This window comes from Misgurnus anguillicaudatus, chromosome 11 (assembly GCF_027580225.2).
Source record: "Misgurnus anguillicaudatus chromosome 11, ASM2758022v2, whole genome shotgun sequence".
Taxonomy (NCBI): domain Eukaryota; kingdom Metazoa; phylum Chordata; class Actinopteri; order Cypriniformes; family Cobitidae; genus Misgurnus; species Misgurnus anguillicaudatus.
The window spans coordinates 16,161,125-16,396,041 of record NC_073347.2 but is presented as its reverse complement, the minus strand read 5'-3'; the positions used below and the strand labels follow the sequence as shown (position 1 = coordinate 16,396,041).

The window sequence follows — 234,917 nt, the reverse complement described above, 5'->3', positions numbered from 1 at the left end:
ATGATAAGCTTATAATGATGATTTATAAGTTGGCTGTTGGGTACCATCTCACGGGAAATGTCAGTTTGACGTCATTTGACTTCCACGTAATCCACATAAATCCACATAAAGATAAGTAATCTGCAATCATTTTTATGTTTTAAAAAGAGATGTTGAAGGCAAAGGTAATAGATAGCCAAAGGTAAAGGAAAACACATTCCCTAAAATAAAAATGTGCATCCTCGCTAAGAATTTTAGGTCCTCAATTTTTGTTTTGTGAGCACCCGTTGGGGTCGCACAACCTTTGGGTAAAAATGTCAAGCTCCTTCAAATGATTAAAACTGTTATCGGTTGTCTCTAATGTCAAGTTCCTGTTTCTCCTGATGTACTTTTTTATAAGGGTCCGTGACCTAAGAGCTCTCCCCCCCGAGAGCACTCCTTCTTTCCGAGCATGCTCTGCTGAGATCGGGGCCAGGTGCAGTCTGCTCAACATGACTATCAAAGCAGAGTGATTTGTTTTGCCTGAGATGCAGCCAAGAGAAGAGCCCCTTTTAAATAATTCTTTATTTTTGAGTGATGCAATGTTGTTATGTGTGAAACCGCGGAAGGCAGTTCTGGCACCTGACCAAGCCTTTACATACGGAGAGAGAAAAAAATGTCAGCCCAGACAGCAGTTGAGGAATGCAATACATGGTGCAATTTACGACATGTATCTGTGAACAGGTTATACGCTGTGTGCCTGGGGTATGATTGCTTTGTCTCTGAGGTCTTTTTGTTTTTAACCGAACTAACCTTTATCTTATGGAAAAGGTGTATTCTGAAAGATGAACATGACACCAGGCTGTAATTTAGCAATTTGTGTCTATATTATTAACACACTCTGACTGGAGAGGGATTAAAAGCCTTTATATTGATGTTATAATAAACAAGACATTGAGAATAAGCAGGCTTTCTGAGCAGGTTTCTCTAAGAATGTTATTTAATCTGATGGCTGTAGGACTATTAGATATAGCAGGGGGTACAGTGGCTAAAGTGGGTTGCACCAACCTGATCTCACGAATTTCCGTTGGATAGTCACGGAAGTTTTTTCGTGGCATTCTCACGGATCTCCGCATTTTTCCGTGGCCCTGCCACGGACTGTCTTTTTCCGTGGCATTCTCACGGATTGGTTACTCAACTGTTTTGTCCTATTTTCTTACCTCACCCAAACCCAACTCTAACCCCAACGCCAGGCAACAAGTGTTTAAAGTTTAGAAAATATAAAAGAATAAATCAGAAAAAATTGTATAAACCAATACTTAAAGTTACATACTAACACAAACACTAAATCTAACCCTAAACTGAAGCGACAATGGTTTGAAAATAGGAAAAAGCAGTTGAGTGACCAATCCGTGAGAATGCCACGGAAAAAGACAGTCCGTGGCAGGGCCAAGGAAAAATGCGGAGATCAGTGAGAATACCACGGAAAAATGAGCAATAAATTCCGTGACTATCCCACAGAACTTTGTGAGATCAAATGTTGGTTGCACTTTTGCCTCAAAGCAAGAAGGTTCGCGTTTTGAATCTCGGCATTTCCGTGTGGAGTTTGCATGTTCTCCCTGTGTCTGCGTAGGTTTACTCCAAGTAGCCATAGATGCTGGAATGGCGAAAGAAAGAAGGAAAGATATAGCATGTCTGCAAAGCTCTTTAGCATTTTTTTATGTCTAAGGAAGTATGAAGAAGTAACACAGATGTGTAGTTCCCAAGGTAGTTTGTATTTGTAAAGTCAAAAATATACCACTTCCATTAACTCAAATCTCTATTAGTGTAACAGACCAAATCTGCTTGCTTTCAAAAATCAGATGCATTTTGTATGATACGAGTGAATTGATATTTATCCTGAACTTTTACTAGAACCCAGTAGCAATTTCCCTTAAAGGAATAGTCTACTCATTTTCAATATTAAAATATGTTATTACCTTAACTAAGAATTGTTGATACATCCCTCTATCATCTGTGTGCGTGCACGTAAGCACTGGAGGGCGCTGCGACGCTTCGATAGCATTTAGCTTAGCCCCATTCATTCAATGGTACCATTTAGAGATAAAGTTAGAAGTGACCAAACACATCAACGTTTTTCCTATTTAAGACGAGTAGTTATACGAGCAAGTTTGGTGGTACAAAATAAAACGTAGCGCTTTTCTAGGCGGATTTAAGGGAGGGGCTACATTTTGTGGCGTGGTGGCACTTTTGTGAGTACTTCGACTCGGTGCAGTAACACCCTCCCTCTCCCATTATGAGAGGGAGAAGGGGAGCGGACTTTTCAGGCGAGTCGAAGTACTCCCAAAAGTGCTATTACGCTATAAAATATAGTTCCTCTTTTAAATCCGCTTAAGCGCTTACGTGCACGCACACAGATGATAGAGGGATGTATCAACAATTCTTAGTTAAGGTAATAACATATTTTAATAATGAAAATGAGTAGACTATTCCTTTAAAGGGGTCATATTATGAATTAAAGATGTAATTTTTTAAAGATGTAAAATAAGTCTTTGGCATTCCCAGAGTGCGTATGTGAAGTTTTATCTCAAAACACCCCACAGATAATTAATTATAGCATGTTAAAATTGCCATTTTGTAGGCCTGAGCAAAAATGTGCCATTTTTGGGTGTGTCTTTTAAAATGCATATGAGCGGATGAAATGCAAACACTGATCGCAATGATGGTGGTTTGTTGAAATTGAAACTCAATTGTGCTGTCAATTATCTTTTCTCTCCCTTTCTTTCTGCATTAAATGGCAGTGCCGTGGTTGGATAGTGCAGATTAAGGGGCAGTATTATTGTAACTCGCCTTGCAACCTAGCTCACAAAACAGGCGAAATCTGAACAACCTAATTTTTTACATGCTTGCAGAGAATGGTTTACCAAAACTAAGTTACTGGGTTGATCTTTTTTACATTTTCCAAACTCGCTGCTGAACCAACATAGTACGATGCATAGTTGGAGAAATGAACTACCTTGTCACGACTGTTTCCCGAAAGCATAGTAACTTTGTCGCACATTCGTCATTTGAACCATGTTGGTTTAACAACATAGTTGATGATGTCACGTGGGAGGTGAAGTACTAATTAATCTGTGCAAATCGATTTAATGTCAGATTATTGCTGTAAATAACATATATTGCATCGGAAGACTGATTTTGTTATCGTGATTTAGTTATCTGTTGTTTATTTTCAAGATATTCAATTAATGCGCAAGTTCCCTCTTACGTCACTCCTCCCAGGGATTCCCCAGGGTCTTAAAGCTCGTAGGTCTGCGCACATGCGCAGTTTCAAATGCAGCGCTTTACAAAAATAAAATGTTTATATATTTAGAATAATGGATATACATTGTACTACATGTTTTTTGCTTATTTTGTTCAAAAGCATGATCAACGTAAGTCTACATATGATAATAAGAAGGAATGATGCTTCTAACGACAGGTAAAGAGCTGTCGTATAAACCATACAAGTTTGGATGCAACTCGCGAATGTTCGTTTGAACTATGGTTTCGGGAAAAAAACAAATCGTTGAACTTTGTCAGTAACGACGAAACTTACGAAAGTAGTTGGCTAACGATGCTTTCAGGAAACGCACCCCAGATCTGGGGCACCATTGACTTATAATAGGAAGAAATAATACTATGGAAGTTAATGGTACCCCAGATCTGTTATCCCCAGATCGGTTATTAACATTTTTCGAAACATCTTTGTGTTCAGCAGAATAAAGAAATGTAGTTTGGAACAACTTAAATGATGACAGAATTGTAATTTTTTGAGAACTATCCATTCAAACACAGTCCACTGGATTTCACTCTTAGGTTGATACTTTTCAGGGCAGGAAATAATTGCTGTGTTTTTCAAACTGATTCATAACAAAGTATTTTTGTTTTCTGGTTTCCCAGCATTTGAATAAACAACTCCGAACAATAGATCTTCATTCCAAATAATGTCTCAAAACGTATACTTGCATGTATGAATACATGTTGCACCTTGTGTTCATCAATGAGTGGACATTGGCAAAAAGGCTTTTAACTGTGAGTGTAAACAAACGCTTTAATTCTAGATAATAGTTCACTGCACATGATGCTCTGGGAGCAGCAATGACCAGTCTCAGTGGCATCATTATCACTCTAATTTGTATTAGTGAGGCCTATCCTCTGAGGAATAATTATGTATCTTGTGTGTGCTCTTTTAATGAGGTTAAACTTAAGTCTTTGTACGGAATGGGGTCCAGTCGTAGCAATTTGTGAATAAAGCATGCAGCCTCTTCTGTAATTACTGTTTGTTAGTTTAACACTATTATAGCCTGTAATAAGGTGGCAGATATAGTCATCTTGACCTTATTGATATATGTACATGTTTGTAACTACAATGTTTAAGGTGCAGTTATATTTATGTAATGTATGCCTCACTTTAAATAATGTGCATTTATCTCCATCATGCCATATCATATATTGTGTTGCATGTCTAGTTTTACCTGCACTAGGGAGTGGCCTTGTATCTGCTATCACAGTAGCTTATCAGTGTGTTAAGTGCATGTAAAGATCACTGCTTTAAACAGCCTGATCCTGCTCCACAACACAGTTAAACCCATTTAAACACTCTGACCTGAAGGTGATACAATCAAAGAGCAGTCTTATCAAATAGATGGGCTCCTGTCGTCAGCCTCTCTAACATTTTCTCAAGAAGTCACCACCAGCTTACAGCCAGATCAATCACTGCATCGATGTTTGTTGCTATCTGGATTATCAGAGGTCTTGAAGCTTTCTCAAGCTTAAATATTGACCCTGTCGACATTACAGAAATCTTATACAAAGATGTAGCACAGTTAAATACTTTTGTAGTTTTCGGATAAATGGGTGATTCTCACGAAACCATTGAAACACCACGGCACGAATGATTTTAGCTTTAAAATGTGTAATATAGTAACATTAAAAAGCATCAGAATTAACACAATACTGTGTTCTACCTTGCACAATGTGTGATTTCAACATAAGAATTTATAATTTTATCTCATTTTCTGCTGAAATTCTCATTACCGCAATGTGTTCGGCTGTGTTTGAACATGCGTTATGTTGTAATTTAATCAAATTAACACAAAAATATTAAGAAAAAAATAAATGGATGTTTCGCTAGACTACTTTAGATGACAGAAAAAATATTTACTGAATTTCATGTATAATAATAATGAAGAAAAATTAGGAAAATTATGTGTTCATGCCTGATGTTCTCACTCTTTGAGAACAGTTTAAGCACACATACAGAATTTTAATAAAGATTTTGAGTGACCAAGCACATGGACCAGTTACTTCAAGATGGCAACATTTGATTATCATTACCGCAACAGATGCTTATTAAATGTTAATTTAATTAATAGAAGCATAATACTTTGATTTTAAATGCATGTGCAGAATCTCCAAATTATGTTCTTTCAGGTTTGTCATGTCATTTTGAAAATATGTCAGTGTTGATGTTTTCTGACTGTTGCGGTAATGAGATTTTTTAGGACTAATTTTTTAAATTATGTTACAAAAAGTGTTAAATGATAAGTTAAAGTTTTTAAATTAATGTTCTTATTTACTCCAGACTTTGTTTTTCAATGTCTGGTGGGAAAAAGGTAAATTTAAGCAATTTTTAAATTTTCATGCTTGACATTTTTAAAACCAAGTTTTCGTGAGAGTCACCCAAATATGTGCTTTCCGAAAATAAGTCAAAAAATTTTCTTTCAAACATCTTAAATGGACAAAAATATGAACAATAACGTTATATCCTCATTGTATGTGTTTGTGTAAAATATATATTTTGAATCAAAATGAAAAATAGCTAATGTAATAAATTAAAAATAGCTACACAGATGGGTGATTCTCACGAAATCCATGTCTAGCATCAGAATTTAAAAAAAAACTTAAAGACAATTATTAATTTTTTGCACATTTAAGATTAAGGTCTGAACTTTCTATAACCATTATTTTTAGAGAATTTAAAACATATTTCCAATAAAATTATTTAAATTTTTTAGATTATCATTAGAAAAAATTATCACTACCGCAAATGATATTACATTAAATATATGCATTTACAAACTCATGTTTCGGTAATGAGAACTAAAAAGTTGTCTAGGTACTATGACAAACAAAATTTCAACTTTTATCTTGAAAGAAAAAAATAAGAACTGCTTACCTGGTAGCCATCTTGAGTGTCACAGTCAATTATGTCCCTTTCCAACAATTTTTTTTTTTTTTTTGTTGAAAATGTTAGTTCCTTGAGGGCTTAAACAATGATTGAAAATTGTTGCAGAGGATGAGAAAATTTTTCCTGGACACATTTATATTTCTTCTTATTGTCTCTACATTTACCAATGATGACCAAATACCACATGTTTCTTTACTGTTAATGTTTATAGTATAACATGCACTGAAGCTTTTTATTTTTTAGATTTTTTAATTATAAATATTTCCATGTCAAAGAACCCAAATCCAGTCATGGACACGTTGTGGTAATGAAAGTTTTCCCCTTAAATGTGGAAAAACAACAAAATTGGTTTGTATGATGTCATTTGAAATCATGTGCAAAATAGTACATGAAGAGATGTTTGTAACTGTATGTGTCTTATTTTGATACTCTTACTTTGCATTTACTTTTTTTATCAAAATGTTTCATGACACCTCATAAGTCTAATTTCGCGAGAATCACCCAGATGCTAAATTAGAGGAGCTCAAATGCAAAATGCACCTTAATCATACAAGATACCAAACTCTTCAACACCACCAGCTGACCCAACCATCTTCTGTGCCTTCACCACCTCCTTCCTAAAACACTTCTTTTTTCTTCCTTTGCGAGGTTAGGGAGGGAAACCACCTTATCAGTGATAGAGAGGGATTTATTAGTGAGGAAAAGATAATAGCTACCCATAGGGCCATAGAGGCCTGATTTACTGCCACTAATATTTAAGATTCCTATAGCTAGACAGGCCAGGACTCTTTATCTTCCCCCCTGCCTGTAGCGCTGAGAGGTGCGGGGTCGAGGCCGGACGTTGAGGGATGAACACACGCGAAACCGATGCCCTCACTCGCTCACTCAAAGCGGTTATGGATGCAAGAGGAGGAAGTTAAAGAGGCTGCTGGAGGCATCTGTTTTAGCACAGCCCAGGCAACTGTCAGGCACCTGCTGAGAAACGAGACAAAGTTCTTAAAACAGCCTCTATTTCAAATCTTACAGGCAAAGTCAAAACAGCTGACCCTGATCTTTATTTTAGCTGTGTTTATGATAGCAGCGGATCATTCGGTTATTATAAATGAGTTGCTATTCTTAATTATATGTTGCTTGTATATGTTTTTTTGTTTTTTTTTTTGCTTTGGAGCATATACTGTTCAAATATACAAACTCTATGCAGTTTAGTAGTTTTACGTTTATTTTATTGTTTTGCTTTTAATTAAGCACAGTTCATTTCCATCAAAATGCGATTTTTATAATCAGCGCTTAGCAGTGGCGGCCGGTGACTTATTTTTTTGAGGGCCCTCGATGCGGAGGTCGTCACTACATGTATGTAGCCAGTCATGTGTGTGGTTCGTAATTTCAAAATATGTGTTCGGTGCGTCGAGTGACCGTATGTGGGTCACATGTTTTGTCAAAATAAGTGCCTGCTGCAGATGCGTCTAAAGGGTTTATGATAAAAGAGACGCTCGCGTTTGCCAGATAGCTCGCATAATCTCATGCGTAATCAGAGTTTACTGTTAAGGGAGTGTCTTGCGTGTATTTTGTGAACGTGACCGTCTCTTTTGTCATAAACGGTTTTGACACGTATGCAGGCACTTATTTTGACAAAACATGTGACGCACATACGAACACATATTTTGAAATTACGAACCACACACATGACGGGCTACATACATGTTGTGACGAACTTCGCATCGAGCGTCCTCAAAAAAGAAGTCACCGGCCGCCGGATGTACATGGTTCACATGACGCAACAAACAAATATTTTGAAAACACAAGCAACACACATGACACTCCGAACACATTTTGTACTACAATTTCTTTATTAGATTGTTGTTTGTTGTTGTTGTTTTTTAATACGCCACTAAGCTGAGCTCATGTCAATATTCTTCATGTCAAGCATCTTAGTGGAAAGTTGACTTTGTCAACAAATTGGATGGCACTTAGCCACTGTGCAAACAGCATAAGAGGCAAATGTACGCTCACACAAGTGCTTGTGTACCCTTGTCTTTTAGTTCTTGAACATATGAGATAATTGCTATACAGTGTTTGTGTCAGGAAAGGCATTTATTTAGCAATAAAACATAGCACATATCTCATTACAGTTATTGTCCCTTATAGGCTTGCTTGTGAAAGAGTAAGTGTATGAATGCACACATAAATGTGCCTATACATTCACATTTCGACTATTGAGAGCACTGCCCTTACCTGAGTGCAGGTGACATATCTTCAGGGCTGGATAGACAGTCAAAGCTAACAGGATATGAGGAGTTATGCAGCTGTCTGTCCATGCTGATCCCGGCACTGACCGGGAGGCAGTCGCACTTAGATGGGAGGTCACAGGTTCAAACCACAGGTGTTGTGCCCTGCAGCAGGACACTTCCAGTCTAAACAGTGTAAATGGTTTTCAGGAATGCAATAGTGCATGACCGGATCAAAGGAGCCAGCCAATCAGGATCTCGTTTCCACTGTATCTAAGAGAGACTTTGGTTAAGCCATCTTGGTTTAAGTGCTGAGCTGTGACAAAGGAGATGTAAGCTGTGTTATTGGTTGGGTTGTCTCGAGTGTAATGAGATAATGATGAGTAAAGTTTGGGGTGAAAACAACAAATGATGCAACTACCATAACTGATCGGTTTCTTGAAGAAACACTCTTTAATTCTTTAAAACTGTGCATTGTACATGACTGTTTAAAACATGGAAGGGTAATATTAGTGTTTTTTATGTCTTTATTAACACTTTAACAATCTCAACTTCAATTAACATTTGTGCACTCCTAGAATGTGGCTAATGTACTAAAACTGTGACTCTTTCTTTGTTTCCCCCATTAAAATGAGATTCGTCTGAAGATATTAGCATTGCATTAAAACCCATGCCACACGCTACATGCGTTTTTCCTTGTTTCCTTGTGCATCAGCTGGAAATAGCATTGCTTCACACCCTTTAGTTGCACATAACAGCAATGGAGCAGGTGTAGCATAGGTAACTGTTGAAAAGTGGACGTCACAAAAAACATATTGCCACAAAAATACAGGATGTAGTTATATGGCCAGGGCCATATTTCAAAATCACACCAACATAATCTTATGGCAATTTGTACGTATCTTACAAGATGGCTAATTTGTATTAATTCATACGACCACATTTGTACATTTTTGTACAATTTGCTTTCACCCATTTGATGTTGGGATTGGTCCGGGAGGGGTTTCTTTACTGTTTATTAGTGTTGTAGTCAAGACCACCTAAACCGAGACCAAGTCATGACCAAGACCAAGGCAGGTCGAGACCGAGACAAGACCAAGACTTTAAAGGGTCGAGACCAAGACAGGCCGAGACCAAGTCAAGACCAAGACCAGTGCATTAAAACACTTTAATCCACATGATAAAAATGTGGAATATGCAAATGATTAGGCACTTCTTGCAGATATGTGGGAATTTATCTTTGTCTATAAGCAAATAAAAGTGAACAAACACTAAAGAGCTGAAATCCACTTAACCATTTATTCTGAACTGTCTTTCCATAGCTTGCCATCCACTTAACACAATGCAGGTGTTTTTAGTAATAAAATTAGAAAAATTGTCATTGGGAGAAACTTAAACAATGCTTAAACAATGCCAACATCATCTGCCAAACCTGAATAAACTGCATAAAATTAATGATAAAAAATACATTTGTGATGTGTCACCAGTTGTGGTCGTGACCGGTCTTGAAATAAAATTCAGAGTCCTCTTTGTCTGAGACAGAGACGAGACCGAGTAAAAATGCAGTCAATTCCGAGACGAGACCAAGACCTTTAAAAAGACCGGTCTCGAGAACTACAACACTACCAACATGATCTCACAAAGTTCCGTGGCATTGGGTTTGGGTAGGGATGTCATTTCATGTAAATCTAACCCTAAACCGAAGTGAAAATGGTAAGAAAATAGGACAAAACAGTTGAGTAACCAATCCGTGAGAATGCCACGGAAAAAGACAGTCCGTAGCAGGGCCACGGAAAAAGCGGAGATCCGTGAGAATACCACGGAAAATGAGCACAAAATTCCGTGACTATGCCACGGAAATTTACTGTTTATTTTTCTCATAATCGTATGCTTTTTTACAATTCACTTTGTACAAACTCATTAGCCAACTTGTAAAATTTGTACGAATTCCCATGAGATTACGCTGATTATACAGCATAGCTATACCAAAGTCATCCTCAATGGAGGTTTTACAGGGCAGTAAGTAAATCAGTAAAGTATATTTATAATTTTAAAAAAGTAAAAAAAAGCTGTTTATCCCTATTAATTTAAACTTTGTAACACTGAATCACTATAAGAAATATTTATATTTATATTTATATTTATATTTATATTTATATTTATATTTATATTTATATTTATATTTATATTTATATTTATATTTATATTTATATTATTGCTTGTACATTTTTGGAATTCTCTTGTTGGATTTTAATCAATTAGTAAATTATATTTAGGCCTTATTTGCATTTATATCTATTAACATGCATTAACTCTAAGGAAAAATTGGTAAGTGCACACATCAGAGTTTGAACACATTTTAGCTTCACTTTAAACTCTTCTTCAGTTGATTCAATTTCTAAATCTTTCATTTCTTTTTTTTTTACTCTGAAAGACATCACGTCTTCAGAACATTCATCTCGCCCGCATATCCCCACCTCTTTAAAATAATCTCTTTGCCCAGGCAGAAATCTTACCGACAGATAATCTGAGATAAATATGCTTAATTGAGGCCAAGTGAACTTTCTCTATCCGCTCCACAGTCAAGCAATCTAAAGTAAATGTGCTAATTAGAGCAAAGCTCTGTTCCTGCAGAATGCTGAGTGGGCCAGGATGCTCTAAAGATGCCTCACCGCTACTCAGTCATTTACATACTGTAGAGGAGCTTCACATATAGCCAACCTTGAAGGGTTTTTGTATTTAGCACACATAATATACAGCAGCACAGCGCTATAGGATAAATGTTTTATTTTATAATGACTTCACTGTCTGGGTGAGAAAACAGCCTATGAGTGCTGTATTGTGGCATTTCATGCATCTTTTATTTTACCAACAACCAACCATGTGAAAACGTCTCACACGTGCATAGAGACACAATGCACAGGTCGAACCAAACTACACCTGGTCTTTTCCTCGATTTGCTAACAAGTTTATATCGCAGCTAACTGAAATTCAGAATGTGTGAAAAAACGGCTGAATTGCAAGCAGGGGAGATATAACCGATTCAGGTCAGGCGGAGGTGAAAATTAGCGTTTCTCTCAGTTTTCCTGAAGGGTCTGAGAGCCCAGTGTCTCTGGTCAGACCGCAGGGCCTAGCACTGATGAGACTGGACCACTAACACCCAAGGGAAGCAAGTTCCTAATTACCCATTGTGCCTGACAGAAGCCTCTTAATTACCAACTTCATTAGCTTGCTGGTCTTTGTTTTTCTTCAGATGAGGCCAGAAGGATGGGGGTGGAGGTTTGTAGAAGGGAGAAACGAGATGCCGTTTTAGCACCTTTTCTCCCCTTTCTGTACAGTTCTTCTTGCGCTCTCTCTCTCTTTCTCTCTCTCTCTCTCTGTCTCTCTCTCTCTCTCTCCTCCCTTCAAGGAAATGTTAAGACCTCAGTCAAGGATCTAATTAGATTCATGGTGAGAATCAGACACCTTTTAACTAGCCTCTGGAGTCCCTAAAAGGACAGCAAGTGACTGGGCAGGAGAAAGGAAGAGCTTCTCACACGCACACACATGTACACACCACCCTTCATGTGTGAAGTGGCCTGCTTTGCTCTATTCTTCACCTAGATTAAAAAGCAACTGCCGGTAAACACAGACCTGCAAGACTATAATACAGGACCTGTACACTTAGTACACTTTCAAATGTATTAACGGGGGTTTTCTGAGCTAATATTGGTAATTTATTATTCATTCATACAATAAATTATAAAAGGTCATCATTTGCCTAAATGAATTGTTAATTCCCTTAAATAAAGCCTAGATGTTTGAAGGCCCTTGATGAAAGCCAGATTTTAATGATAAAATCACAGATGTTGAAATGAATGGAAATCATTGTGTGAGAATAATTTATGTCTCTCTGAGAGGGAATAATAATCTTCATGCTCCATTCTTAATTATTAGAAGCGCATTCCTCAGTTTAATCAAAACATTTCTTTGTGCATTGTTTGAGGTTTTCTTCTTCATCTGTCACCCTTTCATTTGCTTACAGCATCTAAATATTCATTGCAGAACTTACAATATTCATTGTAGTCACTACCTAAACAGTCTAAGGGACTTCTAAATATGAATATAAAAGAAAAAACTTCCACATCCACACTTTCCCTCGAAACTGCATTAATGAGTAATTCATTTAAGAATGTGTTTTCTTTTTGTTTTATGAGTGCAATAACTGCTGGACAGATACAGAGTGGTCCAGGCAATACACCAGCATATACCAGATCAGGTTGGCAAGGGGTCTTTACCTCTCAAGTTGACATTGTGATGTCACATGATGAGGTGGTTCTACTGTTTGCAGGCTGCACATGGGAAATGTTATTATTTAAAATATATAATTCCATAACGAAAATTAGTTTTTAAATTACATATTTAAAATATTTTTAATGTTGACCACTCAAGTCTAAAAAGTGTCAAACTTTGGTGATGTTTCACCACATGTCAATTAGTTTTTAAATGACTATTAACTTGATCATGTCGTTAAACAATGAAATAATCATCATGTCATACTTGAATCCGATCTAGCATGTCTCTACAATGTTCATGACACTTTGTCCATTGTCACTGTTCTTACTGAACAAGGTTTTCACTTTCAGAACTAAAGTAAAATGGTTTACTCATAGTAGTAAGTGTGTTTGTCTGCATGTATTTTTGTGTAACTCAATACATATTATCACCCACAGGCTTCCCTCAAGGGATTAATAAAATATCTGTCAATCTATTTTTATTACCTTCTGATCATCCATAAATTCTGCCTATCCATGCATTTATGTTTGTTTCACCTCTTTATAGAGACTCAGCAATTTCAGCAACAAGTTTGTATTTCCACCTGTAATTTATTACTTTATAATGCATTTTTACATGAATTACAAGAGACCACCAGACAACACCATCAGACATCGTTGGCACTGCAGATGTTTTCTCTTTGGGATAGACAAAATGATTTCTGTGCGCGCAAAAGTACGTTGTCTATATTTAAAAACTGACTGCGGTAATGATGTCTTTTCAAAGCACGTACTCTCAATGAACTAGTGTTTGAAACCATACCGTCAGTGTAAGTCACATATGAGAGGAAAGAAAACGAAGGCAGTTGACGAGGGGAATCAATATGGTAACACATGTGATATATTTAGTGAAGCCATTGTTTATTTGATTTAGGGAACGAATTGAGGATTTTCCAAACAGCGAGGCCCCAGAGGTATTTTATCAGGTGTACAGTCCTGCCATATGGAAGACATTAGTACTTTAAAGGGAAAGCCAGAAAGTATTTTGTTGTTGTTGTTATTATTATTATTATTATTATTATTATTATTATTAGAATACAAATGATGAATAAAAGTTCAACGACCATAAACTAGCACTAAGTAAAAGCGCTATGCATGTTAAGTTTAGAGGTATTTTTTCACGACTTCTTGTGAAGCCCTGAGTAATGTAAACAAGCGTTTGAAAGAGGCTTCTTTTGAGTTTTTCTTTTAGTACACGGTCCACATAATTTCGGTTCAAACTATAAAAATCATAACATTTTGTGGAACATGATAAACAACAGAACCGATCCGTATACTGATTTAATTCCTGGCAAGGTCGTGTAAAATATACTTGCTTGTGAGTGAATATAGCGTAATATAATTTGGTTTTAATCCAAATTGTGATCAGGTTCGAGGAAAAAGCTAAATGCCGAAATGAAAACATTGTCTAAACTAAAATAATCATCATTTATAAGAAATGCGATTACTATCAAATTTACAGTAGATTAGGCTATATACACTACTTACAATGTAATTGTAGCATTTTCGTGATATGGCTTATTGACAGTTATTTACTGTTTTGGTATTAAATTAAAAACACAACAAAAACGTCTGTTTTTATTGTATTAGTTTTGTATGTTGGTTTGAAACCCACAATTCAAAAAGCGTTTAAATGCAAATGTTTTTTTTTGTACATTTTATTATTCGAATTAAAGTTATGGTGTTATTTTATTTTTTGCTATAGCTTTCGGGTAAACAAATGTACATTTTCGGTCAATAATATTGGAGATGTTAAATAGCTTATGTGCTATCGAAATTGACTTTCAAAAAATAAAACTGCCTAAAAATAATCACTGCATGGGATTAAAAGTGTGACAGCTAACTGATGTCCCATATTTTTGACCTACCAACACTCGTTTCCGACCTTCCCATTGTTCTCACTATTATTTAAAAAGCTACTCAGTACAAATTTGTTATGCATTTTACATTATTGCACTTTTTTGCTTTGAATCAACCCCTACGCAAAAACCTTCAGTAAAAATCGTCTTTATTATATTTAAAACTGGCATGTTAACCACAGCAATGGATATTAACACATGGTAGCCTCTCTGTATATGATACTTTAGTCGGATAAATGTATAAGAGAACTGACTTTTTGTGACGATGTTAAGCCTCACTGAACTTCACAAATGCTTTGTCAATGAAGTGACTCTGAAAGACTTCATTGATATTTGTGTGTTAAGTGGAGATGGGCGAAGGTGGAGCTTTTATGCAAGCAAGCTAAGGTAGAAGATTTGACAGATGCCAAAAGATACAGTGGGCTTGACAAGGACCCATTTACCATCAAACTACACAAAAAAAGTCGTTATTTTAATAAAGTCCCATATCTTTTCTTTATGTATGCATGTGACTACTAAGAGTTCAACGTAAACACTCTTGTAAATAGCGATGTATCACAGCGCACCTGCTTTATTTAAGAAATGGAAATTCACAAGCTTTCCCTTCGTTAATAATAAAATGAGAACCTGAATCTAAGATGTGACATTTAATTTGTAATGTAAATTATTTGAAGGGTGATTATATTGTAATTGCTAATTTGTCTTGTATATTTATTGGTGTACCTTATGGCAAGGCCACGGGAATTGTTAGGGAGTTCATTCTCCTATTACAAGGATCAGTTTCAAAAGCAATTTGTGAAACTGGATAGATTGTGTTTGTCGTGACGTCATATTACAGTCCATCGTATAAATACAGTTTAATCTTAAACAAGAGCCAGTATAGCCAATTGCAATGACTTTGTGAACTATAAAGCAAAAGTCTGCGATTAATATTGGACTGTGCAGAACCATCGATAAATAGACAGGTGTTATTATTATTATTATTATTGTCCAAATGTCAGTATTTTAGTGGAACGGATACGAAAGACAATCTGCACGTCTATCTCCATCAAACTTTTAGGGAAATCTTACATTAAAATGATGTTATAAATTGTGTGCATTTGCAATGTAGCATATATTTTTCTGATCAAGGCAAAACTTTGTTTTGCACATAAGTCCAGACTACCGTTCTGTAAAACAGCCTTTTAGTAGGATCAGCGGACGTAATTAACGCTAGTAATTGCAGATTAGAGGTTTTGGGTCAGTGGGGTTATTTGATAGGAGGCTGTTTTAAATGAGGGGTAATTATTTAACATCACTCTTATGTCTCATGTTTTACACCTTAATTTAAAACCCTTAATTTCAGAAACCACTGCGAGCATTTTGAAGTTACACGAACTTTTCCGACTGTATGATGAATCATTGCAATGACCGTCTGTGATTGATCGTTTTCCTTCTGCATAAGCGTGGCGTTGTTTAAGTTAATGTTGCTCTGAAACAAGTTATCGCACTATGGGGTTACTTAAGCGGGTCAGAAGGTTTTCAATACAGCCCCGTCCCATGGCCCGTATATTTAGAAAAGCAATTCAATTAATAGGCCTATTCAATGCAAGGTCATAATCTACACTTCAATTTTTATGAATTATGACATTTTTGTCAAATAAGTTAGGATTTTTCCTTATTATTTTTTAAAAGTTAATGAACAGTTTTAATAATTGTATCTTACGAATTAACTTTAAATTCCTATTTTAAATTTAGCTTGTCCACTATTTAATCCAAAACACCATGTGCATGTAAATCTGCAATGCAAAATTAATAAAGGGGTGAAAGAGGTAATGGGGGGGTGTCCTGTCTTTTGAGCCACAACGAAGGGAGAAAGTGCGCCAAATTTGTTTTCAGCGGATCAAGGCTCGCCGCCTTCCCTGCACTTTCTTTATCTTAATTCCAACTTGAAAAGATATAATTATCTAGTTTGAACAGGGCTGCTATCAAATCCTTCTTTAGGCAGGGTAGGGAACAGCTCGAGTGGATTGTGGGCTCTGAGCCGCTCGGTGTTGCCCGAGATAGGAGTAATGAAGTTGTGGAGTCCGGAGATACAAAGGGCATTAACCTCATTAGCATGAAACCTTTTCTTCTAACTATTGTGGGACCCTTTCAGCCTTCTAATCCCTCTATTTCAAAGCTGGGTTTGTAATAAAGCTTTTAGGGGTTTTTCAAAGCTAATGGTATTCTCCGCAGATTTTTATTACCGTTATAGTCCACCGACTGTTCAAAAAATCTCTTTATGTAGCATGTGTATAGAAAGTCTTCTCAAAAATGAACATTTATCAAACTACACATAAAATGTTTGGGGGGGAAATGATGACGTTAAAAATAACCAGTGGTTTGTTTTTTTCCTGTTATTTTGATATATTTTGTCACATAATAATATAATACCTCACGCATTTGAAAACATCAACATATTTTGTTGTATAAATGCAGTGTAGTCCCATACTCATCGAAAATATATTTGCATACTATAATTTATCTCATCTAAAAATAAACTGAAATAGGAATGCAGGCAAGACACTTTGCAGCCGTAGCTACCGACAAGGTTTTAAACAAAGCTCCTATTTTGCGGCACATTGCAAACCTCCTCTTATCGCATGTGAGAGGTAGTCAGATTGTACTAAATTATGTCCAACCAGGCCCCCTTGGATCCACGGATTAACAGATTAAAGTGGACCACTGGGCAATGCATTCCCTTTCCCCCGCATATTACTCGTATGATAATTGCCTAAACTGATTTGCACTTTCACAAAAGCTCGCAGGACTCTTTGTAGCTTGAACAGACCAGACGCTGCTCTTCTACCAATAGAAATTAAACTGGTTAATGCCAGTCTATCAGAATGAGAGGCAAGAAAAAACAAGCACTTTGCTTTGGAAAATTGAGCTTAAGACCGTTGTCAGCATTCTGTTTGTTACATTTTAACCAGCCAGCTTTCCCGTTATATCATCAGATAAATAATACATCTGGTGAAAAATTCAACTAAATAAATAAAATAAAATAAAATAAAATAAGGATAATAATTATAACCCTCTTGTTTGTTCTAATCGACAATGACACAAAGGGACCCAATCAAAAGACAATTGTCAAAGCAGTTTAGAGTTGTCCAGTGATGTGACTATCCGAAACAGAAATACTGCGATGCAGCCTAAACCAGGCACAAGTTTCATTTTGGCCTCTAATTGTAAAATAAAAAGCCTGTGATTTTATTCTGAGCAACATATTGATAAAACTTTATTGACAAAATATTGACAATTACATACTTCTTGGAAGTATACTTTGTGTTAAAATTGTAGCAAACTTAACACAAACACAAAATTATTTACATTCTTGTAAAAGACGATTTAACATAAACATTAGCTTTATTATCTCTATACATGGAATACGCTCAGTGCTTGAAGTTTTGCTGCCTAGGCGGCCGTCAATTCTTGCATTAATCCTTCGAGGCAACTCTTTAAAGGAGGGGCGAGTCCCGGTAATATATTTGCACCAAGATTACGGAGTCATGGTAAAGCTTAAATTTTTAGGAATGTCATGAAAATGTTTTTATTATAATTACTATTGTCTGCGGTAAACTTTAATAAAGTTTTTTTATATATAATTTGTTTTAAATCGGTTTACTTCTTAAAAACACTAGAACGCAGAACTGCTACTTCATATTGTTGTCACAATCACTTTAACACGAGAATCATAAATTCAAAGACTGCACACTGTTGTAAAAAAGGAAGAAGCACACAACATTTTCTTTTTAGAAAAAAAAATCAAAACAAAGATACTTTGAAAAATAAGGTCAAATTAATTAGCCTACCAAAAAATTAATAGCTCTACCATGCAATTCAAGTTTTACAAAAACAGTCTCATATTTTGGTATCTTGATGTGGAAGGTTCACGTCTTGAAAAAATAAAATTAGAGAAAACCCCTCAGAAGTGCAAATGTCCTATGCGCATTTGAGCTATGTTTTGTTATAGTGGTGATGAGGTGGTGCGGGTAGTGTTGTGATGGGGTGGGGGCTGAATGTAATACCTGTCAATCACCTTGCCTTGGCAATGTGAAAAGTATTGACAGTTCCCCTGTAGTGACAGCAGTGCCACCAACAGGATCTCTCACCCTCAAGCTGCCGATCTCGAAGAATCAAAATGTGATATTGGCTTTACCCTCTCCCTCTTTCAGTACATAGCATCCTTATCCGTGACATCCTTCAAGCCACGCCGCTGTCCTGGGTTCAAACAGTTTAAGTCTTTTAATCGTCTGAGGTGACGTCGATTTCCTCAGGGCTTCCTTGTTTTGTGGCCAATCTCCATCGGTTTATATGATGAGTTCCTTTCTTTTTCTGTTGTGAATCCGAACCTTCCTCCTCCAATTTCTGTCGCTTAAACTTCGTCCTTCGATTCTGGAACCAAACTTTTACCTGCAGGGAGAAAACGTGTAAATAGTTAGCGTAAAAAAACAATGAAGCGAAAAAGGCTTTTGCCCTTTGTCTATAAATGAGAATTGAACAAAGAGAGTTGGCCTAACAGAAGGTATCACTAACGGGCCCTTAAAATAACTACGACTGGATGGACAAAGAACTCCCAGGTATCTCACAATCTGTTCGCCAGAGTATTGGCCGTCCTTCATTCAGTCTCTGCATAGACTGTATAAATTAAAACACTCCGAAGAATTTAGACGACGTAATAAATACATGCGCAAGATTAAATGTAAAGAATAGATTAAAGCATGAGGGACCCGGTGGTGTGGCTCCTCTTTTAGACTGCACCTGTTTACGAGCGGCAGGTTGAATCATCACCCATGCGCAGCTGTTACTTCACGTTCAAATGTAACTTTTTTTTGGAGTGAATAATGCACTCGGTCGGTATAATAACTGCAGCATGATGCTTTACATAATAGCATGATACCAGGGTAGCTTCACCTACACTGTCGCTTATTATCATAGATCATATGCTAACTGGCATACCCCTTATTATAATACATCGCAGAATAAAACCTTTTCTATTAGCACACATTGGAAGTTCAGTAATTAGCCTAATTCATCACCTTTATTATTCATATCATCCGTAAAGCTCACAGCAGACAACTTGGCAAGTCAGGCACATTTAATGTGCTTTAAGAGAGCTAATTGAAGCATTGAAGTGGCTCGTAGTCCATTTTTCTCATTTGCTTTTCTGAAAGGCGCAGTTCAGAAAAGGGCCGGTGCTGTCACCGGGACAATAGGCTCCGACCGGGCCACTGAACGATACGCGCAAATACGATCTTAAATATAGTTGGGGAAATTCATAGAGTCCGTCTCTTTCTTTCAAGTGTCCATTTAAACAGGTTAACTAGTTAATTGCCAAACATTTTGCACAAGAGCCTCTCTGTCTAAAACGGAATCGTTCAACCTCACCGAAATCGCGGTGAAATGGAATGGTGGATTTAACTCACTCCAGACCATTACGCTTTAAGAACAATGCTCAGCTCTTTACGCATGCAGTGCGAAATGCTGAACAAAGCACCAACATTTTCGCATATCAGTCAACGAATGTGCAAAGAACGAATTCTGTAAATACTGCAGTGCACTTACAAAAATAATAATCAATACATAAAAGTGCAAACATTGTCAAAGAGAAATAGCCAAACATTTTTATGTAGGCCAGCATATATGTAAATAATCACTCATTCAAAAAGCATTTAAATGTATAAAATTCAGAATTGATTTTTACAGCATTCATATATTTAAATTGAAGCATAATCATCACAACGTGTAGCCATTTAAAGACGCTTTCTCATTCACTGATATTATATAGCCTACTGGTTTTAGTAGTCTAGTTGTTTGTGCCGAATTATAATCATAATTTTAATTATAATCATGCAGAAATCTAAGTAAGCTCGTAGACTTTAATGGAGGCAGGTTGAATTCCTCTTACCTGAGTTTCTGTGAGGCTAAGGCTGTGAGCGAGCTGTTTTCGTTCTGCACCGACGACGTAATGATTTTTTTCGAAAGCATGTTCAAGTCGTAGTAGCTGTGATGGTGAAAAAGCTGTCCGAATCCTTTTGGGCTTTCTTGCGAGTGCATTGTGCAATAGAAAGCTTTCCGGGCTCGTTTCGTTGCCTGTAACGAAAGGAATGCTAAATGTTACTCACTGTATTACAAAATATTGGCATTCATTCTCAATTGTTTAGCGGCTACATCCGTTGGGCTTTTTCACGAATTAATTTCAGACTACAAGGCCTAAAGTTTTAGAACATTAAATAAAATGCACTAATAATCATATTCGGTGTGTCTGTCCAATTTAAATAATTTTGAATATTAGTAATGTCATTAAACTTTTAAAATTAAACTTTTGTTGCAGGTTTAAATATAATACATGGTCATGTTTGAACGTAGAATAATATGACAATTAAATTGACAATTACGTTAATATGAAAATTGCAGTCTTATTATTCCCCGCAAATATAAAAACAACGCACTGGAAAATAGTACGCAGATTGAAGGTATTTTTCTCAAATATGTTCATGCTCTCCGTCAGTCCTATGGCCTTGAATGTCTTTTGTAATGGCGAACAAGTGTTCCCAGGACGAATGTTTCGTTTGAATGATAAAATAGTTTCCGTCTCTGAACTTCACATTGAATCATATAAATAGTTTAATTCGAAATGCTGTAATAATATGTGCGTTATTAAGTAGTAAAAAAGTATAAATTAGTACGATAAAGTGTCTACTTTATTTGGATATTTTTAAGGGATATTGTTGTAAGGAAAATATAATTCTGAACAGCATACGGAACCAGTAAAATTAACTTCAAGATAAAAGCTACATTTTCTTACCTACACGGAAAAACAAGCGAACAAAAATTGAACGTCTGTTCTAATCATAAAAAAAAATATAGGCCTATATTATATTTTTTTCCATGAATGTTAAGCCATATTATTGAAATGTAAGTTTTCGTAAATATATAGCCTACTACAAAATTCCATATTCTATCTAATTATTTAAAATACAATGTTTAAAAAAATATAAGTAGATAATATGTAAATTAAACTTTTCTAAATGTTTTAAAATACTTTAGAACAATTAGTAGTAAAACTAGCGTCATGGAAATACGCTAGATTATTATATTTGTATTTTGAGTATTTGTTTGGAATCGTTGTATAAGGCCAAAAAAGATATTTTATACATTTACATGGTCGTAAACTTATTTCGAAAGCATTATTAAAATTTAGCTTATCTAATAAACATCAAAAGTGTACAATTTTAGCTCATTATGAAATGAAATACGTCTCTCCTTAGGACTTACTGTCCGCTTATCTATAAAGAACAATTTTCTCCAGAATAGACGAATGGTTAAAAACATTGCCAAATATATTTTTTATTAACCTACCTTGAAATCTGTGACCCAAGTATCTATATCTATGTATCAACCACGGGTAAAAAGTCGAAGGGTCCCTTTGCTGGCTTGCGAAAAGAGGGTGCGGACTGTGAGAGGACGACAGTGGGTGAGCAGCCAAAGCGTGAGGAGGAGGTACTGAATGGACCGGGACGGTAGAGTTTGCAGGATGTGAAACCGCCTCAGCGAACATCAAGTCCGGGTTTGAGTAGACACCCCTGCCGCTGGAATGAAAGCCGTTTAAAAATGGATTCATCTGGCTTGAGTTTGCATAGCTCAGAGCCGCTGGTCGTATGGGCTCCTCGGATCTCGACGCTGGCAAAGGACTATCCTTCGCTACCAAAGACTCTATGGTAAAACACCTCTTCGGTGTGGGTTGAAACATGGTTCACCGGTCAAGATTCCCCAGTTTAAGTGAAATTGGCACACGAGTTTGCACTAAAAAATACTCCACACCCAAGACGAAAGTTTTGTCGGCAAGTTAGTGGCAGCTAAAGAAGAGTAAAAATCTTTTAAAAGCACACAGAACCACACATCGTGATGGAGGTTGTCCACTTCTCCAGACAATCCATGAATGTGATCGGTTCCTCACCAGTTGTGCTAGCGATTTGTTAGTTCATGAGCCTAATTAGCTCTGGAGTCACATAAACAGTTTCCTCTGAAGCCTGTAATGGCTTGGTGATTGGTCGCTGCCGCTCGCCTTAAGGTTGAGGGAAGAGTTTTTAAGTGCGTCAATACGGACGAGCACGGAGAGGCGGATTCAAGCAAAACGGAACGGATTCGCTCAGAACCAGAGCTGTGGAGCAATTTACATACGCATCTGATCCCATTGAGAGACTCAAGGTACTTCAACATACATTTTTGTTCAAAGCAGGGGCTATTACACGTTTTTATTGCACCACAATGCGTAATCAGGGCACGTTTTGGATCAAGCTGTAAACCTATGCTGGTTTAATTGTCTACTACAAAAGTGTGCACTTATAGAAGCATTTGTTTCAAATAATTCAATGTAATCAATGAATTTCAGTTAAATAATCAGTTAAAATGGCTTTTTCAATGCATTTCAAACTTTTATTCTTTGAAGGCACTATAGCTTACATGTAATCCTGTAAGGCGCGTCTAACGCACAGCTCTTCTTTCTCTCCGCGTTTTCATTTTCTCCGATGGGTTTGTGATTAGTTTAGGGATGAGAGACTCTCCTTCTCTATTGGCCAGAAGATAAGGATGAGGCTTATTAGACACAGACAATATTTTCAGCTCTGTTTGTTTGTCGTATGACTACAAGAGTCTATTACCCGCTAACTACTCATTAAGTTAGTTGAGTTCAACCACATTATGGGTTACTAATATGCATACTACATTTCAAAATTGCAGCAATTCTCAATTATCAACACAGTCCCTGGGGTTTAGTACGTGTATTGCATAATGTAAGGTATTTCAGTTATGTTTAACAACTTTTTTATTTTAGATATTTTTAAATAAACCCCATACATCGAAATATTTACCAACTGGGCCTAAACAAAGAGTTTTTCACATTTCCCAATACAAGTTTAAAAGCATTATTCGCGTTTAGGGAAAACAGCATAATACTTGATATAACCTCTCAATTTTAGATTTTTACAAACGTGTTTTATTACACTGCAGCAAACGCATGTGTACATGACATAAATTTACAAAATACTTTTGCCGTATTTTCTTGCGTTTATTGTTTACGTGAACAAACATAATATTGAGAAAAATAGTTTACGTTCCATTTTATATTTTATTAATAATGTTTATTTTAACTATGGTTTATAATAATAATAAGAATTATTATTATTATTATTATTATTATTATTATTATTAGTCACCATAAAACAGAATTACAGATTAAAAACCTATTTTATTATGATTTTTGTGTGTTTCGGTTGCAGCTTTGGTCTGCTTGGACTGCAGGATTCAAATAAACTGACATTATTTTTACCCCATCTCAGATATTCAAGTGATTGATGTTTTTTTATATTTTTATCTTAATGCGTAAAACAAAAAATAACAATTATCTATGCCGTCAGGATCACTCTAAGATTAGTTTAATCTCGCCAATACGCTTAAAAAAACGTTTATTATAAAGACACTATTTATTCCGACCTCACACTTTTAAATATCACCTGCAAAATAAGCTACAAAAAACAACCAAGCCAAAATCAGATTAAATGGTAATAATGGCTTTGCTATTAATTTCCTGATGTGTATACAGTAATGTTAGAGAGAAACCGCTAAATAAATTGATACTCATTTTTACAGCTGTCTGATTTTGAATTAGCTTCAGAGGCATTTTATAGAGGATATCAAGATATTTTAGGTTATACATTATTGTTTCAATTGTGCTGCGTAAAGAAATCAGTGAGCTGTATGAGGTATAAACGATCTGCTGCTCGTTGAAGGGGTTCGAAATGTTTTTGGCGGCTCTGTGCATTAATGTGTAAGGATAGTGCGCCACCACCTGGTGTTTTAACATTGCGCTTTTTAATCTGTTCTTGGGCGCACATAGTCAGTGGCAGCAGTGGTCGTAGGCTATAAGCAACGTGTGCTCTTACACATTTCTATATTGATACTTTATTTATCGATTAAAAAATCACTGTGCACATTCATTATGACCTGTTATCAATATTTGCAACCCTTAGGATGCCGTAAGTCTTCCTTCATCTTTGGCTACATGTTACGGTTTAACTCGCAGTTATGAGATTTTCCTAGATACCGTCCTTCCGTTGACACACATGCATAAGCTCGAAGTACATTATTACATTATATTATTTGAAGTCTAAAACGCGTTTAGGCCCAACACAGCCTCAACAGCATTCTATTTAACTTTTTAGCCTTTCACCGTTTGCACTTTTTGTTTACGTACGTCTAATATTTTAATGATCTTAAACTCAACATTAAAAATTAGCAGCTATTTATCATTTGATTAAAAAACAACAACGATTATCTTATTGCAATATGAATACATTTGTATAGGTCATCCAAAGTAGGTTACATATCTACTTAACGTAAATCGTCTTTTAATCCCCCAAACCTAATTTTGTTATTTCCTATCTGTCAAGTAAAAATAATTTATAAACAAACAAAAAATTTTGTCAGTCTCACGTATACCTCTATAGAATCGAAATATCAAAAGCGTTAAGCTTTATTTATTTGGTATTTCGTTCGTGTAGGATAGACAGTATTGATATAGACTGCTTTTGAAAAGATGTTATGAAATGTAAGTGACACCCATGAACAGATCTTCGAAAGCATTGCAATAGACATGTCAGCTGAATTATGTTATACCAAACTGCAGGTTTCACATGTATTCAGTGTGCAAGGACTAGGCTATCAAATCCGGGAAATAGCCTATCATTCAGACTTATTTTCAGCCATGTAAGCAGGCCTTGATGGGCAATACATGCAGCGTCCAAAATATTTGACATTTATATAAGCGTTTTAATTTTTACGTTTATTAGACTTTCTCGTTATCATTTTCCGATGTCTTAATTTGAACTTAAATGTAACCATGGATTGTACTCACACAATTTAAAAAAAGTTAAACTTTGTAGAAGATCATGCAAACAGGAATTTAATTTGAGCGTCACAAACCAAATTAAAAATAGGCTAATATTTACTACAAACTGTAGAAATACCAGATCCTCTAGCGTTTTTGAACCTAGTAAATATTAAAGTATACTACAGTATTTCCTACTGTTTACTAGATTAATTAGCCTACTATAGTAAAAACTATAGCTTACTACAGTTCTTTTTATGTGGGAACGACTGGATTCTAGCTGCGGGTGGTTTTTTTTTCAATTTCAACAGTTTTATTTTTCATTATCAACACTGCCACAACAGTGTAATATTTCTATAGAAATACCAGTTTGTCTTGATGACGGAAAAAAAAATCGAATTATTGCTTAGAATCAATTTGATCAAAATCAATGATACATTTAAACATTTCAAGTTTTTATGTATTTTCAAAGCATAGCGGCAATGCTTTAATACATATTTTAAGATTATTTCCTGACAAACCACCCATCTTGTTATTAGTTTAAATGATGACTTTAAAATTAAACACACAGGTGAATTTTTTTCTTTGGTTCTTGACACGTTCCGTATAGTCTACAAATTGTAGGCTATTATAATATTGTGCTCCAACGGCCACTGCTTTCATCTGCAAAAAACAGTGAACAACTTTACACAAGCTAATAATGAAATTACACCTTTTAAAATATTAATCTCGCGTTTGCCATTAAAGAATGAGTTTTGCACGTTTTAACGAGAACTTTCGCTTGTTCAGATTTAGACTTTAATTTAGTCAGATATGCTATATGATGTGCCTGCGATTTAAATCTGCTATACTATAGTTAATATTATTACAATTGCGTTTTAGAAAATGGTCTTGAACATATGTGACAAAGTCTGTGTAAACCCATCTAAAGTCATTTTTTTTGTGATTTACCGTTTTCTAAAATCGTTTTACATCATGTAGCTACAGAACATGGTGTAAAAAACATAACCTTGACCGGCCTATAGGGCATGTCAAATATTGAAATTATTAAGTGAAATCAAACATTAATGGTCCTAATCTCACAATTAAATGAAGGGTTTCAAAGACAGGGTCACGTATTTCCTAATCTTGAGATACTTTGTGACATCAGACTAAAACGTTACGCGTTTTCAGTCTGACAACTTGACAATATTTTTTAAAATTAAATTGATAAATAGCACTGGGTAGAATATGAACAGATTAAATTACATTCGTCCCTTATGAAAGCACACATCCTAAATTCAGTGACCACACCGCTTGAGTAGGAGGTCGCAGAAGTTTACACATGTTGACCCGTGGTCAAACTACACAAATCAAGTCTTAGCAAATGTAAGGCTCTAATCTAGTTTGGGAGTTCATAACCTCTTGCGTGGGAATTTGAGCTCCAATTGTGGGATTATTGGCCTTAATTGTGGATTCTCCACCAGAATGCAACAAAGAGCTCAAAGATAATTGTTTCTTTTCTGCATAACGATATAATGCGAGCAAAAGTTCATCACGCTAGCAGCGAGGTGAATCAGGATCCAAAAAGCCCTAAGAAAGAGCTCGCATTGATGAGGTTTATAGAGGATTAACTCTTATCAACCTGTGTGTGCGCGTGTGTGTGTGTGGTCCTTCTGCCCCAGTTTAACCAAGAAACCTATAACTTCAGTATTTTAAAAAAGGGTAGATTCCTGGAACTTCTAAAAGTTTTTAAATAATCATAATCTTGCTGTACTGAAATACTGTGTTTTTGTTTTGTTAGCAGCACAAAATCACTTTCTACATACAAGAAAAATGACAGTAGATTTTTGACAAACTTATTTTAGTAAACCTTTTTAAAGGTCACATTCTTTCTAATCCCATTTTTTAAACCCTAGTTAGTGTGTAATGTTGCTATAATAGCATGCATAATACCTGCAAAGTGATCAAGCTCAAAGTTTACTACCAGGCGACATTTTCTTTAACAGAATTCGCCTTTCAAAGCCTACAGCGAACGGCGGTTTAGACTACAGCCCTCTACTTTCTGCTTTAATGACGTCACTAGAACAGTTTGACTAAACTCCGCCCACAGGAATACGTCAGTGGCCAGCTAAGCTAACGGCAAGCTAAGCTGCTATCGAAGCACAACACACTAAACAAACTACACAATCAGAACTCAATGCCTGTTTCTGAAGGAGGGACTTCATAGAACAAGGAAGACATCAGCTCATTTTTAAAGGAATAGTCTACCCTTTTGCCATATTAAACTATGTTATTACCTCAACTTAGACGAATTAAGACATATCCATCTTTTTTTAATGCGTGCACTGTACAGCGCGTCGTGAATGTGTTAGCATTTAGCCTAGACCCACTCATTCCTATGGTACCAAACAGGGAAGCCACCAAACACTTCCGTGTTTTTCCTATTTAAAGACTGTTACATGAGGAGTTATACAGGCAAGTATGGTGCCACAAAATAAAACTTTTTTTGTACCATAGGAATGAATAGGGCTAGGCCAAACGCCAACACATCCACAACACGCTGCACAGTGCACGCACCGAAAAAAGATAGGTATGTATTAATTCGTCTAGGTTGAGGTAAAAACATAGTTTAATATGGCAAAAGGGTAGACTATTCCTTTAAGACAGTGAAAACGGCGGTTTACATTTAAGTCAATTGTGTGAAAAATACCACTTTTTTGCACGTGAAACATGAACACATGTTAAATTGCGCACTGTAAACACAATCAAAGCTTCAAAAACACAGAAAGAACGGGACCTTTAAGCCTCAATGAGCATCATTTAGGACCAATATCAGACATCTATTCAATTTAAAAAACAAACAAAACATACAAAACAGATGCTCTTGGTTGTAGTATGAAGTAGCATTTGAAAATGTTGGTGAGATTTTAGTGATCTAGAGTCTAGACGAAAGAAATAAGTAAAGGAGAAGGTCTAACACTTTTTGTGGCACAAAGTTCAGAACACAATGAAGTAATTTTATCGAGCAAACGACTTTATTAATAAAGATTTTTCATATTTCTAGAGGGCATACAACCATAGTGTAAGCAGCAACTACAGCATGGAAACTTGCTGATTGGATCTCAAAACCTCACCGCAACATCTGAGATCATGTCTTTAATGAATTTAATATCTTCGGAACATGCCTATGATGTTTGCACCCCAAAGAAAAAAGCCTACAGAATTTTGTGTGACCAATTGTAATCTAAGCATGCATAACAAAAAAAAAAAGGAATGAGCTACTATTCAATGGAAGTTGAGGTTTTTAAAAAGGGACCATAAATATATAAATTGCAATGTTTGAAATCCCATTCATTATACATTTTGTAAATCTATGGCAAAGCTGTACGTATTGTATTCCATGTTAATGTAAGCAGTGACCTTACAACTCCATATTGATTAGAGAACACATCAAGGCTTAATACGACATCAAGCGACACATGATGCTTTAGCATTAGCGGCGGACAGTGGTCCATCCATCATCATCTGTCTCATTCTTGGTCCGACGTGGGATCTCTTTATCTTTGTCTGAGCGCCAGGTGCTCTTCTCGCCACTATCGCGGTCTCGTGGTCTGGGAGGAGCCTCTCTTTCATCCTTGCGCTCCTCTCCACCACGACGCCATGAACCACCTGGAAGTAAAGAAATAAAATATAAATGGGCATGTTTAGTGTGTTAAGTGGTCTTTCTGTCAGATAGTATTGGGGTTTATACTGGCATATCATATCAGTGTGGATTATCGTGAGATTAAAGTTGCGACACTTAAAAATATAGCTTACGTGTCTGATTGACAATAATTCATCCTCACTGTACTACACTGCCATGTAGTTACTGTCAAAAGTATTACTGCATGCAATTATTTTAAAAGGAAGAGACATTTAAAAGTGGGCCAGGTGACTCTGACCTTCATCATGGTCTCTTTGAGGAGGTCTGTGGTCACGTTCACCATCATCTCTGCGGTCTCTCATGTCGCGACGCTCACCACGGTCAAAGTCTTCACGTCGCGAGTCTCTCCAGGTGCTGGTCTCCTCACCGCCACCTCTTCTCCAACCACCCCCCTCTTCCCTGCAAATGCACAAACCAATATTTTCAAGTTTAACAAGCTACACCCAAAAACCTGAGCCTAGCTTCAAAGGAAATATATTATTTATTACAGAGAGCATTTATATCAAATCAAATTTGTCAAATTTTTTCTGCACCTTGGAGGGCGGCGATCTCTGAATCGATCCACGTCAGTACGGTCATCTCCATCACGGTCACCAACATCATCATTATCATCATGACCAGTTTCTCGAGGAGGTCCCCAGCTATCCTCTCGAGCCTTCTCTCTCTCCCTCCAACCACCTACAAAGATTACAGTAACATTCAGGTTTACAGGAGGAATGCAAATAAGATTTAAAACAATGTGAATGGTAGCAGTTAATGCATTGACAGCAAGCTGTTCAGTGTTTCCCATACATTGATTTATTTGTGGTGGCCCACCACAGAATCAACACTGGCCCCCACAAATAGAATTTTCATGATTCCCATTTACGTTTTTATTTCACTATTTAAAACAGCTTAATTCGGCTTAAAATATAATTTGATATACAATACAGATCAAATACAGATACAGATCAAAGAGTAGAAGTGAAACATATTTCAGGTGCCAACACTAGATCAAACGCAAATACGACATGATGACGTCACATATATGCTAATTAGCTGGTGACGTCATCACCACCACAGTCTCTCAAAATCCTGTGGGAAACACTGCTGTTTAAAGGGCTCATATCAAATGCTTTTTAAAACATTTGTTTATGTTAATCAGCTTGCTTTATGACAGCTGCAAAAGTACAGAATGAACCATTTTGGCAGCCAATCTTTGAAAGTTACAGCATGTTTTCATTTCTCTTGATCATACCCTTTTATCAAGCAATGTATGTACAACATAAGTTTAGTACCGGGTCTTCCCAGAGGTTTCCAGGGTTTAAGGTCATCTCCACGGCGTGGTCCAGACTCATCCATACCTCTGCGGCCACCCCTCTCATCATCCCCTCCTCTTCTGGGACCCCAGTCATCATCTGCCCCACGTCGAGGTCCTCTGGGTTCATCCATGCCTCGACGGGGCCCACGGTCGTCATCAAAGCCTCGTCTTGGGGCACGGTCGTCATCAAAGCCTCGTCTTGGGGCACGGTCGTCATCAAAGCCTCGTCTTGGGGCACGGTCGTCATCAAAGCCTCGCCTTGGGGCACGGTCGTCATCCATTCCACGCCTCGGCCCATCGTCTCCTCTCCTGAACCCTCCTCGATCATCATCAAAGACTCGTCTGGGCCCGCGATCGTCATCAAAGCCACGCCTGGGTCCACGGTCATCATCACCCGTCCTGCGTGGACCTCGGTCATCTTCAAATGCACGGCGAGGTCCCCTGTCATCTGTACCCCCACGACGGGAGCTGTCAGGTCCTTTCTTGAAGGGCACTTCCCGCTCACGATCTTCCCGTTCAGGTTCTTCACGTCCTTCCTGACGCCATTCCCTGGTAGCAAACAAATAAGGTTCAATTCAATGCTAACACAACAAAAATGCGAATGCAATCTTATTTAAACCGAAATTGCACTCTTAAAGGGCCACTAACCTAGGTGTTTTCAGCAATATAAAAATGGTCTCTGGTATCCCTAGAATGTGTCTGTAAAGTTTTAGCTCAAAATACACCACAGATCTTTCTTTATATATATAGTGGTTATGGTTGGGGCATAATCAATGTTACATCATATTGATAGGGGATCCCCAACTAGTGATAGACCGATATATCGGCCGGCCGATATATCGGACAGATATTTGCGAGTGTTATGTGTATCTGCATCGGCCAATACGTGGCAGCTGTGTTCGACGATTTTTTCCAACATGAGTTACAGTGCTGGAATCCGCAAGCGATTGCAGGTCACGTGACTAAAAACAACTAACCTTTCCATGACAACATGTATATATATATTTTACTATTTGTTAAATAAAGTTTAAGTTAAAAAAAGTTACTTTTTTAAAATTGAGACTTGTAACATTTGGCATCATGGTGTCATTTTTATGATGTAAATTGAGTGAGCAAAAGCAGTATCGGCTCCAAATATGGGCTCAAGAAAATCGGCAGCCTGTATCAGTCATCAGATAAGGCTGATGAAACAAAAATATCGGCACTGAAAAATGCATATCGGTTTTGTGTGACTGTTGCAGTTTAAAGAAGATTACACAATGAAGAAAAGGTACATTTGTATAAAAATATGATGTTCCTGCACACACACATGCGACTAATTTTTTGTTAGAAACACATTTAAAAGCGCATTTTCTAGGTTAACCGAAAATCTAAAGATTTACTTGTTTTCAGCAGCAGGACGTCGCCATTCTGATTCTCCTTCAACACGCTTCCTCCAGCCACCTTCCTCTCGTTCACTATATTCCTGAAGAAAAGTACATTTTCAGTCATTTTAACCAGAATTAGGCCTGTATATCCTGAATCTGAACAATGATTTTAATCAACATTTCATATTTAAGGTTACCTTGGCGGGCTTTTCTTCTGGCACCCTCCTTTCCTCCTCTTTACGGCGCTCACGCTCCTCAATTTCCTGTTGTCGGGCACGCTGCTTTCTTTCCTGCTCCTCAAGCTTGCGTAAACGCTCCTGGTATTCTCGCTCTTCCTCCTCTCTTTGCTCTTGTTCCAAACGTTCCCGCTCTTCTCGCTCTAAAACAAACAAAACAAAAACACTGATCAGCCCTTGTAAGAATGAACCTGTAATTTTGGCACATTTAGGGTTTCTTTCATTGTCATCTGAATTTTGAATGTTGTAAAATGGTAAATATAAGGACCTTTCTTGAGCTGTTCCTCATGGATTCTCTGAGCCTCCTCTTCCTTCTGGTTATAGTAGGCCTTTCGTCTGTCCTCTTTGCGCTGCTTCTTTCGTTCCTCGAGGCGCTTTTTCCTCTCTTCAACTAAACGTTCCTGGAATTGCTTGAGTTTTTCCTGTGCAGGTAAGAATTGTTAATTATTAATTAATTGTCTAACATCTAAAAGCATCTAATAAAAATTTCATTATTAAAACATCTAAGTGGATCTACTAAAATATTCCAATTAAGGGATCAACTACTACAAATGTATCAAACACACATACTAGCAATTACATTAAAGGGAGAGTTCATCCAAAAATGAAAATTCTGTCATCATTTACTCAGCCTCATATCGTTCTTCACCTATATGAGTTTCTTTATTTTGTTGAACACTAAAGAAGATATTTTGATAAATGATGGCAAGCATACAGTTGACGGTACTCCTTGACTTCAACAGTATTTGTTTGTCCTACTATGAAAGTCAGTGGGTCCAGTCAACGGTGTATTTAACATCATTTATCAAAATATCTTATTTTGTGTTAAACAGAATAAAGAAACCCATACAGGTCAAGAACGACATGAGGGTGAGTAAATTAATTGGATAAACTAACGCAAAATGAATGAATTGTGAAAAGAAATGCTGAAAGTTTTGCTTACCTCATAGATGAAGCTTCGGGCGGCTTTTATTTTGGACAGGAAGTTTTCCTTGTCCTCCATCATCCTAGACATTCTTTGTTTGTGTTCTAGTGCCTTCTCGCGCTCCATCTTCATATTGCAGATCTGAGCAATGGGAATGCACAACAACTTTCAGTTCAGACTACACTAAGCAATATTGTATCTACACGTTATTTCACTTGGTAAAATATATGTAATTCACATTTGAGCATAATAACGACATGGTAATTCCTTAAGAAATTAAAAAAAGAAAATGCTTGCCTTTTTACTGGTTATAACCAGTTAAAGGATTAGTCCATTTTCTTAAAAGAAAAATCCAGATAATTTACTCACCACCATGTCATCCAAAATGTTGATGTCTTTCTTTGTTCAGTCGAGAAGAAATTATGTTTTTTGAAGAAAACATTGCAGAATTTTTCTAATTTTAATGGACTTTAATAGAACCCAACAATTAACACTTAACTCAACACTTAACAGTTTTTTCAACGGAGTTTCAAAGGACCACAAACGATCCCAAACGAGGCACAAGGGTCCCATCCAGCGAAACGACCGTCACCCCCGACAAGAAAAACAAAAAATACACACTCCTAAACCACAACCCCTCGTCAAGGTCCAGTCCAGCGCAATCTAACGTAAATGCGTAATGACGTAGGGAGGTCACGTGTTACATATCTAAAACGCACATTTGCGGACCATTTTAAACAATAAACTGCCACAAAGACATTAATTAGTATCAGTTGACATACAACAACGTAGGAACGGTCCTCTTTCTCAACACATGTAAACACTGGGGCGGAGATTCGCGTTCGTCCACTGTGACCTCTTGACGTGATGACGTATTGCGGTGACGTAGTGGGGTCAGCTGGCGCATCACGACCGGATCGACACGACGAGAAGTTGTGCTTTAAAAGTGTATATTTGTTATTTTTCTTGTCAAAAATGACAATCGTTTCGCTAGATAAGACCCTTATGCCTCGTTTGGGATTGTTTATAGTCCTTTGAAACTCCGTTGAAAAAAACTGTTAAGTGTTGAATTAAGTATTAAATGTTGGGTTCTATTAAAGTCCATTAAAATGAGAAAAATTCTGCAATGTTTTTTTCAAAAAACATAATTTCTTCTCGACTGAACAAAGAAAGACATCAATATTTTGGATGACATGGTGGTGAGTAAATTATCTGGATTTTTCTTTTAAGAAAATGGAATATTCCTTTAAAGTACAATTCATTAAATGAAGGATTTAATTCATGTTTTAATTCATAATAAAAAACAAGTAAAACAAGAACCAGCTGGTGAAGCAGGCAGCCCATGCCATATAATAATTTAGACAAATGAGTAAAGGAGAATTTGGTAATGATTACCCTCTCCTCCTCCTGCAGCTCCCATAACTCCATGTCTTTGATGCGCTGCTCCTCGTAGGCTTTCTTGATCAGAGGAATCTCCTCAAGGCGCTTGGCCCTCTCGAAGTAGTCAATCTGAAAGATGCCATAAAACACAAAAATATAACTTCATTGCGTCCTGCTGCCTCTCACATCTACTTGACTGCACAGTGCATTTCATCTTGCATTTAACCCTCAAAAGCCCTAATTTTCCTGTATACGTTATAGTTCTGTGGGGTGAAATGACCCCAGAAATTAAAAGAGTGATTACAAAAATATATACATTTTTAATGATACAAATAATACTTTTTTGGTTTACTTCCCATCTATACATTAATGCAGTGTTTTGGGAGATATGAAGTACTTTTGTACCGGTTTATCACTCAATTCCTAAACTACACTATTAGCTTGCCTGTAAAATATCACATTTTTATGAAAAATTCACCTAAATTATGAAACAAATTGTTTATAGATATCGATCTAGATGTTATGTGTTGAATTCAGCCATTTGGTGTTTAGAAAAAAACAAAAGAATTACAGATTAGGAAAATAAATCATTTCGACCAACAGATGCCCATAGAGACCCATTAATTTTACTGGATGTGGCCAACTGCTCAAATTACTAGTTTAGTGATACATTTTGTGAATTTATGTTTATATAAACATTGGAAAGGCCATTAAAAATAAATATTATTTCAAATAGTAGAGTTTTTGTAGTTTCTGATTAATTTTGAAATGTCTGTTTTTACAAAATGCCACAGAAATTTGACTGCATGCAAGTGTGTGTCCGTGTGTGTGTTTGTGTGTGACTTTGCGTTTCTGTGTGTGTCTGTGTCTTTATGTGTGTACGTTTTACTGTGTCTTTGAGTGTGAGTGAGTCTGTGTTTGTGCGTGTGTGTGCAGGCGCACACACCTGTGTGAGCATTTTACATCTTTTTTTTGCATCTGTGGCTGTTTTTTTGCCAAATTCTGTAAAAAATGCTCTCTGTGGCAGTCATAAATTTGTGTGTTTGTGTAATTGAGCATGTTTTTTGTATGTTAAATTTGTGCTCTAGTACCAGGCCTAATTTATGTGTTAAAATTTTCAGACTTATTCTGTATGCATTGATTTTTTTATTTTTGATTAAAAATAAAAAAAATGCATTTCCCATTCATTTTCAATTGGGGTTATTTTTACCCCCAAGGGACTATATTTAAGTAACTTTTTTACAACTCTTTCAAACGACCGAATCAAGGCCAGTTTTTTATCTGAATCTTGACAGATATTTTGGAAAAATCACAAAATCTTATTCCACTGAGATGAAGGGAACCATGTTTTTAACCAAAGAAAAGTGGCTTGGGGGTAAAATTGACGATGTACCTTCTTTTCTTGGTTCTTCAGACGCTCCTGAAGTTCTTTCTTTTCCTTCTCCAGTTGTTCTACTTGTTTGGCCATGATGAAATCAGGATCCAGTTCCTCCAGATCCTACAACGTACATAATGTATAATACGATAAGCGAAAAGTAGACCTTTCAAATCTAAGGTCACAGAAGCAGGTGCAGATTCAGTCACTTTAATAGTATGTGTGGACACATTAGTATCTCACTAAATACAAAGCATTTTTAATCTACAGAACAGTAAGTTTAACTTCAGTATCAGGGTCACTCATTTTGTCAATGGCATGTTCTCGTTCTCTACAGTACCTCGATATCAATGTCTTTGAAGGCCTTGGCTCCCAGCTCAGTCTTCTTGATCTGCTCCAGTCGTTCACGCACAGTCTTCTTTTTAATCTGCTCGTGTTCTTGCATGATGCGCTCTTTCTCTCGCTCTTTGGCCTCCTGTTTGAGACGTTCCTCTTCGGCCTTGCGCACCTTCTGAAGCTCCGCCTCCCGCTGCTCAAGCTCTTCTTTCTCCCGCTGGATGTTGAGGCTCTCCAGACGCTCCTTTCGCTCTTCGATGGTCTGTCGGCGAGCAAGGATGCGCTGATGTTCCTTGCGGGCATTCTTCAGGTAGGCTGTGATGGCCAGTTGGCTCTGTTCCTCTTGTTCTTGCTGTGGGTGAAGCGGAAATTGAAAAATGAAACGGAAAAATAAAAACTATGTAGCAAAGAAATCTTCTGTGATAGAAAACATAGCTGCTTTCTTACCAGCATGGAAGCAGGTTTGATGACTTGGATGGCTTTGCTCAAGGAGGATGACATGGCGGTGAGCTGATTCCGGATCTGTTCGGAGGGCATGTTCTGTAGGAATGGACCTACTGGGGAGTCCTCTTTAGTGGAGTAGTTAAGATCTGAACCGAAACTCAGTGTGCGAGATGTGTGATCGATGCGTACCTGCAGGTTAAAAGAATATAACGTGATAATTAACAAAGCAAATTACAAGTCACATTTAATAACGTACAAATTTACTTTTGTCAAAACACTGCACAGTATATCTGATGGTATCAATGTATATGATGTACAAGTAATAGTTCTGAGCATGATTTGAGAAAGTAATTTAATATTATTTTTTTTTTTTTGCAAAATTTTATAGTAAAAATTACAATAGGATAAATTATTAACATCCTTGTTAAGGAACATACATGTGAAAATCGCTGATCCATAACCAAATCTGTTTAATTACTGTACCTGCAGGTCACAATGGCGGGCAGCATCAACAATGGAACGTTCCAGTTGAAAAGCATCAACAAATGGGACCAGAGATGCCAGCCTGCTGAAGTCAATGCTCTGGTAGATCTGAGCCACCTGATTAAAACCAAGAAAAATGCCACGAACACACTGAAAATTTGCAGAGCCATGCATACATTCTCCTAATTAATATCACTCTGTGAAATCTATGGGCAGATAATGAGACTGACCTGTTGTAGCAGTCTGAGGATGGTGTTGTTCTGCAAGTGTGGCACATACTGCTGCAGGTCAGATTCCTTCTCAGCTTGATCCCTCACCCAGTTCAGCACCTAAACAACAGCAGCACAATCACAAACAATAAACAAAACCTATCGAGGCACCACATTTTCACAACAATTAGTAAAAGTTTACTATAAAAATTGTTTTAGAAATACAACATGGGTGTTTCTTTAAATTAGAACAGATATGCCATTTCTATATTTGCATTATCAGATATTTGTAAAAACCTAGCTCAATGTGAAGTCACATTTTAATCTGTGAGAATGGTTGGCAATATGGATTAACTCTTTCCCCGCCATTGACAAGTTCTTGAAAATTAAGAGAATTAAAAAACTGTTCTGACAAGTTTTTATGGTAATCTGTAATACGGCGACTATCTACTAGATCAGTGGTTCTCAAAATTTTTCAGAGTGCGGCCCCCCTTGTGTACGGTACATTCCTTTGTGGCCCCCACAAAGAAAATTTATGACAATTTTGTTTTAAAACGTAACATTTTAATTAAACAAAACATATTAAAGTATACAAAGTAGTGCTATTGGTTAGTAGCCTTATTTATTAAGGTTTAATTAGACAGAATACATGATAAATTAATGTATTTTATAAAATGTCATAAAGCTGGGGCCCCCCTGGTACCATCTCGCGGCCCCCACATTGAGAACCACTGTACTAGATAACCCAATTTATTAAAAAATGGAAGCAAAAAAAGATTTTTTAATTTTACACTTCATGTATGTTTTAAAATTGTTCTGAACCTTATCTCTAAAGCCCTTTTCACACAGACATTTCGCAAAATACACAGAAAATGAATTCTGGATTTTTTCAGAATTGTTAGATTTTTTTGTTCATTCACACTGCCAATGATTTGCCGGTATCTGCCACAACACGTGACATGCTTAAAGTCCTGCACTATCTTCTACGCAGCGTCTGATGTTTGCATATTATTTATTATTTCTCTCTCCAGAAACCACTCACACACATGTGTATTTTTGTTTATGATAAGACTAGAAAGGAGCGCGTGACGCACCGTTCTATGCTGGTGAATGATCTCTGCTTCAGAGTCGATATTTGACGAGCTTACTGATCTCTGCTATAATACAGTTTTCAGACATTTCTCTGTGATTGTTAATATGCATTTAAAACCCCCCTTTTGAGGAGCTGAACGATATATCTTGTTGCGATGACGCGCTGGCATTTTTGTTTATTATAAGCTGAAATGAGCACGTGACACGATATTCTTTTATGCTGCTGAATGATCTCAGTTTCAATGCAATAAGTGACGAGCTAACATACCTGATATCTACGTCAGTCCAGTTTGCTGACATTTCTCGTCATGAATGTTGTAAATCCCTCACTTTAAAGAGTTGAACCAACTTCATGTTGCCATGACACGCGCGTCCTCACTACGGCATGCGCGTCATTATTTATGCGTCTCATTTATCATTTCCTGATAACTGCTTCAATCTAGTTTGCGACATTTCTCTTACATATCGACATTCGTGAATGTTAATATGCATGTAAATCTCTCATTTTAAACAGCTGAACCATAACTTTTGTTGTACGGCATGCCCATTTCGGCATTGTTTCGGCATCTTGTTCACACAGAGGGTATTCAGTGTATCTTACTATGTCCTCTTTCCGGCAACGATCCCAGAAGATTTACGGGATGTGTTTGCGTTCACACAGCAGCTTGTCTGGCAATTTTATAGAGACAGAGCGCCGTTATGCAAATTTGAAAACCACGCCCACCGGGGGGGAAATCAATCCAACCGTCTCCATTGACTTTGTATTGCGAGAAGCCGCCTCCTTGTCATTTCTGGCTTATAACAAAAAACTGAATAATGCCTAAAAGCTGCTGTGTGACAATATGTACAGCTAACAAGCCAAAGAACCCAGAAATAAGTTTTTATAAGCTGTCGAACCGTAAAACCCAGCTTTTAAGGAGAATAAAGTGGATCGCCGACTACGTTTCCCCCTATTGGACGCAGTTTTACTAATAGAACTATGAAAAGTTGCCTGTATCCATTTTTGTGTCTTTAAACGCTCGTTTTTTGGGGTCGACAGCTTATAAAAACTTATTTACAGATTAAACTTAAAAACAGAATAATACCTAAAAGCTGCTGTGTGACAAGGTGTACATCTAACACGCCAAAAAAATAATTAATTTTTTATAAGCTGTCGACTTCAAAAAACGAGCGTTTAGACACAGAAATGGAAACAGGCAACTTTTCATAGTACTCCTATTAGTAAAACTGCGTCCAATAGGGGGAAACGTAATCCACTTTATTCTCCTTAAAGGGATACTTCACCGATTTAGCATTCAGCTTTGTATCTGTAGAAACCCGGCAGTATTACTGAATGACCATGTTTCCCTCCATCATTTCCCCCTGAGAGGAGAGATATCTGCATTTTGGTTCTGCAAAAAAGTCCTCCAATGATGTAATATGACGATTTTTGCATCATCGGAGGACTTTTTTGCAGAACCAAAATGCAGATATCTCTCCTCTCAGGGGGAAAGGATGGAGGGAAACATGGTCATTCAGTAATACTGCTGGGTTTCTACAGATACAAAGCTGAATGCTAAATCGGTGAAGTATCCCTTTAAAGACTGGGTTTTACGGCTCGACAGCTTATAAAAACTTATTTCTGTGTTCTTTGGCTTGTTAGCTGTACATATTGTCCCAAAGCAGCTTTTAGGCATTATTCAGTTTTTTGTTATAAGCCAGAAATGACAAGGAGGCGGCCTTTTGCAATACAAAGTCAATGGAGGCTGTTGGATTGCTTTCCCCCCCGGTGGGCGTGGTTTTCAGGTTGTGACGCGCTGCGCTCTGTCTCTATGGGTATTTTATGGGACCGAAGGTCTGTGTGAATGGGGTTTAAGAAAATTCTTTCACAAAAATGCATTGCGAGCAATTATTTGTTCAATTTTATATTTTTGAAGAAAAATACCAAATTTAAGAGTTTATAAACAGAGAAAAAATAAAGTTATTAAACGTTTTTTCCCGTTTTGTTTGTTTGTCGTTTGTATGAAAGCAGATGGTCTGTTCTTTCATTTGATATATTTGAAGAGTTTCATTGCAAAATGAGTTAACCACCGTTTTTTTTTTATTTGTTCAGAAATCTCGTTTTTTGGTTGTGCATTCCAATTAATATCAATTCAACTGCAGTTGGTTTGTTTTGATTTAAACCTTCATAACTTAAAAAAATACAGCTAAGTAGCACCATTAAACAAAATAATAACATGATAACATAATAATAAACATGTTTTGACAAAAATAAAAAAAATGGATTTATCTCGTTTTGCAACGAAACTCTTAATTTGAATGTTTATATATTTTTAGAATAAAATTTTCCTGGAAGGCATTTTGTGAAACATTTGTGAAAATCACAAAAATGCTGGTGGGCAACTTTTCAAAAAAAAAAGGCTGGCAGGAAATGAGTTAATTAAGAGGTACATTTGCAGCCTGGTGTGTCGTATCATTCTCCACTTCTAATCTGATTTATAGGGTTGTGACAATTAATCGGGCAAATGCGCGTTTTCTCAATGAATGAATTTGAATGAATTACTGTGAAATGCAGCCACATCCAAAAGCCACGGGGCGCTCTCTCTTAGAATCACCATTTGTGCCACAGAAGAAGTAGCATACCAAACACTATTCCAGGAAATGTCTAAAGGAATATTTATATCGCTGTTCTTCAGATTGTTTCAGGTATTTTCATGATAATAAAGAATATTTTAAATGTTTGTGTTTGACGAGTGTTGCTTTTTTAAACGCACGTTATAAACGAGTCAAATTTGTAGTGATTTTAGATTGATAAGGACTTCCTACTGATCACGGAACTGTGCATGAAACACTGAATCGGGGCCTTACGATTCAGAATCGATTTTAGACAGGTCTTTTTAATGGGAGCGCGATGCATCGATGCACATCCCTACTGATTTATATTGACCAACACAGATATGCATAAGCAAACATATACTGATGTCTTGTGTATGTTTAATACTTTGTAAGGTTATCAATTTTCGGTGGCTGTTTTCAATGTTGACTTGTTTATATATGACTGTGATTTGTTGATTCTATGTGTTGAATGCTTATGATAGGTCAAACATGGCAAGTGTTTCTCACCTTAGTTACTCTTCCACACAGCTTAAGAGGGTGGAAGTCCACCTCCAACAAGTTGTACAGCTCCTTGACTTCAGGTAAAATATACTGAAGCAGATTGAACCTCACCTATAATAAAAACAAAGCCCAAACAATAAACAAATAGAAATGTGATGCATCTTTAAATTATCAAAAAAAGTGACAACTTTAAACATTTGAATAAAGACATTCATTATTTTTGCTATATCTTGCCAGTGCCATTGAAGGGATTACCATGTCATTGATGAGACTCTGGCGGGTTGGTGGTGACTGTACACCAAGCAGAGTAGCCAATCGGCGGTGTTTCTCCACAATAATACCATCCATGTCCAGCAGACGAGCGATATCAGTACGCTCAGGGGTGATGGGAATAGACAGCGTGGCCAAGAGCACTCGAGTGGACATTCTAAACAATAGAAAACATGGCAGTAAAATACCAATTCTAAATGTGATTAAAGGCAAAATTATTATATGATTTAAAAAAAACTTTAGCCTACCGCAAAATGTCAGCAAAAACATTCCACAAAAGATAAACCCCAGAAATCCTTCATCTATAAGCTCACCTCTGCATCTCCTCCTGGGTAAGATTCTTGCGCATTTCCCTGGAGAGATGATAGAGTCTGTGTAGTGTACAGGCGTGAAACAAGGCATTGCCAGACTTCCAGAAAACAGTGGACACCTTATTGTAATAGTTTGCCATAAGTTGAGGCTTAGGGGGCTTCTTAGACAGTGCAAACAATCCATGGATGTCTTCAACTGCTTTGAATGCTTCCTGTGTGTGGATAACAAAATATGTAAGCAACCGGAGTAATTTGTAGGCAATATGTTTATAGTACAGAAAGACAATGTCAAATAACTGTCCTACATAAAGTTTTATTGTGTTTAAATAAAATGTATCCTTTAAAAGAGTAAAGTACTCTCCTTTGCACTATAATAGCAGGTGAAAGATTCATAAATGCAAACTAATGTGAACTAAATACAAAAACGTTCAAATCTAACAGTCTACATAACATTCTAAGGCTGACTTCCAAGCATTGAGAACAGAGACCTGCCACAACTCCATGCTGATAGCGCTGTCCAACTGGACCAGGCGTGTCTCAAGGTGCATAGACTGGCTCTCAGGGTTGTTCAGGTTAATGGCGGTGCTCTGGTTGTGATGCCGTTGGATCTGCCCAAGGTGCATTCGCAGGTTATCGCACAGCTTACGGAACTCTGCTTTACGGGTGTACTGTAGGCAAAACTTGAACGCTGAAAAAAAAAACGTAAAAAAAAATGAGCCTGAGTACAATTTAATATAGCAGCAATATAACACACAATGCTTTCATAATTTTTTTAATGAGTGTTCAAGTTAAATGCAGTAGTTTTATATCTTATCTCTACTACCTGAATAGTAACTGTTTTTGTAACACAGCCTGATTTGTTGATTTTTTTATATGGACTCCACACTGACCTTGTTGAGCAATGTCATGGTAAAGGCGCTCTACTTTGGAGTTATTCCTTAGCAGATCCAGGCACTGGCGGTACGACTCCCACAGAAACTTGACCCAAGGTGTGAGCAGAAGTCTATCAGTACGGTCTTGGGTATCTTCACCACTGACAGCACTCAACAGAACACTGAGGAAAAAACGTTTATTTTTATTACATAATCATTTTCTTCCTAACATGCTTTTAAGGTCAGACAAAGGCAGATAAATACCGTATTTTTTGGTCTATAAGCCGTGTGTTTTTTTTCCCATAACTTGGCTGGTGCTGCGTCTTACAGTCAGGTGCGCCTTGTAAGTCAGTATGAATTATTTGTGACATTTATGAGGCAAAAAACAACATTACCATCTACAGCCGCGAGAGTCCGCCGTATGCTGATTCTGTAATTATGTAATTCAAAGGATTCTGTAATGTGGAATGACGAGTATGCGAACTTCACGCTAGTTGGCTGGTTCGGTTAATTTAGCCTATTCAACCTTACAGGTAAGTTCTGTATGCTATGGTTTATCGTTTAAATAACTGATAATATTACTTTTAATGTACATACATCTATTCAGCCTGCTGTTCTGTCTGCTATTGTTTAGTTGAATAACTTGCCTTTCCAGATATGTCTGTTCTTCGGCTTGGATTTTGTGAAATACTTTTCTAAATAAGCGTGACATACAGTCCACTGTGACTTATGTTATTTCGTCTTAATGACGCATTTTTGAATGATGCGGCTTAAACTCCGGTGCGGCTTACAGTGCGGAAAGTGCGGTAACATAAAAAACAAAGTACACAAGGTCACGTACACACTTCAAAGTTTCAAGAGTGACAACCACTTTTAAATGCAGGAGTGAATCCCCTAAATGTTTGTTCCATGTCTGTACGAAACAAGACTCACTTCTGAAAATGCGATAATAGACAGAGGTAACCATAGCAACCTACTGCAGTCTCATTTGGTCAATGCATTATGTTCTGCAATTTTATTAAACCGCCGTCTTGGCATTGTGTGTTGTATGCATTTGTGATGCTGCTTTACAGAGTGCGGTCTTGCAGTGTTGCCATGTCCACATCTAATTTGGGCTTACAAACTGATGTGGTGATTAGCCAATTTTGGCCTTGGATTATAAAGCTAACAAGTTTTTGGTGTTATTAAAGTGGGAAGGTGCCAGTACCAATATTTTGGTATTGTAAATTTGGATTTATGTCGGTTTATCTTTATTAAGATTGTTCTTGTTCTCTTTTTTATGTGCAAGATCTGGCAACACGCATAAGTATATGCTCATACCCCTGTGATTTTCTGAACCATACATACATTAAACTTTTTTCTCTACTAGGCATTTATTTTTTTAGAAGAGAGAACATGATTCACGTTTAAATACAGTTCGGTTCTGTACACACTTTGCAGAGTTTCTGTAAATGCGGTTTTGTCACTACATGCATTTTGCAAGAGTCAATTTAGCTACAGTGTGTACAAGGCGAAGGGGTTAGCAAGTCTGAAACCCGTTCACACTAAATTGCACAGATAGCGTTTGAGAAACCTGTGGTAGAGATAGGGCTGGACAATAATTCAATATCTATATATGTCGCGGTATATTTTTTTCCAATAACGATGATATGGCTTTTAAACATATTTCCGATATTTTGGTATACATTACAGTGTCCCGTGGCCGTTCGCATGTCAGTGTTAAACACCGGTCAATGCGCTTCTTCCTTCCTTCCTGATCAAAATAATGAAACTATGAAAGTTAATACTGTGACAGAAAAATTTGTTATTAAAATGATCCAATAGTTTGAGACCCCTGCATTACAGCATTTATCACTGACTGACATTCAGATGAACCTTATTAATATTAAAGGTGAGCCCTAAAGTCTGATTATTTGACAGTGAGTTTATTTAGTTTTGTAAATATTATATAGTTTTGTAGGAGGAGGCTTCATAGACTTGGTAAATTCATTTGTTTATAAGTTTGTATGTACAGACATTCGTTTTGCAGTTTATCCCATGTCTTTTTTAACATTCATACCGTTATCAGATTTATGCTGTATCGACCGAAATTTAGAAGTATACTGGTGATAATAATTTTGGCCATATCGTCCAGCCCTAAGTAGAGATATCATTAGAAAGCAACTGTTTAGACATGTAGGGTCCCGTACCTCTCAGGGGTCTGAATGTTGTCCAAATCTTCAATGTCCAACACCATCTGCTGAGACTCCTCTTTGGCCGTCTCAGTTTTCTCTTCGGCAAGTTTCAGGTAAGCACGGACCACATCTTCAAGTGATTTGATATTCACCTGAACAAAAAGTCATTTGATTAAAATAATATAGACGCACAACTTTTTTTCTGACATAATATGACATGTAAAATCAACATGGAGGGCATACCTGCTGACATATGTTCTTGTACTGATACAGTCCCTCCTTTGCCAAGTGACTCTTGCGAAGGTCCACGCAGAGCTCCAGATACTTGAGCATAATCGGCTCGTGTATCTTCTGCCATGTTCGGTGTTTTTTGCTCTTGATGACATCATAGAGCACATCCAAAGCTGGCTGCTTTTTACCAACTTCGAGAAACTCTGAGAAAGACAAAAAAACAAAATGGTCATGCACCATACATATGTGGGAAGTTACTTTATGTCTAACATGCCACATTCTACATCCATGGTAGTTTAAACATTAAGAAAGGTTCATGTTTTTTGATCTCTCTGCTTATTCAATCTTAACACATTAACGTTAACCCAACCAATATTTAAACTTTAAACACAAAGACAGTTTTACAGCTGACAGCTAGTTTACGCCTCATGTCAGGTCTACAATTCTGCTATTCGACTAAGTATTATCCTTTAATTAGTGAACAAATTACATAGGATTTTTAAAGTACAAGCTGTTCGCAAATCTGTCAGTTGACATTTATAGTCGAAAAGCCCATGTCACAAGTTGTCACTGCTAAGCTAACGGGATATACAGCGCAACAGTGTAGCTTGCTAACGCGCTTTGCTAGCATTAACAAAAGCGGCATCGCGCCTTTTCGAAAAACGTACTAGATATCACATTTATTCAACGTCTGATTTATTGCTTCACTCAACATTTTAACCAAAGAAATGCAGATGTTACAATATTACAGAAGGTTTGAAATGCTACATCGTACATGACACGCGCAGGCCCATTAACTGTGACATACGGCCTTGCACGACAGCCAGTGTGAAACATGGCTACTACTCCAGCACGCGCCATGACAAGCTAGCAGCTATACCTAGAACTTCAGTGGAAAAGGAGAGCCAACTGCGATATTTACTCACCGTTTGCTCGTTTAAGAGCATTCTCCGGTCGCTGAAAATAGGCTGGCATTGTTATGGCTCGCTAGCAGGCGATTTTCAGATAGTCGAGGCTGTTTTATTGGCTCTGTATGTCCATCCGAGCCGTGACTCCTCGCCGCCCAAGCAAGAAAGGACTAGCGCACGTGTACTGCGACCGAGAGCGAGACTAGAGTTCCCGTATGTGCGCGTACACGCTTCCTTCTCAAACTGATCCAGGAACTGCGTTTCGTGCAAAATAAATGAACAAATAATTAATAAACAATAATAATTACATCATGAATACTAAAATTGACAACTTTTCCTAAAAACTTTGTTATTTTGTTACGGCTTCAATTTATTTCAAATGCAAAAATAACGGTCAATTTATTGCTAAACAAATATATACTATATACACAGAGGAAATTAAAATAAATAAAGTGAAGGAGTTTTTATTTTTAAATAAAATTATATTTATTAGAGAGTAAATTAAATGTTTTGGTATTTAGAAGGTTTTGCTATATTTTCAGCACTGCACTGCAAAAAAATGACTTTCTTAGTATTTTTGTCTTGCTTTCAGTAGAAATATAAACATTTTTTTAATTAAGATGCTTTTTCTTGATGAGCAAAATACAATTTAAGTAAAACAAGCAAAAATATCTGCCAATGGGGTGAGAAAAAAATCCTGAAATAAGTTTTCTTTTTTTAAACACTTAATTCAAGCAAAATTTTCTCACCCCATTGGCATATATTTTTGCTTGTTTTAAGCACAAATTCACCTAGACTTATTTTCATTTTGCTCATCAAGAAAATACATCTTAATTTTAGGACTTTTAGACACTTCTACTGAAAACAAGACAAAAATACTACGCAAGAAAGTAATTTTTTGCAGTGTGGAAAAACCTTCACTTCAGTTTTGAAATATATCAAAAGGAAAAGCAGTATGAAAAACATCCACACGTATGAAAATAAGAAAGAACTACCCTTTAACCTTCCTAAAGACAAAGTTATATGAATTTAACATTAAATAGTACATAGTATTTCAAAAGACTAAAGACATTGTCTTGTCTGATAATTTTATTGAATAGTTTCATAGACCCAGTTCTTTTTTAGTTCTAGAACCAGGTTTTGTTTATATCATTAGTATCAACAAATGATTTTTTTCTTTTCTTAGAATTTATGTTTGTGGTTGTTGGAGGATTTGCAGAATACGAATTTCATTTTATGTTGTATAGGTTTTTAAAATGTAAAGCAATAGAAATGAATGTGCTATACAAATAAATAAGTTAAATTGAAGTTGTAAAACACCACCACAACATCTATATGACAATAAAGCTCTTGAATGTTTTAATTTATGGTGTTTTTTTGTTATTTGTTTACACATTGAGATTATAAGCTTTTTTGCCTCAAATTCTTCCAGCCATAAGATTTGTTAATTTTTGTAGACCTTCAAAAGAAATAATAACAATTTACAGCTTTTTCAAGATTTTACTTGGGTGTATTCTCCTGGTGGTTTCAGTAGACGAAAGCTGATCTCTCAGCTGCTTGTGATTGATATGCAACAACCTACATGTAAAGACCAGATGAAAAATGGTAGATAGTGTTAAGCCACACTAACACTAGTACCTCTGTCACACGAAACAAAAGCTTTGTGCTGTGATCTCCTGTGAGCCAAAAACCATGTGTCTGGCATGGGGGAGGTTGCAGGATCTCTTTCCGGGGGAAAGGGAGGTGCAAGGAATGTGACGCATGACAAAGAACGGGTTCACGTCACCACTCGCTGATCCAATCCCAGCTGCCAGAGCCAAATCTCCTTTGCATGCTGTGTAGTGAGAGACTAGGGTGAGAAACACACTAATATATGTATATATAACAAAAAATGGTACTGTTAATTTTTGGGTTTTGGCTGTCCCAACAAATGGTTGTTTCCACAGTCAGCACTAGGGGGTGCAATAAGAGATATAATAGTGTATCATATGGGCTCTATCCACTAACCAGCATTCAAAAATGTATGTGGGGCCCCGTACTATAAATATACGTCTTTCGGGCCCCCAGTTCGTGCTTGCTTCGGCATCACACACACCAAAATTGGAACGACACAGAGAAGACCAGCATGGCCCCTGCGCAAGGACGACACGCAAATTCGTGAAGCGTTCCGTCTTTTTGTTTATTATTCAAAATTTGTTTGTTTTATTAATGTTTGCTGACTTCAATGTATGCCATTCTACTGTATATCAAAAAAATGTGCAACGCGCTAGTCAACCACTAGATGGCAGCCTTTACACGCCCAACACAGCGTGCCTGGCCACTGCAGGAAAATGTCTCGATTTTTTTTAAAACATTATATTAAATCTATTCATTAATATAATCGTGCATATACTTGCAAACGCAAAACTGCGAAGCATTTCTCCATCTTACAAATTATGAAATTTAAACATGAATTTTAAATAACAGTACTTTTATCATTAAAAGATCGCGCACTACTGCTAATATTATCCGGTAGTGTGCCCTCTTCTGTTATTACCTTCAGGTTTCGAGCAAACTAAACATGACTTCTGCTATTAGGTTTATAGTTAATTTTTGTAAACTCAAGACATTTTATATACAAATACAAGTTACACTATAAAACCAGTGTTTCCCAAACTTTGTTATACAACTACAGGCCTATGAGTAAGACCTGTCGTCAACTAAAGACTCGCGTTCCTTTTTTGCTCTGAATTTAGTTTATAATATACATACAGTACATATTTAATAAAAAAAAATGAATAAAGTATGACTAACGTGAAACATTTAGGGCGAAATGTCAGTATTAAAGCGTGTTACCACTGCAATTCAAGTGATTTGTCTTACTGTTAATGTGATGGCTAATCCTGTACAACTTGTCAATGTTGACTTCCGGTGTGATGACTGACAGGCTAACTTCATGTTCACTTCGGGCCTGACTTCATACATGACACGGTCCCTTAAAAACTTTTAAGACAGTTAAAAAATAAAAAGATTAGTAATTTGCTAACAACCTTAACAAAACTGAATGCATAAATATGTTTACCCGTGCAGTTTAAACAGCCATAAAGTACTTTTGCTGCAACACTCAAGTGACGAGAAAACACAAATTTTTAAAACATTCAACTACAACTTACCAAACTAATGTAATGCCAAAATAGTAAGTTGGCTATCTGCCTTTTGATATTAGCGAAACATTTGACACAAAAACTACATTAATAATCACCAATGACACATAAAAGAAAATGTGCAAAATAGCCCAGTAAAGCTAAAAATATCCATCAGGTTCATAATTTGAAGTGATGATCTATTCTAGGCCAGCAGGTTTTAGCACCAGAACACTAGGTGGCGCTGTAAATGTAAATGTTTTCTTGCAGTTGCAAATAATCATGCGGAAGAATCTTGATCACTTGATCAGTAGAGAGTACGATAACTTTCTCGTTTTATGTCTTTATTACTTTTCTCTGATAAAGATACCCGCGGTACTGATTGCAACGGTATTATATAACTATATATTATCCGAAACTATATAATAGAAAACATTATTTAGTAGCACAAATATTACAAGGGTTTTTAACTGTAGCAGCTCAATGTGTCATTTTTCATCGTTAAACTTTTACTCTGCAAGAGCAAAAGTGTCACGCGCTTTTTGAAAATTTCCCTGTTTCCTGGATCGACTGTCCAGTCTTTCTTTTCTGTGTTAACTATATTTACAAGTTCATGTCCGTTGGCAAAAAAAACTGTTTACAAATTAATAAACTGAACTGGGTTTGGTTCTTTAAAAACGAACTATATGTGAAAACACCCTTGGAGACAGCTTAACGTGGACCAGGAATGGGAATATGGCTACATCTGAGCTGATGCTGAGTATTGGACTTATTGGTAAGTTTAAAATACATTATCAAAATAATCCCTATTAATAAAACATTTTAATGATACATATATTTGATTATTATTGTGATTTGCAAGTAATTGTAATTGTCCCCAATACACAGAGAAAGATTTAAATGCAGACACACTTTGGGTTTGGTGCTACCCGTCCATCAGTGCTGATCTAAGAGAGGTTCTGTTGAGGAAATGTTGCCTGGCTCTGGATAATCAGCTTCTGCACACATTTCTGTTCGGCCAGTACTGTCGAACCTGGTACTACATCAGCAGTGTAGAGGTTCAAGAGCCCACTGCCCTCAAAAAGGTCCTTTATGATTTATATATAGTACCAATATCATAAAATTATAACTTACCCTTCAGACACTTTTTTGTGTTCTGTGATCTATATATTTTATGGAAACCTTGCCATCTTCGGCTTACTTACTGATCTTTATCACTCAAAGGTGACTCATCTTTCAGTAGCTATTACAGCTAAGGACTTCAATCCTGAAAAGTATGCTGCGTTTGGTAGAGTTCTGTGCAGGTGGGTTTTATTTGCCAAAAAACATTCAGTTTGTCATTTGGAGGTATATAGGACATATTTTATATCAGTTTTATTGTTTTTTAGGATATATTTCAGAGTGTTGTACTGTATGTTTGTGATGTCGCCTTGTAAAACAATGTTCTGTGCAGGATGTATATGAAACATGGAAGTCCTGTGAAGATGATGGAGGGCTACATTGCTGTTTTGACCAAAGGCATATGTCAGAGTGATGAGAATGGCTCCTTTCTCATTAAAGATTATGATGTCAGGAAAGCCTACCTGGCTGGATCTTTGAAAGGTTAACAATGCACCCACAAGAAACCCATTAATGGCACCCAAGAACTGTATAGTTAAAATCCTGTGGTGTTATTCAATACATAATACTGGTAGCATAGCCATTTCTTCATTTGCATGTAGTCAGTTAGCAGAAACTTTAATCCATATATATATTTCACTGAATAAGCTCCAAGTTTGCTATATATTATTTCAGATGTTGTGTCTCAGTTTGGTATGGAGACCATTATCCTTTACACAGCACTGATGCTGAAGAAGAGAGTGGTGGTCTATCACCCACGGATTGAAGCGCTTCTGGAGTTCACAAGGTAATAATAGCAATGCCTAAAATGCATCTTGCTTATTTGCAGACCTGTTGTGTTGACCCACTTGCTGTGTACTTTTTTACACATCACCTTGAGGTTTATTGCTCAGCAAACCCCATGTGTGTGCAAAGAAACCCTTTTTGGCTATGGCTCTATCATTTAAAAATATTTAAAGGGGACATTTCACAAGACTTTTCCCTAGACGAGTACGTATGTGAGGTTCTAGGTCAAAATATCATATAAATAATTTATTATCCCCTTCTGACATCACAAGGGGACCCACTTTTTCACATGCTTGTGGAGAATGGTTTACCAAAACTAAGTTACTGGGTTGTTCTTATCTACATTTTCTAGGTTGATAAAAGCAGTGGGGACCCAATTATAGCACTTAAACATGGAAAAAGTCTGATTTTCATGATATGTCCCCTTTAAGTTAGATCAATAATTTTTTTACACAACACACACATCTCTGCCCTAATTAAACACTTAAAGTTTGGTTGTGGGACCTACCATTTTAATACAATTACACTGAAAGTGACAGTAGTGCAAATTTTACAACCCAGAAAGAATTTTAACATTTGTGTCCTGTGGTGCTATAACAAAGATGAACTGTTTTTTGTGTCTTTTTCTATTCAAAACAAGAGCTCTTCCCGCCTTGGTATGGCATAGGAAAGACTGGTCCATCATTCACCCTTTTGTTCATCTAGACAATAATGAACTGGACAATCTCAAGCTATGTACAGGTATGGAGAGACCTGTTTACTGGGGTTCATATGCCAGAAAAATATGTTGTATTTGGAGTATAAACCAAAGTAATTTAAATGAAGTGCTTAGTACAGGTTAACACTATTACAAATAGAATTGTGTAAATTTGTTGTGATAGTTTTGGGACCTGCAGTTTTAAATAAATCTCTGTTCTCTTTAGGGTATGTTGCAGGATTTGTGGATCCTGAAATTAGAGACAGATCAGACCTGTTTGATGTATATGTCAATCTTCCAGAAAGTGAGATTACTGTATCACAAAATGCCAAAGGTGAGGGACTCAACTTTAATGGTTGATGGAGAGTGAGGTGTTTTTTTAATGTATCTAAGTAACCCCAGTGCCTTTTTTAGAGTCAATGTTGATGGGAAAACTCCATAAAGAGATCGGACACTTTATTGTCCAGACTGCAGAGGATGCCGAGCGCACAGATGTGCAGGTTATTAAGGTGAGTTATGAATAAGAGCAAGTATAAATGTATAGCTGTAGTATTGAAACCTTAAATGGACACTCCACTTTTTTGAAAATGGGCTCATTTTTCTGCTCCCCTAGAGTTAAACATTTGATTTTTAACATTTTGGAATCCATTCAAAAAATCTCTGGGTTTGGCGTTAACACTTTTAGCATATCTTAGCATAATCAGATTAGACCATTAGCATCGCGCAAAAAAATAACCAACGTTTTTTGATATTTTTCCTATTTAAAGGAACACCAAAGAGTTTTTTTTACCTTAAAATAACGCTTCCAAAACAGTTTCAGTCGTTGTTGCTTTTACCAGTAACTCGTTGAAGTTTTGATGAAGTTCAAATGTCTTTCAGGATATTTCGGTAAAAACGAAAGAGATCCTGAGTAACCTGATGTCTCTTGCTGGTGAAGCAGAGAACTCAAAGTTGACTTTGGAGACTTTGAAGCAACGGCACTACCCTCCAGCAACAGAAAACTTCCTCTTCCACTTAGCTGCGGCTGAGCAACTCCTGAAGATCTGACCAATTACAGCATCCCATTATGCAGTGAAGCACTCACATGACACACAGCTGTCATTCTGTGAGGAACTTAACATTAGCTGTGGAATTACAAAATGAATTTATAAAAGACTTAGGGTTGTAATGGGCCAAGAGTTATGTGATAAATATTTCTTATAAGGATATGTAACATTTATTTTTAAAAACTTGTGAATGAAACATTGAATGTGGTATTCAGTATCATGTTTCAGATAAATTATTCATGCTCAAACGTTAAGAAGTATCTTGACAAAACAAATCTAAGGTTTTCAGCGAGCATTCCTAAGGTTTCCTATTCCTAAATTAATCTGTTTTTTATTAGTTTAAAGAAACAGTATGTAGGATTGTGGCCAAAAGTGGTACTGCAATCACAAAACTTGTGGCTAAAACTGGTACTGCAATCACACAACTGGTGGCCAATACACCTGATGACAACATAAACATCAGTTGAGGGCTGCAACTCCACTTTTTAAATGACAATATCCTGGCCGGACCACTGTTGTCAGTAATATAAGTATTTGAAATGAAAATGATTTCTTAATGTCTAGTGACATATCAGGGCCATTTTATGATTCATTGATATACATTTCTTACATACTGTTCCTTTAACTACTAGGATTTGACAGTGAAAAAGGACTGATAGCTGCCTAACTGAAACATATTTGTTTAGCTGTGAAGACTAACATTGTTATGAAGACTTTTTCTATACAAACAGTTAAACAGTGTTGAGATAAGACCAAAAAACCCTGAACAGTGTTAGCATTATTATGGAGTGCCAAAAGGTTATCTTAAAGTTATGCTGTTGATTAACAAATATGTACTTTATTTATCTAATAATACTTTATATGATTATCTTCTCAAATATGTATTTTAAAGGTCTGCACATGATATTGTTGTAGGTCTTATTTCATCTCAAAAACCCCTTTTATCAAGGGCTATTCTCTGTGCCTAACCTGCTCATTAAGATACTGATGTGTGCAATATGATGTCTGGAAAAACTTTACATTACATTGTTCTAATCCTTTCCAAAATGCTATTTTATCAGTTTACTTCATAAATTCTATTTGCAATGCCATATTCCAGTCATTTTAGCATGATGAAGTGAATTTCTTAAATGAATATAAACTCATCATAACCTTATGTTTTCCTGTGGTGTTACTTATAAAAGCAAAAAATATCAACACAACGTCATCAAATGTAAAACTGTTCTAATGGCCATAATCATTACAAAATTAGTTTGCTTAGTATTGATTTTTATTCTCATGTGTGTGAGCACAATCTGTGTCAATATACATCACACTGTAGATCTGAAGTGACAACATCATAGTCCTCTGTGGTAAAACAGTTCATCAGTACTGGCATGCGACTGAAACTCCTCTTCTAAATGCTCCTTCTTAATCTGCAATCAGAGGAATAAAACACTTATTTGATTCATGTTCTTAGCTTTGGTGAGTGTTACTGATATTGCAGACTATCAGAGACTTAATGTGTATTTACATAATTATATTTACACAGTATGCCAACTTTACAATTATAGACGGTCGTCTCCTTCACACCCTTACAAATGATACCACAACTAAATAGATCCATAATAATAGCAGATCCACTGCGTATTACCTTGCCAAGCTGTGGATAAAGACTGAAGGACACAGGAATCATCAGACCAAAAACAATGGCAGTAGTGATGTGTCGAACGGGGGCGATTATCATTGGGTTTCTTTGGATGAACTTTGCCCTGAGACAACAGCAGAGTTAATGTTTTCACACTATTAAAACTTTGAATAAAATGTTGGATTACAAAACTTTTAAATGGTACCTTTTGAGAAGAACTAGCAATAAATTAGGAACAGCTGCAGTGGTGCCAAAGAGAGTCGCTCTTGAGAGGGTTGTCTCCTTTACAGCCTACAATTAACATAAAAATATCGGTACTAGGTCACATGTAAAATTTAGCAAAGATACTGAATATGACAAGATAGTCTTGCATGACTACAAAAAAAAATGCACTGAGGCATTGCAAACATGTACGCTATGTGGCAGGACTTCCATCCATAAAGGGACTTTTTTTGTCAAATTCCTTTTTTCATCAACTCAACAAGATGTTTTGCTAACATGTTGTACACTTACCTTTGAACCCGCGTTCTTGGAGACTCCGACAGGATTGCCCTTAGAATCAAACACTCGTATTCCATTCTCTGCTTCTTCACTTCTCACCACCATTACACTAAATGCAGCTAGACAAGCTAGAGACCAATGTGCAAATGATGTACAAACCAATTGACATTAAACATACCATGTACTAACACATTACAAAGCTTGTAAGACCAGGGGCCTCATGTATAAAACTTTACGTAGATTCCATCCTTAAAGTGTGCGTACGCACATAAGGCAGAATTTGCGTACGCACAAAAGTTTTCAGATTTATAAAACCATGCGTACTCCAGAAACTGCGCAAAATTCCATTCATAAATCCCAGTGAGCGGAAGATTATACGTACGTGCGTCTCGCCCCCATCTCTTCCCCGAAACAACCATATATGGAGCGTACAACCCTTAGTTTTACTGGGCATAATGTGGTCTGCATATCATTTTAATATGGATTGACGTTAAAAAACGCAAGGAAAATATCGTAAAAAATATATTTTTAAATTCAAAATAATTAAAAAATGCCAAAATATATATTTGTTGAAATATATTTTGAAATATGTTTACAAAAATATACTTTTCACAAGTAAATACATTTTAAAGCATTAAAACATATATTTAGCCCTTCATATATTTGAATTCAAGGAAATATATTCACATCGCATTGGAAGAAAAACTTCATGTTACGAACCTGTAAACAAAATAGTTTTAAAAAGAAGTTTCAACTAGGGATGCACCGATATGGACATTTTCGATACCGAGAACCGATAAATCTTTAAATTTGGGGGCCGATAACCGATATCTATAGGCTGATAAATATTCAGATTATTTTCACAATGAAAAACTCGCAGACCGCGGGCATCTTGTCTTTGCGCTAGACTAGCATACTCTTCTTAAGCCCGCAAAACGTGTCATCTTCGTGCTAGTCACAGAAAGCACCAATCAAAGCTCCACATGGCCAGCAATGAGCAAGTGAAGTGGTTCAACAAACCAAAATAATCCATCATTTATCGGCCTAATTTTGCTATCAGACCGATAACCGATAATATTAAATAAGCAGTTATCGGCTGATAACGATATGTCACCAGATATATCGTGCATCCCTAGTTTGAACTTAAAAAATATACTTTATAAAATTAACTTATTTAGCATATGTTTAAAATATACTTTTGGCCAGAGAAATGATTTTTTTTGCCTTATGGGTTTTTATGAAATTATAAAAACACTGTTTAAACACTGTCATTGTCAGAGTTGATACTGGTTTCACATATGGCCAGACAGGTGTCATTATATTCATAACATTTTTAATGGAAAACAAACTCAGAGCGGATGGTGGAGATCGTTTCGGGTCATGTTCGTCTATATCTCAGGCGGCAAGCGCATCAATTATACCATTGAACGCGACTTAATGCATTAAGACCGCAATATTACATAGCCTACCTTATAGAGAATAGGCTGCTATATGCAAGTAGACAAGCCCAGCATATAAGTTTCGCATTAAGTGTTTCCCATAATAAAACATAAAGACAATGGTGTATTACGCGGCGCAGCCACAAGGCATTAAGATATAAAAAAACTAGGGCTGTCAAAATTAACGCGTTAATAACGCGTTAACGCAAAATCATTTTAACGCCACTAATTTTATTAACGGAGATTAACGCAACGCGCAATTTCTGTTTGACCCTTGGTCCAGCCCATAGTTGAATGAACAGAGACGCAGACAAATGTGACTCTCTCTAAATGAGTAAAAGGTTTTCATAGAAATAAGAACATTAAGCAAATTGTCTACCAAATCCAATGCTCTAAATGCTCGTTGGACATCTGATATGATCTTTATTTATACGTCTGAGAGGTGTAACGTTACCGTCCTCCTAATGCTTAATCTAATACAAAGATGCGTCTCAATTCATTTTGGTTTCGCTTTTATGCATGATTTAGAAAATAGACTGCAGGACTTACTTGATGTTAAAAGAGTCATTAAGAGAGATAAAGTTCGGTACCTGATTAATGTTAAAGAGTTATTAAGAGCGACAAGACTCAAAAGCGATCCCCTCAGGCTGACTGAGTGATATCTGAAGCGCGTGCACACAGACGCGCGAGTGCGCGACCCGGATATATAGATCTACACAAAATTACAGTTTTACAAATATCTGTTTTGATAAGAATTCACGCATGTAGGCTCTATAATCTGTTATGTTTTAAGTAAATGTTTGGTTAACTGTTGGGTAAAACTATCTGATGTGTAACATTATATTAGATCACTTAGATTTTAAGCAGTCTGTCTCAATGTCAATCAAACAAAAGGAAATAAAAGTTGAACATACATTGATGATGTTTTTGCTTTGTGTGTGCTAAATCTATTAGTTTTACCAGTGATTTTAAGGTATTGATGTGGTAATATAATGTATGGATGTGGAAATGTTTGTGGTAATTTGACTCTTTCAACTTCAAACACGTGTAGTTCTGTCATATTTTGTTAACAAATCATGCATTGTTCTATGTTTTAATAGAGAATGTCAAAATATGAACAACTATTTTTTAAAAATTTGCTAATTCCGACTCAACTTGCCAGCACAGGTCACAAATGATGCAGCAGCAAACAAAAATGGAGAAAGAAAAATCTTCTGAAAGGAAAATTCATATACAAAACAATGGCTGGTGATTCTGTTAAAATGTAAACAGGCTGTTGTTAACATACATTTGCATAAAGCATTTATATATGTATATATGATTAGAATATTAAAAACCTGAAAAGTGTTAAATTAGGGTAAATTTAGAATGGATAAAAATGTGCGATTAATTTGCGATTAATCGCAGTTAACTCATGAAATCATGCGATTAATCTAGATTAATTTTTTTTATCTATTGACTGCCCTAAAAAAAACTAAAGTTCAGTAGCTACAAACGAAAAGTTCAGTACAAACCTAAAAAAGCATATTTACAGATGAAACCAGAATATAAAAACCAATGAGTTTAAATACGTGTTAGTGTTTTTCTTATATAAACCCGCATTGTAAGAACGTCTGTTTATATTAGGCTAAACTTTAAATGGGCTATGTTATTAAATGTCCTAGTACATCACATTATTTTTTTACAGTTTTGTCTATGATTAGATGATAAAGACTAACAAACTTCTTATCATTCCTCGAATACATGAAACATTAGCCTTTAGTGTTTGATTAGTGAAGAAAAGACTTATTCATATAATTCTTTTGCGTTTCAAACACGCAGACGCGATCATGACAGATTCGTCTTTTCAATACTTTTCATCTGTTAAATATTTGCTAAATTGCTACTCATAGGCAGGTGCGACAGATGCAATTTGAGTGCTAATCTTCATGAATGAAACATGAATATTAAAACTAAATATGTATAAAAACAAGAACAGAGTTTGTGTTCTTTCACTCCGCTCAAAAATAGTGCGTACACACAGTGGAGAGCATCCGTACGGTGCGCAGATATTTACGCCAAGTTTATTTTTTATAAATCCCGATATGTGCGTGGAAAATTGCGTACGCATATTTCTATGCCCATTTTGTGCGTACGCAACGTTTATACATCAGGCCCCAGGGCTCCAGACTTTTGCCACCAAAATTTGAGAGTGTGCCACTGAATTTTACATCTAGTCGCACATGTGCGACCAGTAAATTTGACTTTTTTTGTGATGTGACACTGAATTTTAAAACAGCACATTGTACTTTCTGCATCTAGCATTAAAGTATTTATTAGTAATACAGTGAAAATTAGTAGAAATATGAATATTTGGTTAGCATGTTGATTTACGGCGTGTGCCCCTAAATTTTCTGGTTGCGGCCCTAAATTTTCTGGTGGCGCCCCTAAAATTTTCAGTTGCGGGCCACTGTGCTCCTAGTGAAAAAAGTTAGCCTAGAGCCCTGAAGACTACTTAATACTTTGGTCAAAAGTAGTAAAACAATTGTCACTGAACTACCAATATGAATAAATTCTAAGGGGCGGTTTCCCAGACTAAAATGCATGTTTGAGCTGCCTTCACTTAAAAACATCTTGCACTCAAGTATCTTAACACATAACCAGTATTTTTTGTAAGGTATGTTTGTAAATGTACTAATATAAGTCTAAGGTCTAGTCCTGCATTAATCTTAAACCCTGTCTGGGAAACTGCCCCGATTGTGCAAACTGCTGTTCATACCTGAGAGTGGAATTGGCAACACAGATCTAGAGAAGGACTCAGTCACAGCACTGATCAGTCTAAAACGCTTAAGTAAAATCTGAGGAAGAGCCTGAAAAAGAGAGTCCACACAAAAAACTGTGTTTTATTCATTTAAATCAGCTTAAATTAATTGCTGTGATTCCTACCATCATATCACTCTCTCACCCCTGCACACGTCGTGTAAGCAACTGTTCCAGTAATAAGAAGAGATTGTTTCAATGATGTTTTGTTATCCTAATAAAAAACAGAAATTTAGTCAAATTTGTGGTTAAAACAGACAACTAGGACACGCACACTTTGAAAAGCAAATTATTTAAAGTATGTAAAATGTTTACCAAATTCGCTGTTGCATTTCTGTTAGCATGATTGAATCCTGCACAATAAGTATGTAGTAAAAACTACAACAACAAAGTCAAAGATTCTGTCACCAAAATTGTTAGTGTAGTTGATGAAAAGGAAAAACATAAATAAAAAATATCCTTACCTGCCAAAACAAGGCGGGTTTAACACCTTTGTGGGGTAATAAACTTGCCACCACCTGTTGAATTAAAAATATTTAATTGTTTCATGTATTTAATGTGTTGCTTAGCATAATTGGTATATTAAATATGAAGACTCACCAAAGGAGCGGATATAGGTAGAAAAACTTAAAAAGAAATGGATAATGTAATCAAAGAACGACAAATTCAATTTATATTTAAAGTAAACGCAAATTGCTGTACACAATAAACAATTTCTTAACAATTACTATACAGTACATCAAGTGTGTTACCTTGTGGACGAAACAGTGGAGAAATTAAAGATCCAGTATCAGCATGGACAGATGACTATAGATGCAAAAACAACTTTTTAGTTTCATGCAAAAATTTTGCCTACACCTCATCTGAAACTTGTTAATAAATAATCTTATCATTTGTAGGACATACATATTGGTAGTTTCCAAGTAAATATTTATGTAGTAACTGAAAATTCAAAGTAACTTACAAGAGATAGTAACCAGGCATCAGAAACCTAGAAAGAAGATATTAAAGACTATTAATGTATTCATTCTTAAAGCCTTTAAATGAAAGTGTAAAACTCAGCCTACTTTGTCATTTTTGTGTTTATTTCCTTCATTTTGAAGAAGAATACGGGCTTGTTGAATTTCAGCCTCTGAAAGAAAGCAAAGGCATTTTATCCAGGTCTTTTGCTATGCATTAGGTAAAGGAGCAATGATCATAACATATGCTACACCTGTGTGAAGTGCATGTGCAACTGTCAGGTTTGCAGAGGACAAAGCTGACATTAACAAGCATTTTACTGCAAGGGGATTGTTTGTGTGCACTACAGTAAACAACGGCATATGCGCGCTACTCACCTCTGATGATAAAACTAAACTGGGGTCGAGGATTTTGAACCAGAGACGCAGGCGACTCAGAAAAGACTGAAAATTTGAAATGTCATTGTCATTAATATTATCATTTGAAATGAATAAAATTATGTTTACTGAGATTTAACCTAATGTACCTTGTCATTGCTCTGCCAGTACTGCAAGTTGGGATCCATTTCAGATTCGTAAATAAGGCTTTATAATTAAGAACATCACCGATTCATTTTAATTTTACTCAAAGATTAAGATTTTTAAGGTCAGGCAGAAAACGCATACACATGTGTGCGACACTTCCGCATGTCACGTGTTCCTCAGATTGCATCCAATGACAGTCTAGGCAGGTTTTGAGCACACTACACATTAGGCTTGTTCGACTTCATGCGGCGCCGCAAGAATCGACAGCCGTATGACGTCAAAGTATCGCGAGAGCGAGACGAAATATGATTTCTTGAATCATTCTCGCGGTACTTTGAAGTCATCCTGCTGTCGATTCTTGCGGCGCCGCATGAAGTAGAACAAGCCTATTTTAATAAAAACATGATTAGTACATTTGCAATCCATTTTTAAATGGAAGCATACATTTAAAATGTTTGTCATATTATATTACTACACCCATAATTTGTGCTTTTGAAAAAAATGTGTTATTGTGCTCTAGCTGGTAAAAATCTAAATTAATACAAAATTTAAATGTTTTAATGCTCACAATGTTGCTTTATTTTTTAACTTAAAATAAAGTTTTGTTTATCGATCTAATCTTAAAATAATATGGTTTTATTTGTAAAAACAGACTGTGTTAATTATTTCTACTTTTTTATTTATTTTTTTAACATTTGCTGTAAATTATGTATTTTCGGTGGCATATTTTCAGCTTTGTTTTTGGGCGCGTTTTGGGATGGTTTTTATTGGCCATTGGGATGGTTTCGTTACGCAGATCTGGCAACTCTGATGCTCACGAAGGTGCATACACATTCAGGCAAGATGGCAGCCACCATTGGGAGACTTCTCGCGACTTCTGTAAGTTAAACTTATCAGTATAACACCTAAACCTCTTTCTCGAATAGTTACCACAAGTAATAAACTCATTTACACTGAAGCGCATGTTTGTGTAAAATAAGTTTAGGTTTAACGTCACTGCGCGCCATGCCGCCACTGGTTCGTTATTTAACCTTAACCTTACCTGCCTCTTATACAACGATGATGACTGTCAAATGAACTTTCATACGCGTGTAGAAGAGTTCCCAGTGCATTTATTGTTACGCACAATTTGTTTGTCATTAATAAATGGGCACATCTATGCATTGCAGTGTGTTATTTGACAGTTTGTACGAAGTTAGGGCGTTATCTTTTTAAAACTGATAACAGCTTCTGTACAACAGGGACGAAGAGCTGCAGTGAATGGACTGAAGGCCTTCATCCCTCACACTGGCGCTTCAGTGATAAGAGCTCCGCAAACCCTGTCCTGCACTGCCACACAAAAGGCTTGTTTCTCAATCAGTGAGTGTTTGAAAGAGTAATGTGATGTTTACATTTATTAAACTTAAGAGTTAAACGAAAAGCTTTACCTTTTATTTGCAATAATCAATGGTTTGTACATCAGCACGGCTAAATGGGCTCCAGCAGTAACTCAACCAGCTCCTCACTTCAAAGGCACTGCGGTTATTAATGGAGAGTTCAAGGAAATCAGCCTTGAAGATTTTAAGGGCAAATACTTGGTCCTTTTCTTTTACCCACTTGATTTGTAAGTTATTTGTTGGTTATTTCTTACTGTATAGATTGTACATGTATTTTTGTTACAACTTGGTGGATATTTAACATATTGGTATGGTCAGTTTTTTCAGTAATGAACTTGCATTTAAGATAAGATCATTTTAGGTAGTGTTGTACAAAAGCCACATGCTTGTGCAGTAATTTGTATAACTTTTCATTAAAAGTAATATGTGCTGGTAATGCATTTTACATTATTATTGCTAATAAGTAAATATATTGCTCTGCAGTTATTTTTAAAGCTTTATTTCTGCCCACTCGGCAGCACGTTTGTATGTCCCACAGAGATCATTGCCTTCAGTGACAAAGCTAATGAGTTTCGGGATGTAAACTGTGACGTAGTTGGAGTGTCTGTGGACTCTCATTTTACCCACTTGGCATGGACTAACACCCCAAGAAAGGTACATGCTGCCGTTTATGTTTAAACTCAAGCCTGTTCAGTTTACATGTGCATAGGCAATATATTTGCTGTTTAAACATTCAGAGCAACATTCCTGATAAGTTACATCATCATTTATTCCCACTTCTCTAAAGAAGATCAGGGATCAAAACTGCATTAACCATGCTAATATGCAAACTGAACTTTGTCCACTGTGTTTTTTCTGTAGAGTGGAGGATTAGGGAAAATTCACATTCCCCTGTTGGCTGACCTAACAAAGCAAGTGTCCAGAGACTATGGGGTCCTACTGGAGGGCCCTGGTATTGCTTTAAGGTAAACTGAATGCTGCTAAATGTGGCCACTATGCTAAAAGCATTTTTTATGTATCTTTATTTCAATTATCTTGGTTAGGAATCCTCACCAAATGTTTTACTTTTTAGGGGGCTTTTCCTTATTGACCCTAATGGAATTATCCGACACATGAGTGTGAATGACCTGCCAGTTGGGCGCTCTGTTGAAGAGACCATTCGTCTGGTTAAGGCCTTCCAATTTGTGGAAACCCACGGAGAAGTCTGTCCTGCCAGCTGGACCCCAAAGTCACCCACGGTAAGGTTGACCCAACTTTAGGTTTAAAGGACAAGTTCGGTATTTTACACTTAAAGCCCTGTTTTCAGATTTTTTATGATGAAAAGAACGATTTGACTGAAATTTGGACATATGATGCTGGCCCGAGAATTTTCAGGTGTTTCTTGTATCACCCCCACCTCTACAATGGCTGCATAGGTGCACTGGAACAATCCTTCCTAAAATGCATTAAACTTTCGTTTACAAAGACGTGAAACTCACCGAGTGGTCAGGGGCGTTCACTGACATGCTCACACAAAAATCGCCGCAAAAGATGCTCTCCAACAGGTGTTTTAGCATTCGTTGTAAACTTGTGGACCTATTTTTCCAAACGCCTCACACCCGTACATTCTTCCGTTGAGAGCTTGAATAATAGACACTCCGGCCCAGTTGGTGGCGATAATCCGCCTTTGCCAATTGCAAGAATACAAACAAAGTTCCCGGCGGGGAGTAATACCGTATCTCACAGCACATTTAATACAAGTCAATGGAGTTGACCACGATAACACCTGTTGGAAAGCATCTTTTGCAGCGATTTTTGTGTGACCACTCAGTAAGTTTCATGTCTTTGTAAACGAAAGTTTAATGCATTTTGGGAAGGATTGTTCCAGTGCACCTGTGCAGCCATTGTGGAGGTGGGAGGTGATAGAACAAACACCAGAAAATTCTCGGGCCAGCATCATATGTCCAAATTTCAGTCAAAACCGTTCTTTTTCATCATAAACAATCTGAAAACAGGGCTTTAAGTGTAAAATACCGAACTTGTCCTTTAACCCTGCCTGTGAAAACCCAGCTAAGTCTTTAATTTTGTGATTTACAGTGTTTCTACATGAAATCTTCCTACATAAAGAATATTCTGTTAAATATAGCCTTTAATATTGACTAAGGTCATGTCAGAGATTGAAATCAAACTTTGATGCTCCAAATCTCAAAATAAGATTGAGACTTTAGCATGGATTTCACAAACCGGGTCACCAGTGGTCATTTGAATAGTAAATAATTTCTAGGGCTTTTATATAACTGCTGTTTTTTGTTTTTGTCTGCTATTTTAGATCAAGCCAACACCAGATGGCTCGAAGGAATACTTTGCGAAAGTCAACTAAATCCCCTGAAACTACTAATACAGACAGATCATATAAACTTCAAAACAAATTTACAGAATTCATGTATGAGTATAATGACAGTATCCGTTATAATTTTTGAGTTCGCCGAGTGGTGTAAATAAAAATGACATCTGTGTTTAAACACTCTTGATTTCTTGCCTTTGAAGATACTCTTCATAAACCGTGCTTTACTGTCAACACTGTTTGTTAGCCATTATCAGTGTCTGCCAAATGCATAAATGTAAATGAATTACCTAGTGGTTAAGAAATCTGGCAATATAATGTTTAAGGGCAAGTAGTACAAGAGGCCTTCCCTGTATCTATAGCAGCAAGTTATGGTGATAAAGCAAGACTTTGATGTATTATTAATTAACCAGAAGACCTCCATGATATTATATATTTGGATGTTTCAAGTTGTTTCAAACATTTCCTAAGAAGCCACTTAACATGTTTGAGACCGACGAAGCTGCCGTCAAACCATTTGTTTATTCTATTGACCGAAAAGTGCAATCATTTACATACCGATTGTGTGATTCTCAAAAACAGCTGTCCCTGGGCAGAAATGTTTAATAATGGCAACTTACTTGCCTTCATGTATAAACCATGCCTACATAACCTCAAAAACAATGTTTATTTATTTTTCTCCTTTTTACAGCAAGTTAATATCGCATTTAAAATGTCTTTTTAGACTTCACGCGAAACATGACATGAAGAACCAGAAATCAACTTCAAACTGGGAGGAATGAGGTTTAGAAAAAGGCTTTGCCCACTTTCCAACCTTTTTTAGTTACATACTGTATTTACACAATGAAACAAAGGAAAAAAACGACAGCTTGGTCCAAGTGTTTTTGCACTCGACCATGAAAACATCTAGTAAAGTGTACAATAACCTCACTTTATACAGTATGTCTGCAGATATTTAGCATGTTTGTCTCAATTGTGTTTGACATTCACAATTTTGGTTCAGATCATGGATACAAAAATAAGCATGAGAGAGCCAAGACAACGAATAGCCTTTAAACTCTTTAAATAAAAAAATAACAATAATAAAAAAGCTGATGACTATCTCCTCTATGAGCAGCACAAAGTCAATGAAGCACTTATTTTTGAGACTGTTTTACAAGATGCAAATGAAAGGTACTGAATGAAAGGGTAGTGACCGGGGGTTAACTAAAAGTAATGATTAAAAAAAAATAGCATCTGATTTTGTTGATGTGGTAAGAAAATCATGCATTACCCAGGCGAGATGCAACTGTGCCACCAAGCCCAACCAATCCAAACCAAAAAAGATAAAAACGTTTAACTAACTCTCCATAAATGAAAGAAAAAACACCCTTTAATAAATCTGTATAACCAAAATACATTTGGGACCTAGTACTACAGTTACAATATTAGAGTTATATACATGGTCACCACCTCTCCATATATTATTTTGTTTTTTGTATTTTTTTCGAGCAGACTTCATTCAAACCCAAACAATAACATAAGATTGAACTGGAAAAAGAAAAATCACATCACACAACCCATTAAAACATTCTGCCACCGAACCATTGTTTCAAATTATCCGTCTCCCCATGATCTGTTGTGGACAGTGAACTGTACAGTATCTAATGTGCCAAGTTTTCCCCCTCTGGTCTATGGATCTGAACTACAAAAAAAGCAGATGCCCCTAAAAGGTAGAATTAAAACCTGGCTGCTTCACATTGCATTGGTTTATCTTTTTTATAAACAAAACAAAAACATATCTGTGCATTTTGGAACTGCAAGCCACATTATGTTTTTGGCGTGATTCATAAGTGTTTAAAACAATACAATGATGGCATTGTACAATTCTGTAATACAAAACAGACAAGCAAGAGGATGGACGTCGACCCCGCTCTCCAATATTCTTATAGAATAGAACAAAGGCTCTCAATACACTTTGGCCTCTTCACTGAAGAGAGCTAGACTATTGCATTAATAAAGATCTGCTCAATGGTTCTCGGGTGGGATAGCGTTATAAGAAACAGGAGCAATGCTGTGTTGTACTTTCTTTCCCCGTTTATCTGCATTTTCGGCCTGCATTTCCACCAGAAAGAAAAACAAAAGGCAGATAAAATAAAATAAAAACAAAAAAAAGACCAGTTTATTTTACCTTTCATTTCACCCTTGTGTACGCATCATGTTTTGAACTTTAAATTCATTGAGAAAATGAAAAACTAGATTTTGTACAAGATACCACAATCTCTTCTTGCAAAATAAATGGAGACTTTGTGCCCGCTTCGATCGGGAGGAAGTGTCGGCTGATCCGCAACATCAATGAAGTGCGTCTTGTCAGTCGATTTTCACATTTGTGTAGATCTTCCTTACAAAGGCACTTGTTCCCATGTAACCAACCGCTCCTAAGAACAACAAAAAAAGATGATATAATTGACACTGCATTTATAGATTTTGCAGACACTTTTTGACTTACAGTGCATTCTATCTATACATTTTTTATTAGTGTGCTGCATTGATAAGGCGAACACAATCCAATATCAACATAGCTAAAGGAACACATAAAAGATTATAAAAATGCAGTAATCATGGGGTGAATGATGAAATAAGTTAATTATCATAAAAATGGAGTGAAATACTTATTCTAACACCGTATCCTAACTAGACGCAGCACGATATTATTCCCGCGATGGGCAATTTGACTGAAGAACGCAATAAATGGGCATGGCGCAACAGTCAATCACAAATCAAAGCCAAAGCCAATTTAGCTCTGTTTGAGTTTGGTCTTTTTTGCTCTCTCGCACTCCAGTGGAGGAGTGCAAAAACAAACAGTGATGCATCCCTCTGCTTTTTATGGCTTTCCTTGTGCAACTTATATATTTCTGCTTTTAAACGTCTATAATCAGTCTCTCCTCATCCATGTTTGATGATTTACATTCATAATGCGCAGAACTTTAATTGAATGAGATCTCTATATAGGTGTCAGCCATGACGTCGCAGAAATAGAACCCATTTCTAAAATAGAAATATTGCACCATCGCATCATGGGTGCTTAGGACAAAAACTCTTGATTAACATGGAAAAGATGTGTTTTATTGCGTGTTGCTGCATCACGTCTAGTTAGGACACGGTGTAGACAAACACTAATCTTGACAAACTATATATTGTTGAAAAGCTCTCAGATTGAGGCTTTCATATTTCATTACCATTTTGCAAAAAGAATGACGTAGTACGAGTAATTTTTCGAAAAAGTCACGAGCCAACTGGTGGGCCAAGGTGTTTTTATATATTTATTATTAGATATCCTATAAACCTCAAATAATATCGACAAACTCAATAGTAGGGCTGTGCAAAAATACCGATACAGATAACTGTCGTGATGATTTTTTCCCACGACAGTGTGTCAATATTTCAATCTTTAGTATCGATATTAAACAAAAACACATCAAATTCCTCTGTGTGCGTCAAATGAGCTCATCCGCCGCTGCTGTAGTTGTCTGTCATATACGGCCATTCGGCCAATGTCTCAGAAGTTAGCGGTGAGTGAGAAAATGGCAGAACATTTTAAAACGCCTGCAGCTTTCAAAGCCGAGTCGTGGAAGCACTTTGGCTTAAATAAAAAAAGGAAAAAAATTAAGCTCTATTTTTTTACATAAAGAAAAATGATTGCAATGTATCGCAACATGCAATGCATTGCACCGTATCGTGACGCACGGTATCATGGCCATGTATTGTGATATGTATCGTAGCGTGAGGCCCTTGCCAATACCCAGCCCTACAAAATATTGTTGGAAAGCTGTAAGAATGTAATTTTTTATATTTCAAAGCCATTTGATGATGGAAATTGTATAGTGACAGTCATTTTGTTAAATGTCAGTCACCCCGTAGGAATACATATAAATTACATATTCATAATTGTAATATCCTATTATAAATTTCAAAAATCTTGACAACCTATATGTCATTGGAAAGCTCTAATGTAGTTTTCATATTTCAAATATTTTTGCACTAATAATAATGAAGTGACAGTAATTTATTAATTTGTGACAAAAGTATGCAGCAAACCGTTGACACCTAGTGGCCTTCATTGGTAAAACCACTAAAAGTGTGAACTAAAACTTATTGTTTGTGAGTAGTTGAGACTTATGGCTTTATTTTTTAGCATTATGGGCATAAAACATTTTAATTTTTATGGTTTTTAAATATAAAATACATACTTTATTGAATTAATTTTAATAAACTGCTAACTATTTTTTATTTTCATATTTTCTGGACTATGAGTCACACTTTTTTAATAGTTTGGCGGGTCCTGGAACTTAAGTTCAGGTGCGACTTATACATCAAAATTATTTCACATGAACCAAGAGAAACCATTTTCATCTACAGCCCTGAGAGTCCAATCTATGCTGCTTCTGTATTTATGTAATAATTCAATGGATTCAGTGATGCAAAATGACTGTTCTTGAATGTTCTGTATGCTATTGTTTATCGTGTAAATAACTGTTTATGTTACTTTAACATGTACGGTCATCTATTCAGGCTGCTGTTCTGTACTATTGTTTAGTTGAATAACTTGCCTTTCCAGATTAAATGTCTGTTCTTCGGCTTGGATTTTTTGAAATAATTTTTTAAATAAACGCAAAGTATAGTCCAGTGCGACTTATCTATGTTTCTTCCTCTTCAAAATGCATTTTTGACTGATACGACTAATACTCCGGAGTGACTTAATAGTTGCAGAAAATACGGTAATATTCACAACCCCAGAGAAAAACGTTTAAGTGCCTTCCTTAAAAAGAGACCAAGATTTTGCTTCTAGACCAAAGAATGTTAAATTAATTCTTTGGTCCCCCCCCCAAAAAAAAGCAGGTGACAGTTAAATAAATTGGTGAATTATGATTATGATGTGAATTAAAAGGTACTCACCACACATGATACCCAGAGCAGTACTGAAAACAGCCATGTAGCCAAAATAGAATGACGTCTGAAATAAGCCATACATCCTGAGGAAACAAGAGTCAATGGAATTACTGGAATCAGATCAATAACTACAAAAAAGACAATAATTCAGGTAACTGAATAGAAATTTAAAGCAAATACGTGTTATTAAATAAAATAAAGAAAGCAAACAGCTTTAAAACATTGTGTACCTCAGACAAAGATATATATAGCTTCTTATATTTCACTTTTCGAAGCATGTAGGATACAAACTCACTTTGTTTTGAAGAAATAGTAGTAGAAGGAGTACATGTAAACATAAACCGCAGTTGATGCTGCAGAGAGAAAGCTTGTCCACTGCCTGAAAGAAAAAACAGATTAATTTTAATGACAGATTTACATTCCTTTAATACATCTAAACTCATCTGTGGTCTGATCTCAAATGAGTGAATGTAGGATGTAGATTCTCACTTACTCTCTTAAAACGGATGTGTTAAAACAACACATTAGTGTTGATTCTGGGACAACACACTAAAAATGCGTTCTCCCAGAATCCACCCATCTCTGTGTTATTATTGTGTTACTTTTAACACAACTTGTGTTTTATTTTAACACAAAATCAACACAAAATTACACAATGTGTTAAAAGCGTAAGACAAAAAGATGTTTAAAAATGTACACATCCCTTCTAAGAGTGTAAAGCTGAATTGAACCCTAGACATTCTAGCCTGTTATTATGGGCAATTTATTTCTATTTTGCATTTTACTTGAGAAAAAAAATTGCACGATTTCGATAAATTTAATTGATAGTGTGTTGAAGCGGAATTTCATAACGGTCTTTGATGGACTCATTTAACCAGAATGCACTGCGCGAAACTGAGTCATTAGCTCCACCCACTAACCACAAATCGATGCAGCCTTCAGGCTTGTTCGACTTCATGCGCCGCAAGAACCGACAGCCGGATGACGTCAAAGTTCCGCAAGAGCAATTTAAAAGCAAACTCCTCCGTATGATTTTGCGAATCGCTCTTGCAGTACTTTGCTGTCATCCGGCTGTCAATTCTTGCAGCGCCACAAAGCCGAACAAGCATAATAGCTTCTTTTACCGCTCAAACTGCTCTCAAATCAGCTCAAGTCAACTTGAAGTTAGCCAGCAGATGAACCCAACCAAAGAGTTACTCTGCTTTTATCGTCGCTGAAGGGGAAATCACCAAAACCCTTGATAAAAGATGACTAGAACCTTTGCAGTATGTGGATGTAAGAACAACAAATTCAGGCCACTGGGAGTTTTTATTGTTTGCTTCAACGCAACCCTCAGTTGACACAGCACTAACAGATTACTCGAAAATTAGAATATGCAGCCAGCACTTTCTCGTCAGGAGGACTTCGAGTACTGTTTTTCAGACCAGTTTTTCCGCAGACTCAGGTAATGTTAAATGGTCAAAATAAAATATAATTTGGCTTTATTGTTGCTTGTTTTGTGTAACTAAGGTAAACATACTATGTAGAAAGTTATTATTAGTGCTGCACAATTAATCGCATCGGAATCGCAATCGCGATGTCAGCCTGTGCGATTATATGACCGCAAAATGTTGCAATTATATTAAATAAATAAATGTGTGGACTTGTTAACACAAACTTTCTGATAACAGTTTGATGATTTTCCTTGCTGTTTAAAAAAAGAAAGAAAAACAAACAAAAAAGGCAGTGCACGTGCGTCGTCACTTATACCATAGCGAAGTTGGATGCAGAGGAGATTGACAGTGATCTGGTAGCTAAAAAAACCTCTATGTCTGTTGGATGGCGGTATTTTGGATTTAGGATTACTGACACTGAGCAGTTGCTACATCACGAGGCAATATGAAAACATTTCTAGTTTTACAAATACACATTTTAGCTAAACTATGTGTGGATTTTCCTTAAAACCCATCAAGTTGACTCATGATACCATTTAGTATAATCGCAATCGCACATCGCAATATTAGCATCAATAACCGCAATGGGAAAAATTACCCAAATCGTGCAGCCCTAGTTATTATTATGAACACGGGCAATGCAAGCTAATGTTAGCTCATCCGGTGCAGCTGTCAATCAAAGAACGATATCATCTACTGTCAATCATCTTGGCTCAAGACCCGCCTGCATTCAGAACGTTCAGAAAATGTACGGTAGTCATGCATTTTTCTTCTGGTGATTTGATGACGCGTCAAATCACCGTTACTGTAGCAGTTAAAAGCTTTAATTTGTTATATGGAGTTAGTACATTTTATGGCAGCACAATCAACCACATGTACGTGATGAAATATAGTGTTGGAGCATAATGTTGATTTAGGGTGGAGTTCTGCTTTTAAAAAGGTAATGTAAACAACATTAACTGAATGCTCCCTACCATCTGTAGTCTTCAGCGTTGAGAAGAAAGTATGTACAGACGATGGTAACGCAGACCGTCACGATGCACAAGATCACCAGTACCAGCATCATGAATCCATAAACATAGTAAATCTTATAGGCCCAGAAAGATGTGAAAATGAAGTACCTAAAGTCCAAAGTGAGAGGGTTATTTTTATCTGATAGATATTAGATTAAATTTCTTTATTTGTGAACGCATGTCACAACATACAATGAAATTAGTGTGCATTTCCTGAAACGGTACTGTATTTAAGAAGCCTATGCATGTAACATTTAAATACATATTGATTGTGGATCTAAATACATACACAGTGTGCACACTTACATCTCAATAAATATTGATCCGAATGGAAGGATGCCACCCAGACACACAATAACAGCTGGTTCCATAAACCTGCCAGACACACACACAAAAAAACTGTTAATGATTTGTCATTTTATTTGTTTTCGATTAATGTCAAGAAGAAAAAGTGATGCTGCATGGAAAGTGAAATTGTGACATTTTTGTCAAGTATGGTAATAACCAATACTCGAAATGTGACATAATTAACGTTTTTAATTGTTAAATTAAATGCGGAGAGAGGCGGGACTTAATGTTGTGGTGACGGTAGTTTACATTAGCTTGGAATAACCAGATTCTGCACTCACACAATGTATCCTGCGTGTTTGTGCACCTCTCACCCTCGATCAAGGTCAGAGCAAGTGCCATCTTTTTAAAGTTTCTGCTAATATGACAGGTAATGGCAAACCAAAGTTTCGGTGGTTTCGATGGTTGCCTAGTAACTTAAAAACCGGTCTGCCTAATGTTTAGATTAACATAAGATAAGCAGAAACCGTGTGTGTTATGTGAGCTTTCAAACATTACATAATCACAGAAAACACAATGAAACAATCAAAGGCAACTACGAGAAACCAAAGCAGGTATGTGACGATGAAGCATGGTTGAGGAAATTACCATTTCTTTTCAGGTATGGGCCTGGGTACAGCGTTGACCCTGCAGGGAAAGTTGGGCTGGCCAGACAGGTTCCTGCCCAGGATTGTCCCCACCAGGTTTAGTGGCAGAATTACAAAGAAACAGATGCAGCAGACTGCAACCTAACCAATAAGAAACATCCATGATATTTAAATGTGTGCAATTTTTGTTGCAACAGGTGCATTTACTGAGTGTTTTAGGACTGCCTAGTGTGAAATTCATTTGTAATTTTAAAATGATTTATGACTAAATGACATTAATGTGCCTAGAACAAAGTTCAATAGTCATATAATAACATATAGTTTGAGTGCTTTCCCTACACTCAGTAGCTGATACGAGTAATAGTTTAAAACAGCCATATCTACAAACTTCATAAAAGAAGAGATGAAAATCTTACCATGGTGCCGAAAGGGATGGCTCTGGATGCGTGGTAATAAATGGCAATGAAATTGATGAAGAACGCTGTGCCACACACCATGGCAGGAATCAGAAAAGCTCCAATAAACATCTGTTTTATCCATCTCCTGCCTGCAGAATTATATAATGAAAATTATTATCACTTTGCTGAAAGACAGGTCATACATCATGCTGCTACTAAAATACCTAAAATAAGTTATCCATTTCCATTATCCATTCTAATTTTGAGGAATACAATTTTAGTTTTTAATGCAAGTAATTACAATGATGGCACAATTATATGTTGGTCTACAAAAGTAACTTTAAACATTTAAACCCTCTACATTATATTAAAAGATAACAAGTAACATTTCAGTTAACTGTTTTAAAGGTTTTGAATGGCAGTGTATATTACTGACGCTATATAGTGTATATTGCACACCTCCTTGTTTTGCATACAGACTTCCGCCAAAGTAGCCGTTGACTGGGGATGTAGCAGCATAAACAAATATGGCTGTACTAAGCATGGAGCCTCTTTCTGCAAAGGCAAACATAACATTTTATGAACAAGGTTATTAACATAAATAGGAAGCATTTGTCTGAATCATTGTTCCTGTAGCTCAATTGATAGAGCATATCACTATAATGCTCATGGGTACATTTACTGGTGTATCCTAGATATGATTGCAATAAATGTCTTTCAATAAATAAATGTTTAGGTAAATGTATCGCAACTACAAGCTGCTGCTCAAGGGTATATTCAAACTACCTTCTAGAGTTAACCACAATGTAGATCCAGTTTTTTTCTTTCAGATCAGGGGCCGGCTGCACCAACCAGATGTTAAAAAGATGGGTGTAAGCCCTATGTCGGGCTCAGCTACGTTGTGAAAAATATTTATGCCTGTTGCACCATCTGTACCATCTTCTTAACGAAATTTACTGAAGGCTTTTAATAAGATCTTTACTGTGTCTTTGTAAATATATATGTATTTTATAATATAATTTATTGGCGCGGTCTCTTATTCTGCATTGCATGAAAGCACACTGCTCGCGTATCCTGTGCACTGTCATAGAAAAAAATCAAAACTTTATACTTACGCCTACCCTTGACTAGATGTAAGATTTAGTTTCATACGTGCGCTACACCTAGATATTGCAACAGGTGTAAATTCTACGTCGGACATAAAGCGCATTTTACGTCCAGACTAGTCTTACGACAATGGCAACCGGCCCCAGGGTTGCATAAATATCCAAACAAATAGCTTATCGTCATTAAATAATTTTTTGTGCCCCATAGCAGCTAATTATATCTCTGGTTAGTGCAAATAGATGGGCATTGTGCTGTTAGTAAGAGGACTAACTCACTCTGTATACAAGTCCTCAATCATCGCCAAAACAATAACTATAAAAGAAACGGAGAAGATCTGACATCCAGAGCCAATGAGGGAGGAGAAGATCAGTGGGTGGCTGGACGGCCTGAACACATCACCATGAACCTGCTTCCATCCATATTCATCTCCAAGATCACGATCCTGAATGGAAGAAATAAAAAAGGTAAGAAATATAAAAGATAGGAAAAGTATGATTTGTTATTGATCTGTCTGTCTTAGTACACGATGTAACTACAGAAGAGTCAAGTTTTAAATAGGAAAAATATCAAAACTCTTTGGTTATTTTTTTAATGTGGTGCTAATGGTCTAATCAGATTTAATGGATTATGTTAAGCTATGTTAAAAGTGGTACCGCCAGAGACGGAGATCGGCTGAACAGATTCCAAAATGGCAAAAATCAAATATTAAACTTCAGGGGAACTGGAAAATTAGCCTATTTTCAAAAAAAGGGGAGTGTCCCTTTAAAGCGTTTAATAAAATATTCCTAATATGTCTCATCACCATGTCATCCATTTCCTCTTCTTTGCTGTATCTGGCGTAGTCTTTCCTTAATGTCCTCATCAGAATCATTGAAACAAGACCCACCAGGAAAATCACCATCATAAAGGAGTTGAATATTGAGAACCAGTGAATTCTGTAAGGTACAAAACACATTATAAATATGTGTGCTGGTTGTAACTGTCTTCCATCTCATCCTGAGTCATTATGAGGCTGTTTACACCTGGTATTAAGATGTGTTTTCGTTGATCTGATCACAAGTGGATGAGAGAAAAACACATTCCATTTACACCTGCTATTTAAATCTACATACTACATATACATGCTGCACAATGTTTTGTACATGTAAGAGCTTTCTCTGATATTTCAGCACAATTAATGAAATAGGCTTGAACAGCTTTCACATGCTCGCAAAATGAAACTAATGAAAGATGCGGATATCAGCCGCTTTGGTTTTATCAATGAAAGCCTTAAGATAGCTCTGTACAATGTGGCTGTGTCCCAATTCAAAGGCTGCGACCTTCTAAGGACGTATTTTAAGACTGATTGCGTCACAGCAGCGCGACTTGAGGCTAGTAAGGTTGCAGCCCTTGAATTGGGACACAGCTTATGTGTTTGTGCTAGAAGTCAGAAAAGATGTAAAACATTGTGCTTGGCACATAACATTAGATAAATAGCTGGAGAGTAGGCCGTCTTTGTGGTTGCTCGAACACATTTGACCACCTGTGCATTTACACCGCAAAAGCAATCTGGCCGAAAGTGTTTTCGACTATCTTTGAATGTGGTTGAAAGTTGATGTGAAAGTGGGTTAAGTTAGCACCTGTCTTTAGCGCGTCCACTTGTGATCTTATCGACGAAAACGCATCTTAATACCAGGTGTAAACAGCCCCTATATTACACCAGGATATAGACTAGGAGTTAATGTGCATTACTTACTCTGTGTTGAAAGAATGATGGATCAAGGTATTTGTCAAATCTATCCTCAAATTTCACATCAGATTTTTTCCATTTAACCTGTGAGAAAAAACAAAAAGATATAGTCAAAGAAGGACAACAAATGAAATCTAGACGAACAGAAATATAATACATGTAAAGTAGACCCGAGGCCATTATTTAATGACAACAATGACTTAATATACAATACTTTTTTTTTTTTTTTTTTTAAAGGGCAATGTAGCTATGCTAAGCGAATTGGAAAACTAAACAAATAAAATCACATTTAATAGTCAAATGACTATTTAGTAGATTTCTAAAGTTTTTAAGATTCACTCACAGAGTAAGACATGCTAATTCTTGTGTTTGGAACAAGCTTGACTTTCCCCTCGCTGGTCAGGTTAACATCCACGATCCTATTCTCATTGTATCCGATTTCTAGCTTTTTGTAAGTCCAGAGATAATAGTCATCCCCATTCTCATCAGCTTCACCAACAATTCCTTAAATAATGTCATAAAAAGATGTATCAGTTTACAGTAATCCACCAAAAAAGAAATAAAAAAATAAAAAAAAAACACTTGACAACATGACTTTTATGGACAATCAAAATGGAAATCAAGTAGTGCCCTACTTTACTGTACCTATTATAAACCTTGCTGGCACCACATTTCAATGATCTCAAGAGCTGTCAACCATTAAACTATCATGCATATCAGGGTGAAAGGTAATATAGTTTCAGAAAATATTCGCAATAATACATAAATTTAAGATACTTTAAGGAGAGCAATCACTTTAGCTTCCTGGTTTATTTCTACTCACCCCAGATGGGAAGGTCATCTATATACATTTGGTACCAGTAGTGGTTCTTGATGGCATAGACAAACGCATCTTTTTTAGCTTTGTCCAGGTCAATATCGCAATATGTTCCCTGCAACACCTCGTCTGCAAAAGAGAAATCCGTTTTACAATTACTACTTTATAGAATAAAATGAATAACAATACATCATGGTTACTAGCAATTCAACATGTGAGTTTCCTCCGACCATTAAAGTAATTTTCATAGTTTGCCTGTTTCGTGAAATTATGTCCATTCAGTAAACCTTGATAAGCTTAAATTGAAAAGATGAATACATAGTCATACCTTTAAATGTAATGTCCAGACCGCTGAACTCCAATTCTACCCCCTGCAGTGCTTCTCCTAATGTCTCATGATAATGGCTGATAGTTTTCTTCTTACCCACACAGAATGGTAGAGAGAAGTACTTATAAGTCTCTTGTCTGTTGTGATAAGGGCCCACAGTATTCATCCATAGAACCACCTCCTCTTTATCTGAGTACTGCGAAAGAAAGAGACCAGTCAACAATGGTTTAAAATATCACATCTTTTGTCAATTGTGTAGTGGACAGTGCTCCGATATGTGGTAGCACTTTTGGCGACCAGAGTTCGATCCCATACCCCTCTCTTGACCCTGCAGTATAATGTCCTCTTCTAATGTGTCTATCAATTAAAGGGAAAAATGGCCCAAAACATAACTTATAATGTATCACAATATCTCCCTTTCTGTACTGCTCTTAATCCTTTAAGATGACACTTAAAACACAAAGTTTTAAAAACAATAATATAACAACTACTGCTGCTGAACCCTTTTAAAATGTACACGTTTGCACCAAAAGGGTTCATATTTAAAATATCTCAGAGGTGCATTTTGATAGTTTTCATGTCATGATACATACTAAGGGGAACACCCTGCTGGAGGGAAAGACAGCACTATCTGCCATTGTCCGCCGGTTAAGAAGCGAAAAAATTTTTTTGTTTAGCCCAAATACTGAATAGTGAGTTGTTGTGCGAGACACGCATGGGCTATGCTCCTACAGAATGCCGTCAGAAAGGAAAACCCATAGAGGAGGATTTTGTGAATTTTGTGCCATAAATGTATATGCCTATGTCCCCAGTGAGGAGAAAACAATGGCAGCCATCATTATACACTCATATTTACAGTGACCACTTCATCAAGGGTAACATCATGTAAACACTGGATATAATCATTACATTTTTAACCATAAATCATATATTTGCATCATTTTCTTACCTGGATTGTTGTTACACGAGGCAACCAACTACAGTGATTAGTTACACTAATAGCTGAAGACTTGTTATGTGAAAATGCAAAAGGGATGTGAAAATGCTATGTTTGCAAATACTTACACATTTTGTTGTACTAAGAGTATTAAACTTGTGCTCAAACTGATCTTTATTGTTTTTCGTTAATAGGATTTAAAATATTAGAATAGAATAGCCTTTATTTGTCATTGCACTAAAAGTGCAACGAAATTTAGGGTGCTCCCTCAACCATTTAGATATTCTTGGTTGCAAGGCATTATAATCAGCATAATCGTGGTTTTATTGATTATAAAATATGGAATCGGGTGCTGTGTAGAGATCACAAGTGCCCAAAATATATAGTTTGTGTTCATATCTTAAAGGTGCCATAGAACAAAAAACTGTATTTATCTAGGCAAGCCTCACATATAAGGTTTGTTTACTGATGTGAGCCACTGGCACGAGCCTCAGACCAGAGCTCAACATTTTTATTCATGACCCTCCCAAATTGGGCAGAAATAGGATTCAAAGGACAAATCTTAAGGTTGTAAATGGACATGTAAAAACATATCTGGATTTTTTTGCACTTAATAAAGTTACATACCTTCTATGCAAATATAATCAACAATTTAACATTATTTCAATGCATTTTGTGGTACCTTTATTTTTTTTGTTAAGAGGTGATTTAATTATTCGTGACTTGAAACAAATTTCTGGTGGGTCAAGTGACAGAAAACTATCTAAACTGGTATCAAAGACTGAGTGCATATTAGTACCTCATAGACAAATATTGGTACCAAATGTATACATATCTGTACCTAATGGTACATATTATTAGGACCTTTTATATTAGTAAAGTAGTACATATTAGTACGTAAAGGGTACTCCCCCAGTGACAGTTGGGGTACATATTTTGTCCCTTTTTTAACGTTATTTACATTATTTTTATAATCTGATCCGATTTAAATACACTAGGCTTTACATACTTGCAAAAAAAAAAAAACTAGCCATCATAAATTAAACTAAGGATCACACACAAGCAAACTTTCACATCATTCCGAATCCGAACACAACAACTCACATAGAATTGTGTGTCTCATGACAGATGAAATTAACATGGATGTGCAGAGAGCAGATTCTGTGTCCTGAGTCACAAAAGATTAAATGAATCTAGCATTTACGAATGTGGTCAGTATGGACAAATTACTACAGAAGTCATAAAATAAAAAAATACTGGTTCTAAAATCGGCTCAAAATTTGTACGGGATAATGTATAGACGGTTTCATTGGACGCACGTGATACAATTCTGGATCCGAACCTTACTTCCGGTTTTGTTTTTTAATGATCTGACTAGTTGCTAAACTGATCTCTTGAACAAATGCCTCGTCAAAAATAACAAATGTTTTGGTTTCCTAGGTAATCTATGTGTTGTTTTTTTGCTTGTTATATAAATAAACTACGTTTAAAGAACTTTGTTGTGATATATTCTTAGCGGAGTTTACCGAAGTTGCTTGCGGACCGCGACAGCCGCTTGTTTATGTTGTTACTGCTGAAACCATCTATAGGCAGGAGGTTGTCATCGCAGAAATAAACTGTGATCAGGTCTTGTGTGGCTTATTTCGCCACAACCTTAAATGGTTATTTAAACATTAGGAAGTTAAGAAGCATTAGAAATTTATTTGAAAATATTTTTTGCTTATTTTTAACTAATACAGACCTTCTGTGAGGAAAACACATTTACTTTCGGATTTAAGATAAGACATTCAAATGTCACAAACACACTATTTGTTTTAATCATTTGTAAATATAATGTCAGATATGCTAATAAAAAACATATTTATATTTACATTTTGTGTAATATTAAACTGTACCTGTCAAAATGATTTGCAGCATGCGTGTTACCATGTGTTATTAGTTTTGAGGTGTAGTTATCTGAAAAGAAACAAACCGTAGAACGTAGAACTGGCCAATCAGAATTTACCATTTTAGAGAGGCGTGCAAGTTTTTATAACATCTGACTGGATGTAATCATAGACTGAAGCTAAAAAATCTTTCTCATCATAAGCAATTTTGTAAGAGATTGTCTATGACATTTGTTAAACATTAAATGCTGGTGCAGATTTTTGGCAAAAACTGTCAAGATGTCCAGACTGCAAAAGCTAAATTCATGTATTCCAGCCTTAAAATGTGCATTAATCGGTCACCTCTGCTCTGACTATTGAGAAACCATGAACATAATAAGCATAAGCTTAAAAATGGTAACACCATTGGCAGGCAAAATGGTAAGATGCTAAGTTACAACCAAACCAACTTTGAATTTCGTTTTAAAAAAGAAATACTGTTTGCAGATCATCAAAACCAGTGCACAGCCAGGGAACTCTGTAAGGCCATTAATCTTACATTTCTACGACAAGACAAGCATTCTTTGTTTGGGTGGGAGTTTTTTAAGAGCCCACAATTCAAATTGACTCATGGTCGCGAACAGATACAAATAATTGATTCTCTTTTTTAAATGAAATTTTGATGTAATATATTAATAGATTTGATTCTAGTTTGCTGTTACCTTTCCTATTTGACTGTGGTAGAAAGTTTATAGGTATTAAAAATCTATCTGAATCAAATGTAAACCTTGACATGTAAATAAAACAAAAATCTTTTCTCAGATGTTATAAATAGGCACTTATATACATAAGGCTGCAAGATTTAAACAGAAATCATTATTGTTAAATATTGCCCTTCACTGTTATCATAATAAAATTGATCACTAAACTACATTAAAATGTTTTGCCTGTCATATACTCACACAGACAAACCAAGCTGAGAAGCGTTTATGGAGGGTTTTATTGCTGTTAAATGCACTGATAAATCAAAACCCAACTGAAAAAAATAAAAAGAGATAAAAGAGGTCAGAGGCCCAAACCAAAGTGACTAGATCCCTTTACCACCTTTTCACCAACCAATTGTACTGAACTTATTTGTTGACAAGAATAAAGTTGCCCAAAAACAAACAGCAAATCATATGCAATAGGGGATCAGACCTCAGCATGAGACAGATCAGACCGATAGTCACCCTAGTCATTGATCAGGTTATTACATATATTAGATACATCTTTAATACCACAAAACGTTATGTTACGATTTTATGAATACACCCAATGTAGGCTATCAGAGACACAAAGACATGCTGCCTTATGTTGGGAAACAATACTTTTCTAAATTCAAAGGAATAGAGAGGGCGTGATCCTGTAAATCAGGTAAAGTTACACTACTACATGTATATCTAAAAGCAAATAAAGGGAGCGTGCAGTAATGATGTCAAAAGAAGGCTTTGACGAAGTTGATGTGTAGGGTATTACGCAACACTTGACATTCATCATTCCAAACATTGGAACTCAACACAGTCAAGAGATTTTTGGTTGAAAGGAAATGAGTGATTAATGCCCTGATCCACACACACTGGATGTACTGGACTATATTATTCAAAAAATAAATATGACAAAAGGATCAGTAGACATCAATCTATTTTTAACCATGCTACAAACTCCCTCTTTGTCCAATGCATTTTACCATGGTACCGCACAATAAAGAGAACATTCACAATCACTAGATCTCTGACATTTGACCCCTGGAAGTACGGCAGATCTCTTGAAACTCTGTACGATTGATTATTTTAATACGGACGAAGGTGAACAAATGTGCGGTTAAAGATTTCAACCTTGTTTCATACAGTAGTCTAATCGGTTATATCAGAGGTTTTCAAACTTTTGATGACAGGGACCCCAACATATGATGAGCCTTTAGTTAGTGACCCCTTTCCCAAAATATATATCCTTTTTTTTGTAAACCAACATTCAACTTTGTTCTGTAAATAGTAATTGTGATATTATAAACAGAAAATTGTTAACCAACTTAAATAATAAGCTGTCTTTTTTCTCTTAAAAATCTTTGGGCAACCATGGGGATCCCAGCACGAAAACCCCTTGTTTAGATGACACTGCAGAAAGCTATTATACCAAACTGTAAGAATGAAATGAACCAAATGAATACATGAAATGTATCTGGCAAGTTAATTAATTATGCTGGCATCTTCATGTCATAAAACACGTTATGCAGCCTATGAGGAGTTAACAAAAGTGTTTATTAAATGTTTGTTGGAATTCTCACGTGAGATGTGGACACACTGAGCACCCTTCATAAAAAGCAAACGTTGTTATCAGCAGAATTATCGCATAGATACATAAAACCCTGGACGAACCGGATATGTGTGTGTGTGTACTGTGTAGAGACGACATATTAGCTAACTACGGTTAGCCGAACCTCCTGAGAAATTTCGCACATAAACAAAAGTAACACACAGAACAAATCGACAGTTTACAACAAGAATAGTACTATACATGTAATGCATCATTACTAGTCTAAATGTAAGATTGTGAGCACAGTCGTGCTGTTTGCACATCATAATGTAACAGGATAGCCAATGGTAAGCTAGTCAGGTAATGCTAAAGCTAGTTCGTTTTTGAGCTCGTAAATATTGATTTCTACTACAAACTGAAGACAATAAATCTCTACATTCGTGAGTGTTTTCCCCCTTGCGTCTGACGTTTACTGTTATGCACACACAACCAGTCAGATATTAATCGTCTTTAAAGGCGATACACAAACTGAACACTGAGGCCCGCAATTTCTCGTACTTGTGGTCGTGTTCATCCGCTCGAACTGGCAATAATAAACTCAAAACAGTCGTCAAGACAACCGATGCGATCTTCCACCTCAAGAGCCCCATTATTTCCTAAAAGTTCTCCGACTGATTTGAGACGGTATCTTTTGGGGGGCTATCCCACCTTCCTTCTTCCTGGTTCCGTGACAGTGGTTGCCTCGAGATGCTCACATAGGAGTTTGTCGTAAAACTGGTTAGCGAGTGATCAGCGCGTTTGGTTCTGATAGGTGGTCAGTGATCACGTGGGTGATTCGGGCCTATCGTTGAAGAGAGCGTTGAGTTACCGTTGAGTTATCGCTTCTCTCACAGCGCTTCACCATCCGTGGCCACGTCATCTGAGCGCAAACACAAGACGAGCTGCTTTAACAGGATCTGAATTACGTAGCTTGACTGGTCTTTGAAAATAATGATGCATTATGTCGACCATAGAGAAGTTACGACGAATAATTAGTACACGGATTGTTTATTTACGCTTGTTTATTTTATTAATTAAACACCAATGTTATTTTAATCAAGAACTGTTATTTTAATTCAATCATTTATTGGTTTACATATTTCAAATAAACAAATGAAAATAAAACAAAACAAACAACGTGGCATAATTCCAAAAAAGATGTGGGATTAAATTCAGATTAGGAAAATGATTATGGTGCTGCAAACGTTATGGTGCTGATCTAAAACATGAAACTTCTGAATTACTGTAGACCTGAGACACACCAAGGTTACGTGTGTATTTCACATAGTGTGGTTCTTCTTGTGAAATTGAGAGGTTAGTTTTGCATATTGGCCAATCTCTGAATACTGAAAAAAATTGCCATTGCAAACTATTTGCGATACATTGAGAACACATGTGATGTATGTCAAGAGCAAGTTCATTTTTTCTTAACAATATTTTTAAATATTGTGTACTGTATGGCACAGTCAGTGTGTGCTTAACTTTGTGGATTGCAAATTCCACTTGTTTGCCCAGTATTAAAGTTACACACTTATTTGATTGGAGTCTGTGAATGTTTATTGCAGGGTGAATGTGATGATTCAGAATAAATGCATGTGTGGGAACAACCCAGCTATTAGTGCATTTTCAGAAAAAAAACAAAGGTTTTGTATTGTCATTAAAAAATTTTCTTTCTTTCTTTCCTTCTTTCTTTCTTTCTTTCTGCAGCAAAACAGTGCAATTCTATTATTGCATTCTATTATACTGAATAACGCTAACAATTTTATACTCATTATACAACATGCAGTAAAATATAAACAAATATTTCTCTTAGGCATCTACATTATTCAATGTTAACACTTTAATTAAATGATCGTTTGTTGACCCCGCAATGCAAAAATCTATAAACTGATTTTGTTCAAAGTTTTAAAGATTTAAAACTTCACAAATGAATTATTGATAAAAATATTAGTAAAACAAAAAATGCCCCTATGACAGGGTGATCAGATGACAAGATTTTACAGAGTAAGCTGTATAAGTACGTAAAACAACTGTAAATTTATAGTTACAGCTGCAGTTCATGGCAGCTCTGATAAAACTGCTCATCATGTATCATATGTTTGTATCATGCCTTCAGTGACTGTACAAACTCCCTGTAACAAAAAATGTACGGAGTTGTCATTTGTCAATATATTTAACACATAAAAATAGTCTAATAACAGAATTAATTGCTTATTTTTTTAATTTAAATGAAGCAGCTTTATTGTACATTTGCATTATGTAATTCTATACTTGCTACAGATGTTATGTATTATGTTTTACTTGTAACACATTTTTTCCAGCTGTGTGTATTCAAACATTTTTCAGGAGGTGATATTACCTTATTATATCTGGCAAACGAGGATCCTTATAGAGCTGATTGTGTACATATCCAAGTGATGCCTCAAATGGTATCAACTTCACTCGTTTCTCAGACTTCTGGGCATTTTTTGCTATACTGTACAACTAAACAAGACAAATTATTATTTCAAACAAAAATGTAGGAAAAGTCTTAAACTTAGTTACAAGTTACACACAACTCTTGAGCCACTGCAAAGGGTGCTATTGGGTCATCTTCAGCATGAAGAATCATAACGGGGGTTTTGATTTTTTTCAAACTATCAAAAACCAGAAACACAGCATATAAGAATTAAAAATGAAAGTGTACACTTTCTTCACAAAAGCAGATTTTTTTATATTTAACATATCTCTGGACATACTATTACAATCATGTTTTTTTTATTATCTTATTAGTTGAATTAACCTAATATAAAAATAATGATCTGTTGTCACATACTTCTCATGAGTTGGAAAGATCAAAATGTTGTTTTTTAATGGATTGAAAAGATAGTACTGTATGTATGGGAACTTCCAATAAAACTGGATAAAGAGAAAAAAAGAGGGCCATAAATGAGATTTACAAGACGATTGTATACAACACATAATAATGATCGTGTGTAGTTTGTTCTTGTAAATATACATTCACTTGAATATTTTTAGAGGTAAAAGGCTCAGATTTCAAGTGAATTTTACTTTGGGGATCGACTCCTTTGTAAAAGTCTTTATAAAAGTACAAACAAATTAACACATTGTCTTATCTTTAGTATAACATTATAATATTTCTACATGTGTTCTTGTAAAACAGCTTATAAATAAAAAACTGTAAGGATTTAAAGTATTCCCTTAAGAAAATTTACCATGGTTTTTAGGAACCTTTTTTTTGGCACATTGGTCAAACCATTGTTTCACTACCATGATATATAAATGTTTTTTGTAACAAACCCATGATTATTTTGTAGTAACCACGGTTAAGCTTTAGTAACCATTTAGTAACCAAAATTACTTACCCAAGAAAAGGGGTGTGGAAATTTTCCCATATCAGCTCCCATTACATTAGAAAATGCTCCCTCAAGTATTATTCCATCAAAATGTTTTCCTGTGAAGACATTTACAGTTATACATACAATAATAACAAATTAAGCAAAAAAAACCTAGGGCATATATTTAAGGAAATTTATGTTGAACAGTTTTACAGTATTTCTTTCTTTATGCCATTCCAGCATTTCCGGCTATATTTATGGCGAGAATTCCATACACAAGTTTATTCACACAAGTTAATCCAGACACAGGATTGGGAGGGACAATTTGGCATCTCCCACGCTGACACAGGGAGAACATGCAAACTCAACACAGAAAGGCCACCTGACCTAGCCGGGGCTCAAACCGGGGACCTTCATGCTGTGAGGAACAGTGCTACCCACTAAGCCACATCACAGTTTTTCACTACAGGATGTATCCTGTGTATTACTGTATGTGACCAATACACAACTTGAGTTAATATAATATTATTATTAATTGAATGCCACACAATAACAACCTACTGACACATATAAGGTCTGGAAGAGACATTGTGCCATTCCCATGCTTCAAAGTCAGTAAATTATTACCTTGCTCAAGTAATTTCACTGCAGTGTTCGTTGAAACACTATTAAAAAGAGAAACATATTAAGTAACAGGTTTTATGGATATTTCTATTGCATTTGTTGTAAACACAGGCAATGAATAAAAATATTATACACACCCAGTACCAAGTGAGTGACCCCAAACACAGACCAGACTGTTTCCACTGCGTGCCTTAACCCAGTTGTACAAGTGTAAGGTATCTGTAGTCAGACCAGCCTCTGTGGGTTCACTGGTAGAATCCCCAAAACCTAAGTTTTATTATTTTAGTTGAAAAAATATTGAAAATAAAGACATTAAGGTCAAGTCTGAAATGTGGTCCAGTCATTGTATACATTGAAGGGACAAAGTTTCAACCCACCTCTGTAATCTAATACTAGGACGTGATATCCAGCATTACTCAAGATCTGTATGGTCAAGATTTTCCAGTCATTAGCATTAGCATATTTATGCTAAAAGGGATAGTTCACCTAAAAAACCGATAAAGTGATAAAATAACCAAAGTTGCTTACATGGGCAACTCCAACTCGATGAGGAGGTGAAGCTCTGAAGGTAAACAAATAAAAACAAACAGTCATCAAATAGTCATTTTAAATGGGAACAAATCATAAAACACTCTGCAACATATTTAAACAGTACAATTCAAAAAGCAGTAATGTCAAAATCAATGTAGTAAACTTCATTGAGAACCGATTGAACTATGACATTTGGATTCAACAGTGAAGGAAAGAGACTGAATGCCCCTCCCAGTATTTACTAAGGCAAAGTGTAATGCAGTGTTAAGTTAAATAAATAGTCAGTGACCACTTATCACAGTGAACACAGAAAAGAGCAAAGTTAAATTAGCCTCTCTTAATACAAAGCTTTACAAAATAAAGAATAAAAATCTAAATATTAAATGTGCTCTCTTATGTTTTATAATATTAAGATATTTAAAACTTGGTTTCCTGCCTGTTGCCTGCATTGCCATGGAGGTAGATAAAAACGGGTGATCCATCTCCCAGAGCTTTCTCATACCAGCTTAGATCTTGCCCCTGTGACTCTTTCCATTTATGTTTAGGTACTGTAAACCTGGAAGATGTTGTAATGCAAGGACATTGTAAAAGAAGGAAAAGATGATATGTTAATAAAAAACCTGAACAGTTTTGCTATTACTTTTAAAGTTTTGTGTGTGGGTGTGTGTGTATGTGGGTGTTTCAAAACTAACCACACGCCCACTCTCACCCCTGCCTCAGGTTCTAGGTAGAAATTTATAGTATAATTGAGACCTACATCTGAAGGTCGGCTGAGGTCAACAGAAGCTGGAAAAACACACACATAATTTATGAAACATTACAAAACTATGAGAAATTTGCTTTATAACACACCAAAATTCATTCGGAATACAAAGGTTGTGTAATACCAGAGAAGAATTGCAGAAGAAATGGTATTGTCAGGATGCAGAGTGCAAGAAATCCAACTTTAGTCCACGCTGACCCCTGTGATCTACGGTGAAGAAGAGCAAGTACAGAAACTGGGCATAAACAGAGGAAAGCAAACTAAAGGCTACACATTTCCGTAGACGTCCAGTGCCAATAAAAGTAAATTCGCAAACAACTGGACTTATTGTGTCAAGGTCTAAAAAGGAAGGCTATCTTAAATAGACCTACTTTGCGTTCCCAATGAGAATTATGTTACATTGCAACCACCAAGCAATTATTTCTGTAATAATATCTACTTGATATGTTAATAAAGTATTATTTTTATTTACTCAAATTTATAACACTAATTTTTCAGTTCTTCATTTCAGTTCTGCCACCTTTATTACAACCAACGACATTTTAGGCTTATGCTTATCGCATCAATGTTTTATAGACTGCTTGTTATTGTTGTCGTAAGCTTTATAGGAGAGTAAAGTGCAAGCAAGCCAGTCGCGGTGTGTTAATAAACGCGGGTGAAACCGCGTATCAGATTCCGATGCGCTCCTACTGTGTTGTTTACGGTAATTTAGGCACCCCGCTTTTAAAGCTTATCTCGCTATTTATTGACTTGAAATAAGTGTCTTGCTCCCAGAATGTACATTTTTTTGCCTTTTATTTGTAAAAATTAATTGAAGCTGATGTATGTACTTTCAGTTCGCATTTTGAATAATGTTAAGTGTTTGAAATAAGTCATTACTCCACCTGTCTACAATATTGTTTCTAGTAATTAAATCATGTTTTTAAGGGCTTTAAACACAAGTCTCACTGGTGAAATAAAAAACAAATAAACTTCAAAAGCGGCGTGCCTAGAAATCACCGTAAACAACACAGCAGGTGCGCCATGAAAAGTATATATCGCGATTGGCTTGACAGACCGTGTTTTAAAAAGAAGACCGTTTTTTTTAAACTGCGGCTGACCGCAGTAAAATAACCTATTCTTAATTTGTGCAACAAATGTTACCTTGACTGCACATTTGAGTCCTTATGACGACCAGCGCGTTGCGATTCTCCTGCAGATGCAACTTTGCTTTCAGTTTGATCAACTCTTCTCTTCATTTTGAGGATAGTTAACAGTCCCTACTACACACTGCGGTCAAACCAGTGAACACTCTCTACCTCTACACAACCTGGCAACAATTTAACAAAATGTGTAACTCACGTTAGCGGATGGGTGTAAAGTTTAAAGGGCATGGACTTATGCATGCAGGCAAAAAACAGGGATTCATTTTTTTTAACAGGGTTTCCTCCAAGTTTTGGGTTGTCACTTTGGCGTGTTTTGAATGTGCACTGCTTTCACTGTGCTTTATTTAATATATCAGCTATCTAAAAAGTAATTAAAAAGAAAACTATGATAAATATAATATAAGAAATAAACTAAATATAAGAAATATGTATGTGAGCTGTTATTATATATTTCGAGCTCCAAAATCACGCCACTTCCTGCTGTTGCCGTCGACGAGGAAATAAACCATCATGTAGTTTTTTTCTGTCGGTCGTGAAACTGAGGATAATTTGATGCCTGTCAGAAGAACATTGTAAGTTTAAACAGTTTGACCTTTATAGGTGAACATCTTCCTGGCTTATTGCTCTTCGTGTGTTAGGTTGTATAGATTGTAAGACCAAACAAATTATAGGTACGTGCTTGCGCGCTAAATTCAAAATGACTTGAAGCACTGGAGAATTAGCTCCTGATGCTTTCTAGCCTAACATTAAACCATTCAACTAATGGAATGATTTTTATATTTAAATTTTGTCTTGAACTTATGCTCACCAGCTAAATATACATAACGTTACAGAAGGTATACCGAAATTAGGTCTCTAGACAATATGAATGATGCGTCTTCTGTACGCATCTTATAACCGATATGTACCGTTACATTGAATTTACCTTCTCTGCTTCTCTTGCACTCTTCATAAATATGCACTCAATAAAATAGTCTTTAGTTTCACATGCACATATATACTATTGCTTTATGCACTTCTGGTTAGATACCTACTGTATTTCATTGCATTTTACCAGAATGTGTTGTCCTCCACGCAAAGATGCTTCGAAGAGTAAGAACAGCAAAAGTGTATAAAGAGGAGTCGACAGATGATGACTCTGATGACATGTGAGTTTTAACTTTACTTGCTTGCTTTGGTCAACATCATTTTTATAGTAGGTCCCAAGAGTAACCACATATAATGTAAACATGTTTTTTCCTCAGTGATGTAATTCACACTGATGCAAAATGGTATAATATTTACTTCAACAAACAAAGAATAAGATGTCCTCATATAAATAAAGTAAAAAATAGTGTAATATTACTGCCTCCTGAGTCCTGTTTTATATTATGTCTGTGTGCTGGATGAATTAAAAATGTCACCTTGTTACAGAACACCCAGTCATATCAAAGATGAAAGTGAAGAGTTAGACGAATGGTTACCAGAGTTAAATGATGGCAAAATTAAAGGTGGACACCAGAAATTGAAAGATGGAACGGCTGATACGAAAAAAGTCACAAAGAGGGTCGCCAAACCCAAAGAGCCAAAACCTAAAGCGGAGAGGAAGCCGAGAGCAGTACGGACTACTAAAGCTAAAAAGGAGAAGCTTAGTACAGAGCAACAACCTGAGGAGACCGATGTACAAAAGCCTACATCACAGCAACTCATGAAAGTTAAAGACGAGGTATGTTATTCATTTTTGTGCCAGTTTTTTCCATGCCAACAACATTTTGTCTGACTTTCATGCCACTTTCTCATTATGAGATGTTTAATACATAATTAAAGCAGCACATGCCCATGTCATTAAAATGTGTCTAGTAGTACTGTCTGTTTCTCCTCAAACTTGAGAAGTGAGTGCATGCTGGCATTAAAGCAAAATAGAGAGATATCAGGCCCAGGCTGCTTTAAAGAATTTGTCTTTGTAGCGCACATAATTGATTCCAACGCTTTTGCTTTGCTTTAGAGGCTATCCATCAACGTGAACAGTGAGTTCAGTAATAATGCAGCAGTCCCAGGAGATATGCCTGATGAGGGAACGTCATCCAGCCGACGTATTTCCAAGGTAAAAAAAGAGGAACCAGAAGACTTCACCTTTGATGAACCTGCTCAGAAGAAGCAGAGGACAAATGCGCCCCAAGGAAGACCAGTTAAACTCAAATCAGGAAATTCCTGTTCGGAAGACCTGCAGATGAGTTGGGATCCCATTCAGGTGGGTTATTATAGGTGCCATGTTAGACTGCAGTGCTAGTGTTAGACGAAATATCTATACAGTGTTAATCTTTGTATTTGTCATTGTGTTTCAAACATTGTGATATCTGTATCTGTGTTGTAAAGATGCATGCCCATTTTTCAGCATTTTTTAAGTATCAGTGTAATTAGCTGGATAATGTACAGTCAGCAAAAAATAAACATTTTTAAGATAATAAATATACTAATAACCTTACTTGAGTTTTTTATGCATGTTTATGCCTCTTTAATGTAACAGTTATGTGTTCCTACGTAGGTTCTCGCTCAAAAGACGGGTGTTGAGCAGTGGGTGTGTGCAAACATTGCACAATTGTTGCAGGAGGACAACACTGTTCCTTTCATGGTGCGCTATAGAAAAGAGTTGATCAACCATATGGATGCAGATGCTGTTCGAGATGTGCAACTAGTTCTTGAAGAGTTACGGTAAGACAAAAGGGGGGCACTGATTTACTATCCACTGACGATTTCATATTTTAGGAAATGTGCTTGGTTAAGTTTAGTGTTATATATTTGTATGAAATTGTATGTGTACCCTAGGTCAGTGGCAAAGAAGAGCAAGACCATTGCTCAAACACTGAAGAAAGAAGGAATTCTTACTTCAGAGCTGGAAAAAGCTCTGAAGAACTGTACAGCAGCTGATGAAATAGAGCATGTGGTGAGTACAGAACAAGAAATAAAAAATAAAAACACTTTTATAGTTTCACCAGGCCCACATAGAATCTGTGGCGTGTGCTCTGCCGATTTTCATAGATGTCAAAGTCATTTACAAATAGTGCTGCCTCACGATTAGTCGCGACTAATCGTTTGCAGAATAAAAGTTTCTGTTTACAAAATATATGTGTGTGTACTGTGTATAATAATTATGTATAAATACACACACATACATGTATAATTTTATGAAAAAAATATATTTATATAATAAATATTTATATGTAATATAAATTATATATATAAACATGTATATACACATGCAAATATGTATTTAGTGTATGTATTTATTAATAATTATTATACACAGTACACCCACATATATTATGTAAACAAAAACTTTAATTCTGCAAATGATTAGTCGCGACTAATTGTGAGGCAGCACTATTTACAATGTAACATTGCTCTTATTTAAAATGTTTAAATCCCTTCTGCAAGGTTCTCTGAAAATGAAAGGAGAAAATCCTACTAAACTTTTTTTTGTCGAACCTGATTATTACTTTAAAGCAACACCAAAGAGTTTTTTTTTACCTTAAAATAACGCTTCCAAAACAGTTTCAGTCGTTCATCCACTCAAAACAGGGTGAACAGCACTTTCACATTCGCTCTGCAGCCCTCTATTGGCCAAAACCGCACTAAAGAAGTTTCCAACCATCGGGTAGCGGTCCTGTAGTCCGAGTGAATACTACAAAAACTTGCTTTACGGCAGACCTACAATCCAATCAGAGCCAGCTATGCCTCAGTATTTGACAGTGGGTAATGGACAATTACGCTTCTAACCTGTAGGGGGAGCAAAGAGCCAAAACTCTTTGGTGTTGCTTTAAAACTGATAAGTTTTGGTGAGTTCCTGACTGTGCATAATCTAAAAAGAGCTTGCACTCCTGTGTTTTCTTTAGTATGCTCCCTATAAAAAGGGCAGTAAGTTGTCCAAGGCCCGGCGAGCTAAGGAGCTGGGATTGGAACCTGTTGCACTAGCTTTGCTTCAGTCACCCCAGACACTGAACCTGCACTCCTGGATCCAGCCCAACAAAAAGGGTACTGCTCCTCTGAAAAATCCCCACACACACTGATCATAGGCAGCAGCAAGCCTGTTATATCTAAATGATATGGGAAGAATTATAAATGGCGGCGATAATCTTTAGCAGGCAGCTTAAGTTTAGTATTTTTACTAAGAGTTTTTTTTATTTATTCTAAGTTTTTATTAAACTGGGTCTGTGTATTCGTACATCAACTTTCCAACTGGAATATTCTTCAAATACTTAAAATTAATTTAACATTTTATGTAAGACATTTCATCACAACTTAAAACAGGGTAATTGTATCCTTGTAATTAAAACAAATAAAAAATAAATAATAATAAAAACAACAACTGTGTTTTAGTCTAGGACTAACCTTAAGCCTTGAAACCAGGGGTAAATGTATTAAACAATAGAATAGTAGAGTTAAGGTTGTAAAAATAAAAGGGTCACAGGACCATTGTTATTACTATTAACATTTTTATTCAATTTGATGTATTGTTTTTATCCTTTCCCAGATTTTTCCATCTTAATTTTTGTGAAAACAGCAACACCCAGAGATTTGGTCAGTAGAGGGCAGCAAAGTACTTTTGTTTTTGCTGATGCATGTAGTAGGCGGTTGACATGAGGTGCCACAGCAGTGTGCCATCTAATGGAATTAGCCACAGAAGCTGGCATAGTGTTGAAAACAAACAAGGATCTGTTTTAAATGCCATATTTCAAATGATTTTATAATTATGAGTCTGTACTCAGTGTTTATAGAGACACTTGATGGGATATTGTCAAACATCCATTTTTTCACACCACTTAACTGTTTAATTGTCAAAGGCCACTTAAATGGCAAAAATGCAGGCACCTAAAATTTAATTATTATAGCTGGTTATTTACAGAATGCAAGGACTAAAAATAGCAAATATCCTTAAAATATGATAAAAAGTCCACCGGTTCTGTAAGTTCAGTAAGTTGTCCAAGCCCATACAAAATGTAAATTTACTTAACAAAATTATTTTTTTAATTAATTAAACAAATTCTATTATTAATTTTATGTTTTATGTGTAAGTATATTAATGCAAAATGAAGTCCGCACACTGAAAAATACTGCTCCATACAAATATTTATTTAATTAAAAGGCAACGTTTCGACCCTCAGGTCTTCATCAGGCACGTGCCTTTTAATTAAATAAATATTTGTATGGAGCAGTATTTTTTAGTGTGCGGACTCCATTTTGTATTAATTGATTGCATATCCAGTTGTCCTGCACCTGGCCCAAATTTGGACTTATGTGATGTGCACACCACTTCTGTGTGTTCTAATTCTTATGTGTAAGTATAATAATGACTGAAATTTTTGAAGAAATCTGACCCTTAGTGATCTACAAATAGCACAAAATCTTGAATATTATGATTTTTTATTTATGTCATTCCTTTGTTTACTTTTTATCTGTATTTTCAGATTTTTTTACAAGTTTTAATCCCATCATTTCAATGTGGTCTCAGGCTTTTGGACCTCATATAAAGTCTTGATACAATATCTCTGTAATTTGTCAGCTAATAATATCTGTGTTAAAATGAATATCTATATAAACCCATAATACCAGTTTCACATTTTGCACCGGAGAAAGTTGTTCTAATATTTTCTTTCAGTGTTGTCATGTTACATTTTAGTACTTTCACTTGCTGTATGTTTAAAGGGTTATCTACTCTGGAGGAGGTGGCCACAGGTGTGCAGGAGATCCTGGCAGATATGATTTCTAAAGACAAAGAGACACTCACATATGTCCAATCACTGTGAGGCGCTGATAATTTTAACAACTTTACTATTTTTTCATAGTCTCTATATATCCTCTTTCGGTCTAATAATTGAATAATCTGTTTCTTTTATTATTATAAACACACATCTTTCCATGCATTTGACTTGTTTGACTCTCTATGTATGTTCTTGTCTCAGGTGCGACAGGGCGATGGTGACCATTCACTCGTCAGTGTCTAAAACAGCCCTTAAAGAACAGCAGGAGCAGCAGGGAAATCAGAAGAGTAAACCAAAGGACATTGCCAAGTTCAGCCTGTATACTGACTTTACCTGCAACGTCCAGCAAATCCAGCATCATCAGGTATGGTCACTCTTATTGTGAGCCTAAGGCCAGAATTTTGTGGACGGCATGCTTAAAATCACTGACCTTTGTGGGTGATTCTCATGAAATCCAGACTTAGAAGGTGTCCTACATCAGATTTTTTTTAAAAGCCCTTAAAGCCAATTTTTTTGCACATATTAGTTTAAGATCTGAACTTACTAAAACCAATATTTTTAGAGGATTTAAAAAAATATTTCCTATAGCATTATGTAAATTTTTTATATTATCATTATCAAAAATTATCATTACCGCAACATGATATTACATATATATATATATATATATATATATATATATATATATATATATATATATATATATATATATATATATATACATATATATATATATATATATATATATATATATATATATATATATATATATATATATATATATATATATATATATATATATATATATATACATATATATATATACATATACATATATATATACATATACATATATATATATATATATATATATATATATATATACATATACATATATACATATACATACATATATATATATATATATATACATATACATATATACATATACATATACATATACATATACATATATACATATACATATATATATATATATACATATATATATATACATATACATATATATATACATATACATATATATATATATATATATATATATATACATATACATATATACATATACATACATATATATATATATATATATACATATACATATATACATATACATATACATATACATATATACATATACATATACATATACATATACATATATATATATATATACATACATATATATATATATATACATATATATATATATATATACATATATATATATACATATATATATATACATATATATATATATATATACATATATATACATATATACATATATATATATATATATATATATATATATATATATATATATATATATATATATATATATATATATATATATACATATATATACATATATATAACATATATGCATTTATTAACTCATGTTTCGGTAATGAGAATTAAAAAGTTGTCTAGGTACTATGACAAACAAAATTTCAACTTTTATCTGGAGAGAAAAAATAAGAACTGCTTACTTGGTAGCCATCTTGAGTGTCACAGTCAATTATGTCCCTTCCAACAATTTTTTTTTTAAATGTTAGTTTATCAAGGGCTTAAACAATTATTGAAAATTGTTGCGGAGGATGAGAACATTTTTCTTTGACACATTTATATTTCTTATTATTGTCTCTACATTTACCAATGATCACCAAATATCACATGTTTCTTTACTGTAAATGTTTATAGTGTAACATGCACTGAAGCTTTTTATTTTTTAATTATAAATATTTCCATGTCAACTCTCAAATCCAGTCATGGACACATTGCGGTAATGAAAATTTCCTCTTAAATGTGAAAAAAAAATCATGTGCAAAATAGTACATGAAGAAATGTTTGTAACTGTCTGTATGCTTTTTATTTTGATACACTTACTTTGCATTTACTTTTTTATCAAAATGTTTCATGACACCTCATAAGTCTAATTTCGCGAGAATCACCCTTGTGTTTTATATGAGGTTTTTTAAAAAAGAGATTTAAATATAATGGAGTATAAGTTATGTTGTCATTATGCATGTTCCTCTTTCCTTAACTGTGTTATCATTTTTGATATAAATTTATAAATGTCAGATATAATAACACAGTTTATAGTGTATCTATACACTCAAAAAATTTGAGTTATTTTATTTATTTAGTGTTATTTTCAACATAGTGTTAGGTCAAAGAGGAATGAACCCAACCCGTTGGGTTGTAATTTAACCTATGATGGGGTTGTTTAACCAAAAATGTTGGGTTGGTTTAACCCATTGTTGGGTCAAATGTAAACCTTTTGTTTCTTTTTGATGCAGTGTGTTTTTTAAGCGTATGCTTAAGTTATTGCAAATAGGTACAAATATAATTTTATATGATTATATGCTTAAATTTTTATTTTACATTTTTAATTATTATGTTGCATTGGATCTAATATAAAGGCAAAGCTGGCAACACGTTCCCAGAATGCACTGGATCTCCTTCACTACTGCTTTAAAGCATCCCAACAGGATATTGTAGTTCATAAAGTCAGTTGAGAAAAAGCCCAGGTTGTGCATCTACGTACATCTATAAAGAATATACAACAGCATCAATTTGCACATTTCTGTAAAATGATTACACTGTTTAATAATTACTCTATACTAAACTTTTGAGGGAATGTAATGATACATTTATGAGAAGACGTACTGTATATGTACATACATACACAATGACAGTGTTGTGCCACATTGTGTCACACTTTATAGGTCTTCTGTCAGTGATGTTTAACCGTACGTCTTTGTGTCATTATTATCCCTCCCCCTCTCACTCACGGGTACCCGCTTACTCAGAGCCGGTTGCGGCCACATGTCACAGCAACTCTGTCATAATTTTCTCCCTCTATCCATCTCTCTCAACCCCTTCCCTGTCCTCCAGTCATTCCCTATCTCCCCCTCTTAACATATGTGACACGTCCGTCTCCGCATGGCTGTGGATTAAAGGCTGGGATTGACAATCACTGCTTCATGATGACAGCCGCTCATGGGCTCCGTGAAAAGGGTGGGGGGTACGGCACGAGGGGCGAGAGACAAAGCCGGAATGAGTGAGCGAGCGAACGGTCGAGAGATCTCCTGTGAAGCATACAGTTTAGCCGTTGTTAATCTGCTGACGTGAATTGTCAGTGAGTGTTAATTTGAGTTTGCCGTGACCTGCGAGCTGTCACACTCCGGCTAAAATGAACCTTTTCGTGGTTTTGCCGAGGAAGAGTGTGAAATGTATTTTGACAGGAGGCATGTGTATACACACGTTCTTGCTTGTTTAATTTAACACATCAGTTGCGAGAGTGCATTAAGGACAGATGTGTATGTGTGTGAATGTGTGGGTGCTCGAGCGGGTTTCACTCATTGGTATCGTAAGGGTAAAGGGGTTGGTGTGAAAGGTTTCGCTGATCTTAGAGATCCGTTCATTAACAGAGGTTACATTGATGCTTTGTGTACAAATTAGACAGAACTTGTATATTTGACTAAGATGCGTATGAGATCAAACTCTGTAGTAGTGATGTGGCTGAATGTTGAAAAATATTTTTCTTGCAACTTGAAAAGATTAAAAGATTCACTAGACTACTTGAAATTTCATTTCTTACATGCGTTTTAAAGTTTGCTATATCAATTTTGTCTCGGACATCTTGCAACCAAACTATTAAAGGGGAGATTTAAAGGATTTAATAGGTTAATATTTGAGGTATTGACCAGATCATGCATCCATGTAATATTTTGCATCCTTGTTTAATCAGTATTTCAATAAACCATTTAGATTCAAAATTTGCTATGCAACATTAAAAACAATCGATTATGCATGCTGTACAGTGATACTAGAGGTCATATTGTTCAATAAACCACTCTTATTTAAAATTTTTTATTGTTCTGGTAGTTTATAAATAGTAAAGCATTTTTTATACCCCAGGCATGCTGTTAACATATTGAGTAACTTTTTGTTATTGTTAATAAGGCGCCAAACGGTGTGTTTTATTTGTTTGATATAAGACAAATATAAATTGCATAAATTGTTTCTTCCACCAGCACACATGGTAGAAAAAAAGAAATTTCATTTTTACACAAAATGATATGCAGCTTATTGTTTGTTTGAGCTGTATTACACTATTATCATTGCCAAACTATTAGAGTTTTTTACAAAACAGAGCAGCTTTCACAAAAGCATGAGACCTTGTTTATTTTGTATAGAAATACACGTTGGTGTATTTTAAGCCCCATGTTGTGTATGTTTGTTTTTCTGTACATGCAGAGATAGGAAGTGAAAAGTTCATCCTTTCTTTTTATTTTTGTAGTGGCCATCCTCTATTGCTCTGTTCTGTGGCGATGGCCTTGCCTTTATTTGGAGACAAAATATTGATTCGGAATAGCCCAGTCTTTGGAATAATATTCATTTCTGTCGCTTACATTCCTCATATTTTTCCAATTATGATTTCATTGTTATTGAGGAACTTGATATGTTGAATATTTAGACTAAACTTTTTCCCCATTTCTTTCCATCTCTGTTTTAAAATCTCGTGTCCTGGATTGGCATGAAAGTGTTGAGGCTGATTGTGTTTGAAATATGACACTTAACCTGAATAATGGCGTCAACCATTTTTTGGATCCATTTAAAGTTTTTGGTGACAATTTATTGAATTAAAACTCTCTTTTCGTCTGTTTATATGTATGTGATACACATACACATGTTGTATGTTGTCTGATGATATGTTTGTTGAGGTGTGGTTTTTTTTTTGGGCAGTTGTAAGGTTATGTGTCCTATATATTTTTAACCTACTGGTCACCTGTTTTCTTTTTTTTTAAGACGGCTACACCTTTTCTTATGTTTCCTCTCAATGTATAACACGATTAAAGAATAGGATTAGCTTAACTACCGTAATCGAATCAGTGTAAAAAGAAAAGTTGGATATTTGTTTGACATTTCCCTCATCTAGAGTAAAACTTTAAATGTGATGAGCGTTGCATGAGAAAGCCCCAGTAAACAGTCGCCTTAGGGGGGAGAAATGCCAAAATAGGAAAATATAATTTTCATCATATTTCTGGCTGCATTAATTCACATCTTGATAAGGCCATTAGCTGTTGAGCTGTATACAGGGGGTTGCTTGCTGCTGTGTAGGGCAGGGGTGAGTGTGTGCTTGCGTAGGGGGTTGCTGGTGATTTTTAAGCTCAGTTCTTTCGCTTCGAGTCCAGATTGGCGGGTCATCCCTCTTGCTTCCTTTCAAAAGCTTTTCCTCAAAAAAGGTCAGATACTTAAAACTATTTGCTTCACAGCATGTCACTTTCCCTAAAAGGGCCAGTAGGAGAAAGTGAGAGAGGCTTTTTAGTGAGACAAAAGTGTGTTGAAGCGCCCTGCCCTGTTTTAGGAGAGAACGGGAGGGGGTGGCACTGACGGCACGGTGCCGTGCCTCGCCTTGTGTCGGCTGTCTCTACAGGTTACTCTCTCGTTTCAGACGTTAGCCATTAACCGTGGGGAGAATCTGAAGATTCTGACAGTGAAGGTCAACATCCCCGACTGGGTGAAGAATGAGTTCTGTAGGTGGTGCATCAACGTCAGGTCAGCACGCCGCCGCCCCCAACACAACATTCAAATGCACGCACCTCATCATCTTCCTCTCATTCTTGCGTTAGGCTCATTTCTGTTGTCTGTTTGATGGGTGGTGGCCAGGTGTGAATGATGTCAGCTCCAGGTTTTTATAGTGTTATTGCTGCTTCCCATCATGTCCCAAAGTTCAGTTTTATTATGTGACCCTGCCAGTAAAAACCAAGCTAAAGTCTTTTTTTAAATATAATGTTTTCTATAGAAATCATCCTACATAATGTAAAGAACATTCTGAGTAAATATAACCTTGATATTGACTGAGTAAGGCCATGTCAAAGATTGAAATCAAACTTTAATGCTTTAATGATAGGGTCACATATATGATATTAACATTATTATTATAACAGTCTTATTAAGTGAGAAACAGCATCTAATGTAATATGAAGGGTTTTAATAATTTAATAACATTTTGATGGTATGTTTGAAACAATTGATGTTTTATTTTATTAATGTATCTACGTGCCATAAATGTTTTGTAATTTAATCTGCATAAAAATATATCATATTGTAGGATTTTTATTACATGCCCAAATATTACTAAAGGAATGTTTTTTATAAAAAATTGTATATAATAAATTCTTTGAAACGTTATAGCTATAGCTAATTATTTGTGTATATTACACCATCCCAGTGTCAAATATATATATATATATTTTAGGGGGATTATGAGTGTGTAAAGTCTCTGTGGTGTGGTTTGCAGGTGGAAGCCACAAGGATTTGCCCAGCCAGAACTGATGACGGTTTTGAGAAATGCTGCTGAGGATTCCTACAAGAGACTCATATTGCCTTTTCTTAGCAGAGGCTACAGGTTTGTTCTCACCTGACAGGAAACACATTTTTTTTGTTGTGAATTTATTTATTTACCAGATCCGTATATTTACAAACTACAGAGCATTTAACTGTCTTTTTAAGCATCAAAGCATGCAATAAGCAAAGTCTACAAAGATGAAACATTTTCTTACACGTTCTCTCTAACCTTTGCTTCTGTTTGACTCCTATTTTGCTCTCTGTCCTAGAACGAAGTTGACCGCGAGTGCGGAAAAAGAATCTATTGCAATGTTTGTTCGTAATTTGCGTCAGCGTCTTCTGATGTGTCCTGTGCGAGGGAAGGTCATCATGGGAGTGGACCCAGGATTTCATCACGGCTGTAAACTGTCCATCCTTTCCCCCACCAGTCAGAACACCTGCCTTATTTATTTTTTAAGGAACAAATAATAATCATTGGATAATAATATTAATAACAATAATTTAAATCATGAAAAATTTATATAACAGTATTTGAAACTAAAAGCGGTCTTAAAGTGGTTTTATACGTTGGGAATTCACCAGCACTGGCATCATGGACATTTTAATTGCTACAAAATTTGGCAAAGAAGAGTCTGATTGGCAGGTGTGATGAGAATGCTCACTGTATGCTCTCAGTGGGTGGAGCTGCATGCTGCAGACTGTGTGTGCCCCGTGTCCAGGCGACTGATCGGCCTGGCGGGTGTGTGTCAGGTGGCATTGCCGTGTTTTGTCTTCGGCCCTGCGGCAGCACCACACGTACACGCATACCCAGCTTGACTGTGACAGGTCTGTGGATGTGGATTCACATGACCTGGCGAGCTCTTGAGGTGTCCAGTGCGATTAGACTTCGTCTCTTAGGCTGACAAAAATGCCTTCTGTGTTGTCTGAGAGTGAATAAGATGTTGATGAGTGCAGTGGTTGACAATATCAGTATCTAGACAGCAGATATTTGCATGAAATAAAGATAAGATTGCTAAATTTAAATAAAAACTTTTGTACAATATTTACCCAAAATGCACAGATAATAGGCCCCTTTCTATTTAAAAGTGTAAGGATAAGTTAATCAGCCTAGCATAGATTTTAGTCTATTGCTTGTTAAAGGGATAGTTCCCGCAAAAATGAAAATAATGTCATTAATGAATCACCCTCGTGTCGTTCCAAACTCATAAGACCTCCGTTTATCTTCGGAACACAGTTTGAGATGTTTTATATTTAATCCGAGAGCTTGTTGACCCTTCATTGAAAATCTGCGTACAATATACTGTCCTATCCATGTCCAGAAAGGTAATAAAACATCATCAAAATAGTCCATTTGACATCAGTGGGTCAGTTAAAATGTGTTGAAGCATCAAAAATTACGACTTTTTTCAGCATTGTCTTCTCTTCCGCGTCTGATGTGAAGCTAATGCGCGAGTCTAAAGTCACGTGACTGCACTGACGCAGATGATGTGTTATCCTCAGACATGTTTGCGTTTTTTTTTTTCAAACTTACAGCGTGCGTCTCTCTCAGACTGTAAACGAAGCCCGGGCGCACAAAAAACAAACAAAAAACAGCTGGGGCGCACCAGATTACACGTCAGTACGTTATCCACGTCACTGCAGTCACGTGACTTTAGTCTTGCGTATGCACTTCACAACAGACGCAGAAGAGGAGACAATGGTGAATAAAGTCATAATTTTTGTTATTTTTGAACCAAAATGTATTTTCGATGCTTCAACAAATTCTAACTGACCCACTGATGTCACATGGACTACTTTGATGATGTTTTATTACCTTTCTGGGCATGGACAGTATACCACTACGTAGATTTTCAATGAAGGGTCAACAAGCTCCTGGACTAAATATAAAACATCTTAAACTGTGTTCTGAAGGTAAACGGAGGTCTTACGAGTTTGGAAGGACAAAGAGTCATTAATGACATTATTTTCATTTTTGGGTGAACTATCCCTTTAAGGACATTTATTTACATTTTAATTAATTTATTTAGCAGAGGCTTTATCCAAAAAAGATCAAAGGAAATCAACTTATTGACATAATATTCAGCTTTATGTATCTCAAAAAAGAAATCAGAGGAATATGGGTTATTTTAATTGAATTTTGTGTTGTCGATAAGTTCTATTTCTATTTCTAATATATCCAATATTAAGATGTTTTTGCTCTGTGCTGTAAGTTTTTATGTTTTTCTCAGGTCAGATACTTCAAACAGATGTGGTTTACCTGCATGGCTCTGCTAGACAAAGAGAGGCGGGAAAACTGCGCCATCTTATGCTTAAACATAGGTATTACGCTCAGAATGATGATACAGGGTTGCATGAGTATGTTTGTGGCACCCAAGAAGATCTTTGAGTAACTTGATGTTTTTTTCCTTGCAGCTGCCAGACTGTTGTCATAGGAAATGGCAAAGCATGCAGAGAGACTGAGGCCTTCTTTACTGACCTTATTAAACAGCGCTTCTTCCACCCTCTCGATGTTTCCTACTGGTATGACTTACTTTTTCTTTTTTAAAACAGACTAGTGTGAACAGGTTATATTGTTGCTGTTCCTATTGGTTATCTAAAAGCGGCTCTGCTGTGATGATTTCAGGTAAAGCCTTATTTTAATTGAAGCATGGGTTTACCTCTGTTTCTTTGAGGTCACATCAGCCTCCTTTACAGTGTTAGTGTAATTACAGCTTGAAATTTAAAAGTGTTTCATCAATAAACTCTCCTATGAGAGAAAATAGCAACTGTCAGGAGGAGGAGGACAGGAAATGGTGCCGGTCTGGAATGTGTTACTTTTGCGGGTTTTAAATGGTATCTGGACCTTGTTTGACTGTCTCTAATTAAAAACAAATATTTCTCACCGTCCTTCAAACCAAACCAGGCCGACATGTTCACATCCAAGCCAAATAAAGGCTCGATCTGGGATTGTCTCTCCCTCCATCTAGCTAGACTCGTGTTTGTTGACTTTTGGTTCTGACTGGAGAGCAGCCCAGAACCGCTCTGAAGTGGCCGTTTATGGCGTACATTGATGGCGGTTTTCATTACAGCTCTCCGCATCCCTCACTGCAGCTCAGATAGGTTGCCAGGTCTGCCTCAGTAATTCTCAGCAAAGCATGATGCGTCAAAATTGACATTCATGGTGCTCCGCAAGTGGATCCATTTCAACCTCCATTCTAAAACGAATGTGGAAGATATCTGCATAGCCAGTGCAACATCTACTCTGTCTGGTTTAGGGTGCTGACACATTTGAACTTTGTCCTGGTAGTCACAGACAGGTATTTATAGAAGCCAAGTGCTAGTTGAAATAAATGACATGGATCAAATTGCAAGCTTAAATGGTCCTCAAAGTGGAGAATTGCATTTTGTAGCTTTACTTGGGCGAAATTTTGAAAGAAATGCAGTTTTAAATAAACTTTGGTATGAAAGCATTTGAAGCTTTTCACATATTAAAGATTCAGAGTGTGATCTTGGTATCGTTCCAGTCCCTATCATATAACTTTCATGGGCTTTTGAATTTTAGTTAAGATAACATATTTGTAGTTCACTAAATGCTTATTATTAAAAGGACCATTCATCTACAAAGGAAAATGCTGTCATATTCAACTTGAACTTTTTCCTTCTAACTGAATGTTATTGAATGACAGCCACAGTCACTGTTCACTTTTATTGCATGGAAAAAGAGCAAAAGTTGGCTTTCTTTAGAATTTCTCTTTTACTGTCTTCCACATAAGAAATTAATACAGGTTTCGAACAGCATTTACATTCATGCATTACATTTGGCAGATGCTTTTATCCAATGCGACTAACAGTGCATTCAACTATACATTTAATCGGTTTAATTGTTTCCTGGGAATCGAAGTCCTGACCTAATTCAATGCTCTACCAATTAAGCTACAGGAACCCAACATAAGCAGATCATGACCAAATTTAATACCTTTATTGCTGGATAAAGGGTCGATCACACCAAAAGCGTTTATGGCAGTTGCAGGCGCCTTTTTTGAATGATATTCTATGGGCAGGGAGCATTTGCGCGCTGTTTATGCGCGCCGAGCGCCTTGCGGTTTTTGCCGCCAGCCGCAGCAAGCGCTTTTGAAGGAGCGCTAAGAGCGGAGAGGCGCCCGACGTCATTCGCGTCTTTCCATTGTCCAATCGAATGAGGGGAGAGGTGGGCCTTACGTTGTGGTGAGGGAAGTTTACAGTTGCTTTGAAGAACCGGACTCCACTCGCTCACTCTCTCCTGCGTGTTTGTGCACCTCTCGCCCTCAAACAAGGTCAGAGCGAGCGCCCTCTATGACAGTTAACAGCAAAAGAGCGCTCATGTTTCAATATTTGATTGACAAGACAGCTGATTCGGTGGTTGCAATATAAAAAGCCACGTCGCACTGCTCTTTTTTTAAAAAGGCAGTGTGTCATGCCTTGCGTTTCCAAGCGTTTAAAGCATGTTTGTTGTGATTAGCCCCTAAGTCTCATATTCTGAAGGACGTCTTCCAACAGTTTAATTGCAAAAACTTGGTCAGACCGAGGGGCATCCGTGTGATCTCTGATGAAGCCAACACCAAAGTGACTTAAACTGCAATTCATCGATGGGCCGTTATAGGCTGGCTCCAACAGGGAGTAAATCCCCAATGGTCCCCATGTTAAAATGCCCAACTTAACAGCAGAAAGTAATATGTTCACAGCCTGGTACAAAAAGTTTTTTGGTCTGTATAGCTAATTTTGCCCTTTGTGACAACTGTGAGGGGTAAATTTGTTTTAACTCATTCGTTTAAATTATATTAAGCCTTATGCTAGTACACACACACACCAAACACGGGGTATCGCGTTACTCGCTCTATTTTTCGCTCGAGTTTAATATTTTCAACTTGGGTGAAGACGCGTTTGAGGCGAATAGCGGGTGTTTTTGCGGCAAACTTGTCTCCCATATCTCGTCATTCGCATGGCCCACGCGACGACGCGTCTGATTGCGTCTTTGCATTGACTTTGTATGTAATCTACTTTCGCAAATCGTTAAACTCGCGTCTGGTGTGAACCCACAGTTAAAGTTCTGCATAATTAAGGGGTGGGCCGCTTGAGTGATAAGTGGATTGCTGCTGCTGTCTGCTCAGCTCCGCCCACATTCCGCCTATTTTCGATTATGCAGGAGTGACACGCGGTGATGCGTTTGCCAAGATGGCGATGACCGGATCCGCCCACGTTTGGCTTTAAAAATGCTCTTCAGAAACCTACGGTTGATGTCACGGACACTACGTCCATGTTTTATACAGTCTATGGGTCAAACACATACTCTACTCTTAGAAAATAATTGTTAAAGTATTTGAAGTGTCTTTCTTTCTTGACTGTCCCAAGTCACAAGAACCATTTGGTCTAGCTGTTTGATCTAAAGCTGACCTATACGACAGTCATTCCTGTGTGTGCTAGGACATATGCGCTTGGACCAGAGTGTTACTTAAGCACATTATTCCCCTTTGAAACTTCATCTCTACACTGAACTCTGTATGCAGCCAGTCAATTAAACCAGCGGCTTCATTTACACCATCTGCTATCTGTCTCCGCAGCCTTCAGCATGTTCAGAAATAAAACATCATCTCTTGCCCCGACCCATCATCCCCATTCTCCCATGCTTCTGTCCCAACGTCCCCGCTAGCCACCTTTTTTCTTTCTTTCGCCTGACTGCTGCTGTGGAATGACAAGCTGGCGGTGTGTGGTAATGAGCCTGCGGGATGAGCCGCGACGCTCTCAGTGACCTGGTGCTCCTCTTTTAAAACAAGGGCCTGTTGAGTTGATAAGGTTTTTATTTGCAAAAGACTGGGATAAACACATTTTCTTCCTGTTTGTTTTTGTACAATATATCATCACCAGGCTATTAATTATGTTATTATACTTTTTTGTTATGGTATTCTATTGAGGAAATCCATGAAAAAGTTACCATTTTGATTCTCAAAGGAGTGAAGAGTGAAGTATTTTGAAATGTAATATTTTCATAACTGATACAAAAATTATTGAATAGTACCATAATGCAGTACTGTTATTAATATTATTGGCAGGCATACATTCCTGTAAAATCAGCTTGCAAACGTTTTAAAAAGTATGGCAAATTTGAAGCTATTTTTCTCCATTCGGATTGTGGACATATCAGCTTTGTTTGTTACTTTTGCTTTATTTAGAAGAAACAGAATCGCATCCATGCAGATGTGGTGTAGTTCTCATCACCTTCCCTGTATGACCCGCTTACATGAGTGATGAAGGATTGTCCTTTTTCTTTTATCAGTGATACACTGCAAACAATGATTTTCGAGAAAAAAAATCTTAGTTTTTTTGTCTTGTTTTCAGTAAAAATATCTAAAAATTCTTAAATTAAGATGCTTTTTCTTGATGAGCAAAACGAACCAAGAAAATAAGTCTAGTTTTTAGACCATGAATATCAAATTTAAGTGATTTTGTGCATAAAACAAGCCATAAATCTGTCAATGGGGTAAGCAAAAAATCTTGAACATTTTTCTAAATTCAAGAAAATTTCAAGAAAAACTTGCTTACCCCATTGGCAGATTTTTTGGCTTGTTTTATGCACAAAATCACTCATCAAGAAAAAGCATCTTAATTTAAAGGTGCAGTGTGTAATTTTTAGAAGGATCTCTTGACAGAAATGCAAAATAATATACAAAACTATATTATCTGGGGTGTATAAAGACCTATTTATAATGAACCGTTATGTTTTTATTACCTTAGAATAAGATGTTTTTATCTACATACAACGAGGGTCCCCCTACGTGGAAGTCACCATTTTGTGCCGCCATGTTTCTACAGAAGCCCTTAAAGCTCACGTAACACACGCTGTTTCTGCATTTCTGATATCAATCTGGAGTACCTATAGAGTAGTATGACATCCTTTATATCTCTGAAGAGTCTTTAGTTTAATCAGATTTATAAAAGAAATATTAGCTTTAACGAATCTTTCCGATAACGTACGAAAAAATGAAGAAGGAGGAGTTATAACACGGGAGGAGCGAGTACGAGTCATGCAACACTATACAACACTTATAACGTATGATTCACTGCATGTTCGTGTCATTTATCTAATATACACGCGCCTATTTCCAACATAAGACAGAAGTCTTACTTACCACGTGTAACTCGTCATGACCCGGTTCTGAAAATCCACCGCATCAAACACACACGCAAAACTCCGCTGCTAATCCGGATAATAAACTATATCCATTGTTTCCATGAGGCTGGATGTCTTCTCCTTACATCCAAAAACACACTTCTTGTTGTGCCATTGTTGACTTTTGAAATTAAACAAAGCTGAGTGGCGTGATAAGCTGTTAGCAAGCTCTAGCATCTCCCGCTGACTGACGGCTGGGCGGGGTTTTCCGGGGGAAGTTTTCCGGCGGAAGCCCATATAAAGAAGTGATACGTATCGAAAACCCCTGAAACGTCAGTTAGAACCGTAATCGAAAAAAATTAGCCGAAACTTGTACGAACCCTGGCGAAGTGCATTCGGCACAGAAATACTCTGAAACACTCCCAACTGCATTTTTGACACTTTGCCTACGTTTAGCATGAGGAAACAACTCTATAACTGTGTTAATAAGTCAGAATGCTTGAAATACCATTAAACCCCCCCTTTAATGAACAAAAAACTTTTTACTAAGTTGTCTCCATCGATGACATGTTTTTCCGGTGGCGGCTATCATAGCTTCTCTGTGCTTTTCAAAAGCGAGGGGTGAGCAGTGGCTGAGTCGTTGGTTGCAATTTTCAACCTCACCACTAAAAGCCGCTAAAATTTACACACTGCACCTTTAAAAAAATATTTTATTTTTTTTGACTGAAAACAAGACAAAAATACTAAGAATTTTTTTTTTTGAAAATAATTTTTTGCTGTGTAATCAAATATATTAACTGTAAGATTTCTGCCATGGCTACTGCTTTCTAGGGCTGCAACATACTGAAATATCACAAATACCGCAAATGTGCATGCAACATCACAACGGAATGTCGATGCAGATAGCAAAGAGACTGATGATTTATTTTACCAGAAATGATGTAAAAATATGTGCTTGTTGTAATTTGTCATTTTAAAATATATTTTGGTAACACTTTCTATGAAGCCCATATTTATAATGAATTATAGCCCCCTTTATAATTATGTATAGGTAATTATTGCTATTATATTTATAAAGACACCACAACACCTATACCCAACAGTTATAGTTAGATTTATATTTTTATTATAACGCATAATCCAAAAAACACTGATTTATTACTCAGTCGTATACTTCCATTAGTGTGTTCATGTCATTATATACAACTTATTAGTAATGCAGGTTTAGTTCTTTGTCAAATAACTGAACTGTTTTATATTGTTGTCAATAGCCATGTTGTGAGTTCCTTATTGTGAGTCATAATACAGTTATTAACCTCTATAAATGCATTATTGATGGCTTTAAGTAAAATGAAAGCCTAGAATACAAATGTTGGCTACAAAAGGATGTTATTCATTATCCATTTTAAAATGTTTATTTCAAATTTAACTACCGGACAATAATGCAGTAATAATGAAAAAAGAAATACATAAATTAAATTAATACAAACAGTTGCAGTTTAAATACTAATAAAACACAGCAACATATTTATATGTTATAACTGTATAATATAACTTTCATTAACTGTATAGTATGCTTTTACTTTACACTTTACAAGCCATCAATAATGCATTTATAAAGGTTAACACTATGACTCACAACTATTAACAACAATATAAAACAATTCGGTTATTTGGCAAATAACTAAATCTGCATTACTAATTAATCGTAAATATAATATAATGACATTTTAACAATGCGGGCTGCATCTTTAAAAATACACTTGTGGATGTACATGACAATAAAATATATAAATAATATATTATAAATCAGTGTATAATGGATTATGAGCATGTACATTGAAAAAGCAAATGCATCACTTATAAGTAATAATAAAAATGTAACTATAACTGTTCTTATAATGTGGTATAGGCGTTGTGGGGTCTTTATAAATATAATAGTAAAAATTACCTATAAATAATTTAAAAGGGGCTATAATGCATTATTAAAATGGGCTTCATAGAAAGTGTTACCTATATTTTTATATAAATTGATTTTACCACCTTAAAGTATTACCGTATCAAATATTGTATATTGCACTAATTGCCAAGTTATTGCATGACCCTACTATCAGTACCGCTTTTATTCTTGTATGCTTGAATTATAAGTACTGTCACACATATTTAGCCTGAATGACTTTACAGTGGGCATGCAATGGGCAGACTCATTGAGAAGTAGCATCTCTGCCTGTTCTGCATGTGTTTTATCAGTATTGTGTGTGTGTGTGTGTTGTATTCTTTATCTTCGGTCCTGTCGTCATGACTAATACATGCTCCAAGCCTCTAACATGAACCAAATCCAGAATGACCCAATGTAAGATGACCTTGGCTGTCCTGGTATGGTATCATAACACTGCTGAAAGAAAGCATCACTGCCTCAGATATAGATTTACCATAGTTATGTTGGCCTAAAAGTGTTAAAAACTTGCTTAAGGGTTCTATTTTTTAAAACCCAAAAGTAAGGTGCTGCTTTTACTCAGGTCATTGCGACAATTTGGCCCTGACTTTGGTTCTTTCCCCTGAAGGATGAGATGACATGTATCTTGCTTAACGAAGGAGCCTGTAGTGTTCCTGACTGTCAGGGCAGTGATGTTGATATTGAGCTTTGGCTACAGACTGATTGGACAGCTCTGTCTGTTTTTAAGGTTGAAGACAGCAGCAGTGGCCACCCTCCTCCCCTCAGGCTGGCTCTGTGCCACCAGCCGGCCAGTCTCTGGTCATTAGAATCAGTTTACAGGCGGAGAAGGGATTACAGAAGCTTTCTTCTTCACTCTCCCATCCGTTTTGTTTTTATTCAGTGTCTGTTGCTTGAATCAGAGTTGATGTCTGTTGTAACAGGAAAGAAAGTACCGCATATATGAGAAATATATGAGATTGGACACTTTACATTTAAAAGAAAATGATTTAGTTTTATTGTAGGGGATAAAACAAGAGCTTAGATGCAAAAGCTCCTAAACGCCACCTACGTCAAAAATTTGATAATGATATTATCCAAATGCTCTCAGGATGTATTATGCATTTATCAGATACACTCACTTCAAATCCGGTTAATGACGACCTCAGCGCATTTAGAGATTTGTTTGTTGACAAAATCTATTAACTAATTTACAAGAAAACATTTCAGATGCACTTAAAGGAATAATAAATTTTCTTAAAAGAAAAATCCAGATAATTTACTCACCACCATGTCATCCAAAATGTTGATGTCTTTCTTTGTTCAGTCGAGAAGAAATTATGTTTTTTGAGGAAAACATTGCAGGATTTTTCTCATTTTAATGGACTTTAATAGACACCAACAATTAATACTTAACTCAACACTTAACAGTTTTTTTCAACGGAGTTTCAAAGGACTATAAACAATCCCAAACGAGGCATAAGGGTCTTATCTAGCAAAACGATTGTCATTTTTGACAATAAAAATAACAAATATACACTTTTAAAGCACAACTTCTCGTCTAGATCCGGTCGTAATGCGCCAGCGTGACCCCACGCAATACGTCATGACGTCAAGAGGTCATAGAGGACAAACGCGAAACTACGCCCCAGTGTTTACAAGTGTGGAGAAAGAGGACCGTTCCGACATTGTTGTACGTTGAATGATACTAATTAATGTCTTTGTGTCAGTTTATTGTTTACAATGGTCCGCAAATGTGCGTTTTATATATGTAACACGTGACCTCCCTACGTCACTACGCATTTACGTTAGGTCGCGCTGGAACGGACCTAGACGAGAAGTTGTGGTTTAAAAGTGGATATTTTTTTATTTTTCTTGTCAAAAATGACAATCGTTTCGGTAAAAACTGTTATGTGTTGAGTTAAGTGTTAAGTCTTGGTGTCCATTAAAGTCTATTAAAATGAAAATGACTGAACAAAGAAAGACATCAACATTTTGGATGACATGGTGGTGAGTAAATTATCTGGATTTTTCTTTTAAGAAAATGGAATATTCCTTTAAGATGGTTTTGCATCTGAGCTCTTCAATTACAAATCTTATATGTTAACCTAAGATGAACATGGACAAAAAAAATCATAGTATGTTTACTAAATTCTAACCAATTTTCAACCAAACTATTTGCTAAAACTAAGTTTAAAGAAAAAACGCTGTATTTTTGTACCCTGTTGGTAAATAGTATTTTTCTGGTTTGAAACAAAAACTTCACAAAATGCTCTGGCTTAATATTGTGTAAATTAATTTTGTTTTTTTGTGTTTTTAGATAATAGAGATGGAGACACATATGTATGTTTAAGTGCGGGAGGTTGGGTTTGATTATGCGGTTTGTGAGCACACAAATTTGTTTAAAAATATGGGTACTGGTATACCAAGATAACTATGGTGCATCTTCATAAACTGAACACACAAGAAGTATCCTCATAAACAAAAAGGCTGAAACAAACACATTTTTTACACATTAGCTAAGTATAAATAACATGGTGCCTATGGAATGTCCTTTTTAACCACATATGCCAATGTGTGTGCTCTTTCCAGTTTGCTTCTGGTGAGGTGAGATCACTTGTGGCTGTTAGGTGTTGGATGACTAGAGTTTTGGATTCGGGGTGTTTGGCCTTTGAGGAGGGTTCTGGGTAGGGTGATCAGGACAATAAGGAATGAGGATATTTGCCAGTCACACTTGCAGGCCCTCGGCTAGTGGCTTACTGAGAGATAGATGTCTGCAGATGTCACAGAGGACATCCAGAACCAGTGGCTTTATGAACCGCTGTCATGAGCTCCTAATTTGAATTGACTGACTTTTTTACAGTATAATATATTGATATATATACTATGATTGATATATATTGAATTATAATACTATAATTCAAGATATTAGCATCTGTGTTGCTGGGCTGTGCAATTAATCTTTTGATTTTCAATTAAAAATTTTAATTCAAACAATTACAAGAACAAGATAATCGAGGTAAAACAATTGTTGTGCGATTAAAAAATAAATTGCATGCTGTTGGACCGATGTGTTTGTAAGGCACTTCAAAGGCACCACTGCTTTGACATGTTTAACCTATTGCAACACCTACTTAAAGGGACACTCCGATTTTTAAAAAAAATATGCTAATTCTCCAGCTCTCCTAGAGTTAAACATTTGATTTTTACCGTTTTGGAATCCATTCAGCCAATCTCCGGGTCTGGCGCTACCACTTTTTGCATAGCTTAGCACAATCCATTGAATCTGATAAGACCATTACGCCAGAACGAGAGTATAGTTCCTAGCCATATCTGCCTAAAAAAATCAAAACTTTTAATTTTCTGTTGGTCTTAGTACATGATGTAACTACAGAAGTGTCAAGTTTTAAATATCGAAACTCTTTGGTTATTTTTAAGCGCGATGCTAATGGTCTAATCAGATTCAATGGATGATGCTAAGCTATGCTAAAAGTGGTAGCGCCAGACCCGGAGATCAGCTGAATGGTTCCAAAACGGTAAAAATGAAATGTTTAACTCTAGGGGAGCAAAAAGTGGAGTGTCCCTTTAATAAAAAGGTTAAATAAATGCATGTTTTCAAAGTAATCGTGTTAAATTATCATGATTATAATTTGGCACATAACCGAGCAGCCCTACTATGTTGTACATTTGTCAGAGCAGTCACAGCTTTTTTGCATATGATTAAGTTTCCAGAAGATTGTATATGGGAATTGCAGTGTCACTCTCAATCCGCCTCGTGCCGATTGATCCTTGTCAGCCAACCTTGAGATCAAGCAAGCAGCCCCATGAAAGTTTTCATTGCCTTAAACCCAGATGCCAAATCCTCATCTGTCAATTTCAATCTAATGGCCTCATGTGATGTCAGAACGACTGGAAGCAATTGCCACCAGTGAAGTTTTTACCACGCTGCACATTTCATGCCTCATTTACTTGAGTTTGGCCATTATAGCTCATAGTTTATAGCCCTTGGAGAACAGCAGAAGGAAAAGCTAGCAACATCAAAATACTAAAACCTCAATTCAATTTCTACATATATCAACTGAACCTCATATGAAACCAAGATACAGTTATATATGGAAAGCTCTGGCGTATCTTTTTTTTATTGGCTTTAAATGGTTAGCTACAGTCCACAGTGAAAATCAGATGTACTTTTTTTAAGATTTCCTTTCGTTTGTATAGTTTTGGTGTCGATTAGATTCTTGAGATCTGGACGCTGACACTGTCCCAACTGAAATCATGCACATGCCTGGACAGCTAACCAGCAGTGGTTCTTTAAGAAAAGATGGGTGTTTAAGGGAGGAAGGGAAGCTGAGGGAGTGATGAACATCTGCCACCAGTTTGATGTGAGTGACTGTGAAGTTTTGCTCTTTTCAGACTTGTGTGGTGGTGGCAGCTTGAATGTGGTGTTAACTGCGCCTCTATACGAACTAGGCGTTTGTTAGCCTCTAGCACAGAGCCTGAGACTGACAGCCTTTGACACCTGCCATTCTGGCCCTTTCGTAGATAAAAAATATATATATAACCTTAACCTTATGCCAAGTAATATTATATATATATATATATTTAAATAAAGTATTTTTTAGTTGGTTACAGGAGCATTCACAACACAGAACATTTTCAAAAAATATTAAAGTGTTAATTTTAAATAAAACACCTTATGCCAAGTAATATATATATATATATATATTACTTGGCATAAGGTTAAGGTTTTATATATATATATATATATATATATGTGTGTGTGTGTGTATATGTATATATGTGTGTGTATATGTATATATATGTGTGTATATGTATATATATATATATATATATATATATATATGTATATATGTGTATATATATATATATATATATTTAAATAAAGTATTTTTTAGTACATTAGTACAGTTTCTGTTCAGGATTAGTATACTGTCAAAAAAAAACAAAGTCAGAAAACGGTCCCTAGCTGCAACTGGTGTGGTACCCTTTGAAAAAGTACACTTTTTCACCTAAAGAGTTCATATTAGTACCTCAGAAGTACATACTGGTACCAGATGTATTCACATGTGTACCTAAATGGTACATATTAGGACATTTAATAAATTATATGAATGTCTTAATAAATGTTTCTTGTTTTTTTGACAGCGTAGGTGGTCTTTAGAAGCCATAAGCCTACATTTTTTGGATTAAAAAAGAAACTTCAAATTTAAAATCTTGTTTTTTTTAATCAATTATTTCTTTAATAATTCAGAACTACACTGTTAGACTCAATGGTCAAATAATGGTCCCAAGCTGTCACTGGGGCAGTACCCTTTACCATTTAGGTACAGATGTATATATTTGGTAAAAAATATTTACCTTTGAGGTACTAATATGCACTCTTTGGTACCAGTATGTACTTGTAAGGTACTAATAAAAATCTTTATGTGCAAAAGTGCAAAAGACCATTTTTTCACGATTTGTTTCTGACAGTGTTCATAACTATCTGTTGTTTCCTTTACTTGGGCCCGGTTTCACAGACTAGGTGTAAGCCTACTAGCCTAGTTCCAGACTAAAATAAATATTTGAGCTCTGTTAACTGAAAACAACTTACCTTGATATATTTTAAAATATTTTAGTGCCATTGTTTTGTCTCAAGATTCACACCAGTAATGTTTTTTTACTAAGACACATTTATAAAAGCTACTTAAATGTCATAATTTAACTATGGCCTAATCCTGGTTTTGTGTGTTTGGTGTGAAATCTTTGTTTGCTGGTTGTAGGGCCGCCTTCTCAGTTCATGATTACAGTTTTACAGAGAAACGCACATTGTTTACCTCCAAATTTACTGGATGTTTCTGGAATTTACAAGAACAGTAGATATACTCCCCTTAGCTCCACATCTTCAGTCCATCTCAGGCTTTGTGTATCAAGTTACTGTTGTGATGATATCTCTTCACCCTGCCAATGGGTCTGATGAATGATTTTAATTAGCACATGTGTTTAGGGGGCTGTTAAACAGGCAAGTATCAAAGTATGTATCCATCTCCTGTGGTCCGAGTCTTTGAGAGGAGGAGATGGACCAGCCTGAAGGGTTATGACAAATATGGAGAATACCACAGTTACAGTTACGAGGGATACTGGGCTGTGACTTTGCCCAGGGGCTCTAATAAACACATGATAGTTCCCAAAGTGGGGGTGTAGAAGTAGATGACTCTCAGACCTTAAGGGTCATCAAGTCATCTGCAGAGAGGGTTTTTCTTTGTGTCATTACATTGTTTGGTTTGTTCTTACATCTTTGTATCCACTAGGCCAGGGCTTGGCCAGTGTGCCGGTGGCGGCTGTTTGTAATGTCCTTTATCAAGTTTAGCCATGCCCTCAATGAAGTGCAGTGATTTATCTTTTTTCATTTGCATTCCCTGTTTTTTTTTATAGTTTATTTTCAAGAACATCATTCTAGTTCCAGAAAGCTATAGTAATGTAACCATTTACTTCCATTTAAACTACAGTTTTTCTGTTTTGTTTTTCTTGTGGTGGTAAAAAGTATGCAGAAACATTTTGCATAAACTATTGACTTGGTTTTGTGATAACCAAAACAAAATTACATTTTATGTCAGTTTTAAACATTGGTTTAAAGGGGCCGTGGCACAAGACTTTTTTAAGATATGAAGTAAATCTTTAGTGTCCCCAGAGCACATATGTGAAGTTTTAGCTCAAAATACCATATAAATAAACACTGATCACAATGATGGTGGTTTGTTGCAATTAAAACTCAATTGTGCTTTTCTCTGCACTAAATGGCAGTGCTGTGGTTGGATAGTGCAGATTAAGGGGCGGTATTATTATAATAAGAGCTCCTTATGACATCATAAGGAGAGCCAAATTTCAACGACCTATTTTTTCATGTGATTGTAGAGAATGGTTTACCAAAACTAAGTTACTGGGTTGATCTTTTTTTACATTTTCTAGGTTGATAGAAGCACTGGGGACCCAATCATAGCACTTAAACATGGAAAAAGTCAGATTTTCATGCCATGGCCCCTTTAAAATCTATTCAAATACTTCAGCTTCATGTTTTTCAAAATGATGATAATACTAAATAAAAATAATACTTAAAAGTTTTATTATAAAGCATTATATTCATGTGTGCACAGTTTTGTGTCAGTGAGCACTAGTAAGTGGTCTGTGCCCTGTTGGTTGTGTCAGGTCATATAGTAAGATATCTGCTCACAGCTGCCCTCAGGATGTCACAGCACAGCCCCTGTCACTCTCATCAGCACCAGATCAGCTGTTAAAAAGAAATTTAAATGACTTTGGTCATCTTTTAAATTGATTTCTAACAGTCAATCAAATTTAATTGATATAATTTTACTTAGATACAATGTAACACATTGCACTAATGCACATTATGATAATCATATTCATCTCTCCATAAGGATGAACCACTGTTTTTATTAATTCATTTTGTCTGTATGGGTTTCTGTCTTAATCTGTTACAAAACTTTTAAATAACCTGCTTCACCTTGACCCCTTGGTCAGATGCCAGGGCTTGTTAGTGCTGTCACAAGGGACATGAGAGGAGTGAGGTTGAGGGAGGGGGTCTGTAGAAACGAGGACACCAGTCAAACTGAAGGTCCATGTCACAAAGTCTCTGTATCCTGTCATGGGTATGATGACACTAATTGGCAAAGTTAAACAAGGAAGCCTTGGGCAGCAAGAGAAAGGCAATGAATGTAATAGAGGCTGCGGTAATGAACTGCCCTATTTTTTCATTGGATACTTTAATGTGGAGAGGACATTATTATCAAAGGTCAACTCAAGTGTACATCTGCAATCAGTAGCGAAGAGAAGTAAATTACTGAGAATTGTTTTTAAACTTTTTTTAAGATACCTTAACCCATTTTCGCCTGATGCTGCATGCAGAAACATTACATCTACCGCCGGTTACTTTTATTTCATGTTTCTAAAGTGCTACAGAGGCTTAGATATTACGTTTTTTGTAAAAGTTGACAATTCTTAGTATTTTTTCTGAAAACCTGCAGGAGATAAGGGTATTTATCCTAGAACAGTGTTTTTCAAACTGGGGCCGGGGCCCCCAGGGGGGCCACGAGATGGGGCCCCAGTTTTATGACATTTTAATACATTCATTTATCATGAATGGTATGTAATTAAACCTAAAAAATAATAAGCCAACTAACCAACAGCACAACTAGGTATAATCTTATATGTTTTGTTTAATTAAAATATTACATTTTAAAACAGTTTTTGTCATACATTTTCTTTCGGAGGGCCGCAAAAAAATGCACTGTACACAAGGGGGGCCGGGCCGCACGCTGAAAAAGTTTGGGAACCACTGTCCTAGAATAACATAGGTTTTAGGCGTTTTAGGAGTAAATGGGTTAAAGAACTAGTTTGGAAAGTAATGAAAATTTAGGTTTTTCTATGCCAACCACATGAGCATTGCTTAAAGACAAGTAAAAAACGGAGTATCATTATTCACCTCCTACTGGCTTATTTTACTGTTTCCAGGTAATTTTATTCAGAGGAAATGTGTTTTATTTTTACTGAACTTTCTTACATAGAGGGAAATGGAGAAACAAGTGTTCAAATGATTTGGCTTTGTGACAGACAGGCAGCTGCATTATTTATGTTTCTAGAAGCACTAAAGTAGATGAAAACTTTAGCAGATGTTCACACATAACATTTATTTTATGTACTGAGTGCACAACCAAGGAGTTGATGATTTACTCAAGAGACTGATAAGCCAGGGAGGAAATTATTAAAGATGTTTTAAGAATAATTTACATTTTTTACATTCTATACATAAACAGTTATATGATTATCCATAATTTTAAATATTATTTTTGTATATATTATAAATGGTTATAATTATGTAGAATTGTTAAGCATATAATTATGGTGAAATGTTTATTGTTTAGTATTTACTGTGAAAGATGAATCTATTTTCAGCCTACATGGTTATATATGAAATATATGCTTGTTTACCATTAGATGGCAGTATTGCCCCATGTTTTTATTTGCTTGTTAGATTACCAAAACGTAAACAAAACCTCTGAATATCTTGTCATATGTCATTCATTGTATTTGCCTGAGATGATGTACTTTTTAAATTATGAGAATAGTATTGATCAATAAGTATAGGTTGAACAAACCAGTCAGTAATGTTTTGACTTGAAAATGATTTTATAACTGTTGTGAGATTACAGCCTACTGTATGTGATTTCTTTTTCTATAGCTTTTTGATATTTAAAAAAGTTATTTAATTACATTAAATAAAATATAAAAAATGCGATAATACATTGATAAAATGCATTAATCATTGACATAAAAATGCTTGAATAAATATTATACAGTAAACATGTCAACTGCAGGCCCAAAAGAAACCAAGACAAGAACTGGATGCTACTGTTTTTCTCCCCAAACATGTCTCAGCTCAAAAATATAATATGCATTATTTATGCAATTAGTAAATGTAATTATTCTCATATATGTAATGAATCAGTCACATTAGTCTTCTGGAGGTCTTTTTGCTTACATTTATTAAAGTGAAGAATTTAACTTAAAACTGTTAATACGAGATACAATTAATACATTTCTCATCTGATGTTAATAATGTTGATGCTCAAGCCTGACAGATGTGACTGTGGAGGTACATAAAACAAATTCAGAAAACACTGATATATACAATTACAAATGCTTTATATAAAACTGCATATAGATATCAAATATTTATCACGTTGTTAATAAATTTCTATGTTTGGGTTTCATTTAGTACTTGTTTTGTAAGACCATAACATAATCACAAGAGACCATGAATCTTCACCAGAATAACAGGCATGAGGGATTTTTTAGTCAATGATACATGACTTCAACACTTTGAATCAAATCTTGTTTTTCATTTTACACCACTCATGTCTCTTAACTTCTTTCGTCTTGGAACATGCTGTATGATTCAATTTCTGTGACTTGCATTTAATAAACAACCAGAGCCAGAGACCCAGACTTTATCATCCATGTGTCTGAGCTTAGATGATGTCCAAAATAAACGGTTATATTGAGTGTCTGTGTGTTGTAGCGCATGTCATCTGTGCAAGCTTTGGGTCCTATGTGCTTTCTATGGAAATGTATTTAAATGGGCTCTTTGGTCTGTCCTCCTAGACTTACCGGGGAGTGAACTTATGAAGGTCCCACATCATCTGGGGTCTTCTTGAGTTTATCTTGCTGATTCCCTTGGAAACATGCTTCAGTCTGTCTGTCTTTATTATTATTTTCAGCATAACAGATGAAGCAGGAGCGTCCATCTACAGTGTAAGTCCTGAGGCTGTTAAGGAGATGCCTGACTTGGATCCCAACTTAAGGAGTGCAGGTGATAGCATGTTCCTTATTTTCATGTAAAAAGTAGTGGCTGAACAATACGTTTTTAATAATATATAAATATGAATTTATGATCAATGGGATAAATCAAACATTGTTTTACACCAGATTTAAATATAGCAATATAGTACATAATTTTTTTTACTATTCCAACAGTTTTTTTTTTGTGGTCTTGTTACTTTTAATGGGAAAGATGCTGTCATATAGATGCATTTATTATGAATGTAGGATTTTTTTAACATATGCAAACATCAATGTCTTCACTGGAAAGGACACTAACAGTGACTAAAAGCTGTTCTTCTAAATGATAGGTTTGTATGTTCTCTAGTGCCAAGACCCAAGCCTCCAGTCAAATGTACTGGCCCTGAAGAGCTAAATTATCCTCACCTGTCAGTCTAACTTGGCTCCAGCTAAATCAGACCAGACATGCCATTTCAGTCAACTTTGTCTCCCTAGTCTAAAGCAGACTCTATTGTTATCCTGTATGCTACATCCATATCTCTATTTTTCAAGGTCAATACATTGACTTCAAGCGCAGTGATGGACAGTTGCCCTTAGACCTTAAGGTATACAAGGCATTTTGTTAATGCAGCATGGCTCTTACTAAACATCAAACAAATAAAAAAAATTTTTATGTGTAACACATTATTATTCTATTATTTCTTTAAGAGGGCTTCTCTGTGTTTAGACCACACAACTCTCTCTGCTATACATAAAGCATAGTGAAAAGTTTGGAAATCTCTCCAGTGTTCTTAAAAACAGGATGTGAATATTATACCAGACTTCCTCTATAAAAGCAGTAAATCAGTGTGGGATTTATCATAAATTCTCCTCTGGTCAAGTGCAGGAGAAAGCTATATTAGTTCACGTTTATGAAATGCATAAGAAATTGGATTTTCCTATGTGTAAATGTGTGTAATGCTCTGCGTTTCACATATTAAATGCACAGCAAAGTATAGAAATATGAGAAGTGGCTTTTTTATAATAAAGACATCTATTTATTATGTATTTAGTAAAATTTGAAGAAACAGTACTATTATGCAATGTTATGTATGAGAAAACTGGACCCCCTGATTTCATTACAGCGTTTTTACTCAGGAGACCTTATGGCATTGGCAGGTGCCATTTTTGTATGGTTTTATGGGCCGTGAGCGATATTCTCACAGTTTTTTCGTGCCAAACACCTCGCGTTTTGGCCAACTCCGCCATGCGTTTTTGAAAGAGTGCTCTGAGCGGAAAAGCGCCATTCGCATTTTTTTCATTGTCCAATCGAATGAGGTAAGAATGCTTTCTGTTGTGATAAAAGAAGTTTACAGTTGCTTGAAACACCTCTCAATCAAGGTCAGAGCGCTTCAATATTTTATTGATAAGACAGCTGCCTCCGTGGTTGGCTAGCAATATAAAAAAATGCACCAGACTGTTCTTTTCTGAAGGCAACTAAATAAAGGTTCTGTGTGATCGGCCCCTTAACTCTTTCTTTGCCATTGATGAGTTAATGAAGAGAAAACGCTTTCCTGCAAATGACGAGTTTTCCGGCAATCCATATTTCCGCTATTATCCACCAGGTGACGCTCTTACCCAACTTATAAAACCTGGAAGCAACCCTTAAGGTCAAACAGTAAGAACTCCATGTATGTTTTGAGGATCGCTCTGAATCTGATCTATATCAAAAGTCCTTTACAAAAACGTAATAATCTCAGCTTTTTGCTCAAAATTAGGTATTTTTGTAGAAACCTACCCATATTTGAGACGTGATTAAAAAAAGAACAAATAAAGGTAGAATGAAACGTTTTTTTTGTTTGAAAGCAGAGGGTCTGTTCTTTCATTTGATATATTTGATAATTAATTTTTTGTGAAAATCATAAAAATGCTGGCGCTGGCTGGCAAATTAAAAAAAAAAACTGGCGGTGAAAGAGTTAATGTGTCTGATAACAAATGTTTAAGACCTTTAGTGTTAATACATCATGCAGCATTACTAAAGACAATGAAGACCAGTGTTGGGAAAGATCACTTTCTACATGAACTAGTTCAGTTCATAGATCACAAATTTTAAAATGAACTAATTCCGTTCATAGTTCATATTTCAAAATTTTGGACTAGTTCCAAAAATGAACTAATTTATAGTTCTTTTTTCCCATATTATCTTTTAAAAATTATTCCCATTATAGCCCATATAGAACCACAGACAGCAATTATTTAATCAGTTTTAACACTGAAGCTAAATGCGTCAGATTTCCTCTTCATATCCAACTTTAAATCCTTATCCAACTAGGGTTTACATTAGCATTGACTGTCTTATAATTTTTGTATTTGCTTGCACATACCTTGAAAGGCTAGCCGGGTGCTTCAAGGGGGTCACACCCCGGGCGAGAAGCGCTGCGGGGCATCGCGTGTAGGACAACTCGCAGGTATCGCACGTGCACGTTAAATAGCGTGAGCTTAGTCAGAGTCTATTTCAAGATCCAGAATATACGTTAGCAGCCCATGTTAATGGTTAACGATTTAGGACAAATATTATGTTATTTAATGTTAAACTATGTGAGTGGCGCGGCAGGGAGTTGTTTTGAGACGCACGCATGCAGCTGTAAAACTGGCGGTGTTGCCAGATTGGGTGTTTTTTCCGCTACACATTAAGGACTGTTTACAGTGTGTTTTAGTCGGGTTTTCGCCTGGAAGACTCTTTAGAAATCTGGCACCCTATTGAACGACGTTAAACTGAGCGCGTGCCGTTCACAAACACCAGAATGAACAAGTTCACGATAACGTTCTTTGACTGGATTGTTGGAAGTTGGGCCATGTTGCTAATAGATAATCCACGCAATCTTTTCTTGGGCAGAAACAAGTCTCCGATAACCCAATCTTCATGTCATTCCTCATGACAGGAAGTGAAGAGAGGAAGTTTTCGAGGAGGTTTACGTTTTATTTTAAAGGAACATGCCCAGATTTTGGGAATTTAGCTTATTCACCGTATCCCCCAGAGTTAGATAAGTCCATACATACCTTTCTCATCTCCGTGCGTGCTGTAACTCTGTCTGATGCAGCCCCCGCTAGCTTAGCACAAAGACTGGAAGTGAATAGCTTCAGCTAGCATACTGCTACCAATAAGTGACAAAATAATGCAAACATTTTCCTATTTATGTGTTGTGATTTGTATAGTCAAACCGTGTACAAATAACAAGGTGATATGAGACACAGCAATCTTTAACAGTATACACACTGGGAACCACACTCTCAGAAGGCGAAGCACCGCCACTTGGGCGGAGCGATCTGCACAACTCTGATCGAACTCTCTGCTCCTCACCAAGGGCTTCTCGGGTGCTGTGAGCAAATCACTCCGCCCAAGTAGCAGTGCTTCGCCTTCTGAGAATATAGTTCCAAGTACGTATACTGTTAAAGATCGCTGTCTCATATCACCTTGTTATTTGTACACAGTGTGACTGTACAAATCACAACAATAAATAGGAAAATGTTTGCGTTACTTTGATACTTATTAGGAGCAGTATGTTAGCTGAAGCTATTCACTTCCAGTCTTTCTGCTAAGCTAAGCTAGCGGGGGCTGCGTCAGACAGAGTTACAGCACGCACGGAGATGAGGAAGGTATGTATGGACTTATCTAACTCTGGGGGATACGGTGAATAGGCTAAATTCCTGAAATCTAGGCGTGTTCCTTTTAGATTTTATGGGCACATAGATTAAAAAATTAAAAATAAAGAGCACAGATAAGTAATTTATAAAAAAAAATACAATATCCATTTAAAATTTAAGTTTTCAAATTCATAGTGACTTTTATTTTTACACAACCTATAGAAATGTTATAATTTTCATGACTGTTTCACAAGTCATTTTTTGCTGTTGCGCATTTAAAAATGTAAAAAGTGTTCCTTACCCGTGTGCAATGAGTCAGAGCATCAGTTTGCTGGTTTTCTTCAGGCTGTGTGTTTGCTGACCACAGAGAAACGTGCCACTCGAGCTGTTAAGGTCAGACTGAGATGATCTGAGACGTTTTCTTCCTCTGTGGCTTGTTGATGTGTAAATTGTCTTTTTGAACTGGAAAGAAGTATTGAGTTCTTGTTTTTATAGTACAACGAACAACATTTCAAGTGATCAAGAACATTTTTGTTTTTATTATCTGGGCCCTAAGACCTACTCTAAAGGAGTGCATTTGTTGAATGAGAGTAGTCTGTGGAGGTGGTCGTCTCTCTGTAATACCTGAAAGATCAAGGTGTCTGCTCTCGCTAAAGTGAGTGACCGTTGAAGGAGGTTTTGAGGTGGGCTGTCGAAGCGTGATCGCCAAGCCTCACTCGCAGCGTCTCCACGTTGAACTCTGTGGGAAATTGCTGCCTGTAATAATATTTGGACAGGGATGGAGTTACAGCTCAGGCCTTGTACAGCGCACACAAAAGCACTTCTCTCCACTCTCTGTAATGTGGAGCTTGAAACCACGTACTGTCTCACAATCTGTCTCAAGTTTTCAGTGCTGTTTTCTGTCTGAGCGTCTCTCTCTCTTTCTCCCCTCACCCTCTGACACTCACACACCCGACCACATGAAGTTGAAAATCTGATTTTCATTTGCTGACCTTCAACGAGACTAGATAAAGCTAATGGAACAAGTGCTCCACACTGCTTATGTTCATTTCATTTTATAATATTGTCTTTGGCCTGCTCACAGATGATATTTCCAGGGACATGTTAGATTCAACAATTTCTAAATTGAGTTTTTATTTACTTTAATTGAGTTCTTATTTGACCAGACCTCTCTTTGTTGGCTCATTCCTTTGCCTGTCTTACAAAATTTTCTGGGGATACGGGACTCGTATTGCAAAAGTAAATGTGTCTGTCAGTATCTCTCTCTCTCTCTCTCTCTCTCTCTCTCTCTCTCTCTCTCTCTCTCTCTCTCAGACAGAATGATGTCACATTTATTTGTAGCTAAGGCTTTAACATGACCCTGTCATCCCTTTTAAGTTTTAATTTTTGTCTGGTTTCTTGAACTAATAAAATTTTCAAGTTTCAGACTGACAGAAGTGTTTTTGTTTTGAGCTTAGGTAAAACAGTAGTGAAAAACAGGAACTTTTTAGGTGAGCTCTATAGGTCTGTGTGTTTTGAACATGAGCTTGCTTGATCTAAGGTTTGTTTTATTAAAGCCACTGTAACTTAAGCTACTTTTGCTACATTACGCTATACTTACTTAGCCACTGAAATAGTCTGCATCATACCTTCAACCTCAAACGTCTCCCTTAATCCTTGCCCTCCAAAGACATTTTGGCGAGCCTGATTGTTACTCAAAGAGGGACATTTAATGTGTGGTTCATCCCCCAAAACCACACGGTGTGAAATCTCACAGTATTTAAAGCAGTGGTCTCCAACAGATTGCCCGCACGGAGTCTGTGAGTTGCCCGCTAAATCACATTTTATTAACTTCTTCCCCACCATTTATAAAATGCTTTCCTGCCAATGACGAGTTTTTTCGGCAATCCGTATTTCCGCTATTATCCACCGTTATTACCATAGACTGTAAAAAAAGATGGACGTAGTGTCCGTGACGTCACCCATTGGTTTTTTGAAGATCATTTTTGATGCTTAAAGTAGGCGTTGCCTGCCGTCACCATCTTGGCCGCGCATCACTCGCGGATATCCGAAAATGGGTAAAGAGGCGGGACGTGGGTAAAGCTGAGGTGTCTGGTTGCTGAAACCACGCCCGCCTAGCTCAATTCTAGTGACCGCAATGGCTGTTCACCCCTCACTCAAGTGGACACGACCTTAATTATGCAAAACTTTAAAACTTAATATAATTTTAACGGAGGAGTTACAAAAAAAATGTACCCCACTCACAGTTGTCATGAAGGGCAAACTTAGCTATACAGACCAAAAACCTTTTTGTACCAGGCTGTAAATATATTATTTTCTACTGTAAAGTTGGCCATTTTTAACATGGTGTTTTATGGGAATTGACTTCCTTTTGGAGCCAGCCTCGAGCGGCCAGTCGATGAATTGCAGTTTAAGTCACTTCCGTATTGACTTCATCAGAGATATCGGAAGGTTGCCCCTCGGTTATTACCCCAACTTATACAACCCGGAAGCAATCCCTCAGGTCAAACAGTTCAAACTCAATATATGTTTTAATCATCGGTCTGAATCTGATCTCTAACAAAAGTCTTTTACAAAAATGCAATTATCTCAGCTTTTTGCTCAAAATTTGGTATTTTTGAAGAAACCTACCCTTATTTGAGAGGTGATAAAAAGAGAACAAATGAAGGTAGAATTTTTTTTTTTAAACCAGAGGGTCTGTTCTTTTATTTGATATATTGTATGTTTATATATATTTAAACAAAAAACATTTTCTGAAAGGCGTAAAATTTTGTGAAAATCATAAAAAATGCTGCTGCTGGCTGGCAACTTTTTTTAAAAACACTGGCTGGGAAAGTGTAAATAGCCTTAATTTTATTTTATTATTATTTATTTATTTTATTTTATTACATAAAACATATCAGCAAGTAAAATAAAATAAATCAACAAGTAAAACCCAAAAGCTTTTGCGTAGACTATATCAAAAAAGTAGTAACCCTTTAAGTGACATGTTTTCTTGTAAATTAGCATTTTTTATCAGGCTCTTAAAGGTGGGGTGCACGATCTCTGAAAGCCAATGTTGACATTTGAAATCGCCTAAACAAACACGCCCCTACCCCAATAGAATCTGGACCTTCTTTTGGTAGACCCGCCCCACACATACACAACCCAGGCAAAGATGTCGGTTTGTTGACACGCCCCTTACTGCTAATTGGCTACAAGTGTGTTTTGGTACTTGGCCTGACTCCTTTTTCCAAAACGTCTTTCAAAAATTGTGCACCCCGCATTAAATGGGTTCTGCTAACAAACCAGTATTTCTGAATGATCTTAGGCTTTGGATTAAGCAGATTTGAAGTGAAAGTATTTGATTGACATTCAGTTAATATTATTCTCATTTTTGACGGAAGTGGCGTTTATCAGATTTTGCATTTAAGCTCCTCAATTATTTCAATAATTCAATAATTCATTATTTATAAATATTTATTTTATTTTTATTGAATGTGTGTGTGGGTGTCTTGCAGATATTTCACCATATGATGTGTCACATACAAACTTGTATTGTTTCCTGTTACACAAGCCCTAAGCTTAAACTTAATTCTTTGCCTTGCAATCCCAGGAATTCCCTTTAGTAAATGCAAATCTATTTTATTTATATAATCATGATGAAAGCCATTTGTGTGGGCTTAATTTATTCTTAATTAAGTCTGTTGGTTTATTAAAGTGTAAATATTGCTTTTCTCTTGAGACAGGCATTATTATATTTGAGAGTAAACTGTGCATGGTGAGATAATTTCCTCCCTGGTGGTTGATATACTCGTCTTTCGCTTTCTCAGTGTCCATTGGGAGGCGAGTTCAGGACCCTTTAGCAGAGCTCATTAAGATCGACCCCAAACACATTGGCATTGGCACCTATCAGGTGAGTCACATGATCTCTTCTTATTTCTCAGTGTTATGTCACAATTATGATAAATATGATTTGCTAGTTTATTGCTTTGGGTGTTTATAGTGCAACTTTTTTTGTCTTTATTAAACAAACTGTTGATAGTAAAGAGTCCTGCCACGCATTACTGTATTTGATATGTTTGGCTAAGCTCTTGATGTACTCGGATGTTGAAATTGTAGGCTTCTTCCCAACTTTCTAGCCAGGCTTTCGTTTTTACATTTGAGTAATAGCTGTTTTAAACAGAAGTCAGCTGGACCTGTGAACTAATCCTGTCTCTGACTGTTTGCTTTTATAGTCTTGTGTTATGAGTAATTCATTTCTCTCATGAAATTAATTCAGCTGCAATTCCCAGCAGCATCATATGTTGACTTGAGGCTGCGCTTGATTTGTATTTTTTCTTCTTCCTCTCACTATTCAACTTTGCTTTTTTCTCTAGCTTATGCTACATGCTATTTTTTCTCCTACTCGACTGACCTTGTCGACATACTGATGACAACATTATCTGGACACTTAAAGGGATAGTTCACACAAAAATGAAAATTCTGTCATCATTTACTCACTCTCATTTTGTTACAACCCTGTATAAATGTCTTTGTTCTGATAAACGCAAAGGAAGATATTTTGAGGAATGTTTGTAACCAAACCGTTCGTGAGCCCCATTCACTTCCATATATTTTATTCCTACTTTGTAAATGAATGGGGCCCCTGATTTGGTTTAGTTACAAACATTCCTCAAAATATCTTCCTTTGTGTTCACCAGAAGAAAGACATTTCTACAGGTTTGTAACAACGTGAAAGTGAGAAACTGACCAAATTTTCCTTTTTTGGGTGAACTATTCATTTAAGCTGCACTTGTATGTCATGGAATAAGATAAAAAATATGAAACTAATTAGCATCGGCAAGCAAATGATTCCAGACTATGGTCACTTTACATTTAGTGTCCTTTGTGTGATTTTTGTGTGCTCTGAGCTTGATACGCCGCTCATATTACCTCTTCAGCTGGTTGATTAGCTATACAAGGGAATTGTAAACCAAGTCCGTTGCACCCTTGGAGCCATTTCCCAAATAAGGAGAGGAAAGAACATCTTGCATCTTTGCAAAAGTCAAGGATCAATATCATATATCACATATTTCTCTCTGAAAACTTTTGACCCAAAGAACATATGCATATGTGCACAGGTTTAGGTTAGCAGAGGATCAGGGTCACCTCTCGTTGCCCTTGCACAGTGTGAGAGTTGTCCTGTGTGCATCACGGCGTCCCCATGCATGTCTGTCAGCACTTTGTGTTTATTTACCCTGCTACATAATCTCAGCAACAAAGCGTGTGTGTGTGTGTGCGCGTGAGAGAGGTTCACATGTTTGTGTATTTGTTTGTGCTACAAATAGACGGGACCGTTTAGTGATATTGCAAATGCAAGCATGTCCTCCCATATATTCAGATCTCTTACGGGCTTCTTTAATAAGCCAATTTAACATTTAATGTTAGTTCAATATTCTTACCCCCACTTTGAAAATCAAACATGTACTGTTTAAGTTGAATTGCTGTCTATACAGTACAAGATTTCAGATTACACATTGCCCTCTGTTGTCGGTTGTACTGTCATGACATGCCCCTTGTGGGTGGGTGGGACCTCCAGAGTTTACATTTATATAGTTAACTGTCAATCACTGAGGCAGAGGAGGACTGTTGTTCAGGTTTCCCAACTGCTTAAAGGTCCCAGAGGGCACATTTTACCATTTTACCCAGCTGCGAGAGAAAGCAGCACACGCACACCCGGATATTAAGAAAACTGTCACTCTCCTTGACACACTTTCCCATGTGTGTATTAAGTCCGCTAATAAGTCTGCATCTATTTTATTAAATTAATCAGTTTTTATTAAACACATTTTTCAGTTTTCCTGAAGGAATATTTCTGTTAGTTACTTAATATGTATTTTATTTTAGTTCTTTGAAGTTTAGTGCTTACTTTTTAAGTTGTTTACTGCTTCTGTTTATTATTTGAGTAAAAAGTCAATATTATTTAAAGGGGCAGTTCACCCCCAAAAACATTTTTTTTTCTTTTGGCAGTCCAAACCTGGACTTACTTTCTCCCTTGACCACATGATGAGAAATTTCTTTCCCAAACAAAGTGAAATGAGACTGACAATCCTAATTTCTAACTTTTTGCCATATCAGTGCATCTAATGGAAGGCAGGTGGGTTTGTTATGTAAAGGTAAATATATAATGACTATTTGTGGATGGACTGTGCCTTTAAGGTTTAAAGTTGTGGTGATGTCAGTGTAGTTTCCTGACAGCTTTCTCTTTTTAATGGGCCTGCTGAGACTGTTCCCTCAGGGTAAAGCGGAAGAGACTCGGTGAAGGTGTGAGCAATGACTGACAGGAAGCTGATTGACGATGATTGATAGTGCAGCCCTTTTTCGCGTGGGAAAATCGTATGTGCTCCTGAACACTATCACTTATATTCTGATTCATACTAATACTCTAGTTGTGAATGATGTTGTGTGACTCATTTTTCTATGTATTACTAATAAAAAGAATCACTTGTAGGTGGATAAAGTCTATAATAAGCATTATCTCTCTTGCCTAATGGATGCTTATATTTAACAAACCAATGAATAGTGCAATATCCAAGTTTTTGCTGGGTGGGTCCTATAAGCGCAGTGTGGGATAAACTTCAATGTCCTGTCTGACAGGTGTTTACTGACACCAACCTGAACTTCACCTGAGGTAAAGGAAAGATGGAGGAATGTCTAGGTGAGACAAGCGTCAGAAGAACCATTAAAATGTCATCTCATTGCCAGGAAACTGCATCACCTGATTTGATGCCAGAAGCTCTCGAAGTCTCAGTTTTAAGGTTGTTTTAATTTATGCAAAGGTGTTTTCCAGACCTGGAAAGTAATTGAAGTTATTTAGTTTCTCTTGTGTAAAGTTTGTGAGGAGATTTTCATTTAAAGGTCCCATTCTTTCTGTGTTTTTGAAGCTTTGATTGTGTTTACAGTGTGCAATATAACGTGTTCATGTTTCACGTGTAAAATAAATGCTTATTTGTATAGCGCTGTTTTCACTGTCCTCAAAACGGGCTGATGTCTTCCTTGTTCAATGAAGTCCCTCCTTCAGAAATATATAATGAGTTCTGATTGTGTATCTTGTTTAGTGTGTTGTGATTTGATAGCAGCTTAGCTTGCCGTTAGCTTAGCAGGCGGCTGACGTATTCCTGTGGGTGGAGTTTAGTCAAAAAACTCTTCTACTGACATCATTAAAGCAGGAAGTAGAGGGCTGTAGTCCAAACTGGCCGTTCGCTGTAGGCTATGAAACGGAAATTCTGTTAAAGAAAATATATCGCCTGGCAGTAAACTTTGAGCTTTATCATTTTACTGTTATTATTAATACTATTATAGCAACATTACACACTAACTAGGGTTTAAAAAATGGGATCAGAAAGAACGTGACCTTCAATGGTCATTCAGAAATTTGTTGGAAGTGCATCAAAATGTAAAAAAGAATCTCTAGTGGCACAAAGGAAAGGTATCACCACAGAGATGCACTGGTCAGAATGTGTGCCCATGCTATGTATATTATTTTGGTAACACGTTACAATAAGTTAGGTTGTATTTATTAAAGGAAAACACCACAGTTTTTCAATATTTTACTATGTTTTTACCTCAACTAGATGAATTAATACTGATGATTAACCTTTTTTTTCAATGCGTGCTCTTTTAATCTTTGTACAGCGCTTCTTGAATGTGTTGGCATTTAGCCTAGCCCCCTTAATTTCTATGGCTCCAAACAAAAGTTTTATTTTGTGCACCATACTTACGGGTGTAACTACTCGTGTAACAGTCTTTAAATAGGGAAAACGTGGGAATCTTTGGGGGCTTCTAAATTCATCCCTGTTTGGAGCCATAGAAATGAATGGGGCTAGGTTAAATGCTAACACATTCATGACGCGCTGTACAAAGATTAAAAGTGCATGTATTAAAAATATAGGCATGTATTAAATTGTCTAAGTTAAGGTAAAAACATAGTAAAATATAAAAAAAGGTGGTGTTTTCCTTTAACAATTAGTTAATGCATTAGCTAACATGAACGATCAATGAACAGTACAGCATTTGTTTACCTTAGTTCATTTTAATTTTAGCATTTACTAATATATTATTAAAATCAAACCTTTAAACTGTTAATATTAGTTAATACACCATGAACTAACATGAATACCTGTATTGACATTAACTAACATTAACAAGAAATAATAAATGCTGAAAAACGATTTTTTTTTTGTTTCTGTTCGTTAATGCATTTACTAATGTTTACTAATACAACATTACAGTAAAGTGTTACCATTATATTTATATTTAGTCAATTTATTGTTGTTTCTGGTTATTGTGGATCATGAAGCATAATGTATTTATACTAAAAAATACTATCAAAACATTCATGCATGACAGCTACACTTATAGAGTAACGGGCCGCTGTATTTTCTTATAGGTAAAATAGGTCCAGCAGTGTCAGTCATTGCCGTTTCTTAGACCTCTGTCAGGATGTCTTCGGCAGTTTTCAAATGCCTCGTTTGGAGCTTTCTTGTTTTTCTGAAAAACGCCAGGCTCTGGTTTCTCATGAGGCAGAGGTTTGGGAGGTATGTAAAGGGATCTCCCCATCAAACATCTTTGTGTTTTCAACTCTCTCTGGGAAGTGTGTTTTCAGAGCCTGCAGCTGGTTAGATGTACGCTGGGTCACGAGGGTGGGGAGAGACGAGAAGAACTGATTGACATCTCAGAGTGGCAGCTTTTCATAAAAAATAGCTGTTAACTGGGCTGAGTGTGGACAGACACACTTTGTTCTAGCGCTGGGGCCTGTCCAAGCCAAACAGGACCTTGCACCTGAATTTAATCTCGGCGGTTTGTGCGAGTGTGTATTTGGGACTGAGTGTATGTTTTTGTGTGCTTGACTTGGGTCGGAGACCTCGCTTTGGCTCTGCTTGGCGAAGGTGAGGCAACGTTGCCACTTTGGCCTATCCTCTGGCCTTTCCTCTGAATTTGGAGCAGAAGGAGGTTGTGGGTGTGTGTCTGTTCACACTTAAACAGGTTTAAAAAGCTGTGTGAACTCACATCAAATTTCGTCGCCTATTCCTCAATGCTTTAATTGAGTTTTGGTTGTTTTGTCTTCGAGGTTACCGCCATGTCAGAGCTCAGCTGCCAGTCGCTCTTCCTACTGTGAGCAAGAACCAGAGGGTGGCACAGCGTGTGTTTGAAGACAGATGGAGAGCTTTATATGAGCTTTGGGCAAGCATGGTCTTTGTTATTCAAGAGTGGAGGGCTTCTCCAAGACATAAGTTTGATTTTAAGCTTATGCTCTACCAGATGTAGCTTGGTTTAACACTTACTAATTGAAATGGTTATGCAGTTTTAGATATATCCACTAGGATTGACAAGAGCTTGAAAAGATGTTATGGGTGAAAGCCGAAGCCTTTTTCAAAAGCGCCTACTGGAAGGCTTGATGTTGGTTGATTTTTCATGTCGACCACAACGATTTTTGCCTGTTATTACTTTCTTGTTCAGCTTTGTTCAATTTGTTCACAGTGACTGATCTGTCTTTTTGAAGCCCTAATTTCCTCTCTCTTGACCCAGCCGTGGCTTGCAGCCCGACAGTTGATATGGATCATCGAATGTTCTCCTGTCCCATCATATGCCATTCATTTCTGTTTTCCTCCCAGTATGCGAGTGCTAATATCACAGTAGGGGCGTCTTACCTCATAAATTAATGTATCCTAGCATATATCTGTCTGGAAACGCCTTAAAACTAGATCTGGGGGTGGCTGTAAAAATTGATGGCGTTCTAATGAGTGTGCATTCCATCAGCAGAGCCCCAGAGTGCCCGGAGGCCATACTTTTTTGGTGTCTTTCTCTATCAGTACACTCATGGACTGTGAGAATTTTCGCTTCATCCGAGCTCCAGGCGTTCTGTGCAGCCGACTGCCTGCCAAATACTCAAAAGCTAACCTTAGGGTTTGGGAGCAGCTACATGGGAACCTGTCCTCCGTACTTCTCAGGTTGCATCCGGCTGTTTTGCAGCAGCAGGTTTTTGAAGGCTAAAAATAAGGAGTTATTTGTTGTTCTCTGTGAAAATGTATTGGTTTATCGATTCAACCTATTCTCACCAAATGCGTTCAAATGACACGCAGTGTGATTATTGTGCAATAGACACGCAAAATTCCGCTTTTGCGTGCATATACGCCAGTCCTTCCCGTTCACTTATATGGCGCGTCGTGTCGTTTTATGTATTGGTTTCTCATTTGTTTTCTGTTTTTTTTTACCATTTTCGCTTGGGTTTAGGGTTAGATTTGGGTTTTGCTTTAGGATGTAATTTAATATATAGGTTTCTTCATGTTTTGTCTACTTTTAAATCATGGTCGCTTGGAGTTGCGGTTAGGACTAATTTTTTTAATTATGTTACAAAAAGTGTTAAATGATAAGTAAAAGTTTTTAAATTAATGTTCCCATTTACTCCAGACTTTGTTTTTCAATGTCTGGTGGGAAAAAAAGTAAATTTAAGCAATTTTTACATTTTCATGCTTGACATTTTTAAAACCAAATTTTCGTGAGAATCACCCAAATGTTTTAAGTTTTCTGAAGACATTCACTTGCTTTTGTTTCAGTTACACATTATTCAAAATGAAACATCCAAATCCGGCCCAAACAAAAGTTCAGTTGTTGTGCAATGAAAGAGATGAAAAAATAATTAAGCATTTTTGTGTCTGAAGAACAAACACATTAAGGATTTAAACGACATGAGAGTGGGTAAATAATGACAATTTTTTTATTTTTTCGGGGAACTATCCCACTAACAATGTGTTGTCAGAGATTGTGGAAGCACAAATTGTTTATTTGCAATGGTCCTACATCTAAAAAGTGACCATTTTGTAATCATTTCAAATACTTTAAGCATCATATTAACTTTTGTACATCTGGGAATTTTTTGATAATAAATTAGAAAAGAGGATGATTTGAAATGATTGATGTGTAGTTGATAGATTTCTAATGAAAGCGTTTCACCTTAGGCACTCCTGTTTATTGTTTAGATGTCTTGCGTCTTTTTTACACATGCATTCCTGAAGCATACATATTTCTCACCTCTCTACGGTTACAAGGACAAGTGTGAGACAGTCTGAATCATTGTTTCCACAGGTAGGGTTTTCCCCACTTGATGTCTGTGTCTATGCAGTAAACTTTTAGTTGTATAACATTACAGTTTCTTTTTAACGCTCATGTATTTCTAGCTAGTATTAGGAAGTGATACTAAAATAACGTTCCTTTTAATTTCTCATGAACTACGGCAGCCGTCTGGTGTAATTGATGCTTTACTTTTACAACTTTAGACGAGTTTCAATTACGTGCATTTACCACTAGAGGCAATATTGTAAAAGTGTGCCAGACACCTGAGAGGGGACGTTTCCCAGATTCCCAAGGGACGTCTAGTGCTGAGATCTCAATGCAGCTACTGTAGTTTAGAAACAGTAAGTAATGATGCTGGCTTAAGTGAACGAGAACATGACATGAGGATATCACAACGTGTGATATATCTGTGGTAAACAATACTTTTCTGGGGTAAGATTACTCCCTTGTAAATGTTCAGACGGTATTTGGTATCACACAGACGGACTTATTTCAGTAGCAGTCATCCACATCCTGTCAGGTCAACACAAACATACAGCTCATTGCTGTAAGACAGACGGCTCACCCAGCCCGCATCGGCTAGCAGTCATTTAATCTTACGGCCGGCCTTAAGCTTTTGTGATGTTTCTTTTCTATCCCTTTGATCAATCTCTGTTCGTGATGGTTCTTTTATTTACCAAAAATTGAGGTCTGTGTATTCTTTTCTAATTTGATACTTTTCACCTCGTGTTATACATTTGATTTTATGTCTCTCTCCGTTGCTGGCAACTGTTCTCCTTTACCATGTCCATTAACACCTTTTATTTCCAAACACAGGAGCCCATGGGACAGTTTTGTGGTACTGTTCAGTAATTAGTAGCTACTCCATCACAATTCCATCTGCCAGCCTTTTTAAGACCGAACATTAAAACATAATCACTTTTGCACTGAAAGAAAGCACCTTTATATAAAATGCCTCTGCTTACAGAAGTCTATGTAGTTCCTGTTTAGGCTAGTTTTGTGTTAGTTTGATGTTCGGCTTTTTGGGTACTTGTGTATATGTAAAGATTTATTGTACACCAGAGCCGTAACCACATAGACATTGAGGGGGACATGGATGGCACCCCCCAATAATCAGAAAAGGCCAAGTTGTCCCCCCAATATTTGATATTTATAGTATACATGCATATAACCCGAATGTTTTGGTCCTCCACAATGTTTAAGGTGTGGTTATGGCCATACCTGTCAATATTGGGATTTGAAAAGAGGGGAAATTCCTAGAACCCTAACACCACAAACCCCCCCCCCCTCCCCAACAAATATCTAACAATCCTTAATTTAAGTGAACTTGTGCTTAAAACAAGCAAAAAATCTGCATTTTCATACCCCATTGGCAGAATTATTATTTTTTTGCTTGTTTTAATCACAAATTCACTTAACTTTGATATTTTTGTCTAAACACTGGACTTACTTTCTTATGTCATTTTGATCATCAAGATAATAAATCTTGATTTAAGAATTTTTTTATATTTGTACTGAAAACAAGACAAAAATATTAAGTAAGAAAGTCATTTATTGCAGTGTATACCTTGTATCATTTTTTTGTAAAGCACAAACAGCAGTTTTCCCCTACATGCAAAGTCAGAAAAAAATAGCCCACCCCTCACATCCAAATGTGCGAGTTTGTGTATGCTGGTGGGCAGAAGTGCGCGCTAAAGCTATAATGCGTGTGGCAGTTGTAGCTTTGATCGCGGCTTGTCATCCCCCACCCATCCTCAGGAAGGTTTTCTTGTTGTTGTTTTAATGGCGGGTGTCGTTTGAGTGATATGTTACATATATGTCGCCTGCTTTACCAGAGGTGAATGTAGCAAACATCAAATACGGCCAGTGGGATTTTTTACAGAAAGACTAAAAATATGGGAGAAATACGGGAAATTGTTTAAACAGGATGAAATACGGGAGAATCCCGGTAAAAACAAGAGGATTGACAGATAATGGTTATGGCCTTGTGTTACACATTTCCTTAAATGTCTGTAAAATCCAGGCTTATTTTTTGGTATTTGAAGCATCAAAGTTTAAATTCATGGCCTTCAAGTTTATATTTTTACAGAATTTTCTTTACACTGTGTTGGATGATTTTATGTAGAAAACAGTAAATCACTAAAAATAACTTTAACTTTTTTTCATAATTTTCCTTTTTATAGTGTATTCATTTTAGTAAACTTATGCAGACAATTCCTTTAACAATGACAGAGTAGTCTCCTTAATAAATTTCATTGTATTTGTCGAACCTCACCTTTTCTTGCTCTCAATGTGCATGTGTTTTCTGGACAAACAGTTGTGCTAATGAGTTTACAAGATCAGCTTTCACTGAAAAACAATATTTGTTTTCAGAGTGTTTTTGTGTTGACAGAACATCTGCTTCTAAGACCTATCTGACATCGGTTGTGCCCTGTTGAGTGCATTTTTACATTCCAAATGTCCTGTGTTTTATTAAAGTGGATAACAGTGATTTAACTTACACTTTGATTCTCTCTGTTGTTAATCTGAAACATAATTGGGGTGGGATGCTAACATTTAGCCTTTGTGTGACTGAATGTAATTGAACATATGTGAATGGTATAGAAACCAAATAGAAGGATATCTGTAATTAGCTGTAGTTTATATAAAGAAAACATGTTCCACATTTTATATTCACAAAATGTGTCTCTTGGTAAAGTAGGTTAATACAAATTAATGTAACTTATCCCAGACTGAGTAACACAAAAGACGTTAGGGTAGAGTTTCTCAGTCGACACCATCTCCGGCCTACCTACTTCTTTTCCCAATTGGTCATTTAGTTTCAAACATTAACACTCTCTTAAAGTAAACCACTGTGCCCAAAATGAGGGAAATATATTGTCTATGTCTTTGTTTATTATTTCTGCCTGTTCCTGTGTTAGTGTTTGAGTTGGACTGTGTGTTTTTGTGTGCGTGAAGGAAGTCGAATGTGTATATTGAATTAACCGTGGGCTTTTCATTCTGTTTAAACAGTGAATTTGTATTCACACAAACACAAAAACACAGTGGCACACGTAAAGAAAGATTTAGAGCAATGGACCTCAAATTGTAAATTTACATGTGGAAAAGTACACAGAACAAGCAATGCATGTGCTACAGCTACCCTTTTAATAACTGAAGGTAAACTGTTGGGTTTTCCCTTAATGAAAAAGAAAATCTAATCTTTTGACCTTCTGATGTTTCCTCTTTTGGATGTTACCCTTTTATGTAACTATAAAACTGGCATGTGATGCACAAGTTAACCTGCATGCTTAACACTTTGAAGAGCTTTGAATCTTTTTTTCTTTTGTAGATGTAATTTAAGTCGGTAAGCTTGTTTAATAACAGTGCAGTTTAAGTAAACATGTTTTTCCTCCATCATTCATTTCTGCTTAAATGGTTTAATGCTTGTTTTTACCTATAAAATCCTGTTTTGATGGACATATTTGCTTATTTTGATTGAGTTATGCTGCCCAGTTTTCCCCCCAAGCCCCTACAGGGGTTCTTAGTCATTACCTAAATAGTGTAGAGCGCTCATCATAATGAGTCCTCCCAAATTAAGCATTGCACATTTTTCTAACCAAGTCCCAAGCACCGGTAACATCTTCCATATGATTCCCGGTCCCAATGCCAGACAGACAAAGGCTTGTCAGAATTCCCTGCTTGCTTTCGGTCAGTTTTGGATTTTGCCTGTGGTTTTCTTTGCTTTGAATTCCATCTCCATTTTAGAAAAACGCCTCCAAAGTGTGAAAAGTTCGGCTGGATTAACTTTATCAATTCCCTGCTCTTAATGGAAAACCCCTGTGAGAGGACTTTGAAGTGCCACAGATTCTTTCCAACGAAAACAGCCTCAGACCTTTTCGCCGCGTCTCTCGAGGCGAAGCGATCCACCGATTGCTTTTTTTATTATTCTGTTATTTGTCTTTTCTCAGACCAGAATGAACACCGCAAAGTATTTAAGGTTACCGTTTGATTGCCAGTAACACAACATTGGCCTTGTTTTGGGAAAATGACTGAGACATCTCAGTTGCTGATATATCAGAGGTTTTGGTTTTCTTGACATTTAAACACACACTCAGTAATACAATTTTTACTGTTTAAATTTATTTTAAATTGAAGTAACCATAGATTTAGTGAACGAAATGCCAGAACAATATCGTCAAGGTGCTTGATTTTTTGTGCACACACTTTTTATGACCTTGGTCACTCTTTCCAGCACGACGTGTCACAGAGTTTGCTGAGGGCAGCGCTGGACGGAGTGGTGCAGGAGTGTGTGAGCTTCGTGGGAGTGGACATCAACATCTGTTCAGAGACGCTGATGAGGTAGGGGCCAAATACTTTCCAGCAGGAGTCACAACATGGCAACTTCTCACTCGCCTCCCCACTACTGCTTAACGCTCTGTTTAGTCTGACACCATACACATCATGCACACACACTCAAAATCATGCACCCTAACTTTTCTTCACGTCCCCACTACACACAAACATTGTGATCTACATACACAAACATTGCCGTTCCCCAACATATTCTCAAATTGAGATATATAGCTTTAAATATTAGTCGCGTAAACTTACAGAAACTGCCAAATGCGCACATTGCTTATACACTGAACGTAAATTAAGCCGTTCTGCCTAATTCCTTGTAGGATTTCGTGAGTGATTCCTTGGGGAAAACAGTGGCATGGAACTCGTATACTGTGCTGTACACAATGAAATCTGGATAATTTTTACACGTCACTTGAAAATGTCCATTTTTGCTTACACAGATTATTCCTGAGTCTATAGAGGTTACTGTGTTTACATGAGTACGTTTTAAAAAGAAATTGATGACGGCAGGCAGACTTCCTTCTTTCATCGATACACTAAATTCAGATACATGTAAGCAGTAGTTTGAAACACGATCGCTTTATTTAACTCCATAGGCTTATGAATTATTGTACACACACTCACACATCACTAGTCTGAGCCGTAAAGCAGTACGATGCCATTAGGAGGCTTGGTTAATGCTAGTGAGGTAGGCTGGGATCAGGTCATCTGTTTACCTGACTTTAAATGAGCTCTCAGTACCATAACTCCAGACGAAGTGTTCATGGCTCCGGCATTATTCAGCCCTTATTTATGTGTGATGACATATAGTGTTTGCATAGCTGCTTTCGGGGAGCTGCCACTCCGAATTGGCCATACTGTGTCGCGAAAAACTTCTCAATGCCTGTCTGTTTCGTATGAAAAGGTCAAAAAGATTATGAGATTTTAGGGAGCCATTCGGTAATTCTTCTGGAAAATGTTCACAATATTTTTACTAATATCTGACCTCTCGCTTGTAAATATGTAGGGATTACATCAGTATGAAAAGGAATTTCCATGGCCTTGGGTGGACTCCTAAAGTTAAACTTTTCATCCAGGATTTGTGGTTAATGCAGGATATTGACATATAAAGCAGCGAGTAATTCCAAAGCAAACGGCTATTGAATCTGTGTGGTTAAATGCAAAGATACGACAGGTTAGGATGAGGATCTTTGAACAAAATATCTGCCACTTAGGTCTTGTTGTAACTTCAAATTTGAAGCTTCATCACTTACAGCGTAGAATGTAATATTTTAAAAACGGCATTATTAGTAAAAAGGTCAATGAAAAATAGCAAAACAAACGTACCAGCTGATAAAACTTAACTTTAAATAAATCCAGACAGAAAAGAGCTACAGCATTTCTAGAAATTCATTAAAGAGTATATTGGGGATAAGACGCAGACCTCTGAGACGCAAAGGGAAAAAGGTCTTAAACATCTTACATTTTTTAAATGAGTTTCTTGTGCTTTTAGGCATGTAGCCGGTCTGAATGCAGGGCGTGCTCGCAGCATCATGGAGTGGAGAGAAAAGAACGGACCATTTCTGAACAGAGAGCAGCTAAAACTGGTGAAAGGCCTGGGCCCTAAGAGTTTTCAGCAGTGTGCTGGGTTCATCAGAGTCAACCCAGAGACAGTGCACAGGTATACTTCTAACCTGTTTTTGTTGCAGGCTATATTTATATCATGTGCTGTAATGTTTGACTTTCCTCTGATGTAATGGTTAAAGATTTTGGGGGTTTGTGTCCAAAAAACACAAACTTCTGAAAACGGCTTTTAAACGGCAGGTTTTGCATGCATATTACATGTTAAATCTAAAGGCATGCACCAAGACTTGACAGGACTGGACCATTGACTTCCATAGAAATAAAGAATACTATGGAAGTCAATGGGGCCTCTAATCTGTTTGGTTAAAAGCATTCCTCGATATATGAAGGGTTTGGTTCCAAAACGCAATAAATCCATTTTGACTAATTTGAAAGTGACAAGATGAAAAACATCTATATTCTGTTGCAAACTTTTACATTTAGGTTGAAAAAACATAAAAAAAATTCAAATAATTTGATTTTCAAAGATTTCTTATAATCCATGATACGTTTTTTTTCAAAATGCTATAAATCTATTGAATCAATATGTAAATGTGCATTCATCTTTGCCATGTTATATTCATTTAGTTGACTAATGGTATACACTGATTAAAAAATAAACATTAATGGCTTAAATCAAAACACTTACTTTGTCATATTAAGAACACTGTCATTGCTTCGGTTATACTTGGGACGTCGTCGCTGAACTTTTTTTACAGCGATCAGCTGTAAAATGTTTTGGTCCTGCTTGATTTTCGTTGACTTGGAGTAAATAATGTAAAGTTTTTTATAAGATCCGCTGGGGTCAATGTGTTAGCATGACAGAAGCTTGATGCTGTAGGGAGAACAAGCAACATTTGTCTCCCGAGTGCCTCTTGCGTAAATTATTAGATTTTGATGGCTTACGTTTCTTCCGCGTCATAGAAAACCATCACAGTTTTATCAATGCCATCAAAAGTATTATTTTGTTTTTGTTTGTTTGTTGATCACGAAGTACAAATTAGATGAGGAAAACTAGGATTCTGTGTGTATTCAACGTGCCGCCATTGTTGTTTACAGTGTGTGGAATGGTGCGCTGTGATTTGTTGAGCAGATTTATTGCATTCTGTAGAGAAGGAGACTTGGCGTTTATTGCATTTTGGGAAAAAGGGAGAAAAGATGACAGAATAACACGGCGGATATTGGATTTTGCATAAAATTAAGAATTTACTTTTTAATACTGACCTGATACAATACTGATTTTGACGGTAACTCATTTTTTTTTATGTCCTTTATCGCGTTTTGAAACCAAACTCTTCATCGTGTTCATCAGAACAAAGACAATTATACAGAATTCTAACAACATGAGAGTGAGTAAATGATGACAGAATTTTCATTTTTGGGTGAACTATCCCTTTAATGCTTGCAATAAATTTTGCCACATTATAGTCCATGGTCACTTGTAATAATAAGCCTACCTCATCGTCTGTTCAAATAAAATTGGTCATTGGTTTCACCGTCTTGATTATTTGTATTTATCGCTCTCTGTAAGAATGCATATGTATGTAGGCAGACATGTACACTCTTAGAAAGGATGTGTTAATTTTTTACACATCATTGTGCGGTAAGGTTTTAACACATTATGTGTAATTTTAACACATTATGTGTCATTTTGTGTTGATTTTGTGTTAAATTATAACACATGTTGTGTTAAAAGTAACACACAATGTGTTGTTTCAATAATAATAACAGTGATGGGTGAATTCTGGGACAACACATCAACACTAATGTGTTGTTTTTAACACATTCGTTCTAAGAGTGTAGTTTCTTTACAAAGTAACATTGCCAACTACTACCCTGGTATGCATAATACAGCCAGGCTACGGATTAGTATAAACGTAAATTGTTTTGACAGTGTGAATTGTATAAGAACATTTTTCAAAAATGCACTTTTCAGTTTTTCGTAAAATCGTTCATGTGTAAACGTGTCTTTAAAATAATTTGATTTACGCATTCTGCCATGTTATTCGCCTGTTTTATTTCATACCATGCATCCAACAAAAACCTGTTTGCAGTATGCCTAGCTTATCTTAAATTTCAGATGTTTTACTCTGTATTTGTACTTATGGTTTATGCAGTTACACCCCTGGAGGAAAGCAAGAACTCGATGTTCCCCAGAAACAGACAGTTGAGAAGAGAAAAGTCAAGGCCTCTGGTAGCATCTCTAACCAGTTTAACCCACTGGACCAAACCTGCATCCACCCAGAGTCCTACAGTATCGCCTTGAGGTGAGAACAGAGCGTGGCATTGAGCTATCGCATTACTTTACCACTGCGGATGATCATTGAATCTGCTTAAGGCTTGCGGTAGCGTGCGCGTGTGTTTACATCAAATGGGAGCATCTGTTCTTGTGTTGCTCGGTGTGCGAAAGGGCCGAGCTGCAAGCTGCTGCCACTTATATGAAAAGCACATTCAGCGTGTGCTCTCGACTCTCTGGCAGTCAATGAAGTTCTCCCTGCAGCTGTGCTGCTCAAGTCTGTTTAGACTACTCCAATCTGACACTTGCGCCTGTTGCTTCCAGAAGATGTGCGCACGGATGCCCTGTGGTTTGGATGTGCCTGCGTGCATGACAGCTGCGAGTTAAATTGAAATCGGTGTGTGCATGTGAAAGAGGCTTTTTTCTTTAAATGTAAGAGTATGAACTGTGGGCACAGCAATCTGATGCTGTGGAATTCGGAGGATTCATTGCTGAATGGCAACTGTAATTTAGGAAAAGACATTCATTCACTGCTTATTCCTTACTTTTTTCATTTCCACTAAACAAGAGGTGCTGTTGTTATATTGGATGTAGCACAGTGTATCTGCTCATGCAGATAAGCTTTACTTGTGTCATTTTGTTAATGTTTGTGCATTTAGATGCGCATAGATGCAGTTGGGTCTTCGAAATGCATTGCTATTTTGTTGGAAAATACAGAACGTTTTAGGATTTAAAAAAAACTCAAAAAAGATTTTTTAATTAAAAGAAAATATATTTTCTAAGACAAAGCTCTTTATTGGTTTTCTCAACCATTTCTTTGATTTTTACAGTTTTGGAATCCACTCAGCCGATCTCCGGGTCTGGCTAGTGGCACTATTAGCATAGCTTAGCACAATCCATTGAATCTGATTAGACCATTAGCATCGTGCTAAAAGAGTTTTGATATTTTCCTATTTAAAACTTGCCTCTTCTGTAGTTATATCGTGTACTAAGACCAACAGAAAATTAAAAGTTGCGATTTTCTAGGCAGATATGGTTAGGAACTATACTCTCATTCTGGCATAATAATCTTTGCTGCCGTAACATGGCTGCAGGAGGCGTAATGATATTACGCTATGCCTGAAAATAGTCCCCTTAGTATTTTTCAATAGCAGGGGACTATTTTCTTATCCAAACTCTTTGGTTGTTTTTTGCGCGATTGCTAATGGTCTAATCAGATTCAATGGATTATGCTAAGCTATGCTAAAAGTGGTAGCGCCAGACCCGGAAATCAGCCCAATGGACTCCAAAATGGCAAAAATCAAAAGTTCAACTCCAGGGGAGCTGGAAAATGAGCATATTTTCAAAAAAGTGTCTCTTTAAACAAAAGGGAGAATGCCAAATACTTAAAGTAGAAGCTGTTTCTCAAATTTTTCACTTAAGCTTTGCTCAAATTGCTAATGCAAAATAAAAGCACTTTCACTATTGGTCTTAGACTTTTGGAGCCCACTGTATATGCACGTGTGACCCATGTGTAAGTGCGTGTGCGTCCGTCCACCCATTCACTGTCCAATCTGTCGTCAGAGGCGCCTGCATGGGTCATAGGTCTAATAAAGCCACTTAGGGGCATGGAGTGGGGGAATAATCACCCTGTCATATCCTCCCTCCTCTACACTCCTTCTGTTTGTTTTTATTTCTCTCCGTTAGGCTTCATTTCCGACTAAACCAGGCAGAAAAGCCTCCCTTGCAGTCTCCTGTATTATCACCATTCTCTATCGTTACCAAATGCTGTGCTAATGGATGTTGCTCCACTCAATTGTCATCATGAGCCCAGGCATATTTTTCTTGGAGTAACAGGATTTGATTAAACATGGCCACCAGCAGTGCTGAGATGGTAATGTAGCGGCCAGCTAATGTAGCGGCCTTAAAACAAGGGTTTCTTGGGGGCTTGGGAGGAATTCTGGGTATTGCTAATAAATTGGATCAAATATGTTGCAGGGCTGAAATCATGAAGCTAATGATGCGAGCGAAACATCTGAGCGATGACCTTATAATGATGATGACAAGCCTGACAGATTCCCAACAATCTGTAACCCATTTCTGAACTGGGTTCATCACTTGTGTCCTCTATTTCACCAGCTCGTTCGCTTTTTCTCGCATATTATTGAGTACAGGAATCTCTTTTTTTACTGTCCCCTCCCCAAAAAGGGAGGGGACAGTCTATTCACTATTGCAGTTTTTTAAAACTATATTTTTTAAGAGTTTGGTTATGAAAGTGTGCACCGAACAAACCGCCGTCTCTCCAAAAACGGCACAGTGTATCACATGATCTGAAGTGGAGCATACTTGTGCATAGCTAAAGAAAACAGGGCGATTGCTGATTGACACTGACAAAGTTTAAATACGGTCCGATGGGACAAACACACCTCTGGTACTACTACAGTAGGTTTTTGTACCTATTGTATTCAGTGAAGTGATCCGAGCAGATTTACTACAGATGTAGTCGAGTTTTATTTGAAATATTTACATCAAATTTGTAAAACGGCCCTCCTTAACATTTTCGCATCAGTAACTGTTTTGTCCGTGCGTACGTTCGTATTACTGTAGTCGGTACAGAAGGTGGCTTAAATCAGTCACACATTTTGCCTGTGAAAACACGCAGCTTGTCTTCCTCCATTTTGTGATTGATTTTGTTGCACGATGGGCGCTTTGCGAAGCGTGGGCCAGCAGACGGTAATGGTGGATCATGTTGCTCTAATGTGATGAACTTGATATCCTAAGCCCCACCACTTGGAATCACTTCCCACACATACACACACAAATACGCATTCACGAAATGCAGCGCAGACCCCCTGATGGATTATCTATAGAATTTAAGTATTAGCCGTGGAACGAAGGCACTCCCTGGATATGTAAATAATCTCCAAAATATCCAAGTTGAAATATTTTCTACTTCAGGATTATAAATCACTCCTTGAGAAATTTTGAGAAAGAGATCGTGTCAGGTTGCGCAGCGATAAATATGATTTTATTTACAAATATAATTGATATAAATTGATTTCATTTTCTAGCCATTGCATCAAAAGTCTCTTTATGTGATATGTGATTGCATAAAGACGTTGAATCTAATAACTGTATATGTTTAAATATCTCCTCAAAACTTACACAAACAAAGACCGCAGTGTGTTATGTGTGGGCAGGTTATGCAGTCTTGTCATCGCTAGGCTCTTAAGTCAAAAGTGGTTTACAGATCTCTCGGCCAAGCACCACATCGTGCACAAAAACAGCAGCATTTCTGTGGAAAAGATGTATCAGAGTTGTCATCTTGTAATTGCGGTTATACTGTCACGATGTGAACGCACCATCATAGTCAGATTTTTCCATCTGAACGAAATTTCTAAATCAGCTGAGAATTCATATCAAATGTCACCAATTTTATGTTTTACATTTACCAATGATAAAAATTGTACTTGAGGAGACCACACAGCAAAGCAGCCCTTATTATGTCTGGATAGCTTTTATCTGTGGGCCCACCCAGCAGCTTATGTTGTGTGGAACCAAGGTCTCCTCTGCGCTGCTCCTCGGCAGAGCTGCTTTTCATTATGCCCAGAGGATAAGGCAGACTTCACTTTCTACGATCCAATGGAGCGGCAGCCTTGGTACCCCCTAAACACTAACACACCAGAGGGAAACATAAGCCCAGCTGAGACCCCCTCCAGAAACCTGAGCCCTTAGGCCAATCACCCGCCACCACCACACTTACTGTGTAGCTGTTCATAAATCACTCATAGTTCAGCTCTGCTCCCTCCTCTCTTTTCCTCTTTCTTCCTCTCTTTTCTCTCCTCCGGCCCACCCTGGCACAGCTAAGGGACAGCTGGAGAGCGAGCGGCACAGTGTCCCTTATGAATATCACGGAAATCTTGGGAGGACCATATGTAGTTGCTTTTGGATAGCATGAGCGCTTGAGTAATTTGTTGAAATTGGGCACAGGTATAAGTGTGAAAACCTATAAATGCAGGTGTACGCGGGACATTGAGAAGGCGTGCGCCTGTTTAAGAGAATGTGGGCTGTGAAATTTGATTTCAATACAGCTGGATTGTCTGTGTTAGTTTGGCCTTCAGAACATGCAGCATTAATCGAATGACTCAGTTTTGCAGTTCTTGTCGAATTACTGATGCTTCCACATTGACCCGCGAGACAAGCTGGAATTCATCAGTCGAACGTGCGTGTCTGTTTCCCTTTGCGTTTTCATCACCTCATAACTCTAAGACCCAACAGAGAGAGTCTGTGATTATTTTTTTGTTTCACTAGACCTAGTTCTACTCCAAAACTGTTGCTTGTTTGAGCATGAAAGCCATTAAACTTCTGTATCATCTCGGGTTACTACTGAAATATGTACTGCTAACCAAATCAGTGGTGCTTGCTAAGGCCAGCAAACACTAGTGTTTGGTGGGTCTAACCCCCTGAGTGTTAAACATCGACACGTAACTCATCTTTCATTGTTTGTGCTCAAGACACCGATCGTACCTCAAATCGTGCAGCTTGTCAGGAGATGGTGTGATATTACTGTGCTTTTTAAGAGATCAGATGTATGGTTTTCACTTGGTGCATGATCAAACAGGTGAAAAATCCCATAGACATAATGTATACTGTCTGCGACCTTGGCCATATCTAAAAAAAAGAAAAGAGAGTTTACGGCTTTTGGCTTCTTTTTTGGCCGAGAAATGTAATCTAGCAACACCCTAGCACCTACCCACTACTCTTAGGACCCTTGTAGCAATCAAGTTTTAACCACTCAGAATAGACCCCTTCAAGGTTTGTAAACATTGAATGACTATCGGGTGCGCGCGCAGCATGGGGTCAAACTGTTCATACCATCCAGGCTTTATAATTTAATCTAACAGGGCTGTAAAATGATGACTTACCTCAAATGAAGTGAGCACTACAAACACAAGCCTCTTTGATATTTGCATTGTCCCAGTCTGCACGTTAATTGCTTGCAGCCGCAGATGTTATATTTTTTGTTTTTGAGATTCTGCATGAATCGCGAAAACTTAACGGAAGACCTGGTGCGATTTTCACAGCCCACGACGTAAGTAGGCATTTTTGACGATACTGAATAATGCGCAACTCAATCTGCTGTAATGACTTTTCTGACCCCAACATGCGCAGTGGAAACTGCCTGTGATGTGAACTGTGAAGGGGTCTATAGACCAAAAAATCGGAAATACGTGATCGCTAGGCAGGACCGTAACCACAATAGAATAGACATTGAGGGGGGCGTGTCCCCCCAATAATCTGAAACAGCCAAATCTCCCACCCTAATATTTTATGTTATACATACATATAGCTCTGAATGTTTTGGTTCCCCCAATATTATAAGTGTGGTTACAGCCTTAGGTAAACTACTCGAGTCCCAAATTTGATGACTTGCAACTAAACATAATTAAAGAAGACTTGAGACTCGACTTTGACAGCAGTGAATCAAAAGTTGTAACTCTGAAAGACTTCATAATCAGATCAGAGTCCTTATCACACTAGACGGGGTCCTGCAGCGTGCACTTGACCCGTTGTGCTTGACATCTCTGCTCCTGATAGCGCTGCTCTGTCTGTTCCATCGCCGCCCAGCAGACATACAGGACGCAGGTATAAATAATGAGAGTAGTGGTCACGATCATCACCATTTCGCTGCTTGTAAATGTTAAACATATTCCTCACTTCTTTTGTTTGTCCGACATCCGGATCGTGGGAGTCCTGCTGCAACCTTCGCGCTTTTACAGCGCGATGTGCTTTAAAGGTACAGTATGTAGGATTGTGGCCAAAACTGGTATTGCAATCACAAAACGTGTGGCTAAAACGGGTACTGCAATCACACAACTGGTGGCCAATACACAAAATGACAACATAAACATCAGTTGAGGGCTGCATCTCCACGTTTTAATTGACAATAACTATTCAGTCAAGACAGGCAAGTCCAAGTTAAGTTGCAAGTCATTAACTTAAAGTTTCAAGTCTTAAGTCATTAGTGCTCTTTGCCCAAATTACACTGTAAAAAAAAATCTCGTAAAAAAACGGTTATTTTCTGGCAGCAGGGGCGCCAGAAAATTACTTTCAAATAACAGGGAAAAACTGTGACGTAAAAATACAGATTTTGACTGTATAATAACGAATGTACAAAAACAGTTTTTTTGTGTATTTGTACAGCCTTTAAATGTGTAATGAATGATATTTACTTGTATAAAAACAGTCAAAACACCTATAAATACGGGTAAACGCGGCGACAATGCAGCCTTTTCATGTTTAATTAATGATATTTACTTGTATAAAACAATAAAAAAACTATAAATACGGATAAACGCTGCTGTAATGCAGCCATTTCATGTTTCATTAATGAAATTTACTTGTAATAATACTTGCTTTTAAACTACATGCAAAACACTAAAATCAACCTCATCCAATCAGGAAGCACAGGCGATTGGCTAGCTTTCAGAACAAGCCAAGACCTTCCGAACATATGTCTATGTCTGCTATGGTCTAAGCGCGTACACACGCTGCATGCTCAGGGAGCTTACTGATTAACATAAGCATCACAAAGACGGTGAGTGAAAAAAATACAGGGATTTAATAGCAGGATAAACTCTCCACACCAAAATCGACAGTAAAGTGACAATAAATACAAAACATCAGTATAAATAAAGACAGAAAACATTACAAAATAGGAGCAGAGTGGGCTCATTTGCATAATGTTAATGACGCGCTTGCAGAGGTGCGTCAAATACGTCTCATTGCGCATGCTTTGAAATGAAACGTTTGGGATTATGGGTAATGTAGTATCGTATAGCAACGTAATGTTCATGTTACTTTCAATAAAGATAAAAACAAGACTTATTTTAGTGATGTTGCGGTGGTAGGCTTAAGTAAACTATGGCATCAAAATGGTTCCTTACCCTAGCTGAAGAGAAAAAGAGAAAAGCAGAGGAAGAAAAACAACCTTATAGCAAAGTTATGTATAATATACCCAATAACAATAAACCGTCTTGCCTAAATGACTATCATCAAGTTGCCCTCAAATCAATAGTCATGAAGGTCTTGTGCCTTATTTCCAAAAGTAAAATTAACAAATGAGTAAACTTCACTTTACAGTTAATTTTTCATAATTGAAACTGTATTTTTATGATTACTTTGTTAAAATCATTTGGAATCTGTTTAAAAACTGATATTTTGTGTAGTACATTTATACAGAATTTCTTTGTAAAATCATGTTACACATTTTATTAAACAGTATATTCTTGTGATTTGAACACACGTTTTCTGTCATGTAAAAAAACAGAGAAAACATTGTAAAATTAATTTCCCCAAACTGTAAATAAAATATGTTTTGGGCCCCTGTATTTTAACAGTGTTTTCATATGAAATAAAGGACATTTTCTATGAAATAAAGGACATTTTCTTTGAAAAAACGGAAAATCATGATTATTTACATTAACAGTTTTTTCCTGTAATTTTATATTACAAATCTAATTCCACAGTACATTTCTGTACTATTATCAAAACAATACTGTTTTCCACAAAAACAGAAAGAAACTGTAAAATATACACACTATTTCCCATAAAAATACAGACTTTTTTTACAGTGTAGTGTATCTAGATTTTTTTCAAAAAAGACACAAGAAACTAGAATTATATGTGTGTTGTCAGCTTGTGCACATTGTGTTTGTCTATTGTTGTGAACTAGATGAGGATCAAATTACATTTTTATAGCAAATTACTGTACAAAAAAAAAACTAATTCCTAGGGGTTCACATAATTTTGAAGTCTTGTAAATCCAGTCTGCAGCGGATAGCCCCTAAATTTAGTGATCAGCTGCACATTATAAACTTAACATTTAACATACAACATTCAACAACACTAACATTTATTTACATATATTTAAGAATATATTTTTACGGCAATCATATACAGTCAAGCTCATGTCACTTGTTATGTTGTTATATCATTTAATATGATTATTAATACTAATACACTAATATGGGCAAAGCGCACTAATGACTTGTTTAAGCCTTGAAGCTTTAAGTTGATGACTTTCAACTTGACTTGAGACTTGAATGCAAAGACTCGAGATTTACTTGTGACTTGCAAAACAATGACTTTATCCCATCTCTGCCTGCTAGGTGGTCTAACTTATGCCAAGGTCAAACTAGACTTTTAGCATGCAAAATGTTTATGCACAGATCCTTGCAGCAATCGGATGTAATATGATAAACTGTTGTTTTTTATTCACACATGGATTCGGACATGCTTGCACAGTTATGGTTGCTTTTATTATTAAACAAAATACACACAATAATATATAATATATAAGTATTGTTGCACTTGAATTTACCTCAAACGAAATGCGAAACCTTTCGCACAAGCTTGCATTTCTGGTCTGACGCATTCGTATGAATGAAAGTCAATGGAAGGAAAAGTGCAGAGTGACCGCACCTTAACACTGGCCTGCATTATTAATAATCGTATAAATATTAATCTGTTCGGTTTGCACAGGTGACAATCATGTTAAAGGAATATTCCATTTTCTTAAAAGAAAAATCCAGATAATTTACTCACCACCATGTCATCCAAAATGTTGATGTCTTTCTTTGTTCAGTCGAGAAGAAATTTGTTTTTTGAGAAAAACATTGCAGGAATTTTCTCATTTTAATGGACTTTAATAGACACCAACAATTAACACTTAACTCAACACGTAACAGTTTTTTTCAACAGAATTTCAAAGGACTATAAACAATCCCAAACGAGGCATAAGGGTCTTATCTAGCGAAACGATTGTCATTTTTGACAAGAAAAATAAAGACTCTTTTAAACCACAACTTTTCGTCTAGATCCGGTCCAGCGCGACCTAACGGAAATGCGTAGTGACGTAGGGAGGTCACGTGTTACATATATAAAACTCACATTTGCGGACCATTGTAAACAATGATCTGACACAAAGACATTAATTAGTATCAGTTGACATACAACAATGTAGGAACGTTCCTCTTTCAACACACTTGTAAAGACTGGGGCGGAGTTTCGCGTTCGTCTTCTGTGACCTCTTGACGTCATGACGTATTGCTTGGGGTCACCTGGCGCATCACGACCAGATCTAGACGAGAAGTTGTGCTTTAAAAGTGTATATTTGTTATTTTTCTTGTCAAAAATGACAATCGTTTTGCTAGATAAGAAACTTATGCCTCGTTTGGGATTGTTTATAGTCCTTTGAAACTCTGTTGAAAAAACGTTTACGTGTTGAGTTAAGTGTTAATTGTTGGGGTCCTTTAAAGTCCATTATAATGAGAAAATCCTGCAATGTTTTCCTCAAAAAACATAATTTCTTCTCGACTGAACAAAGAAAGACATCAACATTTTGGATGACATGGTGGTGAGTAAATTATCTGGATTTTTCTTTTAAGAAAATGGAATATTCCTTTAACATTAATAATATGAAGATAAATACCAATCTTCTTAGATTCTGGTATTGCTGTGACCGAAAAAACATTTACCCTCCGATGGGCAAATCCGGAAGTCAAAAACCCAGAAGTGTGAAATTGATCTTGGAACACCTCCAGAAGTAAAATCTTGGAATTAAATCCTGAAGTCAAAATCCTGCAAGTGTAATATTTTATGCAAAGCCTTGGATATGTTAAGTTTAGTTTGCATTTGCGTGACTATTAATAATTTCTACTAGAGATGCATCGATATATCAGCCAAACATCGGTAACAGCCAATAAAAGCAATTTTTTAAGCAATAGTTTATAAACAGCTGATAGTCATGACCAATATATCCTGTCAATCAAAAGAGGACAGGAAAACGCAATGAATTTGAGCTCTGTGTATAGAAAATGTAATGAAACATTACTAGTTTTATATTATAGTTTAATATTCAATATTAATGGTCAATATATGGATGAATAACAATCAGAAAATGTATCTTTACAATTTAGTTAATGCAAGTTAATATAACCACCAAACTATCATTATCTGCAGATATCAGTCCGAATAGTTTGCTATCGGTATCACCCTGATTTTTTTTAAATTGGTGCATCTCTAATTTTTACTATACCTATGGATGAGTACATATTAAAGAATCAATGTAAGAGCAATCTTGCATGTCACTGCTGAGCTGTTGACGTGGATCTGTGTAAATAGATAAGGCTACAGGCATGTACAGCCACAGCTGCAGCAGTGTTTGTACACACAGATAGTTTAGAGTTACACATTACCCATCAGCATCCCTCCTGTCAAGTGTACACTTTTTCAGGAGGGTGAGTCAGGGAGAAACAATGATCCAAATGTCTGTGCATCATTCTGCAATCTTGGGACAGTGCCGAATTATCTGTGTACATACAAAAGAGTGAGTGTGAGTTGATTTGCATTGCGATGTTTCTGTCAAGCCCCCTGTCTGCAGCAGGAAATGGGTGGAGCTTGAGCCCACCTGCCCTGTCAGTCACACAGAGGACAGCTGCTCTCGCTTGCTGGCGTCAGGCTGTCACGGCGACGACCATCTATCAGCAAGTTGGCTCAGCAGGTCCGCCTCCACCCCTTGCCAAAACTTACATTCCAGTAATACCCTGGACCCCAGCATTCCTCAGCCACCTCTGGACAGTTTTTGACCTATCGCTCTGTCCCTTCTACAGGCTTGTTGCACACTCCAGGACATAATATATGTCCTTGTATAGGTTAAATCGCCTTTTTGAAGTATTTGAAAACTTGCCTCAAGATTTTATTGAGGCACTTTGAGGTATAATCACTTATATTTGAGTCTGAATGACTTTGACATTCTGACATTTACTGTATTAAGGCTTTATGTCATCTGTATTTTTGGGGAGTTTAAAGGTGAAATCTGTTGAGGTTAAAATATAAGTGTATGAAGTGCATTGAAAACTCTCCTTACCTTACCCTTATTCACAAAGGTAAGCTTATAATAATGATTTATAAGTTAAGCTGTCAGGTATGATTTGGGTATGAAGTCATTTGTCAGTTTGCATCATTTGACTGTAAACCAACCTGCAATTTTATTTTAAACAGAGATGCCAACTAAAGTTACAGATTGAGGCTTTAAAATTATATGGGCATTATTTTGTGCAATAGCGATATATAATATTTTAAACTGTAATGGTTTAAATCTGCAATCCGTAGGTTTGGCCTTTCTATCGCCATCTCCGTTTGAACTATACAATTTCTGTTATTCATGGAGTGATTTTCTGTATGTGCGTTGTGCTTTGCCCCTTTATTCTGCGTGGATAAATCTGATGTCTGTGATCACCGGAGCAAAGCGGATTTGTCATTATACATCCAAAACTGTCATCTGAACAAGTAATATATCTGCAGCATTTGTTCTGACTAACGGTACATTCACACGGGGCGAAAGTGTTAACGCTTGACGGAAGGCTTGTCTGAAGCGTAGCCAACAGCCAATCACAGTGGCTGCAACCTATGCTCTGGTCTTCCATAAACGTAATTGGCTGGCTCTGCCTAGGTTTTGCATAAGGTGATCTGACGAAAAGTTGCAAAATGTTCAACTTCTGCCACAAGCAACGCCACTGACGCGGCACCAACGGATCCACAATTCAGTTTGGCAATGCATGACGTCACCCATTAAAAGTGAAACGAAGCATTAAGGGGTTGTGTACACCAAAACTTTTAAACGTGGCTGAAAACACCTGGAGGGTGGCGAATGCCAGCTGTTTTTCAGCGCTTTGGTAGCTCTGATACGTCAGCTGTGAGACGGATGGTTGCTGTGATACTTGCCCCTCCTCCACTGTGATTGGATGGCCGCGTGAGAACTGACATTGACGAGCGAAGCTTTTCTTCCAAAGTTGAAAATTTTTCAACTCTCGACGCTCTGTGCTGAGTGCGGAAAAACCGCTGAGCGCCGATTTTCAGCGCGGAAGAAAACCGCTAGCTGCTGGCTTCTTTGAAAAACGCAGAGCTTCCATTGGAAACTATTGAAAACATGCGCCGGCCGCGAGCGTAAAAGCTTTGGTGTGTCCAGCCCCTAATGCTTATGCCCCGTGTGAATGCACCGTTAATGACAACGTAAATGCTTCAGCATTAATGTTTCAACATATATGCCTTACCTGTTCAGAGGAAAATCTCAGTATTTAATCCCTTCAGACTTTAATATAAACTCGAGCTCTGTCACGTTTCCTTTTTAACTGGGGACTCTATGCAGTCTGAGCTTTTATTGTTTTAAAAACAATAGATGATTCCCTAGATCAGTGGTTTTCAAACTGGGGGACGCAAGATGGTGCCAGGGGGGCCCCAGTTTTATGACATTTTATGAAATACATTAATTTATCATGAGTTCTGTGTAATTAAACCTAAAAAAATAAGGCTACTATCCAAAAGCACTACTTTTTTGTATAATTTAATGTTTTTTATTAAAATGTTGAGTTTTAGAACAGTTTTTTGTCACAAATTTTCTTTGGGGGGCCGCAAAGGAATGCACCGTACACAAGGGGGGCTGCACGCTGAAAAAGTTTGGGAACCACTGCCCTAGATGTAAGAACGTAATAAATTTACATTTACATAATGTTACCCAGATGATTGTCTCATAAAACATTATAGATGAAATGTCACCATCTATAAACAAGCTAATAGTGCATAAACAAGTATCGTCCCCATACATCCCATGGATGTGATGAAGTAGCCGGTTCCTCTTTTTTCTGTTTACGGACGTGACGTAATCACACAAAGATGAATGACTTTTTTAGCTTTTTTCTGTTAAAAAAAAACCCGCAGCCACTCAAATTATGAATCATTATTATAAGCTTACCACTGTGACCCGTTGCCAGCATACATGTTTTACATTATTTCGGGAAAGCTTCGCCAGTCTCTTGCTTTAGAGTGCTGCAGGAATGACGTATTTTGGTTGGCCAACCCGGAAAGTTAGCGGGACACTGGTTCCCTGGCCAAAAAGCCCATTCATTTTTCCCATAGACTTTTGGATTATTGCAAAAAAAAGCTCTGTGTTTAACAAAAGTTTATGACACTTACACGTTTTGCGTTTACTAGAATTAAAAAGCTAATGTTAGGCTACAAGCAGTATAGCAACTTGTTAGCAACCACACATTTTAAGACATGTAAAAGCTTTAAAAAGTCACAAGTGAGTGTGTGTTCTAGAATAAAACGTGAAATATCTTAGGCTTGTGTTAACCAAAGATCTTATTTAAAGCGTAACTAAACCCCTGGTCAGAGAGCCTGACTCCACCCACTGGCAATATTTGAAAAATGCAAGAAAGTGGGCAGATCCCAACGGAGATAGAGGGGACGAACTAAGCTCGTACCAAGTGTGTGGTGAGATCGTAACGAGGGTGTGGTAAGCTTGAACCTGCTTAGTCAAGAGTTATTTTTTGGACCCAACATCCAATAGGAAAATTCAACTGCAGTAGCCACCGTTCAACCTGAAGAGGGCAGCACTCAGACGTTTTTACACCATATATTGTAGTATTGAAACACTTTATATCCAAATGTCAAAAACGTACTAAAATCAATGAACAGCACTAATAAAGCATCATTCTAACAAATCATTAACTAAAAAAAAAAGTTGGTTTAGGGTTTAGTTACTCTTTAAGGTGTTTAGCAATTAAAAAAAACATTGACTTTGGGAAGATTGAATCGGAAGTGCTAAAATGCTAACTACCTTTTGGTTTTGCCTACAAAAATCAGCACTCTATTTAAAATCACCTAAAACTTTAACTTTTGATAAGTTATGTAAGGAATAATTGACGACGGGCCATTGAATTATAAGAAAATAATGCACACCCAAGGTGCAATGCCACGGTTACAAACATTGCTCTGGGGGCCTAATTTCAAAACATTGCAGTATGCGTATTTGCGTTTCTATAATATTAATATATTTTGCAGCCCAAATATGCGTGTGTGTGTGTGTGTGTGTGTGTGTGTGTGTGTGTGTGTGTGTGTGTGTGTGTTATTCAACAAACTAAATTATATTTATTTTAAATTTGAATTTTTTTTCTGCTAGTTAAGAATAGGGGTTTGGTTAAGGGAAGGGCATAGATTATCTATATTAATTCCATATCAATGGATATTAAAGTCGCAATGAAAGTAAAATAAAAAACTGTAATTTGTTTTGTAATATTGTGGTATTTTTTACAAATGATTTATCTGTGAGCTTCATTATTTTTTATAAATTCATGTGCCCTCATAATCTTTAATCAAAAATGCAAATCTCCTCCTTTCCTAAAAACAATCTCTCTTTACTTCCGGTCATAATGTATGGCAGATGGGCGGGGTCCGGGAGAATATCGCTGCGATTAGCAATTAGCAACACGACCCAACTGTAAATGATCCAATCAGATCTCGATGGACAAATTGAAATCCAGCCCTGCCTTATTTCATTTCAGAGGCCGGTTTTACTCAGATACACGTCACCACGGGGAAAATTAGGCAATTGATACTTCCGTTTCGTGGCGACTTTAACTTAAAATCACCATTTGAATTTAATTTACATTGTCTAGTCATTATTATTTTTAAATGTGACAGCCTCCCTGTAAAAAACACAAGGATAAAGGCTGAAGTCTTCACTGCTTCATCACTGTTCATGAATATATAGACTCATCCTGAGCCAGAGCTTATGGCTTTTGCCAAATAATTGACCCTGTCTGAATGTGTTTGATCTGTAAGAGAGTTCTTGGTTCATTGCTTAAACCTCAGCAGCACTAACTCTCTCCTCTAACGTATGATATTTGCAAAGCAGTTAGATTTATGAAGGGAGACAGTCTCTTCATCTCTGGGACTCTAGAAATGAAGATTTAGGACATAATTAGTCTCACCTCCCTTCCCTCCTCACCTCTCATCTGCTCTGTGTGTCGGCCTTAAGACTCCTCACCGGCATTGGGGGAGTTCCTCCACGTGTACCGGGCTCTGGGAATGGCTATTAAAAAGCCATTCATTAAGACACCACCTCCCATGGACCTCAGCAGACCTCCCTACCTTACCACGGCATCTGAATCGTGTGTGTGCGTGTGTGTGTGTGTGTGTGTGTGTGTGTGTGTGTGTGTTGCTGGATAGGATAAGCTTTCAAAAGCCACAATGAGGTTTCATATGAACAAGCCGCCCATGCTAATCAAATGCACCTTTTTCATTTATTTTTTCACTTGTCAGGATTGCACTTTATAGTTCTTTCTCTCTTAATTCAGGTTCTTATCTCAAATTGGAGGCAGTTTGGATCAGATGGGCAGTGCTGAACTCAGGGACAGTGTTAAGAGCAGTGTTGAGAGCAATGGTCTAGATGTCCTGGCCAAATCTCTGAACACCACACCTGAGACTCTACAACTTATAGTGGATGGACTCACCCAGCCACCTGGATTTGATATTCGGCAGGGTAAGAATCGATTAGTGATGTATCCACATTGCCACACAGCTTATTCTTAGTATTTGGTTACAGAAATTTAAGGAGGGACTTTGATTATTTAAATGCTTTTCACTTAAAATAGAAAAGAACTAAACAAACAAAGAACATTTAAGAAACTTGTCATATATTATCAATAGTGCTGTCAGAAAATTAATCTCGATTAATCGCATACAAAATAATTTTTTTTTTTGCATAATATATGTGTATTCATGCACTGTGTGTAATTATTTTGCAAATATAAATACAAACACATGCATGTATGTACTTAAGAAACATTTACATGTGTGTAAATATATTTTTTTATTTAAAAATTATACATAAACATTTTTTCTTAAATGTATATGTGTGTGTGTGTAATTATATATACATAATAATTTCACACAATAAACACAGAAATATATTATGCAAACAAAAACTTTTATTTTGTATGCAATTAATCGCGATTAATCTTTTGACATCTCTTATTATCAACTCATATTCGAGTAATAGAATATTCAACTTAAAAAAGTAAGTTACCTGGTTGCCTCAAAATCTTAAGTTAATTCAACTTAAAGGCACACCGCAGAACTTTTTGGCCACTAGGGGGTGCTAGACATGTATTTTTTCACGTCTAGTGCCCCTAGAGGCCACAAGCACCGCAGCACTGTCGCAAAGGAAAAGAAGACCTCTTTAGGTCACAAAGTGTGCCTTTCAGCATGTCATATGAATATAATTTCATGGGTTTTATTTTTTTTCAAATGCCAAAAGATCGCGTAGCTCATGTTTACAAGCCAGTTGTAACGGTGGTCGCTTGGTTAAAGTTTATATTAAAAATTATTGCCATAAAGGGGAATCAAACCCGGATCGCCCGTGTCGTAGCTCCATGACGCTACCACTGCACCATAGTGTCAGTGAAATAAGTCTCTCTCTACACTCTCCAAGTAGCCTCCAGTAAAATTCACGTAAAAAAATAGTGTTCAGGCACCAGACAGGACTTATATATGCAAGCAATATAACATTACTTACTAGTCCAAAAGCATGATGGCCAAGTCAGCATCGGTCAGGAACCCCTCCTCCTCCTTTAGTTCACACCAGTGAGCGAACGCTGGCCCAATATTGATCCTCATCCTTCCTTTTATTCTGTCATTCTCCCGTTTTCTCGTTCTGGTCTCCTCCCAAAAACCTTGTGTTTCTTTTTCTTAGTTGCTGCTTCGGCCATGACAAAAACATCAGGAAAATAAATAATTGCGCTCAAACGTCCGAATTTGAGGAAGTGGAGGAAGTGACATATGCCGTAAAGCAGATTTTTGTAGTTTTTTTTGTGCTCCGGTTACTACCCGAAACCCCAAGTTTAAAAGTACAAGTAAAAGCCATACAGACCCCGTCAGTCTATGGTAGGCATGTCATTCAACCTATTTTAAGTGTCTTAAAAATAAATTATGAAGGTTGGAAAAAACTACAAAGTCTCACTATAAAAAATATTGGTTAGCTCAAAACATATTGTTGTGTCTTACACAACTTAAGTTGACTTAAGTTGGATTAACTCAAAATTTTAAGGCAACCAGGTAACTTACTTTTTTAAGTTTAACCAACTTTTTGTAACGTGTAAGAATGTAAATGTAATACTCTACTACACTTTGAGGTTAATACCAACTAATAGGGCGTACACACCAAACACGCATTTAAAGATTTGGAGGGTAGATTACATACAAAATCAATGCAAAGATGCGAATATGAACTTGCACGGGGCGATGCGAATGATGCAAATTGGGCAGCACAATTGCTGTGAAAACACGTGCTATTCGCCTCAAACTCATCTTCGCGCAAGTTGAAAATATTCAACACAAGCGAAAAATTCACACGACACTTGAATATACAGTGAGGAACGCGATGCTTTGCGTTTGGTGTGTACGCAGCATAAGTGTCTAATACCAACTAAACATAGCAAAAACCAATACATGTGCACACACACAGATCTGAGACAATGCTGGCATCTTTTCCTCTTTCTTGTTTTTTCTTTCTCTCCCTCCCTTCTAATGATTCCCCTCCTGTCTCCCTTGAGTCCGTCTCTTGTCTGTGAGATGACTGGGCGGCGCTCCAGGTTTTTGAAGTCTTGCCGCGTAAACCGGGGGAAGACCCGCGTTATTGAAGCAGACCTGCCGACAGATATATCATTAATGAGAGAGAAATCTGCTTTAAAAATCAAAGCAGAACAGTCTTGATCCCAGCCCTAAAATCCCCCAGCGACTCTCTCGGAGTGAATAAAAACTACCGAACAACAAACGCCTCTTCTGGTTTTAATGTTACGTTCAGACATCTGAGAAGATATTGTTTTTCTTCTGCGGGTGTTGATAGTAAATGTTATGTTTCATTAAAGATGACAGGATCGTAATTAAGACGAATGCCTTAACGTGTTTTAAGGATTGGGGAACAGAGTTCATTATATGCGGAGGGAAGGTTTTCTTTGGGAACGGGATGGTGTCTTATTTTCCAAACTTGGAAAGATGATGATTGCACTGTTCGTTAAAGTCGAATTAACAATGAAACTCTTTTAGAGAAGAAAAGGCTTTTTGTAGATATTGTAGGCATAATTCAATCTGAAAATGTTATGTGGTTAGTTAGTCGAGTGTAAAAGAAAAAGTTGACTGAAGTGCATGTCTTATGTCGCAAAACACTTTGATCATCAGTTTTCTAGGTTTTCTAGTTTTCTAGATCAAGACTGTTGGCAGGGCATTTTAAGGGATGAAATGTCACTTGGAGTGGGTCAGGGTGTTGTGCACTAGATAGGACACTAGCTTTCTCATCAGTGGGCAGTAGGCTCACTTCCCTTGGAGTCATGTTCTGTAGCCAGCTGTATAAATAAATGCCATGTGAGCTGTGCTCTTAAGGTAAGGTGTCCCGGATAAGAATAATCAGAGATGAATGTTTCCTGGACTGCAGAGCCTGCTGAGAGATCGTGTTTATGTAAAAAGCACCTCCCAAAAAAATCTCTCAAAAAACAGACATGGAGAAGGAAGAGGTTTGAGAGGCCTGGTAATTCAGTTTGGTTTATACCTTTAACCAAGGCTTGTCTCTGATTTCTAACTTTAGAGGTCTTGGATCGGTTGGATGAGAAGTTTCTAATATCCAGTACTGTGTCGTAGTAGAAGGAAGTCAGGATGTGAGTCTCGCTCATTGGAAAAAGGCGAAATCTGTTGAAACATTCATTCTTTTTTCCATTTCCATTCGTCTATGTAGATTTCGAGCAGGCGGACTTTAAGCGAGAAGTCGTGTCTATGAGTGACCTGTATGAGGGGATGGTGCTAACAGGTCGTGTAACAAACACGGCGTTATTCGGAGCCTTCGTGGACATTGGAGTTGGACGATCTGGTCTCATCCCGAAGCGTTACATCACTCCTGATAAACTTCCTGCTGACCAGAGGAGACGCAGTCTAGCCCTTGGTCCAGGTGAACGGGTGGAGGTACTGGTCAAAAATGTGGATCTTCAGAGGAATCGGATCACTCTGGATCTCATTAAGGTTCTTAGATAATTTGAATAAGGATTTAAATAACAAAAAGTTACTGTAATGAAGATGAACCATTTGTAAAGTATGCTTTAATGACACAAATTTTGTATTTGTTCATGGGAATGAAACGTTTTCCATTAAGCTGCTATGTTCTAATGTTAGAAATAGTGTTGTAATGTTGTGTAATGTTGGGAAATAATAGTTTTTGTAATGAATATGTATTGTTATTTTTTTCATGTCTGACTCCATTTATTTGAATCTTTCATTTTATTCTGTTCTAATATAAATATGCATTCTTTTGTTTTGCATGTACAGTAACATTCAGTGTAGAAACATCATGTTTCATTAAAGATGATGTTAGAACAGATGCTGAAGGTGCTCGCAGTTAAATTAACCTTGGAGATTTTGGAGGAGTCCAGAGGAAATATTTAAACAATAATGTGTATCTGATTATTAATATTAATTAATTCATATGTGGTAATGAGTATTTATTCTTAGTTCTTGTAAGCCAGTTTTTCAGCTTGGACTCTGTTAGTGCTCAAATCTTGGTTAACTGGTTACTGTTGCCATGGAGCGCACAGGCACAGATGTTACCCAAACTCAAACCCGTTTGATTGACAGCCACTTATCAGGCAGAGAGGAGGGGGTTGTAAAAACAGCTGCCACACTCCAATATGACTAGAGGCCATGGGGATAAACTAAACCTAATTATCATGGCTAGCCACGTGCTAATGAGCTACTTCAAAATTAATCCCATACTCCCTCCTCTCTATTATCTAATCTGTTCGTGTTTATATGACACAAATCAAAAAATGGGTAAATAAGAAACCTGATGTGCCCTGAGCACTTAATTTAAACCACAGGGAGAGAATTCCAAGTGAGTGTTTGTATTTGCATTTGGGACGTTGCTTTGTATTACAAGGAAGTCTCATCACATCTAAGATGAAGCATATGAGGTCTGGTGTAGGATCAAAACATAAAATGGCACATTTTATAGTTTTTTCACTGAAATTGGTTAACTCGAACTGGTCGGCTAATAGTGTCTTCGATCTTTTTTCACTTTTTTGGACTGGAATTTTCCAGTGATTCATAGCAGGAACAGCCTTTATGTTTTACATATTAGCTTATACAGTACACTGTCCAAATGATATAAAATCAACATATACTTTTTAATAATAACAAATTAAGTTAAACAATGAAAACTTTTTTATAAGTTATGCCAACTTATCATAAGTCAAAACTTGCAAAACTAATTGTTTTAACTTCATGCTGCATTTTTAAAGTGTAGATGTTCAAGTTTGTTGTTTTCATTTTTATACATGCCTTAGGATAAATCCTTAATTAAACATCTCTGGAAAAGAAATGCGAAACAAAATAGTTTGCCTGATCAGTCGCATGATTTGTGGAGGGTGATTATATTTCATGCACAGTACAGTAACTCCAGATCACTATGCAAGTGGGTGATTCTCACGAAACCATTGAAACACCACGGCACTAATGATTTTAGCTTTAAAATGTGTAATATAGTAACATTAAAAAGCATCAGAATTAACACAATACTGTGTTCTACCTTGCACAATGTGTGATTTCAACATAAGAATTTATAATTGTAAATTTTATCTCATTTTCGGCTGAAATTCTCATTACCGCAATGTGTCCGGCTGTGTTTGAACATGTGTTTTTTTGTATCTTAATCAAATTAACACAAAAATATTAAGAAAAAAAATAAATGGATGTTTTGCTAGACTACTTTAGATGACAGAAAAAATATTTACTGAATATTCATGTATAATAATAATGAAGAAAAATTAGGAAAATGATGTGTCCATGCCTGATGTTCTTATCCTCCGCAACACTTTTTGAGAACAGTTTAAGCACACATACAGAATTTTAATAAAGTTTGATTTTGAGTGACCAAGCACATGGACCAGTTACTTCAAGATGGCTACCAGGCAAGATCATTTTTTTACAGTTAATTTTAAATATTGTCTTGTCAGAATGCTTACACGACATTTTGATTATCATTACCGCAACAGATGCTTATTAAATGTTAATTTCATTAATAGAAGCATAATACTTTGATTTTAAATGCATGTGTAGAATCTCAATCAAATTATGTTCTTTCAGGTTTATCATGTCATTTTGAAAATATGTCAGTGTTGATGTTTTCTGACTGTTGCGGTAATGAGATTTTTAAGGGCTAATTTTTTAAATTATGTTACAAAAAGTGTTAAATGATAAGTAAAAGTTTTTAAATTAATGTTCCCATTTACTCCAGACTTTGTTTTTCAATGTCTGGTGGGAAAAAAAGTAAATTTAAGCAATTTTTAAAACCAAGTTTTCGTGAGAATCACCCAAGTATGTAAATGCCTTCCTGAATCTTAACTTGTAGCGTATGGTGCTAGCGACACTTGTTAATGGGTCATGAGTTTGATTTCCAGTGAACATGCTTAGTGAAAATCTGTATACCTGCAGTTCATTCAATGCATCTGCCAAATGCATGGATATAAATCTTACCAAAATGGACAACACACCCCTATGCTGTTTTTAGATGACATTTTAATTTTAAATATTATGCCAATTTTCACAAGATGTAATATATGTGTCTGTGAAGTTTTAGCTCAAGATACCCTACAGATCATTTATTATATAGCATGTCCAAAATGCTCCTATTTGGGCGGGAGCAAAAAGCGCTGTTTTCATGTGTACCTTTAAATGCAAATGAGCTACTGCTTTTGGTTAAAAACAGATCTGATTCTTATGAATACAGTCTGGGGCAATAGTATCTTTAGCCACATTATTGCTACAACGTGCGAATAAACTAATTTCCAAACATCTTGTAAAATTGGATTTTGAATATTAAGGGCCCATTTGAAGCAGCAAACCTGTGTTGTCCTATTTCATTGTATTGTTATCTGTCATTTTACAAATATTCACTAGAAAATATTTTTGGGTAAATAACCAATCTTTAATTTTATCTGAAAATTTAAATGGTTATGGTTCACTGTGTGTGCGTACGTGTGTGTGTGCATGCGTGCAAAATTTCTACAATGGTTCTAACTTTTTAATGAGACCAAATGACAAAACAGGCAAATGGAAACAAGAAACTTGGATCAAGCATTTTCCTTTGAATGGATCCTTTCGGTTTGTCTCATATTCCTTATGATGACAGTCAGTGATCTTGCATGCATAATCTAGTTTTAGTTTAACTTGAAACTTTCATCTCTTCAATTGTCTGGATTTCTCTATTATATTACCACTTTTAAAATATAGGTTTGGCTACTTCAGTAATTTTAGTCATCGTATTTTCCATACTATAAGTCGCATCGGAGTGTAAGTCGCATCGGTCAAAAATGCGTTTTGAAGTGGAAAAAACATCTAAGTCGCAGTGGACTATACGCCGCAATTATTTAGAAAATGATTTCACAAAATCCAAGCCGAAGAACAGACATTTAATCTGGAAAGGCAAGTTATTCAACTAAACAATAACACAGAACAGCAAGCTGAATAGTTCAAATTAACATGACAAGCCAAATTAAGTTCAAAATGCTCCCGAAGTCATTCCACGTGACGTCACTTACTGTGGGTTTACACCAGACGCAAGTTCAACGATTTGCGCGAGTAGATTACATACAAAGTCAATGCAAAGACGCGATTAGACGGGTCCTCGCGTGGGGCGATGCGAATGACGCTATATGGGCGGCTCTTTTGCCGCGAAAACACGCGCTATTCGCCTCAAACGTGTCTGCGCCCAAGTTAAAAATTTTCAACTCGAGCGAAAAATTCGCATGACACGACAATCCCACGAGTTATCTAGAGCCAACAGCGCGATGCCCCGCGTTTGGTGTGTACATAGCATAAATCCATTAAATTACATAAATACAGGAGCAGCATAGAGAGGACTCTCGCGGCTGTAGACAGTAACGGTTTCTCTTGGTTCATATGAAATTTTGACATATAAGTTGCACCTGTATCCGCTAAACTTTAAAAAAAAGTGTGACACATAGTCCGGAAAATACGGTAACAAATCTTAATCCCACAGCATTCTATTTAACTTTAAGTAGTTCAAACAAATCTTAATTCTATGGCATAGATTCGAGATAATTCTATGCTTTCTGTATATGGCATTGTTTTGAAACTGAATTTTAAGTCCTACCCAAACATTTGTCCTTACAGAAAATACTGAAATAGCCAAACTTGTTGTTCTGAAGGTGTGTTTACATATTTGTATCTATTTGGGTACCTGAGGTCATTAGCAGATTAAAAGAATACACCATGGTCTCAAAACGGTGTGTCAAATAAAAAGCAGTTTCAAAAGCCCCTAATTCAGATGGACCAACTTTTCGGACACCACAAGCTTCTCCAAAAATAAGGGTGTCCAATGTCAACCACAAACGTGAGTCAACCGGAGCTACAGGCAATTATGGGGAAAGAACAGCGCCACCTCCACGCAGAACCCATTGAGTTCATTGGTAGGGCCAATACTGTTGCCCTGAGGACTCCATAAAGACCGTGTAGGGGGCCTCGCTCTGCAATGGGCTATCAAAACGCTCTGCTGATTTTGGACACAGGTTCGAAGCCATGCATTCACTTCTCTCGTTTGTTTCTGAACAAAACCATGCGTTGCTCTGTTATTGTGATTGGCAATGCGGAGGTCTCACTGAGAAAGGCTGAGGGGGAACCAGCTGGTCTACGCTGATGTCTTTGGGGGGCATGTGTTTGCCTGCTCTCATTTACAGCTGCGATCTCAATTGTGACAGAGGGATCTCTCGGCTCTCATCTGACTTCATGAACCTCACCGATCTATATCTTTGGATTTTATCAGGAAGCTGCTTGTTTTAAAGATAGATAAAGGACATGAGTGTGATTATGAGATGACTTTTATTTGTCAGAAATAGCATTTAGTCTTTCTGCATTACGTGGTTGTTCATTAGCTAAACTAAGGGCTCAGACATTATTTTAACATCTGGCCTTGCTATGCAATGTCTTTGGCAATGACTTGATGTGGAGCAGGAGTTAAGCTTCAGGCTCTTGATGATGTGATGAATGCAAAAACCCAGGGCAATGTACAGTACCACTGTACCCAAGGTCCAAAATTAACACTCACCAAGTGCCAAATGCAAGTGAAATTTAGCTTTGGCAAGTAAAGAAAAAAAATGTACTTGCCAGTTGGCCAGTAAGCTTATTAGGAACTGCAACATAATACATCAAATTACTGCATAAAAGTGAAATTCTGAATCTAAGCTAATGTAGGTGACGAAATTAAGGAAATATGGGGGCGGTTTCCTGTCCTAGTTCCAGACTAAAATGCATGTTTGACCTACCCTAATTTAAAAACATCTTGCATTGACATATCTTAACATATATCAGAGCCACTGTTTTGTCTCAAGATGCACACCAGTATTGTTATTTTAAGGTATGTTTGTAAAAATTGCTTAAAGGATTAGTCCATTTTCTTAAAAAATAAATCCAGATCATTTACTCACCACCATGTCATCCAAAATGTTGATGTCTTTCTTTGTTAAGTCGAGAACAAATTATGTTTTTTGAGGAAAACATTTCAGGATTATTCTCATTTTAATGGACCCCAACACATAACAGTTTTAATGCAGTTTAAAATTGCAGTCTCAAAGGACTCTAAACGATCCCAAATGAGGCATAAGGGTCTTATCTAGTGAAACGATTGTCATTTCTGAAAAGAAAAAGAAAAAATATGCACTTTTAAACCACAACTTCTAGTCTTCCTCCGTGGAAAGGTCACGTGTTACATATATTAAACGCACATTTGCGGACCATTTGAAACAATAAACTGACACAAAGACATTATTTAGTATAATTCGACAAACAACAACGTCGGAACAGTCCTCTTTCTCCACATTTGTAAACACTGGTGTGTAGTTTCGCATACGTCATCAGTGACCTCTTGTTGTATTGACCTAAAAAATGACAATCGTTTCACTAAATAAGACCCTTATGCCTTGTTTGAGATCGTTTAGAGTCCTTTGAAACTGCAATTTTAAACTTCATTAAACCTTAAGTATTGGGGTCCATTAAAATGAGAAAAATCCTTAAATGTTTTCCTCAAAATAATTTCTTCTACTGAACAAAGACAGACATCAACATTTTGGATGACATGGTGCTGAGTACATTATCTGGATTTTTTTAAGAAAATTGACTAATCCTTTAAATGTCCAAATATAAATGAACCTAATCCTTGTCTCATGGTCTACTTAAAAATTTTTGTTCTGAGCCCTGCATCTTCTGCAACATTTACTTAAGTTATAGTGGTTAATAGGAGTGTCCAAATAAGATCACCATAATAAATTTAATTCAGATGTCCTGAATTTTAAACAGTACATTTGGTTGTAGAATGCAGTTGCCGCTCCTGTACATACAGTAAAGCAATATGCTTTTGTCAGATGCTTTTGTGGTACACTGTACAGTATGTGTGTTCTTTGGGCATTAACCAATGACGTTTGCACTAGAAATGCAGTGTTCTCCCAAATGAACATGAACATTGATTTTGCAGTACATGTGTACATGGTCAAAGGTGACACAAAGTTGAAGAAGTGAAGTATGAGAAGCTGTTAAAGGGAATGTAAGTTCTATTGATTCAGTGTTTAAGAGTTTTGTAGATGAATGAAAGCCATTAAAAGGTTTATCATATGGCAACTTCTCCAGCCAAGAGTGTACTACTTCTCTCCTTTTTAGTAAGCAAGAGTCACTTCCTACAACTTCCAGAACCAAATTATACCTCTAATGTACATTGACATTGAACTTCATTTAATTATTTAGACAACCCTTGTAAAAGCTTCATACTGGTTGGGTGTACCGTATTTCTCATAAAAAGTAATATTGCGGTACAGCAGTGAAATCTAATTAGGCTACCATTCTGTTAAAGAAAAACATCAAGATCTGGAATCTTGCTGCAAAAGTACTTGGTGTTGCCTGTGAGGAGTAAGTTTATATGTCTCTTTAGAGATCTCACTATGTTCCCACTGTTAGTTTTTTAATGAGTTTTCATTACTCCACTGGGAGAAAGATGGTTTGTACTTGTCTTGTTATGGAAATGAGAGTGAGTGGCCAGAAGTTTGTGGTGATGTTCAAGGGCAATGGGTTTTAGCTTGTTCATAGTGTTGACAGTGAGCAGTAAATGATGACTCCCCAGATGGTCAGATGACAGGATGAAGTGGAAGATTAAAGAAAACATTGCTGTACAATATGGATTTTACTCTTTTATTTCAAATAAGTTACTCAGGTTTTGCCTCACCTGCTACTGTTGAGTCAAATAAGAAAATCACTGTCCATAAATACTTCATGCCAATAAACTATATGTTGCATTATTTGTCTTAAAGAAATATAATTCACACTTTTTTATCGCCATAACCAAGATTTACTCTTTGGATGTAGTTTACTTGTCCAATACACTCAAATGAATGCAATTATTTGAAAAACGTTCAGTGCTACACAGCACATTAAAACACATCCCTAGTCTTCCATACGCAGTTTTTACTCATCAGCTCGTCACTGAATGCCTAAGGGCAGATGAATGGCTGTTTGCATTAGGCTGCACCTTGTCAACAGAGCTTATAAAAGCTGTTGTCACCAAATGAGTGCGATATCAAAACCTCAACACAAGCATTAGATTAGCAGGCCCATGGGGAGCCCCCTTTCTCCCCAGAGCCACCCTCATCCTCCAACCCTACTGAAACTCATCTCGGTCCCTCTTTGGAGGCCATTAGACTAACTCTGTTACCCAGTCTGCGTATCCCCTGCAGCCCCTCAGCTCATCTCCACTAAGTGGATAATGCCTTTAGACTGATTATGAGAGTGAAGGATGCTATTGAAATGGGGCCCTGCAGCAGTGAACCCTTTGCAGGCCAAATATTTTCACAGCGGTCCAGGTGTTTCACTCTGAGGAGGGAGAAATATATATAAAAGTGGGTGGTGGCTCACCACGAAATGATCAGTACAAATGCAAGGAAAGACATTTAAAGATTAATTTGATGGCAGAATGTTCACTTAGGGTACAGTAATAAACCCCCAAAAAATATAAATTGACTCGATTGCGTTCCTTGAAACATATTTTCTTTATCTAGCATCATGTCAGGACTCAGGTCTGATTTTTTCCATACAACAAAAATGAATAGTAGGCTGCTGTGGCTATCAAACTACAAAACAACAAAAATCTATTTTAAAAGCCCTCAAAATTGTGTCTTCCACTTTAGCTTTACATCTTATTTATTTTACTGCACAATCAAAACCCATGTGCATATAGACCCAGAGGAAAATTGTCTAGCTCAGGAAATTTCGATAGCAAAAAGCTCCCAATTTTGAGATTTGATTTAAAAGTCTCAGATGTCTTTTAGTTTCTCCTAAAAATAAATTAGACGCTTTCACACAAAAATGTTAATTCTGTCATCATCTTCTCACTCTCATGTTGTTACAAATCTGTATTAATTTCTTTGTTTCCTGTAAAGCATTCAGCTTTGAAATTAGATGTACTGTATTGTGCGCTATGGAATTAAAGGACAAGTTCGGTATTTTACACTTAAAGCCCTGTTTTCAGATTGTTTATGATGAAATAGAACAGTTTTGACTGAAATTTGGACATATGATACTGTCCCGAGAATTTTCGGGTGTTTGTTCTATCACATCCCACCTCTAAAATGGGTGTATAGGTGCCCTGGAACAATCCTTCCTAAAATGCATTAAACTTTCGTTTACAAAGACGTGAAACTCACCGAGTGGTCAGGGGTGTTCACTGATATGCTCACACAAAAATCGCTGCAAAAGATGCTTTCCAACAGGTGTACCGTTTGTTGTAAACTTGTTGTGGACCTATTTTTCCAAACGCCTCACACCCGTATATTCTTCCGTTGAGAGCTTGAATAATAAACACTCCAGCCCAGTTGGTGGCGATAATCCGCCTTTGCCAATTGCAAGAATACAAACAACGTTCCCGGCGCGGAGTAATACCGTACCTCACAGCACATCTAATACAAGTCAATGGAGTTGGACAAAAACTACGATAAAACCTGTTGGAAAGCATCTTTTTTTTCAGCGATTTCTATGTGACCATATCAGTGAACACCCCTGACCACTCGGTGAGTTTCACGTCTTTGTAAATGAAAGTTTAATGCATTTTAGGATGGATTGTTTCTGTGCACCTATACAGCCATTGTAGAGGTGGGAGGTGATACGGGACACACCCGAAAGTTCTCGGGCCAGCATCATGTGTCCGGGTTTCGGTCAAAGCTGTTCTGTTTCATCATAAACAATCAGGGCTTTAAGTGTAAAATACCGAACTTGTCCTTTAAAAGTTTGTTTTTCAAGAGTCCAACAGTTCGGTGAATTCCCTGTGAGAAAAAATGCATGGACTCAGTAGACCTCTTCCTTTGCTTGGGTCATAACCACTGTAGACCCTTAATTCAGTGTGATTGACAGGCCCGGGTAGGAAGTTGTGTTTCCACTTGCCCTCACCTCACCGGTCCCCTGTAATGGGAAGCCTTTATCAGGGAGACTTTCTGTAGACCTTCTGACTTTCTCACGTCTCTTATTTTGTATGCTTATTTCATATCCACAGATCACATTCAGCCACCGGAAGGAAAGGGGGTGCGCACGCAGGGAAAATACCCATAATGCCCATGTAAACTTGCAGCCCTATGACCCATAATTTACGCCATTGCAACCACTAATCACAAAATCAAGAGTAGCCTACTAAAAGTCAAATCTATCCATGGTCTGCTTTCATTTTTATTATACATTTTGGTTCCTAACCATAAGCTGGTGAGCTGGTTTTAGCTGGTCTTCCAGCTTGGTTATAGCTGGTATTGCTGGTGTAGCAAGCTGGTCCAGCTGTGTTTTGATCACTCTTTAAGCTGGTCTAGATGTGTTTTGGTCACCTTTTAAGTTGGTCTAGCTGGACTTAGCTGGTCAGGCTGGAAGACCAGCTGACCCACCAGTTTGACCGGCTTTGCCAGGCTTGGAGGACCAGCTTAAACCAGGTACTGCCACCATAAACCAGCTAAAACCAGCTACCAATAGGGAAATTAGATTCTTATACAAATTAACCATGGTTGGTTAAAATGGTAAAATGGCATTTTTACAGTCAATGTGTAGTAAGCATTCGTTTTTTCGTTTGGTTCACTTTTGTAAGCAGATAAAAAATACATCATTTAAGTAAACAGCTCTAGCTATAAATTTTCTTTCAAACATGACAAGACAGCTTTAATCTCCTCTTATTGCACGATCGTTTCCCGTCATTCAGCATTAGGACACAGGCCTTAGGTAATTTTTACTTAATAAGAATCAGATACATTAAGATTGAAAAGATATTATGTTAAATCCTGTCCAAGGGCTAACTTATAGGAGCCATGTTTGCTTTGAATCTGCAACCAGTTGACAATAACATAAACGTTTTATTAACCACGAATCTTCAGACATTTCAAATAGTTGTCATTCAATTACTCGCAGTGTTCATATAAAGAGAGGTTTTTCAGTGTCTGCAAGATCAATTTTGAGCGTCGCATTACTTTCCCGGTTAATATTTCAGCAATCGTGAAATCTTACGTATTTTAGTCGCCCGTTTAGCGTGAGAACTAATGAGTCGGTTCTTTCAAACGACTTTTCCAAAACGGACCGTTATGATTCATGATTCAGTCAGAGTTTGACCACTCACGCACCACTGAATCATTTGAGCGGTTTCTTACTCAAGATATCAGTAATGAATTGATTTATGACATTTAGGAAACTGGATGAGCTAAATATTTATTTACAAACAGTTAAAAGTATCCAAGTACCACGGTATTTACATCAATGGATCTTACGTAACCATCGTAGGCTAGCGTTGGTAAGTGTTGATTTTTGTTTTTTTGACAGGAGCCTTGCTTTTTTGTTTATTTTGTTAACACAACTGGACAGTATAATTTTTATGTTGTACTTCTTTCGGTGTTTTTTGTTTTTATAATTTAAACATTCAGTTACAGCTGACATCTTCATATTAATAAAATGCTCAATAACTGCACGCTATGTAGCTTTAGTGCAAGTAACGTAACGTAGCTTAGCTTAGCGTAATTGTAAGGTCCTGTTTTTTTGTCTAGCTTGTTTATACCAAAACAGTTGTCATCCCACACCAGCCAGTGAGAAATTATTTGATTTACTTTCATAATGACATTGTTTAACTAGATTTCTATATTATGAGGGGTGCCTGTCTGTGTAAAACCACCTGCCACAATGCTAAAGCTGCCAAACTGGCGTTTTGCCAAGACGTTGCTATGCTGTAGCTAAGGTGTTTTGGGTAGTTGTTAAGTGCATGGCTATGCGGTTTTGCAATGGTGTTCTGGGTTGTTGACATATTGGCCTAAATGAAACGAGCTCATTTCAAAGTTTCTAATATCTTGATTCTTGAATATTTTGGTGTCCAAAATGGCTATGGTCTGTCATTAAACAGGCAAAATGAAAGTAGAAGGGCGGAGAAAAGAATAAGATTCAATCTGGAGATCGAACTCAGGTGGCCGGAGGCGCACTTCTTGCACTACCAGCTGCAGTGGCTTTTGGCTCCAGGTATGCATTAAATTTAATGGCAGCTACTGTAAGTGACACTCTATTGCAGAGGATTATGGGATTGACAGCATAGCAAATTGGGAGAGTGTGAATAAGTTTAGCAATTGAAATGATGGGTGACATTTAGAATGAGATAAAGGCAAGCCACTGTCACAGCTTTAAAACGGACGATTTGATGAGAAAAGCCTAACAACCCCACGTAGGAGCAAAAGTGGTGATGCTTGCCTTAGTAAACAACATACTGTAAATAAGTCCCCTGTTGCCTGTAGGCTTTTGTGAGTTGTAATGACAAAGGAGAGCGTGCCCCGACCCGCCTCTTGAGATGCTGATGGTTGTTGCCAGGACGTGAGACATGCTGTGTAATTACCTTTCATTTAGGATATTCAACTTCTAAACAATGAGGAATAATAATACCTTATTAATGTCAGACTGGCTTGTCAAATTATGACAGATTTACCGTTTAAACAGTACCACTGACGCTCGAAAGCAGACTTGCCCTTAGACAAGCCGTCGGCATACGGCCTGTGTTTCAAGTCATACTGCATACTCCATTCACATGTCACATGTCCACAAACCCCAGTGCTTATATCACCTTGGTCTTAAAGCATTTTTGATTGTTTGATTTTAAATTGTTGTTAGCACAGTTTGCTTTGAGATCAGAATAAAAGCTCTTTGTTCTTTTTGATAATATGTTTGACTCAGTCACAATTTGTCTGGTTTAATGTAATGCTGTCATTTTGAAAGCTTTTTGGTCGATTTATATCTTTTTTGAGCAATTTGCTGAGCAATGAAAAAATTATGCATAGTGTGGGTATGCATGGCCTATTGTTTTTAGGTGTGGGAGCCTGCGTTGAGTCTGGGAAGTAGGAAGGAAGGAGATAGTCTATTTAACAGTAGTGCTACTTGGCCCCTAACACCTTTAAGACAGCTAATGATAATCTGTTTTCCCGGTGGCCAGCAATTCAGGAACAGGAAGAGACAAGTCTGTCATCAAGAGCTTTCAATCATTTTCACACTGAGCTGTGCCACTGGCTCAGCAAAGCCCTTATTCAGTGCAAGCATCTGCGCTTCACTGTGTCATCCAGATGAAAGGGAGATCTGTTGAGTAATGGATTCTTACCTTTGAAAGTGGCATTCAGGCTAAAATAACATCCACTATCATCACTTCCACCTTTTTAAATATATTTTTACTCTTAATTTTTTGTTAACTGCTATCCCAAAAGACCTTTCAGGTAATAGCTAGATTTGTAAGAATCAGAGTTCAAGATGTTAAACTCTAAATAATGTTCTGTTGTTTTAACCCATAGTTGGGTCAAATATGGACAAACCCAACATTTAGGTTAATTTCAACCCAAGTCCTGGGTTGTTTCAAGTTTCAACTCATAGTTGGGTAACAGCTAGCCTGGTCCAACCAGACTCTCGTACATTCATTTCATTTGTACAGAGAGTCTGGCCACACTGTATTGCATTACTTCCGTTAAGGAGGGTCCTCTCTTGAAGTTTAAAACTATTGGATCTGCCCAGAGTCACTCAGGTTCTGCCATAGGCAATCGCTAACGTGTGGTCGTGACGTATATATCATGCGCCGAAACCGGACGGAAACAACAAGTCCGAATGATCAGACCAACAAAACTTAGCAAACATTGTTCTTGCTCTGGCTTTAACTTCTGTATATTCGGCAGTTTTGCAACAACGGAACAAATAGCTTTTCTCACGTCTTTCTCCGCTGCCATTACTGAACTACAACTCAAACTGACGCACGACCTCAACGTCATCGTTCTCAGCCACCCCCCTCTGTTCGCTGATTGGACCTACAGATTTTTGCAGGAGAAAACGAAACTCTACACAGCAGTCCCAGAAGTAGCACTGAAGCGAAATGAAAATTAAGTGGAAGCACGTAGGAGGGCGGAGCCAGGCTAGGTAACAGCAACCCTGAATATTTGACCCAACTTTCTTTTAGAGTGTATGTTAAAGGAAAACACCACTGTATTTTACTATGTTCTTATCTCAACTTAGACAAATTAATACATACCTATCTTTTTTCAATGCGTGCACTTAATCTTTGTACAGCACGTTGTGAATGTGTTAGCATTTAGCCTAGCCCCATTCATTCCTTAGGATCCAAAGATGGATGAATTTAGAAGCCACCAAACACTTCCATGTTTTCCCTATTTAAAGACTGTTACATGAGTAGCTACACGAGTAAGTGTGGTGATTCTTTTAAGCGGATAAAAAATAAGAACTATATTGTATGGCGGAAGAGCACTTAGTTTGCAGCTTTTCAACCTCAGGCGCAGTAACATCATCACTCCTGACTTCGGAAGTTTGAGCGAGAGGGGGAGTAGCCGGGTGTAGTGATGATGTTATTGCGCGCTGAGGTCGAAGTCCTGCAAACTAAGTGCTCTTCCGCCATACCATATAGTTTTTATTTTTTATCCACTTAAAAAAATTGCCACGTTTTATTTTATGCCACAATACTTAGGGCTGATTCACACCGCCTGCATGACACGCACGTCTCAGGCGCGACTCGAGCCGCGCCGAAAACGCGTGCATGCTAGGAATAGGACCGATGCCTATTTTTCACGCCACACGCAAGGGTCTTGGAAGCGTCTCCAGGCAAAATATATGTCATCTATAGCAACAGCAGCGCGTCAGCGCTGCATCAGGCATGCTTCTGGTATGTACAGACACAAAAAACGCGACGCAGCCGCCGCGCAACTGATATGTAACAGATACGCCACGCAGCCGGTGTGAATCGGCCCTTACTCATGTAACTACTCATGTAACAGTCTACAAACAGGAAAAACGGAAGTGTTTGTTTGCTTCTAAATTCATCCTTGTTTGGATCCTAAGGAATGAATGGGGCTTGGCTAAATGCTAACACATTTACGACACGCTGTACAAAGATTAATTGCATGCATTAAATAAAGATAGGTATGTATTAATTCTTGTATTCTGGTGCCTTTTAATGAAACAATTGCTTTTATAGCCTAAAGGCTTTGCTTACGTTGTTGTGTTTTGGTAGTGTATTGGGCGAAGGTAGTGAAACACAAAATGAAGTTTAATTTATAAGGACTCTAAATGAGCCAAGTGGAATGGATTTGAGGAAGCAGCATCATGGAAGTCAAGGCTGTAGGTAAAAAGTGGAACAGAGTTAATAAGGGAATTCCTCAAGTGAAATGGATTTGACTAACGGCGTTCTGACAAGTGAACAGACATATGCGCTAAATTCAAGAAAAAGTGAGTGGGCCCAATGTCATTGGTCTTAAAAAGTGGATGGGTCTTGTCATAATTGTTCCGACGCCCATGAGTAGCACTGAAGAAAAAAATTATACACTGTATTTTTACTGCATCATTTAACTTACTTTTGCATTTAAAACATACCTGATGATATTTGATGTGATTTCATTTAAGTGAAAGTCCTTTTCATTCATATTACTAAAAAAACTCACTTGTAATGGTACTGGTTTCTTTGTTGATGATTTTCAAGCTTAGTCTAAATAACACAAAAAACATGAATGGAAAATGAAACTGCAACATACATTTACACTGGCATAAATAAGCCAAACCGAGATGGAGAAAAGGGGGTTGGACTCCTGCTTCTTAATTTCACTCTTCTCATAACAGATTAGTGGAGGTGTTTGAGCGGTTGTTTGTGTTTGACTTTGTAACAGAGATTCCTCTGAAGTATTTGCCTGTGTTCTGTGTCTATGTCCTTCTGTGTTCTGGCTTGTTCCGTTTACATGGCCAAGTAATGACAACTTGAGAAACTCCACCTAACATTAACAGTGTGTGATGCCTTTGCTGTCCAGCACTGAAGAGAGCAAAGTTTCTAAGCCAGCAAACCGTCAACATAGCTTTAAGTGAGCCAGGGTTTTACACCAAATGCATATAGCTGATCTTGACCTGCGCCAAGCACAACACTGTAATGTACCTTAACTGTAATGTGACTTAAAAGCATGACAACTTTAAAAGCTGTGAACCAGTTGACCGACTTATTGGTGCCTTTTCAGTGGGGCTCAACATCAGGTATAATCATGTTAAGTACAACAGGAGTATTTAAATAGCACATAGCCAAGGCCTGTGTTATGTTAACTGGGATTAATATTTGAACCCAAATATTGTGTAATTCTTATATATTTTTTGACCAGTGTAACTGTGGTGTACTTGTGGTGTTAGCTTAGTGGTAAGCCATTTATGAACAAACCATGAACAAGCTTACATGGCAAAGTTTAAAAATACAGATTACTGAATGCTTGTTTTGGTAATGCTGTTTATAAAATCGCCGAATTTCTATTTTCTTGGCACCAAAGAATCAAAATGCAATTTTACACAAGTTGTTTTTAGTTTGCAACTGAACCTTGTTGCTTTACAGGCTTGCCATTTTAATACTTTTCTACAGATGTTCAGAATAATTTTTAAGAGATAGATGGGAGAGATAAATGCCTTATAAAGTTTTATATAGATTATATAGATAAATGTATAATAATATCCACCACTTATATAAATGACTGGGTTATTTTTGACCCATGTTGGGTAAATATTGGACAGAACACACCGCTGGGTTAAAATTGACCGATTGATGGGTTGTTTTAATCCAACTGCTATGTTATTATAACACATGGGTGCATAACAACCCAACATTGGGTCATTTTTAACCCAGCATGCGGTCATTTTTATCCCAGCATGTGTTTTGTCCAATATTTACCCAACATGGGTTAACTATAACCCAGCCATTTTTAGAGTGTATTATAATTTTTTCATAATCTTTTAATAGTAAATTTTGATTTTAAAAATGCTACATGCTTCGGTACTACTTTACAAAATGGTTGTATTAGTAAACATTCAGTGGCGGCTCGTGACTGCTCTTCCGAGGGGCGCAAATTCAAAATATGTGTTCGGACCCTACTGAAAAATCCAGCTAAAACCAGCATAAGCTGGTCGCTGGTTTTAGCTGGTTTTAGCTGGTTTAAGGTGGTTTATGCTGGTCCTCCCAGCCTGACAAAGCTGGTCATGCTGGTGGGACAGCTGGTATTCCAGCATGACCAGCTAAATCCAGCTAGACCAGCTTAAAATTTGACCAAAACACACCTAGACCAGCTTGCTACACCAGCAAAACCAGCCTCCTACACCAGCAAAACCAGCCAAAACCAAGCTGGGGACCAGCCAAAACCAGCTCACCAGCTTATGCTGGTTTTAGCTGGATTTTTCAGTAGGGGAGTGTTGTGTGTTGCTCGTGTTTTCAAAATATGGGTTTGTTGCGCCATGTGTGTCACGTGTTTTGTCAAAATAAGTGCCTGCTGCAGACGCGTCTAAAGGGTTTATGATAAAAGAGACGCTCATGTTCACAAAATACACGCAAGACACTTCCTTAACAGTAAACTCTTATAGCACATGAGATTATGCGAGTATCTGGCAAACGGAAGCGTCTCTTTTATCATAAACCCTTTAGACGCGTCTGCAGCAGGCACTTATTTTGATGCACATAGGTTCACTCGACACACTGAACACATTTTGAAATGACGAACAACACACATGACGGGCTACATACATGTTGTGACGAACTTCACAATATGTGCCCTTGAAAAAAGGAGTAACCGGCCGCCGGTGCATTAACTAATATGAACAAACAAAAACAATATAGAATTTAATTACCTCAAGGATTTAAATAATACAGTTATTTACCATGTAAATATTACAGAAAAAAATGAAAAAAATTAGTTTGGGGTGACTATTAGACTGAGTAACACTGTCTCTTTCAGCAATCCTGAATTTAATATTTATTTTGAACCCTTATAGAAAATCTCATAAATTCCTTATACATGTATGTAATTTTATATAAGTGATCAGTAACATTGACTCTGATCATTCCATTTTTCTTTTTTCATAATTTTTCATTAGTTTTCCCATGGAGGCATGTTTGCGGTTTTTAGGCATAAACTGATTTCTCATGCTTTCAACATGTCCAGGACATCTGAGATGACAAATAATGTTATGTTGCTTAGAATATACAGTATAATGTTGGATGATTTGTTTACCTTTTTCTTTACTTTTCCAGATGTTTTTGTTTGTCTTTTCGATTCCTATGAATTGCAGAGAATACCGGACAGTGCATTTTTCTTTAAGTATTATATGGCTGTTGTGTGGCAGAAGAGGTTTGTTTGTATAAACACTAAGAACAACCATATAGCCATTTCATATATCGTTTCAGTACTTCTTATAAACTGTAAAGTCGGAGGATGCCCAAACACACAATGTACTATAATGTGAGATGCAGATACTGGTCTGTGATCGTTTTTACATGTGCGCAGAATGCCATTTTCTTGGACAGAAGAATTATTTGGTGTACGAATGAATATGTTTGATGCCTATTGCTGCAAGTGCAGTACACAGTGGTACCTTGTGTCTGAGCTCTGGTCAAGAGCCCATCATTTCCTGCATTTCCCATGGTACTGAGCTCGAGACGCAGCTGGCATGATCTGACGTGCATCTCAGCCATTGTTTCTGCAAGGGATCAGTTCCCAGCTGAACTCACATCCTGTCTGCGGAGGAAGCAACACGAGGGACAGCGCAAGAATGTGCGCATGAGGCTTTTTTCAGAGTTGGGAAGTTTAAAGAAGCCTAATGAAGATGTATTTGAGCGCAAAGTGGGTTTGACCGTTCTGTTAAATGAGCGTGGTTGTTAGCATTCCTCGAGAAGCAACAGATTCCCAAAGTTAGCCAGACTTGGCGCACGAATGTGTTCAGGTCAGGCTCAGAATGTGTTTGCCTTGCTTGTTTGCGGAAGCAATATGAGTGCTTGGAAAACTGACAGGGATTTTGTTGAACACACCGGGTACTGTATATGAGATCAAAAATGTTGCTTTGACCTAAAGGTCCTTCACCTGCTCGCTGATCTCTCCAAATCTCTATCGCAAACATTTACAGAACACAATGCGCTGGTATGAAAAGAGAACCGTTGAATATAATTTCGAGCGTGCAAAACGCAAGTAACCATCAGATATTTTGTGATCCACACAGTTTAGTACAAGGGTATGAACATATTTCATCCATGGCTTCCAACGCAAACATCAGTCAAATTTTGGCAGTAGGCATGCAATGTGCTTTGCTGATATACAGCTGTTAATTGTCATATAAGAGACGTGGTGAAATCTACGTACTGTGCGGTGAGGAGGTGTGCGGTCTTGCTTCTTGCGATAGTACAGACCTCCTTGCATAAGTCTGGGTAGCACTTTTTGGCACACGTGGGATCAGGTATAATGATGTCTTTGGCTGGCGGGACACTGTAAACGAACTCAAAGCGCTTGTGTTTATGAGCGATCAGGCCGCTTGGGGACAGATCAGAAGCAGGCCCATGGCTTAAGCTAGGGTTACATTATATGTTTAGTCAACTGATCTCATATTTTTAACTAAAATTATATGGAAAAGCCAACCAATGCAGTGAATGATCTTTCCTGAAGATTTGAGTCTAGTGGTGATAAGGAGGAAAGGTATGAGATATTTTGCAGACCTGCACAAAATTTTAAATCTTGAGCATGTCAAGATTTTTGTAATGAACCTCGTGGAAGGAAATACCTGCTTAAAACATTTTCCAGTAATACTGTACATATGCAGCCAGGGATTTCTAGTTGCTATATTGAGGACATGCTGGTGTGTAGATGTTCTATACACCTAGAATATTGTGTTTCACATCTTTTCTATTTTTTGTCTATTGCTGTTTTTCTTAGCTTTGCGAGAAGTATATTTTCCCTAAAATAACAGCAGATTTCGAGTCTTACTTCTAATACACCAGATTAATGTTTTGCGAACCCTTGTGAAGAAACCAAGGAAATTATGGCATTTATGAAAAGCGTGTGAGGTGAAGTAGTTGGTGAAAAGAGAGAGGGAGGAAAAGGACAAAAAAGAGAGCGGGGCGGTTTTTGTCATCATATCTCCAAAGCTTCAGTTCTGCATTACGCTCATGGAAAACTACTTAGAACTCCAGACGTGCTAGGCTTGCCAGAATCAGCTCCCATTCCAAAAGGAATTAATATTAATATTAGAAAGAGTCGACTCTGACATGTGCAATTTAGGCCAGAACCTGTATAAATCTATCCCAGAAGCCCTTGCTTCCGGTCGGCTTGGACCTGGAAAGCTGGAACTTAAAGAGCTGAGAGTCTGAAATATCCATTGGCCAATTATCTCCCTTGCCCTGTTTGGGCTCTATAAAAACTAGTCTGAGATGGACTCCAAGACATTTTTGTTCTTTTTGTGGATAGGGCTCTGTGCCTGTATATCCCTTCTGACAAGCACTTAATGTGAAGGACAACATGAATTCAGCAAATCATCTATCACCTGTTATAAATTTGGGTTGTGACTGAGAACTTCAATAGTGTAATGTTACCCCAGCTAGAAAAAGATTCAGCAAGTCTGTTACTGAAACCTTTTTAATGATGGCCTACAAGCTGTACTGTGTTTTCATACATGGTTAGACATACACTATGTTTGAAAAGTATTGAAATTCTTACTCGTACAATTTTTTTTACATTTTAGAATAATAGCAATCTCATCAAAAATTAAATAACACAAATGTTACTTTGGAAAATATGTTATGACTAAAAGCATCCAGAACAAATGAAGAACGATGTGACCCTGGACTATAAAACCCATCATAAGTAGCACGCGTATATTTTTAACAATAGCCAAAAAATTATATTCTATGGGATACATTCTATGGGTCAAAATTATCAATTTGTTATGCCAAAACTTATTAGGATATTAAGTGTTAAAAGTCATGTTCCATGGTAGCCTGGCTAACATAGAGAATAAGACGTGGTCTGTGAACTGTCTGGGAATCGTATTTGAGGTGTGGTTTACGAATGCCCAGAGCCGTTTATTGGGCGCTACGAATGTCTATCAAATGCATCCGTACGTAGCTCATCGCCAATCGTTTCATATATACCAGATGACGTATGTAGAGCGATATCAATTCAAACGTAAAGAACTTTTATTGGTACGTGTGCACACAGCTGAAAGCTATGCAGCTAAACCAGTAGCTGTATATTGATATTGAAAAGCAACACAACTTATTGGCACTGTGAAAACCACAGTAGGTAGACTACAGGCAGAATGACAATATGATATTAATAAATATCACTTTCCATTTATAAGTTAAATGGACTGCGTTGACGACGATGCCTAGCAGGTTGGTCCTATAAAACTCCGTGGCTATCATGTCTTGCCATATCCAAACATCCTTCTTGGATATGAAATTGTTTAACGCCAAAAGTGGCTCTTTCTTGTTTAAATAAACTTGCGTTCAAAACTGCTTAGAACACGATCTACAGTTGCATCGAAAGGTAACTTTGCGTATGCTGCCGTGTTGGATAAACAAAACTGCTTTGGTGTGTCGCATAGATGTCATCATCGTCTTGCTGCCTTCCTCCTCGTTCTGTGATTGGTTCCCTATTTCAGGGGAAAAATAGGTTCATGGTTTCCATGCTAGACTTGCAGCATGAATAAATTTGCGCGCAAGGCAGCATGGGGAGTCCAGGCTAGTTTCATGGAGATATTTTGTAAATTTCCTATTGTAAATAAATAAAAAATGTATTTATTAATATGTGTTTCAATTAATATGTGTTGTTAAGGACTTAATTTGCACGACTTTAAAGGTGATTTTCTCAATATTTTGATTGATTTTGTGGTCCAGGGTCACATATTTAGCATCTTCAGAGTAGCGACCCTTTGACTAGAATTTGTAAAATCGTAATCTTGGCATTTTATCAACCAGCTTGTTGAGTCTCACCTTTCACTGTAAAAGTGTTGGGTTATTTTCAAAAAGGGATGAGCCCCGTTAAATACTTTTTTATATACATTAAAAATTATTTAAATTAAATTGTTAAATAATTTTTCATATAAAGTTTATATTTGACCCAACAATGGGTTAAAACAGCAGCATAGGATAAATTACAACCCACGGGGTTGCGCTCGTCCCTTTTTGACCCAACGCTGGTTTGAAAATAACCCAGCTTTTTTAGAGTGTTATATGATTGTTTATATAAACATTTAAATATTTCCATATTCTGGACTAATTTTGGCTACGTTTTCTTCATTATTTGGACCAATTTATCAATAAAAAAAAGGAAATACAATTTTTGTTTTCTAATTAAAGAAATATTTTGGAACAATTATATTCTTGACACCTTTACTGTAAACACCTTCACTTTGAAAGGTTTTAAAGGTCGAGAACATTATATGTTTCAAAACAGTTGAATAGTAGTGTAAATGTGTATACAGTATAGTGTTTATGTATACGTATGTGTATTGCAATTAGATTTTTATTTGTGTTTAAATTCATAATTAACAGTGCTATACTAGTACTGAAACAAAACGTTACTTTTATACAGCCCAAAAAGTTAATTGTGTGAAAAGGTGGTCTGTTATGAGTCTTTTGGTCACACTATGGTAGGAAAGATAAAACGTGTATTATTTTTGCGCAATGGCTGGTTAGTAAGTAATGCACTATGCAGTCATTAAATTCATTCTTGTAGACTCCCATAAGAGACTTTAGAAACGGAACATCTAGCTGTTGGAATTACACTTAAAAGATCCGTTTCCACTGGAGTGTTATGAGAATGGGATTTTCATTTCCAGATTTATCGAACCTAATAGATAATATTTGGAACCTAATACTACATATATAAAATCACTTGACTGAGCCACCAATGTTAGGCATTCGTAGCCCAGTCAAGTTCCCGGGCTTTGTTCCATAGGCTCACAGCAGGTACAGTGTCAAGCCAATGCTAATAATCTCTGCACCTGTGTAATGTGTGCTAGAGATTGGACTGCATAAGTTAGCCGTGTCTGTCATGCTAGCTGTTTTCATCTCGCCGTTCATTTATTTCTCTTTGCCTCTGGCATGAAACCGCCTGTGGTGGGAGAACTTGAGGGTGTTAATGTTTTTTCTCTGGTGCAGCAGAACTGGTTGCTAGGGAGGAAAGCTGTCCGCCTTAAAAGTCAAAATGACTAAGTATGACAAAGTGAATCAAGTGAGCTAATATTTGAACTTTGTGAGGCGTGATGGATTGGCTGTGCAACACTGAGAAATATCTTAATAATATTTACTCAAATACCCCAGGAAATGAATGCCTCCAAATGGCAGTTTCAATTTACACCCTTTAAAAAGTTCCCTTTGCTCTCTTCACATGCTCTTCTCTTTGCATCATTTTTTTTTACATCTTGTTACTTTTTATAAAATGTATCAATTTTGGGTCTGGTGCCATACAGTTGACACAAAGTTGAGTATACATGACAGATGTCCAACTTGAGGTGTGAGACATCAAACTGACGCTGTGATTTTTTTTTTAATGCCTACACCAGTGGTTCTTAGTCCATGTATCCTTTGGATGCACAGCACTGCAAATTTTGTATGCATGTTTCACTTCTCTTACACATTTTATATGGCTCGATTTTAAAAGCTGAACTAAGCTGACCTAATAACATAAGTGAGAATAGTCTTGTAAAGTTAAGGAATTTGTTTCCCATAAATACATTTACCACACTTAGGGCCAACTTGTGCCAACGCAAACCATAACTTTGGTGTTAAATAACAACTGTCGGAATTTACTAAAGACGCACAGTGAATTAGCGCTAAAAAGGTGTGGTCTAGTTATTTTTGCAACTGACCTTATTGCATACAGAATGCATTTCTATGAGTTTCCCTTTCAGGCGCAAAATTATTGGAAGAAGAGAATATTTAAGTGATTCACGCAACGCGATTTACTAATGCGTGTGATATGCCTGATATTTGCGCCATAAAAACACCGAAAAAGCTTGTCTTTAATCATTTTGCCCTTGAAATGGCTGCAATTGTTGCTAAAAAGAGGCATCACAGAGAGAAGAAAGCGCATGACACAATGCAGAGAATTGTTTTATTTATTTATGCATTTGGCAGACGCTTTTATCCAAAGCGACTTACAGTGCATTACAAGCTATACACTTTTATCAGTACTTGTGTTCCCTGGGTTCAAACCATGACCTTTTGCGCTGCAAATGCAATACTCTACCACTGAGCTATGCAGGAACAGGAAATGTAAAATTTTATTTGGAATGCCAGAGGAACATATTTTTAAAAATGAAGAGTTTGGTTCCAAAACACAATAAATCCGTTTTGACAAATTTCTGTAAAAACGTGTTTTCTATACCAAGAAAGTGACAAGATGAAAACCACTATTTTCTGTTACAAAATTTCACATAGCATCTTCAGGTCATAATAACATTAAAAATTCAAATCCATAACTTGATTTTCAAAGATTTATTGTAAAAACTGATTATTTTTCCACAAAATGCAGTAAATCCATGACAAGTTTTTTTAAAAATTCTATAAATCTATTGGATCAGTATAAATGTGCATTAATCTTTGCCTTTTAATATTCATTTAGTTGAACAGTTGTACACACTGATAAAAAAAACATTAATGGCATTAATCAAAACACTTACTTTGTCATATTAAGAACACTGTCATTGCTGCGGTTATACTTGAGGTTGTCGCTTAACATTTTTCACAGCGATCAGCTGTAAAACGTTCGGTCCTGCTCGATTCTCGTTGACTTTGAGTAAAATAATGAAAAGTTTTTCATAAGATCCCTTGGGGTCAATGTGTTAGCACGAGAGAAGCTTGATGCTGTCGGGAGAACAAGCAACTGGCTCCGAGTGCCTCTCACATAAATTATTAGATGTTGATGGCCTACGTTTCTTTCCTGTCACAGAAAACCACAGGTTGTTTTTGTTTGTTTGATGATCACAAAGTACAAAGTAGATGAGAAAAACTAGGACTCTATGTACTCAGCGCGCCGCCATTGTTTGTTTACATTGCGTGGAATGGTGCGCTGTAATTTGTGGAGCGGATTCATTGCATTCTGTAAAAAAGGAGGAGTGGCATTTATTGCGTTTTGGGAAAAAAGGGAGAAAAGATGACAGAATAACATGGCGGATATTGGATTTCGCGTAAAATTAAGAATTTACTTTTAAATACTGACCTGATATAATACTGATTTTGGCAGTAACTCATTTTTTTCAAAAATGGCATTTATTGCGTTTTGGAACCAAACTCTTCAAATATTGTTTGCCAAGCCACGTTATTTTTTATTTGCTGAGGGATCAATAGGAGTCAATAGGAGAAGTCACACAATACCAGATGTTTCAAAACATCTTGTAAACCTTATTTTTTTGTCCTCCAGTTCTTTTCAGTGTACTATGGCTTTGTTAGCTGGAATTACACCACACGAATTTTCCGCTGCAATGTCCGTGGTGCTGAATTCAAGCACTTCATCATCTCTGCTTATTTGCGACCCTGAAATAATTTGTGCTTCTTTTAGTAGATTGCGTTGGTCATTATAGAAATCAGTTGTTACGCCTGTGTTATTTAATTTACGCTTTTTTAGTAAATAACCCGAGATATTACCACTCACTCGCTTTTTAGAATTGCGCTCTCATGCTAATTTGCCCCGTTTAGTAAATCAGGCCCTTTATGTTTTATAATGACCTTCATAAAGAGAGTTGTTAAAATGTATATAAATATATTTACAGATATACATATACATACATATGTCTACACATACATTTCTTGTTTGTTTTTAGTAGTATATTTTATTTTAGCAAATTTACAATACAGTATACCCCACAACACAGAATAACAACAGATTTTACAATACTGTAACCCAGGTCAAATATACGCATCATAATATTATACGTTACCTGAATGACCAATTACTGTTTTGTGACAGTTTTTGTTCATCATACAATGCATCACTGATGCTCAAAATGGCAACACGATGTGGATGTTATGTAAACATCTTCAAAATAGGTTATTCAGGGCCATACTAAACAAAAACATGCAATTTAGATGCAAAATGCTCTAAGTGCATCTTGCATGTTTTCTTGTAAATTAGCATTTCTTATCAGACTCTTATGTTTAGTTTCAATAATTTCACTTTAATTAATTTAGTTATTAGTCAGTAATTGAAATGCCTTATTTTTCACAAATGTCACTTTATGACAAATTTGACTGTCTTTTGCTGCAAAACCCTTCTTTTTTGGCAAAAACCTCCACTTAAAAATATTTTTGGACAAGACATAGTAAACAGTTTTAAAATCACTAAAGATGCAACTAAACATTGCAAATAATGAATGTAAAAATAAAGAAACTAAATCACACATTAGGGGGCACTCTGATGCACGGCTTCAACATTCGGGTTGTATTCAGGTGCAAGTACTCACAAGGGACACAAGTTTGAATGGGATCCACTGTTGTTGTGCACGTCATTTATATGGTACAGTATTACTGAATGCTGAGGCAGGGGTTTAAGTGGATTTAAAGCAAAGTTATTATGAACATATAATGCGTGCTGAGATTATTCAGTCAATATCATTATCTCATTTTTGACAGTGGTGGTGTTTAGCGGCTTTTGCATCTGAGCTCCTCAATTCTTTTTTACTTATTAACATTTTATGTACTGTTTATTATTCTTATATCTGCATGTGTCTGTTTATAAAATTTAAATTCATATAAATAAATATTTAATATACTGTAAACTTGTATATTTGCAATCCTACAAATATACGCGTTACACTGCTACATAAACATGCTATTAAGTTTGTTCTGTTGAGGATCATTACTGGCTCTCCTCTAAATGGCTATAGACTTTCAGTAAAAAAAAATTAAACGCTGTTGTGTTACGTTGCGGTGTGTACTGCTTGTACTATGAGCTTGGGTACACATTTCAGTGATCCTAGCCTAGGTTTAAGGCTGAGGAGCAGATCCCGAGCAGAAACGAAGCGGTTTAACTAAATGTGTAACCTTGAGTGTTCGGCTAGAATTACAGGTGTACTTCCTTTCCCAGGCTCACAGGAGAGCGAGTGTAAATCTGTGTGGCTGAGAAGAGATGCAGTCGGGCCTGCTATTGTCATACATGCTTTCGAGCATGTTCGAGTCGGGCAAGTGAATGAGTCTTGAGATTTTGCCGCGGGTAAAGGAGAAAGTATGAGAATTGAAACCAGAGGTGTCTGGGTGAGAAGATCACCTGAGGGATGGTGCATCGTTCAGGTGAGAGGAGGGGTTTGTTTCTTCACCTTCACACACACAGATATATGATACTTCCTCTGGTCCTATATCCCAGCATGCCTTATTTCATACAGTATAAACATTCAGACGCATCAATATGCTTTTTAGGTCTACTCAGACCTAGATTTTGTATATATTTATAAAGAAAGATTGTTTGGTAAACACCTGACCATTTACTGGCTTTGTGTAATTTTTGTAAAATGTAACTAAACCAAATAGTTTGATGTTGTTTTGTACTATATTTACTTGATTTACTTGATCAGTATATATTCATTTGAATCTGTGGCAGTGATGGTGTGAATGTGCAGACTATTCAGCCCTATGCAAAGCAAAACATGCTAAACGTTAGGAGTGCTAAAGTCAGTTAGTAAAGTTAGACAGTTTGTCAGTGTTATTGAAAGTTAGGTCACTGTGGAGATGAACAAGCATGATTTCAATAGTTTTGATTACAAAAGATTATATTTTTGCTCTTGCTCATATCCAAGCATTTTTAATTGATGTTATTGGCTTCCAAAAAGGAAATCATTTTCTCCTTGCTTTATACACGTGCTTCACCGAGCTGTGGCTAAATCCTTTGTGTTATCTCCTGGCTGCTGTTTGCAGTCTTCATGTGGATTGATTTCAGCAGCAACGTGATTATCCTCATCACTTTACCATCCACAGCCTCTGTGAGCGACCTCCCTTTTCTCAATGCTGCAACCTTACACCAATATAGCTTGAGTTTATTTCTCCTGTTTATTTTTACTAGCAGATCTCTTCCTTCTCCATTCCTCCCACTAGTTAGCCTTGTTGGAGAGGAAGAAAGCAGAGGATTAGAGTTTGCTAAATATGTGCAAGGTTAGAGAAGTATTCTCACTTGCCTTTCCCTTAAATTAAAAATTAAAAATCTGTCACTGAAACTTAGCAAGATATTTTAGTTGACTTAAATTAATATTTTTAGTTTTATTTTTGTGCATTTATATGCCACCAAACATTTTTAAAAAGGTTTCTGGAACAGTGTCTATCATTAGTTGAGGAAAAACTAGGCCTGCTCTAAACTTACACCATTGGTTAAAGAAATAGTTAACCACAAAAATGAAAATTGTCTCATAATCTGCTCGCCTTTAAGAGTAAATTATGTATATTACTAATTATTAATTTACGAACTTATTAATTACTAATTAACTCATTATGTAAAAAGATGTAGGCTATATGACTTCCTTTTTTCAGTTGAACACAAATTAATCATTTTATATGAATGAATTATTAAAATGCCATCATGTTATTTTATTATATGGGGCTCGAAACGGTGAGGCTCTATAGAGTGCCGCAGGGATGACATATTTTTGTAGGCAATTACCGGAATACACTGTTTCATTTTCCCACAGACTTTTGAACTGATTTTTGAAGTCTAAATGTGTTTACTACAATTAAAAAAAGAAACAATAATTTTGCAATAATCCAAAAGTCTATGGGAAAAGTCAATGTTTTTTTTTAGCAAGGGAACCAATGTCTTACTAACCTCCGGGGTTGGCCTACAAAAATACGTCATCTCTGCGGCACTCTATAGAGCACATACATCCATCATTAATCAAAATAACTTAAGTGGGTTAATGTATGTTTTCTGAAGTTAAACGATAGATTTGTGAGAAAAAACTATTTTGCATCTTATTTAGCAATTGTGATAAGAGATTTTTTATAGTTCAAATTATTCCTTTAAAGCAGTGGTCACCAACTCTGTTCTTGTAGATCTACCCTCCTGCATACTTTAGATCCAACCCTGCTTCAGCACACCTGCCTCTAATTTTTTCGGTAGCCGTGAAAAACTTTGATTAGCAGGTTCAGGTGTGTTTGATTCAACATGATCTCACGGAAAGTCGTGTTATAGTCACAAAAAATTTGATAAATTTATTTATGTCCATGGCACAGAATTCAGCTTTTTCGTGCCTTGAGCGTGAATGCCTTTTCTGTTTCACTCAGCACGAATTTCTATAAATAGTTTTTTGTGTCCGTGGCACGAATTTCTGTTGCGTGTCATTTTATGTATTGTTTTTTCTATTTTTTTCCCTTTTTTTAAATCATTGTTGCTTGGGGTTGGGGTTAGATTTGGGGTTTGGGTTAGGATGTACTTTTATGTATTGGTTTCTACATGTTTTTCCTGCTTTTAAAACTATTCTCACCTGGAGTTGGGGTTAGAGTTGGGATTTGGGTTAGGATGTCTAAAATGTAACAGAAAGTGATTCTAACCCCTACCCTAAGCGACAATGGTAAGAAAATAGGAAAAAACAATGAGAAAACAATACATTAAATGAAACGAAAAAGAAAGGCGTGCCACTGACACGGAAAACTATTTAAAGAGTTTGTGCCGAAAAAGACATTCCTGCTCAAGGCACGGAAAAAGCTGAATTTCGTGCCATATGAATAAATTAATGAAAAAATTTGTGTCTATTAAACGACTTTCCGTGAGATCAGTTTAGTTTAATTGGGCTGGGAGATGAAATCTGCAGAAAAGTAAATCTCCAGGAATGACTTTAAAATGTCTGACTGTTCATGATGCTCAAAAATTAAAGAGCAATGTTATAATAGTTATACAGTCATTGTTGATACAGTACATTACTGGGAAATCAACTCTCAATGTCTCTAAAATTTAAGCCATTTTAGGAAAACGTATTTAACACCAGAAAAATTACATCCGTTCATTTCGTTTTTAATTGTTTAGTTGTGTTCTCATTATGTAACAATCTTATTTACATACTGTAACCATTAGATTTACGCAGTCCACATCACATTTTTACTCACCATTAGTGAAACCCTGAACTTTTGGTAGATTATTAACCTAAAACCTGCTTACCCTGATCATGTCGGTTCTGGGGGCAGCTGATAAGAGTTAGTTTAATCAACCTTCTACTAGTAACTTAGAGTTAATGCACGCACACAGGGAATACATAAATACATTTTCATCATAGCCGGGTATGTCAAATAACCAGCTTTCTGGAATACCACCCAGATATAATCTGGCTTTTATTAAAGGTGCCAAAGAATGCATTGAAATAATATGTTAAATTGTTCTTTGATATTTACATAGAAGGTATATTACTTTATTAAGTGCAAAAATATCTAGAAATGTTTTTACGTGTCCATTTACAACCCAAGGATTTGTCCTTTGAATGAAATGTTCTAAATTATGAATAATAATGTTGAGCTCTGCTCTGATTGGCTCTGCTCTCTCTGAGGATCATGCCAGTAGCTCACATTAGTAAACATGTTGGGGCGTACCTCTCCACTGTTACATCACAGTCTGTGTTATATTGAGATTGGTCTGGTCTGTTTTCCGGCAGTCTTTGAATGCACAAGGTTTACATAAGAATGAGGAAACAAATGCGTGTATGGCTCATGATGTATGTCATTACCATGCACAGAGCTCTTATTATTTATCTATGGTTAATAAATACAGTTTTTTATTCTATGGCACCTTTAACCCACTTCTAGCCAAACTTACATTGAATTTGGTGAGATTTATGTTTTCAGATGTATGATACAGTGAATTTTATTTATGTTTGGGCTATGTTTAGACGTGTATTACATTTTTCACCGACATGCAAACTTTTGCCTTGTTTTAGCCTAGCCGTCTGTGTTTGGACAACTTTTAAATGCAAAATTGCTTGCTAGGTATAGCTTTTCACAGTAAAGGGCCAGGGAGCCTGCTTCTTGGATGATTTTTTCTTCCATATTAACAAGACATGACTTGGTATGTTTTGAATTTTCTGTGATACATCTTCCCTGCGTTCTATCAAGATGTTTAGGTTAGCTATAGAGTTGCTGTGTTGAATTTTGTGTTAAATTAAACATTTATATTAGTGGATTCTGCCCTTCAGGAAAAAACACTACACTTGTGCTATCAGTTAATCAAGCTTTTCAAGATAAAGTTCAATGTCTCTGTGTTTTACTTTGTGACCAGTAGAGGGAGATAAAGTAGACAGTCTCTGGGGAGTTCAACAGTAGCTGAATCTTCAATTCAGTCAATACTTCAATTCCATTTTATTTTTGGAAAAAAATGACTTCAAGAGAGAGTTGTTGAGTGATAATTCAAAGCTCACTTGTTCCATACCAAGCTATAGAGACCACTGAAATAATAAATAAAAACAGGACAACATGGGTTTGGCAACCTGGTGTTCATTTGGGCAACTGAAAAAGCATCTGAACCGCATGAAAGAGGCGCAAGGGTTCCCGCTTTAGTGTGTGTTTAGACTTGACTGTTCTGGAAGATTTTCTCACTGGCTTGGATGAACTCTTGCTGACATTGTAAAGTCTACTTATGACAGCATCCGCATTTCAAACAGAGCTCTCTGACACACAACCTGAGATGGATGCAGGTCAGAGAAGAGCCTGGAGGTGTGAAAGTTGACAGTAGCAAAATGAATTGCAGACTCTGATTTTGGTCTGTTCACACAAAGATTCACCCCTGTAGGTGGGATACCTGTAGACCACATACATTTTTTATGTTTAGTGATTCAGGTATTCATCTGTTAGAAAAATAGCTTCCATCAGTCACTCAAAACACAACAGAACAAAAACTCCTTTTTATCAAAAGTTGTGCGCTCGTGCCCAAAAGCTGTTTCTAAATCTTGGTTGCAATGAATACAACAGACCTAACGAAGTAACCAATTTTAATTACTGTAAGTCAAATCCTGCAAAGCCTGCTAGACCTGTTAGATCAAACAGTCACTAAAACAAGGACGTGAGACTGTGTTTTCCCCTTGTGTCAACCAGAGTCATGTCGAGGTAGTAGTATGTATGTATGTATGCCTGGAAGCAGATGTACAATGAAGGTACTGTATATGTGTGTGTAAATGCTCTTCTCGTGTTTCTCAAATTACTCAAATTACCCATTCAGTGTCTGTTTCCCAGCAAGTGACAATGTCTGCAATAATAATGTCTTTGTCTAGGATGTGTAATGTATGCATCTGAGTGGTCAAATTTGGTTTCTCGTAAACGATTGACGTTAAATGTTTTCAATACCTGGGTCAGCGTGTAGCCACAATGTTCCACGACAAATGCACAAAATAAAAAAAAAATACTTTATCAAATTACCCTGCCATATGTCCACAAAAGTTCAGCTTGGGATTAGCAGCACTTGAGGATATCAGGGTGAAAAGTTTAAAAAGCCCGAAAGAGCTTTTAGGCTCCCGGATTAGAGGTGCTGACAAGGCAGAGTTCGGTCGTGTGTTGGAGGATTTAATGACTACCTGTACAGGTGAGAACAGCACCTACTGTGAAACCAGTCTAAAGGTTCTGTCACTGACAGCTCCGCTCTGATTCTCAAAGGAGGGCGGGCCGAGGCCGACAGACCCAAAACTTCCTCTGAAAGGCGAGGTAAACAGCAGGGTTAGTATGACAGGGCAGGAATGTGAAAAATGCACTTTAATGGAATCTACGGTGTTCCTCGGGGCAGGTCATCGAGTGAGAACAGAGAGGTAAAAGTGGTGGGTTGAACCTGGAAAGAGCAAGAGAGCAAGAGAGGCCAGAAGGGTGTGATGAGAGAGTTGAAGGTTGTCAAACGGACGTAGGTGAGAAAGGAGAGGAGCCGCTAGGTATGGACGGGACTCCGTACACAGTTACTTATTGTTCAAAGGAAAATGGCTTTCAGTAGACCTTCCTCACACAGTCATGCTTGCTTTGTAATGCTGACAGATTTATGTTGGAGGACGTTAGCAAAAGGCTTAAGCTTTTGAACCCTGATGCTGTGCCAAAAATATTCATCAACTGGGGCATTACATCATCATTAAAACTTTGTATTTTAGATAGTTGCGATGACATTATGCTGGCAGCCCATCAGAAACATGACCTTGTGATTTAAGTGTTTTATCATGTTAACACTTTATATGATTTTTAGTATGCAATATTTTGTATATTTAGTATACTATATACATACTACTGTTTATACCACGGGACTGTTGAATGCTTTATTCTGATTGGTTGAGAAATGTTCCACGGGTATGCATTATTTTTCGATAAACGCACACCTGACCTGTCAAATGTCTTAAAATGCCCACCAGAGCAATGTCTTCGCAATGTCTGTGGTAACTGTGGTATAATCAGAATAATTGACTCCGGTTAGGGATGGGACCGTATGAAAATTTCATATCATGATTATAGTGACCAAAGTTATCACGGTTATCAATATTATCATGGTTTTGTTAAAATGAGATGTAAATGTTCAAAAAGAACTGATACACACAGTGAAAACATTTAAAAAAAAGTTTTATTTTTGAAAATCACAATGTAATATTTCATGTCCCTGAAATTATTTCTGTGGTAAAAAAATAAATCTGTCTAATAGACCCCTTCACGGTTCACGTCACAGGAAGTTTCCACTGCGCATGTCAGGGTCAGAAAACCCATTACAGCAGATTGAGCTGCGTATTATTCGGTATCGTCAAAAATGCCTACTTACGTCGTGGGCTGTGAAAATCGCAACAGGTCTTCCGTTAAGTTTTCGCGATTCATGCAGAATCTCAAAAACAAAAAAATAAAACATCTGCGGCTGCAAGCAATTAACGTGCAGATGGGAACAATGCAAAGATCAAAAAGGCTTGTGTTTGTAGTGCTCACTTCATTTGAGGTAAGTCATCATTTTTCAGCCCTGTTAGATTACATTATAAAGCCTGGATGGTATGAACAGTTTGACCCCATGCTGCGCGCGCACCCGATAGTCATTCAATGTTTACAAACTTTGAAGGGGTCTATAAGTTTACAGTGAATGAATACAATACATTATTCCTTAAATGCCTTCTTGTGCAAAAAACTATGTTGCATGTGCGCGCCTGTGTCAAACTGATTCTGGCTGGACAGGATTTACCGCGAGTTTTCAAAATCACGTTAATCAAACCGTGTAATGATAATTAAATTTTAAACGATAATACTAATCGTCAGGACATTTGATCGTGGTTAATCGTGAAACCGGTAATCGTCCCATCCCTAACTCCGGTCCTTTGAATTATTTGAAAATAATGAAAATAATAATGCACTCCGCTTCGCATTGTGCCGCATTAACACCTTGGGTGCGCATTATTATCAAATAATTCAGTGGCACATCATGAATTATTCCTTAGATATTCCAGATAAATCTGCCTTAACATTGGTGTCATCATTAATGTAGTTGGCATTGTTGCAAAGTGGGTAAGACAATTGTGTCTGGCCTTGCTGACAGTCTCAGCTAACCCATGACAATGGGTTGCGTTATTCAACAGTGGTGTTTGGTGCTGCTTACAATCTGGCAAAGTAAACAGATATAACTCTTACTTAATGGGGCGGTTTCCCGGACAGGGATTAGACTATTACTAGACTAAAATAAATGTAAGTGCTGTCCAAACTGAAAACAACTTCCACTGACATATCTTAAAATACATCAGTGCCCTTTGTTTTGTCTCAAAATGCACACAGGTATTGTTTTTATTACGGCATGTTTGTTAAAACAAGTTATATTTCCTAATTAAACTAAAGCCTAGTCCTTACTTAAGCTAATCCCTGTCCAGAAAACCACACCAATAATGTATAAACTTTATGAATTTATACAGTATATGGAATAAAGAAATAGTTCATTTATAGGTTTACACAGTATTTCGGTGTAACTGGTTTTGGTTTCTCTGACCTTTAACTTTTGCCCACAGAGGTTAAGAGGCACCTGCAACTGTGTGTCATGACCCGTGTAACCTCAGACAGATAGTCTTCCCTTCAACATCCAAATACTGTTTAAAAGACCAGGCAGACCATAAAACAAAAATAGTTATAATGTCTGTCTGTAAGGCTATAAAATGACAATCAGGTTTAAGTGTGTGTTAACCCCTAAGGTTTTGTGTGATTAACCTTATGTACGGGCAGTTTGTTTGGGGTCACTGAGCCTATTTAAAATCATTAATAGTGATTCAGAAGTTTTTCTTTGCTTTTTATATTTTTTTCGACTTATGGGAAAATAATATGGAAGCTTTACAGAATCCTTCTGTTGTATCGCACATGCACTTTTGTTAAGGGTCAATACAAAAAATAGTATTTATGTTTTATATACTTTTCTCAAATGACTCCAGACAGAACATAAGGTTTAATTCATAAAACAGACCCCAGGGTTGTATTATCATGTGAAAACAGCAGCAGACATGATAGTACAGATTATGAGCAGGCAAGGAAGTTATTTTCAGAGAGATTATGTTTATGGTGTGATTGTTTGATAGATGAAGAGAGCGAGTGAGTGTTTGAGAGGTATCGGTTGATACTTCCATGTGTGCTAGTGTGTTTATGTGAGATTGGGGTGAGCGAGAGCAGGCGAGATGTGGAAGTTGATGTTCCTTTCCCTCAGGGATGTGACATCCCTGCAGAGAAACAAAACCAGCCCAGTATTAGTAACAGGATACGCTGCTAGCGCAAACTAGAAACTTGTACCTCCTTATCTAGAGGGCAAGTAAGTTGCTTTGTATCTTTTTCCCATACATACCTGATCAACCCGATAAGGTCTTGTTTGTGTCTGTGAGCTCTTGATTTACCAAAAAATTCCCCAATGATCAGCTAGCACACGATATGACGTTCAGAATTGAAATGTTCGTTAAAAACGAGTTCAGGCACTAATTATGATCATCAACATTCATTATTAAATGCAGAATCACAATGTTAATTATTAACAAAGAACAATAGAAAATATGATAATAATGTTTATGATTAATGCAGAACAACAGAAAGGATGATGATTCTTTAGATAAGTATATAATAAGTCGTCTTGCTAATTGATTATTTGTTGTTGCTATGTTGGATAAAATGTTTTTCAGGGCTCTATTCGTACACTTTAACTGGTTTTAATTCCAGACTTTTTATTTTTGCTGTGTGTGTGTTTGTGTGTGGTTGCTAGGCATGGGCCAGTTACCGGTTTCAAAGTATATCGAGGTTTTAAACAGTTAAGGTTTCAAAACCACTAAAATGTTCTGTGATACCGTCTCCAAGGTATGAGCTGTGTTTCTACAAAATTCATTAAATCATTAAGTCATGTGATTGATTTGATGTTTACATTTAATATACATCACGGAAAATTATATATTTTTTGAAAGCATATTATAATTTAAAGAATTTATTTTTACCTGGCATTTGAAAATAACACATTTTAGTGTTGCAATGGCAATACCGCAACATCGTGAAATGGTGGTATTTTCGTTAAAGGTTATCATACCACCAAAAACGTATACCGGCCCATGCCTAGTGGTTGCTTACATTGTTCAATTTAAATATCTGTGTTATTCTTTGCAGTATTATATGCTGTCTATATCTGTGCACAGACCTTCACAATTAGTTTGTAAATTTAAATACACATCACATAAAAAAGGTTGGAGGTATTGGCGGTGGTCATCATGGCACACACCTAAGAACAAAAAGAATATATTTTTTGTAATTTTTAAAATGTATTATAAAATATAATAAATAATTAATTTTGAAATAGTCATGTTTTAAATTACTCGAAAATGTGTTAGACTGCAAACTAACAATGTTTTTTATTGCATTTAAAAAAGATGTAAGATACAGCAAAAAATAAACATTTTTCCAAGTGATAAACATAGGAAACCATCAAAAAACATAGTGTAGATTAAATTCACATTAAGATCATAAAGGGAAGCAAACTAACAATTTGTGTTTGAGCATATATGCTTTTACCTTTCCATCACTTAATTGTCAAAGACACAAAATAGTAAATTTATTATTAATAAAAAAATATTATTTTTTATAGGTAAAAATGTCCTTTAGGCACATTGCATGTACACGCAATGTGCTGACACGGCACAGGCACAATGATATTAGATTATGTCCTCAGTGTTCATTTTAAGGTGGATGTTGCTATTGATATTAATAAAAGCAACCAAATATTAGTAGTGTAAGACTGTGATGGGACACAAACTAAGGCAAATTTGAGAGTCGTTGTTCTGCCCAACATGACGGCTCATTTTTTTCATTCACTGCCTTTGTTCGTTTTTCACGCACACAGAGTTCCGAAGAGTTTTAGGTTGCGTGTTGTTTCACCTTTTTCCTGAAAAAGTAAGACGATCCCGCTTTCACTTTTTAGCCCATACAATAGCCGAAGGTCTGTGCAAGTGCAGACGACGGGCTGAGACAGTGATAGAGTTCAGGGCTCACAGCCTCATCTGTGAAATCTGCCTCCGCTGGAGGACGTCCATCTGCCTGGTATCCGGTTGCAGAGCAGAGAAAAAAATTGGCAGTTTTGATGGGGAATTTCACTTTAAGTTAGTAATAAATGTGCTCTTGGTCAGCTAGAGCTTCATGGTCAGACATGTCTGAATTTATTTGAGGTGTTCATGACATGCTTCTTCAGAACCCGAGCCCCGGGGTGCTTTTCAGTGCAGATTTTGTTGTGGTTCAAATTAATTTCAGAGGTCGGCCATATATCATTCACGACTCTGAGGATATCATGCCAGTTTAGTTGCTTAGTTGTAATGGAAAGTGAGTGGTTGCTGTTTACGTAGTAATTTTCATTGATAATAAGGACCACACTGAAGTGATTTTGTGTTAAGAGGATTGTTTATTACACTGAATATTTTTGATTTAGTATTTGAAGAGTTTGGTTCTAAAACCAGATAACTTAAGATAAAATATTAAGATTTTTTATTTATTTATTCGAATTAATATCAATCAAACTGCAGTTGGTTTGTTTTGATTTAAGCCTTCATAACTAAAAAGTACAGCTAAGTAACACAATAAAGCACAATAATTATGATAACATAATAATAAACATGTTTTGAAATTTTTTTTATAAAACAAATTGGTTAATTTGGTTGTGGAACCAAACTCTTCATTTGTTTGTCTATGGTTATCCTAATGTTGTGGGAGACTGTTGACAAGTTAAAGTGGCCTTGAGTCTCTCAACTTGACCTTTTTCTTTTAGTCATTTTTAGTTTTGTCTGTGAAATCCAGGCTAAAGTCTCATAATCTATTGAGATTTGGATAATCAAAGTTTGATTTTAGTTATTGATTTCTCTTTCATTTTAATCATGACCTTACTCAGTCAGAATTAAATATATCAAGGTTACGTACGTAGGATGATTTTTATGTAGAAAACAGTAAACCACAAAAATTGACTTAAGATTATTTTTTTAAACTTATATTTTTATTTTTATTTTGAATCACAAAAAAACATACGATACAGTATGCTATTAGTTTTTAATATGTCGGACCATCCTATTCCAACAGCCTTGACAATAGATTACATTTTAATTACATCAGACACATTGTCTAAATAATAAAAACAAATACACCTAGTATAGGGGTGGGAAGAGATTAGAAATGAATAGATAGATAAGTAAATACATAAGGGGAGAAAAAAAGGAAAAATAGGGATGTGATCATATAATATAAGATCACTGAAGTATCAAAGGCATTACAGGAGCCCATCTCATTAAGAAATCAATTTTCTGAAGTCGTACAGAATTTAAAATGACTTTTTACATGCAGGGTCACAATTTGTAAATATCAAACAGATTACTTAATTGCGCCATCGTTTTTTTTAATGTAATGTATTGTTTTAAGCGACTACAAATGTCTTTGTGACCATACTAAACTTGTTTCTCCCAAGTATAAAAACGCAGCTATCATCTGTAATTTCTTAAAAATTACATTTAAATGAAGAAGTTTTTATCATCTTAATTTAAACGTGTGCCATACCACACTTTAACACTGACATAGCTTGTCTGTTGTTCTCATCTGTGAGAGTATGTCAAAATTAGATTTCGGCAGTGTTTATATCCAATATAACCCATTGTCTATACATAGTGGCTGTGTCCCAGAGTCCCAGAGATTTGGATAGCTCAGCTTCTAAATGGCGAGGTTTATTCTGTAAGTGAATGAAGCAGTGGTTAGCATCATGATAAAATATAAGACCCTCTTGGCCAGCGTGCAGGCTACTCAGACAGACAGCCATGACTCATTGCTACTGGAGCCAACCTGTCTGCTAAAGTACTCAGAACCTGGACCTTGGGTCAGACGCCCCCCTTTGCCTTCTCCTCTGTCCCCCAGCTGCTGGCCCTTGACAGGGCCACAGGCGGCCCCGTGCATGGGGGTGTTATGTGGGCTGTTTGATTACCACTATTTTTTGTATATTTTTTGTGAAACGGAAAGTGGGTGTGAGAAAGAGACGTAATATGCCTCATAATCTCTGCTGTGCTGTTTTTTTCTCCTTTACACTTTTATTATATAAAATTCCTGGCAACTTACTGTATATATATATCCATTGCATATACACACATTACTCTGCTTTTCTGTAGTGCACTAAAATTGGGTGTTGGGTCACAATCCTCCATGTCCCATAGAGTCGTGAGTAATGCTTCTATTTTAAACCATGGCTATAAACAACATGCATATTTTCTTACAGTGCAAACAAATAGACCAGTCTTGTGCAATCAATAGTTTCTGTGTAAAATTTCAATGTTTTTTTTAAAGCCATTGGGAGCAGCACGCTATCAGCTTGAGCCAGCATTATAAACCAATATGAAACCTGTTCCTCATCTAACTTAGTTTGATTTGCATAACCAACGTAATTTTGATGAACATCGATATCACATTTAGGGCTTACGTTTTTCTTACTCCGTTTCTGACACTGAAGTCACGCCTAAAATAATAACACATTGTGCAATGTTTGGTTACTTGGGATTGTATCATAAACCATTCTTTTTTAGAAGAAATGTACTGTAAATACTTTCTGATACATTGTTTTGTACCTTCACAAAATTAGAAGAAATTGAAAAGTCAGTTACTTTAGTAACAAATCCATATGATTTATACATATAATGTTGTAGACAAATACAATGTGTGTGGTGAATATTTATTCATTCAGCAATCATCCGACTAGAATACATTTTCTCCTTTCTAGACCCAGTCTGAGTCCAAACAGGTAGGACAATAGAAAAATATACATTAAAATATACAAAAGCATTAAAAGAATAAGTTGGTGTTTATGTTAGACCGACTCAAAAGTTACGTTTTTTTGTATTTTGCATGACTGTGTGTTTCATCAAACATTTGTTACGCCTAGATTTGATGCTGTTTATGATAAAAAAAATAAACAATGCTTGGACGGTAGCATGAAAACATGCAGGTCCATACCGTGTTTGCGAGTAGGAGGCATAGCCAATGACGCGGTAGTCAAAATGCGGTTTCCGTCATTGAGTGCTAAAATCACAATTTTTTTCTTTCTTTTTTCTTCACTCTTTACCCTGCATTAGAAATTCCAGGCTGGAAAATCTGAACATAATCCGAAAACATGAAAAGGAAATGAGTGTAAATGTGAGACGGTGAATCAACAGGCTTGGTGTATTTCCATAGGGCTCCACATCGTAGTGCGGAGCTGCTGGAGTCAAGCCACATATGTTGGGAATAATTAAAGCTCAGTCTCAGTCCACTGTGTCTTTGTGCTTGATAAAGCTATGCAGAGTGTCCCTGATCATGACCCTTGACCCCTGCCTGACCTCTTACCTCCAAATGTCACCGTCACGCAGCTATTCAATAAACTTTAAAACTTCTGTCAGTTTTTTACTTCAGTTGGACCTTATTAGTTTTGTGATTATGACAGTTTGGTATTATAGATGCAGCAGTTATGTACAAACTTTAAAGAGCTTTTTTTAAACTGAACTGAATCTGTTTTGCTATCTCAATCATATGGTCTCGGGTTCAAAACATCAGTACATAATGTGGACCAGATTTTTTGTACTGCACCCCACCCCACTTCACTTGCTGTTTTGACATCTCTTCCTTCTTAAAAAAAGTATGATTTTAGATGTAATGATGACTTTGGCATTAGATGCTGTAACAGCCTCATGACTGGCAAACGTTTTGTTTATGAGTAACACACTGAACCTCCATTTAGATGATGGGAACTTGTCAACAGCACACTGCCATCCAGTGCAGTGGGCGCTCCTTTCATGTGACCCTGTGGGCGAGGTTATTGCATCACTAGGTCCTGTAACACCCATCAGCACCCTGGCTCTGGAATTACTGGGGGCTTCCCTCTCGCTGGCAACAAGAAACCCGATCACCAGGCATTATCACCTTATAATTACAGTCCTTTTGGACATATTAGCGTAGGCGCTGCGATCTGGTTTCAATGCGGAACCCAATTCCCCAACGCATTTTTTTCCCTCTTTTTTACAGATGCCTTCTGAACAAACAATCTTTGTGTTAAAATATCCCCAGGCAGTAGTGGATCTCCAATTGAGTTGTGAATAGAGACAACGTGGGGTTAAATTGTGTTAGGTTACCCGAGCCGGGCATGATGATTTAGCACGTTGATGTTATTTTTATCATCAGTGAAAGTGTCATGGCGAGAAGGTCAAAGGCTTGGGCAAATACACGAATGCGTCCTATCAGAGAGAACGCTTGGCTTGTTAAACATGCAAGGCCCACCCCTTACACACATCACATGTTCCTAACACTTGTGGTTTTCTCATATCAAGAGGTCTGTCTGACTCGATGAGATCACTCAAAGAGAATCGAGAGTTACATTCCCCCACTTCTTTATGGCGCAGTTTATGTCGATTGAAATTGAGTGGAACTAAAATCAAATGTACTGAGTCGGACTGAGGTGATAAAGTGCATTTTTCCCCAGTGTAGTAATACAGTAAAGTTTCTTTTACACTTTCACACACACACACATGCATGGACGCTTAATGTTAAAAAGGAGTTGTGAGTCTAACAAGTCACACACACAGTGGCACCAAAAAATATTTGGACAATGTTACACTGTATAAAATACTTTGCTGCCTTAAAATTTTTTGTTGAATAAACCAGGATTTACAAGTCATTTAAACTTACTATTATTTATCTTGACTAGAGATGAGTTGTTATAACTACAGGTGAGTTGTCACAACTTACACAATCAAGCCGACTTTTCTCAACTATATTCTATAAGTTGTGACAACTCATCTCTGTTGACATGACTTGTAAATCTGATTTGATTTAAAAAAAAAACTTAAGGCAGCAAAGTATTTTTTACAGTGTAGACACCACTAAATTAAGTCAGTTTTAAATTTTCAAAACATCTGCAAAGAAATGATGTTAGATCTTTATTAAAAGGTGCAGTGTGTAATTTTTAGAAGGATCTCTTTACAGAAATGCTAAATAATATACAAAACTATATTATCAGGGGTGTATAAAGACCTTTTTATAATGACCTGTTATGTTTTTATTACCTTAGAATGAGACGTTTTTATCTACATACACAGAGGGTCCCTTGGAAGTCGCCATTTTGTGCCGCCATGTTTCTACAGAAGCCCTTAACGGACAAACTTCTTTTTACTAAATTGTCTTCGTCAATTACATGTTTTTCCAGTGGCGGGTACCATAGCTTCTTTATGCGTTTCAAAACGAGGGGTGAGCAGTGGACTGAGCCGTTGGTTGCAATTCGCAACCTGACCACTGGATGCCGCTAAAATTACACACTGCACCTTTAATTAGGCTACTTTTGACCAACTTTAATTTTATGCACATTGATGCTTTAGCAGTGTAACCATGTCCATGATGTGATAATTTACCGATTTTGGACATGTTTCACAATGTTTGGGAACCAGAAAATATGGTTATACAATAACTTTTATCCTTATTTAAAACATTGTGTTGCTTTAATCAGGGTTCCCACGGGTCCTTGAAATCCTTGAAAGTTTGTGAATCTGAGGGGAAAAATTCAAGGCCATGGGAAGTTTTTGAAAATAGACATACATAGATACAGGTCATTGAAAGTGCTTGAATCTATTTTATGCAAGAAGTTTTCTGGAAAAAATCCATATTATTCCCTGTGTAGTGTAGGATAATATCATAAAAATCTAGACTTTTTAAGCGCGCGTGCTAAACTGTTCGCTTTAAATGCTTAAACGCTTAAAAACTTTTTAAATGCTTAATAATTTTCTGTCTGCGAATGTTGATTCATACCAAAAGGCTTTCTTGCATAGTTGTGTTTGACACATTTAGACGTTTCGAGTTACATATGTAACTTTTGTTCCATGAGAAGGGAACGAGATGCTGCGTCTCTCTTGCCATACTTCCTGCCTCCCTGTAACGCCTTTGGCAATATTTCAGATAGCGATATACCTGTACTTCCTGGCTCCTGCGTCACCCTGTCTTTGTCGTTAAACCTCACCATTGGTTGAATTTGATGTACACATTCGGACGCACTTACCCCTGAAGGCGTCCCTAAAGGGTTACCACAGTGACGCAGCGTGAGTTCCCTCGAAAGGGAACTGTAACAATGTATCCTAAAAGGTAACACAATGTAACCTTGCTCTCATTTGAAATGTGTCTCCACATTTAGTCCTTGAATTTGGGGATATTGGACCTGGAAAGTCCTTGAAAGGTCCTTGAATTTGAAATTAACTAAGGTGTGGGAACCCTGTTTAATCATTTGAAACCTGACAAATTTAGTTTTATGACACATGCTATATTTTGTTTTAAACTTGGTTTAATAATTTTGTTTTATGATGCAAAACATTAGGCAGTCAGTGACTAAAGCCCTGGGTATGATCTGTTTTTTTACACAGTTGAACGCACAAGCATAGTTTATTTGACTCATACACGTATACAGACGTTCTACGCATGCGCATTGCAACAAAATGCAATGTATCTCCTGGCTACATACTACATTCTCCTGTACACACGACCTACGTACTCGTGGGTTACAAAATGCGGCAGTGCATGTGCAATGCGCTCGTACTATTCTGATAACGGAATTTGCATCACACACACTGTATGTGACCCTCGCATATGCATAAAAACTAGACTATACTTCTAGCTTTATAGTGTCCAAAGTAAACCCCTATTGTATATAACTATCCTGCATTTTGGGAATAAAATAAATGCATGAGAAAGTGGCAGGTGATCCTCCAGCTCTCTGGTTAGCATTTCTTTCTGTGTGCCTCCCTTGCATATCGCTTTCAAATGACAACAGCAGCGTAATTGCACTATTCCAACGTGTGATAGATGAAACCCTGCTGTATTCCCTCAGTTATATGATGGGAAGAAAAACTCTTTATTTTTTCCAGACGGCCTTCATGTCTCAAATGAAAACCATCACCTGAAGATGTGTTGGGCCAAACAAATATCTATTAGAGTGGAATAATAAACTAACGTAGACTGTGAACAAAATACTTGCGCCCTAAATAGTGATTCTGAACTCTAGTCATGCAGTGTTGGAGTGAAAAACAGACCTCGGCTTCCAGAGCTGAGAAACGCATGTGTGTCAGCAGTGTGTGAACAATCGCCTCCTTTTAAAACTAATTGCTACAATCTATTACCAAAAGGAGATTTATTGATGTTATTACTTATATTTTCAGGCATAAATCATGGCTGAGTTTCTAAGCTTTTCTGAGTTAACTGTTAAGCTCCCTTGCCCTCTTCTTCCAAGACGTATCATATAATCTCATTCCATACGTGGCTCCCATATTTGTCGAGTTAAACGTGTCAATCCTCATTCAAGCTCTTGGACTCGCTGCAAATGTGGGGATCTAGGACACCTGTGTGTACTGTATCAAATGTGCCACTCAGTTTCTCTGACACACACATACTGTATACATAAATGCAAATACTCCTGTTTTATTTATGCATTGAGATATTTTATCCATATTTCCTTTTCACTTTTGAATGTAAAAAATAACTGAATAATAATAATAATACACATAAGTGCTTTTTAAGTGTAAAATTATGTACATTCACATAAGATCAACACTATAGTCATTAATATCTTAAAAAGTGTGTATAATATTAACATTTTTGCCAGCAGATTAGTGCTTGCTTTATCTCATCGATGCTTTAGCTTTGTTGTTGGATGTTTTGTTGTTGGATGTTGGATCTCCTTCCCCCAATGAAAGCTCCAGTTAAAGGTAGGGTATCTAATTTTGAAAAATGCTAACGACTAGCAATGAAATCACGATCCCACCCTCCATTCAAATCGGCATCCAAAGTCACGCCTCTTTCGAAACACATGAACACGCACAGATCAGATGTGCACATCTTATGGGTCATTCACCAGTGAGAAAACTTTGCAGTACAAAGTGAATAACATTACCAAAATAACCAACATAAACAACCGTTTTACATCAGAATTAGTTAAAGCACACTTTCGGTTGTGTAGACGTAGTAACTATATAAACGAACACAAATTTCATAAGCAACACAATTTTTCATCAAAGTAGAATATCTGAATCCAGCTCCACCTACAGCTGTTTGCATCCTGCAGCTGTTTGCATCTCGTGGTAAAGCAGTAAAGTTACCAATGTTAATTTGGGTTTTTGCTATTTGCTGATCCAGGCAGTTTTTGCTGTTGTTGTTTTTAAAGATGTCTCTTGCGTTTTGTGGCTCCTGTGCAGGTTGTCAATTCAGCAGGAAAGTTTGCCCTTCTTCCTCTGTTTACAGACGGGAGGTGAGGGCACTTGAACATGCGATGACGTATGGCGTCTGCGTGAACAGGCTGCGCGGTGGCATTCAAATTACGCTTACGGATGAGGGACAAAAAAGGCACCGAGATCTATTATTGGTTGAACATTTTTTGGTCCTACGCCTTTCACAGATGACATAAATTTCTACAAATACATTTAAACAACTTAACATAGTGATTGCTATCAGGATGTGAGGAGACTTAGCCAGCATAACTAAAAATGTTTCTGGGTCAAATCAGATACTCTGCCTAAACTGTGACTAACTCATCTTAATGGAGTGTTATTTTTCTGTTTCATTTTTCTTGGTAACATCATAACATTTTCCTTTCCCGTCCATCCCATTAAACCCTGCTGTCAGAGTCCGGCTGTGCAAATTCAGGCGCAGGTCTTCGGCACCTGTCAATCAACACAGCAACAATGTCCCAGACCCGCCACAACAGTACTTGTACACCATCTTCGCAGCTGTTTCGACAGCCTCTCCCACCCCTCAAAAATTGTTGCATTATATTAGCTGAATCAGTCAGTTAAACCGGTTAGCCGATATTTCTGTAAGCTGAGATCAGCCAAGGTCAGGTGTCAAGTTCATGTTAACGTCTGAAATGAATATGTTTTATTATTTTTTTTCAGTTCCGAGTGGACACCTGAATATAATCTCTGTGAAGGCAATACTGTATATATTACAGGGACCTTCATATTTAATATTTTTTGGTTGCTCCCCTGTTGTTCTCCTCTTGGTTGCAAATGTTCTTTTACTACTTAAATAGTTCCATCTTCTCCCGCCAAGCATCTCATATGGTCCTCCTATTGTTCCAACTTCACTACTCCCTGGTGTCATGCCTCGTCACTGTTATTATAGGCTTACATTCACAAGACACTGTGATTTGTTGTCCTCTTCTGGCTTTGAAGATCTGAAGAGCTGGGCAGTGTGAGATGTGGAGATAGAAGATGAAGTCGACAGCCGTGGCCTTTCCCCAAACCTCATACGGCCGCACACATAAACGCACGGCGAAGCATGACTGTACACAAACTTTGACAACCCTAAGTCAAGAGGCGTGGGTCAAGTTACGATTTCCCCTTTGCGTCTTTAAAAACCTGCAGATGACAATTACGGCGGATTTGATTAACTGAGAGGGTGCTGCAGATAGCCCTGCTTTTTTACAAAGGGCCGGCGGGTCGAGTTTCACTAGCTGTCATTTATATGGCCAAAGAAAGGCAGGGGGAGTCCCTTTACTGCTGAGCTGGGGCCTGGGCCCAGACTTCAAACACTGCTCTCCAGCATAGCTTTTCACTTTTATAATACATAGGGAATAAGAAAGAAACCTCATACACAGCACTTAAAGAGCACCTATTATGCAAAATCCACTATTACAAGGTGTTTGGATATAAATGTGTTTGGATATAAACTACCTCACAACACATCCACCTAAATCCTTCTTTTTTAATCTCTATTAAACTAAAACCAATGTCTTATAAGACATGCCATTTTGATTCTCAATGTGATGTCACACTGATAAAGCCCTGCCCATGGCAACTGACTGACAGTCCTGCATTACCATAGTGTAGCGAGGTGTACACTGTCCACCATATCTCAATAGTCTTGTGTCAGACTTAGGGATGTAACAATACTTCGTTACTTCGAATACTTTTTATTCGTTGACTGGTCCACACGTGATCTACCGCAGTCACACAGACATCGCTTAAAAACATGCCCCGTCATCTTTCAAGTCCAACGTCTGGCAGAATTTTATTTTCATGTCACTTGATGGGAATCTTAATCAATTGCACGGATGCGTGCATGCACAAACACATTCCCGCATGCGCGCTTCTGTCCTTTCAGCCGCGTGCAGCCACAAAAGTCTAGGTGCCGTCACACGATTGAGATATCTTATGAAAACATAACAAAACTAAAGTAAGTTTCTAAACGAAGTTTCTAATGATAATCTTATTTTGACTCGATCACTATTGGCTCCTGTAGATGGACATCAGAAATGTTTTGTGCAAAGCAGGGAAAGGGAAGCAGAAATGAGAGATGATGAGTTTAAGGGAGTTTAATCCTCACCCAGTCAGGTCTTAAAAATTTGAGGAAAAATCTCAAGTAAACCTCTGTCTATAGAATTGTTGCTGATAAATACCAACAGATGTATGTGTGTTATACTGTTCTGTATTTTCAGATATGAAATCAATATTTAGTCCACTAGCTGTAGGACACAGTTGGCAGTAACTATGATGACAGATTATTTTAGAATAGCAGTAATAAAATGACTGGTTTCTTTAAATAGTGTTATTGTAAAAATGTTCTTGTTAAAAATAAGTAATTAATCATTGTTATCATTGTATAATGTAAAATGCAAATGTACAAGAAAATATGTTCTCTGCTGTCTCTATTTCCAAACCTTTTATGCCTCCAAACATGTTAACAATGCTCATGTTAAGTGTAATGAACATAATGCTAAAATATTTTGAAATACATGTAGGAATAGTGGGTTAAGTAAAGGACATTGTATAGAAGTGTTAGGCTTTCAAAAAAGTCAGAAAAAAATAGGGGGCCTGTGCCCCTTTGCTTTATGTCTAACAATGCCCCTGTTAAGTCCCTTAATTCTAATTTTATGTAAAATTTCCCTTTTTTTATTAAGTTTTATGTACAACAAAAATTTTACTGAAATTGTTAATATTATGAAAATGATCAGAAATTAAATAAGTTACAAAATGTTTAATTTGCTAACCCACCCCCACCCCCCCGTGATGTGTATCGTACCGCGAACCCAGCATCGAGATACAGATCGAACACTGAGCTTAGTATATCATCACACCCCTAGTCAGATTGTATTCACAGGAATCAAATCTACTTTAACTGAAAGTGCTCATCTTTTAGTAAGGGAGTGAGGGGCAGTACTGTAGCTCATTTGCATTTAAAGGTAACACACAAACGGTGTGTTTTTGCAACTCCCAAATTGGAGCTTTTTGGTAATGCTCTAATAAATGATCTGTGGGATACTTTGGACTGTAACTTTACAAACACTTGAGACTTACATTACATCTTGTAAAAATGGGCATAGTTGCCCTTTAGAGTTTAGAGGAGCGATTTGCAAGCTCCAGCAACTTTGTTATGCTTGTAGCATTCTACACTACGATTTTATAAGACAGGACTATATGACAGCTTAAAGGAATATTCAACTTTCTTAAAAAAGAACTTGATAATTTACTTACCCCTATGTCATCTAAAATGTTGATATCTTTCTTTGTTTAGGTGAGAAGAAATTTCTTTTTCTTTTTTTTTGAGGAAAACATTCCAGGATTTTTTTTAGACTTTATTGGACCTCAACAGTTTACAGTTTCAATGCAGTTTAAAATTGCAGTTTCAACGCAGCTTCAAAGGGCTCTAAATGATCCCAAACGAGGCATAAGGGTGTTATCTAGCAAACGATTGTCATTTTTGTCAATAAAATAAAATAATATATGTACTTTTAAACCACAACTTTTCGTCTTGCACCAGCAGTGGGATGCGCCAGCGCGACCTTACGTAATGGGTAAGTGAAACGCACACTTGCGGACCATTTTAAACAATAAACTGACACAAAGACATTAATTAGTATCATTCCACATACAACAATGTCGGAACGGTCCTCTTTCTCCACACTTGTAAACACTAGGGCGGTAGTTTTGCATACGTCATGCGTGACCTTTCGAGTGCTTACGCATTACATAAGGTTGCGCTGGCGCATCACACGGCTGGTGCAAGACGAGAAATTGTAGTTTAAAAGTGCATTTTTTTTCTTGCCGAAAATGACAATCATTTTGCTAAATAAGACCCTTATGCCTCGGTGAGGATTGTTAAGAGCCCTTTGAAATTTAGTTGAAATGGCAATTTAATAATTGAAAAAAATCCTGGAAAAATGTTCTTAAAAAACGACAAAGAAAGACATCAACATTTTGGAAGACATGGAGGTGAGTAAATTATCTTTTTTTTCTTTAGGGTCTTTAGGGTTTACCATTAAAATGTTTTCCACTACATATTACAAAACCAACACAATCACATGGCATATGTACCTATTTTATGAAGTGGCTATTTGTATGTTGTAGTACTATTCTGTATCAGCCCCAGTGGGGCTTCTTTATTTTTTTTGTTTCATCATAAATAAAACACAGCTATTGGACAAGCCGAATCAAGAACTGGAACTAATTATTTTATAAACAAATGAAATAACACATTTTTATGATATCTAACTTATTGTAATATGATACCCAACTATTGAAATTGTAACTATAATACAGTTGCTTATATTTAGAATATAATTTCCACATAATTTCTGTTCCCAAATCTAATCAGCAAACGGTAAATCAAACCCTCTTATGAGGCTCCTTTCCTAAGTCCCTCCACGACAAAGGCAGCCTGTAGTCCCTTGCGTTCGGTCACGAATGGATTGGGACCACTTGTTTTTACAAGCACCCCGAGTAAATGTTCTAGTTTATTGAGACAGGTCTCTCCTCCGCCTGTGAGGCACTCAGCCGATGGACGGCACGGATGAGTAACCCTTGTGTATAAATAGCTTCCTTCATTAAATCAGTTGTTCTCTTAATTGAACTTAAATAAAGAATGACTTATGCTGGCCAGCTGGTTTTAATAGAGCTGAGTGGCTTGTGGTGTATAAGAGAAGCATTATTTCAGTGCACTGGGCCAATTCTTGGGCAGGGTCCTGGGTGTTATCAACATAGAAGGTGAAAAAGTGAGAGGCCACCAGCCAGCCTAATGCATTCTGGAGTTTCATTGGTTTATTTTCCTAACAATGAAATAAATGGTTTGGTAATTAAATTTTCTGCGCTGGATTTAGACCTAATGGGCATCCCTGACAAGTGTTAATGTATATTGAAGAGGCAGTGACGTTTGACACGAAACACTCCGGCGTCCTCGTTCTACCACATACGTAACACACTTACTCCACCTCTGTCCAAACCTGCAAGCAATTTTGCAGTGAAAAGCCAATCAGACTCCTCTGCCAGGGCACCGTTTGCATTAATCTGCTAAACTAATGCACGTCCAGCTACACTGTGATGCATTTCTCCAGCCGTCTTTTTTCAGCTTCTCTCTCTCTCTTTCCTCCCAGAGACAAGAATTTTTGAAGCGAGTCGTTGTTTTAAAGCGTTTTGTGGTCTCTGGCAGCAGCAGCTGATGGAAATTTGCTGAGTTGGAGCCCTGAAACGTTGCAGCTGTCTCTGAGGAGCTCGGCCACAGTGAGTCTCACCGCTTGGCCGCTGGTCAATGGAGAAAGAGCACTGATTGACTCCTTTCCACCGTCTCTTCATTATTCTGTTTCGGAGTCTCTCCTTACGCTCTATGACGCTTTCTTAATCATTTCGGCTTTCACGTTTTCGGACCCCCCAAAAATCCCGGCTCCTCCAACCTGTAAACCATACGAAGCTATTACCTCATCTGCGGTTCTTCGGTTTCATTTGTTTATTGAAAAAACTGCGGAGAAGATTCTCGCGTGGTGGAAATCGAATAAGGTGCATTACTTTAGCCCATGTTTACAGGACCTACTGAGCCACGGGGGAAACCGGAGAGCCATTTCTGACCATAACTCACTCCAGAGAGACTCTAGAGTTAGGATAAAGCAAAACTGGGAAGATGCTCCAAAATAGTGTGAACTCATTTGTTATGCTTTTGTGTATGTGTGTGTGCGGCACTCTGGACTGGACGTCCACTTTGAGGAAGGCAGCCACTTGTCCTCTAGAGGGATTGAGTAATGTAATCTTTCACAGCCCAGCAGCACCACTGCCACATACCTCACTAATAGCAGGTTGATTATCAACAAGGCTGTCCTTTAACACATTCCCGACATCTGCTTTCTGTCTGAGCGTGAAGGGTGAACACGTATAGACATTGCAGAACACACACGCATGCACAATTCTGCACAAAATATTCGACTGGTTTGGGTGAAATAGAAACACATTTTATTCATGTTTATAAATTGTACCGCAAATTTGCTCTCAAAATCATTCGTATGCACCAATAAAAAGTATGTAAGTGCTGCTAATGCTTCTTCTACTGTAAAAGGCACACACCATTACTCACACACATATACAGGTTCTCAGTGACATGGTGTTGATACGGTTTGGCACCATTTTGAATCAGAGTGTTTTAGATGAACAGATAACGTACTATATCCTCTCGCTAAGCACATGAGCTACGACCAGATCTGACATTTGTTAGCGTTACTTCCTGTGTGGAGTTTATACAACTTCAGCACTGTCCTGTATGGCCCTTTGCTTTAAGATCACTTATCACAGTGGGTGGGATTTTTGTACATTTTGATATCCTTGTTTAAAGCAGGCCTACCTAAAACACAAAACGCTTCAATGTGAAACTGTTGTTAGTACGTGTCTTAAGTTATTATTGTAAATGTGATATCAACATTTCTAACATTAGAGCATCTTTCAGTTTCCATTAATGATGGCTTATAACCCTCACCGCTGATTCACTGGTTCCCCACAAACCCACACTGGTTTGATTGACACATGCCTCCCCGGTTGTTGGGATATGCTGCTGATTGAGGCATGGCATGCGATTTCCCACCGAACCCCATCCCTGATTTTCACTCATCACGAAGCCCTCTGAAAGTCCACAGTGTCTCCCCTCTGAGCTGATTTCTCCGGCTTCTCGGTTTCCTCCATGCATGGCTCCTGCGGCCGAGGCAGGCCACTTGGGCAGGCTACAAATGGAATCAATTTATACCCCTGGAGCAAGGTGGTTTTGATGACATCTAAAATGTTCACAACGTAAACTCCACATATAAACATTTCAGGTCAGGAAGAGTTTAGAAATGTCTTTCATAAACATGCAAGAGAAGATTTCTTTGCTTGTTTTTGATAGATGGCCAGTCGCGTGTTCGAAACGTAATTCAATTTGTCATGCTATGTCCCGAAAGAGAGATGGGGGAAGGTATGGAAGAAGCAGGAATTAATACGGGCTTATTAGTTGTGTACTTTGTAAATTAGGTAGGTTGTGGTATGCATAACTTTAGAGAAAACTTAAATACGCATTAAATTATATAATAATCTGATTATTAATCACGGTAAACATACATCTGTTTAAATAGAGATTATTTTCAGTATCACTGTAGGTGTCTTTTGCTGTAACGTGCTGAATAATACAGATATAAACAGTAAACACAATTACATTGTTATATTATAATATCCACATGCAATATTGACCATTTTAGAGAAAACGTGTTAATTTGCATAATATGTCAGAGCTCTGCAAAAATATTTAGAAACAATTTATTGACTTTATTATTGCCTGCAAAATATAGTTTTATTTTGATAACGTAGTTTACAATATTTAAAATATTTGCTTGGTAACACATTCAAATAATATATAAATGTTAACACTTTTGCTATTATTTTTATCCTGTGCTGAATAAAAATTTGTCACCTCTTGCATACATACAAACAAGCAAACACATGTGATTTGACCTATAGACCATACACTCTCTATACCATCAGAAGATGTTGGTTATGCATTGGAATTAAAACTAGGCTGAAATGTCCAGACTCATGCTTTAGTGTTAGTGGTTAAGACAAGGTTAGTGTTAAAACCCCACACTGTAAAAGCCTCTTTCTGCAGCCTAACCATCTTAATTGATCCTCCATTATGGCTTTATAGACATTGTGTCCTCCGTCCTGTGCCTCTTTTATAGATACTAGTAAAAGGTTCAAAGTCCCTGTGCAGCTCCTTATCATGCAGTAGTGATTTTATGCCCTGCTTACAGCAGGATCATGGATCTGCTTCTCTACTGTACAGTCTGATGATGAGGGTACGGTTTCATGGCCCCTGCCTTTATGTGCCCGACACCATTTTATGACTGGAAAAAGAGAAAAGGGGAGAGACATTAAAAATATAGATACAAAGGAATGCAAGGAATGCAGGAAATTGAGGTTAGTGATATATTTTATTTTGATTAATTTATTAGTGTCTTGATAATTTATATATTTCAATTCATGCTAATTAATTGTACATTTCACAGAACTCTTTACCTATTTTCAAAATACTACACGTGGGAAATGTATGAGATTTTGGCAGTATGATAAAGCCTTAAGCAAAAATACCACGGTGTTGCGGTACACTTAAATGTGTTATTTTCAAATGTCTGCGTATACAAACAACTGGACAAAATACACTTTCTTTTTAAGCAATATACAACATGTATGCCAGGTAAAAATTTATTTAAATGATAATATTCTTTCAAAAAAAAAAAAAAATTTGTAATGTATATTCAATGGACACATCAAATCAATTACATGACTCAATGATTGAATAATTTTTTTGTAAACACAGCTCATACCTTTAAAACGCTATCACAGAAAATGTTTGTGGTTTTGATACCTTGAGTCTTTAAATCCTCGGTATACCTTCAAACCGGTAACCGGCCCATGCCTAGTGGGAAAACAATCTGATCCCACAAAAACTTTTAGTTCAGGTTCCTATTAAAAAGATGTGTATAATATGCACAAGACATGTTAAATATCATGCAGTATGTTTATCCAGAAAGAAACAAGTAACATATTAAGTCACACTGTCTCACACTTGTAATATGTAATACAGTATTTTTTTATATATTTAATTATCACATTTTACTGAATCTTTCCAAAATAAATAAACAAGGCCCATTTCACATAATAAATACAGAAAAATGCAATAAATTGTAGACAGTACATGTAGAAAATACTGTGTCATTGTCAAGTGTAATGACCTCATCAGATCATAGATTGTATCTCTGGTGTGATGTCATTATAGCCTATTTGCACTGCCCTAATAAAAGTGTATTTTTAGTGCATATTTTATGTTACCAGCATATTATATTAAAATACTAGATTTAGAAAAGGGGAATATGGCAGTATCATGAGATATTTTGGTATGTGTAGCATAGTAGTGTGGTCTGGACTTTTTCTGTTTCTATGGAGATGTAAGTAATGGTCAAGACATTGAGTAATGATTATTGTACAAGAACATGGGTGTTGTAAAACACATTAGGCATATGTTACTTTTAAAATAAATACCTTCATCTGGTCATTTTTATGTTTTTTGTACTTCAAATATGACTTTAATGTACAGGTATTCACAATATATATATAAGAGTTACAAAACTTTGGAAATTTAAGTTTGATTATGTTTGCAATAATAAAACATATTGTTCTACAGTATACAGTATTAACCTAAGTGGCCCATGATCAATTGCTCCTTTTATGTGTATGAGTGAGCTTTATGCAGCTTTATCCTTCTAATTTTAATAATTTGTTACCACTAGATTTCTGTGACAGCTTAATAATGAACATTATGTATATTTTAGTTTGAAAAAGTGTTTTGGAAAAGTTTGAAAAAAGTTTTTCCTGTACATGTTTTGGAAAACATACAGGAGGGTTATTTTTCACACTTAAAAATATAGACACTGAGAAATATATACTAAGTCAATCTATGTATGCATATATTATACACATTTTAGTATTGTTATTATATAGCATACAAAATGATCAAAAAATTGAATTAATTAAATGTTGTTTAAATATTAATTGATAATATTAGAACATAAAAACATGAAAAAACAAGATAACTTGCCCCTTGCTTTGCAGTTAGGTTGTTTAAAGCATCTTTGAGATGTTGCCACAGTTCTTATAGATCTAGACTGTGTGGGTTTTTCCTCTCCTCGTGTAATCTCAGAGTGATCTGGTGAGATCAGATCTCTGTGTGGGCCGTTGTCTATTGTAAGACTCCTTGCTCACGCAAAAATCTCACTTGCTTATTACAGTTAAGGAAAAATAATGTTTATATAGATAGATAGATAGACTTGTTAAAAATAAGATCTCTTATCAGGCAGATACCAAATATTATGTTACACTATAAGTACTCGGAGAAGGGGGCACAATTGCATTTACAAAATTACATTTGTTGAAGTATAGTATGGCTATTTTAAAAACCCATTTGATAATACTGCTTCTGTTCCACTGGTGGTCATATTGTTTCACAATAATACAGAGGCTCCAGAGAGTCGAAAAAAAAAACATACCTGCACTGGACTAAAGTGTGTGTGTGTGTGTGTGTGTGTGTGTGTGTGTGTGTGTGTGTGTGTGTGTGTACCTGGTAATTATCACGTTGTGGGGACCAATTGTCCCCACAAAGATAGGAATACCAGTGTTTTTGTGACCTCGTGGGGACATTTTGATGTCCCCATGAGGAAACAAGCATATAAATCAAACCGAATGATGTTTCTTGAAAATGTGAAGTAGCAGAAAGTTTTGTGTGATGGTTGGGGTTAGGGAATGGGGTAGGTTAGGGGAATAGAATATACAGTTTGTACAGTATAAAATGCATTACGACTATGGAATGTCCCCACAAAACATGGAAACCAGAATGTGTGTGTGTGTGTGTGCGCGTGCGCGTAAATATTATTGTTTGGATGAATATGGGTTAAAATAGAAGATAAAGACCAGAGGTGTAATTCAAAATCTTTTAACATTAATATTAAAGTGATTTTCTGGCAGTGGTCTACAACATCTCAAATGAGACTACCACTACTGAAAATTCAAAATATTAACCTTCAGTTAGTATCAAAGTACGAATTCATCATTTCGCCAGATATTTAATTTTGATAGGAAATGCAAGAACAACTACACCTAAGTGAATAATTTGCTGAAACACCTTAAGCCCCTTTCAAACCAAATTATAAAATTAAAGTAGCACTTGCACATAATTGTGCTGGTGTTGTTAAATCCGCGTATGAGGGAAAACAACAATTAACAGTGAAAGTTGCTTCGCCCGCTAACTCTGTCGACTGGCTCTGATAGCACAGGAAATATCTGTTTACTTTGTGATTACGACAATTTTGCTGTCGCGGGCCAGCAAATTCAAACCAGTCACAAAACTAGATTAGTCCAGACAACGTGAAGCCCGTATTGGCCATGCACATCCAGTTCTCCTTATGGTGGCTTCAAAGTCAAATAAACCTTTATACATAATTATAGAGAATTCTGTATATTTTTCTATTCGTTTCCCTCTAACAAAAAATGTACATTTTAAGGGCCAAGCATGTCACGCTTAACCACCGGTCTACAAAGTAGATCACACATTGAAAGGACCTGACCCGAGTCTCGTGTTTATTCAGGAGAGGGTAAAAGGACCCTTATTCATTGCGCACACCAAATCGCATGGACTGTCTGTCATTTAGACAGTTCATATATCCCCGCTTCGGAGTTGCCATGTCGTGAAAACATTATCAAAGTCAATATTATGACTACAGGCACGTTCTTGTGTGCGAAAGGCTCTAGTGTGAAGTTGCTTCAATCTCCTTCCCCTTTAACTTTGAGGAGTTTAAAAGTGCTGAGGTTGCTCACAAGCATAACCCGCGATATTTGGGGCTTATCAACCAGGTTGCTATTATCCCACGCTACTGTTTTTCCTATCAGTTAGTTAGCTCCTCTTGTCGGGAAATCAGCTTGAGAGACGCGCGTGGCTGCGCCATGGAAACCTCAAAGCGCGCGCCCCAGAGCCCCGCACACGTGTGCGCACGGTGAGATCTGGACAGTGTCCCCGTGGCCAGAGAAGGATGTGAGCAATTACCAATTCTCAAAACACTACTTTACCATAGTTAAATATATTACACGCCTTACACCCTCTCACTGCAGCCTGGGGTCCATGCAGAAATCCAGCCACCTTTAACAGGCACAGTCCACTGTAATTAACCAATCATCATAATCATCATCATCATTACCACCATCATAATCATAAACTCTCTGAACGTGCTTTGTGCACGGCACTTCACGCTAATTTACACCAGCCAGTGTAAGTAGTATTATATTTTTCTTTCTTTTATTGGGGAAGAAATTTAACATTACCGGACTGTCCTAATTTCACTTGCACATGAAATATAATATGGTATACTTTTGTTTGCAGTAAAATAGGTATTTATTCAGTATGGTTAACACTACTAGTATAGTATACATTACAAAAGTGTAGTATTTACAATACTGCATCACAAAACGTTACAATTAACCAGTAAATACTATAGATACTGCAGTACTTTGTTTATGTGCGCTGATATAAATGATTTAGCGCACCGAGTTTCTTAAAAACATTTTTTTTGTATTTCACAATGTTCATTATTTATTTATGCATCTGTGATTTAGTCAATATTGCACACCACTTTTAAACATCTGTTACATGCCCTTCAACTTTCGTACAAGCTATCTCATATCAGTTTGTCTATGCACACCAAGAATCCTTTGCATGCCACGGATTCCGCTTTCCCATGTACCAGGAAGACACAATCCCTCTAAACAAGTGCGTGTCCACCCATCTAATCTCTACAGACTGATCCCACTCTCCATTTAATATGGGAAGTAATTGCCCCTCGTAACTGATATGTTGTGCAACATGCAGGTCCCGGTTACAGGGACACTTGGTGCTGTAGCTCCAAAAGCGGAACCAGTTCATTTTAAACCTGGATTTAAGATATGTAACCGTCCTGATTGTTACAAATCAAAACCTTGGATATAATTAGCGGACGCGGCTTTATCAAATCAAAACCTTGGATATAATTAGCGGACGCGGCTTTATGCATCACAGAAAAAATCAACAAACAATTATTTCTGTCCGTCTGCTTCTCAAAACAGCGTATTAAATCATCTGTACTGGGTATCGTATAAAGAAACACGAAAACATGATCTTCGCTCCTAATGAAACTAATATGTGGCCGTTTAATGCAAAAAGCAACGCAATGTTGTCTTTTGCGCTTATTTAGTGGCGAATGTTTTCCTTGAAATAATCCACTTTGTGGATATAGCCTAATTAAAAGCAAAATGTCAAAGACTCAAAAAGAGTTTCAGAGAAAATAAACGAATTCCAATCAGAAGTGATCATCATGCCCATTCACTTCGAAGATACGAACCCTTAATGTGTAAACCCTATTGGTTGCGCGATTATGTCTCCTACTGTGGTCGATTAAAATTGGCGAATAAGCAGTGGAAAACAGCGTAATTTTTCTCTCTGACAGCGACTGTTTATGCGCAGTCCCCTTCCTGAAGTGTGTATTGAGGGTGCACCTCCGTTTGGAATTTGACCAAGGATGCTCGGTGATAACAGAAACATACCGCCATCATATTTGTTGGTACAGCAACAATATTAATACTGATACCAGGTAAAGAGTCTACAGTATTCATAATAAAAAATAAATTTGAATCAAACAATAAATAATAATAATAATAACAATAATTATTGTTTATGTAAGATAAACACTTTTTGCAATATCCAAATTTCCTGCAACCTCCAATTTGATTATAGGGAAGTTTTGTGGATTGTATCTCTCATATGGTCACATACTTATTTGAGGTGGTTGCTGATTTATAGCCAGCCAGCAGCGGGATGCAGCTATTCCGCATTCACTCAATCATCAATTCAAGCTGCTTCAACATTAAGCTAAACCGATGGCATAATGTGTCCACTTGAGCTAAAAGCCGGTGTAGGGTTGCATCTCAGTAGCATCTGCTAATAGATATTGCAGAGTCTGAACACAAATGGGCTCATCTGAGTGTAGGCCATATTCTCACATGCTTATTATTTCAGAATCTGTCTATATAATGCATTGAGGTGAAAACAATCATCGAAAGTAATGTCTTTAGATTTAGCTTGTTTTGCAATTTAACACCAACCCACCGACATTAAGACGGATTTAAGATATACATATTGCACACATTGTTCACGTGTCTTGAAAGACAACACCGAGGCGATATCAGGCTACTGTAATCATGTTGGAAAATAAAAGGAAAAAAGCAACATAAAATAAATAAACTACATTTTATTACAAAGATTGCAATAAGTAAATGAATCAAGTTTAATATGTGTGGGCAATATCCTGATTAAATTAATCATCATTAAATCTCTAGATTAGTGTTCAGTAATTCAGGAGATAATTAGTCTTGCCAAGTCCTCTGTGTCTGGAGAGCAAAATAATGTGGTTTTATTACTTCACATCTGTGGTACAGAGTTACAAATAATTCCTAAAGATTATTAAGCAAATTCCCACAAGTCTTCGCACATCCTCAGGGTAAATTTGAAGAAAAATTCAAATGAATGAATACTAAACACACCTTAAAAAAATACTATCATTTATAATAATACTTTGCATAAACACTAGCAGTTGTTTGTTAATGCCATTAAGAGCAAGGAGACATGATAGGGTGTTTGTGTGTGTGTGATAGAGATCCTTCATTTGTGGTCTCCATGGTCTTGTACGGATCATATGAAGGTTACCGACTCTTTGTGTCCGTGTGTTGAGAGGTTACTGTTTCTGTGGTCACGTTGGGCTCAGTCTAGTGTTGTGTGTGTGTAGCTGACTGCAGACTGTGGCCCAGTCTCATACTGATATATTACCATTTGATCCTTTAGTTTCCTACCATTGATCAAGCCCCACCTATTCAGCTGATGGGCAAAAGGAGAAACCTGATCACCTAACAAGAAAGAAAGAAATGGTCTTCACCACAAACACTTTTTTTATCCTCTTACCTAAAATACATCCCACTCTGTTTCTCTTCCTTACTGTAAGACTGTCTTTATTTTCCATACTTAATATATCAGTGGCAGCTCTTCACCATATGCTGCTTATGATTCCCATTCAAGTTCACTTTTGGTGATAAACACATGATGCTGGGAAACTGAAAAGATGTTCCGAGTATTAACAGTCATTATTTATCAAACATAAAGAATTGTTATTTAACATGTGTGTAAAGTTCATCTTCTCAAAACAAACACAAGTTACGTCCCTGAAGCGTGTTCACACATTGCAAAATTGCCTTGTGTATTTGTTGCTCAACCACAGACAGGCATTATAGAGTATCATATTTACTTTATGATTATTAGCTGACAGATCTGTCATTAGGGCAAATATCAGGGGAGTGGCAATTAAAGTACTCCTTTTACACTAATGTACACCCACCCTATCTCTTCTTTTCAACACACGCAGATGCAGGAACTCAGTGACAGTAGATCAACTAGTCTGCTCCTGTAGAGGTTGTAACCCACACCATCTGGATCTGATTGTGCTGCTCACAGATAGTGCTGGGTCTGCAAGGTACCCAGTCACTTGCTATGTTCAACTGGAAGACTATGGTATTATTTCGAACTATAGCAAATTCACATGTTGCATTCACCTTAACTGAGACGCAACCAACGTAAATATAAAAAACAGGAAAACATTCAGAGCAGAATTTTGACACGTGTAGAAGAAAACATTACAAAAACCTATTCAAGTCCACACTTGGCCTGAAAGAGCTTAAATCATTTACTGTAGAAGTGTAGCTGTCAATTACTGTCCTTATTGGCTTACAAGTAGACAAGGTGAGTGAGTGACAAAACTCTCCTCGAGGGTTTCGGTTACACAATATGGTAACAACAAACTGTCACTGGGCTTTGGAGGCCTCATTGAGGAACCTGGGGAATTCCCACCCTGGGTCAATGCACATAGTGTCTGATTCCAGGAGGTTTGGAAGAGATTATCTCTTTGCAATGAACCTGAACATTAAAACCTGTGTTAACTAACCAAAGTTCACTTGTGCCCCTAATAAAGCCATTAAGTTAAGATTGAAGGCCATGTATTAACTATTTAATTGTAGGCCTATTTTGCACTGTATTATTTTCTTTTGTTCCAATTCTGGAATTGTAATAATTTTGTAGGCTATTACTGAGTACTTCTGCAATAAATAAGCATCCATTTAACAGTTTACACTTAAATTGGGCCTCGGAAGCTCATGTCCTTCTGAGGAGTCTTGCAGTGCCCTTGTCACAACGGCACTGATAAATGATTTGGCTCAAATATCCGCATGCTGCTTCTGTCTATTCCACAGAGACGTAAACAATATTCTGATGAAACTAAATTAGCCGTGTAAATGTTTCACTTCAGACCAACACACTTGTCTACCTCTCATTGCTGTTGACTAAAATTTGATATTTCTTGAACTGAGGCTGTAGGTTTTGGATTCTTAAGCACAGAGAGCACAAACAGATTTAAGTCAGGGCACATGGATTTTTTTCTAACCACATTCAGGTATATAAGTGGCAATTTTGCCAATTAGTCATAAAAATATGCTGTATCATAAAGTATTTTGCAATAATTATAATGTCTATGAGTTCATTTTGTAAAGTTATTAAGAATCTTAAATGTTAGAAAAATTGACAGAAATACAATTTTAATAGTTCAATTTATTTTATATCCTAATATGTATGGTAAACCTTCTTGCACCTTGCAGCTTGATATGTGTGCCGTTGTTCATCCCATTCGTCTTCCATGCACATCAAGTATATTTGCTGAAAATCTTTTAGTGGATTCTGCCAACATTTCTAAATGGCATGAGGCCTGAATTAAATGGATTTGAAGTGAAAGTATTTCATGAACATATACTATGTATCAAGAGCATTCATCTCATCTTTTGCATCTGAGCTCTTTAATTATTTTTAATAAGCTTCTTTTAATTCTTTTTATGATCTTTAAAATTCAAAAATTACTTTTAATTTCTTTTAGAATATTGGGGGTATATATTATTAATATACAAATTAGGGATGCATAACGATTTTGTGATTAATCTATAGCAGAATAAAAGTTTTTGTTTACATGATATATGTGTGAACTGTGTATAATAATAATGTATTTATAAATATGCACACATGAAGAAAAAAATGTAAGAAAAATAAATAAATATACAAATGTATATATACACATGTAAACATTTCTTAAATATATACATGCATGTGTGTGCATTTATCTATACAAAGTTATTATACACAGTTCACACACATATATGATGTAAACAAAAACTTTTATTCTGCTACAGATTAATCGCAATTAATTGTTATGCATCCCTAATACAAATATAAAACTAAAAAAACTTGGACTTAAAAAGAAATAATATTAGAGTTTTTTTACTATGGTGATTTTTAAGTTACAGTAAAAGCATGTCAATTTATTAAATTATATATAAAGGCTTTTAGGTCAGGTAAACCATTTTAATTGAACACATTAATTTTTAGATTTATTTAAACAAGTGCAGTGGAGAAATTGATCTATTCTCATGAATTAGTTTTAATAGATAAAAAACACTTGCTTGACCAAACATCAATCAAAGGCATCAATGGTTGCCATTGTTGGTGAGGAAAAAACTGAGAGCACACGAAATACATGGGAAGCAATAAAACCACTCAGGAGCTCAGATTTCTTCCCCTTTATTCATATCTCCCTCTAAAGCAATTATCCATTTAGTTTGCTAATTTAGCTTTCCCTCGAAGTCTAGTGTGGAGGGGGAAAACCCAGAAAGACATCTTATCAGCATCCTATCAGCCAGTGGTGAGGAATGGTTATTACTACAAGGGTCATTTCACTGTTTATGCTATTTCACAATATTGTGAAGCGGCTCGTATTTTACATGTGACAAAACATCAGTCTGTATCATTTCACCACAGGGTCGTGGTCTGAAAAAGAGACTTTAAAGTAAACGGAGTCTACTGTAGTACTCTCCAACTGAGAGCAGCTAAGATTGGCCCATCACTCTTTATTGTTTCTCTAGTTCACTCCTTGCTTTTATGCACTTTATTAAAAGCTGTAAAACTAAACGTCCTTTTCATCAAACATATACAAACTTTGTTTTATTAGACCACACGCCATAATTTAGCCGCCTGACATTAAAGAATAAAAAAGGCTGAAGAGGAAAAAGTCACATTGCTTCATCCAGGAAGCATTTAAAATGTCATCTGTGACCAAAGATATCCCTAACAGCATCGATGCATCACTAGAGGCCGCACAGTCGGGCTAATGTAGGACTAATGCAACTAGCGGGAGCTTGTTTTTATTACTGCACAGCCCTGTGTTTGTGCAATTTGCTCAATTTTCTAAAGCTTATGTTGACAGGCCCACTCTTTAAGCCAAACCCCAGCAGATGTCCAAACATCAGTTAATGTAACCAGCAGGACCGGTGCACACAGAAAAAACATGGTGGCCAAAGCAGAATTAATGAAATTGCCAATGGATTCACTATAGGGAACAGGGAGTTTAATAATGTTTTGGTTTTACGGTTATAAACAAAGCAGAGCGTTTTTCTTCTGTAATCCTGACAGGACTCCTTTATGTGACTTTCTTACAGGAAATGTTGTGATGAATCACTTGACCTCTGACCTAGAGGCAGTGATGACAGTAATGGAAGTTTGTGTATGTGTGTGTATGGGTGGAGAGCCACAGCCATTCAAGCTGCTCGAATATTTACAATAATACGTATATTGTCTGTCCCTAAATAATTATTATTCCAAAAATATAAAAATATATATATAAACAAACATATTAATATGTCTGGTGCAATACAGCATAGATGTAGCATTCTCTCTCTAGCTTTATTTACCTTTATATTTAATTATTATAAATTGTAACATTTTCATATATATTTGTGTCAAATGTTGGCAAAAATTATATTTTGTATATTCTGTACATGCCATAGGATTAGAATGACCTTTCTTTGTGTTTGCTCTTGATCGTGTCTGACTCCTAATGAAGAGCTATCATGAGGAAATGATCCAATAAAACGGTATCATCTGTCTAAGAGCAAGACAGCAATGAGCAAATCAATATGATACTGTATACTTCAGCTTCACCTCACCTCAGTGCTTGCTCACCCTGTGACACTAACACTCTAAAAAATGGTGGGTTATTTTCAACCCAAGCCGTTGTTTAAACCCAAAAAAGCTGCTTTGTTTTAACTCAAAAAGCTGCATTGTTATAATCATTTTTTGGGTTATTTTAACCCAACGGCTGGGGTTGACCCTTTTTGACCTTAACCAAGCATTTTTTAGAGTGTATAAAAAGTTTAATCAGGGCATTGGTCTCAACATTGAAATATACTTTATTGTATAAACTTACTGTAAATGAACACATTTTTATAGTCTAAAACTGCTCATTAACACTATAGGACAATGAAAAAGTTAATAAACAGTTTTTTTAATCAAAAATGGCCGATGGTTCAATAATAAACCTTTTACTTTCTGTTCCAATTGCTATGATCTCTGACGAAGACATGAAGTCATTTAATTTGGTTTTAAAAAAATGAAAACATGATTTTAAAATATAATGACAGTAGGATTTTGTCTACTTCGGTCCAGCAGGTCTTGAACAGTTTTAAAAATGTTGTTTGTTAGAAACATAGGAAATAATGATAGTGGGGTTGAAGGCACATAAGTTAAGATAAACAGTCTGATTTTCAAACCCCTGCAAGTTATCATCATCTTTTTCTTTGTTGAAGTCCTAGTCAAACTTAATTATGGGATAAATATACTGATTGTACCTTACAGCAGAAGTTTCCGTCGAGAGGAAAAGCAGTATATTAAAACCAGAAAAATTCACTCTTCATAACCCATTTATGATAATTGTCATATTGATGAAAAGACAGTTCGGAAATCTGGTTTTCCAAATGCCAGGTTTTAATTTCAGGAGTCCCCGTTGCACATATTTCTCATGTCGTGATTCTGCATTATTGTTTTTCTTTCATTGCCTGTTGGGTATCTCTGTACACTATACAACAATTATTTCATTTGTTTGGGCCTTCACTGAGGATGAGAGATGTCTCTAAATCAGCCGTTGTTTGTTTCGTGGCTATCTACCCTCCATATTTGTTTCACAACCAAATTTTGCAATATGAATGATGGTTCACTTGAGCAAACCAAAAACAGGTCTGAATAAATTCATACATCCTGTCTTTAAAATATGATATTCTTTTGTAAAATTTTGCTAGTTTCCTCATTATTTGCTTTTATCTATTTTGGCATTAAAGAAAAAAATGCAGAGATAAGAAAAGAACGTATTGACAATAGGGTAATGTTAGCTAGAAAGAGGGCATGTTAAAAACGGAGGGAAGTAAAAAGACAAATTTGAGTAAAGAACTCTAAAAATGGAAAGTGAGCAAAAGAGAGAGTGAGACGCAGAAATGGAGAGAAAGGGCTTGGTGTGGATGGATGGGCCTCCAAGCCGTTGGGACTATTGTAACAGCCTATAGCTCTCAGGTGTCCAGTCGATAACTGATGCATTAGTCTAGAGCTCTGTGCCGGTTTTGGGTTTAAACACACATTTTCTTAATATAACATGACCCCATTTCCCTCTCTCATTAATCATGAAACACAGTTAGACGGCCCCCTCGGTCTCTGACACAGAGGGTAAATCTACTGTTCAACCCCTCTCACACTGCTTTCATTGACTCTTAGTTTTGTGCTTGTCGGCTAATCCTAACTGTTGGTTGTTCTTATAAAGATTTACTCAGAGATTTAAAGTGTTATGCATTCACGTCTGACTTCAACGTACAAGCTTTTATATTTCTTTTTTATATCAATTAAGCACAAACGTCGGCTAAATCAAGTCAACAGGGTACAGGACCAAACCTACAGGTACAAAGATGGTTGTAAACAACATCTGTCTCAGACAAATTCCTGTGGTTTGTACATCAAAGGTCCGTCTGTTGACAACCATGACACACTAACATGCACACAACTATAATGCACGTGAGTGGAGATTTTCTCTCATAATGTCAAACTTGGTCCTCAGCTCATGAATTCGAACTGTTTGTCATTTGTGTATTTTCAGCCACCCACACTTGCTCCCCTGCTCTCTTACCCAGCAGCCCTCAGTAGTCACATGTGTCAGATATTCCACTGTGACTAAACATTTCTGCTTCCATACACAGTTTGAATTCCTCAATTTGTCTTATAGACTTGTTTATAAAAGTAAACACTGTGCCTTGCAGACACAGGGCATGATCATTATATATAATACCAACAGGATGGTACCAGGCAGGACAGAGTAAAATATGTAATGTGTTCCACAAACTAACTCATACAGAAAACTACAGTTGTTTCCAAAAAGTGGTAGTGAATTGAGGCTTAAGGTTTCGAATGACAAAAATCTGTTTTACCAAAGCAAAACTTTAATATCAGAACCATGAAAAGAGAATGAATATGCTGTCCCAGTTGACTGAATATACAGGGGCGATCAAAAGTTTACACGAAGCCTGAAAAATGCAGAAAATTTTCAAAAAAGAAGAGACATTCTTAGAAATTAAAGGACAAGTTCGGTATTTTACACTTAAAGCCCTGTTTTCAGATTGTTTATGATGAAATAGAACGGTTTTGACTGAAATTTGGACATATTGTGCTGGCCCGAGAATTTTCGTGTGTTTCTTGTTTCACCTCCCACCTCAATAATGGCTGTATAGGTGCACAGGAACAATCCTTCCTAAAATGCATTAAACTTTCGTTTACAAAGACGTGAAACTCACCGAGTGGTCGGGGGTGTTCACTGGTGTGCTCACACGGGAGTCGCTGCAAAAGACGCATTCCAACAGGTTTTATCGTAGTTTTGTCCAACTCCATTGACTTGTATTATATGTGCTGTGAGGTACGGTATTACTCCGCGCCGGGACTTTGTTGTATTCTTGCAATTGGCAAAGGTGGATTATCGCCACCAACTGGGCTGGAGTGTTTATTATTCAAGCTTTCAGCGGAAGAATGTACAGGTGTGAGGCGTTTGGAAAAATAGGTCCACCAGTTTACAACAAATGGTAAAACACCTGTTGGAAAGCATCTTTTGCATCGATTTTTGTGTGGGCATATCAGTGAACACCCCTGACCACTCTGTGAGTTTCATGTCTTTGTAAACGAACGTTTAATGCATTTTGGGAGGGATTGTTCCGGTGCACCTGTGCACCCGTTGTGGAGGTGGGAGGTGATGCAGGAAGCGCCCGAGGGTTCTCGGGCCAGCATCATGTGTCCAGATTTCAGTCAAAACCGTATTTCATCATAAACAATCTGAAAACAGAGCTTTAAGTGTAAAATACCGAACTTGTCCTTTAACGTATGTTTTTCCTTTACCTGAACAAGATATTTCACAAAACTTCAAGTTCATTTATTTATAAAGCACAATTTAACACAGTCACCCGACTGACCAAAGTGCTGTACAAGATAAAAAACAGGCCAGACAGAAATAAAATAAAGCTGATAAAAGTAAAAAGTATGAAAAGATGTCTAATATTGACAACAATATGACACATTTCACGCCATGCCAAGTTAAAATATGTATAGCTTCCATAGAACATAACAGTAGACATAAGAAATTACTGTAAAAAAATGCAGCAATGCAGCATGAAGTTAAAACAACTTGTTTATGAAAGTGCATGGAAAAAGAACTGGATGAACGATGGTGTGCGTATGAGTCAAATTTCGATTGTCGAGCCTTTTACCTTCATTCAAAAAATACAGTGAAGAATTACTGGGGAAAGGGTGGAATTGGGAAATGACCGTGGATCACATTCAAACTTGGGCCCCTTGTGAGTATTTAGACCTGAATACAACACGAATGTGGCAGTCACATGCAACACAGCTTCCCCTAATGTGTGGTTCGGTTTCTTCTTTCTTATGTTTGAATTCCGACTTTCATCATTTGTAATGTTAGTTGCATCTTTAGTGGTAATGCAACTGTTTAAGCTTGCATGCACTTAGAGGGCTTTGCAGCTAAAGACGGTCAAATTTGTTTGTAAAAAATATGCAGCACAAAGTTTAAACAACTTGGGTTTGCAAGTCTATTTAACCTACAGTTTTGTCTTAAAACAGTTGACATAACTTATAAATTCAAGTTGAAATTGTTTAACTTAATTACTTAAGTTAAAGTAACATAAAAATATGTGTTGATTTGACAAAAATGCTGCATTTTTTTACAGTGTACCAATGCCATGACAAGTGACATTTGTGTAATTAAGGCATTTCAATAGCTTTTTCATTGACTTTAAGTAAAATTACTAAACCTTAACATAAGAGTCTGATAAAAATGCTTATTTATGAGAAAGCATGTCAGACACTTTTTTTTTACATCTGAACCCTTCATATGTGTTTTTAATGATTTTAAAGTCCTTTTGATCCAAATTGTTGTTGTTTTGCTAATTATTTTACACAATTAATTAATTTAACAGTTGCGTAAATATAATACCTGTTTGTAACAGGGTGTTGAAATGGTCATGTAAACACATCCATCTAATGTTCTGTCATCATTCTCATGCTACAGACTGGTGACAGAGTTAAGTAACAGAAGATGGATGGACTGGTCAAAAACAGGAGAGCTGAATTTGGGTGAGGTCAACACTGTCATACTCTCTGTGGGTTTAGACTGCCTGTATAAGTGACTAGCAGCAACTTTATGAATGCTGGTGAGAATGCACAGGAAACAGAGGAAACTGGAGTCTAAGGGACACTGGGAAATGGAGGCCACAGTAGAGGAACGAGGAACAGGTCAGATTGGGTTTACTGGGCTGTCAGTCTGTCAGTGATACCCCCACTGCATAAGTCAGTCAGCAATGTGTATAACTACACACAGACACACCGACTTGCAAATTTAAGCAGTTTATCCAGATCGCCTGTGCTTTTATAATCTAGAGATTGCCTATTACCACCCATTCTGTGTAAATGGATTTGGATTTATGTTATGGCACAATATAAAAAAGCTGTCACTTCCTGATTTGGTAAGCTGCATTTATGTGCATGTTGTCATCGGAGGCAAGCATTTTGGAGAAATTTAATCCTAATCTGTGGCCATATTGATGACTGACAGGATGTTGTGGCGGAAGCAACAACATGTACACAGATACCTCTGGTGACACTGTGAATGCATTTCAATGTACATGCTCATATACACAACCCCACAAAACACTAGGGATGGTATTTCAATACACAAACTAGGCAGTGTGGAGTGTTTTTCTGTCTGTGTGGTTTCCTGTGAAAGCCAAGCAGCTGATTTTACCTTCAACCACAACAATAGGCCTGACACTAGATATTCCCAAGCATACACGTGCACAAACACACACATACCGAAAGAGCTCAGTGAATATATGTTTATCAGTAATGCAGTCTTATGGAAATACCAGGGTGTTTGGCAACACAATTTTTAACACATGCATCAGTGTTTCGTTAAAATGCAGGTCAATTGTAATTATGATTATCTCTTGACAACAGTTGTGGCTGAGGCCTTAGGTTGCTGAATCATTTATTATGTTAAATTTACATTTATGCATTTAGCAGCTGTATATATATATATATATATTTTAACAGCATGCATGTTTCCTGGAAATCAAACCCACAGCCTTTGCACTGCTTGTTGCATTATATTAAGGCATTCATTAGTCTATTAAGGCATTAAGCCTCATCTAGTATCATGACTTGTGAAGTTCCACCACCATCTCGCTGTGAACCTGATGGGCAGATCAGTTTACACCTTGAGTTTCTATCAATATCAATCCCCATGTAGCCTCTTACCCGGTAGAGGCTACTTAAGAACAAGAGGTCCCATCTAGTTAACATGGACACCATTATCAATCGCCCTCTGGGCGGATGGACAGTGGACTTGGCAGCTATTTAAAGCGCTGTAAAACACTAGTGGTACATGTGCTGTGTGTTGTAAGACATAGACGTAACAGTGGCAGTACTTTAATGATGGTGCAATGTGAATAGTTCGTAGTGCTTATGTATACCTCATGTAAAATTTGATATTGTCGCTGTCCTTCCAAAAGCTTGTATGTCCAAATTTACTCTTTTCAAGAAACAGAATAAACACTGTATTTTTTAATGATTACACACTGTGTTGTCTAAGTTGAAAAGCACTTTTAATACTTTTTATTGATGGAATATTTGCAAAACCCAATGACAAACATAAAGAGTGACCAATAATAATGAGTTATGACAAAAAAAAATGAAATACAAAATATGGAAATACAAGGTTTTGGAAGGACAGCGACGATATGCATATTTGCATATTTGCATAAAGGGATAGTTCACCCAAAAATGAAAATTCTGTCATATTTTAGTCATCATTTGTGGTGTTCCAAACAAAGAGCAGAATCCTTTTTTTTTCATATTTATTTCCGCAAACATTGAACGTAAGATTAACGTTAATCTAATTACTAGTCTTCTTCACTAGATGTTACCCTCTTTTTTTGCCTTGCGCGACGTTACCAAGAAGCAAGAGGCTAGCCTGTCATTCATTCATTTAGTGCTTAAAATGGCGGTTTCAGGTGCTTCATCGACGTTAATGCCACCTTCACATAAAAAGTCAGAGGTATGGAAACATTTTAGATTTCGCAAGCAAGACGACGACGATAGTGTTGTGGCTTTTAATTTCTTTTTATTAATTACTCACTTGTTACTGTAACTTCTGTTCACTGTTCTTTTTTATAAATATAGTATTTGTATTAAATCTATGTTCATTGAGTTGAATCGAGAATCGAGTATAAAAACTGACCCGAGAACCGAAATTGAAAATTGAATTGAGAAGCGAAATCGAATCGATAGCTTGTGAATCGAAATCGAATCGACCTGGAACATCTGAATCGATACCCAGCCCTAAGAACTACAGGCGAATATTTTTACAGCTAGTATGGCTAATATGAACATCTTGTGAAAACTTTGATACACATTTGCTGGATAGCACTAATATGAATGTACTGATTATTTTGCAACTTACAGACTATTGTTTTAACATTTGGTATTGCTAATGTACATATTTTGCATATTACCATGTCTTCTATACATTTCATAAGCCTTATACTGCCTGTACTAGTATGTATGTACTGTAGCTGGTTTATAACAATGTCAAATTGTAAAAAGTGCTATAGATACATAATGTAAATTTAAGGTTAGCCACACATTCTCTTGTGCTGAGATTGAATAGTGGTTGCTAAATTAAACATATAGGTGATGTTCTACCTGATTAAAATATGAGTAAAAAATGTAACATTCGGTCTCAAATAGTTTACAGTTTCTCCTCCACATCTTCACGGAAGTGTCTGTTTTCATTCTCTCCCTGGAAATGTTCTGGAACAGGGACTATCCTTCTCAACCCCCATCCCTCTCATCAGCTCCCTCTTACAGACTGTACCGCCGCTTCATTTCTCTTTTTCCTCTCGCTCACTCTCCCTCTTTACCTCCTCCCTTGGCGCTCACTTGGGCGGGCAGCCGAATTCCTGTGGGCTATCGGGTTACCCGTTGCCGTGGAAACCAGTGGGAAGGCAGCTCCATTAATCATTTAGAGCGCGCCCGAAGTGGAGGTCAGCCTGATTGCAGCGGATAGGGTATCATCCCTGTGTCCCACCAGGGACCTCCTTGATTTGAATTAAAAAAGATTAAGCTTGCACCCCTACCACCATGGCCCACCATCATCATCGTCGGCAGCCTAGCCGTATCATGTGACCACGCTCCACGGAGCCACGCGGATTAAGAGATCGGAGCTGTGCATTTGTTTTTCAGAGACTGCCTGAAACATTAGACGTGCACAGGTGTCTACAACAAGGAGCCCAGGAGCTTGTGTAAAAAATGGACAATAACCATGCACACCCCTCCTGGGCTTTCTCTCTACCTGCTCTTATCCTTCTCATACTTTCATTTTATCGTTCTTCTGCTTCTCTTTTATTCTATCAGATACTTGTTGCTCTTTTTTGTTAAAGTGGAAGCAATAACTCAGTTTTACTCTCCCACTGACATTTCCTTCTCTTTCAAGACTATGAAATGGTGCATTTGTTGCAAAACCTTTTTATAACTTAATAGGAATATGATTTTTACGAGCCTGTAGGACAGCTGCTGCTGGTTCTGGAAAGCCAAGGCCAGACGTGTGCGTGGGCAAAGGCAGTGTGACAGCTCTTGGGTCACACTCAGCAAGTTCTGTCTGGCTGTGGTACGATAACCCAGATGAAACGTGAAGAGTAGTGAAATGACCAAAAGCGTTAGTCCATGTGAAGTGGCCTCTGCTTATCGCTCCCTAATGACGGCAGCGTGAGTTTAGATTTACAGGGCCTCTGTGAGAAGGACATAGAAAATCACAAATCATCCAGGCTATGAAATAATGGCACCGCTACGTCGAGTCCCAAAGGTGCCCGGCAATTTTAGGGGGCCCCTCTAGCACTTCAAAAACTTGCCATAACTTAAACCCAGATGATTTTATTGTACCACGGAAGCATAAGGGGAGAGATGAGGAAGGTGAGGGGAAAAGATAGATAGGTTGGAGAAAAATTAAAACCACCTTTGTCTTAGACAATTAAAATTCCAGCAACTGACACGTTAAGGAGTTTGGGAATCCACATGCTGCACACTGCTTAAACGAATACAGATACATAACCAATCCAAGCTGTGTTGCTTTGATAAGTTGAAGCTTTTTCTTGTCCATGGTCTAGCCCAGGAGAGCAATGTCAGTAAGATAAGTGCTCCAATGAGATTATTATCGGCTCTTCTCGTTAAAATTAATGATCTCGACACCTTGCTTGTCCAAATTACAAGGCATTTGGCTGGTACGCCGCTCTTGTTAATGTCCACTTTAATAAGAGTTTCAATTGCACCAGCTTTGCAGGGCTTGAACAGATGCTGGTTGGTATGTTGAGCTATTATGAAAAAAATGAAAAGATGGTGTCCATGACCTACTACTTATGTCTTTTTAGATTTATGTGCATTGTAGATAGTATGCATATTAGTTTTCTTCACTTTATTTTGGACACTAAAGTTAATTCTGTTAGTCAAATGACTCAATTTTCTAAAAGTAAGAACCATTCACAAGACAATCTTAAAAACAGGGGAGTGGACGGATGAAATTAGAAAGAACATAACCATTACAAAACTTTAAGACATATACTTTAAAGGTGCTACATAATTTTTGGCTTTATGGTTCCATAAAGAACATTAA

The 234,917-nt window shown here is 36.8% G+C and overlaps 8 protein-coding genes and 1 non-coding gene across 9 annotated transcripts; 4 read left to right on the top strand and 5 right to left on the bottom strand.

The window, feature by feature from the left end:
- Nucleotides 1-17,822: 17,822 nt before the first annotated feature.
- Nucleotides 17,823-22,987, bottom strand: emx2 (empty spiracles homeobox 2). The gene is made up of 3 exons (XM_055171144.2): nucleotides 21,971-22,987; nucleotides 20,517-20,701; nucleotides 17,823-19,021 (listed from the first exon to the last, which is right to left on the bottom strand). The coding sequence occupies exons 1-3, from the start codon at nucleotides 22,359-22,361 to the stop codon at nucleotides 18,854-18,856; spliced, it is 744 nt and encodes a 247-aa protein (XP_055027119.1). The 5' UTR covers nucleotides 22,362-22,987; the 3' UTR covers nucleotides 17,823-18,853.
- A 5,504-nt stretch (nucleotides 22,988-28,491) lies between these two features.
- eif3s10 (eukaryotic translation initiation factor 3, subunit 10 (theta)) lies at nucleotides 28,492-46,420 on the bottom strand. The gene is made up of 22 exons (XM_073873140.1): nucleotides 46,209-46,420; nucleotides 45,295-45,485; nucleotides 45,067-45,203; nucleotides 42,896-43,059; nucleotides 42,494-42,693; nucleotides 42,009-42,217; nucleotides 41,680-41,851; nucleotides 41,431-41,535; nucleotides 37,258-37,356; nucleotides 37,034-37,144; nucleotides 36,548-36,739; nucleotides 36,105-36,452; nucleotides 35,783-35,887; nucleotides 34,405-34,518; nucleotides 33,028-33,150; nucleotides 32,353-32,506; nucleotides 32,046-32,227; nucleotides 31,864-31,946; nucleotides 30,459-31,030; nucleotides 29,715-29,859; nucleotides 29,420-29,580; nucleotides 28,492-29,147 (listed from the first exon to the last, which is right to left on the bottom strand). The coding sequence occupies exons 1-22, from the start codon at nucleotides 46,255-46,257 to the stop codon at nucleotides 28,972-28,974; spliced, it is 3,792 nt and encodes a 1,263-aa protein (XP_073729241.1). The 5' UTR covers nucleotides 46,258-46,420; the 3' UTR covers nucleotides 28,492-28,971.
- Nucleotides 46,421-48,260: 1,840 nt separating this feature from the next.
- Nucleotides 48,261-48,367, top strand: LOC129416879 (U6 spliceosomal RNA). The gene has a single exon (XR_008635609.2). It is a non-coding gene; the product is annotated as a U6 spliceosomal RNA (small nuclear RNA).
- Nucleotides 48,368-49,572: 1,205 nt separating this feature from the next.
- On the top strand, nucleotides 49,573-53,235 carry dennd10 (DENN domain containing 10). Its single transcript, XM_055170281.2, has 9 exons — nucleotides 49,573-50,087; nucleotides 50,201-50,397; nucleotides 50,537-50,616; nucleotides 50,766-50,914; nucleotides 51,107-51,218; nucleotides 51,858-51,958; nucleotides 52,141-52,248; nucleotides 52,329-52,423; nucleotides 52,794-53,235. The coding sequence occupies exons 1-9, from the start codon at nucleotides 50,048-50,050 to the stop codon at nucleotides 52,959-52,961; spliced, it is 1,050 nt and encodes a 349-aa protein (XP_055026256.2). The 5' UTR covers nucleotides 49,573-50,047; the 3' UTR covers nucleotides 52,962-53,235.
- Nucleotides 53,236-54,207: 972 nt separating this feature from the next.
- Nucleotides 54,208-61,021, bottom strand: sfxn4 (sideroflexin 4). The gene is made up of 14 exons (XM_055170282.2): nucleotides 60,813-61,021; nucleotides 60,664-60,729; nucleotides 60,394-60,456; nucleotides 60,291-60,317; nucleotides 60,079-60,133; nucleotides 59,927-59,952; nucleotides 59,791-59,844; nucleotides 59,642-59,704; nucleotides 59,472-59,540; nucleotides 59,286-59,376; nucleotides 55,101-55,216; nucleotides 54,793-54,878; nucleotides 54,594-54,711; nucleotides 54,208-54,375 (listed from the first exon to the last, which is right to left on the bottom strand). The coding sequence occupies exons 1-14, from the start codon at nucleotides 60,849-60,851 to the stop codon at nucleotides 54,298-54,300; spliced, it is 951 nt and encodes a 316-aa protein (XP_055026257.1). The 5' UTR covers nucleotides 60,852-61,021; the 3' UTR covers nucleotides 54,208-54,297.
- Nucleotides 61,022-61,528: 507 nt separating this feature from the next.
- Nucleotides 61,529-64,687, top strand: prdx3 (peroxiredoxin 3). The gene is made up of 7 exons (XM_073873139.1): nucleotides 61,529-61,689; nucleotides 62,052-62,170; nucleotides 62,273-62,413; nucleotides 62,705-62,840; nucleotides 63,048-63,151; nucleotides 63,259-63,424; nucleotides 64,495-64,687. The coding sequence occupies exons 1-7, from the start codon at nucleotides 61,621-61,623 to the stop codon at nucleotides 64,543-64,545; spliced, it is 786 nt and encodes a 261-aa protein (XP_073729240.1). The 5' UTR covers nucleotides 61,529-61,620; the 3' UTR covers nucleotides 64,546-64,687.
- A 470-nt stretch (nucleotides 64,688-65,157) lies between these two features.
- Nucleotides 65,158-83,312, bottom strand: tm9sf3 (transmembrane 9 superfamily member 3). The gene is made up of 15 exons (XM_073873137.1): nucleotides 82,852-83,312; nucleotides 77,199-77,396; nucleotides 76,877-76,999; nucleotides 76,397-76,557; nucleotides 76,065-76,137; nucleotides 75,127-75,263; nucleotides 74,604-74,766; nucleotides 73,677-73,775; nucleotides 73,236-73,366; nucleotides 72,821-72,960; nucleotides 72,191-72,259; nucleotides 71,846-71,992; nucleotides 69,734-69,817; nucleotides 69,445-69,521; nucleotides 65,158-66,926 (listed from the first exon to the last, which is right to left on the bottom strand). The coding sequence occupies exons 1-15, from the start codon at nucleotides 82,940-82,942 to the stop codon at nucleotides 66,859-66,861; spliced, it is 1,761 nt and encodes a 586-aa protein (XP_073729238.1). The 5' UTR covers nucleotides 82,943-83,312; the 3' UTR covers nucleotides 65,158-66,858.
- A 713-nt stretch (nucleotides 83,313-84,025) lies between these two features.
- LOC129416055 (lysophosphatidylserine lipase ABHD12) lies at nucleotides 84,026-88,943 on the bottom strand. Its single transcript, XM_073873138.1, has 13 exons — nucleotides 88,731-88,943; nucleotides 87,712-87,794; nucleotides 87,517-87,610; nucleotides 87,261-87,380; nucleotides 86,822-86,855; nucleotides 86,671-86,716; nucleotides 86,431-86,560; nucleotides 86,297-86,334; nucleotides 85,697-85,785; nucleotides 85,147-85,229; nucleotides 84,891-84,967; nucleotides 84,691-84,817; nucleotides 84,026-84,463 (listed from the first exon to the last, which is right to left on the bottom strand). The coding sequence occupies exons 1-13, from the start codon at nucleotides 88,823-88,825 to the stop codon at nucleotides 84,436-84,438; spliced, it is 1,044 nt and encodes a 347-aa protein (XP_073729239.1). The 5' UTR covers nucleotides 88,826-88,943; the 3' UTR covers nucleotides 84,026-84,435.
- Nucleotides 88,944-89,149: 206 nt separating this feature from the next.
- On the top strand, nucleotides 89,150-162,409 carry srbd1 (S1 RNA binding domain 1). Its single transcript, XM_055170283.2, has 21 exons — nucleotides 89,150-89,304; nucleotides 89,790-89,880; nucleotides 90,146-90,437; nucleotides 90,717-90,962; nucleotides 91,257-91,423; nucleotides 91,538-91,655; nucleotides 92,605-92,743; nucleotides 94,415-94,511; nucleotides 94,672-94,834; nucleotides 99,956-100,059; nucleotides 100,805-100,912; nucleotides 101,121-101,278; nucleotides 103,080-103,170; nucleotides 103,264-103,371; nucleotides 120,203-120,294; nucleotides 127,700-127,782; nucleotides 139,216-139,322; nucleotides 140,818-140,985; nucleotides 143,045-143,194; nucleotides 158,343-158,527; nucleotides 161,774-162,409. Exons 2-21 carry the CDS (start codon nucleotides 89,813-89,815, stop codon nucleotides 162,064-162,066), a joined length of 2,937 nt encoding a protein of 978 aa, XP_055026258.2. The 5' UTR covers nucleotides 89,150-89,304; nucleotides 89,790-89,812; the 3' UTR covers nucleotides 162,067-162,409.
- The last annotated feature ends 72,508 nt before the right edge of the window (nucleotides 162,410-234,917 follow it).

Coding starts and splice junctions, on each gene's coding strand:
- srbd1 (XM_055170283.2), top strand. CDS start 89,813: ATGCTTCGAAGAGTAAGAACAGCAAAAGTGTATAAAGAGGAGTCGACA. Junction 103,372..120,202: donor CCTCTCGATGTTTCCTACTG/GTATGACTTACT, acceptor TATTATTTTCAG/CATAACAGATGAAGCAGGAG. Junction 140,986..143,044: donor AACCCAGAGACAGTGCACAG/GTATACTTCTAA, acceptor TGGTTTATGCAG/TTACACCCCTGGAGGAAAGC.
- tm9sf3 (XM_073873137.1), bottom strand. CDS start 82,942: ATGGGGCTCTTGAGGTGGAAGATCGCATCGGTTGTCTTGACGACTGTT. Junction 76,558..76,876: donor AGATGACCTTCCCATCTGGG/GTGAGTAGAAAT, acceptor ACATTATTTAAG/GAATTGTTGGTGAAGCTGAT. Junction 75,264..76,064: donor TGATCCATCATTCTTTCAAC/ACAGAGTAAGTA, acceptor GTTTTGTACCTT/ACAGAATTCACTGGTTCTCA.
- prdx3 (XM_073873139.1), top strand. CDS start 61,621: ATGCTCACGAAGGTGCATACACATTCAGGCAAGATGGCAGCCACCATT. Junction 62,171..62,272: donor AAGGCTTGTTTCTCAATCAG/TGAGTGTTTGAA, acceptor TTTGTACATCAG/CACGGCTAAATGGGCTCCAG. Junction 63,152..63,258: donor GGCCCTGGTATTGCTTTAAG/GTAAACTGAATG, acceptor TTTACTTTTTAG/GGGGCTTTTCCTTATTGACC.
- eif3s10 (XM_073873140.1), bottom strand. CDS start 46,257: ATGCCAGCCTATTTTCAGCGACCGGAGAATGCTCTTAAACGAGCAAAC. Junction 43,060..45,066: donor AACATTCAGACCCCTGAGAG/GTACGGGACCCT, acceptor TTTTTTCCTCAG/TGTTCTGTTGAGTGCTGTCA. Junction 36,740..37,033: donor ATGCTGCCCGCCATTGTGAC/CTGCAGGTACAG, acceptor TATTCTTTTAAC/CTGCAGGTACGCATCGATCA.
- LOC129416055 (XM_073873138.1), bottom strand. CDS start 88,825: ATGAAGAGAAGAGTTGATCAAACTGAAAGCAAAGTTGCATCTGCAGGA. Junction 87,795..88,730: donor GACTCAAATGTGCAGTCAAG/GTAACATTTGTT, acceptor TCTTCACCGTAG/ATCACAGGGGTCAGCGTGGA. Junction 85,230..85,696: donor TTCCACACCCCTTTTCTTGG/GTAAGTAATTTT, acceptor CTCTTTATCCAG/TTTTATTGGAAGTTCCCATA.
- emx2 (XM_055171144.2), bottom strand. CDS start 22,361: ATGTTTCAACCCACACCGAAGAGGTGTTTTACCATAGAGTCTTTGGTA. Junction 20,702..21,970: donor CTTGGGTCACAGATTTCAAG/GTAGGTTAATAA, acceptor CTTTCGTTACAG/GCAACGAAACGAGCCCGGAA. Junction 19,022..20,516: donor TTAGCCTCACAGAAACTCAG/GTAAGAGGAATT, acceptor TTCTCCCTGCAG/GTAAAAGTTTGGTTCCAGAA.
- sfxn4 (XM_055170282.2), bottom strand. CDS start 60,851: ATGGATCCCAACTTGCAGTACTGGCAGAGCAATGACAAG. Junction 59,541..59,641: donor GAAATGCAACAGCGAATTTG/GTAAACATTTTA, acceptor GTTTTTTATTAG/GATAACAAAACATCATTGAA. Junction 54,712..54,792: donor TTGCTAGTTCTTCTCAAAAG/GTACCATTTAAA, acceptor CTGTTGTCTCAG/GGCAAAGTTCATCCAAAGAA.
- dennd10 (XM_055170281.2), top strand. CDS start 50,048: ATGGCTACATCTGAGCTGATGCTGAGTATTGGACTTATTG. Junction 50,088..50,200: donor GCTGAGTATTGGACTTATTG/GTAAGTTTAAAA, acceptor CCCAATACACAG/AGAAAGATTTAAATGCAGAC. Junction 51,219..51,857: donor GCGCTTCTGGAGTTCACAAG/GTAATAATAGCA, acceptor ATTCAAAACAAG/AGCTCTTCCCGCCTTGGTAT.